This window comes from Mesocricetus auratus, unplaced genomic scaffold (genome assembly GCF_017639785.1).
Source record: "Mesocricetus auratus isolate SY011 unplaced genomic scaffold, BCM_Maur_2.0 Super-Scaffold_100014, whole genome shotgun sequence".
Lineage (NCBI taxonomy): Eukaryota > Metazoa > Chordata > Mammalia > Rodentia > Cricetidae > Mesocricetus > Mesocricetus auratus.
This window is the reverse complement of record NW_024429197.1, coordinates 13,287,566-13,536,424: the sequence shown is the minus strand read 5'-3', so window position 1 is coordinate 13,536,424 and position 248,859 is coordinate 13,287,566. Positions and strand designations below refer to the sequence as shown.

The following is a 248,859-nucleotide window of genomic DNA, read 5'->3' as shown; positions in this document are numbered from 1 at the left end:
CCAGCACTCGGGAGGCAGAGGCAGGTGGATCTCTGTGAGTTCGAGGCCAGCCTGGTCTACAAGAGCTAGTTCCAGGACAGCCTCCAAAGCCACAGAGAAACCCTGTCTCGAAAAACCAAAAAAATAAAATAAAATAACCAGCAGTGGTGACACAAGCCTTTAATCCCAGCACTTGGGGGGCAGAGGCAGGCAGATATCTGTGATTTCAAGGACAGCCTGGTCTACAGAGCAAGTTCCAGGACAGTCTCCAAAGTTACAGAGAAATGCTGTCTCAAAAAAATAATAATATTAAATTTTGATCTATGAAGCCCTAGATTCAATCTCTAGCACCAAAAAAGGGGGGAAAGTTAGCAAGAAAATGAGGTGGGTTTGTGATAAGACAGGAACTGATGGAAGAGTTTTAGATGGACTGATGTAATTTATCAGCTTTGTGTTAAAGCTAGAGAAGGGACCACCCTAACGGTTCAGTAGGTGAGGATGCTCACTGCCTAGCCCAGCTACCTGAGTTCATTCTCTGGGGCCCAATGGTGGAAGGAGAGAACCACTCCTCACAAGATTGTCCTCTCTCCTCCATGGGCATCATGGGGGACATGAGTATACAAGCACATTAACACATTAATGCATAAATGATAACAAAGATAAAGCCAGAACTTGGTGGCACAAATCCATAATCTCAACGTCAAGTAGTCTGAGGCCACACGGGCTACACAGACTATCTAAAACAACGAGAAGAAGAAGCCAGGAGTGATGGTGCATACTTGTAATCCCAGGTAGCTGAGGCAGGAAGGTTGCAGTGATTTCAAGACCAGCCTGGGGTGCGGTGTGAGCTTCTGTTTTAAGGGGAGGGGGAAAGGGTAGGCAATAAAGTGGCCCAGGGGGTAATCTTGCTTGCCACCAGTCCCAATGACATGAGTTTGATCCCTGGGACTTACATGGTGGAAGAGACCTAATGCCTATAATTTGTCCTCTGGTCTTCTCCTATACATCACGGCATATGCACACTCACATGTACACAAACAAAAAGTTTAAAGAGTGGAGGCTACACTCGGGAGGCAGAGGCAGGCAGATCTCTGTGAGTTCGAGGCCGGGCTGGTCCCACAGCCTCCAAAACAATACAGAGCCCTGTCTCGTTAAAAAAAAAAAAAAAAAAAAAGAGTGGAGACTGGCGCCAGGCGGTGGCGGCACATGCCTTTAAACCCAGCACTCAGGAGGCAGAGGCAGGAGGATCTCTGTGAGTTTGAGGGGGGTCAACCTTATCTACACAGCAAGCTACAGAATGACCAGGACCACATAGAGAGACTCTGTGTAAAAAAAATTATAATCACAACCCTCCATCCTATATTGAAGTATTTTCTTCTACTATTCATATACCCCCTATGCAATTATTTTTCAAAGATTTTTTTTTACATATACAATATTCTGTTTTATGTTTGCCAGCACAGATATTGTTATAGATGGTTGTGAGGCACCATGTGGTTGCTGGGAATTGAACTCAGGACCCCTGGAAGGCTGTCAGTGCTCTTAACATCTGAGCTATCTCTCCAGTCCCTGTATGCTATTATTTACACCAAACAGTGGGGTCATGAGGTATCATGAAGGAAGCTAGACAGGGAACCAGGACTAGAAGAGAAGATCCCTCATCCAAAATGTGACTACTGCCGGGTGTGGTAGCACACATCTTTATTAACTCCAGCATGTGGGGTAGAGGCAGGAGGTCTCTGTGAGTTCTAAAAAGCAGACACATTCAGGCATTCATACACAAATTTTTGAAGACTTTAAAAAAATAAATAAAGAGATCAACACTAAAGCAATGTAAATGTCTCATTGTCTGAAATGGAAAAAGAAAAAGAAAGAGAATGTAGTCCTCAGGGCTCTTAGAATCAAAGAGGGCAGTCTCCAGTGTGAATGATGAACCTTGTCTTTTCTCCGTGCTCAGGAGCGGGAACACTATGGATTCAACCATCTCCAACTAGGACTTACATGCCCTTGGTCAAATTCAAAGCTGTGTATGATCCACAAGGCATTGTGTGCCCATTATAAAAGGGCGACCCCAAACCCAGTGTTTCTAATTTAGAGAGTGGAATCAGAGCTGGGTTTTAGTTCCCACCTTATGTGCTGTTCAATTCAATGCCACCTGGCTAGCAGATAGAGTGGCCTTGCTCATGCGCTCTATAATGCATAACAAGTCAGGCTGTCAAAAGTAAACCCACCCTCTCTATTTCTCTAATGTTTGTTGTTGCTTTGTTTTGTTTTTGTTTTTTGTTTGTTTGTTTTTTTCGAGACAGGGTCCTGGAACTCGCTCTTGTAGACCAGGCTGGCCTTGAACTCACAGAAATTCGCCTGCCTCTGCCTCCCAAGTGCTGGGATTAAAGGCATACACCACCACTGCCCAGTCTCTCTCTCTAATTTTTGTTTTGTTTTGTTTTGTTTTTCGAGACAGGGTTTCTCTGTATTGTTTTGGAGGCTGTCCTGGAACTTGCTCTGTAGTCCAGGCTGGCCTCGAACTAGCAGAGATCCTCTGCCTCTGCCTCCTGAGTGCTGGGATTAAAGGCGTGTGCCACCAACGCCCAGTTCTCTCTAATTTTTATTGTTGCTGGGAATGGTAGTCCAGGCCTTTCATTCCAGCACTCAGAAGCTGGTTGATCTCTGTCTATTCAAAACCAATCTAATATTGTGTTCCAAAAACAACCAGAGCTATATAGTGACAACATCTCTCAAATAATAGTAATTGTATTATAATAATAAATTAAAATTTATTTTGGTTTATCAAGACAGGGTTTCTTTGTGTAGCCCTGGCTATCTTGGAACTCAGAGATCCACCTGCCTCTGCCACCCAAGTGCTGAAATTAAAGGTGTGTTCCACCACTGCCTGGCAACAAATTAAAATTTATTATGTGTGTGCTTGCTACTGCATGTATTTGGAGGTCAGAGGGCAAAGGTCAGGAGTCAGTTCAGTTCTTTCACTGTGTGGGCGCCATAGAAAGAACTCAGATATCAGACTTGGCAGCAAGCACCTTGACCCGCCAAGCCATCTTGAGAGTCCCTGGACTAGAAATGCTGATTCCAGAATTGCTTAGTAGACACACACACACACATCAAGATGAGTTCTGATTCTTGTAAACATGGTCATAGTTGCCAGCTTCTGAGCCCAGCTTCTTTTATCTCCGTATAAAATAAACAGAGGCGGCACTTTTCCTTCTCCAACAACAGATCTATTGATTTATGAGTTACTGCTTTGGATTTTAAGGCCACTGCTTTACATAGATTATAGGCTGGCTAGGTGGTCACAGCGCTCGCCTTTAACCCCAGCACTCGGGATGCAGAGACAGGTTGATCTCTGAATTTGAGGCCAGCCTACTTTACAGAGCTAGTTCCAGGACAGTCAGGGCTACACAGAGAAACCCTATTTTGAAAAACGAAAAACAAAACAAAGCAAACAACAACAATAGTTTCTTGCCTTTTTGTTTTCTTTAGCAGCCACGATTTGAATATTGTCACTGTCGCACACGTTCCATGAAGGGCATACCCTCACAAACCTCATAATGACACTAAAAAATTAGGCTTGCCAGGCATGATATACATTGACTAGTCAGTAAACTAGTCATTTGTCCTGGCTTAGAGATTACTTAGTAAACCAAACCACCCTCAAACTCACAGAAACCCAACTGTCTCTGCCTCTGGAGTACTAGGGTTAAAGGTGTGTACCAGCCCTCCTGGCTTTCCCAGCACTTTTAATTTTTTTGTTTGTTGGAAACAGGTGTCCAGGTGAGCCTCTTGCCTTAGCTTGTGCTTACTGTCCTGTGCCCAAGACCTTACACATGCTAAGTACATACTCTTCCACTGAGCTACACTCTCAGTTACAAGATGGATTTATTCTCCCAAACTGGGACTGGCTTAACCACAGAACTGATTCTGCTTCGAAATCGTTGCCATCAGTAAGGGCTACACTGTGGTTATTGTATTCTGCATTTTAGTGGGGTCTCCACTCTGGCTAACTCTGGATCCACTTTGCATTATGGGAGTTTCAAGGCGATCTAAGTGTTACTGAGGCTCGACTCACTGTATCCCTGTCACAGTGACTCAGTTTTGATTCCATGATCTCTTAGTCACTTACTGACAAAAGGTCTTCGGGAAGATTACTAAATCTTCCTGTCCACACACTGGCTTTTAAAAACTTATTCCGTGTATTTATTGATTGTGCATATATGTCTGTGGGAAGACATCTTACAGAGATAGTGCAGAGGTCAGAGGATAACTCGTATAATCCCTCTTCCACGTGGATCCTGGAGATCCAGCTCAGGTTGTCAGTTTTCAGTAAGAGCCTTTACACACTGGGCCATCTTATCCCCCCCAAAATTCTTACTATATAGACCAAACTGACATCAGATTAGCAACCATCGTCCCAAATCCTAGGATGACAGGTTTGAGCCGCCACACCCAGTCCAGATTTCTGAACTCTCAGATCCTTTCTTAATTCCTGTACCTGAAAAATAGGACTAAAAATGGGACCTGCATCTTGGACCGTTATGAGCATTATGTATTAAATGACATGTGGACAGCCCTGTGGAGCAAAATGTTTTATACAATGCTTGGTTCATAATGACTACCTTTGTTGGGGCAGAGCCGCTAGGGTGCATTAAATTGCTCAAGCCGGCCTTGAACTTACGCTGTAGTCAGGTAGGTCTAAACTTGTTTGTCGCTGTTGTTTCCTTTTGTTTTTTGAGACAGGGTTTCTCGGTAGCTTTGGAGCCTGTCTTGGAACTCACAAAGATTCCCCTGGCTCTGCCTCCCAAATGCTGGGATTAAAGGCCTATGCCACCAACACCTGGCGACAGGTCTTAAACTTCTGATTCTCCTACCTGTGTCTCTCTAACAATTGGGACGACAGGCCTGTGCCACCAGGCCAGTCACGTGGAGTTACTAAATAGATGAGACTAATTTTCGTTTGAGGCTAGCATGTGTGTTTCATTCTTCTCGATTGCAACGGCCTCCATTGGCATTCCTCCTCATGACTGTGGGCACATTTCCACTTTTTCTTCTTTAATGCATTTACCTCAAGTAGACGCTTTACTACCACAGATGGAAAATCCGTGTCACTAGCTGTAAACAGCAGTTTCATGTCAGTGCACATTAGAAGATACAAATTAGCAATTATATGTGCTCATCCATCAGCCTCCACAATTACTCACATAGTTAGCATCTTAAAGGCCACAGTGTGGGAGATGCTGCCCTGTGAGAGAGAACTTGGAACTTATGCTTTCTGTCCATAGACAACAATCTCTCTCTCTCTCTCTCTCTCTCTCTCTCTCTCTCTCTCTCTCTCTCTCTCTCTCTCTCTCTCCCTCCCTCTCTTTCTCTTTCTCTCTCTCTCTTTCCCCTTCCTTCCTTCCTTCCTTTCTTCCTTTTTCTCCTCTTTTTTTGTGGTACTAGAGATTGAATCCAGAAACTCCCACTGGGCTATACGAATTGTGTGTGTGTGTGTGTGTGTGTGTGTGTGTGTGTGTGTGTGTGTGTGTGTACTTGAGTGTCGAAGGGCTAATGTTAGGTGTCTTCCTCAATTGCTTTCCTCCCACTTTTTTGCTGTGTAGCCTGGTTATCCCATAACTCACTCTGTAGACCAGACTGGTCTCCAGTTCACAGAGATCCACCGGCCTCTTCCCCAGTACTGAGATTAAAGACCCGCCCAACCACCCAATAGCTCCTCCCCACCCCCCTTTTTTTTTGGCTGTCCTGGAACTGGCTCTGTAGACCAGGCTGGCCTCAAACTCACAGAGATCCGCCTGCCTCTGCCTCCCCCTCCCGAGTGCTGAGATTAAAGGTGTGTGCCACCAACGCCGGCTTCTCCCACCTTATTAGAGACAGGGTCTTTCCCTGAATCTCGAGCTTAGACTGACTAGAGTGCCTCAGGGGTCCTGCCATTGACTCCCTGGCACTGCGGTTTCAGACATGTTCTACTGCACCTGGCTTTGGTTCTTTGGTGCTGGGGATCAACTTAGGTTCTCAGGCTTGCACTGAGGCAAGCATGTTAACGACCGAACTCCCCAGGCCCCTTCATAGTGCAACTTCCTGAATCGGCCAGTCTATAGACAAAATTAAGTGGGCGTACCCAGTCATCCGGCCTAGTGCCGAGGGTCAGAGATGAGCAGACCAAGAACTGTCCCCATTACGTAGCCTGCCCTCTGTGACAGGATGTCCCTCGGCAGGTCATTTCATTTTCAGCCAAGGCTGTAAGGCCTGCTGTCAGATCAGTATTGTCTGCACCTCTCAACAACATATTCTTACAGCAACACTTTCCAGGAAGTAACATGAAAATCACCGCCATTACCTATTCACCGAGCTAACATCAGAGCTGCATGTATGGATGGGGGAGACTCCAAGATGCTTCATGCCAACCTCAGACTGTAGCTAGTAAGTTAACCTGCATTTAAATGTATCTAGAGACCCAGGTTAGGTGGCAATCATTACGTCATGCAATTTGCCTAATTTGAATGATGTCATGCAACTCTGAGAGTAGTCCTATGAAAAAATGTCACTATCAGTCCCATTTTACAAATGCAAAACTGAGGCTGAAACTGGGTAAAACAATTTGCCTGAAGCCTCCTAACAAACAAAGGTTTGGGGAACTACAAGCTGAACCTTGGTCTGCCCCAGGCTTCACCTCCCCACCTCTCAGCGTCACCACAGGGACAATCTGTCAGGATGCACACCAGATGGCTCCCAGGGACACAGCTCAGAAGTGAGATGGAGGAACCTGACATTCTGCTGTCTTTGGACGCATCTGTGCTGTTTTGAATTAAAAACACAACAAAGCCAGCCATGTGCTAATTTTATAACAGCAAAATTAAAAACAACATCACCACCAACGCAAAAGCGCTATTAAAAATAAAATCCCCCTTTTTTCTCCCTTCAGACAACAGCTGTCTATGAAGCCCAAGCTGGTCTCATACTTGTCATCTTGTCTCCATCTCCTGAATGCTGGGGTAACAGGTGTGTGCCACCATACTCTGTGAGTGACAGCCCTTTGGGAACATCCCAACTGTGTAGTTCCCCTGCCCTTTCCTCCCAGGCTTGGAATAGGTGGCAGAGGAAAAAGGTAGTTTTGTGTTCAAGAACTTTAGGAAATATTGGATCAGACAAAATGAATCAGTCTTCTTCGGGGAAGATCTGCAGGGGATTAGCAAACCATCGTCCACTGTGAAACTCCCGTGGGACAGTTTGTCACTGAGGCCATGTAGGTTGACTCTAACACCTACCCACATGCATCATGGAACTAGGTTTTGGTTTTGTTTTGTTTTTTCAGGACAAGCACTTACAATGCAACACAACATATTCCAGACCCACACTGAGGTCAGCTGTTAAAGATCACATTTCTAGGGGCTGAAGAGATAACTCAGTGGTTAAGAGCACTGGCTGCTCTTCCAGAGGACCTGAGTTCAATTCCCAGAACCCACATGGTGGCTCACAACTGTCTGTAACTCCAGTTCCAGGGGATCCAACCACTCACATAGATACATATACAGGCAAAACACCAATGCATATAAAATAAAAATAAATTTATTTTAAAATCATATTTCTAGACTCAGGGTACAGTTTAATGTACTTGGCATGCATGAGATCCTTCATGGCTAAGATTAGGGGAGAGGAGAAAGGCTCCTAATTACTAGATGTTATCTTGGGCCAGCCTTTCTCCACCACAACACCATCCTCTGAATTGAACTTGGCTTTGAAGCCATCAGCCCATGGGTGCATGTGGGGTTTGTAGGATCCTACCTCTGACCAAACCTGCACACATACATTTTCCTATGATCGAGGAGAAGAGGAGAAGCTTTGAACAAGGAAGGTACGTGTATGAGTGTGTACCCATTTTTTTTAAAGACAAGGTCTAGCTTTGTAGCCCACGCTGGGCTTTAACACTCCCACATTCCTGCCTCAGCATTCTGAATGCTCGGATTATAGACAACGCAAAACGGCGCCTGCTGAGAAGCCCTGTGACAGACCCCTCCTCTCAGAACAGAATCTAGCCTTCCTGAGTTTTCACACCGGACTATATACAGGAAACAAAACTCATTTGCAAAGCCATACCACAAGCATGAGAGATTGGGCGGTTCACTGTCTTGTAAGCCCTGGGTAGGTGTAATTCTGGGTGTGAACAAACACTCTCTGCAGGGAGAGGAAGTGCCTAGCTTCCCTTAAGCACCTACTGTGTGTCAGTATTACCCAGGGCACTTTGTCATCAATATCCCTTTGATTTTGTCAGGCACTCTGGAAGCAAGGGCTTAGCTACTGTGTCTTTATAAATAAACTGAAACTTGGAGTGTATAAACCAGACATTCAAGCAAATGGCCAACCCAGAATTGTTCCTGGGCCTTGCTCTCTGACCCTGAAACATATGTGGGTTTTTGTTTTGTTTTGTTTTTTACACTATATCGCACCCCTGGGCTCTTGTAGCTTTGACTTTATTCTGAGGTTTCTGTCTCCATGTTCCCAGAAAGCAGCACCACGGGATACGGACCTTGGCTTTAGCTTCTGTCCTTCCTAGAACTGCCTTGTTCAGGAAGCTTCCAGATCCCCTTGAAGGAAGCTCCCCCAGCCCCCCATCTAAAGTCTTAACCATTTCGCTGCCCTTGTCCTCTGGGCTCTTTTGAGAAGAGCCCCTGTTCTGAGCTCCAAGGACTAGGGACTCTGTGGGTTCCTCTGTCAGTCAGCACAGGGCTGGCCAAGGGGACTGCTGTTGTTGCTGTCCAAGGACAGTTGAGACACAGGAAGAGCCTTTGTGTTTCCTGCCTCTGTAGGAAGCAAGAAGCCTTGGAGAAGGCTAGCATATGCTGACAAGATGGGAAATGTGTTACACGAACAAATCCAGCAAGGAAACCTGGAAAGTCAACTGAAGTGGAGACTGTCCCCCAAAGTTTAGAGTTAGAATGCAGCCGATGGGAGGCATCTGGAGACAAATCTCAGAACAAGAATTGTGAAGGCCAACGTGTATACACAAATACAGCTGAGTTGAGGCAGGAGGGGACAAGGGCAAAGGCGAGGACATCCTGTCCTGACACTTGGCAGGACAGGAACGGTGACTTTCCAGATGGAGGTTCAGAAGTTCTTGTCCTGAGCCAGCCGTACCCTGTCTGGGTTAAAAATATCCTTCCTCTTCCCTACTCCCATCATTCTCATTCACTACAACTTTCCCAGGGACGACACATCCATCCTGGATAAGCCTCCCTCACGTAGCCATCGGCTTCCCTGGAGACGAGCCTGTCTTTCAGGGTGCTGGTTACTAAGGCTGAGTCAATTCTCATGTGTCCATCTGGATGCTGTGTATGACTTCTTCGTGAGTTTTTGCAACTCAGGTCTGCCCCGGGAATCAGAAGATTGACTCCTGGGGCCTGCACTCAAGACTGTCCGTCTCATCACCCTGTCTATCACAGGGGTAGGAGGAGCCCAGTCCAAGCCTTCACTCTCTCACAAGGCCCTGCTCTACCGCTGTCCATCTTGAGGAAGTATGTGTTAAGTGATGCATGACCACCTTCAGACCTCAGAAACCTTATCCTATGAGGACAAGGAACAGGTCAGGTGACTGCCGGTGGCCTCCTCGGTACTTGACATTGTGACCCTAGATCTCCAAGGAGTATGCTTCCGGTGAGGTGGGAATGATGGCCAACAGCACAGCAGAGGTGAGATCCACCCACCTGACCCCCCTCCAGCACGGCGTTTCAGAAAGTCTGCAGTACAGCTAGACATCCTGACCCTCCACCCAGATGCAGTCCTCTGCTGTCTGGCTCCCACCGTGCCCCTGACTGTAGTTCCCAGTACCCCTTACCTGCCCAGCCTGGGAGCCTTCTGGCCCATTCACATGATGCTCCTGGCCTGGCTCGGCTGCCTGGACCCGGTCTCAGCTCCCCTTGCCTTCGTAGTCACCACCTGTCTCCTCGCGCCCACGTTCCACCCTGACTTCCTGCCTCCTTCTGAGGGCTCCCCAGCCAACCCAGTCCCAGCAACCCAACCACAAGCCTCTAGCACCTCAAACTTCCTGCCGCCATAGCCCTAGACCCTTCAGCGTCTTGGGGTCCCAAACATCTCTAGGCCAGCCCCTACTCATCCTGAGGGTGGCACTTAGAGGGGAAAGTTGAGGGGGGGATCCCTGTGTGATGGCAAGGGTCTTATATCCCAGCACTCTGGAGGTGGGGGCAGCATTGGCTACACACAGAGTTTCAGGCCAGCCTGAATCACATGAGTCCCTGTCTCTAAACGACAACAAAATAATAATAATAATAAACCAAGGAGAAAAATTTTTTTAATTTTTTAATTCATTTTACATATCAACCACAGTTTTCCCTCCCTTCCCTCCTCCTACTCCCCCTAACAATTCCCCCAACCCACCCCCATCCACTCCTCAGAAAGGGTAAGGTCTCCCATGGTGCACATTAAGTTGAGACAGGACCAAACCTCTCCCCTCTGCATCAAGGTTGAGCAAGGCATCCCACCATAGAGAATGGGCTCCAAAAAGCCAGCTTATGCACCAGGGATAGACCCTGGTCCCACTGTCAGGGACCTATCAAACAGACCAAGCTGCACAGCTGTCGCCCACATGCAGATGGCCTAGTTAGGTACCATGCAGGCTCCCCAGCTGTCAGTGTAGAGTCTGTGAGCTCCCATGACCTCAGGTCAGCTGTCCAGGATTTTTTTTTTTTTAATTTAGGATCTCACTGTGTAACCCTGACTGGCCTGGAACTTGCTATGTAGACCAGACTAGTGTGACCTTGAATTCACAAAGATGCTGCCTACCTCTGCCTCCCCAGTGCAAAGGAATGTGCCATTATACCTGGTAAGAAAGGATGGTTGATGGAGTCGCTCTCCTGCCCTCCCAGATACACCTGGGTAAGAGATCCAAAGGGAGCCTTTGCCCCCATGAACAGAGCCCAGGAGCTACAAGTTCAGCAGGCAGCAAAGTGATATGGCACTGTGGTCACTCTGTGCTAGGACTAACTAGGTGGCCTTTAATTTAGTCTGCCAGCAGAAGGCATGTTCAGAGTTGAAGCCTAGACAACAGCTCTGTTAAGTGGTTGGTGACAAGGTTGCAAGTATTACAGTAAACAGCAACCACAGTCGCTGAGAGCATCGACCATGTCATCTTGGGGCACAGGACAACACTCAAGAGGCAGGCCTCTTACAATCAAGTGTTGACAGCCTCTTTTAGGAGGAATACAGGAAACCCCATGTCCTTAAGACTATAGTGACAGGCCAGGGTGTGGTGGCGCACAGGGAGTTCCTGGACAGCCAGGGCTTCATAAAGAAACCCTGTGTCAGTATCTAGATAGATAGATAGATGATTAATTGAAGAATATAGCAGCAGGCAGAGGGCAGGACCACATGGCCTGAATTGATAATTCCAGTAGAGACAAGGCCACACCCCTAATGGACCGCACAGCCTGCCACAGGTAGAAGACAGAGCAAGCTTATTGTCCTTGCAGCTGGGGCAGCCTGCAGACATTCTGGTGTCAGCAGGAGGTAAAGAGCTTTGAAACCAAGCAGCAGGCAGGTCAAAAATGAGGATGGTACCCATCATAGGCAGAAGACCAGGTCGCCAGTGATGTGAGGAACCCCGAATGGCCCCCTATCAGGCCCAAGAATGGGTCCTGACCTCACTGGAAGGAAAGTGTAAATGTGTCACCTCCTGAGCTACGCTGAGTGAGCTGGTGGGGGAGGGGAGCCCACAGAGCATTGTTGGGGTTTGTGAGGTGGAAGCTGAAGTGCTGTGTACCTCGGCTGCAGAGGGAAGGGGGAACAGGAAATGGCGGTGGGGGGGCGGAGGGGGGCGGGGGTGGTGGCTGAGTTGGAAAGTCAGACAAAGAGAGTAACACGGCAACAAAGGCTGAGAGACATGCAGAAAACAAAACCCTCCCGGGTGACAGGGTGACAGAGCCGACAGATGTGTCCCCGGACCTGGTGGTGCAGGGCTCAGCTCCCCGCTCTTAGGAGCCATAGCGTTTCACAGTTCAGCTTCAGCTCATGCCTGGGGGACGGTACTGAGAGCCAAGGGCGCTCTAAAGTAAGGCATATCTAGCAGCCAGTGGGGTAAGAATTAGCAGCTTGCTTCTATTTAGTTTTGTGGTTTTGTTTGTTTGTTTGTTGTTTTGTTTTTTGAGACAGAGTTTCTCTATGAAACTCTAGCTGTCCTGGAACTCGCTCTGTAGACCAGGCTGGCCTCAAACTCGTAGAGATCTGCTTGTCTCTGCCTGCTGAGTGCTGGGATTAAAGGCGTGCACCTTCATGCTGGCTTGATCTCCCCATCCTCTAATAGAAACAGGGGAGTTGGTTTTGGACAGAGAACTATCAGATTCTGCATCCTCCTAGCCCTTAGTTTACCTACATTGCCTACCATGAAAGAGATGTAAGTTTTTAAGTTTAGAGGCCGGAGATATAGGTGGCTCAGTAGTCAGGGGCACTTGCTCTTGCAGAGGACCTGAGTTCCTTGCTAGCACCTTATCAGGAAGCTCACAACAGCCTATATAACTCCAGCTAATCCAATAACCTCTTCTCCGGGCACGCACATACACAAAACTAAAAAATACAACAAATCTTTATTTAACCCCCTTCTGATTTGATAAGGTGGAGAAATCGAACTGAAGCTGTTGGGGAGACTGGGTGCCATCCACCCTCAGCGGTCTTGTCTCCTGTTGTGGAGTCCCCAGTCCCAGTGACACGGGGTAGACACCCAGCAACCACCCTCAGCCTCAGTGAGGGACTGCAGAAACTTGGGTGGGATGCAGCGGCGTTTTTATTAACATGTTTGGGACCTGAGCTCCCTCTTTTCCCCTTACTTCTGAGGGCTTTGTGCTCTTTGAATTCAACTTTCAGAAACCTGCGTGTCCCCTCCCCCAGCAGGAGCCGGAGCCTCGGGGCACCGCCTCCTTCCTTCTTCCCAGATAGACCAGGAGACAACCGAGTGCCCTCAGCAGAGGGTGAAGCGCCTGGCACTTATGTTCATGCGCGTGAGTCCCAGATGCCGCAGTGGCGGGGCCAGAGCCAGGCCAGTCCCGGACTCCAGCTCCAGCTCCAGCTCCGCCTCATCCAGCAGCTCCTGGTGCAGGTGACACACTTGGTCCACTTTCAGGCGGTGCAGCTGGGCCCGTAGCCTCAGCAGTTGCCCTGCCAGCTGCCGGTCCTGAGCACGCATCTCCTGCTGTGACCAATAGGGGGCATGAGAGTGCAAAACCAGCCTCACCAGCCATTGTTCCCTTTCTGTGAACACTCTTTGCATAGAACAGCTCACAGAGCCCCATCTCACCCAACTTGTTCCGGATTGGTGGTTCCCAAACCAAGCCAAGGACCCATTCATAAGCAAATACAGACATCTGGTACACCATCACAAATCAACTAAGATGACTCACTGGGCTGAACTGGACATCCTTATATATTTGCACAGCTAATAGTTAACTCTCTCCTCCTAAGAGTCTACCCCACAGCAAAGCCAGGTCTGCTTTTTCCTTGGCTCTCTCTTCTCTATGGCAGTGGTTCTTAATTTTGCTAATGCTGCAACCCTTTAATACAGTTCCTCATGTTGTGGTGCCCCCCAAGCATGAATGTATTTTCATTGTTATGTCAGAACTGTACTTTTGTTAGTGTTATGAATCATAATGTATACATCTGATATGCCAGATATCTGATATGCGACCCCCACCCCACCGGGGTCTCGACCCACAGGTTGAGAACTGTTGCTCTAGGGTCTATTAGTGCAGAGTTGGCTTCACAAATAAAACACACCTGGATTCCTGGCTCCTCCTCCGTCCTAGAGCACAGCACTGAGGAATTGCTTTGGAAAGTGGCCTACTCTCACCTCCTCCCGGCCCCACAGAGGCCTGGCTCAAACACCCTGTGCGAGTCTGTCCAGCCCAGTGAACTCACCAGCTCCCTTCTGAGCCATTCAAGCGCAGAATCCATGGAGTCAAAGCCACAGATGGCTCCAGATCCCCCCGGCTGAGGTCTGCCTTGGACTCTGCACCAGGCGGGGTTCTGGACCCTGGCGGTCCACTCCAAATATGAGGGTCGTCGGGTCTGCAGCTGAAGCTTGGCTGTCAGCGCCTTCACAGAGTCCAAGCTTTCCTCTTCCTCCTCCTCCTCCTCGCCCACCGCCTGGAACTTCAGTGGCTTTAGGGCCATGGTGGGTCTGTGGTGGTCAATGGGGCAGTGAGGGAAATGTCTCAGGAGAGGTGGAAGAGGCTGAGGGTGAAGAGTGTGCCAGGAGCGTGTGGCGGCAAATGAAGATGGTGGGTAAAGGAGATTAGGTGTGCCAGGGTGAGTGAGCAGATGGGTGTGTGAGGCTAAGTGTGCAAGGGATGGAATTTTCCTGGCCCGCTGATGGGGGCCACGTGATGCCCATCCGGCTGGGGGCAGGAGGAGCCCTTCGGATGAATTTTATTGTCTTTGCCCAGAATCAGGTTCCTGGTTCCCAGAAAGGAAGTTGCAGCAGGATAAGAAAAGCATCATCCGACTTGGCCCTCCTCCCAAGACCCAAGTCAGGGGAGTCAAGAGGGCCAGGAGGCTGACTGTCTCCCTGCTCTTTGTGGCGCTAGCTCTTCTGCAGGAAATGGGGTCCCTGTAGCCTGGGAGTCTGGGGCCCTCAACACTGGTGCTGCTGTGATGGGACTTGGGATAGCTCTCCACTACTCTGAGCCTCTGTTGGGACAGGACCCTGATTTCAAGCTTTACTCTAAGGAGCCTTAGGTTCTGTTGGCAATCACTGGAAACCCTCCCCTTCTGGCAGCTGACGGAGCCGCCCAAAGCTGAAGGGCGGCACTGTAGATGGACTTCTAGCCAGCTGCCTCCCTGTCATTCACAGGGTTTCAACAACCAACCTCCCTCCCTCTCTCCGTCCCTCCCTCCCTCCCTCCTTCCCTCCCTCATTCTGTCCCTCCTTCTCTCTCTCATCTCAAATATAGCCAAGTCTAGCCTAGAGCTCACTATATATAGACCAGGCTGGCCTTCAAATCACAGAACTTTGTCTGCCTCTGCCTCCCAAGTGCTGGCACCAAGGCATGGGTCACCACTGCCTGGCTGTGACAAGTGCTTCTCAGCTCTCTTTAAACTTGTCATCAGTAAGAGCAGGCATGGGGTTTCCATCAGTAACCCTTCCTAGCATGCTCAAGGCTCTGGGTTTGCACCAGCTATAAGAGAGAGGAGAGAAGGAGAGAGATAGAGACAGAGTCAGAGAGAGAGAGAGAGGACAGAGGGAGACAGAAGGGAGAGAGAGGAGGGAGACAGAGAGGAGGGGAGGGAGGAGGAAAAAAAAGGAAAAGAAAAAGGGGTCAGAGTGACAGCATAAGTGGGTTTTGCCAGTAGGTGTATTCTCCAGTGTTCCTGTATGTACTTACAGGAGGACAAAACCAACCAAAGACCTAAAAGGAAACACGTGTGGTGACACATGCCCATGCCTGTAATCCCAGCACTTGGGAGGTAAGGACAAAAATTCATTCTCAGCTACATGGTAAATTTGAAGTCAGCCTGGACTACATGAGACAGTTACTCAAAAACAAAATAAAGCAAGAAGAAGAAGAGGAAGAGGAGAAGGGGGGAGAGATAAAAAAAATGCACATGTCTAAATATGTAATTTGGAACCAGGTGGTGGTTACACCTTTAATCCCAGCACCCTGGAGGCACAGGCAGGCAAGATCTCTATGAGGTCAAGGCCAGCCTGGTCTACAGAGTGAGTTGCAGGACAGCCAGGGCTACACAGAGAAACCCTGTCTTGAAAAAAATTAAAATAAATAAACATGTAATTTGCTAAATTCTCCCAAATAAACACTGAAGCAACATCTAGGTCAAATAATACTTCTCACTACTGGGGAACTTCCTGCCTTGACATTTCTTTCTTTTTTTTTTTTTTTTTGGTTTTTTTCGAGACAGGGTTCTCTGTGGCTTTGGAGGCTGTCCTGGAACTCGCTTGGTAGTCCAGGCTGGTCTCGAACTCACAGAGATCCACCTGCCTCTGCTTCCCAAGTGCTGGGATTAAAGGCATGCACCATGTGCCTTGACATTTCTTTTTTTTTTTCCCGTTTTTTTTTTTTTCGTTTTTCGAGACAGGGTTTCTCTGTGGCTTTGGAGGCTGTCCTGGAACTAGCTCTTGTAGACTAGGCTGGTCTCGAACACAGAGATCCTCCTGCCTCTGCCTCCCAAGTGCTGGGATTAAAGGCGTGCGCCACCAACGCCCGGCGCAATTATTTCTTTTTTAAAGCAGGATCTCACCCTAAACTGACCTGGAATTATTCTGTAGCACACACTGACTTCATATTCACAGGGATCTTCCTGCCTCTGCCTCTGACTACTGGGGTTACATCCATAAACTTTCATGCCTGGCACTGCTTCTGTGTCTTCCCCTACTCACCCAATTGCTGGTGAAACCCAGAGGCTTGAGCAAGCTAGGAAAGGGTTTACTGATCAGCACCTCAGCCCTGCTCTCATTTCTGACAACTTAAGTGGATTTTCTCATTTTGTATACTTTCCAGTGCTCTTCCAACACTGCTGCATGTCAGAATCACCTGGGGGAAAAAATCATGTGCTACAACAGATGGTTTCCCCTTCACCAGTTTCAGATTCAGTGTGAGAATATGGGACAGAGACTAATCCGCATGTCTATGAAAACCCCAGCCTTGAAGCTTTTGCTGGGCTGGAATTTCATAGCCTGTCTTCTTCTGGGTTTTGGTTTCCACAGGGTCTCATGTGCAGCCAAGGCTGGCCTCATGCTCTGTAAGCCTCCTAAGTGTGTGAGCACCAAAAGCAGCTGTACTCTGCTGTTCTGCTTGGCTGCTTTCAGAGGGAAGCTCTAGCTTGATGTTATGTTAGGTGAGCAGCTAAGCCTTCTCCCCAACCCTCGCTTGTTCTCTCCCTCCTCTATTTTCTCCTCTTCTTTCTTTCTCAATCCCCTTCCTGCTGTCACATCCTATACACATGTATGACTTTAAATCTAGATCCCACATATGAGAGAAAACATACAACATTTGTCTCAGTATGGCTCCTTTAACTTAGCAGAATGATCTCCAGTTCCATCAATTTTCCTGAAGATGTTGCAATTTCATTCTCTTTAAAACTAGATAAAATCCTATTGTGTAACTAGATAAAATCCAATTGTGTATATTTACCATGCTTTCTCCATCTGCTTGCCTGGTGATGAACCTCAAGGATGGTTCTATACCTTGACTAATGCAATAAAAACACTGCAACAATAAACATTATTGTATAAAGTGAGGACATGACTGCTCCACGGTGTGGTTTTTATTGTGGATATGAGGGAGAGGACAACCAGAAACATCTGGAAGAGTCCAGAACAGGGAAAGTAGTGAACTGAACATGGCCAGCAGAATGAACTGGGCCATGATGGGGGAGGAGAGGAGAGGAGAGAGAGGCAGGGAGAGAGAGAGAGAGAGAGAGAGAGAGAGAGAGAGAGAGAGAGAGAGAGAGAGAGAGAGAGAGAGAGACAAAAGAGGACCAAGAGAGCAAGCACATGGCTGAAATGGCAGTGTTGTGTAGGAATGAGAAGCTGGGGAAAAGGAAACCATGAGCCATAAAGGAGAAGTTGAAGGTAGGGGCGGGGTGAGAAGAGCTGAGAAGAGCCAGGATGCCAGCAAAGACTCTGTAACAGGTAATTTCTATTCGAGAACCAACCGGGAGGCCAGCATGCATTTTGGTATGCTAATAGGTACCACGGTTAGCCATTTCTTTTGAACCTAACAATTATGTGGGGAGGGGAGTTGAGGGGTGGGGCTGGATGTTCAGGTGTCTCCCTCATCTGTTGATTTATAACCCCAGGTTAGCACAGCTGGGTCACAACAGTGGTTCTGTTTTTAGGAATTTTTGGGGGAGTATAATTTTTTATCTTATGTGGATGTGGGTGTTTTGCCTGCATGTGTGCATATGCACTGTGGGGACCCCTGGTACACAGAGGCCAGAAGAGGACGTTAGATCTCCTGCACTGGAGTTGCATATAGATAGACGGTGGGAGCTGCCATATGGGCTTTCAGAATCGAACCCAGTTTTAAGCTCAGCACTTGGGAGGCAGAGGCAGGCAGATCTCTGAGTTCCAGGTTAGCCTGGTCTGCATAGAGAATTCCAGGATAGCCAGAGCTACATAGTGAGACCCTGTCTCAAAAAACAAACAAACAGGCAAACAACAACAAGAATCAAACCAAAGTCCTCTGGAAGAGCAGAAAACAGTCTTAACGGCTGAGTTACCTCTCCAGCACCCATCTTAGTTTTGTAAGGAGCCTCCATGGTGGCTGCACCAGCTTATATTACCACCTGCACTCACCAGCATTCTCTCTCCCTCTCTTTTTCCTTTTTAAAGAGGTTTTTTGTTTTTGTTTTTTCAAAACAGAATTTCTCTGTGTAGCCCTGGCTGTTCTGGAACTCACCCTATAGACCAGATCTGCCTGCCTGTGCCTTCCAAGTGTTACGATTGAAGGTCTGCACCACCACCTGCCCAGCCTAGATCAATGTACTTTTTTTTTTTGGATTTTTGAGACAGGGTTTCTCTGTGGCTTTGGAAGCTCTCCTGGAATTAGCTCTTGTAGACCAGGCTGGTCTCGAACTCGCAGAGATCCGACTGCCTCTGCCTCCTGAGTGCTGGGATTAAAGGCATGCCGGGCATATCAATGTACTTTTAATTTGCATTTCCCTAATGGTCAAATATGTTGAACACCTTATTTATGGGCCACTTGTATTTCTTCCTCTGAGAACTGTATAATCGATTCATTAGCACATTTATTCATTGGATGATTTTGTGTGTTCTATTATTATCCTTGTTTATCTGGACATAGCATCACAAATATATCAGTAAGAGCTTTAAAGATACTAAAAAGGAACTAGAGAGATGGATGGTTCCTTCAGTTAAGAGCATTTGTCACTGGCACAGGACCCAGGTTTGATTCATAGCACCTACCTGGTGGCTCACAACCTCACAACTACAATTCCAGGGGATCCAATACACCTTTGTGATCACCAGGTGCGCGCGCGCACACACACACACACACACACACACACACACACACACACACACACACACACACACACGGGTTGCTCAGACACACATTCCGGTAAAACATTCATAAACATAAATCTAAAAAATATTAAAAGTAGGTGCATGGATGAATGGTTGAATGAATTCTCTAGCAAACTAGCTGAGTTTCCTATTGTAGTTACCAACTGAAGCATGTCTCTTGCTAGACTAAAACTCTGTGAGCAGAGGGTCCTCTAGGGTCCCTATATCAAAAAACATGGCTCGGTTCATTGTTTGGGCAATTCACACTTATTGAAAAGGATGCTAGAGTTGCTCAGGACCCGACAAAGTCAGAATCGGTTTGTGAAGGTGGCCCACTGGCAGGACTTCCACATGGGGGAGGGGCGCCAGCTACAAAGCTGTTCGCTTTTAAGGTGGACCAAGGGATTTTCCCTCACCCAAGAAAGAGGACCGTTCCCAGTTAACGCACCCACACTTTCCAGCCCACCCACCTGGGTACAGGGGAACAAATGGTTATTTTTCTTTCTTTTGAAGTCATCAAGGGTGCCAGCACCCCAGGACTTTAAAAAGGCGAGAGCCTCTGGAGACAGACACAGCGGTTAGAGCTTTAGACAAGATTTTCATCACCATTTCACCGATGAGGAAACTTTGATTTTCTTAATGGATTCTGGAGGGCGGTCCTAAGCAAACTTGAGAACCTGGGCCTAGGAGGAAATGCCTGTGGAACTGTTTGGTCCCTTCCGAAAAGGCCACCAACCTGTCCCTACCAGAGTCTGTGGGGCTGGGACCCAGGGTCGCGCAAGCAAAATGGAGTTCTAGGAGGTGATCTGAACAAGGCTGGGCCGAGCCAAACTCCCAGCTCCGTAGCACCACCTGCTGCTGTCGCCAGGGCTCCAGTCGAATTTGAATCTGACTGTCTTTGTTGCTGGTGTTTACTCGTTCCTTCGAGAATCAGTGAGCAAAGGAAGGGGCATGCCCCAAATTGTGACCTGGGGGAAGACAGGGTGAAGGGACTGGGCAGCCGGAACTGGCGACCTCCTGGATCAGTCCATCCCCAGCGTTCCTCAGTGTCTGTCTTAGGGGACCCGGGCACCACCACGCTGTAAGGTCCTCAGGATGCTGCGGCTGAACACTCGCGAGCGGAAGCTGATCTCCGGTTCTGTCCCGGTGTCCAGGGGTCGCCCTGGAGGCATGGACACTATCCACGTGTATTTAAGGGAGTTTTTAAAGGGGGTACTGTGAAAAGGGTTCCGTATGCGGTGTTATTACGGGATACAAGCAAGTAGGGAGGCTGGGGGGTGGGGCTTGAGATTCACGGAGTAGCACAAACTGAAAGGAATGACCATCGCGATTTTCCCAACAGCCCCTTCCTGAGGCGCTGTCCTTGGAAACAGCCATCATTTCCTTTCCTGAGACTGGGCGATCCCAGTACTTCCTCGCGCCCGAATACTGGAACGAATGCTGGGATGGACTGACCCAGCAGCAAGGGATAGTAGCGGAGCGGGCAAGGAGTAGCAGCGGGGCCAAGGAGAGCAGGGGCACAAGAACAGAGCACTCGGTAAGGTGCCCTAGGCCTGGCTTTTGACTCTCCCTGAATGCATTTCGACTTCGTCAGGTGAGGCTTGTGCCACAGTTACCCTGAGTGCAGCCCAGGCCGCTTTGCAACTCTCGGCTACCACCATACTCCCAGCACACCACTCCCCAGTTTCCGGTCCCTGGAACTTTATTATTGGCTCTTTTAATCCTTGCTTGGCTAATTCCTGCTTGACTGTGTCCATGTTGTCCGCCGTCGCAGCCCCCCCTCACCTCCAACACTTGAATCTTGTCCCTTGGTCGAGCAGGGCAAATGCTTGGTCTACTCACTACACCCCCTCCCATCCCCACCATAACTCTCCCATACTTAGCTATTTCCAGCCTGCGCCTGCCAGCCTTTGCCAGTTCCTCTGTGTAGACTAACCTAAGGCCTCCCTGAGCTCAATCCTTGAAAGCAGGCTGGGCCCCTGTATTCTACACTCTAGCCAGCATGCTTAGAACTGTTGCTGGCGGAGCCCACCGTGGGGTCCATGGCTTCATCATGGATACATGTTGGCCTAGGTGTAAGGATAAAAAAAGACAAAGTGGGTGCCTTTTGGTGGGCCCTGTGCAATAGCGCAAGAGGTTTATTGGGGGAGGGGGAGAGGGAAAGGCTGGGTCAGAGTGGGGACTTAGGAGAGGCAGACAGACGAGGGAACAGGGAGGAGACAAGAGGAAGAAGAGGCAAGGGGGCTGGAGACCTGGCCCAGGGGTTAAGAGAACTGGCTGCTCTTCCAGAGGCCCTGAGTTCAGTTCTTGGGAATCTATGATGGCTCACAACCATCGATAATAAGATCTGGTGCCCTCTTCTGGTGTACAGGTTACATGCATGCAGACCGTGTGATAAATAAATCTTAAAAAAGAGGCAAAAGGAGTAAGAGGCGCCAGACAGGCACATTTAAGGGGTGCACATGTCATGTAGCTAAGCGTGGTAAGGTACCTGGCAACAGGTGATAGCAGAGGCAGGCTGCTGCTGCGCTGAAACTAACACTAGGCACTAACCACACACACATAAACTGCTGTGGGTACTGAGGTCGAGGCTCTCTGTCCTGTCTGGAGTGGCTGGAACAGCTCTGTGCTGCAGGACCCTTCATGGATGAATGAGAAGGGAGGAAGGGCCTGCTAGGATGCTCCTGCCCATTCCTAAACCCTGCACGCAACCGAGATTGATCTGTCACACACACCCCTCTAAAAGCCTGGCCTGACTAGGCTTGCTCCCTGCCTTCTGGTCACATTAGTGCCGAGAAAAGGTCCTGAGGAAGGTTTTGTGCTTGGGGGAGCTTAAACTGATTTTCTTTTTTTGGTTTTTCGAGACAGGGTTTCTCTGTATTGTTTTGGAGGCTGTCCTGGAACTCGCTCTGTAGACCAAGCTGGCCTCGAACTTTAATCCCGCCTGCCTCTGCCGCTGGGATTAAAGGCGTGCACCACCAACACCTGGCTGTAAACTGCTTTTCTATCCAACACACAAAACTATTCACTATTTATCTGCTACTGAGCACAGAAGCTGCCCTGGGGGACAGCCCAGTGACAGAGGCCAAGGGAGGTGAGGCTTAGCAGAGGCACCTTATTGTGTGACATATGAATGTTCTCCAGGGAATGAGGTGATTTCTAAGACCCACTGAAGGACAGGAGGTAGCTAGGAAGACGAAGAATGTGAGCAGCGGGAGGGCAGGTGCGGATGCAGAGGGAGCCTGGTTTCTGTCCTGCTTGGAGCTGCACGTGATTCCAGGTGTAGGAGGGCAGGTGAGGGCAAAGGGAAGAGAACAAAGGTGTTAGGTCTTCACTGCGGCTTCAACTTCATCCTAGAGACTAAAGTCCCTGAGGGTAACTAAAAGTTCTGGCAGTCACTGGTGTCCTTGGGCAAAGAAGTTCCCAGAAGGTAGGAGCAGACACTAATCCCAAGAACACTGATCCTCTTATCAGACTGGGGCTTTTCTGGGCACTCTGTCCCCTGAAAGCAATGCACCCCTTCCCAAAAAGGAAGATTACCCCAAGGGACATGAGTATTTCTCATCAGAACGAGAAGTCCCCAAGGAAATGAGTTATTCCCATCACATTGGGGGTTCCCAAAGGGTCTATTTTTATGAGGTGTGCTTCTTGGAGGCCTGTCCCACTCTTTGGGATGGATACTTGCTCTGCTCCCAGGCTGGGCTCACCAAGAACCTGAGCCAGGGAAAGGATGAAGTTAGTTTTCATTTGACTAGGACAGGACCCCTAGAGGAGGCCATTGGTCTAGTCTAGTGAAGGCTAGAGCCAGAGTAGACACAGAAAGTTGTCTTAGCTGACTAAAATGGGGCAGCCCAGAGCATAGAGATAAGGTTCCTACCTTAAGAGACTGAGAGTTGGGCATGGTTCTCAGCCCGGCACAAACCATGACTTGGTATAGCAACAAACACACACATATTTATTTATAAATATAGTCAAGAACTCGGCCTATTTTATTTTTGGCCTGGTCACCTAAGCAGGGAAGAATCCAGTTGCCACTGTTGATGAGCTCAGGGCCCACACGAGAAAAGCCTGTATCCTGACACATTGAAGATAGAGTGCCTTGCTTGCGACTTTGCTGGATCAACTCATCCTGGGCCCCTTGAACCAGACTGGGTTCCAGTAGCTGAGAGGATGGAGTGGATCCAGGTCACAGGTTAACTAAATACTAGCCCATTCCCTCTACCCAGAAACCATTTCCTGATGCCCACTGCTTCTCCTGGCCCTAGACTGGCCACATCTTCCAGCTGGGCTATGCCTACCTGACCTTCTCTCATGCCCGCTGCGAACAAGGCAACCACCTTTCTCCTCTTCCTGGACTGCAGGGGCAGATAAGTTTCCAGTTCCTGTGGTTGGTGCAATTTAAGGAGGGGCTGCTATTGGCACTGCTTGAACATACCTATTCCTTGTTCTTTTGTGTCTTCCTCTGCGACAGTGAAGAGAGGCCAGCATGAAGGGACCAGGGACAGGCAGTGCCCACTCTATCAATGCCTCACTTCCCCTTCCCAAGAGGTTCTTTCAGAAAAAATGAGTGCCCTTCCTTGTATCACAGTCTCCTCGACTTCTGCAAACCCAGAAAGACCACGTGTTCTACTCAGTCAAGAACAAGTGCACCTTAGAAATGATGATTACAGGCTGGGGATATAGCTCACAGGTTGTGGTGTTTGAATGGGAATGGCCCTATAGGCTCATGGATTTGGATGCTTTGTCACTAGGGAATGGCACTATTTTTTTTATTTATTTTTTAAGATTTATGTATTTATTACATATACAGTGTTCTGTCTACACGCCAGAAGAGGGCACCAGATTGAATTGCAGATGGTTGTGAGCCACCATGTGGTTGCTAGGAATTGAACTCAGGACCTCTGGAAGACCAGCCAGTGCTCTTAACCTCTGAGCCATCTCTCCAGCCCCGGGAATGGCACTATTTAAAGATTAGGCAGTGTGACTGGAGGAAGTGTCACTAGGGGTGGACATTGAAAAAGGTCTTTCAAAAAGCTCATTCCAAGACCAGTGGCTCTTTTCCTGCTGTCTGCGGATTCCCAGCTCTCAACTCCTTCCCCAGCAGATGTCTGCCTGCGCGCCACCACACCCCCAGCTATGATGACAGTGGGTTAAAACTCTGAAACTAAGAATTACTGTGTTCAAGCCGGGCATTGATGGCACACACCTATAATCCCAGCACTCGGGAGGCAGAGGCAGGAGGATCTCTGTGAGTTCGAGACCAGCCTGGACTACCAAGCGAGTTCCAGGACAGCCTCCAAAGCCACAGAGAAACCCTGTCTCGAAAAAAAAAAAAAAAAAAAATTACTGTGTTCATGTTCAGCACTACAAACTAAGACAGGGATAGAGGGCTTGCCTAGCACACACAAGCTCAGGTTCAATCCCCAGGACCACAATAAAATCATTTTATGTGGTGGTGTATATTCCCACCACTTGGGAGGCAGAGGCAGGCCAAGCTTGAGGCCAGCCTGGTCTACATACTGACTTTCAAGACAGCTTGGGCTGCACAGAGAGACCCTGTCTCAAAAAAACAAAAAAAAAAACAAAAAAAACAAAACACCCAAAGAAATACATTGAGGGGTTGTGGAGAGTCTAGGGTTTGAGTAGTTCCTGCTCTTGCACAAGACCTGGGTTTGGTTTCTAGCATCCACACAGTAATCCACAACTGTCTAACTCCAGCTCCAGAGGGCCTAATACCCTCTTCTGGCCTTCAAGGGCACCAGGCAAAAACGCAAGACATGTATTTATGGGGTGTGGCGTATGTACAAGCACAGGTGTCATGGCATTTAAAGTCAGCAGATAGCTTTCAGGTGCTGATTCTCTTTCATGTGGGTCCTAACTGTCCCCCTGGAGAATTCTCTCCCTGTTGGGCTTCCTTACCTGTTTCCTCAAGCCCTTTTCTGTGCTGGTGCGGCTGGCCCCGCCCACTGGAGCCATCAAACCAAGAGAAAAGGAAGAGAGAATGTTCTCAGACTATAGCATCACTCTGAGCCCCTTCTTAGGCAGCGGCCTCTTGGAAGAAAGTGCTAACCCAGAGCAAGGCAGCGCCCGGGTGCAGAGACAAAGCCTGAAGTGGGTTAGTGAAGAGGGAGAACCAGACAGGCTGTGCAAAATGGCTGACTAGAAACTATTTTTACCAAACTAATTTATTTCTAAGAGTCTAAAACCCTCTTGAGCAGCCTCCACGGTGGATGAAGATCCAGTTTCAGGCCTCAAACTCAAACTCAAAGTACTGCGGGTCGAAGTAATGGATGCGGACGTAACCGTCTTCCCCACCGCTGCTGTAGCTGGAAAGAGATAGGCAGGGATGGTCAGATGCTGCTGAGAGGGGAAGCCTGGTTATCCAGACACAGCTAATGGGCAGAGACCCCTGGCCCCTGAGATCACTCCCTTCAACAGGGCCATACCTCTTGCCATCAGGATGAAAGGCAACACTGTTGATAGGTCCAAAGTGGCCCTTGACTCTTCCAAACTCCTCCTCAAAAGCCAGATGGAAGAACCTGGAGGGGAGGGTGGGTAGGGGAGCACTTATTTAGTCTTTATCCCCTTCCAAAACACACTTGAGGCATCATTTTGCAAAAATGAAGACTTCTGAGGACAGTATTCTATGTAACAAAATTAATAAAGTAGAGAAATTAGGATACGGGAAAGAAATAAAATGAAGTTATGAGGAAGACTGCCTAAATGTCTGCTTCAATACACAGCAAACACCAGGCACCTGCATGTGCTGGCCAGTGCCTAATGCTTACTAAATAGTAATTCCACTTACTTAATCTGCACACATTTCTGAGGTGAGCACATTACACCCCTGCCCATTAAATAGTCGGACATCTCAGGCTCAGAGAAAAAGAGAGGATCATCTAGGCCCGCAGAGTTCATGATCTCCGCTGCTGTGTAGTCCAGGTGAGCTAGCAGCTGGCTGAGGCCAAGGATGCCCTTGACCTCATGGTCCTCCATCTCTGGAGTGACTGGAACTGTGTTACCGCCCATTGGTAGTGTCAGGGAACAACCTGGTGTGCTATGACCACTGTAGCCACCTATATGCCCCATCTGCTCTATTAGACGTTTGTCACACTCCCTATGACTCTCAAGGTGTCCTCCACGTGGGTTCAGTGTGGGAGAGCTCGCTTCCCCCTTACCTGGCTTCAAACTTGCCAATCCTGGTGGAGGTTGTGGTTACATCCATGGCTTCCTGGCCACCTCCCAGCACCACCTAAAGAAAAGAAACTTCAGCTAGGCAGTGGTAGCACATGCCTTTAATCCCAACACTTGGGAAGCAGAGACAGGCGAATCTCTGTGAGTTTGAGGCCAGCCTGGTTTAGAGCAAGCTCCAGGACAGCCTCCAAAGCCACAGAAAAACCCTGTCTAGAAAAACAAAAAAGGAAAGAAAAAAGAGAGAGAGAGAGAAAAAAAAAGAAAGTTCAGGACTTATTTATGGGCTTCTGTTCTCTGCTAAGATCTCCACAGTAGGAGTATCCTTAGGAAAGGGAGCAGCAGCCATGGCAGGTTCCTCCAGCTCACGTTTCTAAGCTAGCCAATCAACCAGCATTGTAACAATGCAGGAGACCCTTCTCTGTCTGACACTACTCCCCACCATTTACAGCTTAGTGTTGGTCACACACTCAGGCTCAAAAGCAGGAAGGCTGAGTGGGGTCTTCTTACATGGTCATAGTTGGGAGAGAGGGCAGCTGAGTTGACCGGACGTTCTGTTCGGAAAGTCTTCTGATGTTCAAGGCTCGTGGAGTCAAAGAGCTGGAGAGAAGGGAGCGGGATCTGAGATGGGCACACTTGGGGTAGGTCAGACCGGCTGCACGTGCAGCCGAAGGACAAGCAAAGCCCAGCAGACCCCAGGCAGGCTGACCTTAGCTGTGTTGTCCTTGGATGCGGTGACGAACATGGTCATGTCTCTAGACAGCTGGATGTCATTGATCTGCCGGGAGTGTTCCTTAACGTTCACCAGTACTTCCCCAGACTGGAGGAGAAGGAAGAGCGAGAGGGACTTGCTGGAGTCCCAAGCCACCATTCCCCAGAAACCTGAGCCAAGCCAGACTTCTCATTTTACCCCTTCCTTACCTCAATCTAACCCGACTGACCCCAAACACCCCAAGTGCTCTAGCACTGAACAGTGCTGACGCACAACTTTAACCTCAGCAATCAGGAGGCAGAGGCAAGAGGATCTCCGTAAGTTCAAGGCCAGGCTGGTCTAGACAGTAAGGTCCAGGACAGTCAAGGCTACACTGAGAAACCCTGTCTCAAAAAACAAACAAACAAAAAAATATGTGTATGGCTATGTGCCCAAGGACATGAGTCAGTGGCACAGTAGGTCAGGGGACATCCAACCCCCCTAGAACTGGAGCCACAGGCAGTTGTGAACAGCCTGAATGGAGCTCGGGTCCCTGGCGAGAACAGCAAACATTCTTAATCACTGAGCCATTTCTCTTCACTAACTGTCTAAGGTTGGCCCTAAATGCACTCTGTAGTCCAGGTATACCTGGACTGGCCTGGCTGGCCCAGAAGTGGCTATGCAGATCCCCCTGCCATTGCCCCCGAAGTATTGGGGTTAAAGGTGTGTGCCAGCTTAGCTTGCCTCAAGCCTGGAACTTTGGATCCTCCTATTTCACTGGTCCCATCTGTCACCAGCTAGGTTATAGCTCCAGACCACCACACCTATCTGTAAACATATTATTTTTCCCTCCCTTTTTATTACTACAACCCTCCCCCCCCTTCTTTTTTGTTGTTCTTTTCTTTTTTTGGTTTTATGAGACAGGGTTTCTCTGTATTGTTTTGGAGGCTGTCGGTCCAGCCTGGCCTCAAACTCACAGAGATCCGCCTGCCTCTGCCTCCTGAGTGCTGGGATTAAAGGTGTGCGCCACCATTGCCTGGCATACTGGCTGTTTTTAAGCTGCTGTCTTATTCTCAATGCTTTCCTAGGAACCTCATCTAGAGTCTACCACTCTCTAGTGACAGGAAATGCTTGTTTGTACCACTATAACATATACTGAGTACTTCCCACACCTAATGTCACCTGGTAACACTTGGCGCCTTACCTTGGCACTATACTGGTTAAGCTCCCCACTCTCATGGCCTGCGATGATGCACTCCCCCAGGGGTCCCCAAACGGCACTGGTGATCTTGGAGTCATTGCAGGGGATCTTCATGTAGGGCTCATTGCTGTCTGTGCATAGCAGCAGAGGTCAGGCCCTGGGATCTGAAGCCATACCCTCCAGCTCAGCCCCCTGGTCCTAGCCCTCACCGATCTGGTTTGGATCCCGTAGATCAAAGAAGCTCACGAAACACTGGTATCCCATCTGTTTGTCAGTGGAGAACATGATGATGTTGCCCCCAAAGTCAAAACCACAGGTTCGGACAGCCGAGTTGGTCTTCAGTAGGGCCAGCTGCTTCCCTAGGGAGAGACAGGGTCTAGGTTACTCTGGTCTCACATTGCAGGGAGGAACTATGACACTCACCTACCAAGGCCCCTCCCCACTGCTGCTCCCTAGCTGTCTGTCTAGTGCCTCCTGCAGCACCTCCTCATGAGTCCTGAGATTAACGTGGGTTCCCAGCTAAGTCTCCCTCTCAGACTGTTTCTCCTGCACGTCCCAGCACAGAAGCAGATGTACAGCAATCACCCAGTAGCCAGAATATAATGGCCTCCCCTTTGTTGTGAGCCCTTCAACAGCTAGGCCCTTGTTCAAACTCCCCAGTCCACTAATCTTCCCTGTTCATCAAACTCCTTAGGGTGCCAAGTTTTTTGTTTTGTTTTTTGAGACAGGGTTTCTCTGTGTAACAGTCCTGGCTGCACTGTAACTTGCTCTGTAGACCAGGCTGGCCTTGAACTCAAGAGATCCACTTGCCTGTGCCTCCTGAATGCGGGATTAAAGGCATGTGCCACCACCACTGCCTGGCAGTTTTGTGTTTTAATTATTTTGTTGCTTGACAAATTTCATATACGTATATAATATACTCTGATTACTCTCCCTCCTGCCCCTATCACCACCACTATCGGTCCATTTCCCGACTTCTAGTTTTGTTTTGTGACCCTGTAGTTTAAGAAGGGCCACCTGTGTGAACACTGAACTAGGTGGGTCCACTGGAACCTGCTGGGATCAGGAGTGAAGGCAATGACGTCCCCGCCCCCTGAATATGAAATTAAGTTCTTCTCTTCCACACTCAAGGCTTTTCCGGCTTTAGGCTCGAGTTTCATCTACCCTACCCCAAGTTAGCCGGAAACTCTCCATTCTCCTTCCTCAGCCTCCCAGTGCAGGAATATGGTGTGTGCCATCGCATACGGTTCGACCTAGCCTTTTACCCAGACACTCCTTGCTTTCATTCCTGCTTGTGCTAAAGTGACAAAGCACTTTGCTGCCCACCTTCCAGGGCCACCCATTCCCACACAGGACGTCCATGTCCCTCTCTGGCCTTCCTTGAACATAGCTTATTATCCATATCCATACCTCCCCACTTTACTTATTTTCTTTTTTCCAGTTGAATGGCTTATTATCTTAACATGCAGCTTCTTTTCTCCGGGTGACTTCCTGGCTGTTTTGTTTGTGGTCTCTGCAGACTGGAAACCACCCATCTCCAGCTCTCCACATTTGCTTAGACAGGGACACTGTAGCTAGTCAACTCTTCCTGAAAAGTGGGTGACCCAGACTTACCTGTTTCACAATCCCAGAGACGACAGCTGTTGTCAGCTGAGCCAGTAAGGACATGCTTGGTGTCCCCTGAAGAAGGTGTTAAGAAACATGACTTGTGGCCGGGTGTTGGTGGTGCACGCCTTTAATCCCAGCACTGGGAGGCAGAGGCAGGCGGATCTCTGTGAGTTCGAGGCCAGCCTGGTCTACAGAGGGAGTTCCAGGACAGCCTCCAAAACAATACAGAGAAACCCTGTCTCAAAAAAACAAAACAAAAACATAAAAATAAAGAAAGAAATATGACTTGTGCTTAAGAAATGGTACAGTGGTGAAGAGCACTGACTGTTCTAGAGATCCCAGGATAGATTCCCAACCCCCATATGGTGGCTCACAATTCCAGTTCCAGGGAGTCAATGGCCTCTTCTGGCCTCTGGAGGGCACCAGACACGCATACATACTAGTCAAATCATTTTTAGACACAGGATAAAATAAAAATCATTAGTGTTGGAGAGACAGTTCAGCACTTGAAGCACGAGGTGTGCAATCAAGAGGACCTCAGACTGAATCCCCAGCATGCATAGGGTGTGCCCGCAAGCCCAGTGCTGAGAGGTAAAGACAGGAAGTTCAGTGACTGGATGGCCAAGACTAGCTATTCAGTGAATTCCAGAATCAGTGGTGAAAGGCTGTATCTGGTTTTTATCTCAAAAAGAGATTGGCAGTGGTGATATGTGTCCTTAATCCCAGCATTCAGGAGGCAAAAGCAGTCAGAATTCTGAGTTCAAGGCCAGCCTAGTCTACAGAGCAAGTTCCAGGACAGCCAGGGCTACATAGTGAGAAGCGGTAGGAGTGGGGGCACTGGAAAAATGGCTCAGTGGTTAAGAGCACTTGTACACTTGCTATTCTTCTAGAGGACCCAGGCTAGAGTCCCAGCACCTCCATGGTATCTAATATGCTGGCACCGCACAGATGGTCACAGACACACACACAGGAAAAACAATCATATAAATAAAACTAAAGATTCTCAAAAGAAAGGAGCTGGGCATTGGTGGTGTATGCCTTTAAGCCCAGTGCTTGGAGACAGAGACAGGTGATCTCTGTGAGTCTGAGGCCAGCCTGGTCTACAGAGCGTGTTCCATGACAGGCTCCAAAACTATAAGGGAACCCTATCTCGGGCTGGAGAGATGGCTCAGAGGTTAAGAGCACTGACTGTTCTTCCAGAGGTCTTGAGTTCAATTCCCAGCAAGCACATGGTGGCTCACAACCACCTTGAATGAGATCTGGTGCCCTTTGCTGGCATGCCGGAAGAAGATTGTATACATAATAAATGAAATATTAAAAAAAATGAAATATTAAAAAAAGAAGGAACCCTATCTCAAAAAAAAAAAAAAAAAAAGAAGAAAGGTTGAAAGGTTGAAGAATGCCCAAAGAAGACACCTGATGCTGACATCTGGCTTCCATAAGCACATGACCTGCACACACAGATTCATTACACACACAATGACTAAGTCCACCTGAAACCATGTTCCCTTGGAAGCCATCTAAAGCATCTCCCAATCCAGCCCTGAAGAGAATTCGTCATTTACCTCAGATGTTCCGACCTTCAATCCAGAACTTAAAACTTGTCCTGTTTCCCCCAACCAATGAGTTAGCTGGGAGTAGGGAGACTTACTCTCCAGAGCACCATAGCAGGGCAAACTCCCACCCTCCCAGTCAGCATCTCCAAGGCTGGCCGACCCACAGCAAAAAGGATACAGTCAGCATCCACACACCACACAGCTCCAGTATGGCCCATGTAGGTGCCCAGCCTCTCGCCATTCACGGAATACCACACATTGACAATCTGGAAGAGTGAAATGGCAGGAGGGGTCACTCCCCAGAAAAAGCAAGAGCTTATTCAGTCCTACAAACCCTCTGTAGACTCCAGCCAAGCCAAGTCTGTCTTCTGCTCATTTATTAGAGGAGGGTCCTCTCTTCCTAAAGGTAATCGGTATTGACACTAGTAGGCCTGCAACAGCACCCTTACTACCTACTTCTGTCTGGAACCATCTTTGGTGTCCTGTCCAATCGGGACAGATGGCAGCGAGGATATACGGACTCTTAGTGCTTCTTTGTCGCTTACTGTGATTTTAAATGTGCTTCTTCCCACTGAAATTTTAACTTTGTCTTTGTTGGTTTGTTTTTGTTTTTCAAGACAGGGTTTCTCTGTGTAGCCCTGGCTGTCCTGGAACTTGCTCTGTAAACCAGACTGACCTCGAATTCACAGAGATCCACCTGCCTCTGCTTCCCCAGTGCTAGGATTAAAAGAGTGTGCCACCACTGCCCAGCTAACTTTGCTATCTTTAAAAGGGCTGGAGAGCTGGCTCAGAGGTTAAAGAGCACTGGCTGCTCGTCCAGATGACGTGGGTTTGATTCCCAGCATCTAGATGACAGTCCACACCATCTGTAACTCCAGTACCAGGGATCTGATACCTTCTTCTGGCCTTCTCAGGCAGGAGGCATACACACCGCAGATTTACAATGCAGGCGAAACACCCATACACACAGTAAACAAACTCATTACATATAAATATACGTATTTTAAAGGGTAAGGACACGCTGTGTGCGGAGGCTGACACAGGAGGATGGGGAGGCACAGGCCAGCTCAGAAAGATACCTCATCCTTGCCAACAGCTTTCTTTAAAGGGCAGCTGTAAAGCTCCAATAAATTGTCTAAGAAACATAAAATGTGTCGGGCGTTGATGGCGCACGCCTTTAATCCCAGCACTCGGGAGGCAGAGGCAGGCGGATCTCTGTGAGTTCGAGACCAGCCTGGACTACCAAGGGAGTTCCAGGGCAGCCTCCAAAGCCACAGAGAAACCCTGTCTCGGGAAAAAAAAAAAAAAAAAACATAAAATGTAAGTGACTAACACACACCAGGTATAGTGAAAAACTATTTACAAGAATGACCTCATTTTGTTGAAGGAGGAACTTAAAGTTCCATGTTTCATTAAGAGGGAAAATTGTAATTTAGAAAGGCTACATGTCATGTAGGTGCAGGAGTTAGGACTCACATCAAACTCTGACTTCAGACTACCCAATGTTAGCCATCAGTTAACTGTCTCCATGTGCAACGCCTCAAAATGCAGTACCCAAAGACTCTGTGCCCCGAGTATCACCATGGGACTGAACAGACAAGCCTAGGAACAGCCTCACTAAGGTCCACGTCTTTTTCCTCCTTTTTGGTGCTAGGGATCCAAGCCAGGGCGAGGTGCCTGTTAAGTCTAGACTTCAACCCCAAGACCCCACGACACAGTCCTCCAGACTCTAGAGGTGGTTCGTTCCGGTTCTTCCCACCCTCGAGACATTAGAGCACATCCTCTCCCAGTCCCCCTACCACACAGTCTCTTATTTTTCTCCTCCCTCGGTACTCTTTCCTATCAACCATTAATTTATCTTAGGTCTCCCAGGCAGAATGCGGTCGCTCCATTACCCCGCCAGGTAAGGGTGGTTTTCTCTGCTTTTCAGAGGAATTCCCTTCAGGCCGCAAAGCTTGTTCACCCACTGTCTGGATACCGCAAACTCGCCCCTCCGGGTGCCCCGCCCCGCCCGCCCTCGGTCGCGCGGCCGCTCACTGGGTCTTTGGCCACGGTGAAGAGGAGGTCTCCTTCGCGGTTGTACTTGATTTGCGTGATGGACCGCTCATGGCCCTGCAACAGGATGGGCTTCTGTGGGGACAGAACGGGAGTGTCAGTGCCGGGAACCCCGTCCCATCCCGATTGGGACCCCCAAAACCACAGCACCGCATGCCTGGAACTCACCATCCCGGCGGTAACGCGAGCAGAGAGGCAATGTGAGTGGGGCCGGAAGAGGACTAGGGGCAACTTCCGGATGCTGGGACTCCGCCCCCTGGATCCCGGAAGTAGAAGGTCCTAGCGTTGCCATGGCGGCGTCTCTGGGTGGGTAACTGGCCCCGCCCCTCCGCGGGCGCCGACTATGGCTGGGGTCTCCCAGCTCACTTCACCCTGGACCCCGGGACTGCTGAGACGAACTCATCGCAGCGCGGAGAGCGCGGGAGGGATGGAGACGGCCAGCTGGGCCGGAGGAGGCCGGGATGGCCTGGGTGACTCTCTGCTCCTTTGCTTTCAGGGCAGGTCCTTGCGCTGATGCTGGTGGCCGCCCTGTGGGGTGGCACGCAGCCGCTGTTGAAGCGGGCCTCCGCAGGCCTGCAGCAAGTGCATGAGCAGACGTGGGCCCGGCAGCTGTTGCAGGAGATGAAGACTCTCTTCTTGAATACTGAGGTGCGTCTGTGGACTGCTGCTCCCTCGGAGGAGCCGCTGAGCCAGAGCCCCAGCCCGTCTCCTACTCATTAGAAGCTTCTGGAGGAGTCAGTTATTGTCTGTGAGCCTCGGCATTATCATTGGTAAAATGGAAACTATATGATCACCTAAGTGTAGGGCAGATGGAATAATTGAGGGAACAGGCGGTGGTGGCACACGCGCTTAATCCCAACACCCAGGAGGCAAAGATAGGCGATCTCTGTGAATTCGTGGCCAGCCTTCTACATAACAATTCCCAGACAACCAAGGCTACACAGAGACCCTGTCTCGAAAAACAAAACAAGGGGCTGGAAAGATGGCTCAGCGGTTAAGAGCACTGGCTGTTTTTCCAGAGGACCTGGGATCAATTCCCAGCACCCTCATGGAAAAGCACAACTGTCTAATTCCAGTTCCAGGGGATCTGACACCATCTTCTGGCCTGGAAGGTACTGTCCACACTTTGTGCACAAACAGTTATGCAGACAAAAAACACCCATACAATAAAGTAAATTAAATACAAAGCTCATAACAGTGGCGAAAGTACCGTTATGAAGTAAGGAATGAGATGGTTTCCTGGTTGGGGGGTCACCAGGACAGGAGGAACTGTATTAATGGTTGCAGTATTGGGAAGGCTGAGGTCAGGTAAGACTGTTCAGTGAGCAGGAAATTGCTGACAGATTTCTCCTCTTTCCAGTACCTGATGCCCTTTCTCCTCAACCAAAGTGGCTCCCTTGTCTACTACTTGACCTTGGCATCCACAGGTGGGTCTCTGGCTTGGACCTCCCCTGGGGTAGAGGCCATAGACAGGTGGGTCTCTGGCTTAGACCTCCCCTGGGGTGGAGGCCATATTTTGCCAACCTTGCACCTGTCAGTGAGGGAGAATACCTGTTTTGGGTCCTGCTTTGGGTCACAGGGCCAGTAAGGTGATTATGAGTGTGTGGCCAGATACTAGGGCTGGTCTGACAGTCTCGTACAGTAGCAGAAGAGGGAAGATTCGTTTTGCCATCAAAAGTGTTGACTTGTAGCCGGGTGTTGGTGGCGCATGCCTTTAATCCCAGCACTCGGGAGGCAGAGGCAGGCTCTCTATGAGTTCGAGGCCAGCCTGGTCTACAGAGTGAGTTCCAGGACAGCCTCCAAAGCCACAGAGAAACCTTGTCTCGAAAAACCAAAAAAAAAAAAAAAAAAAGTGTTGACTTGTTTTATTTATTTGGGGGGGGGTGTTTGTGTGTGTGATAATTTTTTCTTTTATTTAATAATTGTTTTTTATTGCATTTGTTCTCTCTCTTTGTGTGTGTGTGTGTGTGTGTGTGTGTGTGTGTGTGTGTGTGTGTGTGTGTGTGTAGAGGGCAAGTTTTGGGAAGAGCTCTCTCCTTTTTGCTTTGCAGATTCTCTCATGAACTAAGATCATCAATCTTGATGGCAAGTGGGCTTACCCACTGAGCATCTCCCTGGCCCTTCTGTATTGTTTTTGAGACAGCATCTCACTGTCTGACTCAGGCTGGTTTCCAAACCATGATCCTCATTTCTGTATGCCAGGTACTAGGATTATAGGTGTTCACCAAACACCCTTGTAAGTAGGCTCTCTGATGCCTCTGAGCCCACTATGGGACTTGCCTGACCAAGAGTAAGCCCCTTATTTGACTCCTGGTTTATGTAGTGGGCCTCAAAGCATTGTGAAGGTTGATTCAGCATGTGGGGAGAGTCTAGCAGAATGCCTGCCATACAGTAGAGGCTCAATAAATATAAATTTCCTTTCTATAAATGTTTGTTGACTGTTCCTAATACATCAGGTTACATATTTGTATTATGACCTTATGAAACAAACATGCTTTTGCTCATACATTATAACACTGGAATATTTACAGCATACTAATGCAAAGGGATTTAAAGCTGTACATTAATGGCTATGAGCTAGACACCGGGAGGCTGAGGCAGGAAGACAGTCACAAGGTCATGGACATCCTGGGATACTTTTTTTTTGTTTGTTTTTACGAGACAGGGTTTCTCTGTATTGTTTTGGAGGCTGTCGGTCCAGCCTGTCCTCGAACTCACAGAGGTCCGCCTTCCTCTGCCTCCCGAGTGCTGGGATTAAAGGCATGTGCCACCACCGCCCAGCCCTGGGATACTTTTGTTCTAGGCCAGCCTGTCTCAAAATACCAACAAGAAACTCTACCCCCCCCCAAGACTTGTGCTCTTGAACTTCTGCAAAAGCTTCCTTGCTGTGGTTTTGCCACCCTAGACTCAAGAATACAACTGTGCACATCCTACTTGGCCTCGTTTTTGGTTTAATCTTGTGAGTGTGGTGTATGGAGGAGTGCATGTCTATATATGTGGGAGCTAAGGCCGATGTTAGGTGTCTTTCTGAATTACCCTCCACTCTGGTGATTGAGTCAGGGTCTCTCACTGACCACAGCTCACTGGTTGTCCATCTCACTGAGCAGCTAGCTCCAGGGCTCCACCCATCTCTGCCACCCCTGCCTCCCAACACTTAGGTTACAGAACATTCCGCCTGGCCCAGTTTTTACACAGGTGCTGGGGTGGTACAAACTCAGATTTCCATGCTTTCATGGCAGGCACTTTACTGACAGGATCTCCCCAGGAACTCCCCTATATACCTTTTCATAGAGTCTGGCTATATGGCCCAGGCTGGTCTCAAACTTGAGATCTTCCTGCCTCAGCCTCCTGGTGGCTGGGGTTATAGTTTGTCCCCCAGTGTCTGCCTCATGATACTCAGTTTTATTTGCTTATTATTTTTGAGACAGAATCTTACTGTGTAGCTCCAGCTGTCCTGAAACTCCTGAGATAGACTTGGCTGGCCTTGAACACACAGACATCTGCCTCCTTCTGCCTCCAGAGTGATTTTTTTTTTTTTTTTTTTTTTTTTTTTTGGTTTTTCGAGACAGGGTTTCTCTGTATTGTTTTGGAGGCTGTCCTGGAACTCACTCTGTAGACCAGGCTGGCCTCGAACTCATAGAGATCCACCTGCCTCTGCCTCCGGAGTGCTGGGATTAAAGGTGTGCACCACCAACACCCGGCCAGAGTGATGTTTTTTAATTGTTGTTGTTTTTCTTTTAATTTGTTTTGTTTGTCTTTTTCAGGCAGGGTTTCTCTGTAGCCCTGGCTGTCCTGGTACTCAGAGGTCTTCCTGCCTCTGCCTCCCAAGTGCTGGGATTAAAGGCGTGCACCTGCCCATGGCCCCTAGAGTGATTAAATTACGTGTACTACCATGTCTGTTCAGTGCTACTTTTGTAAAGGTGATGATGATAAGAAGGGAAGAAGAATGAAGAAATTTTGCAAATAATCTGCCCCTGGAAAGGCATTCTTTGCATCTAGGGATTTTCCTTGCTTTGACTTCCCAGATCTGACTTTAGCTGTGCCTATCTGTAATTCTCTGGCCATCGTATTCACCCTGATTGTCGGCAAGGTCCTTGGAGAAGATGTTGGTGGAAAACGTAAGTCAAGCTTCTCCATGTCAGGAAATGGTGTAAGTGAGCATCTCCCCAGGCCGTCTTCCATGGGTGGGGGAGAGGCCTTCCCTTATCTTCCCTTTACTCTGCAGCAGCTCTCCTGCTTGCTTGTGACAGTTCCCTTCCCTTGGGCAATCTGGGGACAGCAGCTGGGGTGGGAATCAGGACCAGGCATCCTCAGTCTTCTTCCTTGGTCCTGCTAACCCCCAGCCCCTTGATGTTTTCTTTACCTCAGAAGCGGTGGCTGGCATGGTCCTCACCATCATAGGGATCACACTTTGCATCACAAGCTCAGTGACCAAGACCCAAGACCAGCTGTCATCCTCTTGAGTGGGCCAACCCCGACCTTCAGTTCGGCTGTGCTTAGCAGACCCGGCACTGAGGTGCAGGCAGTGACACACCAGCTTGCCTCTCTGAGCTTAGCTACCTCATCTCTTCGATCATGTCTACCTCAGGGTCACAATAATAATAGCATAGTTGCTCGGCAGTGGTGTCACACACCTTTAATCCCACCACTGGGAAGCAGAGATAGGCAGATCTCTCTGAGTTTGAGGCTAGCCTGGTCTACAGAGTGAGTTCTAGGACAGTTTCCAAAGCTACAGAAAGAAACACCACTCGAAAAACCAAAAAAGAAAAAAAAAAAAAAAAAAGGAATAGCATGGTCCAGAGTTCCAGGACAGCTAGGGTTACCCAGAGAAACCCTGTTTCAAAACACCAAAAAAAGAACATACCTGGGGAGGTTTGTAACCTTTGGTGGGTTCAGCTGTTGTTGAGATTTAGCATTAGAGTCAGGAGTGGTGGCACACACCTTTTAGTCCCAGCACTTGGGAGGCAGAGGCAGGGGGATCTCTTAAGTTCCAGGCCAGCCCGGTCTACATGTGGAGTTACAGCAGGCCAGCCTGGGCTATACAGAGAAACCTTGCATTCTTGCATTAGAGAGGGAGGGAGGGAGAGACAGAGACAGAGACAGAGAGAGAGAGAATGATTTCACTGGAGACTTTACGCCCACCCTCAGCAGCCATCTGCCTGCTGTCATCTCAGGCAACTGTCTCCTGGCCTCTATTACCCTGGCCTCTATTACCCTGGCCTGCTGGCCTGCTCTAGCCATGGGAAGGGCTAGCTGCGTCTCTGGACCAGGCTTGTGTCTGGAGGCCTCCACAGCCACATGGCAGTGCCTTGGCTGAGTCACAGTGGAATTCAGGGAGAGTGGCTACATCAGAATGGCAGATGGAAGAAGAATGAGCTGGCCCTGGGCAAAATGCTCAACCACCAGTCCCTCAAATCAGGAGACAGCTTCGCTGAGCAGCACCTAGCTCAGCAAACACCTGGCCAGTAGCAGCTTTCAATAAATCTGCAGCAAACAAAGCTCAGGAAATATTTTATTGTGGCAGGCCTGCTCCTAAGCCCAGCCTGCAGTGCCTTTCTCTGGCAGGGAATCACATAAGGAAGTTGACTTCTCAGAACTTCCTGGGTTTATGAAGAGGGAGACTCCGGCTAGGGAGGCCATACCTACTGTGAGCCCAATGAGGTGTGGCTTCTCAGGAACAGGCTGCTGGAAGTTGGGGATGGGGTAGCTTGGAGAGGCTGTCCTCAGTTTCTGTCTGGAGTTCCAGGCACTTAAGATGGTGGAGCTTGGGCTACATATGAGGATTCAGCTCCAGGCCAGTGTCTGGGGACAAGGCCTCTTCCACCGTCTCTGCTGCCCTCTAGTGGACAAGTGGAACAGGTAGCGCCACGTGGATGCCCAGTTTGCACCCACTGCCAGAGGCTCCCCAAATCAGGGAAGGAGAGTGGACATTAGAAAGCCCCGGGAATTAGGAAATAGGAAGGCAGGCCTTCAGACAAATCTGCTCTGTTGCCGGGAAGAAGTGCCTAGGCTTCAGCAGAGACCTGCCCGTCTCTGTGAGGTTTCCCAATCTGACAGGCTTACCCGATCCACAGGCTCCTCTATGCGGGTGTTCTCATCATCCTCCACTTCCTGAGCCCCAGCTGTCTCCTTCCTTGGGTAGGAAGCCCCATAAACGCCCTTAACTCCTAATATGGAGACATTGGCTGATGCCCAGGCTGAGGGGGTACTCAGCCTTCTGGGCCTCCACCTGCTATCCTGGTTCCTTCCCTCAGCCTTTAGCTCCACCTGTAATTCCACCTCCCTCTGAACCTCGTAGCTTTAAGCCTTGTCTTCTCTATGTACATTTTTTAAAAGATTTTTATTATGTATGCACTGTTCTGTCTGCATGTATGCCTGCAGGCCAGAAGAGGGCACCAGATCTCATTATGGACGGTTGTGAGCCACCATGTGACTGCTGGGAATTGAACTCAGGACCTTTGGAAGAGCAGCCAGTGCTCTTAACCCTTGAGCCATCTCTCCAGCTCCCCCTGTGTATTATTTATATAACTCCCTATGAAAGAAGCGAGTGACATGCAGATAGAAAATGGGCACAAAGCATGGCTGAATCGTTCTCCCCCTGTGACATCCCTCAGCATGTGTTGATGACCTGAGCTAGTGTGTGTCCCTGACATGCGTAAGCATAGGGGGAGCGATGCGAAGGCCCTGCCCCAGGGCCCTCACCTGATGGAACTGAGAGAGGAGAGAGCTTGCTTCCTGGCTGAATGGACTGCTGGGATCTGGCATAGAAAGTGGATGGCTCAGTTTGTCTTCGCTCCTTTGGAGAAGGCGGGGCTGGCTGAGCTGCCTGGGCCTTGTGACCCTGGGCCCACAGAAGGGACACTGAGTTAGAACCCACTTGTTAACTGTTATTTCCTCTCCTGCTCCCCAATGTGCCCTGCTGTCTGTGCAGGCTTGCAAGGGGCCGTGTGGCCAGATAGTCTGCCCCCTTCCCAGCTGCTTTTGTTCCTGTGGGGTTGTCTAGCCTGGAACAGTGCAGATGATGCTGACATACAAAGATGCCCAGTGAAGCCAGGCTGCTTTCCACTCTAGTGTGATGCTCATTGGCTCATCTGGGAGAATGGAGGCCTGGAATGGGACGGTGAAGTCCCCTTGGACCCTGATATGCCAAGTAGCCAGTTGAGCAGCCAACCTCGTGTGGAGGCATTCGGCATGGTATGTGCCACTCTCTGTCTGCTTGTGAGCTGCAGTTTCTACCCCAAGAAGGGGAAATCACTACTTCATAGACCCCTCAGCTAGTCGGTCCCCTCATCCCGTTGTCACCTACCCCCTGCCTCTGGGACGTACACTTCCGGCCCGGAGGATACCTGCAGTGAACGGAAGCTTGTGGTGGGCAGAGGAGAACACAGTCATAGCTCCCAGGTCAGAGGGCACTTCCTCTGCTGTGAGCTGTGGCCCTCCACCTCAAACAAACATACCAGCATCCCATGGGCAGAGAGGGGCTGGGCACCAGCAGCTCCATATAGGGGAGGGCCTTGAACTCTTCTTCTCCAACAGCCACATAGCAAGAGCCACTCACCAGAGCAGTCCCTGCTGGCAGTGGGAGCCCTTTGAGGGTGCAGAGTCTGGGAAGGGAGGCGATAAGGGCTGCTCTCTACCCAGCAGGCACTGCGGTAGGTCCAGCTTCTTTGGGGGCCCCTCTGACTTTGGTCCTACGGGAAATGTTAACCTGGGTTCTGGGCTGACTTGAAGGGCCGGGTTAAGGAGAGGACATGCCTCCTTTGACCTCTTCACCTTTAAGAGAGAGCAGACAGAACTGTGGGGCTCTTGGGGTGCCTGGCCTCCCTTGTCCCCGTACTCACTTGTGTACAGCGCCACTCTGTAACTTGGCCTTCTCAGTCAGCAGCTTCAGTACCATCTCCCAGTCCTGGATGGCAGTCTGGGACAGCTTCAGACTAAAGGGGGGACTTAGTAGGTCCCCATTCCTGAACACACTGAGACAAGAACGGCCAGGTAAGGGGGAGGGTCCCCAGGACGCCACGTGTGAAAGGGACACACCAACCAAGTGATCCAAGAACCACTTAAATGTTGGGATTTTAATTTTCCCAATTCTAATGGGGCTCCTGGAAAAACCCACTGCTATTTTCTTGGTCTCACTAAGGCACAAGACTATACCACGACTCCTGGATGCTCATACTCACTCACAGGATACAGCAGGGATTGTCTGCTGGTAGAAACTGTCCAAAGGCCCCATCACATGAGCGGCGAGACAAGAGTGGCTCCTGAAACCCAAGTCAGGCCTTTGAGTCAGGAGAAAGTCTAGAACTTTGGTTGGGACTGGCAGGTTCTAAGAACATGGGGTGAGGGGGCTGGAAAGATGGCTCAGAGGTTAAGAGCACTGACTGCTCTTCCAGGGGACCTGAGTTCATTTCCAAGCAACCACATGGTGGCTCACAACCATCTACAATTCAATCTGGTGTCCTCTTCTGGCATGTAGGCAGAACACTGTATATGTAATAAATGAATCTTTAAAAAAAAAAAAAGAACATGGGGTGAGCAGGCAGGAACCAAACTTGTGCAGAAGAGCTAGTGAGCAGGGGTGAGTCTAGATGTTCAGGAGAGCAAGTGAGCAGGGGTGAGTCTGGATTTTCAGGAGAGTGTGTGAGCAGGAGCGAGTCTGGATGTTCAGGAGAGTGTGTGAGCAGGGGTGAGTCTGGATGTTCAGGAGAGTGTGTGAGCAGGGGTGAGTATGATTGTGCAGGAGAGATTGAGTAGGGGCGTATCTGGTTGTGCTGGAGGTCCAGTGAGCAGGGGTGAGGAGTCTGCTCACACCTCTCTGAAAGGAGCACCTGTATTCTGAGTCATAACTCCTGTCCTTTGCCCACATTTCACCATTTACTCATTCCTCTGGCCTGGAGATTAGGGACTGAGTAGGGGCTGACCCAGGACAGCAGCAGGTTCTGGAGTGGGTGTGGCATGTCCCCTGGACCAGACAACTCCTCCTGCTTCTAGGACACTGTCCCACCCACCAAATTGGAGCAATCCTAAGAGGGAGGGGTAACGAAGGCTACAGTCTCCCCCGACTTACATATTGTTGGCTGCTCTTCCCACCTGGGTATCTCCTTTCAGGAGGCAAATAGCTGAAAGGACAGACAGGTACCAGGTCACCTCAGAGAAGTCTAAGCCCCAGGTAGCCAGTTTATGCCCATCAGCCAAGACTCCATCATTGCAAGGCTGGTCAGAGACCACTCTGCAGGTTGGCCTTTCCCCATGACCTGGCCTTAGGAGTAACACCATACTCAAGAGTCCATCAGGGGAAAGTGGTGGTGGCACACGCCTTTAATCCCAGCATTTGGGAGGCAGAGGCAGGCAGATCTCTGAGTTCAAGACCAGCCTGGTCTACAGTGTGATTCCAGGACAGCCAGGGCTACACAGAGAACTCAGGAGGCAGGCCTGAGTTGGCGTGGGGGGTAAAGTAATTCCTAAACTTGCAGAAATTGTTCCCACAGGCTGGCCCTGGTTGTGGTGGGCCTTAGTAACAAGAGTGCAATCTGAGTTACAGCTCAACCAATTTGATCATGCAGCTTAGGCAGGTTTCCCACCACCTACAGTACAGCCCCTCCCCAGGCTTCGGGAAAATAAGCCTGTTGTGGCGGTAAGGGCTAGATACACTATTGCTCCCACCCTCCCGAGGCACTTTGGCCAGCCCCGATCCACTCACTGAACCTTGTGGAATTGTTCCAAGCCAGCTGCCACATACTGCCCTCCGTTCTGTAAGTCAGCCAGGTCAGTGACGGGGTGGCCATCACAAAGTGTGTAGAGGGTGCGTACAGCCAATGGGGCTTGCACCACTGATGTCACCTCACAAAGGAAAGCCTCCATGGTGGGGTAGCGGCGTTGGGTCACCACCAGCTGGCGGCCTGGGAAGAAGGGGTCCCCATTTCGATATACCAGTACTCTCTTGGCTGCCATAGTACATCCTTACACACAGACGCAGAACAGTTGCCAAGCAACTAAGTCAGGGCTGGGAGCTGCGCCAACAGTGGAGTTCTGCCTTCTTATCCTGATGGCTGCAGGCACCTTGGACAGGAGCATTTTCCTGAACGCAGTGTTTTCAGTTCTGCCTTTGATGTGCTTCGAAAGAGCAGGGTAGATGCAATCCCTTTTTCGTTTGCATGCAGTTGGGATCAAGCTCTGGCCCTTGTTTGCTAGGCAAACACTGAACTGTCTTTGCAGCCCAGTCTGCTACATTACAAAAGGAAGACCCTGGGCTCAGTGGGAGGGAGACAGAGATTCCCATACAGACGTCCAGTCTTCTCCAGGCCTTGGGCTCCTTTGAACTGAGACCAAGGGTGATCAGCCTAGGGGCTGTTCCCAAGGATGATGGCTAACTGTGTTCTGGCCATGGTTGCTAGCTGGCATTAGGGACGATGCCCCATGTGAGTGGGAGGTAACCCAGATGAGACGGCCCAGAATCTGTCCTGGTCAGAGGCAGGATATACAAGCAGACAAGCTCATAACCCAAGAAAAACCTTTATTCTCCATAATCCTCCCATCTTACTTACCCAAGGGAAGGTGAAATTTGGATTAAGCCACAGGAGCAATGAATTCAAATTGCTCTTGTGCCAGCACAATCCTGCAGCTCAGCCTGATAGCTACCAATGGCCAGGAGCGAGGACAGGAGACAGAGGTGGCACCAGATCCCTTATGACCTTCTCATAGCATCCCCTTTAGGGACCTGTTCTCTCCTGCATCCCCTAGCCTGACGGTCCTGCTTCCCATGGGCTGCCCCTCCACTGGTCCTCTCTTTTTTTTTTTTTTTTTTTTTTTTTTTTTGGTTTTTTCAAGACAGGGTTTCTCTGTGGCTTTGGAGGCTGTCCTGGAACTCCCTCTGTAGACCAGGCTGGCCTCAAACTCACAGAGATCCGCCTGCCTCTGCCTCCCGAGTGCTGGGATTAAAGGCGTGCGCCACCAACACCCGGCCACCAGTCCTCTCTTGTAGAGGATGAGTTCTTCAGAGATCTTCATCTCCACAGCAGAGTCCTCTGGTTTTCCCATCCTTCCTGACTGAGCTCATTGGTAATTCCATGCCTGGGGTGCTGGCTCTTGGGTGGTTTAGTCCTTCTGAAATCCAGGCTACCTTGTTCCAGTCCTGATGACATCCCATGTGGCCTTCTGAGATTCTCAAATCGTATGGCCTGGCTCTGTGGCAGTCAGCCTCTTTATAGCTTGGCTTTCTGGAGTACTTGTCCTCAGTATTTGGATTCTCACAGAGTGTGGGCAGCTGTGTCATGGCCTTTCCAGAACAAGGACTCCTAGACTTGGGGTCCTTGGGAGTCTGACCCTCTAGGAGTTTCATCTGCTGTAGACAGGTTTCATTAAAGGCCTGTCCTCTGTGGTCTGGCCCTTTGGTGACCCTGTCCCCTCCAGCCTGGCTCTCTAATGCTGTAGCCAGATGCGGTGCAGCCTTCCTATAGCATAGTTCCCAGTCCTTAGCCCCATCCGTGTCTTTGCCTGTACTGCATAGACTTTCTGGGGATTTTTGGAGTTGCAATTTGCCCTTGCGGCAGGAATCCTCTGCATGGTGTGGCTCTCCTATGGTCCTGTCTCTGCAGAGCTGGTCCTTAGGGAGGCAGCTTGACTGCAACCAGCTATTCTCACAGGCCTGTCCCCTGTGGTCCAGGCACATGTTAGGCTTGTCTCTGGTCTGGCTTGCTTCTGGGGATCTCAGGGTTTGCTTGAGAATCAGATACTGTTAGGAAAGAACAGAGGAAGCCTGCTCAGGCATGGCAGGAGGCCTCTTCCCACCCTTGGCCTGCATAGAAAGGTTCTCACTGCCTACCTCCTTCCGACTGTTGATGGCCTGTTGTAGCCATAGCAGTTCCATGGCCAAATGGTTACGCTGGTCCTGGAGCTCATGTTGGTTCTGGGACAGTCCTAGATCTGTGACTTCATTGAAGGAAGAAGGAAAAGGAAAACGCCTTGAGGGGTAGACACTGGGAACTAATTTAGCCCTAGACCCTGGCAACCCTGCGTGCTCATCAGGCAAGGGGAAGGGGGGTGAGGAAGGGCTGCAACTCATCCTGCACATCCTTCCATGTCTCAGAGGGGAGGCTGAGGCCCAGAGAAGATCAGGGGCTTTCCCTCATCTAGGCAGAGGTACCTGCATTGTCCTCTGCAGACAGGGAGATCTCTCTGGTTTTCCCCCGGCTGGCTTTCCTGCCCTGCTCAGTCTGAAGCCAGGGGCTGTCATCTTGGCAAAGACTTTCTGCTTTTGCTGGGCTCCCTCCTGTTTTCTTCAGCACCATCTCCTCCAAGATGCCATCTTTTTCCGAGTCTTTACATGGGAAATGGCTGCACAGTTTTTGCTCTGGGTTTGGTACTTTCTCTGCTTTTCGGGAGTGATGAGATTTTGCCTGTGAAAAATCGGAGTGGTATGAGAATCAAAGGGTTACACCCCCCACAGATGTCTGGAAACCAGAGTCTAGTGGGCAAATAGGTAGGGCTGAGTATTGGGGTGTGAGAGTGAATCTGACCTTGGGGGTACCAGGCATACACATGGTACAGAGACAGCAGGCAAACCACCCATGCACATAAAATAAATCAGAGCCCTGTACCAGGTTCTCCTTTCCTCTCCCCCTGGGGTGTGTACTACCTCTGGGAGAAATATGGGCTTGGGAATCCAGCCCCCGGTCCACTGAAGTGTGCTGAGGTCACCCTCGATCTCTTGTACAATTGCTTCATACTCAGCTCGAAGGCTCTGGAATTGACGTCGGACCAAATAGCCCCGGATACCAGCCTAATGTGGAGAACAAGCGGGGGGGGGGGATATGTCTCTAAATATTTTTAGGAAAGCATTATTTTGAGCCGAGCATTGGTGGTGCATGCCTTTAATCCAAGAACTTGGCAGGCAGAGGCAGGTGGATCGCTTGAGTTCGAGACCAGCCTGGTCTACAGAGCAAGTACCAGGGCAGCCAGGACTACACAGAGAAAATCTGTCTCTAAACACACACACACACACACACACACACACACACACACACACACACACATACACACACACACACACCACACTCACACACTCGGAAAGAGAAAGAAAAGGGGTGTATCGATTTTGTGGTTGTTGAATCAAACCCAGGGCCTTGAACATACTAAACAAGCACTCTACCTCTGAGCTACATCCCTAGCCTAAAAAGAGATCTTGGACGTTTCGTTTCTGGAGAGGCCATCGGGAGTTGCCAGACAAAACACCGTCATGGGGAAGGGATGGGCAACTGCAACTGTGTTTTGGTGCTCTGGGAGGTCAAGAGAAGTGCTCCTCCTCGCTTGAAGGTTCTTTAGCTCTTTCCCAACCCCGCCCCCAGCTGGGCATTCTTCAGTGCAGTGCAGGTAGAGGGACGTTACGTAAGAGCTGCATCTCGCCAAAGGTCCCAGTCCCGGTCCCTGACCCCAGGTACATTCGCAGCTGCAACACGACCTGCAATGCCGACACCTTTTGAAGAAATAGGTCAGTCTCCTTCATGTCACCAACCGCCCTGTGCTGTGCGGCGTCCGCAAATGTGCGCTTGCGCGATGCGTCTTTCGGCAGCGCCGCACTTGAGCATGCGCACAGTGCCCTGCCCTCCATTTCCTGGGTCACGTGCCCAGCTTCCTCTTTCGACCCGCCTACGCTCCCGAGCCCTGCCCGGGTCTTTTCTCCCAACCCAGTATGCAGCGCCGTTAGAGTAAGGACACCGAAAAGGAATTGTTCTTCCGCATGTTTAATTCCAACCAGGGCCCCCCACCTCGTAGCACCTGGGGGACTGCGGAAAAAATCACAGTTTGAAGGGAAGGAGAGAAGCAGTCTAGGCCTGGATCCCACACCTACGACGCTGGCTGCTCCTCAGGCTCAGCATTCTCTGCCAAGTGCAGCTTCTGTCTGTGCCAGTCAAGGACTGTGACGCTTTGGACCCCCAGTGTTTCCACCTGCCTTCCTTCCCATCCCGTGTGCGCGCGCGTGTGTGTAAGAGTCATTATGAAAAGCTGAAAGGGCATGAGAACATCACACGAGCGTTGTGTCAACTTCAAATATTTCAGTCGGGCCAGGCCTTCCTCTGCTTTCTGAATGCTGGGATTAAAGTTTTGTGCCAACACACACGATGCATTTTTCTCTTAGCATTTGGGAAATTCTACTTTCTTCTTCTCAAGTAGGGATAGTTTGTGGTTAACCCAGTCAGGACTGCCGGAGATGGGCAAGTTTGTTACCTGTGAATATACCGGAAGGGAGACGGGAAGGGAGAAACTGATAACCCATCCTGAGAGACACCGGAACCGTACCGGTCCCCTTGGAAAGGATACATGGAATTGCTAAGATCTTCTAGCTGCCAATAGAGAGAGAAGGTTTAAGTCAGGAGGGGACCCCTAACAAACAGGATGCTCAGGTGAAGCCCTACTAATTAATGGAGCCTGAGGGACTCACAGCACTTGGGTTCATGTACCCCAACTTTGCACTGGGAGACTTGGGAACCTGTGCCCTCTCCACCCTTGGTATCTCCAGGATCTAAGACGGCCGGTTTTATGACCCACATTGCTAAGCAGTTGGTCCAGGTTACGGTCAGCCATCGTCTTCTTCTGCTCCTCAGGCAAGCCCTCTGTGACGCCATCGTCTTCCTCTTCCTCGTCCTCCTCCTCCGCACACACATCCAGGCTGAAGTGCAGTCTGGCCAACTTCTCCTGCATCTCCCGCACATGCTCCAACTGCTCGAAGGAGCATTCCTTCCCTGGGCAACTTGTGAGTTTAGGAGCCAGCCTGGAACCCTAGCCCCAGCATACCCCCAGACGGAGACTTCGGCCCCACCCACAGAACTACCCTGCCCCTGGACTTACCAAAGGCCTGCAGGCGGCCTGAATGAAAGTCATTGAGCAGGTTCAGCAGTCCCCCCTCCATCTCATAGACATCTGTCACCTCGGTCAGGAAGGAGTGTTGCAGGGGTGTGCCTGCAGAGCCGCCGCCACCTCCAGCCAGCACTGGTCGGCATTTCTCCTTGCCTACTCTGGGGGAAGTGGACACGACCATGGTCATGGGTGTTGGGGACAGCCAGGCACACCCAGATGTCATGTGCCATCTCTCTCTGCCCCACCCACTCACCAACACAAATGGATGTCTGCTCTCAGGTCCTGCCTGAGGTGGGTAAAGGGAAAGGAGCTAATGAAGGCCAGAGAGGAAGAGAGCATAAAGAAGTCTGTTTCCAGGAGTGCTGCAGCCAGGGCTGGGCCTGTGTGGAGACTGACCAAGCCTCCTGTCTGGGAGCCCATGGAGCCCCTGTTATTCTGGATGGGTCACTTGTCCTTGCCCTTACTGAGTTTCCTTCTTTACTGCCAACAAAGCGCCTCCAATCAAAAAACCTTCCTGCTCTTGTTCCAAAACTATTGTGAATTTTCCATGTCCTGGCAGGTGTGGCTCTGGCTGCAGCACAGTAATACAGAGTAACCCCGAACAGAACACTCCAGTCAGCCGGGCCTTCCTTCCTCTCCAGCTGCATTTCCTACGATTCTCAAGTAGCCTTGAACTTCAGACACCACCTACTGCAGCCATGCTGGCAATGCTTGTCAGCAGGTGACAGGGACTTCCACAGGGGCACTGTGTTTATGCTTTTATTTAGAATGGTAGGGAAAAGAACACATTGTATTTATGGGAACAAATGTGGACAAATTCCTTTTTGCTTTGTCCTTTTCAGACAGGGTCTCACTACACAGACTTGGCTGTCCTGGAACTATCTGTATAGACCAAGCTGGCCTCATATAGATCTACTGGCCTCTGCCACCCAATGCTAGGATTACAGATATTTGCCATGGGCATGGTAGCACATGCGTTTAATCCCAGCAGTTGGGAGGCAGAGACAGCCAGATCTCTATGAGTTCAAGGACAGCCTGGTCTACAGATAGAGTTTCAGGATAGTCAGGGCTGTTATATAGAAAAACCTCATCTTGGAAAATCAACAAGAAAAAGAATAATAATGACATAAAATAAAAAGAATTGAGCAGGGAATTTAAATGGGCTAGGGAAGTTGCTCAGTGGTAGAGCACTTGCTTAGCATGGTTCAATCCCCCAGCATCACTAAAATGAAATAAGAGGGGACAAATCGCTCATGAGGTATTTATTCCCCAACTCTTCTGGAGCCTTACAGGCAGGATCTTTGTCTCCATGCCATGCAAACTTTTCAGTTTCAAATATGCTTCCCTCTTCAGGGTGTCCGCAGCTTCCACTCACTTCCTCTTCAGAGATACAGCCCCACTCTGTGTGGTCCCCGTGACTCCCTGGTTCCCCTCTGTGCATGTGAGGGCAAGCATAGGGTCTACCTCACTGGTGAATGTGGAGCCGGCACACAGGGAAGGCAGCTAATGTCAGGAGGGCCTCCTTCCCTTCCACGGTCTCCTTCATTCTTGCCAAGCACCCTTTCTGCACTCACCTCTTGAACTTGGTTCGCTGCTTGGGTGATGGCAGATGAGGGAGTCCCAGGGCCAAGGAACCACTGTGGCTGGTGGGTACAGGGACTCTCCGTAGTGTGCCTGAGGACTGTGCTGGTTGGGCCAGGCAGGGTTTAGGACTCCGTTTCTTCTTTTTGTCATCCATTGGGTGCTTTTTGGACCTCAGGTCTGGGAAGGAAGGTAATGAGGGGCCAAAATCATCCCTTGTCCAGCAGTCAGGAGCTCTGTCCTGTTGTCTGTACAGGGCCAGATGCCAGCCTGCGGCTGGACTGTAACTATGCATATGAAAGATCTTCCAAGGCCACCCAAAGCCCTCTTCTCCTTCTCCTCTTTCTTCTTCTTTGTTCGTTTTTTGGTTTTTCGACACAGGGTTTCTCTGTGTAACTTTGGAGGCTGTCCTGGAAGTTGCTCTGTAGACCAGGCTGGCCTTAAACTCAGAGATCTGACTACCTCTTGTCTCCCGAGTGCTGGGATTAAAGGTGACTAAAGGCTTGTGCCACCACTGCCCAGCCAACCCTTTTGCCTTGAAAGCTCCACAGGCCTGCCTGAGAGGGCTGGAGTGGATCTTGCTGGTTTTCTGCCCCTGAAGCCCAGAGCCTGGGGCTGGAAAGGAAAATGCTCAGAGCCAGGGTGGATGTGACTGAGAATCAGGTGTATCTTTGGCAGATACTGACCTACATGAGATGTGACCACGGTAAGGAAGGGGCACCTGGAAAGTCCCTAGTGTCAATCTGTCAACCATAGTGACTAGGAATGGCCTACTCACGAACTGACCTCCCCCTTACATTTATCTTCTCCCACTTCACTTCAACTGCAAATACAGGCATACTTTGAAGGTCCCTGGGACGACTTTCTAGTCTTTTCCTTTTCCAGTTAGAAAGTCTCTGGGTGCTGGGTGGTGGTGGTGCTCGCCTTTAATCCTAGCACTCTGGAGGCAGAGGCAGGCTGATCTCTGTGTTTGAGACCAGCCTGGTTTACAGAGCAAGTTCCAGGACAACCTCCAAAGCCACAGAGAAACCCTGTCTCCAAAAACAAAAAACAAAAAAAAAAAAGAAAAAGTCTCTAGGTTTGGATCTCCACCAATGTCTGCAGCTGTGGTCAACAGACATTAGCCTGACTCCCAAGCAGCCTTGGGCATCTGGTCGGCTGAGGTCCTCTCTAGGGGGGGTCTCAGTCTAAATTGTCAAAAAACTCGGTCACCTCATTCCTGAGATGGCGATGATGGAGTAGGAACATAGCATTTAAGCCAGCATGTAACAGCTGGATGGCATCAGTGTGGTTGGGTGGGGTAGAGGGGAGATACTGTGTCTCTCCGAGCAGCAGGGTGACCCAGTGACTTGATGGAGGCAGCAGCCAGAGCAGCTGTCCGTGCTCAGCCTGGGAAGGAAGCTGTGTCCGAAGAATCACAAAATTCTGAATCTTGGCTTCAAAACAAGAGCATCAGGTGCGTTACCCCACCCCCTCCTTTGTCACTCCCCTCCCGGATCCCTTGGGGGAACCACTGACCTGGAGGTTTGGGATGTGCAGGGAGAAATGGTGCTTCTTCGTAATCTCCCTTTACCCTGCTCTCTCTCTCTTCTCCCGGGAACTAGAGCTGGTGGGAGCAAAGCTGGCTGGAGGTGATTTGCATTTAAAGAGAAAGTAGCCTTCTTTGAGAGGCTGAACGGGAGGAGAGTCCTCATATTGACTAACAGTTCCTCTTACTCTAAGGGGACTCTGTTAGTTTTTGGATGTCGGTTTAAAATACCTTGTTTTTTGTCACGTCTGGAGGGAATCCCTTACAAAATGGTGGTGGCTTTGTGTGAAGGAGGGTGATAGGAATAAATGAATGTGTGGGTATAGGCAATATATCAGTATAAAAGAAAGATAAGCAGCAGCCACCAGAATACACAAAGACAGCCACGTATCCAAGTGACCTGTTAAGCCTTTTATGGACATTTAATCCTTATAATCCTGAGACACAACTGTCATCTCCATATTATTGAAAACAACCAGTTGTCACTCATTCCTGGGCAATAGCACTGTCCCATCATATCCAGACACTCCTAGCTGGTAAGTGCTGACTGGACCTCTTCTCACCTATGTAGGGAGAACCAGAGCAAAGCTGGCAACCTGAGCTCCTGAAGGAGCCTGACGCAGAACTGTTTGTTGCAGTGCTGGCCAGGAGGCAGGTTCCATCACCAAGGCAGCTATTTAAAGACCTGGCAGACTCCTGGCTCAACCCTCCACAGCAGCATCCAGCACCACAGTAGAGTAGCACCCTTAGTCAGGCTGCCCAGACCTAGGCAACACATTCATCTTCCCCTTCCCCTGCACAAAAGCAGATTTCCCTGACCTGGGCCATTGGCTGCTGGGAACCCAGAGGTGTTGCTTCCACAGACACCAACACATGAATCCGGTCCAGGCGCTTTAAACACCCAGGCTACTCTATGAAGGGACAGTAAGTTAAGACTTGTGAACAACCAAGGGCCAGAGGGCGGGGAGGGCAATGGGGATGTCCCTTCTTTTCCTACAGGAGCTTCTGGGGTGGCGCCAAGCTCCTCCACCGAAGTGGCCAAGGGCCCAGAAACACCTCTGGTGTCCCCACCTTCACCTCCTTCCCCCAGGGGCAGAAGTTTTGCAGAGCTGCTTTGCTTGTAAGTTCCTGAGGTGGAGCAGCAAAGGAATCCCTGCACCTTCTAGGGGATTTTCGGAACCAATGTGGCATGTGGTGGATGGAATATATTAGTCTACCACCTCTGGCTAGAAGGGTCCAAGGTAATGACGGCCCTCCTGGGCCAGTGAGCTGGGCAGCAAAGCTCCTTTAAAGCTGTTGCTGGGAGTTGAACCCTGGTCCCATGCAAGAGCAGTCAGTGCTCTTAACTGCTGAGCCACCTCTCCACTTTCTTGGGCACCTTGGAAAATGTTTGTAGGGAAGCCTTTTCATTTTTATTTTTTGAGACAAGGTCTCATTAGCCCTAGCTGGGCTGCAACTTGGTAGGTAGACCAAGATGGCCCTTTGAACTTAACTTTTGTGATTAAAGGCATGTTCTATCATGCCAGGTTCAACTAATTATTAAATGAGATAATTAACTTTCTGTCCTTTTTAGGGTCTCTTCTACTTTAAAAGAACCTTCCCTCTAATTGCTAATTACTTAAAAATCACATGTACTTATTATGTGCACTCCTGTGTGAAGATTACTTTTAGAGATCAAAAGATAACTTGGAGTACATTCTCCACCATGTGGATCCTAGGGATGATAGAGCCATCCAGTGAGCCATCGGAAGCTACCCTTCAAGCCCTTTTCCTGTGAGGCAGGGTGTCATCATGGCACCCCGAAGACTACATGCAGACCCTCCTGTCTTTCCCTTCAGAGTTGGAATTAAGGGCACACCTCTCCCTTGAGACAGTTTTAGTATATAACCCTAGCTGAGGCAGTCCAAGGTAGCCTTGAACTCACAGCAGTCATGCCTCAGGCTTTCCATGCTAGGCTTATAGTGTGCACACCTTCACCTTATTGAAACTTAAAAAAAAAAATACTTAAAAGTCCTTTGATACCCAAAAAAAAAAAAAAAAAAGAAGAAAAGAAAAGAAAAGGCGGGGCATTGGTGGCACACACCTTTACTCCCAGCACTCAGGAGGCAGAGGAAGTTGGGTATGAGGCCAGCCTGGTCTACAGAGCAGAGATCCAGGACAGCCTCCAAAACAATACAGAGAAACCCTGCCTCGGGAAAAAAAAAAAGTTCTATAATACTCTATGCCAAGAGCAAACACAGCTGAAGTAATGTCAGGATCCTGAACCTGTGGTAACCAGTAGAAGGCAGGACACTGCCATGGCCAGTTTGCTAACCCAGACAAGTCCGTAACAATGGAGAGGGCTAGATGGGGATCAAGAAACAGCAAATGACTCAATTAGCAGAGATACAAGTAAGGCAACAGACTATTTAATATGGTGTAAAATACATCAATATCAAGTCCCTGGCTGTTGTGAATACGAAAAATAGACCGGGAAGGGAAGAGAAAAACAAAAAGCTATGAGCACAACCTCAAACAAGTGTGAGTGGCAAAGGAAAGCAATTATGGGGCAGAGGCGGCTCTCCTACTCCAGGCTGGTCAAGAGGGACAGCCAGGTGCCTGGTGGCCCACCCATGAAGTTGGGGTGGGAGGGTAGGAACAGCATTGAGCAGGCCTCAGCCTCCCTATAGATACCCGGACAGCTCTACTAACCCTCAGTAGGACTAACAAGGCGGGGTGAGGAGGGTTAAATAACCATCATTGCAGAAACAACACTCTCACAAAGTGCCTGAGCACTGCCCATGGTCCAAAAACCTCATGGAAATCAAAGAAACAAAGTGCTGGGGACATGGTATACATGAAGCTCTCAACGGGACAGGACTCAAATGTCACTGTGGGTGTAGCCAAGGGCCCTGGGTGCTAAGCCTTACCCACTGTGGTCCTCTAGAGAAAAAGCTATCAATCCTATAAACCAACACAGATCTTGGTCCTAAAATGAAGTCATGTGCATGAACTCACTGGAGTGAGGAAGGCATTGGCCCTCACTCACAGACAGGCCACCTCCCTGCAGCTGGCACAAACTCCTGGGTTGACTTAGGAAAGCAGAGCAGCTGTAGTGACTTAGGATTTGGTCAGTGTTGGTGGCGCACGCCTTTAATCCCAGCACTCAGGAGACAGAGGCAGGTGGATCCCTGTGAGTTCGAGGCCAGCCTGGTCTACAGAACCAGTTCCAGGACAGACTCCAAGACAATACAGAGAAACCCTGTCTCCAAAAACAAAAAAAAACAAAAAAAAAACAACAAAAAAAAAAATTGGTCAGTGGTGAGGAAGAGACAACCATCTAGATTTTGCCCTGGGTGCTTAGAAATTAGACAGAGCTAATAGCTTCAAGGTTCTACACATTGTAGCTTCCTAGCCCATACCACTGAGACCAAACGGCTGTAACCCCTGCATGGGCTTTAAGAGGTATCTGAAGTGAGGCAGGCCAATTACATGGGCCACAGCAGAAAATACCTTGTCCTCACTCCTCTGCAGCCAAACATGCCCCAGAGGGTTAACAGTTCAGATCTCAGCCTGGCATAAGGGCTTCAAGGCCTTCCCAGAGCAGGAAGAATACTATGATTTCCAAGGGAAAAATTTTGGGAGAACCTCCACAGGACAACAGACCCTCGCTGGAGATGGCAAAGAAGCCTCAACATCCACACTGCTGCTAGGCACGCTAGTTACCAGCATAGCAGGTTCTTGAAGTGGTAGTGCCCAACACAGGAAAGAGACATTAGTTTGTAATTCCTTGTGTTGAACACATGATTGTAAGCAGTAATGTTCTATTTACTTTCAATTTTCTGACAAGGGGTTCGGCTCCTAGCCCAGACTGGTCTGAAGTTCAATGTCCTGTTGAGTCCTGGGTTTACAGGCACACACCCAGCTCAAGTCTGAATGTGTCCATGTGTGGGCTTAGCAGCTAGTTATGAAAGATGAAGCAACTTACAGGATAATGCAATAGCTGAAACACCACAAGAAGCAAAATTTCAACCAATCTTGGTCTATGGTTTTCTTAGCTTACAGAAGCTGTTGTCCCAGTGACCTGTGTAAACTGCACACCCTGGCAGGTGTGAGCTGCAGATGTGAGCACAGATGTGAGCAGGACGTGGAGGAAAGGCAGACACAACTCCCTGCAGCTGTCTTAGTTCCTGGGACCAGTCTGTTGTTATTCCTGACACCTGGAGGCTCAGGCAGCAAGAAAATCCCAAGGACTCATTTTTTTGGCCAAGATGGTGCTAGGAAACTGCACCAGAACAGTCCTCAAAAATTACTCATCTGAGCTGGAGGTCAGGGGAGAGGAGGGGGAAAAAACACCCATAAGCCAAGGGGCATCTGGATCTAGGGTCCAGCAATGGCTACATCGAGATGGTCATGAGACTTAATGGTAGCCTCCCAGGCTGAAACCCATAGGCAAGTTTGTGGCAAGGTCATTAACCTTTCTCTTAATAATCTTAACTTCCCAAACAAGACACCTTGGCACCAACACGGCAAAGGACCCTGACAGGGTTGTGGAGAATGGGGCCCTGGAGGCCAGGCACCTGGGCCCATTGCTAGTATATCCCTCTCCCTTCCTTTGTAGATCTTTAATACGAACTCTTATGTAAAACAAAACAACAACACCTCCAAACAGAATCCTTTGGGTGACCTTGTGTCAATCATTTGTGCAGGCTAGAGGCACCTGTGAATGATAAGGCTACTGAGAATGGGAAGCAACACTGGCCTGGACCTGGCACTACCAGAGGGCAGGGAACTGGTGCCTGAAGGGGCTCCTTCACACACAGACACACCCCTCAGTTTCCTTGTCTTGGGCTAGAGGAAGCTTAACCACCAGCTGTTTCTTACAAAGGCTCTGCCCAGGAACACCATTCCCAGCAATGGAACCTCCAGGGGAGCAACAAGAGCCCAAACTGCCCAAGCTCTGCTTACAAGGGAGGAGTCCAGGCCTGGGTGTTCACTCTTCACGAGCTCTGAAAAGGCTGACAGGTCTGAGCCTCAAAGTCAGGCAGGAAAATGTTCAAGTCATCTGACCTGGTGGCTCACTGGATGGCAGCTACAGATGAAATCTTCTAAGACTTCGGTGTAGAGTCACCAACTTCATCTGCATATCCCACCCTTGATGAAAGCCCACTGTACCCCTACAGGTGTTAACTGCACACCTGCCCCATCATGTAAGTAAGACTAACCCACAATTGGAAAATTGCAAAGTGTCCAATGCCCTCCAGGTCAGAACACCCTGGCCTTAGCACTGGGCTGCTCAGTGTGGGAGCCTTGTATGAACCAGGCCTGACTGGGCTGCTGCTCCCTTCCCAGCATGCCCAAGCACCATGATCTCTAGGCAGTGGCAGAAGTGGGCTGCCGGGGCCCTGTTTGGCCTGCTATTTCTGTGCTTGGTGCTCCAGGGCAGCCAGGAACTTCTGTGGCCCTTGGGGAGCTGGATGGTTGAGCTCCAGGACTCTCAAGCCCTTGTTCCTTGGAGTCAGTGGCAGACTCTGGCCTCCGCTCAGTGCCAATGTCAGTGAGGGAGCCCTGGGCACCAGCGGTCAGGTCCTGTACCCTCTTGTTCAGGTCATTGCGCTCTGTCTGCAGTGCTCTGCATAGCTTCTCCAATCGTTGGATTTTCACCTGCAGCCCTTCCAGCTCTTTGTCCCGGAGAGTTTTCTAGGTGGAGAAATAAATGGAGCATTCAGTGAAACACTCATTTCTTCAAGTTTGCAACTTAAAATCAAGAGCCGGCCCCTATAGTAAACAGTCCTAGCTTACAGTATGACTTGTCAGACAATGCATCCCTCTACTTATCTACCCGATGACCCAGGCAAAGCATTTACAACTTGAAACTGTAACATCTGTTAAACAGAACTAGCCAATCTCAGTTCTCAAAAGAAGGTTCAAAGATGAGATATGACAAATGGGAGAACTACCCTGTGCAAATAAAGGAGATAAATAAAGGAGAGTGGGGCAAAGTTGGTTTGTAGCTGCTGTACTGTTAGTGTCTGTCTTGTAGACTTCAAGCCACAGTCAACTCTGGAACACCCTACATGTGAACCACACCAACCATTAGTACCAACTGTTTCCTGTTCCTGGGACCTAGTCTGGGGTGCCTCACTGCTAAGGGCAGTAGCCAGCGTTGTCACTGCACTTGGATAAATATGATTGGAAATACAGTTATAGATCATGGGTAGTGTCACTGAAAACAGGTAGAGTACTGATAGACCATAACTGCACCCAGCCCATTGCCCTCTACCCACCTCTTCAGCCATCTCGAGCAGAGCCTTATTGCTGCTCTCCCACCGGGATCGATACATGGTTGTTTCTTTCTCCAGCTTTTTGATCTTCTTTGTCATCTGTTACATGACAGATGGAAAGGAAAAGGTCAGAGTTCGGCTGTCTGGACATCTGTGCCTCCATCCAAAGAAGTAAACATTACATTTATGCCAGCTGGGAGCCACAAGTTAACTCTACCACTGAGGGGCTGACAAGACTGCTTAGGACGTAAAGGAGGAACTCCTACCAAGTCTGATAATCTAAGTTCCACGCTTGAAACCCACAGAACCAACAACTGCAAATCTATGGTGTATGCGTACAACATACACATACACCCCCACCAATAAAGTAATTTAAAAACACGCAGGGTGGATCTCTCTGAATTCAAGACCAGCCTGGTCTACACAAGGAGTTACAGGGCAACCAGAGCCATGTCTCTAAAGAATAAATAAACAGACCGGGCCACCAGTGGTACACATGCCTTAGATCCCACTACCCACAGGAGGCAGAAGAAGGTGGATCTCTGTGAGTTTGAGGCCAGCCTGCTCTAGAGAGTGAGTTCCACAACAGGCTCCAAAGTTAGAGAAACCCTGTCTTGAAAACCAAACCAAAAAAAAAAAAAAAAAAAAGGGCCAAAAAATAAAAAACAAAATAAATAATATTCTTTGTGATATATGAATTAGTTCCTGTGAGGCACCCAAAGGTAGTTCTGAATGAAGTGACTTGGGCCCCCTCTTGGCCCGGCCCAAACCCTCTGGTTACCTTTTCCATTTCCTGCTTGAATGTGGTAAACACTTCACTGCTTTTGGAAAGTGTATTCTGGAACTCCTCAAACTTCTCTGTGTACAGGGCAAGCTGGATGAGAGGGGCACAGCAGTGAGGCTAGGCGTCTCTGAAGGCATCTCTGGGTAACACACTCAATCAGGTATCCCTTTGGCCCCCTGATAAAACCGTTTTACTGAGATACCATTTCCTAGTTTTTTGTTTTTTTGTTTTTTGTTTTTCGAGACAGGGTTTCTCTGTGGCTTTGGAGGCTGTCCTGGAACCAGCTCTTGTAGACCAGGCTGGCCTCGAACTCACAGAGATCCGCCTGCCTCTGCCTCCCAAGTGCTGGGATTAAAGGCGTGCGCCACCAACGCCCGGCCCATTTCCTAGTTAAAAAAACCACAGCCATGCACAGGAAGGATGTGTTCCAACATGAGAAACTGGAAAGTAAGCTTGAGAAGACTTCAGCAGGTAGAGATTCTGACATTGGTCTCTTAAAAATACAAAACAAAGGGCAGTGGTGGTGCACGCCTTTAATCCCAGCACTCGGGAGACAGAGGCAGGCGGATCTCTGTGAGTTTGAGGTCAGCCTGGTCTACAGAGTGAGTTCCAGGACAGCCTCCAAAGTTACAGAGAAACCCTGTCTCGAAAAACAACAACAACAACAACAACAACAAAAAAAAAACAAGACAAGACAAAACAAACAACAGCAAAACAAAAGTAAAAAACAAAACAAAAACTGATGAGGCTGGAGATAGCTCAGCAGTTAAGAACCCTGGATGTTCTTCCACAGGACCTGGATTTAATTCCCAGCACCCACATGGAGACCACAAGTGTACCTCCAGTTCTAGGGAATCTGGTGTCCTCTTCTGGCCTTTGAGCGAACCAGGCACACAACTGGGGCAGACATACAGGCATGCAAAACATCCATACATATAATAGTAAAGTAATATAAGAATAAAAAGAAACCGAGCTACACATGGTAGCTAATACTTTATGCATCTTAGAGGCAGAGGACTGTTACAAGTTCAAGACCAGCCTTATCTACAAGGTGAGGTCTAGGTTAGCCAGTGCTAAACTTAGAGACCTTTTCTTTTCTCTTCTTTTAGTTTTTCGAGACAGGGTTTCTCTGTATTGTTTTGGAGGCTGTCCTGGAACTTGCTCTGTAGACCAGGCTGGCCTCAAACTCACAGAGATCCACCTGCCTCTGCCTCTTGAGTGCTGGGATTAAAGGTGTGTACCACTCACCAATGCCCAGCGAGATCTTTTCTTTTCAAGATATGGTTTTGCTATGTAGCCTTTCCTGACCTCAAACTCAGGTTTGCCTGCCTTTGCCTCCCTAATTGAAGGATTAAAGGCATGTATAACTACCTCTTAGCAACCTTTTCTTTTCTTTTTTAATTAAGATTATATTTATTATGCATACAGTATTCTGTCTGCATGTCTGCCTGCAGGCTAGAAGAGTGCATAAGATCTCATTACAGATGGCTGTGAGCCACCATGTGGTTGCTGGGAATTGAACTCAGGACCTCTGCAAGAGCAGTCAGTGCTTTTAAACTGAGTCATCTCTCTAGTGCCCCCAACCTTTTCTTAAAATAAATAAAAGGCTTGGTTGAGACTAACACACCACTTGGCTGAGAACCCGCCTAAGATGAGGGTCTTGTCTCCACAACCGTGGAGATGGGACCTTGTGACTGCAGGTTAGGTTCCAGCCTCACCTGCTGCTTCAGGTGGGTCTCCTGTTGCTTCATCAGCTCACACATCCTCTGGGACTCCACTGCTTCTTTCAGGAGCTATTTCCAAGACAGGACCCCAGAACTGGTCAGAAGCCCCTGAGGGGCACGTTTGGCCTTCTTTAGCCACAAGCACTGGACCCACTGAGGCTACCTGCTTTCAGACTGTCATCTGAGCAGGCAGTTATGGGACCAGGCAGGCAAATCCTCTCCCTCCATATGAACGAGACTCTGACCTAAGCCAAAACCCAGCCCTTCCTTCTAGTCCCGACCACAGCCCTGGGGCCTGAGCCTCACAAACTCCTTCTCCCGCTGGTGCCGCTCCTCTGCCTCCTTCAGCATCTCCTGGGCCTGCTGGAGTTTGGCATCCACTAGCTGCTGCTGCAGGTCCTTGTGTTTGAAGACTTTGTCGATATGCTGTAGAAAAGAGTTAGTGGAATTTGCTTGTCAGGAGTTCGCCTTCAGGAGGCCCCAACTCTGGAACACAAGGACTTCATCCAGTCTCATCTTGATCCCACTGTCCTTGGGAGGTCACTTCCCTAACCCCAACCTGATGTGTAGACAGGACAGTACACCTCTACTCCCAACTGAGTACTTCTGCAGATCCCTGGTTCAGGCACCTGAGGGTCAAATGTTTTCTCTCCAAATCAGTTCCTTGTTTATGAATCGAATCGTCTTTTGAAGGAAGAGCAAGAACAGGCCTGCAGGGTGCTGCCCTAGTCCCCCTGGCACTTACTAGAGCCTCACCCACTGCTGGCCACAATCACCTCACCTCTTCACGAAGCTCATACTGCTCAATCAACTTCTTGAGCCTCTCCGCCAGTTCCATATTCTCTTGGCGCAGCTTGGAGTTTCGCTCATTATGCTGTTCCATCTGCAGCTGAATGTCATTCAGTGTCACCTGGAAGTGTGAAGTCACCTCTTTTCGTTTCTCCTCCTCCTCACGGGCTCTCTGCACACCTTCTTCCTGAAGAGAGAAGCCAGCCATGGAACCATCATCCTCAGCTCGAAGCTCTATATAAAGCTCCCCTAACTAGTCCACAGTCTTTGCCAACAGGGCTACTGGCCCCACAATGAGAAGCACCTAGGCTCCAGATGTCATACAATTAGATTTCCTAATGTGACCATCTATAAATCAGGTGACATCAACTGAGTTTTTCCTTAGAAATACTCAACATGAGCCAAGCGGTGGTGGCACACACCTTTGAGGGTTAGGGTTAGAGAAACCCTGCCTCGCACTCCGCAATACACACAAAAAAGAATACTTCAGCATACATGTTAAGTGTAATGCTGAAGCGGTCTACATCTTCTGAATTCTTGTTTCCAGATTCTAGATTAATTATTCCTGCTCGTTTCCCAAAGAAAACAAAATGATAAAATGTGCTGATGATAAAAGCCTGTCTCTTTTTTTTTAAACGTTCTGTCACCTTAAGTCAATTTTAAAAAATACATTTACTGCTTATGTATAGACATGTACGCCATGGTCCACGTGTGGAGGTCAGAAGATAGCCATAGGGTCCCAGGGATTGAACACAGGCTATCAGGTTTGGCAGTAATTACCTTTACTGGCTAAGCAATCTTGCTGGTCCAAAATTAATTTTACTATTTTTTTTCTTGTGTTACTGAGGATGGAAGCCAGGCTGTTGGAAATGTTAGACAAATACCTTATCTCTGAGATGTACCCAGGCTTTAACCTCATATTGTGGGGTAAGGTCTTGCTAAGTTGCTCAACCAGGTCTTGAACTTAATGATCTTTCTTCCTTTGCCTCACATACTAAAAAGATAAAAACTAAATATGGCTGGGCGTTGGTACACGTCGTTGATCCCAGCACTCGGGAGGCAAGGGCAGGTGGATCTCTGTGAGTTCAAGACCAGCCTGGTCTACAAGAGCTAGTTCCAGGACAGCCTCCAACGTCACAGAAAACCCTGCCTTGAAAAACCAAAAAAAAAAAAAACAAAAAACAAAAAACAAAACAAAACAAAAAACCCAAAATCTAAACATGAGGGCATACACAGTGAGCTGCATTAACCTGCCTGTGCCTCAGAGGGCTAGGATTAAAGGTGTGTACAATATAAAGGCATGCACTACCACTGCCTGGCTCACTTGTCTGTTTTAAATCTTCTAAGGTGGCCTACAACTCACTCTATAGCACAGCCTTGCTACTTTCCAAGAAGCAAGCCCACAAAATACTAACTGACCTACCTTGAGGGATCGGTTGTGTCGCTGCAGCTCCCGGCATAGGCTCTCAAGCTTGCTTCGGGCCAGGACAGCTTTGCTATGCTCACCACGGAGATGATCCTTCTCCTGTACGAGCTGGCTCTGCTTCTTCTGCAGGAGCTTCATCTGCTTCTGTGAGTTTCTGTGCTCTTCCAGCTGAGAACAGGAGGGCAGGAAGTGTCTGGAGCATGGACTATTACATGGTTCTAGAGATTCCTAAACTAAGCACTTACTCACTCCTGTAGCACGAATAATAAAAACCCAGAGGCAGATATTAGGGTTAAAGCTGAAGATCAGAGAAGCAAAGCAGCCAGCCACTAGAGTTCTCACCCCTACCAATGCTCAGACCAAAGGAGAGATCCACCGAACCTCAGACTGCTCCCAGCTGCATTACTCCTCAGACTCCTTCTTGCCTTATATTCCTCTCTAGTAGCGGGATTAAAGGCGTGGGATCCCAAGTGCTGAGATCACCTTTGTGGGAGCTGTTTCTCTTTTAGACTGCATCAATTTTATGTAGCTCTGGTGGCCTTAAACTAATAGAGATCTGTATGCTTGTCTCCTGAAGGCTGGGATTAAAGGTGTGTGTCACCACTGCTTGGTCTCTATGGCTAACCAGTGTGTCTAGCTTTGCACTCTGATCTTCAGGTAAGCTTTATTTGTTATATCATAAACAAAGTATCAGTCACCACTTACTCCTTCCACAACAGCTCAGACAAGAGCACGCTTATGGACAAAAACAGTTGGGAGTTTCGCTCCTCCCAGTGACTTCTCAGACTAACCCAAAGGCTTGTCTTAGGTAAATAATAATGAATAATCATGAAGACCAGAAATGCCAGAGTCAGCAAACCCCAGCTTCTATGTCAGCACTGCCTCCAGACACTTGAGACTATCACATGATCCATACCCTCCAACCAACTCACAGACCTCCTCAGCATCTGATTTCTTTCAGACTTGAACTCTCATTCAAAACACTGCCTTTCCCCACAACTACTATTCTTATTGGTGGCTATTTCATTGTTGACAGAAAGTCCTTCTAACTCTCCTGACTATACAGTCCTGATCCCCCTCCACAGACCTATTCCTTCCCAGTCAGCTCCTCTCCCATGATTACATCCAGACTTGGATTACAGAAATGCAACCCATATAAATGACTATAATCTTCTACTGGTCACACCAAGAAAGGTGAAATTTAAACTGTTTTTGTCAGACAGGGTCATGCCAACTGACCCATACTGACCTTGAACTCACTAAGTAAACCAGGGTTGACTTCAAGTCCTTGATTCTCCAGCCTCAGCCTTCTAAGTACCACCATGCCCAACTCTGAAATCTGATTTTTTTTCCTGAAACGTATTAAATTAACCCAGACTAGCCTAGTACTCTACCAATAAGCTATACCTCCAGCTTAAAACATCAGATTTTCAACAGTTAATCAATTTGAGATCTTTATATCCTTTTATCTTAGGTCTTTACAATCTGATGCAGAACTCTAACACCTCAGCAGATCTAAATTAGATTAGGGAGAGGGTGTTGTCTCACGCAGCATAGGCCTAGACTTGGTCACTCTAGGCCAGGACCATGACAATTTCTTTCTTTTCTTTTAAAGATTTATTTATTTGTGTATACAGTGTTCTGTCTGCCATGTCTGCCTGCAGGCTAGAAGAGGGCACCAGATCTCATTACAGATGGTTGTGAGCCACCATGTGGTTGCTGGGAATTGAACTCAGGACCTCTGGAAGACCAGTCAGTGCTCTTAACCTCTGAGCCATCTCTCCAGCCCCATGACATTATGGTCCCCACAAAGTTTCTCATTCAACTAGACTTTGTGCCTACTGACCCAACCAACTTTTCCTTCCATTCCCTTAGTCGGCTCAGCTTCTTAGCTTTAATAGTCTACTCTCTGGGCCCCTTTAACCTATGTTATGTTGCACCACTATTGCAGCAACCATACTTGAAGAGTCTTGCTTTAAGACTCTAAAAAAGTCCAATCAGTGGAAGACTCTTCAGAAATGCTACCACCTTCTCCTGTGATCTATACCCTTTTCTCAGACGATCGTTTGGCTCCTCTTCATATCTTCTCACCTTAGATATGGTCATGGTTCTCATTTCCCTGGAAACCCAGAAGAAACCAGGGGACCACCAGCACAAGCCTCCCACCCACTGCCTGTAAATGACTAAGACAGGTAAGGCCAGCTCCCTCCCTCATTGGTGGAGCACTCTCTTTGTGGGCTGGGCCACAGTTCCCTCCTATACACAGAACATTACCCCAGTAGCTCAATTATTCTTCCCTTGCAGTGTCAATATTTCCCTAGCTAAATCCTTCCAAAATTGATCTTATCTTTTCTGTATTACTTTTTGTTTGTTTGTTTTTGGAGACAGGGTCTCTCTATATAATGCAGGCTATCCTGGAACTCACTAGATCAGGCTATTCTTGAACTCCAGAGATCTGTCTCTCCCCCCATGAGTGCTGGGATTAAAGGAGTATAGCACCATGCTAGGCTCTGTATTTCTTATAGTTTTAATGTGTATGGGTGTTTCGCTTACATTTGTGTCTATGCAACACTTGTGTGCCTAGTACCCTAGGAGCCCAGAAGAGGGTGTCAGATCATCCAGATCCAGAGTTATAGTTAGATGTGAGCTGCCATGTGGGTGCTGGGAATGAAACCTAGCTCTTCTAGAAGAGCAGTCAATGTTCTTAACCACTGAACCACCTCGCCAGCCCGACCCCCGCCTCTGTGTGTATACATGTATACATACATACATACATACATACATACATATCCTAATGCACTCAACACTTTCACAATGAGAAAGATGGCAAGATCAGAAGACCAGCCTAGGAATTTCCTTTTTTTTAGAGACAAGGTAGCATAGCCCAGGCAGACCTTGAATTCTTGGTCCTCCACCTCCAAGAATTAAGGTCTGCACTACCACTCCTAACTCACACTTGGAATTTCTTTTTTTTTTTTTTTTTTTTGGTTTTTCGAGACAGGGTTTCTCTGTGGCTTTGGAGGCTGTCCTGGAACTCACTCTGTAGACCAGGCTGGCCTGGAACTCACAGAGATCCGCCTGCCTCTGGCTCCCGAGTGCTGGGATTAAAGGCGTGCGCCACCAACGCCCAGCTTGGAATTTCTTATGATCCAACACAGAACCTAAGAATTCTTGTCTCAAGAACTGAACTTGAACTGGATCAAGCTCTAAGAGTCAACTTTCACTTTACTAAAGCAGCAAAAGAACAAGCACCATCACAAAGATGACAAAACGGAGATAAGACATTTGAGAGAGATGCATGTGCAAATACATAAAGACATGACTACACAGTGTCTGGGACCAAAGCTGAGATTCTACCATTTGGGAATGACTCTTTTGAGAAATTTCCTTACAAATCTTCTCTTACTGTCAGCAGTTAAGTAGCTGACTGGAAACTGACTTCTCATTTAATAGACAGGGGTATGAGAATTCATGAAAGGTTAAGAGGAATTAAGCCAGATACCTGTTCCTATACCCCCACACCTACCCCAGGTAGCCTGCTGACTCTCCAAAGGCAGGGAAGGTACCAGAGGAAGGAGGGGGGAGGCACTGACCAGTTCAGCATACTTCTTGCACAGTGCAGCCAGCTTCTCCTCTGGGGTACTCAGCGTGTTCAGTGTCTGCATCAGCAACGTGATCTCCTTCCCTATAAAGCACAGGAGTAAAGGCATGCACCCCTTCCTTCTTTGGACTTGCGTTTAGGCCCAGGCCTACACTTCTGAGTGCTAAGGCAGCCTGCACTGTTAAGACTGGTACTCCATGAAGAACTGGGACCACTTCAATCTTGCAGCTTCGTGACACATTACCACTGGATCACAAATAGGTCATTAACAAACGCTCATTAAATGAACAGATCCATCTCTTTGGTAAGCACTGCTAGTGAGAGGAAAACCTATTTTAAAACACTGGTAATCTACTTACAAATTCATGGCTACTGTTTCAATGCAAAGATGGTCCTTCTGACAAGAGATAAAATTTTAAAACAAAAGTATGAGGTCCTGGGAGAAATTAGCCAAACTTGGGTCAAAACTCATAGTTGCACAGTTATGTTTAAAATGAATGTCTTGTGTGGGGCATTGAGGTACATGTCTTTGATCCCAGCACTCACGAGGCAGAGGCAGGTGGATCTTTTGAGTTCAAGGCCAGTCTGGTCTACAGAGCAAGTTCCAGGACAGTCAGGGCTGCACAGAGAAACCCTGGCTCAACCCCCCCCCAATTAAATGAGTATCTCTTTCATAAGTGACCCTATGACAAAAAAAAAAAAAAAAAAAAAAAAGAGGCAGAGAGAGAGAAAGAAAAAAGAAGAGGAAGAAGTCTCTTTAAATTAGGACAAGTAGGCCGGGTGTTGGTGGCGCACGCCTTTAATCCCAGCACTCGAGAGCCAGAGGCAGGCGGATCTCTGTGAGTTTGAGGCCAGGCTGGACTACCAAGCGAGTTCCAGGACAGCCTCCAAAGCCACAGAGAAACCCTGTCTTGAAAAAACCAAAAAAAAAAAAAAAACCAAAAAAAACCAAAAAAAAAAAAAAAAGGACAAGTAACAAATGGAGGAAATAAGGACTAAGATATAGTTACAATGTCACCTAACATAAGATTTTTTTTTTCTTTGAAAGAGGGTCTTGCTATGTAGCCCAGGCTGGCTGCTGTTCCTGGTCCCCATTAGAGGCATATACTACCACATCCAGCTCAGTCTCCCCACCCCAAAGGACTGCCAATGCCTCCCTATTGTTAGTTTATTGAGATAAGGCCTCATCATATAGCTGGCTGGCCTGTAACTTAGAGATCTATTTGCCCGTGCTTCTCAAGTGCTAGGGTTAAAGGTATGTGCTAACATGCTTGGCTGCCACTGCCTGCCTGTATCTCAGCAAGTCTTGCAACTGGCTCCCTTGATCTCCACTGTACTCAGCACAGACCAGGTTCCTGAACTCAGCCCTGGGGACCCAAGAGATTGCAAACCATCAACACATAGAACAAATCCAATCTGTGGCTGGTTTTTGCTTGGTTTCTGTTACTTTAGCTGCCAGTTATTCAGCTAGTCAGTTAAAAGCAGGGAACAGGTAGAAGTTAATTTTTTGGATAAAGTAGATCCTCTCTTGATTCTCATGGCTTACCTGGTTAATGCTGACATTTGAGATCTTTACCTTGGTGTAGCCCAATTTTATTGCTTTCAAAATAGGGAAACTAAAACGCAGGAGTGGAACATGAACATGCCCACAGGCAAAGAGCAGGTTGCCTCCTCTAGCTTCCAAGGACAAGAGGCCTTAGTAATCTCAACAGCTCAATGCTGTGACCCTATAGTCATGACTTTGACTAAAATGGGGGACATTCTGTCTTGAGGACCAGATTCCTCTGAGTTCTGACAGAGCAGGCTTGCCCATGAAATGACAGGTCTTAATGCCCTCCCCTCACCAGTGGCTACCCTCTCTCACCCAGACCCTTGGCTTTCTTCTTTTCTTGTGGCTTTCGGTGGTCTCGGTCTCCAACCTCATCACTTGCTCGGATTTCTTCTGAGCCTGGCTCTCCCTTGGAGGTTTCCTTTTCACCATTGACTACTGGAATCCCTGGTTCAGGCTCCCCATTCCTTGCTGCATAGGTCCGGGACTTCTCTGCATCTTCAGGCTCAGTGGGCTCACCCTGTGCTCCCTCCTCGCCTGGGCCTCCCTGATTGTTGTCAACACAGTATGTACTCAGAATGTCTTCCAGCTGCCGGCTCAGCTCCTCAGACACATCACACAGGGGCCCAGACTTAGCTGCTTTGGCTTGAGCTCCTAAGGCAACAAGATTAGGACACAGAATGAAAATAAAATGGCTTGAACTTTCTTTTTCTTGAACCTGAGACAAATGCACTAGTTTGGGATAAATGTTTTATTTAGCCGGGCCTTGGTGGTGCATGCGTTTAATCCCAGCAGTCGGGAGGCAGAGGCAGGTGGATCTCTGTGAGTTCGAGGCCAGCCTGGTCTACAGAGTGAGTTCCAGGACAGCCTCCAAAACAATACAGAGAACAGAGAAACCCTGTCTTAAAAAAAAAAAAAAGTTGTTTTATTTTTTGAGACAGGATCTCAATATAGAGACCTGACACCTGACTGTCCTGGAACTCACTATATAGACCAGGCTGCCCTCAAAGTCAGAGATCTACCCGCCTCTGCCTTCCAAGTGCTGGAATTAAATGAGAGGGCCACTATGCCGAGTCTCAGTTTAATTGTTTTTAAACCCTAAGCTTACTTACTTATAAAATGATACAATTATTATCACCTAAACATACTTCTTTTTTTTTTTTTTTTTTTTTGGTTTTTCAAGACAGGGTTTCTCTGTGGCTTTGGAGGCTGTCCCAGAACTAGCTCTTGTAGACCATACTTCTTATGACCATAAAAGACAATTATGACTGAAAAGTAATGGTGCATGCCTTTACTTCCAGCATTTGGGAAGCAGAGGCAGGTGAATCTCTGTGAGTTTCAGGACAGCCAGGGCTACACAGAGAAAATCTGTTTAAAAAAAACAACTAAAGAAAACAAACCAAAAGACAACTATGTAAAGCACCACATCAGGGTGGTTGGCATGTAGCAGAAGCTCTGCCTCTAATTCATTTGTCCCTGCTCAAAACCCATTTTTGGTTATTTTTATAGTTCCAGTATGAAGGACAACTACCCCCCCACACACTGGCAAGTGTTTTCTGGGAACATGACTTTGTTTGTGGGGTGCCTCATTTGATTGTCATTTAGTTTAACCCAGTCAGAGCATGCTCCCAAGGTTCCATTCCAGGGCTAAAAGAGTGGAAAGATTCATCACCTCCCTGGGAAACCACACAGAATGGGTATTGTTTCATACTATAGTTCCTCCTTCCGGGGTAAACACTGGCCTCAGCATCGAGGACAGTCCCAGAAACTCCTCCCTCTGCCCACTGGAAAAGCAGAGCAGGCACACACCCTCAGTCTTCCCAGGAGCCTGGTTTGTGGAACCTTCAGCCTCCGGCGCAGGAGCTGTGTGTCTGGGCCGTCCCTGGGCTCCCTCTGCTCCCGCTTCCCGTGGCCCCGGGGTGCTCTTCGGGTTGGAGTGTTTGGCAGGGCCGTTCTTTTTGTCTTGGTTCTTCATTGTGATCTGCAAAGGTAGAAAACGGGCAGATCCTTTGAAGAGGACACAGTTGCTATTTCCCAACTTCAAAAATTTTCACAACCTATATCAGAAATCCCAACATCAGGCGCTCCAAGCTTCAAACAAATTAGCCGGCCCCGGCCGGAGACTCGAGGTTCCCCTGCGGGGTTTCCGAGAAGCTGCCCCTGAGATTGGAGAAGAGGCCTCCTTTCTCCCGAAAGCCACTTCCCAGCAGCACCGCTCTGCGCCCTCGCGGAAGCGGAGCGCGGGATTGGCTCCCCGCCGCAGAATGACGTGGCGGGATGCTCCAGTCCCAACCGGTCCCCCCCTCCAACCCCCGCCTCGTCTCACGTGGGACCCCCGGGCGCGCGCGCGCGCGGAAGCCACCCACAGTCCGCTCGCCCTCTAGCCCCACGGCACGCATGCGCAATGCGGCGACATTACCCCCCCCCACCCCTACGGAATTAGTTATTCCTCTACGGCCAACGCAACCTGGGCCACAGACCCTCTGAAGAGCTCGTCCCACCTACCGACAACAGACAAACCTCACCACGGAGGTCCAACGGCGTCCTCCCGCTCCGCCGGGCACCGGAAACCCGGGTAACCGCTGCCAGCAGGACCGCCCGCTCCTGCCGCAGCCAATGAACAGCTAACTCTGGCGCGAAGCTTGCTGGGAAAGACGAGGCCAAGGTGGCTTTGGAGTCGGGACCGGGAATGAACTACGAGTCCCTTCATGCATTGCGGCGGGGCACGATTCCCGAGATGCCTGTCGTTTTAGGATCTCTACACCCTGCGGGTCCGAAATTATGTAGTACAGTCTAGAGATTCTCGTCAGTCTCCTTTTTAGTGCAGAAGCTTTGATTGGCCCTTAAGCCTTGGCGCTCGGCTATTTTTTTCATACGCTTCTCCATTAGTCCCTTGTGTACGTGTATGACTGTTTCTAGGACCTCTGAAGACTCGAAGAGCGATAGAAGACTGAACTGGGAATTAGGAGATCTTTATTCCACTCTTAAACCAGTAATTTCTTATGTGGCTGGCATTCTTTTCCCCTCTATCCCAACAGAGGATTTATAATAATTCAAACACTCCGTTCTTTTCTTGTATCTAATAGCTTGGCCCTCATAATTACAGAATACTTTGTGATCTGGGAAATACAGGACAGTATGGAAAAGGCTAGAAGTTTGTTTGTTTGTTTTAATTGCTTGTCGTTATTTCTTTGAGACAATGTCTCGTTATGTGTAGCCTTGGCTGGCCTGGAACTCCCTATGCCGATCAAACTGGTCTTGAACTAAAGACAAAGGCCACCGTGCCCAGCTAAAGGCTATGTAATTTAAGGCTGCATCAGTATTGAGTGGTGATAGCAGATTCAAAGCCGGAAACATCCATCTTGACTACTTCTTCCCAGAAGAAATAGTCAACTTCACAGGCGTTCTCTGAGGCAGTGTACTTGCCGCCTCTGTCATCGCCGGCTTGGCAGTAACTCTCTCAGGAAGGAATTGTAGCGGAGGGAGTTTGGCTTCAGGCAGCTTGGTGAACTCCTACTCCATCACCCCTGCCCCACTTTCTGCAAAGTCTCACGTGCTTGCTTGCACCTGGGCTAAAGTTTAAAAAGTAGGATTTTCTTGTCTTTGCTTTTTGTTATGATTAGGAATGGCAGCTTAGGCACAGACCCTTCAGAAACAAACACTATTGTGATTTCAGTTCTTTTGTTGTTTGGGTTTTGTTTTGTTTGATAACGTCTTGTTTTATAGTGGTGGCTAGCCTGGAACTCTCTATGTAGACCAGGCTGTCCTAGAACTCACAAAGAATGCTGGGATTAAAAGCATGTTTTACCACCTAGAGACAAAACATTTTAACACTCAGCTCACAGGTTACTTTGAAAAATGTACTTTGTCCTAGTTTCGTAGGTCTGCCTAGATTTGTGTTACAGCATTTGCCATGAAGTGTTGCGACTACTGGTGGCTAAATGTTTCAGTCTTAGAGGCAAGAGTCAGGCTGTGAGTAGAGCATGTTGCAAATTGTGATAATTGAACGATACTTCAGGGTCCTTAGATGTTGACCATTTTCTGTAATAGCTCTGTCACACTGAGTAGTGTTCTGTCTGTTCAGATGTAATGTTGAGAGGCAACACTATAATAGGCTCAGTGGTAGAGCACTTTCCTAGATTGCGTCCCAATAAACATACAGGAAATCTCTAAGAGGCAGCATATAAATCAGATCTACAAAAATTTCATACAAAGAGGATATTCTAGAGTAGTGGTTCTCAACCTTCCTGATGCTGTGACCCTTTAATACAGTTCCTCATTTTGTGGTGACTCCCAACCTTAAAAATTATTTTTGTTACTACTTCATAATTGTAATTTTTCTACTGTTATGAATCATAATGTAAATGCCTGTGTTTTCTGATGGTCTTAAGTGACCCTTATGAAAGGGTCATTTGACCCCTGAAGGGGTTGAGACACATAGGTTGAAAATTGTTGCTCTAGATAGAGATTAAGAGTTTTGGGGTTGGAGAGGTGGCTCAGAGGTTAAGAACACTGGCTGTTCTTCCAGAAGTCACGAGTTCAATGTCAAGAAACCACATGGTGGCTCACAACCATCTCCATTGAGAATTTTTGGGGATCATGGACATAGTGGTGCACTCCTTTAACCCCAGCACAGAGGCACATGGACCTCTGTGAGTTGAAGGTCAGCCTGGTCTACATAGTGAGATCTTGTCTCAAAACAACAACAAGAAAATCTTAAAGGAGCTGGAGGGATGGCCCAGTGTGCTTGCTGATCTTGCAGAGGACCAAGATTTGATTCACAGAATCCATAGGAATGGTATCTAGACTCTAATTCCAGAGCATCTAGCACCCTCTGCTGGCCGCCAGGCATGCTCACAATGAACTTACATATATATGCAGGAAAACTCACACAATAAAAATAATTTTTTAGAAGGGTCTTTGGGCTAAAGAGAGGGCTCAGTAGTTAAGAGTGATTGGTGTAGCCGTTTGGGTGGTGGTGGCACATGCCTTTGATCCCAGCATTCAGGAGACAGAGGCAGGCTGATCTCTGTGAGTTTGAGGCCAGCCTGGTCTGTAGATCCCGTTCCTGGACAGGCCCCAAAGCTACACAGAGAAACCCTGTCTCAAAAAAACAAACAAAACAAAACAAAGAGTGCTTGGTGTGCAACAATGAGGACTGGAGTTTGGATCCCAGTGTCCATGTAACAACCTAGAGGTCGTCCTGTACCTGGCTGTAACTCTAGCTCCCTGAAGTCATCCTGGGTGGTACAGAGAGCAGAGTACTGCTGGGGCTTTCTGGCTTCCAGCCTAGCCAAGAAAATTAAAGCCTAAGTTCAGGGAGAGACCTTGTTTCCAAGGAATAGATAAAGAGCAGTGGAGGAGCACATCAGACCCTCTTTTGCTCTCCATATTGGTGTACACTTATACAGACATACCTATGCATAAGAAAATAAATAAACGGGGATGGGGAGAACTGACTAAGTGGGCCACCATGGTTGCCACACACCTTCAGAAGAAGGATGGCAAATTCAATGTCACTCTGGACAGCCTAGTTAGAGTTTGAGGCCAGCCAGGGCAATTTAGATAGGGTTTCTCTGGTTATTCTGGAATTTGATGTGTAGACTAGGCTGGCCTTGAACTCAGAGATCCACCTGCCTCTGCCTCCCCATTGCTGAGATTAAAGGCATGTATCACCACTGCCCATGAAAAAAAATTTTCAAGACAGAGATTTTCTGTGTAGCTTTGGAGCTTGTCCTAAATCTAGCTCTTGTAGACCAGGCTGGACTCAAACTCAAGAGATCTACCTGCCTCTGCCTCCTGAGTGCTGGGATTAAAGGTGTGTGTCACCACCTCCCAGCTTAAAAATGTTTTTAGATTTATTTATTAAATTCATGTACACTGGAGTTTTGCCATGGGCATTTGATCTCCTGGAACTGGAGCTGCCATGTGGGTGCTGGGAATTGAACTCGAGTCCTCCTGAAGAGCAGTCAGTGCTCTTAACCACTGAACCGTCACTCCAGTCCCTTTAAAAATTTTTTTAAAGACTTGTTTTGTTCCTAAAATTTTTTTATTCCATGTAATCAGTGTTTTGCAGGTATGTAGGTATGGGTACCACGATGTGCCTTGTGCTTTCCTAGGCCAGAAGTATGTTAATATGCAAATGGATACCTGTGTGTTATACATAAACCTAGTGAGCAAGAAAAGGTATTAATGGGATAGGAGGTGTAGCTGGAAAGGTCAACAGTAGCCTGGAGGGGTCATCTTGTGGGCAAGGAATGCAAGAGTTGACTAAAATGTGCTTTAAGAATTTGGTTGCGGCCGGGCAGTGGTGGGGCACGCCTTTAATCCCAGCACTCAGGAGGCAGAGGCAGGCAGATCTCTGTGAGTTTGAGGCCAGGCTGGACCGATAGCCTCCAAAACAATACAGAGAAACCCTGTCTGGTTAAAAAAAAAAAAAAAGAATTTGGTTGCTGGGCTGGAGAGATGGCTCAGAGGTTAAGAGCACTGACTGCTCTACCAGAGGTCCTGAGTTCAAGTCCCAGCAACCACATGGTGGCTCACAACCATCTATAATTCAATCTGGTGCCTTCTTCTGGCATGTATTTGTAATAAATAAATAACAATCTTTAAAAAAAAAGAATTTGGTTGCTGGCACTGCTCTTCCAGAGGACCCAGGTTCAATTCCTAGCACCCACATGACAGCTTCCAACTGTTTGTAACCCCAATTCCAGAGGATCTAATACCCTCACTGACATACATACAAGCAAAAACACCAATGCACATGAAATAAAAAGAAAAGAAAAGAATTTGGTTTCCGGAGCTGCAGAGATGGCTCTATGTTTTGTCACATGGCTCAAGGCTCCTTACCTCATTTTCTGCATGCCCTGCTTGCTCTGTGGTTGACTGGCGTCTCTCTCAACCCTGCTCTTCCTCATCTGAGTCCTCAGTTTGATTGTTCAACCTAACCTTACCTGCCTGGCTATTGGTCATACGGCTTTTATTATTAACCAATGAGAGGAATACATATTTACACCTATGAGAAGATCATCCAGTAGCAGAAACTGTCTTGAAAACCAAAACAAACAAGAGCAGAATTTGGCTTCTGGGCTGAGTGATTACAAGTACTTGCTGCTCTTCCTGAGGGCGAGTGTGGTGCCAGCACCCTTGTCAGGCGGTTGTGAACGGACTGTAACTCTATCCCCATGGAGTCCAGCACCCTTGTCAGGCGGTTGTGAACGGACTGTAACTCTATCCCCATGGAGTCCAGCACCCTCTCAGTTGTGAACTGACCCCATGGAGTCCAACACCCTCTCAGGCCACCAGATGTAACATACATACACATATACATGGGCTGGAGAGATGGCTCAGAGGTTAAGAATACTGGCTAGTCTTCCAGAGGTCCTGAGTTCAATTCCCAGCAACCACATGGTGGCTCACAACGATTTATAATGAAATCTGGTGTGTATGTCAGAACACTGTATGCATAATAAATAAATAAATAAATCTTTAAAAAACCAAAAAACATATACACATACATAAAAATTTTTTAAATGATTGTGATTTCTCCCTTGCTATGAAATAATACACAGCATATTAGCTGGGAGACAATGAAAAGGACCCAGTAAAAATACAGTCCCTCTTCCACAGTAGAAAGGAACCCGGGGGATTGTAAGAAATGCTCTGTGTGGCTTAGTAGCTCAGTGATAGTGTTTCCAGAGGACACAGGGTTCATTTTTCAGGTTCTCAGTCTTACAGATAAGAGTTTCAAAGGGAAGAAAAAAGAAAAGACCATTTTAATAGAGTTTGAAAGAGGAAAACAACAGAATGGACAAAGCTGGAGGTCTTGACAGTTGGTAGGAAGGATATGAAAAACAAGTTCTGTTGTAGAGGCAGATGCTACAACTTAAAGGACAAGGTACCCACTGGAGAACTTGTGGCAGGAGCCCTTGTTCCCTGTAGTTAAAAAATTATTTTCATTTACTTGTGTCTGTGCGAGCTTATGTATATCACATTTGTGTTCACAGAGGCCAGGAATATCAGACCCCTTAGAACATTGGTTTTCAACCATCCTAATGCTGTGACCCTTTAATATAAGTTCTTCAAGTTGTGGTGACCCCCAACCATTAAATTATTTTTGTTGCTACTTCATAACTGCAATTTTGCTACTGTTATGAATCATAATGTAAATCCCTGATATGCAGGATATCTGATATGTGACCCCTGGGTTGTTTGACCCCTCAAAGGAGTCATGACCCAGACTTGAAGGTTGAGAATCACCACATTAGAACTAAAGTTACAGGTGGCTGTGAGCCACGTGATGTGGGTGTTGGGAGTTGAACTCCGGAGCCTCAAAGTAAGCAAACTTAACACTGAGCTGTCTCTCCAGCTCCTCCCTGTTCCTTTTTTGTACCTTTTTTTTTTTTTTTTGGTTTCGAGACAGAGTTTCTCTGTGGCTTTGGAGGCTGTCCTGGAACTGGCTCTTGTAGACCAGGCTGGTCTCGAACTCACAGAGATCCGCCTGCCTCTACCTCCTGAGTGCTGGGATTAAAGGTGTGCACCACCAACACCTGGCTTTTTTTTTTGTACCTTTAATTTTATGTGTATGGACATTTTGACTGCATGTATATCTGCGAATTATGTGTGTCCCTGGGGACTGTGGAGGCTACGATCACTTGGAACTGGAGTTATAGGTAGTTCTGAGCTGTTTCAAGTGGGTGCTGGAAGCCAAACTTAGATCCTTTGGAAGAGTAGTTAGTGTTCTTAAACACTGAACCACACCCAGCACTTCCTTGTTAGTTTTTTTTTTTTTTTTTTTTTTTTTGAGACAGGGTTTCCCTGTGGCTTTGGAGGCTGTCCTGGAACTTGCTTGGTAGACCAGGCTGGTCTCGAACTCACAGTGATCCGCCTGCCTCTGCCTCCCGAGTGCTGGGATTAAAGGTGTGAGCCACCAACGCCCGGCTTCTTGTTTGTTTTTTATTAACTCTTTTTTTTTTTTAAGATTTATTTATCATGTATAGTGTTCTGCCTGCATGTATGCCTGCAGGCCAGAAGAGGGCACCAGATCTCATTACAGATGGCTGTGAGCCACCATGTGGTTGCTGGGAATTGAACTCAGGACCTCTGGAAGAGCAGCCAGTGCTCTTAACCTCTTAGCCATCTCTCCAGCCCCGAAGCTGTTCTGTTTTGAGTTAGTGGAAAGCCTGTGTCAATGATTCATTTTTTAACTTTGCAGTTAGTCACAGCCTGCAGATCTTTAACTAAAATGATTTACAAACCTGGAGATTTCCACTATGTTTGTAACCTACTTCCTTCTGTTTTTATGTATATGTGTTAGGGATTGAAACCAAGGCATATGCTTCTGGGGCAATGGCACTGTCTTTGAAGTACATATTAGCCTTCTTTCTTTCCATTTTGAAGCAGTTCTTGGTATGTTCTCATTCTAGCCCAGGCTGCCTTTGGAATTTCCCATTTTTTCTATTTGTTTATGTAATGTAAATATGTGGGTGTGCAAGGTCAGCTTGCTTGCTTTTAAAAAATGTTAAATGCCTGTCTGCCAGGGTATTATCAACAGTTGATCATGACATTTCTCTTTAGGGTAGTTTACATATTGCTATTCCTGTCTCTAATGATACCTGGCAAGCAGATGACATCCTGCCTAGTCTCCCCTTATCACTGGGATTCTACTTAGTATCTGTGAAGCCTTGGGTATAACACCCAGACAGAGAAAGTCTCTCTCAACTGGAGGGGTCTGCACACATCCGACTTTCATGGGGTTTGTGGGGTGTGAAGTCAGTAATGCTGAGCCAGAAGAGGCCAAGCTAGATAGTTTAATGGGAGTAGAGCAGGGAGGGCCCCCAGAGGCATACAGAAATTTAGGGAAGTGATGAGTGTTCATAATCTTGACTGTGGTGCTGGTTTCATGGGTATCAACTTACCAAAATTAATATTTTAAACATACAACTTATTATATGCCAATTATATTAAAATAACGTTAATTCAAAGGAAAAAATCCATAGGTGCTGGGGAGATAGTTCAGTTGGTAACATACCTGCCATACTAGTATGAAGAACGGAGCTCTGTCTGTAATACCCATGTAAACAGCTGGTGGTATCAGGGTGAGACTATAATCCCAACACTAGGAAGAGCACAGTAGGATCCCTATCCCTAAAGGGCTTGTGGCCTTGGCCTCCAAATGCATGTAAGCTGAGGCAACACTCACCCTCCTCCAGCATCCCGATGTAACTGTCATTCCCACTGTTAAAGTACAAACTTACTTTTTTTTTTTTTTTTTGGTTTTTCGAGACAGGGTTTCTCTGTAATGCTTTGGAGGCTGTCCTGGAACTGGCTCTGTAGACCAGGCTGGCTTCCAACTCACAGAGATCCGCCTGTCTCTGCCTCCGGAGTTCTGGGATTAAAGGTGTGGCACCACCAACACCTGACGCTTAGCCACTTTTAAAAACATTTTTTTTTCTTTTGAGGTAGGGACTCATGTAGTCTAAACTGGCCTTGAACTCACTAACCAACCAATAATCTTGAGCTCCAGACCTTCCTGGTTCTTCCCTCCCTCAGCAAGTGCTAGTAGGGTTATAGGCATGTGCTACCATTCTGGCCAAAGCTTTATCTCACACCGTCAAATCCTATCTAGTAATTGAGAGCTGCATGGACACTGCTTAAAGATTATGAGTAGATGATTTTTTTCATTTTGTGACTATGGCTTTCTCTCGATGGGAGTGATGGATCTTAAAGTCACACAGCAAGTAGAGGCAAGAATGTCTGTTGGTGGCTGGGTGTAAGCCAGTGCTTTGAGTTCCTTGAGCTTTGACAATTAAGGAGAAACTCAAAACATACTATATAAAAATTAACTACAGGTACATGACTTCCTCCCCTAATAGCCTAATACAACTGCCACTCTGTTAACTAATGCCTTTACCTGCTGAGACATTGTGATAGCCCTTTTTGTTTTTGAGACAGGGTTTCATATAGCCAGGCTGACCTTGAATTTCTGGTCCTCTTGGCTCTATGAGCCAGTGTCTTGCTTGCATGGTGCTGAGGGTTGGACCCAGGGCTTCATGCGTGCTAGGCAGGTACTCTACCGCGGACACGCAGGGCTTATGTCTACCCCCCAGTCCAGGGTCACTCCAAACCAAAGAAGACAAGTTACAACTTTGCAACAGGTTTTTATTTTTGCTTTGTATCTATTACAGTGTTTGAAACCTAAAGAAATACATTTTCTCTTCAAATTTGGATGTGTATATAAATATCATTTGTCTGGACTCAGCACACTCAATGCCATGGTTTCTTGGCCTATTTCTGCTCTGAAATCAAGCTTTGTCTACCCAGGGGCCCTGAGAACATGAAAAAATAGAGTTTACAGTTCTTAGAAAAATAAAAGCAAATGAATTTGGAAAGCAAAACCTGTGAGGATTAAATTCAGCTTTCTAGGGTTCTTACCTGGAAACCCAAGCTGTCCTTGGGCGGATGTTCTGTCTGCTGGGTAGCTGAGACCTCATACCCACTTCATTTATTTAATAGGTCAAAAAAAGGCATTTCCCAAAAAAGCTGGCTAAAAAAAGCCGACACCCACCTCCAGCTTCTGAAGGTTCACGGTGTAAATCTTTGACATAGTTTGCAGGCAGTCTCAGGAGCTGAGTTGAGACTTCCTTTCCAGCTCCCTGCACATGGTATATTACTTTCTTTCTCTAAACCTAAACATTAAAACCAGACCCCCAGGAGTGCAGGACTGGTGGGCATCATTGACTTGTGCTAGTGTGAGCATCAGAAATCAGGCTGGCCTAGGAACAAGTAGGTAAGCCCAAGCCCTTGGAGACACATCACACAAGCTTTTCCCCTTGGTGTTCAGGTTCCCCAAGTTAAGGCTGCTTTTCTCACAGCCAGCTTTGGTCCTGCATGTAGTTCAGGCTTCAAACAAGATGCTTTCTCAAAAAGAAAATAACTTTTCATTCTGATTCTGTTGGAGTTGATCTCAAATTCTTCCATTGCCATGCATGTCTTATTCTGGGGTGGGACTCGGGAAAACTAGATGGTGCATCGGAACCAGTTATGAAGGCCTTTGGCCAAAGAGCAGCTAGTGTCCACCACATGGATCCTTAGAGGGGCAAATTCTCAGTTCATTGGCTTAACAAAAGAATACAAAAGGTAAAACGGAAAAAATACTGGATGAGGTTGGTCTAGAATGTGCCAGAAGTCTGTCTCTTATAGATATGCAGGAAGTGCCACTTGGAACTGCTGCTATTGCTCAGAATCTGCCATCGTTCAGTGCACCCTTCCCCAGCCTGCTAGGGAAGCTTGCCATCATCCTGTCCCCTCTTGGGTCTGCAGGGACCCGGAGAAGCTGGCTTTGTCCCTTCAAGAAGTTAGAGCCTGAAGAAATAGCCAAGAGGATGGACCAGAGTGAGTGAACCTGGGGGAGAAGGGATGAGGTCTGCAGGAGGGCAGAAGCCTTCAGAGGGGGCATGTAGAGCGCAGACAGAGGGTGACCGGCTAGGTTTCCAGGCAGACAGAGTAGACCACAGTTCCTCCACGCAGGAAGTCTGTCTTTTTACTGGATTGGTTTCAGAGAAGTAGAAAGTTCCTGTGGTTAGCTTCAGCACACCTGGGAGATGACTTCCAGACAGAAGGGAGTAGATACAAGGTCCCAGGGAAACACCAAAGCTCTTTAAAAGGTCAACACCTACTTCGTGGGAAGTGTGTATGTTCACAGACCCAAATAACAATGGTGCCAAACAGGATGGAACTCATATGGTTACTAAAAGGCTGCAGTCAACACCAAGGCTTATTAGTCACTTGGGAGAGCTGGAGACTGAAGACAGTGTCTAGGACAGACCACTCTGTCAGTCACTAAAGAGGCTTTCAGTGTGCAACGCCTAGAGCAGCTAGGTAACCAACCTCTTCCATCTGGTACTGGATGCATGTCTGAAGCCAAAGAGATACTGGCGAAAGGATGGGGAAACAGGACATTATATCTCATACTGAGAATATGGCTCCAGTGCCAGGGGCTTATTATTAACTGTTGCTTGAGATGTGCAGAGTAGCTCCCACTACAGTGTTCTGCTCTTCAGACAGGGGTGGTGATGGCAAGTCCTGGAGGGCTTTTCTTTGAACTAGGAGCAGAGTTTGTAGTAAAGCTGTAGACCAGGTTAAAAAAAAAAAAAAAAAAGGCCCTGCCCATTGCTTTCCCAGAAGGCCAGGGGGTGAATAAGTAGTATTTGATCCTCCAATGTTGGTCAAAGCTCTCAGTATCAACTGCCAGCCCCACTACTTTTCTTAGGAATAGGGCCTCCAAACTAAGAGATGGCAAACAGAAGGCCAGAGCCAAGAGCAAGAACCTGAACTTTAGATCTGCAAGCGTGGGAGATCTGTGGGCACAGGAGTAAGAAGGCTGATTCTGGAGAAAGGAAAGTGTGGATGAGGACAGGACACCTCTGCTTCACCACAGTGGGTACTGGGCTGCTAGCTCCGCTGCTCATTTATACCTAGTTGACAATGCACCCCACTCCCCTCCCCAGAGCTCAGTTTTAGTATGATGTGTAACCCACTAAAACACAAGCAAGCCTCTGAGGCATTGAGCTAGCTTTACTCAGAGAAAGAAAAGGTGTCTGTGTAGCTGTCACAAGAAAGGGAAAATCCGAGTCGGGTACAAGAACCCTTGGAAGGGGATTCCAACAGCTCTCACCAAAGTATCCAGGTGGCCAAGGTTCTCTGATAACAGCAGAGGCAGCTGTGTCATGACTTATGTGGGTAACAGGGACTGATAACTCAGTTAGAGAAGGCTGGTTGCTTTCTGCTCAGAAGCAAGGACCAGAGCAGCAGACTTCATTAGGCCCTCAGGCTCTCTTTGCTCCTCTCAGGTACCAGGACAATCAGCCCAGGCTGATTTACTTCATAAAGGCTCCAGAGGTGAGAGTTGGTCCCAAGTGGTGACCCAGAATCCAAGCAGAGAAGAAAAGGACCAAGTCCAGCCCTTTGAACAGGAAGCTTTACATCTCTTTCTGGTCTTCCTCACAGTATCCCACTCACAGACGGTTTGTCCTCCTAAGACCAATTAAGACTGACCTACTTAAAATATAGAATATAAAAAAAAATACAGAACTTTTTGATATTCTCTCCTTTGGAAGTAAAATATACATGATCCAACTATGGCAGAAGGAAGAAGAAAGGCCAAAGGCAGGGATTCCTGACTATCCCAATACACGACCCTAACTCCAACCTCCTCTGCAACTTATGGGTCATCAGAGCAAGGACTTTCTCCTCAGGAGAAGGAAGGACCACAGCCCCCCATCTCAAGCTCAGGAGAAAACACAGCCACCTCAGAGGTTCATTCAACTCTGAGGTGAAATTTCAAGTAAACGAATGAAGTTGGGTCGCACCATGTGGGAGGTGGGTAGGATACAGGGTCAGTAGCTACACGGGGGAAGCCCTGTGCTCCTCCTCTCCACTCCCACTGGTCTATTTGTTCCAGGAGAGTGAGTGGGGAGGACCTCTGTCTTGTGGGGCCTCCTTATTAGCCTCTATTTCCAGACAATGCTGGCAGCTGGGCTCCTAAAACCAGCTTTTGGGAAGAGCAACCTTAATACAAGAAAAATGTGCAAAAGAAAAAATTAAATAACCAATCCAAGCATACAAGATCAATATGCGGTCAGAGCAAGAACACTTTGTTTTGGACTTCTCCCCTCCCCTCCCACCTCCCACCTCTGGAATATTCCATCTGCTCAAGTACCCAAGATAAGAGTTACACACATCAGGGCAGAGGACTGGGATGGATGAAGCAAGAATAATGGGAAGGAAGTCACCACTAAAGAAAATAAAAGAAAAAAAATTTAAAGGTGCAAATCGATTACCTCAGTCCTCCTTTGTCTACCCCTGGGCTCCTGGGTTAAAGACATGTGTGCAGCCAAAATAAAGTGTAAGGAAGAAAAACCCACACGTCCCCTTCTTGTCACAAAACCCAGTGTGAGCCTCAGATGGTTCTGTCTGTCCAGAGGGTGCTCCCTCCAGGGAAGGGGATGAGCAGGTCAAGAGCACAGTCTCCAGGGCAGCAGGTGTATGGTGGCTGCTGGTGGGATGGCTGTCTCCCTGCCCACCAGAGGGCTGCTCTTCTGCTGGGTGGTGGTGCTTCCCCTGCCCTCCCCTCCCCGGAAGCAGACATTATAGCTGGAAGCCCTCCATGGGGGCCTCAGGCTGTTGGAAGATGAATTGCTGTTGTGTTTCATCCACCTGAGGAGCCAGGCTGCTGTCGTCATCTTCTACGCCAAAGTAGTGCTCAATGAGGTCAAAGGCTTTCTGGTAGATTTCCTGGTTCTCGTGGCTCTGGAGAAACTCAATTTTATCTAAGCCTAAGGTAGCAAGAAGAAACACATGTCCTTTTCTGTTTCCAAGGAACAAATTTCCAAATAAAAATCGTAAGATATCATTCCTTGACCTGAAAAAGGAGTCAAGGTCTCTTCCCTAAATTATCGAATTTCAAAAGAAATCAAAATGTCAGCTAAGTAAGTAGAGGCTCTAGAAAGCTAGAACAGCCGGGCGGTGGTGGCGCACGCCTTTAATCCCAGCACTCGGGAGGCAGAGGCAGGCGGATCTCTGTGAGTTCGAGGCCAGGCTGGACCGACAGCCTCCAAAACAATACAGAGAAAGCCTGTCTCGTAAAAACCAAAAAAAAAAAAAAAAAGAGAAAGCTAGAACAACAGCTCAGTTGTAAAGTGTTTGCCTCGAAAGCACAAGTTTGCACCCCAGAACCCGAGGCCAAAAAAGGTGGTGGGCACTTACAACCCTAGCAAGGGCATGGAGGTTAGTGTTGGGAAAAACTGCCTGGGCTTTTTGGTTGGCTTGTCAGCAGGGCTTCCTTAGTGAGCCCTAGATCTGAGGGAGCAGTCTGACCTCAAAAACAAAAACACCAAGGTGTCTAGCTCTTGAGGTTAAACCTCTGGACTATACAACATGCACACACATGCACACACACACAAAATAGAGGTTGAAATCTTGTTTTAAGCTAACTCTAGGCAAAACATGAGTTGTGTCTTCTGAGATGGGTTTCTCCATGTAGCCTTGGCTGTCTTGGAACTTGCTCTATAGACCAGGCTGGCCTTGAACTCAGAGATCCACCTGCCTCTGCCTCTTAAGAGCTGTGAGTAAAGGTGTGCACCATCACTGTCTGGCTGCAATCCAGTATTTTTACAGGAGACAGTTTGTTGCCTTTTACCTCCTGGTAACGGTATTAAATTCTGGACTGTTCCTCCTTGTATCTGTACCATACCTACTTTTGAGATGGGTAGAACCTGTGAGAGTAACACTGACCTATTGCTCCTTAGAGGGAGAAGGAACTGGTGGGACCAGAAAACTTGGATACTAATTAGTTCTCAATACCTGTCTAGTCAGTACATGTCAGTTACTCCCAAGGGAAAGGTCTGTAACCCCATACTTGGTATAACTTGGCTGGAACAGGAACTCATCACTGGTTTAGAAGCACAGACTTGAGGGCTGGTAAGATGACTCAATGGGTAAAGGTGTTTGCTGCCAACTCTGACAATCCTTACAACCCACATGGTGGAAAGTGAGAACTGACTCCTGCAGGTCGTCCTCTGACCCCCATACCCACCTGTGTCATATGTGTGCTCACACTCAAACATGTATACATACACAAATGAGTGGATAAATAAATGTAGTGAACAATAAAAAATAAACAGACTCAGTTTCATAAAATGTGTGGATGTGCTCTAGCTCTTCCCCACTTCAGACATGTGAGGTCAGGGAAAGAACTCACCATAGGCTTCCTCAATGAGGCCACAGTAGGGATTGACCCCTGAGCCACTACGCTTGCCCTCCTGCTCTCCAAGTCGCAGGATGTTCTCTAGTCCATTGAGGGCTACTTGCACAATCTTTGAATCCATTACAGTCAGCAAGTCACACAGGGGTTTGATGCAGCCCAGTGACACCAGGTACCTATGAACCAGAGATGCAGTAAGCTCCAAATTAATGCAGATCAAGTAAAGTGCTAGGCAGGTGCTTTGCCCTGTGAGTCTCCCTCATACAAACCAATATTCTCAACAATGCAAGTCTCCCTCATACAAACCAATATTCTCAACAATGCACCCTTTCTGAGTCTTGATAATCACCCATCCTTCACCCCAATCTCTCTACCCTCACTCTGCCCCTGATCTATTCCCTAATGAACACATCAGGTTCCTAACATCACCTCAGCCACAATATTATCACTTTAGAGGCATTAAGAAATTCTTCAGGATCCTTATTTCTGAGTACAAACTCTATTTATGTTAATACAGCCTGTCTACAATCTGGCTCCTACCTCTTTAGCTCTACTCAAAATATTCCTTTCCAGGGCTAGAGAGATAGCTCAGAAGTTAGGAGCACTGACTGTTCTTCCAGAGGTCCTGAGTTCAATTCCCAGCAACCACAAGGTTGCTCACAACCATCTATGACATATGATGCCCTCTTCTGGTGTGTAGGAATACATGCAGGTAGAAGACTTCATAAATAAAATTTTAAAATAAATTCCTTTCCAAGGTTATTAAATTGTAGTCAAATTTGTGAAGATCTCCAGATCTCTGATTCTTTTTTTTTTAGATTTATTTATTTATTATGTATACAACATTCTGCCCCCACATATACCTGCACCAGAAGAGGGCACCAGATTTCATTATAGATGGCTGTGAGCCACCATGTGGTTGCTGGGAATTGAACTCAGGACCTCTGGAAGAGCAATCAGTGCTCTTAACCACTGAGCCATCTCTCCAGCCCCAGATCTCTGATTTTTTAAAAAAGATTTATTTATTTATTATGCATACTGTGTTCTGGCATGCATGCCAGAAGAGGGTATGAGATCTCAATACAGATGGCTGTGTGCTACCATGTGGTTGCTGGGAATTGAACTCAGGATCTCTGGAAGACCGGCCAGTGCTCTTAATCTTTGAGCCATCTCTCCAGCCCCAGATCTCTGATTCTTAAACCTTTCATATATTGTTTTCTTATCTAACAGGCACACTATATAATGATGTATTTAATCCCCCTGAGCCCTTTTTTAAACCTGGTTTCTCTGTGTAGTCCTTGCTAGCCTGGATTTACTTTGTAGATCATGATGTCCCTAATTCACAGAAATCTGCCTGTCTCTGCCTCCAGAGATCCTAGACTTAAGTTGTATACCAATATGTCCAGCTTATATTTTCCTTTTCATGTTTAACTTGATGGCTCTTCCTTCCTCCTGAGACTTTGTGTGTAGACTATATTCCCTTCAGTAGGTTATAATTACAGGGAAAGCACTTAATCACTTTCTACTATTCCTCATATGGTTTAGATGATGTAAACTAGAATAAAGGAGAATATGTACAAACTGGGTATGGAGACATGTACCTATAATCCCAGAGAGAGAGGGAGAGGAGGGGGGAGGGAGGGAGAGAGGGAGAGAGAGAGAGGGAGAGAGAGAGAGAGAGAGAGAGAGAGGGAGAGAGAGAGGGAGAGAGAGAGGGAGAGGGAGAGGGAGGGAGGGAGAGAGAGAGAGAGAGAGAGAGAGAGAGAGAGAGAGAGAGAGAGAGAGAGGGATGGAGGGAGAGAGAGAGAGAGAGAGAGAGAGAGAGAGAGAGAGAGAGAGAGAGAGAGAGAGAGAGAGAGAGAGAGAGAGAGAGAGAGAGAGAGAGAGAGAGAGAGAGAGAGAGAGAGAGTAGTCCCAGCACTTGGGAGGGAGAGGTAGAATAGGTCAGACTGCCTCAAGACTCTGTCTTCAGGAAAACAACCATTATCAACAACACAGTAATCCATTCCAGAGTCTAGTATAATTTAGCAGCTTACCAGTAAAACCTTATTACAGTTAGAGTACGGCATATCTTAGACCAAGAGCCATTTAGAATTATCTGAAAACCATGAACATATCACTTAAGATATTGGGAAAGAAATCATACCTGATCTGCTCAGGGGTTCCTCCTGATGTAGCATTGGTGATGGCCCAGGCTGCTTCTTTCCTTGTACGGAACTCTGCTTTCTGAAGGATTTCGATTAACACAGGGAAGATATTTGCATCTATGACAGCCTGAAAGAGAAATGAGGATGGAGGATGGAGGCAGAAAGACACTTTAAGGAAAAAAAAGAAGGGTCAGGTGTGGTGACATGCTTGTGTAATCCCAATGCTTGCATGGTGGAGGCAGGAAGTCAGGAATTCAAAGTCATTTGAGACTAGCCTGGGCTCCATTAGATATTTGGGAGGCAGAGGTAAGATAGTCTCAGAGGAAAAGATGAAGAAAAAGCAAACCTAGTACAAAAACCACAATTTTGACTTCTCCCTGATAACCCACCTGAAAGTTCTCCTTTGGTCTTACCAGAGATTTGACAAGGTGTGGGGAACTTAGCTTCCGTTATGTAGAGCATTTCACCAGCTGGTCATGCTGACCCCAATTATTCTGGTGGTGCTGGGCACTGAATCCATGCCTCGCACACATTAGGCGAACATTCTATACTCAAGCTAAACTGCTAATCCTTTGCCTTGGCTCCAATTTCTAAAGGGAAACAAATGCTTTTTTGGAAACCAAATCTACCTGTATTTGAGCCCTATTGCCAGCAGTGATGTTTGAAATGGTCCAGCAAGCTTCCTTCCGGATTGACTCCTTAGAGCTGCTTAGCAGGTGGAGGAGGCAAGGGAGGGCTGAACAGTTAAGAATGACCTGGACAAAAAGCACAAGAAATACAACAAAATTAGTTATTTTGAGTTATTTAAGTTAAAAATGGATTTGCATCAAGAACCATAAGCAGTGCAAAACAAACCCACAGTATAGGAGAAGATACTTGCAAAACACATACTGGTAAGCATTAATATCCAGAGTATATAAAGAACTACTAGTATCACAAAACACCCGAAGCAACCCAACTAAAAATGAGTAAAGGGCTTAAAAAGACATTTCTTCAAAAAAAAGACATACAAACTGTCAATTAGCACACAAAATAGACTCAACATCACTAAACAATAGAGAAACAAAAATCAAACCATGGGATAGCACTTCACACTCATTAGGATGGCTGTCACAAAAAATATCAGCAAATGAGATATTCTGCAAAGAGAGGGAGAATCTGGTGCTAGTAGAGACAGAAAATGACATACTAGCTAAACTAGTATAAGTTACCATGTTATCTGATTTATTTTGCAGAGACTTAGTAGCTATGTATAATCAGGGTCCATAGCAGCATTACCCACAATAGTTAAGAAGTAAAACAATGTAAATATGCTCAAGATGGTTGGGCGTTGGTGGCACATGCCTTTAATCCCAGCACTCAGGAGGCAGAGGCAGAGAAAGGCAGAACTCTGTGATTTCGAGGCCAGCCTGGTCTACAGAGCAAGTTCCAGGACAGGTTCCAAAGCTACATAGAAAAACCTTGTCTCAGAAAACACAAGCAAAAGCAAAAACAAAAAAACCCCAATGTGCTCAAGATGGATGAAGGGGATTTTAAAAATACAGTATACACAAACACTGAACTGTCATTCAGCCTTAAAAGGGTAATGACACATGCTACAACATAGATGAACCTTGAAGACATTATGCTAACTAAGACAGATGTAAGGGACACATATTGTGTGATTCCACTTATAATGAAGTGTCTATAGCAGTCCAACAAAATATAACTACATCAACAGCAACAGAAACTAGAGCACATACTAACTCATGGCGTTTAAGCCACATACTTGTCACTCAAGAAATCAAAAAGGAAACCAGCAGAGTTCTAACTTCTGAACAAGGGAAACTTAATGTGCCCTCACTGTAGGAGGGATCACTCTTTTTTACATATACAGTGTTCTGCCTACATGCCAGAAGAGGGCACCAGACTGAATTATAGATGGCTGTGAGCCACCATGTGGTTGCTGGGAATTGAACTCAGGACCTCTGGAAGAGCAGTCAGTGCTCTTAACCTCTGAGCTGTCTCTCCAGCCCTTGATTCTTTTTTGAAATAGGGTTTCATGTAGTTGAGGATGGCCTTGAACTAGATGACCCTTCTGCCTCTAAACTCTAAGAGCTAGAATTACAGGTGTTTGCCACACATGGCTCAAAAATTACTCTGAGGTTAACACAAGGTGATGTCTATGGGATCCTAAAGGCTAGAAAGTATTAGATGAGCTTTCTAGTATCTCAAAAGGATCACAGATCACACGTAACTCCTCATAATGTCCCTGTAAATTCAGTCATTCCATTTAGCTTTCTTTTCACAAGTACCAACTGGATGAATTTTTTCTAATTTGTTTAAGAGAAGAAGAAACTCTGATCATACGGAAAATGACAGTGCTAAAACTGTATTTTTAAAAAGCCAATTCTCTGCTAGACAATGCAGCCTTCCATTACAGAGGAAGGTAGCTCTCCTTACTTGTTCTCCCACAGCTGGCCTGAGTTAAAAGATCCTATCCCCCCTCTTCTTTCTTACCTGGGTCTGGATGTCATCCCCAGTGACAATGTTACCCACAGCTCTCAAGGCAGGAGATGCCACTTTGTAATCATTGTGCCTAAAGAGGAAGAACAGCTCATCAGTAGTGAAGCAACACATCATATTCAGCCCCGCTGAAAACCAAGGCTGGCAGGCAGCATTACAATCTGCTGTTCATAGCTTTTCTATTTTGTTTTATAACTGCTCACTCTGCAGCCTAAGCTGTCTTTGAATTTGTGATTCTTCTGCTTCAGCTTCCAAATGTTACAGGCACACACCACCATGTCCAGCTTAGGATGGAGCTCAAACTTTGAACTTGGTGAAGCTAAGGAAACTTTAACCCTCTTTTTTTTTTTTGGTTTTTACGAGACAGGGTTTCTCTGTATTGTTTTGGAGGCTGTTTGGAGCCCAGCCTCGAACTCACAGAGATCTGCCTGCCTCTGCCTCCCGAGTGCTGGGACTAAAGGCGTGCGCCACCACCGCTCGGCAACTTTAACCCTCTTAAACTGAAGCAACTCACATCAGAAGTTCTACCAATCTCCGGCAGACTCCAGAGTCTATGACTGCCTGGATCTTCTCATTGGGGCCATCAGACAGGTAAGAGAGGGCCCAGCAAGCATCTGCCAGCAAGTCTGAGTCACTACTGAAGAGTAGGCGAGACAATACGGGCAAACAAGGAGAAACCTGTTGGAAGCAAAGTGAGGAGGACTGATACAGGGCTACATCAGTGCTACCAACCTATCATTGCCACCCATTCCCAACATGTAACGTTAGAGCCTGGGAATGTCCCACCTTTTCACTCTCCTACCAAGATACACAAGATCGCCTACTACACCGACAATTGTCTTTTAGTTTCACATGATTGGAGAATCTCAGGGATCTTCCCAAAACTTAAAAAGACTTCCTATAATGGAATATGGTATCACTTATGGCTAGTAAGTAGCTCTCACCTTTGCAAATTCTGGAGGTGGGTTCTTGCCTCGGCAGAGGTTTGACAGGGCCCAGACTGCATTCCTTGTCATTGTCAGTCGTGTGGACTTAGTAAGGAGTCTGGAGGAAATAGCAAAGTCATAATCTGAGCACTGATGTTCTAACACAGGGCTGTTACCAACACACCCTAGAGGCAAACCCAGAACCCTAAGACTCTTCTGTCTTGAAACTAGCTCTGTAAACCAGGCTGGCCTAGAACTCAGAGATCTGCCTGTTTCTACTTCTTGAGTGCTGGGATTAAAGTCATGTGCCACCACTGCCTGGTCCAGAGTCTTACTATCTTAAGGTATCAAGCAAGCTGCCCTCAGAATGTACTGTACCCTACAGATGCCCCAGGCACAAACGATCATAATAATTACTCACGTTAACAAAGGATTAAGGATCGAACAATTCAGGACGTAATCTCTGCAAACCGAACTGTCTCCAGCTATGTTTCCCAGAGCCCAGACTGCCTGAAAAGGGAGGATGGAACCGTTACTCACAGAGCCTGGTAGCTTCTGTGACTACTGATTATTGTTGTTTTATTTTTGGTTCTTCTTCTTTTTGGTTTGTTGAGACAGGATTTCTATGTGTAGCCCTGGCTGTCCTGGAACTAGCTCTGTAGACCAGGCTGGCCTCAAACTCAGAAATCCACCTGCCTCTGCCTCCCAAGTGCTGGGATTAAGGCGTGCACCATCATTGCCCAGTTATTCAAGTGTTTTCATAATCTACCCTCCAAAGCAAGACCCCTCCCTATGTTATAGAGAAGTGTGGTCCAAGTTCTTAGCCTCTAACTGTACTTGTCCATGCTAGGCTACCCATCCAAAGACTACCTAGCTGCTCCCTTCTGATTAACATCACTACAAAGACTGAGGTGGTTCCAATGGGGCTCTGTAAGTAACAAGTGATACTTTTTTAAAAAAGATTTATTTATTTATTATGAATACAACATCTTGCCTCCATGTATGTCTGCAAGCCAGAAGAGGGCACCAGATCTCATTACGAGAGGGTTGTGAGCCACCATGTGGTTGCTGGGAATTGAACTCAGAACCTCTGGAAGAGCAGCCAGTGTTCTTAACCTCTGAGCCATCTCTCCAGCCCAACAAGTGATACTTTTACAACTAACAAAATTCCAAGACCTGTAAGAAAACCATTTGAAGGACTGGGATAAAACCCCCAAACACATTTCCTTTTTTTTTTTTTTTTTTTTGCTTTCGCTTTTTGAGTTTGAAACCTTAGCTGTCCTCCAACTTAAGACATCTGATTGCCTCCGTCTCCCCAGTGCTGGGATTAAAAGCATGTGCCATTGAGCCTGCCCTAAATATAAATTTCTACTATATTGTCTGTACCATCAAAAATTTAATCAGCTCCAGCATTACCTGTTCTTGTACATCTTCAAAGTCAGAGTTAAGCAGCTCTATAAAAATGGGGACAGCTCCTGCTTCAATGACGATTTTGGTCTGCTGAGAAGTTCCAGAGGCAATGTTTGTCAGAGCCCAAGCAGCTTCAAACTGGAAGTGAGATTAGGCCACAAATGAGAGGTCATTTTAGACCCAGTAATCAGATCTACCATCTGTCTTAAAACAGCAAAGCACTAGCACATAAAGAAACTAAAACCAGCCGGGCGTTGGTGGCACACGCATGCCTTTAATCCCAGCACTCAGGAGGCAGAGGCAGGTAGATCTCTGTGAGTTCGAGGCCAGCCTGGGCTACAAGGCTACACAGAGAAATCCTGCAAGAGTGATGGTGTGCTTTTTTCTCCCCCTTCTCCTCTTCAAGGTCTTACTCTGTAGTCAAGGTTGGCCTAAGCTTTTGCCTTTGCCCTCTATGTGCTAGAATTATAGGCATGAGCCACCGTCCCAGGTTGAGATGGCTCTCAACCTACCCTCTGCTATGTCTCTAACAAGTTCTGATGGACTTGCTCATTATCTATTTCTAGAAAACATAGACCCAGAAAGGAAGGATGATCTGTATCGGGTCACCAAGTTAGGTGTACACTACACCCTCTGAATTTTAATGACAAACAGTGTATCACATTCTGGGATCTCTGAAATCAAAACTTTTCTTTATGAGTTTTCTTCTTTCTCTCTTTCTTGAGAAAGGGTCTTGCTATATAGTCCAGGCTGGTATCAAACTTGTGGCAATTCTCATGCCCCAGCCCACTGTATGCTGACAATATTTGTGTATGCTGCCACATCTGGCTTAAAATATTTTCTTTCATCATGTACAACATGTTTTATGTATATATACATTGCGGAAACTCAGGTTCACAAATTACCTAACATAATTATTGAGATCTTGAATGTCTTTTTTTCTTTAATTTTGTTTATCTGTGTCTATACCCATGTGTCATGGCATGCTTGTAAAGATCACAGGACAACTTACAGAAGTCAGTTCTCTCTTTCCACAATGTGTGTCCTAGGTCAGGCCTGCTGGGAGTGCCTTAATCCAAAGACCATTTCACTGGCCCTGAGGGTTTTTGTTTTATTCTCCCCGCCCCCAAGACAGGGCTTCTCTGTGAAACAATTCTGGAACTCCCTCTGTAGGCCAGGGTGGCCTCAAACTCAGAGATCTGCATGCCTCTGACTCCCAAGTACTGGGATTAAAGGTGTGTGCCACCACTGCACAGCAGGATATTTTTCTGAATATAAATAAAATAAAGTAAAATAAAAAAGACACTCATGGTGCAGACTTGGCTGGCCTCAAACAGAGATTTGTCTTCCTTTGCTGGTTGCAAAGGTTGTGTTACCACACCTGGCCCTGAAACTGGTTTTTTTTTTTTTTTTTTTTTTGTTTTTCGAGACAGGGTTTCTCTGTGGCTTTGGAGGCTGTCCTGGAACTAGCTCTTGTAGACCAGGCTGGCCTCGAACTCACAGAGATCCGCCTGCCTCTGCCTCCCAAGTGCTGGGATTAAAGGCATGCGCCACCAACGCCCGGCCCCTGAAACTGTTTTTAAGGAAGATACTTCAATTAATAGTTTCCCTATATTACTTTTTCATTCCCTTAAGATATGCTTGTAGAAACCCACTGTCAGTTCTTGAGAACTTTCACCCACCATCTTACGCCTGAGAATTTTTACCTGTAATGTACAATTCTCACTCCTCTTCAGAAACTCCACAAACCGATCAACTACTCCAGGAGTGTTAATAACTTCATCTATTGGAGGACTTGGCTCTAGAGAGAGACAGGAAAGACACCAAAAGTCAGGGAAGCTTTGCTGATCCATTCACAGTCTTGGATGCTTCTGACCACTCTTTTTTTTTTTTATTAGGTTTTTTTTTTTTTTTTTCCGAGACAGGGTTTCTCTGTGGTTTTGGAGGCTGTCCTGGAACTCGCTTGGTAGTCCAGGCTGGTCTCGAACTTACAGAGATCCGCCTGCCTCTGCCTCTCGAGGGCTGGGATTAAAGGCGTGCACCACCAACGCCCGGCGCTTCTGACCACTCTTACAAACACTGCAAAAACTGTCTTTTGCTCATCTACAAACTGCATAATACCCTTGGCATGTTACAAGTATAAAGGCAATCCTAATGTACATATGCTCAGCTGTGGCTTACTAAATGTGAATAAAATAGAAAAGGAGTAGAAAAAGGCCAAGGAGTGAGCAACCCTATCCTACTACACATTTCCTTTCTAACAAAGGTCACTGCTCTTTTCTTGGGAGGAATATTTTTGCTATCATATACCTAGTTTTCAGGACTGAAAAACAATAGCATAGCTTTGCACATGTGACACAGCGAATTTTTATAGAGCATCTCTGTAAGACACAGTTCTAGAAACTAAGGATAGAGTATGAACAAAGCCAATGTCCTTGCACTCACAGAACTTAGTGTGGCAGTGAAAGGAGGGCTGTTAGAAAGCAGTAATAAGGAAAGTCTTCTTCTACTTTTATCAAGACAGGGTTTCACTGTATAAACCCAAGCTGGCCTGGAACTCACAGAGATCCACCAGCCTCTGAACCCCCAGGGCTGATATTAAAGGTATTCACTATCAATACCTGGCTGTACCAGAACTGGGAAGGTTAAGGCAGAGGTGTCTTGAGTTCAAGGTAACAAGACTATCTTTTTATATAACAAAGGAAAAAAAAAGGAGGAAAGAAAAATAAAGAGTCATCTGCAGACTCTTCTCTAATACATTTTAAGAGTCAGAAGTCAGGACAGGCTTGATTAACAAGTTGTGAACTGGCTGGGCGGTGGTGGCGCACGCCTTTAATTCCAGCACTGGGGAGGCAGAGACAGGAGGATCTTTGTGTGTTCGAGGCCAGCCTGGTCTACAGAGAGTTCCAGGACAGCCAAAGCTACACAGAGAAACCCTGGAAACAAACACAACAAAAAAAGGTATAGCTGGGGGCTGGAGACACTCACTGCTTTGCAGAGTTCTGTTCTCAGCACCTATCTGTGCATCATGTCAAGCGGCTCAGGAGAGGGTCTACCTCCAGCTCCAGAGGAACTGAATCCTCTTCTGGCCTCTGTGAGCACAGGTGCTCATGGGGAATACACGCTTAATTAAAAACTCTTAGGAAAAAAGGGTAGGTGAAAGAAGCGCTGATAGATTTTTTGAGAAGAGGAATTAGCAGAGGGAATAGCAAGTGTAAAAGTGGGAATGTACCCGACTTATTCAAAGAAAACCTGGCCAGGAGGAAGGCTACAGTAGAATGAGCAATAGGTAGTAGTTAAGTAAAAACAGACAAGAGGCTAAATTATACAGCATCTCTCTGAGAAGAACCCGGCTTTATACCTTTGGAGAGGAGTTTCCGGAATTTCTGTGTGGTTGCTAACTGTAAGTCAGAATCATCAGAAAAGAGCATCTCCACCATCTCTCTTGTGATCACACTCTCCTAGAATATAAAATAGGTTTATGACCTTGTGGATAATAATAAAGCCAGATGAAAGTGATTCTTTTTTTTTTTTTTTTTTGGTTTTATGAGACAGGGTTTCTCTGTATTGTTTCGGAGGCTATCAGTCCAGCCAGGCCTCGAACTCACAGAGATCCGCCTGCCTCTGCCTCCCGAGTGCTGGGATTAAAGGCGTGCGCCACCACCGCCCGGCGAAAGTGATTCTTAATCTGTGAAGTAACCAATGACTTCCCTGAATGTTTCCCCAGATTATTTGCATCCTTGCTGAGTGGTTAAGATGACTGACCACAAAAGGCAAGGAAGACCTTAACATGATTACAATTACGAGATGGCATGGCTACCCAACTTCTGCTCTGAGAACAGCAGTGACCATGCCTTGAAGGGCTTACCCCTGTTGTAGAGCTCACGTAGGAGTCCATCAGCAGACTGTCGAACATGGCAGCCTCTTCATTAATCAGCTCCACATTTCTCCGTTTAAAAAGCTGAAAAGGAAAGTGAGGAGACAGAGCTAGCACTACTCATACACTAAAGAATAACCTAAAGCTAGATTAGGATATAGTGGTAAAGAAATAATAACACAAAGAAAATGAGGCCAAACTGTAAGCAGATATAAAACACATTCAACAGCTTTACCTTTTTAGGTTTTGTTTTCCAACACAGGGTTTCTCTGTGAAACAGTCCTGGCTTTCCTGGAATTCACTCTTTAGACCAGGCTGGCCTCACACTCACAGAGATCCACCTGTCTCTGCCTCCCAAGTGCTGGTATCAAAGGCGTTTGCCACCACCACCCAGCAATTGTTTTAATTGCTTTACTTCTTATGTCATGTCTATTCACATTTTTGAGGGGAACATATTTTATAAATTTTTTTCAACTTCATGATCATTGGTGTTTTGCCTGCATATAAGTCTATATGCGGGTGTCAAAAGTTCTGGAGCTGGTGTTACCCAGTGCAAGTGGGTGCTGGGAATTGAACCTGGGTACTCTAGAAGAGCAGTCAGTGCTCTTAACAATGAGCCATCTCTCCAGGCCCTGGAAAAGTGTGCAAACATCATGCATGCACAATTTAAAGCTTTCTTTGCACTTTATGTATGAAAAGTTTAAGAATATTATATAGTAAGAAGGTGGCTAGAGCGGGTTCCATGACTGCATCTAGAGCTGAGCAAGATACATCTGGTCCTGCATGTGTGGGACTGCAATGGTGATATGTCAGTCTCTGTCCAAGGCACATGTAACAAAACAGTTTCAAGAGATCAGAAGGCTAGAGACATGGTATTGGGAAAAATTCCTTTACTCTGTAAAGCTGTGTCATTGTGATTGGTTTAATAAAGAGCTGAAGTCACGCTGGGCGGTGGTGGCGCACGCCTTTAATCCCAGCACTCGGGAGGCAGAGGCAGGCGGATCTCTGTGAGTTCGAGGCCGGGCTGGACCGACAGCCTCTAAAACAATACAGAGAAATCCTGTCTCGTAAAACCAAAAAAAAAAAAAAAAAAAAAAAAAAAAAACTGAAGTCAGGCAGTGGTGGTGCATTCCAGCACAATAGCTAGGCAGGAAGAGGTTAGGTAGGACTTCTGGGGACAAAGAAGATGTGAAATGCAGGTCTCCAGCCAGATGAGGAGAAAGCAGAATGAACAGTACAGAGAGAGGAGCCAAATGACAGAATGTAGTTTAAAATGATTTAATTTATAAGGGCTAGGGGGGAGATGGGTAAATTAGTTAAGTGCTGGCAAAGCAAGAGTGAGAAACTGAGTTCAGACCCAAGCACCCATAAGTCAGGTGAAGCAGTGCACACCTATAACCCAGGCCTTAGGAGGCAGGATCTCTGGAGCTCACTGGCTAATCAAGCCAATCAGTGGGTTCCAGGTTCAGTGCAGGATCTTGACTAAAAAGTTAAGATGGACAGCAGCAACTGGGAAAGACTGAAACATCAATCTCTGGCCACGATGTGCAGACAAAGACACACACAGATGCAGACACACACACTTTTACACACAATCATACTCACCTGACCAAACAAACTGAATGGTTAGCCTGCTAATTAGATAAACTACATTTCCCTAGGCCAGTGGTTCCCAATTGTGGGTCACAACCCCTTTGGGAATTGAACGATCCTTCACAGGGGTTGTCTATGACCACTGAAAGCACAGAGGGGCTGGAGAGATGGCTCAGCAGTATAGAGCGCTGGCTGCTCTTCCAAAGGACCCAGGCTCAATTCCCAGCACCCACATGGCAGCTCAACTGTTCCAGAAGATCCGACACCCTCACACAGACACAAATGCAGGCAAAAAAAAAAAAAAAAAAAAAAAAAAAACCAATACACATAAAATAAAAATAAAACAAATTAAAAAAAAAAAAACACAGACATTTATTTACCTTACCAGTAGCAACCAAAGTTTTATGGCTAGGGGGTCACTACATGAGGAACTTTTTAAAGGGTTATAAACTAGGAAGGTTGAGAATCACTGCACTAGGCAGAAAGAGTAAGGCCAACTACAGAACCTGCTAGTTTCGCTGTCAGGTATGTTTGAGAACACTCCAGTTAACTTACTTGTTGTTCCCGCTTCTGTTTCCGAAGCTGAATGCCCTCTTCCTCCCTCCTTCGTCTCATTTCCTCAGGGTTTAAGGCATTGTTCTTATAGCTCTTCATTCGGTAATTGTCTTTCCCTGGGCTTGCCATGGTCTCTAGAAGGGAAGATATTTTTAGAATTGTGAGACAGTAGCATTTCCTTTTCATACATGAACAAACTATCAATAAAGAGAAAATAGAAGAAGATGGCAAACAAATTCTGGACCTGAAAAGATGAAAAGAAGAGGCAGAAAGTGTCTCTGGTTGTTATAGAAAGTAACTTAGGGAACCTCCAGAAACTAGAAGTGCTTCAGAAATCTACTTGGCAAAGTCCATACAGATTTATTACTTTAAGAAGTGGGGGGTGGAGGAAGGGTAACACAGGGTGAAGCAGCCCCGGAGAGACAGCTCAATGGTTAACAGAATTTGTTGCTCTTGCAGAGGACCCAGGTTCAATTCCCAGAGCCCAATGGTTGCTGACAACCATCTGTAGCTCCAGGTCCTGGGGATTCAGTGTCATCTTCTGTATGTACCAGGCATACATACAGACAAAATACTCTTGCACATAAGGTAAAACTAATTCATCATAAAAAAAACAAACAAACAAACAAAAAAACCCTAAAGCTAACAAGACAATTAGGGGAGACAATTCAGTGGTTAAGAGTATGTGCTGCTCTTGTGGTAGATCCAGGTCAGTTCCCAGCACCCATATAGTGGCTCCTAACTATCTGACACCTCTTCTGACCTCTCCAGGCCCCTGCACACATATGGGGCATCAGGTATAAAGACATTAAAGATAAAAGTAAAAAAATAAACACGCAACAAGCCATCAAGATGACTCAGGAGGTAATGCTTCTTTCTTGCCACCAAACCTGATGACCTAAGTTCCATCATCAGGATCCATACACTTGAAGGAGGGAACCAACGGTTGTCCACTGACATCCACATACACACTATGCCATGTGTACTCCCACCCCACCCCCAACACATGAACGTTACAAGGACCTGCAGTGGCTTCTCCTATTGGTCCCTGAACAGGCAGAGGCAAGACTACTAAAGGCAAGCCCCTGTGGAATGCTGTCCTCTATTACCTGATACATAGTGTTTCATGACTCAGCCTGTGCTGTCCCAGAGGCTGTCCTCTCCTTTGAGCACAGTTGACAGTTAAACTGAAATAGGAACCACATTGCTTCTTTAGTTACCATGGTGATGAGTAACTATCACAAATATCTACTTATGACTTCACTGGAGAAGCAGGCAAGAAATAGAAGGATGAACATCCACAGAAACACATGAGATAACTCCTGTTACAAAGATGTTTTTACCTCAGAGAGGATTCTTTTATTTGTCCCCTCTTATTGATTGGTTCCACCTTACCAATCATACCTGATTTTTAGAAACCCATGTTCACATCACAAAAATTTCTTTTACAGTAATTTCTCTCTCTAGACTAAAAGGCCAAGCATCAACAAATCTAAAGTTAATGTGAGCCAACGCCTATAATCAAATTTTAAAAATCCATGAAGTGTAAAATTAGCCATAATACTAGGACTTGAAGCCAGGTGGTGATGATGCATGCCTCTTTATTCCTAGCACTTGGGAGAGACAGGCGAATCTCAGTGAGTTCAAGGCCAGCTTGGTCTACAAAGTCAGTTCCAGGGCAGCCAGGACTACAGAAAAACCCTGTCTCGGAAAACAAACAAACAAACAAAAAAACCAAAGGATTTGAAGGGTAGGATGATACCAGAATAGCTTAAATTGTGTCTTTTGCCAGGCAATGGTAACACACACCTTTAATCCCAGTGCTCTGGTGGCAGAGGCAGGTGGATCTCTGTGAGTTCCGAGGCCAACTTGGTCTACAAAATGAATTCCAGGACAGTCAGGGCTGTTACATGGAGAAACTCTGTCTTGAAAAACCAAAGATTTGTGTCTTCTGGCTGGTGAGTGGTGCATGCTTTTAATCCCAGCAGCCAGAAAGCAGAAAGAGGATGTCTGTGATGTTCCAGGCAAGCCAGGGATATACAGTTAGATGATGTCTCAAAAACAAACAAAAGAGCCGGGTGTTGGTGGCACATGCCTTTAATCCCAGCACTCGGGAGGCAGACGGACATCTGTAAATTCCAGGACAGCCTGGTCCACCAAGTGAGTTCCAGGACAGGCTCCAAAACAATACAGAGAAACCCTGTCTTGAAAAACCAAAAAACCAACCAAACAAACAAACAAAAACCTAATTTGTGGGTGTAGAAGTACAACCTATAATCTCAACACATAGGTGTTAAAGCAGGAGAATGTAAACTCAAATCTACTTTGCTCTACATAGCTCCAAACCAGCCAGGGCCATATAGCATGACCTTAGAGGAGAAGACGGTGGGGGAGAAGAAGAGAGGGCTGCTAGAATTCAGTATTTCAAATAACTTAATAATGCATTAAAGACTTAGGAAAACAACACTACATTTCAAATTAATGGATGTGTAGGAATAGAGATTACAGTAAAGATCAAAGAAATAAAAAGTTGGCTTTTAAAATAGATAAGTCAAGCTGGGCAGTAGTGGCGCAAGCCTTTAACCCCAGGGCTAGAAGACAGAGGCAGGTGGATCTCTGTGATTCTGAGGCCAGCCTGGTCTACAAAGTGAGTTTCAGGACAGCCAGGGCTCTTACACAGAGAAACCCTGTCTCAAAAAACCAAAAACATACAAATAAATAAAATGAAAAAGACAAAAGATTTGCTAGACTAATAAAGAAAAAATAATACAGTGATGAAAAAAATAAGCCAGATGTTGTGGCGCATGCCTTTAATCCCAGCACTCGAGGGAGAGAACTTCTGAGTGAGTCCCAGGACAGCTTCTAAAGCTACAGAGAAACCCAGTCTTTAAAAACAAAACAAAAACAAAGACAAAAAAGGAAGAAAATCCTTCCAAACTCATTCTATAAAGTTATTCTGACACCAAAACCATAACAAAATGAAACCTACAGACCAAGCCAGGCTTGGTGGCTCACTTCTATAATCCTAGCAATGAGAAAGGGAAGCAGGGGGCTAGAAAGATGGCTCAGAGGTTAAAAGCACTGATTGTTCTTCAGTCAGTTCTGAGTTCAATTCCCAGTAACCACATGGTGGCTCACAACCATCTCTAATTCAATTTGGTGCGCTCTTCTGGCATGTAGGTAGAACATTGTATATGTAATAAATAAATAAATCATAAAAAAAGCACGAGAATCAATAATTCAACGCCATGCTCTGGTACATAGTGATTGAAGGTCATCTTATTCTAAAGGATAACAAACAAAAACTAACTCAAACACCAATTTGTATAATGAACATAGATGTAAAAATTCTCATGAAGCTGGGTGGTGGCGGCGGCGCATGCCTTTAATCCCACCAGCACTCCGGAGGCAGAGGCAGGCGAATCTGTAAGTTTGAGACCAACCTGGTCTACAAGAGCTAGTTCCAGGACAGCCTCCAAAGCCACAGAGAAATCCTGTCTCGAAAAACGAAAAAATAAAAAACTGTTTTGTTAGCCGGGCGTTGGTGGCGCACGCCTTTAATCCCAGCACTCGGGAGGCAGAGGCAGGTGGATCTCTGTGAGTTCGAGGCCAGCCTGGTCTACAGAGCGAGTTCCAGGACAGCCTCCAAAGCCACAGAGAAACCTTGTCTCGAAAAACCAAAAAAAAAAAAAAAAAAAATCTTTCAGTGTAAATTTAGTAGTGACACTTTAGAGTAATCCCTACAGAAGAGAAACTTTAGAAATGTAATGACAAATATATCCTTTCTTCAGCATTCATACTCACTAGACACCATATAACCCATATCAGATAAAGTAGAGAAATACACACATGGCAGGGTCTTCTGGCAAAACTTACACTTCATACATCAGAGTTCATTCCTGAAAGAAGAAACTTGTTCTTTTTTCTTTTGTTCTCTTAAGTATGGCAAACCTTTCATTCAGGGTCAAGTACCCACCAACATAGGACAGTGCATAGAAACCAGCTGTGTAACTGTTTTAAGTAGAATGATGTGGCAGACATTTTTTCCAGGTCTCATAAGCCTGATGACCTAAGAGTTTGATCCCCTGAACCCATATAAGGGCAGAAGAGAGCTGACTCCACAGAGCTGTTCTCTGACTTCAACCCACAGACACAATCATAATTAATTAGAACAACAGAAAAAGGTTGGGGATATTTGAACAGCTAATGTGAGGTTCCCAGTCCCTGGGTACCACTCCAGCAAACATCAACAGCAAAAAGAGAAGCACTGATGTAAATGTTGAGGAATCTGTGTTGACATTTTCTTATCTTTTCAGACCAGAAAATTGAATAACATCCTTGGCAACTTCAATTCAGTTATGTCCATCCCCACAGGAAATCACTAGGAGTGGCTGGCTTTAATTCCTAGTGACGTCTAGATTCCTGTCTCTTTCCCTAGTCCTGTGCCTCTAGTGATGTCTAGATTCCTGTCTCTTTCTCCAGTCCTGTGCCTCTAGTGATGTCTAGATTCCTGTCTCTTTCTCCAGTCGTGTGCCACTCCTCTAATGCAGGTATTCTTCAACTTGCTTATCTCTCCCAACACCCAAATTTCTTTTCTTTTTTTGAGGGGACGACAATGACGACAACAACAGGATCTTGATAATGTAACCCTGGCTGGCCTGGAACTCACTATGTATAGCAGCCTGGCTTAGACTCAGACTTTAGTGCTGGGATCAGCTTGCATTACCACATCCAAGATTTCCCCTCACACCTTAAAGATCTATCTAATCTATCTATCTATCTATCTATCTATCTATCTATCTATCTATCTATCTATCTATCTATCTATCTATCCATCTAACCATCCATCCATCCATCCATCCATCCATCCATCCATCCATCCATCCATCTATTTTTATTGGTTTGGCTTTTTTGGTTGTTGCTTTTTGAGGCAGAGTTACTCTGTGTGTAGCTCTGGCCATCCTAGAACTCACTCTGTAGACCAGGTTGGCCTGGAACTCAAGAGATCTGGAACTCTGACTCTTGAATGCCAGAGTGCTGGGATTAAAGGTGTGCACCACCACTGCTCAGCAAGATTTATTGATTTTATTTCTGTGGGCATTTGCTTGCATGTGTGCATGTGCACATGCATGCCTGGTGGCCAGAAGGGAGTGTCAGCTCCCCTGTAACTGGAGTTAAAGACAGCTGTGAGCCACCATTTGGGTGCTGGGAGACAAACCCAGGACCTCTGGAAGAGCAGCAAGTGTTCTTAATTGCTGAGCTGTCTTTCCAGTGCTCCTTTAATTTCTGAAAACAGTTTGGTTTATTTTTAACTCACTCCCATTTGCTCGCACACCATCAAACTTTTTGTAAAGGCCATTGATTAAGCACATAATGCTAAATTTTCTTTTATCCTCTTGATAGCATTTAATCTTAACACTCTTTGTTTGGTTTGGTCTTGTCTTAGCTACCCACTACTGCTTTTCACTAATTCTGGCTACTGCTTCTTTTGTTCCTCCACATTAACCTCATTTGCCTTGAGCTTTTCTTTTCTATGTTTCTGGTGCTGAGATTGAACCCAGAGATCTGTACAAGTCAAACACATGCTCTAGCCATGGAGCTGTACTCCTAGCTCCAAACAGACACACACACACCTTTTTGAGATAAGGTCCTGGAACTCACCCAGTAGGCTAGTCTGACCTTGAACTCAAAGAGATCCACCTGTCTTTTCCCCTACTGGGATTAAAAGACTGAACCACCATGCCCAGATCCTATTCTTTCTTTTTAGCCTAACCTCTATTTGTTGTTTCTATGGTTACTAGATATATGGAGATAAACAGATAATGAAACCTCATTCCCAGACTTCACCCTCAGAGCTCTTTGCTTCTATATTCACTTGTCATCTGGATGCCTTCCCTTGGAAATCAGAGATATATCAAATTGTCTAAATTTAAACACATCTCAGTATTACCATCCATTCTGTTGCTCAATTCAACAGGCCCAGGAGTCACACCTGATCCTCAGCTCCAGCCACCACATGAAACAAAACACCAAGCCCGATGACTCAAGATTCTTAACTTTTGTTACTATTGCCATCCCAGTCACTGCTATAATCATCTTTTTCAAGGACCACAATACTACCTAAAGAATCTCGTAGACAGGCCAACTGAGAGCACAGGTCAAGGTGCTTACAACCAAGCCTGACACCCTGAGTTCACTTCAATCCCAAAGAACCTACACAGTGGATGGGAGAACAAACTCTATTGCAAGTTGTCTTTCTGACCTCCACAGGTGTGCCATGGTACACCCACACTCATACCCATAAATAAATGTAAGAATTCCTAGAATTTTATTACACTCCACCAGACATCCTATATACAAAGGAAGAAATTAGTGGAATACAGGATATATAAACAAATACATATATATATATACATATATAGACAAATGTTATAGAACTGGAAAAATAAATGTTATAGAACTGGAAAAATCAACAGGAAATCTTGCACGTTGATCTCCCGATTAGGGTTTTAGAAGTGCATGGAGTCTCTGAGATAGAGTACTGACAAGACAAGGTTTTAGGAACATGACACAGCACAAAGGGGAGGCCATAGAAGATACCAACTTAAGAGCTTTTAAAGCACTAAAACCTCTATGGTTTACAAAGTGTGTTTTTCTTTTGAGACAAAGAGTACCAAGGTTGGCCTCTAACTCATGATCCTTCTCTGTTCAGCTTCTCTCTTTCTTTCATTCAGAGACAGGGTCTCATTATGTAGTTCTGGCTGTCCTGGAACACACAGAAATTCACCTGCCTCTGCCTTCTGAGTGCTGGGACTAAAGGCATGCATTGCACCCAGCTCTGCTAATTTTTCTTTTCCTTTTTGAGACAGGGCTTCTCTGTGTAACAGTCCTGGAACTCGCTTCATAGACCAGGCTGGTTTCACAGAATCCACCTGTTTCTGCTGGGATTAAAGATATGCACCATCACCAATCAGCTCGCTCAGTCTTTTCAAGGCTAGGATTTCAGGTATACACTATTATACCCTGCCCAAAGAACCTGAGTCTTAGCAAGATTAAATGTTGTACGATACCCTTATTATTTTTTGGGGGGGGGGTTTCAAGACAGGGTTTCTCTGTGTATCTTTGTAGACCAGGCTGGTCTCAAACTCACAGAGAGATCCACCTGTTTCTGCCTCTTGAGTGCTTGGATTAAAGATGTACACCATCAGTCCAGGTGTGACTATGCTTTAAGAAAAATCTACACAAAGCAACTAAGGAGAGACTGAAGTGACAGCATCATACAGCATCCAACTGCAATATAGATAAGGTTCCACTATTTGCATCCAAAAACAAGCTACAGCCGGGCGTTGGTGGTACAAGCCTTTAATCCCAGCACTTGGGAGGCAGAGATAGGTGAATCTCTGAGTTCGAGGCCAGCCTGGTCTACAAGAGCTAGTTCCAGAACAGCCTCCAAAGCCACAAGAGAAACCCTGTCTCTTACTTAGCCTAAGCTGTCCTTGAGGTTCTGATCTTCCTGCCTCTACCTACACAGTGCTGGGATTATAGGTACTTGCAAACATGCCTGGCCTATGAAGTTTTATGGATCACCTCAGGTCTTTGTATATTCAAGGTAAACATTTTGCCAACTAAGCTGGCTCTACACTCAAGAAAAAACATTACATTTATATGTATGTAGGCTGGGATATATATGTAGAGATCAAACACAATCTGTAGGGCTTGGTTATCTCCATCCTCCATGTGTACCCAGGGATCAAACTCAGTTCTTTAGGCCTGGTAGTAAGCACTTTTATCTGATCAGCCATCTTGCTGGCTCTACTCTCCACTTTTTAAAAAAATTTTTTATTTTGCCAGGCGTTGGTGGCACACGCCTTTAATCCCAGCACTCGGGAGGCAGAGGCAGGTGGATCTCTGTGAGTTCGAGGCCAGCCTGGTCTACAGAGTGAGTTCCAGGACAGCCTCCAAAACAATACAGAGAAACCCTGTCTCAAAAAACCAAAAAAAAAAAAAATTGTTTATTTTATGTGTATTGGTGTTCTGCCTGAAGGTATGTCTGCATGAGGGCATCATATCCCCTGGAACAGGAGTTACAGAAAGTTGTGAGCTGCCATGCAGTTGCTGGAAATTGAACTTAGGACCTCTGAAGTGTAGCCAGTGCTCTTAACTTCCGAGCCATCTCTCCAGCCCCCCCCCATCTACTCTCCACTCTCCACTTTTAAAACTACTCATTATTTACCAATTATGCCTCATAATCTTGGCATTGTTAGTAGCAATTTCAGAGTCAGGAAGGGGCTTTTTCCAGAAGCAGAACATTGTCCTTGATAGTTCATATTCTGGTAACAACTATACTTTGTCTACTAATAGTCTATTAATGGTCATAGCAATGGGATATGTTCTGAGAAATGTGTAACTAATAGATTTCATCATGGTGTGAACATCACAGTCTACCTTAAATGATCCTATTAAGATGGTGTATTCTATTACATACCTAGGTTATATGGCATAGCCTATTGCTCATAGGATACAAAGCACTTTGATACTGAAGAAAAAATGTGCATTTAAAAATAGAAACAGTACAGCAAAAATTAATGCAGCACATAGCACAGAAGGCACACTGTGTAGAACACAGGAAGCCAGGAGACAGCAGTGCTAGGAGTTACTTCAGGCGAGTTATTAGTGAATGGTGCATGGAAGTGTGAAAGCCTGGGGTGCTGCTGTTCATTTCTGCAGGTGACAAACACTGTACCTAAACCTATTTAAAACTTTCTTCATTGGGACTGCAGAGATGGGTCAGGGTTAACAGCACTTACTGCTCTTGTAGAAATCCAGGTTTCATTCCCTGGATCCACATTGGGTGACTCACAAATGCCTGTAAATCCAGTTCTGGTTCTGGTGCCCTCCTCTGGTGTATGCACCCATAGGAATATATCCACATACAAACATACCTAAGCACATAAGTAAAATCAATTTTTAAAAGATTTCTTTTATGTGCATGAATGTTTGGCCTACATCTAAGTATGTGAACTGCATGTATTCTGGTGCCCTCAGGGGTCGGAAGGTGTTGGACTCCCTGGAACTGGAGCTATGGATGGTTGTGAGCTGCCATGTCCCCTGCAGAAACAAGTGCTCTAAACCAGAGCCACCTCTCCAGCCTGAAAACAAAAACTTAAAAATATATCACCTGGGCACGGGAGTGCACACCTTTAATCCTCGGGAGGGAGGCAGGAGGATCTCTGAGTTCCAGTTCAGCCTGGTCTACAGAGCTAGTTCCAGGACAGCTAGGGCTACACAGAGAAACCTTGTCTGGAAAACTAAAATAAATTATTTTCTTCATTTTCAAATCATAGACTTTTGGGGTTCTTTATGTTTTGTTCTTCTGAGACAAAGCTGGGATTAAAGGTGTGTGCCACCTTTAACAGCTTTTTAACGGTTTGCATTAATAGCTTAAAATGCAAACACAGTATACAATTGTATAAAAATGTTTTCTTCAAAGCCTTACTTTCTCTTCTGAGACATGGTCTCACTGTATAATCTAGGCCAGTCTTGAATTCAAGGTGTCAGTCTCCAAGTACTGAGATTGTGAGGAAAAAAAAAACCTTTAGAAATTATTATTTTTATGTGTGTGGACATCTGTACATGTGTGTGGGTGACCACTGATGCCTACAGATGTAGTTACAGGTAGTTGTGAGCTGCCTGATGTGGGTACTGATTTGGATCCAGATAAGAATAACCACTGAGTCATCTCTCTAGCCCCTAAAATGTTTTTTCAGCCAAGTATGGTGGAGCTTGCCTGTAATTCCAACACAGGGGAAGCTGAGGCAGGAAGACTGTGAGTTCCAGGCTATCTTATGATAAAGAGTAAGGCTTTATCTCAAACAAAACAAAAACCCAAGATAAACCTGGCCTGGTGGTGCATGCCTTTAGTCCCATCACTCGGGAAACAGAGGCAGGAGAGATCTCTGTGAGTCCAATACATTCCTGGCAACCATATGATGTCCTTAGTTTTGTTTGTTTTGGAGATAAGTCTTGACTATATACAGTTTAGGCTGTCCTAAACACACTCTTACATGCTAGGATATTACAGGCCAGTGCTGCTACACTTACCTAAACTTTATTACATTTTTAGTTCTTTGTTTATCTATGCAATTGTTTTTATGTGTGTGGGAGTTGTCTGGGCTCCAGATTCCCTGTGTCTAGAGAGTTGTGAGCTGTCATGTGGGTGCTGGGAATCAAACTCCAGTGACTTATTTTTATTTTATGTGCATCTATGTCTGTGTGAGGATGCCCTAGAATGGGAGTTACAGTTGTGAGCTGCATGTGGGTACTGGTAATTGAACCCAGGTCCTTGGGAGAGTAGTCAGCGCTCATAACCACTGAGCCATCTCTGCAGCACCTCCTGAGCTCGTAACTACTAAGCCTCATCTCCAGTCCAATTCCTACTTATTTATTCTGTGTCCATCAAGAGGGAAGTGTGTGCATGTGTGGTGGGAAGAGACGATTTGTGGGTCCAGGGATTAAACGCAAGACATTAGGCTTGGCAGCAACAGTCCCTGACTTTTGAGGCATCTCATCCACCCAGCTCAAACTTCTGAGACAAGGCCTTGTTCTTCTTCCAGGCCCCTTCAATCGCTGGGTGCAAGCAACCCCTGCTTCAGCCTCCTGAGTAGCCGGGACAAATGGTGCAAGCCACCACACCAGCATAATGACTTCAGACTTTCAAAGAAATCATTAAGGTCATCGATAAAAGCTTCAGTTATACGTTCTCTAGACAAGTGGAGTTTTTTTTAGCTTCCTTGTAATCTTACAGATTTTAATCATGATTACAACTTGCTCTTCACTTAAAAGTTATGTGGTACATGGCTATTTATGACTATTCTATGACTGTTTGGGTTCAATACCCAGACTACTAAAAGAACAAGAAAACAAAAATCAAAAAACCCAAAGGTAACACATATACACACTAGGTCTGGTAAGTGTGGGAGCAGAGCTCAGCGGCGGAGTTCCCATGCTTCAGTTTCTTCAACAAAAACGGGAATCTGAGAGGGAAATGAGTTAAACTGAAAAGTACTCAGAAGAGTGCTGATCACTTAGCAGCTCCATAGATGCACTGGCCATTTCTATTATAGCTTTCCTCTAGCTGTCTTCTCTGAAACTCTCATACTTTGGTAAAACCGGTTAGAATACAAACTGGTAAATCTTTTTTTTTTTTTTTTGTGATAGGGTTTCTTTGTGAAACAGTCCTGGCAACCCATTCTGTAGACCAGATAGGCTGTCCTCAAAACTCACAGAGATCTGCCTGCCTCTGCCTCCCAAGTGCTGGGATCAACTCCTGGTGTCAAATAATCTTTAAAAAGCCAGAAAGTAAAAAAAAAAAAAAAAGCCGGGCATTGGTGGTGCATGCCTTTAATCAGGAGGCAGAGGCAGGTGGATCTCTGTGAGTTCGAGGCCAGCCTGGTCTACAGAGCAGGTTCCAGGACAGCCTCCAAAACAATACAGAGAAACCCTGTCTCGGAAGAATCCAAATAAACAAATAAAGCCAGAAAGTCAGCTTTAAATAAGGAAGGTTCTTCCACAAGTTCCCCACACTTCCCTTCAGATCTAAGCAGCCTAATTAACCACTGCCTAGGATAACAGAACTACAAAGACCTGTTTAGAGTTTATATTAATCAAGACCCACCCTGGATTTTGAGAATGACAAATTCCCTGTTAGCAAGATGGTGGGAATGGTACCCACTAGAATTCAAATGGTTGAGGTCTCTGCTAGAAATGACCAAGAGCAAAGCAACATCATAGTTTCCTCACTAACAAAGGTCTGAGCAGTGAAGTTTGACAGCAAAAACAGTGTAACATATAGCCCCAGGGAGCACATACCTAAAGAGGCAACAGAGCGGACTCTGGGTAAAGGCCAGCTATATGATAACCAGTACCCAATAGGCCTCCATTACTAGCCTTGCACTAGTTACCTAATCTTCTCAAAGTACCAATTCACTGTTGTAATGGGGATTACCCAAACTACCTAGGATCACACACCGTGATTAAATATATCCTTACTTTAGTCTGACCACTCAAGTTAAGCTGGAAGTCAGCTGGCTCTACATACTAAAAATTCTTTCTGGGATTCTGGGACTTTGGTCAGGTTTCATTCTTTCGATGAAGAACTTACACATTTTAACACGAAAAAAAGACACTTCACTTAACACACACACACCCTTTTTTCTTCCAATATAGGGTTTCTCTGTGTAGCCCTGGTTGTCCCGGAACTCACTCTGTAGATCAGGCTGGCCTTGAACTCAGAGGTCCTCCTGCCTCTGCAGTGACAGGATTAAAGGTGTTCGCTACCATCCACCAACTCCATCTTAAATCTTGGAGCTGATAAGCAGTAAAATGTGGAAGAATCTCATTCCTGGCTGCTCCTTATTAGCTATGTTATCTTCTTTCAGATTGTTTCTCAATCTGTAAAAAGGAATCTCACAGATTACCTCTTGCCTTCCAGAGTTCCAGCTCTTATACTTTCTACAGGGTTCTGGAGGGAAATAACCGCTATTACTGAAGGTGGGGAAGAATGCCACATTATTTACATAGCTGGCTAGGCTCCACATACTCCCTTTCTAGAGAAGAGAAGCGGAGGGATACTGGGTCTGTTGCACACTGTGCTAGATATCTTCTCTATGCAATTTTGCTTGTAAATTAAGTAAGTGGATGAGGTATGAAGTCGGGCCAGTCCAGATTCGAAAATCACAGGTAGGGAAAATAATCTGTGTTCCCTCAGGATCAGGGATCATAAGAAATTTCAGAAATGCATTTAGGTGCTTCTCTTGAAATTAGTGGTGATCAATTGGTGGGGTGACCTGTAACTCTCTAGAGCAGGCAGACTCACAGAGATTCACCTACCTGTGCCTCCTAAGCACTGGGATGAAAGCCTCCGGACCTTCTTTTGTTTGTGTGAGACAGGGTTTCAGTATCCCAGGCTGCTCTCTAGTAAGTAACCTTTTCCGTTTCATTCGGACTAAAGACTTCAAACTGGACACATAACAAAATACCTTCACAACTTTATGTAGGGTTAAAACGGTCCCTTCTTTCCTTCAGTTCACCACTAGGGGGCCAGACCATATGAAGCAGTTAAATCCTACAGCTCAGGAGTAATCACCCTGTTTTAATCACTGTGTGACCTTGGATAAGTTACTTTACCACTCTAAGCCTCAGTGTCCCCATCTGTAAAACAGGAACAACAGCAACTATCCCACTAGGGATAGTTTATGCTAAACAAGACACATTAAGCAACAATGCCTGCCCATAGAGATTAGCAAAGTTCTTACTTTACTGATGGCGAAATAAATTACCAGTGCTGCTTTTGTTTCTGAATTCAAAGACTTCACCATCGTACTCTTTTGGGCAAGGGCCTTCGTATCCAGAGTCCTCTTTAAAAAAAAGATCAACAGGTCTCTCTTTTCCTCCTAATCAGAGTTGGTCCAGAAACCTCAAATCTCTGGCCTGCCTATGCCAAGAAGTCCTGGCGTTGGGCTTTCTAAACACTACAAAGCCTGTCACCGAGTCAAGCCGAACCACCCCATTTCTGCGCCGACGGGGGCATTTTCCTGGCCTTCAAAGGCCCAAGCTGTGCTGGACCCGGCCTGCCCTTGGTTACCGGTCGGGAGCTGGCCTGCCCTGCGTCTCCTCTCCAGAGGACTCTCCCCTCTACGTGAGCAGGTAAGACTTCGCCTCGCTCCGAAGCACGTCGGCCAAATGCCCGCGGGACCGGGCTCCCCGTGGCGGCGTCCAGGCCTGCCGCCCGGAGCCCGCTCCCCAGCTCCCCAGCAGGCGCAGGGCGAGGGCACGGCCCTGCCTTCCCCCGGGGACGCACGAGCTCCGGCCCGAGGCCACCACGTGGGGACACCGGGGGCGCTAGGCATCCGGAACCAGCCCCGGGGGCTGCTCCCCGTGCGGCCCTACGCCGGCCCTAAACTGGCCTGAGGGGCGCTCCCGACCTGATTTCTCCTCCCATACCTATCTGGACGCTTCCGACATCTTCTTCAGACTAAAGACAGGCCCTCGCCAGACCCGATCCCCAAGACCTCAGCCCGAGCACCCATCTGCGAGCTGCCTCACTCACCCATCGCGGCTCCGCTCGCTCAGACTTGGCGGCGGCCGCAGCTGTAGCTTCAGCGGCAGCTTCGGCAGACAATATGGCGGACCTGCAGGACGGCGGCCTGACAGGGACAAACATTTTAAACCGTACTAAACGCGTTCTTAACTTTCACGCCCCCCTTCCCTCTTGGAGATGACAGGATGAGGCTGCGTTTAAATGAGAAGGCAGCCACTACAGGTGTCAGTTAGGAACGGAGTAGACAAGACTGAAGGGAGGGTAGAAGGCATATATAATGAACAATGTGCCAGGCTCTCAGTTTTTTGTTTTTATTTCTTCTTTATGGTGAGGCCTCCTTTCCCAGAAAGATATCCCTTCTTATTATAAGTAAGCCCATACAGAACTGAATAAAGATCGTCTAGAGAGGGGACGTGATTTGTTCAGGCTATGGAGATGAGGGGAAAAAAAGACAGGGTCTCCCTATATGCCTCTGGCTGACCTGTAACTCTCTATAGACCAGGCAGACTCACAGAGATTCACCTACCTGTGCCTCCCCAGCACTGGGATGAAAGCCTCCGGACCTACCTTTCTTTGCTTGCTTGTATGAGACAGGGTTTCAGGTAAGAAGAAAAGGATGACTTTGAACCCAGATCTCCTGCTTCTACCTCCGCGGCGCTAAGATCAAGATCACAGGTGTGCACTATCACACCAAGAGGAGTTTAAAAGACACTCCAGGGAGGGAGGGAGGGAGGGGGGGAGGGGAGAGAGAGAGAGGGAGAGAGAGGGGGGGGGGTGGGAAGGAGAGAGAGAGAGAGAGAGAGAGGAGAGAGAGAGAGAGAGAGAGAGAGAGAGAGAGAGAGAGAGAGAGAGAGAGAGAGAGAGAGGAGAGGAGAGAGGAGAGTAGCAGAGTACAGTAACTCAAACGTAGAGTCAGTTCTGTATTGCTTGACACCATGATCACCACCTTCCACAGGCTCTGGTTTATGACTATTGAATGAATAAAGAAAAGATAAATTAACAGATTAGTGAGCTCCCTTTCCTAGCGATGTGGAAATTAAAGCTTTTGCCTTCTGAATCAAGGAGTGCTGGGCATCATGATACCTAGTGCAACACAAGGAGCTGGAGTTATGGCCAATCTTTATTCTGCATCTTTTTTTTTTTTTCCCCTGAGACAGGGTTTCTCTGTGTCTTTGGAGGCTGTCCTGGAACTAGCACTTGTAGACCAGACTGGTCTCGAACTCACAGAGATCCGCCTGCCTCTGCCTCCTGAGTGCTGGGATTAAAGGCATGCGCCACCATCTTTTGGAAGGAGAATGAAGACTCTTGTATCTGGTCCTCAGGGCCTCTCACGAATTGCCAAGTCTACGTAAATGCCTGGCCAATTAAGGGGAAAAAACTCAACATGAGCAAAAGGAATATTGTGTTTAGCTTCCTCAAGTAGACTGCACCATGCTAACTTGGCTCCTTAACTCACAGATGTCCAGGCCAATTGCCCCCGCACCCCATTTTCTTTAAAACCATAGACATTAAGGACCAGAGAGATGGTGGCAAGTAAAAGTACTTATTGCCCAAGCCTGATGACCCACAGAGCTGGACCCCGGACTTTCTGGTGCACAGGGGTTTCCAACCCCTGAAATTTGTACACTATCTCTTCACACATTCTGTGACACAAAAATACCCGCTTGTGTATACACACACACACACAAGCACATACACAACTACTTAAAAACAAACAAAAATATTAGTGTTTGGATTAGAGATTTAGCTCAGTGGTGGAGTACTGGCCTAGCAAGTACAAGACCCTAGGTTTAGGTCTGAGCTGTGGGGAAAAAAATACACACACACACACCCACGACCAACATAAGAAAACAAAAGAAAGGTAACTACATTAGTGTCACTTTTTTGCCTAGCTATTTTTCACATCCCGATTTCAGGAACGCCCAAACATCTCAGTCTGGCACATAGGCTGGTTCTTGGGCCACTCACCAACAGGAAGTTTAGACTCCAACCGTAGTTGAGAGAACCTTTTCCCCAAGCAGACTCCTATCTTCTCTGTGTCTGTATATGTAGTTCTCTCAGCTTGGGAAGCAATACATCCTTCGCCTTGTTTGACCATGTGATAAACCTTCCAAGATCTATTACCACTTCTCCCGAGAAGTCAGTCTTCAGGTCCTCTGCTCCTACAGCTGTACCCTGCTTTCTTTAGCATTTCCCAGTGATTTGCTCCCACGGTATATTCACATCTCCTATCATCTTAGGAAAGGAAGAGATCTTCCTCATCCTTGTTATCCCAACTTTAGGCACAGTGCCTGATAAACAGAGGCACCAAAACTGTCAAGTCCCTGTCCCCTCCACCACAGCTCATCTGCACACCCTGGGCCGAAAGCAGAGGTTAAGGTGAATGCATCCCTTTTCCCTGGAGCACTCTAAGTATGCCTGGAGGAGCCAGACCCTTCACCCAGCTGTGTTTCCATTCTAGGACACAATCTGTTCCCAGTAACATCTTCCCTCAGCCAGCATCTGACCTTTCCAGAGACCTTTCGCATTTTTCCTTTTCATGTGACAGGACACATTCTGCTCGTGCTCTCCCAACACAACAGACCTTTCAAACCTCCTATCCTGTGCTCTCACCGGGATGCTTTCCTCCTCAAGCCCACCTAGTGGCCAGTGCAATCATTACAGCCTCCCTGCAGTGCTGCTTTCTCAGGAAATAATCCCCCTCTCCCACCCCGAGACAAGGTCTCACTGTGTAGCCCTGGTTGTCCTGGAACTGGCTGTGTAGACCAGGCTGACCTCAAACTCTAGCTCCCGAGTGCTGGGGTTAATGGTGTGCGCCACTACACCTGGCCTAAATACAAATTTTAAAATTACATTGATTGGAAACCAGATAGAGGCAGAGGCAGGTGCATCTCTATGAGTTCGAAGCCAGCCTGGTCTACAGAGCTAGTTCTAGGACAGCCTCCAAAAGTACACAGAGAAACCCTGTCTCGGATTGAGCTGGAGAGTTGGCTCAGCACTTGCTGTTCCTGCAAGGACTTGGGTTTGATTACCAGCAAACATTTGGTGGCTCCCAAACCATCTGTTCTCAGGGGCTTCAGTGCCCTCTTCTAACCTCCAAGGGCACTAGGCACACATGAGCATATACACACATACATACATATAGGCAAATCATTCATATACAAAAAATAAATCTAAAAATAAGTAAACATTACATTTGATGTGTAAGTAGAGGATAGACACAGCTTATGGGGTCATTTCTCTCCTCCCATCAGGGCCCAGGGATTGAACTCTGGTTTTCAGGGTTGGTGCAAACTGCCTTGACCCCAGCCTTCTTACCAGCATTCCCTCCCCACTGTGAAGCAGTGTCCTGGCTGGCACCTCGCACAAAACAGGGTTGCAGTGACTGCATGCTGGGAGAAACAAGATCTATTCTACTAGGACAACAGTGTCACCACCTTTCAGAGGATTTATTTTTTAATATTTCATTAGTTTATTTTTATTTTATATGCACATTTGTCTGTGGGAGGATGTCCCCTGTAACTAGAGTTGTGAGCTGCCCTGTGGATGCTAGGAATTGAACTCGGATCCTATGGAAGAACAGCTAGTACTCTTTTTTTGTTTGTTTTTTTTCGAGGCAGGGTTTCTCTGTATTGTTTTGGAGGCTGTCCTGGAACTCGGTAGACCAGGCTGGTCTCGAACTCACAGGGATTCACCTGCCTCTGTCTCCCAAGTGCTGGGATTAAAGGCATGCAACACCAACACCCGGCCAGCTAGTACTCTTAACCACCAAGCCATCTCTCCATTCCGAGAGGATTTTTATACCCAGCTAACCATTCCATAGCCTTGTTACCATGGCAAGTCACTAGAGCTGTACGTTTCAGTTCAGCACACATGTCCCTAGGATTGTCAAAATGAGGATGACAAGGCCTGGAGAAGTACACACAGAAGCATTTGTACACAGCTGGCCTTAGGCTAGCATTAGCAATCACAGCTACCTTGGCTTCTGGGATTTAGAGAAGCCATGAGGAGCATCCCAGCTTGGAAGCCCACACCTCTGACTCCACAAATAAAGAACCACAGGACACAGGCTTGTTGGGAGTATAAAAATAAGACCTTTTTCTTCTTATCACATCAATTATCAAAGAAAAAAACATACGTAACAAAAATACAAAGCTCTGGTGGATTTTTTTGGGTTTTTTGTTTTTTGCCCCTCCCCCAACACAACCCCGACAGCCCTTGGCCAGGAGGCCCTTGGGTGAAGCCTGGATGCTGTCTCAAGGATCACCCTGGAGCTCAGGAGAACCGGTGGTCCAGGTCTCTCTGGGGACTGGCTGAGTATGAGTAGGCTTTGCCCAATACCAGGCGGTCTCGTAGCAGCTTGAAGAAGGCATAGTAGTTGCTGAAGAGGATGAGGGCCAGTGAAATTGTCTGGTGCCACTTTTCCGAGGACATTAAGGAGTACAGCTGGTAGACAATGACAGCGCCCTCCAGCAGCAGGAGGATGTTAAGGATCCTCAGGGGGTTGCTGAAAAAGAACTACCCAGGGGAGGGTAGGCAGAGGCTAGAAGAGTCTTAGCACACTGTAAAGGGACAAGCTCTTGGGGGCCCGCGTGTATTTGGGTGGGGGAAGACTGTGTAAGATCAGGGGTGAACTCTCTCACCTATCTGTCTTTGCTTATAGTGTTCAACTAACTCCACATAAGCTGCTAAAGATATTTCTGGTATTTGTTATCAGGCTGGCCTTGAACTCACAGAGATCACCGTAACTCTGCCTCCTGAGTGCTAGGGATTAGAGGCGTGGGCCACTACCCCCCCTGTTCCACTCAACTTTTTTATGTCAGCCTCTGCAGTATTGTTGGGCCTAAACAAATCAGAATCTCCACCCCCCCCCTTTTTTTTTACAGTGCTAGGGACTGATACAGGCTTTATATGTACAACAAACTTTAGCTCAGCAAATTCAGCATGGAAAGCCAGAAAGCCATTTATTTATTTTTAGATGCTGGGCATCAAATGTATGGCAAGTCTGAGTACATACTATAGTACTTAACTGCTTCCTCTGTAGCATTTCTACCACTGGAAGCATAGGTATGGCAACACTCTCAGTCTTACAACATGTCTTGAAGGAAAATTGAATGCAGAACTCAAAACATTTTCCACTAAATTCAAGAGCACCAATGCCTATAGATCTCAATCTGCAAGGAAAAGAACCTCAAACTTGTAGTGGAGTTGGGGGAGCTGCAGACATAGGATGCTGGGCTTTGAGTCTACAAGCAGGTTTCCTCTCTCTCGGTGAAATAAAGATAACTGCTGGCTGGGCAGTGGTGGAGCACCCCTTTAATCCCAGCATGCAGGAGGCAAAGTCAGGCAGATCTCTGAGTTCGAGGTCAGCCTGGTCTACAGAGTGAGTGTCAGGACAGGCTCCAAAGTTACAGAGAAACCCTGTCTCAAAAAACAAAAAACAAACAAACAAACAAAAAAAGAAAGATAACTGCCCAGATTAACAATCTCCCAAACTGTGATCCTTAGTGCCCTGGCTCCACAGGCTCCCCCAGCTCCATCAGAGGTTATTAGGAAGTAAGCAAATTCTAGCTCCTTAAGATAGAACAGTACCATGGAGTCTCTGTTGGAAAAGGGATTGGAGGCCAGCAGCCTTGCTGAGTCAGGCCAAGCAAGCCTTTTCCCTGTGCTGACTCAGGCCATTTGCATGAGTTCCCAAGTTCCTCAGTAAGGCACCCTTGAGTAAGTTAAAAATGTATGGGACACAGCATGGATTCATCAGTATTATTTCCACTGCTAAGATCTCTCTGCCTCCATCTGTCAGTCTGTCCCTCCCTCTCCCTCTCTCTTAGTTCTAGGATTAAAGGCATGAGCTATAGGACCGGCAGGTCCTTTCTTTTATTGTACCAGCATCTCTCCCTCTATCTATCCAGTGCTCTGAAAGATCCGCAAGCAAAAGAGCTGTGGTTATGCTCATCTGTGTGGACATTCTTGGACTGCATGTGTGCACTGTCCTCTGGGTTTTGGAAATAGTGAGAACAGCCATTTTCATCCTGCTAGGCCCACCCACTCCCTGCCTTGAAGATCAGGCCCCACCCATCCTCGTGCCCAGAAAAGAACACTCACGTGGAACCGGAAGTGGGAGACATCGGAGGGGATGGCCACATTGTAGTGGCCCACTGCTTTGTAGACATTCTTGCTGTGCTTCACCAGCACACCCTGTGGCCACATGCATTCTTCTGTCCACCTAGAGGCACAGTCCAAGTGTACATTTTGTCCCCAGCTCATCCACGAAAACGGGAACTAGAGGACTGGGCACAGAGTGGCAACTAGGCTCTACTTCCATTTCTATCACTGACTCCTCTAGGTCTCGGCTGCCTCCTCTATAAAGTGGGGTAACAACCACAATCGATTCATTGTACTGAGACGTCCAGGGGTGAGGGAAGAAAAACCCTTTCCTTTCTGTTTGCCTCACTTGTGACCTCCTATGGGTTCACCATGCAGCTACCTCGGTGGACCAGGGATAAATGTGAGTGCTCTGCTTAAAATGTGTCGGAGGGTTTGCAGCCTCTCATAGATGTGGCACGGCTTTGTGAGGTCCTACATGGCATCCCTTGACTTCCACTGCACTACTTACTTTTCACCCTTGCATAAGTCACTCCCTCCAAACAGACAGACCTCCCTTCCCATGCCTTGTCCTGAAAGGCCCTTTCTAATCTTTCAAAACCTAAGGTCCTCCAGAAAGCCTTTCTCGTACTCTTTACAGAGTTGAGTATCTTCTATTCCTTTTTTTCCTCTTCTTTTTATTCTCACAGTGCCTTATTTTTTTAATTAATTTATTTTTTACATTCCCAGTTTCCCCCCCTCCTCTTCTTCCACTACCCCCACCTCCTATCTGCTCCTTGGAGATCTTCTATTATCCCTTGAAGCTCTTGCTACATTCCCCAGTGTTTGTCATTTGTATCCTGGTTTGTAACATTCCTTTAAGAAGTAGACAGCATCTACTTCATGCTGTGTCCTCAGAGAATGTCAAAAAACTCGAGAAGCCAAATGAAAGCAGGGAGTTTCCTTCCAATGTCCAATGAGATTCCAGGGGCCTCAATGGTCCTGGATTATAGCTATCAGGAACTCTCATGTAACCTATATTCCTGCCTTATTGATTCATTCACTTAAAAACACACCGCCACAAGATAATACACTGAATGAAGGAAGCTGGCCACAGGAGTGACTACTTAGGCCAAGGCGGTAGTAGTGCATGCCTTTACTCCAGCATTTGGGAGGCAGAGGCAAGCAGATTTCTGAGTCTGAGGTCAGCCTTGTCTATATATTGAGTTCCAAAAAAGCCAGGGCTACAGAGAAAACCCTGTCTCAAAACCAAAAATAAACAAAACAAAACAAACTCAAGTTATTGTAGAATTTGTAGTTTGTATGATATATTTCACTCTATGTAAATTTTACCTTAAAAAAAAAAGATAGGTCTATAGCAATGGCTCAGCAGTTAAGAGCACTGGTTAAATTCCCAGCACCCATGTGGTGGTTCACAACCATCTGTAATTTCAGTTCCAGGGAATCTGACACCCTCTTCTGACCTCTGTGGTCACCAGGAATGCAGGCAAAACACTAATATCCCCAAATTAAAAGAAACACTGTAATAGGAGAGGAAACAGTCAAGAGCCATGGTTTCTAGAGGCTTTTAGCCCTGGAATGAGAGGCAGGAGACAAGGGAACAGAAGGTGGCACCTGTAGGAGTACGGTGTAGGCACTGAGAGTCCTGAGGAGAGGAGCACCTGGGTCTTCTAGGCCGTCAGGAGAGGGGAGGACTGAAAGAACATTGCAAGCAAAAGGCACAACATGGGGACAGGCTGGATGTGGAAGGGGGTGAAGCATGTGAGAGCCCAGAGGTTTGGTCTGGCTGGAAGCAAGGTGTGTTAGGATGTAGGGGAAAAAACGAAGGGTTCCTCGGCCCCAGCCAATCAGCCTGGAAGCGGTGCAAGGGGTCTTGATCTTAGTCAAGCACCTGAGTGAGATACAGGTAAGCAGCATGCTTTCTTTATTTCTCTTTTAGTTGCTTTTTCAACACAGTGTTTCTCTGTATAGTTCTGGTTGTCCTGAACTCACTCTGTAGACCATGCTGGCCTTGAAGTCGGAGGCTGCCTTGGCCTCCCAGGTGCTGGGATTAAAGGTGTGAGCCATTACATCCAGCTGTATTCTCCTACTCCCTCCTCCTCTCTAGCATAGCAGAAGCAAGCCCTCTTGTGATTAGTTGAGTAAGGTCGCTTCTCTCTGAACCTCCTAAACCCAGCAGGCAAAGGATCCTGGTTGACAGGAGCATTAATACAAGGCACTGGCCTCTCTCTGTGCTTTCACTCTAGTTGCCTCCAGCTACAAAGCTGTCCTAGATGCCTCCTCCTGGCTGGCTTCAGGCTCAGGTATGAGCCCCTTCGATGAGAAATGGCTAAAGGTTAGCTCAGCATCCCAGGGCTCCTGTGCAGGGAGACATGAACTTCTGCTCTGGGAACAGTGTTAGTCTGCAGCTAGGTCTTTTGCTCACTCATCATAACTAATTTTTATGTGGTCGTCTTCCTCCATCAGTCTGTGAATTTGTTAAAGATTTCATCTGTTGTTTCACACCTATAGCTCTCCCTCCCTGGATAGGGTTTACCACGAGCTAACAGAGAACCACATTTTTGTCTTGACTGTGATTTTGAAAAGAACACACAGCTCCCCTCGCTTACAGGTCAAAGATGAAGCTCCCGTGGCTGACACAGAGTCCCAGGCCAGGGACGGTGTAGGCAGAAGTGAATGACGACTAAAGAAGCAGGCAATGTAACGGTGGAGGGGTAAGTGAGCAGGTGACAGGAGTGAAAAATAACTGCTTGCCAGAGCAGTAAGTCAGTCAGTCAGTGAGTGAGTGGGCAAATGGGACAGGAAATGAGAAAGTCAGTAGGTCCGTGCATTATCTCCTGTGCCCCTCCCATGTCCAGTACACCTGCAAGCTCTCCAAGGACAAAGAACAGGTTTATCTAGGACCCCACAATACTCTAGATACAAGTCCTAATATATAAGATGAGCTTCGTAACTATTTGCTGGCCAACTGAATGAGTTAATGAGAAGATAGCAAGGGACTCCATACCCTGACCAGGGGAGCTGGGGTGTTGGGCGGAGCAGGGTGGGGCAACTCACGGGTGCTGCAGCACGTTGGAGCAAAGAGCTGGGTCCACCTTTTGCCAGCAGCCCAGATGGGCAGCAGCCTTGTGCAGCAGGTCACAATAGCTGGCAGGAAGCAGGTGCTGCATGAGGATCACAGAGGTGCTGATGGACACCAGCAGGAAGAGCTCGCAGGACCAACGCTTGTCATAGTAATGTGTATTCTGGGGAGAGCAGGAGGTGGGTCAGGCTCAGGATATCCATAAAGGCCTCATTCCCTCTCCCTTCCCTAATTCTACCTACAAGCCAGGGCAGTAACATGGAGGTTTCAGAATGGCCTGAATTCAGCAATGACAAACCTCAGAAGGGTAGCTTTGAGCCTACCTCTACCAGTCCATTTCCTAGGATGGAATACTGCTCTACTGCCACCTACTCGGGCTTAGAGCTCAGGGATCCAAAGGAGTGGATCAATCTTGGCTCTGCTGCAGATTAACTATAACTCTGTGACTTCTAACAAATAATTTAACCTATCTATGCTTTCCTTTCTTCATTAGTTAAATGAGGGTAACAGGAACCACCAACAACCCAGGCATTAGCGATTTTATACATATCAAAGTTCTCTGCAGAGTCTTCTCAACATCCAATTATTAAAATATTATTTCAATAGTTCACAGCACCGGCTCCTGCTCTTCCAGAGGACCTGGGTTCAATTCCTAGCACCAACATGGTGACTCATAACTATCTCTAACTCCAGTTCCAGGGACTCTATTACCCTCTTCTGGTCTCTGAGGGCACCAGGAATGTAAGTGATGCATAGACCTACACATGTGTAGGCAGTATCTGCAGACACCAGCTTTCAACCTCCCATCTTTTTGTTTTTTTGAGGGGGGGCTCCAGACAGGGTTTCTCTACGTAAACCTGGCTGTCCTTGAACTAGCTCTGCAGACCAAGTGGACATTCCCCCTGCCACTGCCTCCACAATGCTGGGATTAAAGGTGTGTATGTGCCATCACCACCCGGCTTCAACCTCCCATCTTTATTCAAGTTTACCCTGTGGACAGAGAGCTGATTCAGGAGTACTGACAACATGAGTTCAATCTCCAGGACTCAGATTGTGAAAGGGGAGAACCAACTCCCACAAGCTGCTCATTGACTTACACACACACACACACACACACACACACACACACACACACACACACACACACACACAGAAATGTAAGAAAGGGCACACTGGAGCAAGGTTTCAAGTCTATTACAGCTGAGGAGGTGCCTTCCCAGAAGCTGATAAGAGACAGCACTTTTGAGGTCACTCATCTAATAATTCCTGGTTTCTTTCTTTCAAGATTTATTTATGTATATGAATAATCTGCCAGCATGTATGTACATATACCACATGCAGCAGTAACTGCAGAGGTCAGAAAGGGGTGGCAGAACCCCTGGAACTGAAGTTACAATTATGAGGCACTTGGGAGGCAGAAACAGATGGATCTCTGTGAGTTCGAGGCCAGCCTGGTCTACAGAGCTAGTTCCAGGACAACCAGGGCTGTTACGCAGAGAAACCCTGTTTCAAAAAACAAGCAAACAAACAAAAATAACAATTGTGAGGCACCATGTGGGCACTGGGAATCGAACCCAGGTCCTCTATAGGAGCAGCAGTAGTCTTAAACTCCTGAGCCATCTCTCCTGCCCTACCTCCTCCTTTCTTTATTCAGTGGCAAAACAGGACACTCCCAGACCTGTGCCAAAGCAGCCAAGATTCTTCCACTAATCATGAGTTCCTGACAGATCACTAGGAACCCTCATTTTCTTTATTCTAGACCTCCAGAGGAGAAATTCAATCAAAAGTGGCAGAGATGAGGCTGGGAAGATGATTTAGTTGGTAAAGTGCTTGGTGCACAAGCAAGAGGACCCGAGTTCTAGTCCTCAGAACCTATGTAAAAAAGCTGGGTATGGTGGCTCGGCATCTGCATATCCAGCACTGGGAGAGCAGAGACAGGAGTATCTCTGGGTCTACCCAAATCATCAAGCTCCAGAATCAATAACAGAGGTCTCAAGAAATAAGAGAGAACAGCTGAGGAAGACATCCAATTACAGTCTCTGGCTTCCACCTATATGGTACGCACACATGCACAAACATACTCTTGAATGTGCATATACACGCACACCCCTAGAAAACAAAGAACAATAACTCCAGGAGAATTACTTATACACACAGGAGGGCTGGGGGGAGAGAGCAGCAAGCCACTGTGCTTGTTTTGAGCTATGTACCTTGACAAACCAAACAGGCACAAAGGCCACATAATAGGCACTCAGCATGGAGCTGACAAGAACTTCCTTCATGCGCCAGTTGAAGTCCATTTTGAGAAACTCTACTTCATTGCGGATGAGGCTGGGTGACAAGCAGCAGGCATGGGTGGGCATGGCTTCCGGGCCATACAGCTGTCGAGTATGCTGCTTCCAAGTCTCCCGCAGTGTCAGCAAGTAGTCCCGACTCCTTGCCAGACCACTGACTGCTTCTCGGGGCCCCATGGAAGCCACATGGCTGAGGAGGTTTGTCTTGCGAAGATCATAGTTCAGCTGCAGGAACGGAATGTACATCCCAAACCTGCTGTGGAAGACAGTGGTGAGGCCAGTCTTATCCAAAGGTCAGGATCCTAACCCTGAGTTTGAGGTCATCCTGATCTACAGATTGAGTGCCAGGACAGCCAGGACCATGACCAGAGACTTTGTCTCAAAGAACAAAAACAAAGAAACAAAAAAGTGTAAGAAAGACATGGTGGCATGTGCCAGTAATCTCAGAGCCTGGGATGCTGAGGCAAGAAGACCATGGGTTCCAGGCTAGCCTGAGCTATATAGAAGACCATGGGTTCCAGGCTAGCCTGAGCTATACATCAAGGCCTACTCAAACAAAGAAAATGTAACACAATGCCACAAAATAGATCTAGGTTGCAAAAAATGGGCCCATATGTAAGAGAATGTTCTTCACTTTGCAGGGGGGAAATGTACAGGAACAAATACTTATCCTGTATCTATTATGTGCCAGGTGCTGAAATGGACACTTCAACTAAGCAGCACCCAAGCGGGGATAGGAAGAATTAGTCAAGGGTTATTGGAATGTGTGGCTGGGACTATGAGGACAAACTATACAGGACCCATAATCAGAAAGAGTACAACTGCAGTTTTAACTAGCCACAGGCTAAAATTATTTTGGAGATAGGGTGTTACTATGTAACCCAGGCTTAGCTTCATCCTTAACTTGCTATGTAGACTAGGCAATTCTCCAAATTAAGATCCTCCTGCCTTTACATCCTCAGTGCTGGGATTACAGGCATTTGCCACTAAGCTGGAAGAAATGTTACATTCTTGATGATGTGTGCTATACACACAAGCCTAAGCCTATCACAGTTGTTGGTTGTTTCTGTCCTGAACATGTATGTTTTTCCCCTTTGGCATGCATCTTTTAAACAATAGTTATCAACTTTATTTGAATTGGCAACTTTTATATAACATTTACATTGTATTATGTATTAAAGGTAATCTAGATAATGAGTTATACAAGAAGATGTATGTAACTGTCTGTCAAACAGGACTTGAGCATCTTAGATTTTAACATCTGTAGGATGTCCTGGGTAGAATCCTATAGTTCTAGTAGGACTTAATAACAAAAACCAGGGATCAGGTAACGGAATATATGCTAAAAGATCAGAGAAGTAAAAGATCCAGCCACTAGAGAAACTTCTTACCTCTTCTGAATCCTCAAACCCAGTGATCCTGTCTCTAGGAATCCTCAGACTGAATGCCCTGAGCTCCTGTCTCCTCCCCCTTATATTCTTCTCTCCACCCAGTCATATCACTCCTGTCTCCATCTTCCTAGTGCTGCAATCAAAGGTGTGAGCTCTGTTTCTCTTTGAGACTGGATCCAGTGTAGTCCAGAGTAGTCTTGAACTCACAGAGATCATTTGCCTCTGTCTCCCGGATGCTGGATTAAAGGTGTGTGCCACCACTGCCTGGCCTCTATGGCTAACTAGTGGTTTAGCTCCACACTCTGATCTTCAGGCAAGATTTATTTGTTAGATCACAAACAAAATATTACCAGTAAGATGGCTGAGCAAATAAAGGTACTTGTCACCAAGACTGACAACCTGACTTTGATACCGCATGGGTGGAGGAGAAAACCAACTCCTGTAAATGTCTTTTGATCCCCACACGTTCCCCATGGAATGCACAAACATGCACTTTCACAAATAAACATAATTTCTAAAAAAGTTAAGGGCAAGGTGTGGAGGTGCATGCCTTTGATCCCAGCACTCAGGAGACAAAGGTGGATCTCAGATCTCAGTGGGTTCCAGGCCAACCTGGTTGATAAGATGAGTTCCAGGACAGCTAGGCCTGTTAAACAGAGAAACCACACAACACCACAACACACACACATCATACACACACACACATACACACACACACACACACACACACACACACACACACACACACGAATACTCAGAAATCAATAAAGAAGTATCAGAGATGAAAAACATGATTTCCAGGGACGGGGAGATCTCAAACTGCTGTAAGACAAATTAGGAAATCTCTCTAGAGACAAAATCAGAAGCAAGGAGGCAGATATAAAAGGAAAAACATCAGAGAAAAATATAAGAGAAACGGATGTTTAAACCATGAGATTTGCTATCTAACAGATACAAGTTCCAGAGAAAACAGAAAAAAGCAAAAAAGAAAATTTCCCAGAACTGAAGAACTACGGAGTACTGACACATGAATAATGAAAATTCTACATCAGACACTCTTAGAAAAAAGTTATCTACAGGGAACCTGGAATCAAACAGGCATCAGACGTCTCACAAGCTACACTGTATACTAGAGGCAAGGGAACAACAGCTTCAAAATCCTGAGAAAATATGAATCTCAACTTGGAAATCTGTATTTAGTCAAACCATCAATCAAGAATTGGGGTAGAGAGAGCTGGAGCGATAGCTCTGAAAAACAGAAAAACAAAACAAAAAAACAGTGCTTACTGCTCTTGTAGAGGACCAGGTTCAGGTTCAGTTCTCAGCACCTAAGTGGGAGCTCACAGCCACCAATGCATTCAGCCCCAGGAGATCTAATGCCCTCTTCTGACCTCTTTTTTTTTGGGGGGGGGTTGAGACAGGGTTTCTCTGTGGCTTTGGAGGCTGTCCTGGAACTAGCTCTTGTAGACCAGGCTGGTCTCCAACTCACAGAGATCCACCTGCCTTTGGCTCCCAAGTACTGGGATTAAAGGTGTGCGCCACCACTGCTCAGCCCTCTGCACACTCTTGCACACATAAATTAATAGGCTCACACATATACATATAAATAAAAGAAGAAAACAAAACAAAAAGGATTAAAAAAAGATAAAGGTAAAATAAAGACATTTTGAACATGCAAAGACTTTGTAAAATATACACACTCCCAAACAGGGCAATTACCTGACAATGTATTTAGCAAAACAAGGGAGAAACCCAAGAAGTCATGGGATCCGAGAAAGCATGCCAAGCTAGAAGGGCAGCAAGGGATGTCTACAGAGCAGCCTCTTCCTTCTGGAGCAGGAAGATGGAGGTACTAAGGTGGGATATCTCTGAGGGGGAAGGGAATGGACTCCAGGTAACAAACGTTTGATGGGCTAGATAAATATGAGGACATGATCATGGGTCATCTTTTCTTTTGTCAACAAGAAGAAAGGTAATTACAAACTCCATTTAAGGATGTTATTATTTAAATATGAAGCACACTAAAATATGGCATGAGTTTAAGAAACAGAATTTGAGAGAAATCATTTGACTCTGACACTAGACCATAGCCTAGAAACTAAAACAATAAGTGGTATTTTGTATTCTTATTAAGGCTATACTACTTAGTAGTGCTTAATTTTTCTTTCTTTCTTTTTTTTTTTTTTTTTTTGAGACAGGGTATCTCTTAGTTTTTGGAGACTGTCCTAGAACTCTCTTTGAAGACCAGACTGGCCTCCAACTCACAGAGATCCGCCTGCCTCTGCCTCTCGAGTGCTGGGATTAAAGGCCTGCGCCACCATCACCCGGCCAGTAGTGCTTAATTTTTATAACTAGCTTCAGGAAAGGATGGAAAGCTGAAATGTGGCTATATAAGAGAATGTGAATATCAACCTTGACAAGGTAAGTAACTACAGTTGCCAGGGAAGTGAGAGGAAGAAAAAGGAAAAAAATAGGCGATGGGTAGAATCCTAATAGTTTTTCTTTACTTTTTTTTTTCGTTTTTTTAGGAGATAGGGTTTCTCTGTATTGTTTTGGAGGCTGTCGGGCCAGCCCAGCCTCAAACGCACAGAGATCCGCCTGCCTCTGCCTCCCGAGTGCTGGGATTAAATGCATGCACCACCACCGCCCAGCTTTCTTTAAAAAGATTATATGCATATGGTTATGTGTGTATGTGCATATGTGCATGTATGACTGCAGATACTCCCAGAGTCCAGAAAAGTGAGTTGTGTCCCCATGAGCTGGAGTCACATACACGAGTGCTGGGAACTTAAACTCCTGTCCTCAGGAAGAGGAATCTATACTGTTAACCACTGAGCCACCTCTCCAGCTCCAAAGGGGTCACAGTATTCTGATTCAAAACACTATTGTTGATGACTAAAAGCTCTGTAGACCAGGATGGCCTCAAACTCACAGAGATCCGCCTGCCTCAGGCTCCCGAGTGCTGGGACTAAAGGAGTGCGCAACCAACGCCCGGCTGAGATGGAAATCAGTTTTACACATACTAGACTAGAGTTGTACCACAGAGCAATATATGCACACACACATATATATGTAAAAAAACAATAATATACATTATTGGTTTTTTTTTTTCTCGAGGCAGTGTTTCTCTGTGGCATTGGAGGCTGTCCTGGAACTTGCTCTTGTAGACCAGGCTAGTCTCAAACTCACAGAGATCCATCTGCCTCTGGCTCCCCAGTGCTGGGATTAAAGGTGTGCACCACCACCGCCTTGCTTATTGTTTTTTAGTGATAAGAGTTTCTCTGTGTAGCCCTGACTGTCCTGGAACTCACTCAGGCTGGCCTCAGAGATCTGCCTACCTCTGCCTCCTGAGTGCTACAATTACAGGTGTGTGCCACCACCACCTGACTGCAAATATATTAGTGACAAAGATAACCAACTGGAGGGAAAAAAGCTCTCAAATACTGGGAACATCAGAAAAGTGGGGAGATGAGAGGGTGAGCTACATCTATCTACCATTGTAGAGAATCAGTGTGTATGTGCTTGCATGTTGTATGTGGTGTGCTTATATATGTATATCCAGGGTATATAAAAAACCGGAAACAAATAGGCACTGCTGTTCCCATCCCAGCAGGAGTTAGCCCACCCAGAGACTGCCAGCGCCCAAGTCCCATTCTCCACCCACGGGACAGGCAAGACAAATGGATGGCACTAGAAGAAACCATCCTGAGTGAGGTAATCCAGTCACAAAAAGAGAAACATGGTATATACTCACTTGTATATGGATTTTAGACAATCTATGGAGCCTTGGGTAGTATTTATCCCTGGCATACAAATGGACTTTGACTGCCCATCCCACAATGAGGGATGCTATCTCAGCCTGGACTCTTGGGGGAGGGCCTAGGCCCTGCTCTGAATGAAATGATAGACTCTGGAGATACTCCATAGAGGGCCTCACCCTCCCTGGGAATCAGAGTAGAGATTGGCAGGGGGGCCGAGGGGCCTGGTGGAGGGGGCAGGGAAGGAGGGGAGGAGAGGGAGCTAGGATTGACATGTGAAATAAGCTTGTTTCTAATTTAAGTAAATTAATAAATAAATAAAACAAAACAAACAGGAAAGTGACTGCTGAACTTGCCAAAATAAGGTGGACAGTCCTTCAGGGTTCCTGCTTCATTGAAAAGTCTGCCAGAATAGGGTTTGGGCCCATGTGCAGATGGCCACCTCCCCGGTGTTTCTGTTCTCACTCACCTGCCTGTTGTTAGGGTGCTGTTCTCATCCTACATCCTTGTGTGGCTGCATCTGTCTGTGTACAGGGATCCCACACTCTCTAGGAGCCCTCAGAGATTGCCAAGATCTTGGTCCAATAAATTAATGAATTTTTATGAGTTAAAAAAAAAAAAAGTCTGCCAGATACTATGGGCATATAGGCTAAGATGGATGCCCCAACATTACAGAAGAACTCTGGGTAACTATTATCTCTGTCATTTCTAGAGTTTTGGAAGTTGCTACAGAGTGAGTTCCAGGACAGCCTCCAAAACAATACAGAGAAACCCTGTCTCGAAAAACAAAAACAAAAATTAAAATCTTCCTTTTTATTTAGATAGAAAAGAGGAGATGACATGGAATGTCCTTCTGTACGCTGCAAATATGCATTGCTCTTATTGGTTGATGAATAAAGCTGTTTTAGCCAAAGGCCAGGAAAAATATAGGTGGGCGGGACCCCAAAGGTGCTGAGAGAAGGAAGGAGGGCACACAACACAGGCACATGACACAACTGGGACACACCATGTAGCCTCATGGTAAAATACAGAATATTAGAAATGGGTTAATTTATAGGTAGAGGTAGCCATTGGCTAAACAATTATATTTAATATATTAGCCTCTGAGTGATTATTTCATAAGTGGTTCCAGGGACCTGCCGGGGAGGAACGCATAAAAGCTCCCAACCACACAGGAGCATGTTCTTAGTCCTGCAGGCTAAGGAAGTAGAGGACCGAGCTCCAACGCTTCCCAAGAGTCAGAGCTGGCCCATTCCCAGGAAGCAACTGTGTTTTATTTGGTTGGTTTTTTGGTGTTGTGTTGTTTTGTTTTTCGAGACAGGGTTTCTCTGTGTGGCCCTGACTATCTGGGAACTAGCTTTGTAGACCAGGCTGGCCTCAAATTCACTGAGACCCGCCTGCCTCTGCCTCCTGAATGCTGGGATTAAAGGTGTGCACCACCACGGTCTGCTAGGAAGAAACTGTTAATGCCCCGGTAGCCAGAAGACTTTGATTCTGGACTGGAAAGGGCTGTTCTGGGTTCTCTCCATCTTGAACAATTGAGTTTCTGGTGGGGCAGGCAAGGGAGCTAAGCAGACACTGAGACAACCATACATGTGCATATGCAGACACATATACACACAGGCATGTTTCACACACAGACACTCATAGAGACATGTAACAAAACATTGAAAAGCATCAAGAGATTTCAAAAACATTGAGGGAGAAGGAAAGAAGGTGAAGGGGGAGGAGGAAGGGAACTCAAAAACAAACAAACAAACAAACAAACACATAAGCCAGAGACCAAGGAAAGGGAGCCAAAGAGACAAACAAAGCCCACGCATCCCCATTAGCAAATGTTCCCTTGGGCATTCAATAGATCTGAATCCCATTTCAACCTCCCATTATAAAGATGGAGTAGCTTACACCACTTCAATTTCTTCTGCAGAAAAAAATGCTAATCACCCTGACCTCAGGAGATGTTACCAGTCATTGTGAGAAGTTGTGGTTGCTGCCTGCCTGTGACTATTCCAGATACGGTGGGAGGCCTGATAACCCAGCCATACAAAGCACAGATTCGAGCATCGGTGTTAGGCACTGAGGGCTGAGGTGACGGGTACTCACGGATAGCAGAGGAACAGGAGGTTCAGGAAGGAGTAGGTCCTGAAGAGGTGGATGAGGGACCGGCACAGACTCCAGCCTGTTGCCGTGAGAACGGTGAAGCGGGTGAGGAACAGCAGGATGGAGCGAAAGAGGGAGACCTTCCCCCTCTGTGAAGCCTGGGTCGGGTGAGATACAACAGGATGGGGTCTTGGATGGAGGCCACAGGAGCTATGCCCAAATCCCACCAGCCATGGCCGATAATCCCACCCAGGGAAAGGTGCACAGCAGGCTGGGAAGAGCCTGGTAAGGACGGGCTTTCTGATGCCCAGTGAGTTGGGAGAGTCAATGGACACCATTACTGTTCTCCAAATAAGTCCACAAGGAACTCAAAGGAAAAGCCTTAGGGTTAAGGGTTGGGCATTGTCTTTTTGGCATCCCAGGGGAAGGGGGAGTCCCAAAGTCCCTGGCAAGTCTCTAGGACCCAATCACCTCCTTCACGATGGACCCAATGAAGCGGCGGCCCAGAACAATGGTGGTCACCATCAACAAGTTGAAGTCGATCAGGTGGAAGTTCTGTCAGGGGCAGAGGCCTGGGAGTCACACGGGCCCTCTCCATACACAAGCCTTTCTTATGCCCATTACCCCACTGCCCAGTCCTTTCCACAGAGACTGTCCCCATTCTCTGACCTTCATTGGCCTCCAGCTGACTCAGGCCAGGAAATTACCTAGAGGAGTAGAACAGGACCCAGAGAAGGGAAGGGGGACAGTCCCTGGGGATAAGAGAGTGGTGTGTGAGCACTCTTGCTCTAACACCCATGTCCCTGAGCCTCCTGTTCTGTCCAGCGTTCACCCCTGGAACATTCATACATTCCCATGACTCATCTCTCAGACAGGCCTTAGGATCCAGTCTGTGTCAGATTCAACTCTGCTAGCCTTACAATGCCTAGTACAGTCCTAAGCACACCACAAAATAGTTAAGAACCGGCAGTTCTGTTCCCTCTACATCCATCACACCCAGTATGGAGCCAGATATATAGTGGGGACATAGTGGTGCTTGGTATACAGTAGGTATGTAGTGATGCTTGGTAAGCTATACTAAATTTAAACCAAGCAACTCTCATTCTCTCTCTCTCTCTTCTCTCTCTCTCTCTCTCTCTTCTCTCTCTCTCTCTCTCCTCTCTCTCTCTCCTCTCTCTCTCTCCTCTCTCTCTCTCTCTCTCCTCTCTCTCTCCTCTCTCTCTCTCTCTCTCTCTCTCCCCTCTCTCTCTCCCCTCTCTCTCCCCTCTCCCCTCTCTCTCTCCTCTCTCCCCTCTCCCCTCTCTCTCCTCTCCCCTCTCCCCTCTCCCCTCTCTCTCTCTCTCTCTCTCTCTCTCTCTCTCTCTCTCTCTCTCTCCTGATTAAGCACCTACCAGGGAGGTGTGGGAGGGTGGGTGTGAGGGTGGATACCACCAAACTGTCTTATAGATGTTGATGTAGTGCACGAACAAGGCTATAAGCTGGCAGAAGAAGAGCTGGAGCTCAAACAGAATGCTGGCCTGGACTGGCAGCTCCGGGATCTTGCAGTGCTGCAGAGGCACAACTGTCTGGGTGGCCAGTGGAGGGCTGGAGAGGCCCGTCCCAGAGCTGGTCCTGGAAAATAATAATGTCAGGAGCTAACTGAGAACCTGACCGGGAAAAGCTTCCAGAAGGAGCACATGGCTGTGGATTCCATCAGCTCACAGGGATGGAATCCTCCTTAGCTTGCTTGGTAGACAAAAGGAGCATGAGAAAAGAGCCTTTCCTCCTGATTTTTATTCAGGTCCTCCACACTTCCCAGGAGGGAATTATTGGACTTGTTTTACAGATTAGGAAGAGGAGGTCCAGAGGCGGATGCAACCTGTGCAAGCCATCAACAAATGAGAACTAGAACCCAACTGGCCCCAAGGGCTGTGGTTTGCTCTACCCAATCTCATGGCACCACTCCAAGTGAACATCCTCAGAGCCTGCTCTGGTTTATGCAGCTGCTCAGTTCCCTCTAACTGCACCTGGCATGTAGGAGAGTACATCCTAACATCCAGTAAGCCACACTGGCATCCACACTGCCATAGGAAGGAATGAGGCATAGAGGTAGCTTACCTGGTTCGAGAACGAACACTGGTCACAGATGCACTGGAAGTATGGCCTCCACCAGAGGCCCCTGAGGATCCTGGCTCACAGAGTGGATTTCGACAGTAAGACGTCCTGTTGGGACCTCTTCGTCCTCCTGTAGGGCACACATCAAGCATGACAGCAACACTATCTTGGTTAACTGGTATTTCATTTTCTTCCTTCCTTCCATTGGATTTTGGAGACAGGGTTTCTTTATGTAATAAGCCTGTCTTTCCTGGAACTTGCTATGTTAAGGAGGCTAGCCTTGAGCTCTTGTGTTTCATTTTTTATTCAAACCTCACAGGAGCCTATAAAGAAGATCCTGTCTACACTTCATCACCTGCTATCCTGTCTTGTGTTCCCACCCCACCTTGTGCTCTAGCTGCCATGACCCTCCTCTCCCAAGTAAGTCACCCCTTGTGTTTTCTGTACCTTCTGTCTGGAGAGCTCTTTCTGCCTGCCCCTTTTTTCTTCTTCTTCTAGTGGAGATTTTCCATTTTTATTTTACTTGATATTACCATGCTGTGTGTCTGAGAGAGAGTTCATACCACATTGTGCACATGGAGGTAAGAAGTAACTTTTTTTTTTAATTAATTTTTTGCTGGGTGGTGGTGTCGCACACCTTTAATTCCAGCACTCAGGAGGCAGAGGCAGGTGGATCTCTGTGAGTTCGAGGCCAGCCTGGTCTACAGAGTGAGTTCCAGCAAAGCCTCTAAAGCCACAGAGAAACCCTGTCTCGAAAAACCAAAAATAAATATAATGATAAGTGATCTGTGTTCATGCACACCAGAAGGATTGTTGTGATGGTTACAGATGGCTGTGAGCCACCACGTGGTTGCTGGGAACTGAACTCAAGATCTCTGGAAGAGCAGCTAGTACTCTTCACCACTGAACCATCTCTCCGGACTCCAGAAGTAACTTTTAGGAGCAGGGTTCCAGGGATTGAACTTAAGTCAGCAGGTCTGCACAGTTCTCTACCTTGTTGTTCTTGGTACTTTTTTTTTGTTTGTTTTTATTTTTCGAGACAGGGGTTCTCTGTATTGTTTTGGAGACTGTCCTGGAACTCACTCTGTAGACCAGGCTGGCCTCAAACTCACAGAGATCCGCCTGCCTCTGGCTCCCGAGTGCTGGGACTAAAGGTGTGCGCCACCAACGCCCGGTGTTCTTGGTACTTTTAAAAACCGGACCACAGAGCTAGGATTACAAACTCATGTCACCATACTCAACTTCTTCTTTTTTGTTGTTAGTTTTTCAAGGCACGATTTCTTTATGTAGCCCTGGCTACCCTGGAACTCACTCTGTAGACCAGGCTGACCTCAAACTCAGAGATTCACCTGTCTCTGCCTCCCAAATCCTGGGATCAAAAGTGCTAGCCACCACTGCCCAACCAGTGTCTTTTTTGATTGTGCTCCATGTTGTTTACCAAGACAGGGTCTCCTGCTAAACTCAGAGCTCATCATTTCACTAACCAGTTTGCCCCAGGGATCCATTGCCTCCCGACTGCTGGGATTGATTACAGGTGGGTTGCCACACCTGCCCAGCCAACTTTAGATAGTGTTGGGGAACCAACTGTGGTTCTCAGGCTAGTGTAGCAAGCATTTCATAAATGGAACACCCTCCTTAGCCCCTGACTGCCAGTTTCCATTACTGTCTTTCTTATCTCTACTTTTTTCCACCATTCACTCTCTGAAATTGTCTTTTTTAAAAACATGTTTTAAAATTTTATTTTATGTGTATAAATGTTTTGCCTGCATGTATGTATGTGCACCACATGTGTGCCCAGTGGGTGCAGAAGTCAGATGAGGGCTTCAGATTCCTGGAGCTGGAACTAGGGATCGTTATGAGTCACAATGTGGGTACTAGGAATTGAACCTAGGTTCCTTGCAAAGAGCAACAAACAGAAATTAAAGCTAGGCCCTTGGCAAGAGTAAAACAAATACTCTTAACTGCTGAGCAATCTCTTCTGAAATTATCTTGTTAGCATGATTACTGTCTCTCCCACTGAAATGGAAGGTCAATTAATTTTTTTAAAAAGCAACTCGCTATGTAGCACAGGGTAGTCTCAAACTCACAACCCACCTGCCTCAGCCTCCCAAGTGGTAGGATTACAGGCGTGTGTTACCAGATACTATACCTCTTTGTCACTGCATTCCCTTTACTCCAGCTCACTGGGTTATATATTGATAAGTGAATAGGACCAGTAAGGTAGTATTTTCAGATTACTAAACTGAGTTTACGGATGCAAGAGACAGTAAGTAGGAGGCCCTGAGTCACGAGCTTCTCACCTCTGGTATTTGCTGCATTTCATCTGATATGGATCTCCAGAAACATACAATCTAGTCAGCTTTGAGACAAGTTTTTTTTCTCCAGGGCTTTGAGATCTAACTCAATGCCTTGCTTAACAACAGGATCGCCTCTGAGAACAGTGTTTGTGAATCCAAAACTTAAGATTTTACAAAGTCCAAGATGCCAGGCTGAGCATCCTGCACATAGCTTCCAAACCCTTAGTTGAAGTTGTAACTTGTTCATCTTCCTCAGGGCAACACGGTAGCCTCCATTCATACAGTGTGTCCAGGCTTCCCTAGCTCTGAGGGTTTTCTGACAGGTCTTCAAAATGTGAATGTCCAAAGCTCTGTCCTTGCCAAGCCCCCAGACAGGAAGCTTTGTTCATACACTGTTATATTTGGCTTGGAAAACCCCACAGCCCAGGAACTCTGCCCACGCCCACTCTCTTTTAAAGCTCTGCACCCACATAGAGCCCTCAGTTCAGAAACTCCGACCACACACAACTGTCACCCCCCAAACAGTAAAAACTCTCTAGGACTAGAAGCTTGGCTCAGAATGGGCTCCCTTGGGGGGGGTGTCTCCCTCCTGTCCCACCGCCCTTATTGTTAAGCCCTTATAGTCCAGAAGGTTCTCGGCCACACAGGCGCCCACAGGCCAAGAGCCAGCCCCACCCTGCCCCCATTTCCAGTCGGGAGAAGCGTGTGACCCCATCCCCAAGACGGAAGCCCAAGCCCCTCCGGGCCTTCTATGTTTTGGAAGCTCCACCCACCACGCAGTGGACCGCCCCCTCAGGACCGGAGGGGCGGGGTCCCGCCTGCGCCTGGTCCCTTCCCTTCCCCCTCCCCGCGGCTCCGGTCCGCGTGGGGCGACGGTTAGGAGCCGAGCCGCCCCTATCCCGCGGCTCCGATGAGCCCAGCCAGCTCTGCTCACCCATCTCCTTCCCCCGGAGCTCTCCGCTCGCCGCCGCAGCTCCTGCGGGCAATATGTCGGAGGCGACGGCGGCCGGGAGAGGACTAACCGCCGCAGCCCAGACCGGGTATCAGCCGCGCGCTCCCGCCAGCTGCTCAATTTGCATACTAGGCGGGCTAGTAACCGGGAGCGCGCTTCTTAAAGGGGCCGTCTGATCAAAGGTAGGGCTTGCGTTCTTTGTCTAGCCTTGCCCATGCCTTTCCTGGAACAACCACTGAAGAGAATCTAGAGGCGACTGACCCACCTTCGGAGTTTCTCCCCGTTTCGGTTCAGGCTGGTGAAGGACACCAGAGCGGCCTTCTGCCGCTGCCGAAACTCTATTCTTGAGCAGCAGTCACCTCAAACTCAGCGCTTCCCAAACCGGGCTTTCATTGCTCTCTTGTTTTATTGTACTTTGGTCTCCCCAGTCAAAATCTAGGAGTCACTTTCCTTTTCCTCCAAAACGCTACATCCAGTCTTTGACCTAGTCTTGCTGACCCTAAGCTCTCAGCATCTTATGTTTCTTCCACTGTTCATTTCACTGCCACCATCTGCCATTTTCAAGCTTTGAAATGATATTCTTGGGTATCAATAATAATCACCTATTAGGTTTTGAATTTTTCATTTTATCAACAATTTGAAATTGACAACTGTGTGTGTCAGTGGAGGCTGGAGGACAACCTGTAGAAAACGAGTTTCTTTCTTTCCCATGTTGGTACCCCAGGATCAGCTTGAGGTAGTTGGGCTTTCTGGTAAGAACATTTACTTGATTTTGGGTTTTGAGACAAGGCCTCTGGTAGCCCAGGCTGGCCTTGAATTTGCTGTGCATTGCAGGATGACTCTGAATTTCTGATCCTCCTCCTCCTTTTCTTCCTCTCTCTTCTCCAGACTTTAATAAGTTTATGCTGAGCTGGAAATCAAACCTAACGAAAGCACAATTTACCTAGCAGGTGTTGAAGATTAAATGAGATAATCCATGTAATACCTGTTTTAATCATTGTTAGCCATCTTTATGTTTGGCAAACATAACAGAGGAAGGAAGTCTATAAAGGAGCTGCTACTGTGATTTCTTCCCTTTCGAGACTGATGAGCAGTCTGTGGGGGTGGGGTGATGGATATTGCAATTAGGGCCTCACACATGATAGGCAAGTGTTCTACACCGAGCTATATTCCCAGTCTCATAAGCAATCATCTTGTGACTTCATTGCGTATCTCAGTGCTTGACACCTATTAATCAAACAATTAGAAGACACTTATAGATTTCTACAGCTTAAATTATAGGAGTAGGGAGTAGACAGACATAAAGTTAGTAAATTTTGTAGTATGTTGGAAGGCAATGTCAGAAGAACAGGAAAGAGTTTTCGGGGTGCAAGTTTAAATAGGATGGGCAGAGCAGGCTTCACTGAAATGTTAATCATGCGGTATCTGGGCACTCAGCTGTTGAAAACAACAACCAAAAGTGACAAGGAGGGGGATGGAGAGATGTCTCAGTGGGTAAGATTGCACATTGTTTTTACAGAAGACCCGGTAACTCCAGCGTCACAGTGTATAACTGCCAACTTGACACAAATCAGGGTCATCTATAATGTGGGAATAATTTCATCTGTCAAATTGGCCCATAGGCAATATTTTCTTGATTACTGATTGGCGTGGAAGAGCCCAGCCCACTGTGGTGTGATTGGGTGATACTACCCTGGGCAGGTGGTCCTGGGATATGTAAGAAAGCAAGCTGGTCAAGCCATGGGGAACAGTCCAGTAATTACTCCTCCATGGCCTCTACTTCAGTTCCTGTCTCTAGGTTCCCGCCCTCACTTCAACCTCATGACGAGCCACAACTGTAATCAGAAATAAATCCTTTCCTCACCACACTACTTTTGCTCATGGTGCTTATCATTGCAAGAGGAACCTAACTAGGACACAGCAACTCGTGTACATATACTCACATGCACACACCCATCACACACATTCACAAAATTAGACGATAATGAAAGAGAGGAGCCATGCCGGGCGGTGGTGGCGCACGCCTTTAGTCCCAGCATTCGGAAGGCAGAGGCAGACGGATCTCTGTGAGTTCCAGACCAGCCTGGTCTATGAAAGCGAGTTCCAGGACAGCCTCCAAAGTCACAGAGAAACCCTGCCTCGAAAAAAATCAAAACAAAGGAGAGGAACCAGAGAGATAGCACACTGGATAGCACAACTTGCTGTTCTAGAAGACCCATTATTCAACTCCCAGCACCCACGACTTCTGTACACCAGTTCAAGAGGATCTGGTGCTGTCCTCTGGTCCCTGTGAGCCCCAGGCATGCACTGAAGCCAGGCCAAATCTGGGAATGTGGGGGAGACACCTGGCAACATTTTTAGTTACTGCTATATCCTGGGGACACAGAGATGACAATTTGCTACTCCTTAATGGGGAAACAGAGTAATTTACTATTGAACTATACCAAGTTCAGAGAAAGGCAGAGGATAGTATAAAAACAACTTAATAGGAGGGGTCAGACCTGGCATCTGAGAGATGAATAGGTATGCTATAACTCAGGGGTTTTGTTCAATGGTCCAGTGCCTGTCTGTTGTACATAGGTGCTGAGGTTCATTTCTAGCACTACCATTTCTGTTTTTAAAGTGTGCTTGTACCATATGGGTATGAAACAATCGCAAGGGTAACTTAGTTCCAGTGCACTTTGTATGACTCTGCCTTTTCCACATCCATTCCTTCTCCCAATAAGAAAACCAATTCTCCTTGGGGAATTAGCCTTCCTCACTCTGTCCATTTGTGCTTGAGTCAATTTCCTTTCAGTTCCAGTGGGCAAATGACTGGCAAATCAGAGCATTCCAACATTTGTGTTACTTCATTAAAGTGACTGGCTTGAGTTGAGGGGAAGGGTAATTAGTGAACCTAGTCAGGTAAAATTAGATTTTTCCCCCCTTTTTTCAAGACAGGGTTTCTCTGTGTAGAGTTGTAGCCAGTTCTGGAACTCACTCTGTAGACCAGGCCTGCCTCTGCCTTCTGAGTTCTGGGATTAAAGGTGTGTGCCACAATTGCTAGACCGAGCTATGTTCACAGTATATATGTTAGAAAATATCAAGAAACTTAATTACCCCCTCCCTCCTTGTGGTGACTGACCAAAGTAAAGGCTTTGAAGAAATTTTACCTGCAGCCACCCCAGCACCCAAGTAATTTGGTCTACCAGAAAGAAAATTTAGATGATTTCAACACAAGAACATTGGGGGCTTCATGTTCTAATTTCTTGGACCATTTTCATCCCATGTATACATTAGTGCTCATACTTCAAGGCCACTATGTTCTTGTCAAACTCTTCAGTTTTTGTTAGAGATAATAAAGCAAGCCACTGGGGGGCCTGCCTGGAGCTATGTAGACCAGGCTGGCCTCCAAATTTAGAAATACACCTGCCTCTGCTAGGATTAAAGACAGGTGCCACCATGGCTTGCTTGTCCAAACACTTTTGTTTTAAAGGGCCTGTACTCTGAAGTGGGGAGTCAAGCAGCAGAAAGGGTCAGGGTTAGCCTTTCTTTCTAAGGCTTGAGAATATTTGTACTTTTTTTTTTGTCAACTTGCCACACATTAACAGGAGAAGAGTGTCAATGACATTGGCCTGTGGTGATCATATGCATGTTACCTCAAGTGGGAGGACAGACCCCTGGGTTTGGAGCCCTTGACTGTGGATGGTGCTTTAGCTTCCTGATGCCTTGACTTCCTAATGGCCTGCAATGTGGCACTGATAAAACAGATCTGTTCCCTCCCAAATGGCTTGTCAGGATGTTACTACAGCAATGGAAAACAAAAGACAATTGAAGCTAGAAAAACAGGTTGATAGGATGACTTGAGGATCCAAGTGCTGCAAGGAATTTCAGTTTGAGTCCATGTCGTCAAACCTGTCTAATTGGAAAATTAGGATTAATTCCTAGTTACGTGTGAGTTTTAATGGCAGTAGATAGCAGAGACATACTATGAGAAACAGGATGCCCCCCCATAGTAACTCCCTTCAGATTGGTCTGAATGTTAGTCTCAGATCCGATCTTATTTCCCCATGAACATCCCAACAGAGGGAGCCACATACAAAAAGCAACAGAGAAGCAAAGCAGGAGCTGGGACCTAAACGCTGTCTTGATTTCTTCTCTCACACGTGCTGAGAAAGGGTTAGTGAATGGTGCACATGTCACGGTGTGACAACCAGGAAGATGTAAGGTGTAGAAGCCATGGGGGGGGACTGGGGGGAGGAGGTAGACTTTTGCATCCTAGGACCCAACACACATGAACTGGGCTTCTAAATTACTAGGCACAACTAAGCTACCCTATGCCATCCAGTCAGTCTAGGTAGACCGGAGAACCTTAGAAAAAGCTCAGGACAGCTACGGTAGCACACACTTGAGAGGCAGAGGCAGGCCAGGGCTACATAGGGAGACCCTACTCAAAATAATAAAGACGATTAGTAAGTAAAGAGCTGGAGCCAGAACCAGGATTCAAAGCCAGCCTGAACTAACCCTGTCTCAACACACACACACAAAAGCTAAGGTTACTATGTGAAGGGGAGGGGAGAAATGTCATTGTGTGGGAGCAGTATCCACTAAGGCAATGGGGGACAGGTGTGGTTGTGTATGCCTGCAATTACGGTATTCAGGAGGCTGAGGCAAGTATGAAGTTAGACGGGAATACAGAGTGAGACCTTGCCCTCCCTTCCCGATGACACTAATCAGAAAGCAGCAAGGGGTCTAGTTTCTCCACTCGTGATTTACTAGCAAAGCACGTCATTATAGCCGGGCATGGTGGCGTGGAGCACACCTTTAATCCCAGCACTTGGGAGGCAGAGGCAGGTGGATCTCTGTGCATTGGAGGACAGCATGATCTACAGGGTAAATTCCAGGATGGGCTTCAAAGCTACAGAGGAAACCCTGGCTCGAAAGACAAAAAACAAACAAAACCCCCACAGCATTACAGACTTAACAATACTTTAATTTTTCAACTTACCTGCACGTAGATGGAGATCTCCCACTGACAGGATTGTCAAAATAAAAACCCAGAAAAATTCAACTCACCTAAGATCAAACAGCATCCAAGGCCAGAGAAGGGCCTGGAAGCAAGGGAACGACTAAAGTATCCAAGAAAGGGAAGCCAGCTGGCAGAGCAGGGGCCTCTGGAGCCTAGTTCTGGCTGTTGGCCAGGCCTCATACCCACCTTTCCAGAGCCATTCCTACCTCCACACTCCCACCCCAGTCCCTTGAGAGTCCATCACCCTGGTAACAGCTAGAGAAAGGCCCAGAGCATCCAGAGGCTTGGGGAAAGCTGATGTCATCCTTCTCAGCTGCAGGTGACTGACAAGCATGGTAGCTGGGTGGTCGGGCCAAACACCCTACAACAGAACTCTCAAAGTGAAAATCCCTAGTGCTCTAAGTGGTAACGGGAGAAATGTGGAACCTTGAAAGACAGAAACTTAAATACTGAGCAATATTCTGTACAAACTGAGTACTGGGCATTTAAAATAGTTGTTTCTCAGATCCCATTAAGCAGGGAGGACTTACATATGGAATGAACAGGCCTCAAAGAGTACACAGGTTAGCTGAAATTTGAATCCAGATGCCTGACTTGTTTTGAAATTTTGAAACATTCTGTGGCTATCTTATACCTGGAAATTGTGGATGACCTACTAATCTTTTGAGAGAAAATTTTAGGAAAAAATGCTTGGCAATATAGCTTGGGGGTGGGGTGGGCGCGACAACAAACACTGGGCTTGGCTCTCCCAAAGTTGACAGAAGCTATTAGAGTAGAACCATTTATCACTTGACCAAACCTTTATTGAACTCCTCATGCAGGGACAGATAGATACTTGTATGATACACAGATGAAGCAGGAACAGCCTCATCCTTCAAGAACTTTTCAGACAAATGCTAACAGCAAAGATGAGAACAGACTCAGAACTTGTAACAACATGACTAAAGTAATGATTCTTGACTTTCCTTAGCAGACAAGGGGACTATCTTTCCTCGGAGTCCTCTAGAAATGTCTACGGGCTTGAAGGCTGAAGGTTCCAACAAAGGTGTGGTGGGGGTGAGAACAAGCAGTAGTAGGGTGTTCCAGCACATTCTATAGAGACTAAGGGGAAACTAGATACTGAAAGTGGCACAGGAGCTGAGTATATTCTGTCCATGTCAGGCATTTAGTCCTGTCCCCGCCCCCCTCTGTGTAGTCCTGGCTGTCTTGGAACTTGTTCTGCAGACGAGGCTGGCCTAGAACTCAGGGATCTGCCTGCCTCTGCCTCCTGAATTTGGGAGTTAAGAATGTGTGCCACCATGCCCAACTCCCTCTCAAGTCTTTAAAGCCGTTTAAAAATGTTTTGTTTATGAGGTGATGGAAAATGAGCCCAGGTCTTCCATATACACTAGTGAATTGTTCAACCACCGAGTTAAACCCGCAGACCCTCCTACTAAAATGGTTTGAGTAGGTGGAATTGTTAGCAATGAGTCTCTGGAAGCCCTGAGTCTGGGCCTTAAGACTCCTAAGATCCTGGCTGGCGTTCAGGATCAAGATCAAGAGGTAGGAGGGTGAAACAGAATTGTTGATCTCCTCTCTCAGGTGTCTATGTTGCATTGCAGCAAATGCCCCAGGCCAGCCTCTATACAGCAGGTAGCTCCTGGTATTCAGGGTCCTCTGACAGCTGCAAAGACACAAAGCGGAAAATTAAGACACTTGAGGTTGACAGGGGCTTCTCAGCCTTCATCTGGTCTGGATTCGTCCCTTACAGCCCTGCCTTTCCACAGCTTCACTCCAGTTGTTACATTCAGCAGGGAGGTTCCTAGGTACACACAGATGGGCGGAAGACACAAGTACACAGGCCATGTGAGCTCTCTCTCTCTCTGATTTATTTATGTATGAGTGTTTTGTCTGCATGTACATTTGCACATCAGAAGAGGGCATCAGATGCAACAGGACTATAGTTATAGATGGTTGTGAGCTGCCACGTGGGTGCTGGGAATTGAACTCAGGACCTCTTGGAAAAGCAACCAGTGTTCTTAACTGATGAGGTATCACCCAGCCAGTCAGGTAATGGTCCTTGACTATGACAGAGCAGAGTGACCTGGGAGAAAACAAACTAAACCTCTGAGGCCTTAACTTTGCTTTCAAGTTTTATTTTTATTTCTTATTGCTTTTGACAGAGTATCACTATATAGTCACAACTGGGACCACACTATGTAGAACAGCCTTGGCCTTGAATTCAGAGACATGGTTATTTCTACCTCCATAATACTGAGATTTAAGGAGTGTACTACCACACTCCAACACCTCCAGCTTTCTAAATAGGAAAATGCATTGGTGCTCCCAGACATGAAAAGGCTTGAGTTCAAAAACTCTTGGGGGGGGGGGAGTTCAATTTTAGGTCCAATGGTCCATCTGATTTTATAAAAGAGTTCATCCCTGCCCCTCAAATCCAGGGTCATCCACAAAGGACACTGCTTATGCTTGGACACAGGGCAGGAATTTGATGTTATGAAAAAGCCCTCAGAAGTGATTCTACCCACTACTGAGAAGACATTTAAAATTAGGTGTATAGGGCTGGAGAGATGGCTCAGAGGTTAAGAGCACTGACTGTTCTTTCAGAGGTCCTGAGGTCAATTCCTAGCAACCACATGGTGGCTCACAACCATTTGTAATGAGATCTGTATACATAATAAATAAATCTTTTAAAAAATGATGTGTAGCCAGGCGTTGGTGGCGCACGCCTTTAATCCCAGCACTCGGGAGGCAGAGGCAGGCGGATCTCTGTGAGTTCGAGACCAGCCTGGACTACCAAGCGAGTTCCAGGACAGCCTCCAAAACCAGTGAAACCCTGTCTCGAAAAACCAAAAAGATGTGTATTTGCGAGGGTGCACAAGGTCCCACGTGCAGGCGCTTTTGGAGGTCAGAGATGTTGACCCCTCCAGAGTTATAGGTGTTGTGAGCTGGTGGACACGAGTGTTGAGTGTCGGAGACCAAAGCTGAGCTCCCTCCCAGCCCAGCTGCCACCACCCTTTTTTTCTTCTTTCTTTTTTTCCTTTTGGACGGAGTTTCTCTTGTAGACTTGGGTGTCCTGGAACTAACTCTGTAGGCCAGGCTGTCCTCGCACTCACAGACCTACCTGATTCTTCCTCCAGAGTCCTGTGGTTATGTACCACCATGCCTACAGTTATTTCAGTCCATAATCTCTCTCTCTCTCTCTCTCTCTCTCTCTCTCTCTCTCTCTCTCTCTCTCTCTCTCTCTCTCTCTCTCTCTCTCTCTCTCTCTCTCTCTCTCTCTCTCTCTCTCTCTGAGACAGGGCAGAAATCAAATGTACAGATAGATAATCCTGCCTTCAAGGACTGCTAAACCTTCTATGTCCAGCTTCAGCCCATAATCTTAATATATCTCTTCTTCCATATCTGGTCAGTCACTAAATCATGTTCTAAGAGCTTTTGTACCTACTTAGTTCTCTATATTTTCACTTAAAGATTTCCTAGTGCCCCCCTCCCTTTTTAAAAAATAGTACGCTATATGCTTGCACATACCCTTAATCACAGCAATCAGGAGGCAGAGAGAGGATCTGAGTTAAAACCAGACTGGTTTATATAGCTAATTCCAGGCCAGCTAGGGATACATAGTGAGACCCTTTCTCGATTAAAAAGTAAAATAGAGCCGGGCGTTGGTGGCGCACGCCTTTAATCCCAGCACTCGGGAGGCAGAGGCAGGCGGATCTCTGTGAGTTTGAGGCCAGCCTGGTCTACAAAGTGAGTTCCAGGTCAGCCTCCAAAGCTACAGAGAAACCCTTTCTCGAAAAACCAAAAAAAAAAAAAAAAAAAAAAAAGTAAAATAGGTTGGGCCAACAAGATAGCTCAGTGCATAAAGGTGCAACTGCTCCATGTTGCAAGTCTGGAAATCGGAGTACAATCTCTGGAACCCACATACAGGTAGGAGAGGACCAACTGCACACAGCTGTCTTCTGTTCACATGGGGCAATTGCTGCCTAAAAACATAGTACTCGAGACTACACTTAGGATACTACTGAGATACATCCCAAGCCTGCTACAAACCTCACTCAGTTTGTTGTGGACTAACAAGGCTTCCAAACAGGCTTTCCATTTATAAGCAAGTTTTAAAATCAGAAATATGAGTTGGGGTCTGGTTCTGTAGAAGGGCTTGCACAGTATGCACAAGCACCTAGGAAGTGGCACACTCACATAAGGTCTAGATTCTATCTGACCTTGAATTTGTCTCATTCTTACCTTTTGCTTTAGCTCAGTGTTCAGTAGTCTTTCCCCAAACCATCTCCCAAGCACCCAGAACACATCCAAGTATTCTTTTAGGTGGCAACTGCCCTTTCCTTAAGAAAATCCAGGTAGGGAGGGTCTAGGCCCTGCCCTGGATGAAATGACAGACTATGGACACCCCCATGGAGGGCCTCACCCTCCCTGGGGAAATGAGGGGATATTGGGGGGGTTGGGGGAGGGCACGGGAGGAGGGGAGGGAAACGGAGAGGGACCTGGAACTGACTTGTGAAGCAACCTTGTTTCTAATTTAAATTTAAAAATAAATAATAAAAAAAAGAAAAAAGAAAATCCAGGTAGTATATACTTTCAATGGACTGATTTTCTTTTTAGAGCTTATCACAATATAAATTATTACAATTTTGAGTATTATAAGCACATTAAAGAGAATGTGAAGGAACTTCCCACAGAGGAATGAGTTCCAAGGAAGAACACCTCATAATTGAAATTATGTGGTTAATGAGTTTTCAGTGTAGTGTTCATTCCTCAAAATAGCCTGTAAGCTCCTTGAAGTGAGGAACTTATGTTTACTACTGATCACTCAATTTCCTGTGACTAATGTACAGCATATTCTACCTTGTAAGTCAATATATAAAAAAGGATTAAAAGGACCATTTATACTAGTTTCTAGAAAGATGTTTATTAATAATCCTATTAGTGTGCTCACTTCAGCAGCACATATACTAAAACTGGAAGATTAGCATGGTCCCTGTGCAAGGATGACATGAAAATTCGTGAAGCATTTCATATTAAAAAAAAAACAAAAAACAAAAAAATTCTATTAGGGCGGGACAGTGATCGTGCAGGTCTTTAATCCTAGCCCTCAGGAGGCAGAGACAGGCAGACCTCTAGGAGTTTGAAGCCAGGCAGCAAGGTCTAATAAAGCTACACAGAGAAACCCTGTTTTGAAAAACTGAAAAGAAAGAAACGAAGGAAGGAAGGAAGGAAGGAAGGAAGGAAGGAAGGAAGGAAGGAAGGCCAAATAGGTGACGGGAGAGATGGCTCAATGGTTAAAAGTACTGGCTGTTCTTCCCAAGGACTAGGGTTTTATTCCCAGCACCTACAAGGTGACTCACAACTGTCTGTAAACTCCAGTCCTACTAGTCCCAGGATATTCAACACCCTTTTCTTACCACCACACATGGTACACAGGTCTACACATATACACAGAAAACAGCCCCCTCCCCAGCAAAAAAGCTAGGCATAGTAGCATGTGCCTTTAACTCTAGCATTTGGAAGGCAAAGGCAGGTTATTTCTAAGTTTGAGACCAGTCAGTAAAACACAGTCAGACCCTATCACAAAACAAAACAAAACAGAACAGAAATAACAGAAAAAGAAGATGGAAGGACAAGAAGCTAAGGATATGAAATTTTTTCAGGGGAAATTTGTTTAAAATAAAGTCTCATTCTGGAGCCTAGACTGAATTTAAACTATATAATGAAGGCTACCCTTGAATGTTTGATTTGATTAATTGCCTCTGCCAGACACAAGTTTGTCAGTGTAACTGTCTATAGTTAGGGTCTTGCTATGTAGTAAATGTTGGCCTTTTATCTCTTGCTTCTGTCTGCTGAGCACTAGGGATTACGGCTGTGAGACAACACACAAAGTCTTTCTCCTGTAGGAGAAATGCAGTTAGCAAAGTACTAGATGAGAATGTATACTTGATCCTAAATATTAAAGAACAAAAAAGACATCAACGCAGGATATGGAAAATTGTTAATTGGCCCCCATTGGTTCAGGTTCATCACCATAAAACTTTGCTGCTAACAAAGGCCTAGAAAAGACAGGCCTTTCTCTAGGCCTGGAAACAAAAGAATGGGTAATTAAGGCAATGTAGTGCACTTCCTCCCTTCCCCCAAACAGCTGCTGTTTCAAACAGCTGTTTCCAAGCCTGTCTGTTAGATGCTATTAAATATTCATCAGATGTGTGCTAGTTTTAAGCATGCAATGACTATTAATCTGGCATGTAAGAGTACATGTGAGTCTAAAGAGGCTGTAAATTTGTAAGAATTCAAATCTTTTAACTTCAGGAATCAAGAAGCCAAGTCAGAAGCATGAATTCTACACCCCAAGGTTGGGAGCATCTTCCAGTGGACTTATTGATCTTGTGGTTACTTAAAATTACCAAAGTCCAGAATGCAACAGTTAAGTAGGAGTCTAAAACTTAGATTTGGATTTTAGCTTTTCAATGCTGTTATCCTCTAAACCACTATATACTGAAAGAATGCTGGACTAGCATATAGCGTGGCATACTATAGACCAGCAACAATGCTAGCCTCACACCGTCAATTGTGAGAAATAAATCGGATACTCCCAGCAATGAGCATAGAATTGAGAAGTTAAAAGAGAGGCAGAGGTCAGGCCAAGTGACACATGACTTTAATCCCATCACTCAAGAGGCAGGGGCAGGTGGATTTCTGTGAGGCTAGCCTGGTATATATAATGAGTTCCAAGACCACCAGGGCTACAAAGTAAGACCCTGTCTCAAAAAAAAAAAAAAAAAGAAATAATGAGGCAGAAAACTCTTCTACTCAGGAGGTAGTTGAATTAAGATTTGATTAATTACCCTTTGAGAGTTGCTATTAAATGAGACTCAAGAATTCTGACGTTAAGTGCCAGATGTGGTAGCACACACCTGAAAACCCAGCACTTGGGAGACAGAGGCAGGCAAATTTCTATGAATGAAGCCAGTATGACTAAATAGTAAACAAACAAACAAAAAATAAGATGGTCATCCCAACCTCCAGTCCTTAAAGAGTTTTAAAAACGTGAGGATGTAAGCTCTGTTGGTAGAGTACCTGCATGAAGCCCTGAGTTCAAGCACCAGCAACAAATACCTAGGACTGAGGAGGTTGAGGTAGGAGGATCAGAAATTCAAGGTTAGCCTGGGATACTTGAGAATAGAGTTTTGATTTCCCATTCACAAGTAAATAAAAAGTACAGAACACTACTATAAATATATGGCCAAGTGCAAACATTCCATCCTTGTCCAGCACAAATAGGAATCAAAAATGACTTCAGGTAAAAGGAAGACAAGATGTGGGAGAGGATCATCTCTTTTATTCTCCAGGAAAGACGTGGCACTTCTCCTTTCCCCTACCTTGCTAGCACCATTGCCAAACATGGTAAGTGTGACTCTAAAATCTCTGTCCTAAGACCTTAAACATTTTCTTAAATCTCACTTTTCAAAATGACCCTAACCTATTCTTCTATTTATAGCTAGTATTTATTATCACTACGTCCAATTTATGTGGTGCTAAGGATCAATGGTTTCATGTATGCCAGTCAAGCACTCTACCAACTAAGCTGTATCACATTTGCTCATTCAGTTACAGTAATGCTGAGAAGTAAGCAATTACCAGTAAAATGGTGACCTGGACTAGAGTTCTAAAAACTTACTTTGGAAATGGCAGAACTTAAAATTCATTTGTTTAGCCAGGTGTTGGTGGCGCACGCCTTTGATCCCAGCACTTGGGAGGCAGAGGCAGGTGGATCTCTGTGAGTTTGAGGACAGCCTGGTCTACAGAGTGAGTGCAATACATAGAAGCCCTGTCTCAAAAAAAACCAAAACAACAACAAAAACAAAACAAACACATACACACACACAAAGAAATCTGTTTAAAGCCATAACAAGGTATTATGTTTTCTTTCTTAACATGGTAAATTCTTAGTCATCCTTTAATGAACTTAAGTTTCCCTCTCCCCTCTGGCACTCCTGAGGCTTCTCAACAACTCCAGGCTTTCTAATACTCTGTATTACATAGGCCTTACCCTCTCCAGTAAGATCAGCTTCTTGAAGGCAGGGATGATAAAAAGATGAAGACCTGTGATTCAGCACAGCAATCGTAAAAGCTCACATACTTCATCAAGGCTCACATGCCGTGATAATGTACTGGCAGAAGACTCCTTCCAGGAAAATGAATGAGGATGGGTTCTCCAAAATGGCTTTAGCTGGCAGGAAAAGGTCCTTCTAAATGCAGTATATACTTAAGAATGATCGGATGCTAAAATCATACATACTGCCTGAAAATCTCATCTGTGCTACATAACAGCTGTGTGACTTTGGCCATGTTACTGGTACTTTTGAGGTTGATGTTTCATTTTGTATAAAAAATTATGAAGCCAGAGAGATAGCTCAATGGGTAAAGGTGTTTGTAGTGCAAGTCTGGTGAATTGAATTGAATCCCATGAACCCACCCACTTAAAGGTGGAAGCGAGAACCAACTCTACAAAGTTGTCCTAAGGCCTCCACACGCATGCATTCACACACCTAAGTTATTAAAGGGATGTTATCTGCTTCATTGGAAAGACCATTGCAAACAGAGGTGATAGAATGTTGTATCTGATGTAAAAGGGATAATCCTGTTACTTACACAGCAGTCATTTCTTTGCAATCCCCTCACCCCAGTGTTTCTCTGTGGAGCCCTGGCTGTTCTGGAACTCACTCCCTAAATTCATTCTTACCTAGAACAGTGGGTAGCAATTGAGGGACAGAGTGCAAAACTAAATAAACTCTGACTCTTTGGATAATTGCTCTACTCCTAGACAAGGAAAGGTGTGTTCTAGTATTATTTGTCATTGCCAAAAGTCCCTGTAAGCTCCATACAAATCATGTATATAAACAGTAAATGGGCATGTTAAGAGTTTAGCCTTTGAATTTCTAGAGGCAGTTCAATACAAGGCAATCAGAGCAGGTTCCTTACTTTAGCAGAACATAGTGTAGTTCACAAGACTTGCTTTATAATTACCTACCTAGAATCTAATAGGTCTGTCATATTGTGACACTAAATAACACACCAGCTAATAGTAACCAACTACTACTTTAGTACCTATTGTGAAAGGTAAAAAGACACATACACATATATTTTGTTGTTTTTCTGAGACAGGGTTTCTCTGTGTAGCCCTCCCTGTCCTTGAACTCATTCTCTAGACAAAGACGGTCTTGAACTCAAGATCTGCCTGCCTCTGCCTCCCAAGTGCTGGGGTTAAAGCCATATACCAATACAGCATGGCTCATATTACATTTTTTTAATTTTTTTTTTTTTTTGGTTTTTCAAGGCAAGGTTTCTCTTGTGTAACAGCCATGGCTGTCCTGGAACTCACTCTGTAGAGATCCACCTGCCTCTGCTTCTCAATTGCTGGGATTAAAGACAGGCGCCATCACTGCCCAGCACAAGTTATTTTTTTTTTAAAGATTTTAGTGCGTGAGTGTTTTGCCTACATACAAACATGTACATACCTGGTGCCTATAAAGACAAGATGACCCTAGAGAGTAAAGTCTTGAAATGTTTTATGACTTGGTTGCACTGCTTGTGTTTCTGGTGCCCATGATGGTCAACAGGGATTCAGATCCCTAGGAAGTGGAGTCTCAGGTGGCTGCCCTTGTTGATGCATGGAATCAGAACCAGGTCCTTTCCGAGAGTAGCAAGTATGCTTAACTGCAGTGAAGTCCCTAAATTCTTTGAATTAGGGATTCCTCATCTGAATTTCCTGGCCAGTCACAATCTTCAAACTTCCAATGTCTTCAGGGTGTCCAGAACAACACAGCACTCCATACATCGCCCTTCTTAGCCTCCAGTTCTCAGAAAGTACTGGCACTGTGGCAGGGTTTGGAAGAAGCAGCTCCAAGAAGCCAAACAACTCCCAAGGACGGACACACGGACACATGAACACACAGGGTTTGGAAGAAGCAGCTCCAAGAAGCCAAACTTTACTCCCAAGGATACACACAGACCCACACCCTCCTTTGACCTAGTTAGCTAGAACCTTTCTTCTCAATACAACTCTAACAAAGGGAAAAATATGGTAGCTATCATCTCAATGACTTCAAGGAACAGGAAAGCTAAAAGCCCTCAACTCTGCCAATCAGAGTTAAAGTATAATTAAAGGGTTTCTAAGGAAAAGAATAGTAATATTTATTATGTGTAACACTGAATGGGTTGTCATGAATTTTAGTTTCTTTTTTACATGTGGAGCTGATTAACACAGGGTCTTAATCATACAAATACCAGGTTGCCTTTGATCTCCGCATTCAGGTGGCCCTATAAGACCAGGCTGGCCTGGAAATCAAACTCAAAATATGCCTGCTCCTCCTCCCAAGTGCTGGGATTAAAGATGTGCTCAACTACCTCCCAGTACAGTGTCTTATACAGGCTGGATTCAACTGTATCCAGTTGTAGGCTGAAGATGACCTTGAACTTCTGATCCCCTTGCATCCATGTCCCCAGGGCTAAGTATCACAGATGTGCACAGAACCATGCCTGCTTACTGTGTTCTTTCCACCACACAATCATTTCTGTAAATTATAGCAATTATTATACTTATCTTTTGTCTGCCTGGTATAAATTTCCCCTTCCTAATAATACTAACCTCTACCCATCCAGTTTTTAGTTCTTTGAGACAAGGTACCACTCTGTAGTCCAGGCTGGTCTTGAATTAAAGGCACTCTCTCTCTCTCTCTCCAGGGTTTCTCTGTCTAACAGCCCTGGCTGTCCTGGAACTGAACCAGGCTGGCCTTGAACTCACAGAGATTCACCTGCCTCTGCTTCCAGAGTGCTGTATTAAAGATGTGTGCTACCACTGCCCACTGCTTTGAACTCTTGAAGGGCTGAGACAACATTCTGAATAACCATACCACATTCAATTTCCTTTCTGAGGCATTAGTTTTTCTTACAAGACTGTTAGAGTAAGGGCAGGTGACTCAAGATAATTCTGTCTGCTATTTCTTCTACAGAACCTGCATGTTTGGTAGAAGAGGAAAGAAACCAAGCACAGGTCAGAGCTTACCTTGCTAGTAATCCTGACCAAGCAGCAGTTCAAAGACCCCTGCATGCTCCATTCTTCTGCATCCACTATGGTTCCCAAGTTAGATTTCCTCTAAAACCTATGCCTCCCTGACATTGAGGAAATTCCCTTTTCTTTCCATTAGCCATTTTGTGGTTTGCAAACATACTCCAAATAAACACTGCTTCCGGGAATCACTGGCAGTATAAAGCAGAATTCAACAGGTGAGAATGGACACTGCCTGGTCTTAACTATTACACATACTCATTATGTTCTGCAAACTGACAGAGACATGAGACTAATGCGGTAAAGTGAATTTAGGAAATTTAGGAAAGCCTGGGCTGCTAACCACCTCCTAGCACTGTTGCTTCACCATCAGGACACATCTACCGTCCTCAATTAAAACCACCTTAACATACCTGACATGGGTCTTCGATACCCATTCTATTCCAGGAAAAGCCCCAGGAATTTTCAGTCACCTGAAAATTGAGAAATCAGGGATGAGTCTTTAGAAGAAGCTTTAAAGATATACAAAATAAAAGAGAAAGATCCTGCATGCAATTTACACATTACAGGAAAGAAACATGCAACTTTTCAGAAAATTCAAATAACATTGCACTGTGAATATCAATATGGTGTCTTAGGGGGCTCATCCTTGCATATTTTAAAACAACTCAGCAGAAAGCTTTACTCTGGGGTGCAGCAGGTCTTCTCATCTACAGTCATCGAACGTTTACAATGTGTCATTTAAGATGTCAGACTTTGTGCCCAGGTAACATTACAGTTCATTTGTGATGGGCAGGATTATTAAGAGTTATGGAGAATTTATGCGGCAGCATATGGTTTTTCTTTTTACAGCTATTTTTATTAAACAAGTTTTGCAAAGTTTTAACATGAAAATTAACAACTAAAGAATTGTTTATGCAAGTTGCTGTCACAGTTTATATAAAAGAGAAATATGTGCTATTAAAATCAGACATTTAGGTTACCTTTGGTTTTTTGCGATGCATGTTAGCTTTACACATCCTGATTCTCTTGCGATAATTTTCCTTTAAAAAGGGGGCATAGAGTGATCTCTTTTCATCAAACAAGACACAATGCCCTGAAAGCTGACTTCAAACCATGGCTGAAAACTCAGTTATTTACACTTTATCACAATCTACAAAGACATTTTTTGTTGGTGTGTTTTAAAAGAAAAAAAAATGCCCATCATGCACTGCTACAGGCAGCTCGGCACTTCACACAAGAGGATTTTTCACCCCCGAGCAGTTTATGTGGCTCTTAGGGAAGAAATGAAGTCCCTGGGAATTAAGAGTGAAAACAGAGCCAACCAATTCCATTTTCTTACATAGTCTTATGGGAAGGAGTTCAGGGCCAGCCTACCAAGCCAGCTCCTGCTCCCAAGCCAGCTGAATTGCCAACAGCATCTCTAGGATTGGAGAGGACACCCTCAACGGCATCCAAGTATTGCTAAATTGTGGTATCTCAACACAGGTGCAATCGATGTCTGAGCCCAGAGATTTGGTGTCATTCTTTAAGGCCACTTAAGGGTTCTACAGAAGGTGAAAGGTAGGGTGGTTGGCAATTAATTAAGGTACTTATACCTTTACATGAAAACCAATCTGTTTTAGTCGGTTGGATTTTTCTCTCTAAAAACTGCTTTCAACAACTTCCAGGGGGTGAAAAAGCTTTGATTCTTTTTAAACTAAAACTTAACAACTCATAAACTTTTTTTGTTTTGGTAAACTTAAAATAAAGTCCCAACCACCACTTTTAAGAATGTCTCCAACTTTTAACAAGCCCATTAACTTTAGAGTTAATTTAAGTTTATATGAAAGAGAAAACTATTTTATTGTCCACCCCCAAAAATGACAATTCATCACATTTACTTTGATTAAAAAAGGACTAAACTTTATTGACAAACTGCTGCAGACATTTTGACATAAGTTTAAGCTACCTATTTAGGCAGACTTACACATGTAGCATTTAATCTTCCGAGAACAAAATGGGAGGACGGTACAAATCCATTAGGACTTTAACTTATGTACAAAGTGGATTTTGATTCCTTTCTCATTCAGCTGCAGTGTCCCTTTTTATATCATGCTAGTGTTGAGACATACTTGACTATCTTGGGAACAGCTCAAAATTGACAATGGTCAATTTATTGAACATCATCAGCTTTTGGCCCCAGTGTCCAAGTGAGTTTTTCATGGAGTGCAGAATCTCAGATGGACAAAATACTCTGACATTTTAAATACTGAAAATTTGATTATCAGTACTATTACTGAAAAGACTGTGGCTAAAAAGTACTCCATCAAATCCCATTTAGGTGACCAGTTCCACTCCCCCATCAATCTTATTCAAACCCTCCCTCCCTCCCACCCCCACTGAGTATCTCTCAACACTGTATGTCTGGGGCTAGATTTCAAAACCCACATAATGAAAAAGTCAGTTTTACAAACCTAATTTTGTTGTTGTTTTAAGTCAATTAACGTTAAAAAATTGCATCAACTATTTAATTCATGAGGATCTTTCATATTAAAATTTAACCTTAAGATTCAACCGCCATGTGCTTTTAAAGGAAATGTTTTTAGAGACATCTGAGCTCACTTTTACATGGTGGCACCTACTGCCGTTAACATTGTGGTTTTACATCTTAAGCAGCCCTGAATTTTGAAATGTAGCCTAGTTTGGGATTCTGCAACTATGACTTTACGGGGTGCCTCAAATCAAAACTAAGAAAAAGTTAACAAGCCTTTACTTCAGAACCTTTAAGCAAGCAAAGCCACTTTTGAAACTAACATGTTTGTGTTTTTTTTTTTACTCAACTTCTTTTATTATAAAAGGTACACTGTTTATATTTAAACAACAAAGAAAAATGCATCTACACACTTAAAAAATTAATTCGATATCCTAAATCTATTTTAACTCATTTTAAAATACTACATACAGAAGCCAGAATGCAGAGTTAAGAATGGAGGAAGGTGGGGAAAAGAAAGGGACCACAAAGAAAAACACTTAGACAATTACTTGTCTGTTGTGGGTAAAGCAACAGGAATCCTGGGATACAAGAAATCAGTAACAACTTTGCTCATAACTGATATTTTCCCCTCCTGTTTGTTTTAATAACGTCCATATGGGTGTTCTCTGTATGATCCCTTCACTGGCCTAGCTGGGGGGGCCTTCAATGATGGCCTGGTCCCATTCCAGTCATCTTGTCCTGTGGAAAGAGCATAAACAGTTTATAAACCATGGACCAATTTTTTTTTTTTTTTTTGCCAAACCAGGGCAGGTCAACATCAGGTGTGTATCACCAACAATACTGCCTCTCTTCTAATATCTTAACACATTACTGGTGTTCCTTGCTCTCCTCTTTACCTTGATCACCATGGATAATCTTTCATCATTTTAAGAAGAAAAAAGGGGACAATTCAGAAATGAAAGATTATCCATGGTGATCAAGGAAGGCCAAGTAAAGAGGAGAGCAAGGAACACATGTAGAAACTCTTAAATTGCCTCACTGATGGAGGGAAATACTGAGCTATAATCACCCTACCTTCCAAACAGTGACACATGAGTGGTGCAATGTTACTATGGCAACAGTGCAGTATAATTTAGTTAAAACTGGTAAAAACCGTTTTAGGGTGAGGGTCAGGATCTGATTTGTTATGCCATTATCATGCCAGTAAATTAAGCTAAGCATCTTAAGGGAGAACCCAGTAGATTCCTTTTCTAAATCTCTGTAGAGTATCTTAAGATCAACTGTTAGCAGCTAAACCTCTTTGCAAGGAATTCCTCAGGGATGCAGAAGACCTCTGTTTATAAAGCCTGCTCTCACTGCATACAAATATCCTCAGAGACTCATTAACACAAAGCCATAATTAGCTCTTCAGGATACAGCTGAGCACTGTGTTTCCAACCAAACCTCAGAGAAGGCAGTTTGGGTTTTGCTACCTTCCCAGCCTGAACTCCTTTATGGGATGAGTAACTGAGTTGAGGACTGGGGATGAAACTCAGGTGATAGAGTACTTGTCTAGCACACAAGAAGTTCTGAGTTCCATCCCCAGACACCACATAAAACCAGTCATGATAGCATATACTGCAATCCCAGTAGAGGAATCAGAAAATTAAGGTCAAGAATCAGCTGCATAACTCAGAACCTGAAATGAGGAATTTGAGATAAAATGAGTAAAAATAATTTCATTTATGTCCTTTTTCCCCCAAAACAGGGTTTCCCTGTAACTTTGAAGCCTGTCCTGGAACTCGCTCTGTAGACCAGGCTGGCCTCAAACTTAACAGAGATCAACCTGTCAGTCTCCCAAGTGCTGGAGTTAAAGGCTTGTGCCATCACTGCTCGGCAAAAATTAAAAAAATTTTAAAGGGGAAGAAATCTAACTTCAGATGTCTCCCAACTAGGAAGGAGCTACTGATGTGACTTAGCTCCGCCCCTGAAGCCTCAACAGGTGCTATTTTTGCCTTCTAATCGGCTATGATAAGCTGCTTTCTTCTTTCTTCTGCACTAATATTATTTTAAGAAAGTTCACTTTTTTTTATTCTTTTTTTAAATGAGGGAGGGGCAGGAGAGTAGAGCATGTCCTACCTAACAGAAACCAATCAGCATCCTCTGAGAAATGTACCAATTCAGCTAAGCTAGATCTCAGCTCAAGACACACAGCACCATAAAAGTTAAGAGGAACTACAGCCAGGTGGTGGTGGCGCACGCCTTTACTCCCAGCACTTGGGAGGCAGAGGCAGGCGGATCTCTGTGAGTTCGAGGACAGGCTGGACCGACAGCCTCCAAAACAATACAGAGAAACTCTGTCTCGTAAAACCAAAAAAAGAGGAACTACCAATGTTTTATTTACCAGTGCAGCAGGCTTCTACTGTTCCTTAGGTGTGTATGTAACTGCCTGGCTCCTGAAAATTCAACCACCATTTTTCTAGACACTTACTTATACATTTTACCCTGCCACAGAAAACATACCATAAGCTTCATAAGAATCTTGAACCTCCCCATGTCCATAGTCATAATATTCTGACTCCCTGGAAAACCAAAAGCAGAACATTAAAAAACTTTAGTTTTAGCATTCTTTCAAATATTTCATATCTTGGGCACTTTAACTTTATTATTATGCATATTCTGTCCCATCCTTAGTTACAAAACATGTATAAACCAAAAAGTCTAGTTAAGAAAAACAGATAAGGGCTGGAGAGATGGCTCAGAGGTTAAGAGCACTGGTTGTTCTTCCAAAGGTCCTGAGTTCAATTCCCAGCAGCCACATGGTGGCTCAAAGCCATCTGTAGTGAGATCTGACACCCCCTTCTGGACTGCAGGCATACGTGCAGACAGAATACTACATAATAAATCTTAAAAAAAAAAAAAAAGAAAGAAAAACAGATAAACTGATACACAATTTAATATAGAAAACCATAATCTAAATCAGATTCTTAAAATATATTGATCATGCAGAATGGTGGTGGCTCACTCCTTTGATCGCAGAGACAGGCAGATCTCTGAGAGTTCAAAGCCAGCATGGCCTACAGAGTTCCAGGACAGGCTCCAAAGTTACAGAGAGCCAGGGGTTGGTGGCGCACACCTTTAATTCCAGCACTCAGGAGGCAGAGGCAGGTGGATCTCTGTGAGTTCGAGGCCAGTCTGGTCTACAAGAGCTAGTTCCAGGACAGCCTGCAAAGCCACAGAGAAACCCTGTCTCAAAAAACAAAACAAACAAACAAACAAAAAACAAAGTTACAGAGAAACCCTGCTGGGGGGGGGCTCAAAAAAAAAAGCATCATGTGCATATTCATATAGCTCAACAGAAGAGCAGAAACAGGAAAAGGCTTTTTTGTCCCTATTATAGACGTCTGAGATAGACATGGTACATATATACGTATACTCAGAACTGTGTTCAAAAGAAATTAAAAACAAAAACAAAACACCTAGGTTATGCTTCTAGTTTTTTGTTTTGTTTTGTTTTTGAGACAGGGTTTTCTCTGTAGCTTTAGAGACTGTCCTGGAACTTGCTCTGTAGACCAGGCTGGCCTTGGATTTGCCTGCCTCTGCCTCTCAGTGCTGGGATTAAAGCACATGCTAGGTTGGCATTCTACCAACTGAGCTACTTCCTCCCAGACTTGAGCATTGTATTTTTTTTCCTTGGTTATCCTAGACAGCTTCTGGAACTTGCTCTGTATATCAGGTTGGCCTTGAATACAGAGATCTGACTGCCACTACCTCCCTAGTGCTGGGACTAAAGGCGTGCATCACCACGGCCCAGCTGAGCGAGGTATTTCTTAATAAAAGAATTATTTAATGGTACTTTGTTTTTATGTAGCTATAGCTTGGGGATTTTTCATCAATTAGCTTCAAATCCTAAATTATTTTGTAAAATTCAGTTATCCAAATTGCCTTCAAGTCATCAAAAGGAGAGGATATACTTTCAAAATATTAAAGTCAGACTATAGTTTGGTGTTTGCCCAAATATTAGTTCCTCTATATCCATCCACCATCTATTTAAGACATTATGCAACACATTACTATTGCCAGACTCACCCTTGGCTCTGGCTGTAATAGCCTTCATATCCTTCATAACTCTGTTCTGCATACGTATCATCATATCCCTAGAACAAATAAACTAGGTCAGAATTGCATATAATAGAGAAGAAATTACAACTCAAGGGGAAGGGAATCAAAGGTTTCTGAATGAACAGGCCATGAAAATTTCCCCCAAAATATTAAAACCCACTGTGTAAGAATGAAAAAATATGATTTAGTATTATTAACAACAATCTCTTAGTAAAATTCTGTATGACAAACCACAACTTCTCATTTAACTTATACAGAGGTAGTAATAATGCCTAAAATAGAAGAAAAATCATCTCATAGTTCAAAATCAAGTGAACAAGAATGCAGATTCCAAATCTTAAAGTAGTTTTTTCTACCTACACACAGTGATAAGACTCTTGCCACTTAACTTTCTCTGGCAACCTAGGTATGGAGGAAAAGATACATTGTTCAAAACATTCTTACATAGTCTTCATATGTTTCTGGTGCAGGTGGTGGAGGTAAAGGTATTCTCTGGATGCCTGCTGTCCGAGCTCTTGGTGTTGGAGCACCCCTCACAGTGGGTGGAGGTGGCACTCCTCGAGTCACAGTGGCACCTCTGGTGATGGAACCTCTCACTGGAGTTCCACGGACCAAAGCTCCTCGAGGTGGTCCAACACCACGGCCTCTACAAAAAAAAAATTTTATTTGAGCTTTTAATAATCAAGCCATGCTCAAAGTTGTTCATAAATCCTGGAACTACAAAGATTTTATATTTTTCACCTACTTGCTCACTTATTTGAAACAAGGTCTGCCTGCCTGAGTTGCTCTGGCTAGCCTAGAACTCATACAAATCTACCTGCTAATGCTTCTACTAGAGTGTTGTGATTAAAGGTATATTGCCACAACACCCAGCTAATTAAATTTCTTAAAGGTAGACTCTATGACAGCACTTGGTAAGTCAGAGCCTGTATCTCTTGCTTGCCCTTTCTTTCCCCCCCCCCCCCCCCTTTTTTTTGGAGACAGGGTTCATATACCCAGTATGGTCTTGAACTCACTATGTAGCTAAAGATGGCTTTGCACTTCTAGCCCTTACTTCTCAAGTACTGGAATTACAACTGTGTGTCACCACACCCTGTTTGTGAAGTGTTAGGGATCAAACCCAGAAATTTGTGCATGCTAGGCAAGCATTCTACCAATGAGGCATATATCCAACCCTAAAATAAACATTAAAAGCACAGAATAATATGCACATAAGAGTAACTAAAGTAGAAGATTCTCTGGGCTCAATAATGAATTATATTACCTCAGGCAGCAAGTCTAGACTGTCTGAACATGGCATAAATTTTGAACTCAAAAGGTAAAATTCCAGCTGGGCATTGATGGCACACACATTTAATCACAGCACTTGGGAGGCAGAGGCAAATGGATCTCTGTGAGTTTGAGACCAGCCTGGTCTACAAGAGCTAGTTCCAGGACAGCCTCTAAAGCCACAAATAAACCCTGTCTCAAAAATACAAAAAAAGAAAATTCCAAAGTCATACCAGATAGTCAGGTTAAGACTTTAGTCACAGCCCTTCAGAGGCAGAAAACAGGTGATCTCTTTTGAGTTTCAGACTGCTCTGGTTTATATAGCAAGTTCCCGGTCACTCAGGACTACATATTAAAAAAGACAACTAGGGGGCCAGTGAGTTGGCTTAGTGGGTAAGCACACAGCTGGTTAAGCCCGATAACCTGAGTTCAATCCCTAAGACCCGCACGACAGTAGGACTCTTTCTAATCTCCACACTAAAGCTCACAACTAAATAAATGCAATAAAAAAATTTTTAATGCTTTTAATGCTAAGAATGTCCAAAGTTAGAAACACCAAAGTTTTAGTAGGACTGTACACCTGTCTCTGGACAAACTGCTAAGATCGAGGATTCTATACTTGATATATCATACAAACCTGACTCCTACTGAGCTACAGAGTTAAGAAGCCTATCAGCAGTCTTCTCAACTATTTTTTTTTTACCTGGGAACAGGTGGAGGAGGAGGGGCAGCTCCTCTTCCTCTCACTGGTACCCCACGACCACGAGAGGGTTCAGGAACTCCATTCAAGTAGGACAATTCTAGAAATTGCTCCTGGCAGATATCATCCATCATGTCCTGGGAATTAAAGATAACAAAGAATGTGAAACATCTCTGCCGGGCGGTGGTGGCACACGCCTTTAATCCCAGCACTCGGGAGGCAGAGGCAGGCGGATCTCTGTGAATTCCAGACCAACCTGGTCTACAAAGTAAGTTCCAGGACAGCCAGAGCTACACAGAGAAACCTGTTTCAAAACAAAAACAAATAAACGATATTATATTGTTACCTCTTTGAGGAAAGTCTTGACAGCAGACCCTTACTATTAGAGGAGGTTCTTCAGAAATAGTACCTGCTTAGCTCTCCCTTGATCACTCTTCTTTTCTCTATATATACAAAACTTTCTCAAGTCAAGCCAAAGCTATAGCCAGGAATATTTGCACAAATACATTATTTTTAAACAATTACTTTTCCTAGAATAATAGAAGCCATTACCATTAATGAAGCTCTATATATTGGGTCCTATATAATAAGCTTTGCATGGATTTTTCATTTAACTGTCAAAATGAGGAGATACATCAAGATCTCATAGTATAACTGGGAAGTCTGACCCTTACAAGACACACTAAAGGGAGAAGGTAATGCCTAGTGTACACACAAAGCCCTGAGTAAAATTCCTAATGCTGACACAAAAGGGAGGAAGGGGAAGATCCTCTTTTTTGTTGTTGCCAAACCATACTCATTCCCTAAAACACCATGTAGTTGCACTGAGATTTCTAAGAGCCATCAAGTGTGCATGGATGTGGAAGTGAGAGATTGTTTTCTCAATTGCTCCTCCACCTTGAGACAAGGTCTCTCACTGAATCTGGACTCCTTTCACTCACTAGGCTAGACTGACTTATACATCAAGTCCCACAGATTGTCCTGTCTCCCCAGCAATGTGATTAAAGGTATGCCAAGCTTTCATGCTCGTTGGTGCTGGGGGAAATCAATCCAGTCTCATGACTGATCGAAAGTATTTCATGAATGGAGTTTATCTCCCCAGTCTCAAGAACCATTTTTGTATCTTTACACCCAAGCACAATTTTTTTTATTATTTTTTTAAATGAATTTTTTAAAGATTTGTTTATCACATGCAGTGTTCTGCCTGCAGGCCAGAAGAGGGCACCAGATTGAATTATAGATGCTTGTGAACCACCATGTGGTTGCCGGGAATTGAACTCAGGATCCTTGGAAGAGCAGTCAGCTCTCTTAACCTCTGAGCCATCTCTCCAGCCCCCAAGCACAATTTTATTACTCACGAACTTAACAATACTTTTTGGGGTGAACAAGAAGCTCATGGCTTGGAAAAGTGGAAATAAAGGTTACCCAGGAAAAGCCAGATGTGGTGGCACATACCATTAATCCCAGTACTTGGGAGGCAGAGGCAGACAGATCTGTCAGTTTGAGGCTAGCTTGTCTACAGAATGAGTTCCAGGACAGCCAGGGTTATACAGAGAAACCCTGTGCCAGAAACCAAATAAATAAATAAACAAACAAATGGACAAAGAAAAAATGACATAGTAGAGCAATATCTCCTACAACTCTCTACTTCCCTTGACCTTATACACCATTGCTACTTAAGACTCCATAGGGTCAAGTACCAATGTCAACCACTGTTCAGGTTATTATCCTACTGTCACATTTGTCAATTAAGATAAATTTTAGGCTGGGAGGTGGTGGCAAGGCAAGTTCTACAGAGCATGATCTACAGAGCAAGTGTCAGGACAGGCTCCAAAGCTACATAGAGAAACTTTGCCTCCAAAAACAAACAACAACAACAACAAAAAAAGAAATTTCAGTCTACTATAAAGTATTTAGTAAATAAAAATGAATTTGGGGGACCTGGAGACAGCACTCAGTTGATAGAGTGCTTGCCTAACATACACAAACAAGCCTTGGGTTGGATCCCTAAAACACACAAAAGTCAGGTGTGACAGTGCATGCCTTTAACAATAGCAGACGAGGGGCATGAAGATCAATGAATTCATGGGTACCCTCAGCTACATAGCAAATTCAAGGCCAGGCTGGGCAACATGAAAGGTTCTCAACAAAACAAATAAAAAACAATGTTTTGTTTAAACTAGAGTCCCATCCTCAAGATACCTTATTATATATTGGAAAAATTACAAAATCGCGAGGGCAGAGAATTCTCAAATACTCAAGACCACTTCAGATAACTGATACTTAACTTCTACTATAATCAGGTGACACTATTATACACCATTTTCTAGGAACACATCTTTAATCCCAGCACTTGGTAGGCAGAGGCAGGTAGATTTCTGCAAGCTGGAGACCAGCCTGGTCTACACAGTAAGTTAGTTCCAGGTCAAGCAGAGGGATTCAGTGAGACCCCGTGTCTCAAACAATTAAAAAAAGACAAATTATATACCATCAATAGTCATGCATGTAACACATACCTCTTCTAAATCAGACTTTGAATAAAAACTCCACCAGAAAAACCTTTTCAGTGTGCCATATGACAACACAAGATGCTCTAAGCTTCCTGTTGTCAACTCTAGATTCAACAATATAGCACATAAATTCTTTAAGTGCAGATTTACCTTAAGTCATTTTCCTACTGAACTGAATGAAGACCTTATTAAATCTTTGTTAAACAGATTGTTAACACTTCAGGGACCCAAAATATTGACAACCGATACCAGTACTCATTAATGAGGTCCTATTAAACAAGTAGGCTTTGGAGTACAGTGCTTTGAGAATAAGGTGTAAGCAGTGGGAAAAACTCAGAAAAATGAACAAAAGCACAGACCCTAGGTCAAGAACCCTGGTCTTCTCAACAGTATGATCCTTGCTCAGACAATAAAGAATATGCATTTCCTTACTGGTACTAGAAATTTCTTGACTTCCTCCATAGCATGGGCCATAAGAGCGTAAGCTTCACAAGGTGGTCCAAAGACTTCAATGAAGACATGCAGATCCATATTTAAATGGGCATATTTGGGGTCTCCACCCTTGCGAAGTTCTTCTTCCTATGGAAAAATGCGAAGAAATATCAAATCATATACAGACTAAAAGAAAATAACAACTTTATCTCTAGGCCAAAGGGAGAGTCATAAATAACTTACTATGTAAAAATCCCGAACTCCTAAGAAAAGTAAAGCAAGTCCTAGAAACTGGAACTTACATTACCTGTTAAAACTGTACTTGGTTAACTGTTCCTTTAAACATTGGAGTATTCAATGCAGTACATTTGAAAAACAACATGCTACAGCTTAATTTTAGAATCTACTCAGACAATAGTTGTTTTCCTCAGTATTTAGAACTCTTTATCACCATCTGTCCTGCTTAAGTGTTTTTACTGTCTAGGAGTTCAAGGAAGTAACAAAGTCAGGACACAGAAGAAAATCTCTTACAAATCTCATCAACTAAAATAGCATACTCATTCTGTGTATCTAGTGAGAGATGTTAAAAGACAAAGAGAGAGAGAGAAAAAAAAAAAAACTACATAAAAGTCAGGCTCTTGGGCCAGGTGGTGGCAGCGCACGCCTTTACTCCCAGCACTCGGGAGGCAGAGGCAGGCGGATCTCTGTGAGTTCGAGGCCAGGCTGGACCAACAGCCTCCAAAACAATACAGAGAAACCCTGTCTCATAAAAAACAAACAAAAAAAAATGTCAGGCTCTCGGGCAGAGACGTCTCAGCAGTTAAGAGCCCTGACTGCTCTTCCAGAGGACCCAAGTTCAATTTGCATTACCCACGTGGCAGCTCACAACTGTCTGTAATTCTAAGATCTGACACCCTCACAGGAAACAAAGGCAGGCAAAACATCAATGTACATAAAAAACTTAGGTCCTTAAAAAATGAATTTCTAGATCTTAGCAGGTAAATCTTATCTAAACAGCTGACTCTTGAAGAGAAGAGAAGACCATTATGTGTGGTTGGAAGTTTCTTGTCAACTAACAGTTGACTGTATAAGGAGCTGTGGATAGGAAAGGAAAAGTTCTCTTTGTCAGGATAGCTCATGTTTACTTCTGAAACATTCTGGTTGGCTAGAACTCACAAGTGACCTAACCCCAAACACACCAGCACTTAACACCAATGGTCTCATTTCTAGTCCTTGGAAAACTGGGTAGGCTGTTCACATTTTTGTGTCTTCAATCTTGTTAATTTTAGTGTACCCAGTTTTCAGAGATTGCCAAATGTAACAATGCTTCTTAATTGCATCACAATGCAGTCAAACGGGACGCATGCACACCGACGACGAACCAGGCTGGAGAGATAGCTTAGGTTAAGAGTACTGACTGAGCCGGGTGGTGGTGGCGGCACATGCCTTTAATCCCAGGCTGGTCTACAGAGTGAGTTCCAGGACAGGCTCCAAAACAATACAGAGAAACCCTGTCTTGAAAAACCAAAAAAGAAGAAAAACTGTAGTCCCAAGGGATTCCAGGCCCCCTTCTGATGTGCAGATGTACATACAAAGCATTCATATACATAAAGTAAAAACAACTTTAAAGAACGTTAGCATAGCCAAGCGATGGTTGTGCACACCTTTAATCCCAGCACTCAGTAGGCAGAGGCAGGTGGATCTCTGTGAGTTCAAGGTCAGCCTGATCTACAGAGTGAGGTCCAGGACAGCCAGGACTGTTTCACAGAGAAACCCTGTCTTCAAAACAAAAAAACAACAACAACAAAAAGAGGACTTATCTAGGCTCTTCCCAACGCTGCCAAATGAGTACTTATATGCAATGAAAACTTACAGCAAGCAATCATATTTTATGTGTTGGAGGGCACATGATTAAAGATAATGGTGTAAGTCTTTAATCTCAGCATAAGGGAGGCAGAGGCAGGTGAACCTTTGAGACCAACCTGGTCTACATAGAAAGCTTTAGGCCAACCAAAGCTACATTTTCAGTTTTAGCCCCTCCCAAATCCTTAACAAACTCCAAAATGTTTGCTTTTGTAAAACATCCATATCAGACACTGTGCATCTAGAAGGCACTAGGGCTTTATTTTGCTCACTACTATGAACTTACCTTGGCTTTGTCTCTCATTGAACCCTTCCCCAAAACAGAGATCTTTGCACCAGTCTCTTCCTGAAGTCTTTTGATTGTATTTCCTTGTGGTCCAAGAATCTTCCCCACAAAATTGAACTGAGAGAAAAATTGAAAAACAGAATCCTATTTAGGATACACACCACACACCTCTAAAAAAATTTAAACATACAACATAACATTTGATCTTCAGCAAACCTATAAAGTAAGAACGTATATATAATATAAAATCCCCATTTTACTCAAGATACATTGCAGCTGTATCATTAGTGACTAGCTTTAAGTTATGTTCTAGAAGTACAGTTCTTAGAGCAGAATTTGGATTTCCTGATAAAGTTCAGCACTTTCTACAACTTTAATACTGTAACATAAACATTTTAACATGCATAAACTTTTGTTTTCAAGACAGGGTTTCTGTGTGTAGCCCTGGCTGTCCTGGAACTCCCTTTGTCAACCAGGTTAGTCTCTAACTCAGAAATTGCACTGCCTCTGCCTCCCAAATGTTGGACCTAAAGGCAGGCCCCACCACCATCCAGCATCATAAATAAACTTTTTTTTTTTTTGGTTTGTCGAGACAGGGTTTCTCTGTGGCTTTGGAGGCTGACCTGGAACTAGCTCTTATAGATTAGGCTGCCTCCCGAGTGCTGGGATCAAAGGCATGCAACACCAACACCCGGCATGAATACTTTTACTAAAGATTGGACTCAAGACATTGCACATAAGCAAGCAGGCACCCTATGCCTGAGTCAGAACAGAACAAATGCTGTACCTCTTGGTAGCATGTATGGTAAGCTGAATAATAATTAACTACTTTCCTTTAAAAATGAAGAGGAAGGCTGGGAGGTGGTGGTGCATGCCTTTAATCTCATCACGTTCGAGGCAGGGGCAGGCGGATCTGAGTTTGAGGACAACCTAGTCTACAGAGTAAATTTCAGGACAGCCAGTACTACACAAGAAACCCTGCCTCAAAAACAAAAAAACAAATAATAAATAAATAAATGGGAAGGGAGATAAACATTTCTTTTGAAAATTTATATTACAAATGTGCACACCAGTACACACATGAGAACACCAGTCAGCTCCACTTCATATTGGTCAGGACCACTTGGGGAGGTTGGTTCTTTACCCACTGAACCATCTTGTGAGCCCAGAACATCAATCACTTGGTTTTTGTTGTTGCTGCTGCTTTGTTTTTTGTTTTGTTTTGTTGGTTTTCTGAGACCGTTTCCCTTAGCCCTGGATGTCCTGGAACTGACTCTACAGAACCAGGCTGGCCTCGAAGTCAGAGTGCTGTGATTAGTTATATTTGACTTAAAGTCTAAGTTGGGGCAGAGAAATGGCTCATGGTTAACATTACTTGTTGCTCTTGCAGAAGATTTGGATTCTGTTCCCAGCACCTACATAGTGATTCACAATTACCTGTAGCCTCAGTTGTAGGGGAATCTGATACCCTCTCTTTTAAGCACAAGGCATACACATAAAATAAGATACATTCTAGGTCAATTGTTGTGGAATGTTGGTTTAAGATGTGTTACATTTGGAGCCGGGCGTTGGTGGCGCACACCTTTAATCCCAGCACTTGGGAGGCAGAGGCAGGCGGATCTCTGTGAGTTCGAGGCCAGCCTGGTCTACAAAGTGAGTTCCAGGACAGCCTCCAAAGCCACAGAGAAACCCTGTCTCGAAAAAACCAAAAAAAAAAAAAAGATGTGTTACATTTGATAATGCTGCAGAATATCTGTTTAATGATGTAATAATGTGTTGTATTCTTTTATGTTTCACTTGTTCAATTTTGTAAAGCTGTGTTTACTCACCCAGCCAGTCTGGGTGGGTGGGAGGGAAGGAAGGAGGAAATATAAAGAAAGATAAAAAATTCAGAGACAAAATGTGTTAGAAAGAAACAGGATAATTTAAGTTAGAAAAGCTGACTAGAAACAGGCCAAGCCAAGGCTTATGAGCCTCCGTGTATTTGTTTGGGGGGGGGGGTGAGTAGCTGGACCCCAACGAGTAAAAAAAACCAACTACAGTAAATCTTTTGGCAAAGGGCAGTGCTTTAAGGATCCAGAATGTTACTTTGGGCCTAAAGCCTGGACAAACATATGAAAAATAAATTTTGATTACTAAAAGTAATTGTTTCCTAGACGGGTGTTGGTGGCACACTCCTTTAATGTCACCAACTGGAGATGTAGAGGTAGGCAGATCTCTATGAGTTCCAGGCCAGCCTCCAAAACAATAGAGAAACCCTGGGGGGGGGGGCCGGGAAACAGGTGCACGCCTTTAATCCCAGCACTCAGGAGGCAGAGGCAGGTGGATCTCTGAGTTCGAGGCCAGCTTGGTCTACAGAGTGAGTTCCATGACAGCCTCTAAAACAACAGAGATATCCTGTCTCCAAGAGAAAAAAAAAAGTAATTGTTTCCTTCTTGACTATAATTATGCTATTAGCTATGAACTTTGATATTTTGACTTCAAGAATCAGGTACTTCAAGCAGAGGAGCTTTACAGATGGATACATGGTCACCCTATGTCTTCATCACAGCTAACAACACACCAACCTACATTAACTCATAGAAGTGAGCCGCTTTTACACTTACTTACCTTTGGATACTGCTTGACAGGTATCAGTACCCTCTCTTTCAGCTTCATGTTCTTATGAGAAAACAAATCCAAGTAATTCTCCTCATCATCTTTTTTTGACTCTCCCTTCTGTATCTTCTCAATTTCTGAATAAGAAAAGCAGAACTTAATTTTTGTACTTGAGTAAATAAAGGTACCTGGCAAGACTACTTAAAGCAGTATTATGGAGCATTGTGTAAAGAAACAAAAACAAAAACAAAAAAACAAACAGTTCAGAAGAATGTGCTAATTTTAGACAGACTGGATGAGGCACCCAAAGCTGTAAGAAGTTGACTGTGGAACCCAAATCCTGCTTCCACCTTCACCTCAAGTGTCTACACCATTCATTCACATATTTCTTGACAAGAGTACATGCATGTCAGGCAGTGGAGGCACACACCTTTAATCCCAGCACTCAGGAGGTCAGCCTACTCTACAGAATGAGTTCCAGGATAGCCATAACACCAAACAAAAAAGAGTACATGCATTAGCCAGGCATCCCAGAATTTAGGAGGTAGAAGCAAGCAGATCTCTAAGTTCAAGGTCAACATGGTCTACAAAGCAAGTTCCAGGACAATAAGGGCTACACAGGGAAACCCTGTTTCAAAAAAATAAAACAAAAGAGTATATGCATTTATCTAAACTAATACAGTGAGATGAGGAAAAAGAGATAGAAAAAATAGAGGTAACTGGAGAGATGCCTCAAGTAATCAGGTACCTATTTCTTCCAGAAATCTTGAGTTCAGCACCCACGGCAATGACTCTCAACTGCTTCTAATGCCTTTTGGACTGCATGAGCACTGACACAAAATTAAAACTAAAAATAAATGTATATATAAATAAAGTCTGGGCACAGTGGCTGTTTCTAGCTAATTGACCATAACACATTACAGACGTCTTTCTTCCTTCTTCACTCCCAAAGTTTCACTTGACCAGCTAATAGAAAGAAATTTCCCAGTAAAGAAACAAAATCTAGCATTTAAATATAATAACAGACAACTCCATTACCATTCCACTATGGCAATAATGGGTTTTGTTTTCCAGTCCTTAAGAGTTTTGAAAGACCCTGCTCTTGCTGTGTCACACAATAGCTGTCATTTAACTGCCCTGCATATTTGGTTTCTCATTTATAAAATACAGGCAGCAAATCAACCTATAAGAACAGAGTGACAATGAGGTATGATGTGCCTGCCTGCGGTCCCCACACTCAGGAGCCAAGCAGGACAGCCAAGGTAAATGAGACCTTTCCCATAAAAAATAAATAAAAAGAAAACTTTAAAAAGCCAACTAAAAAAGACAAAATAACATGTATTCAAGATCAAAGTTTATTCCTTAGTATGTGGATAATACAGTTATTATCTAGACCAAACTAATATCCAATACAAGAAAATACAAAAAAAAGTAATTTAAAAACAACAGAAGGGCTGGAGTGATGGCTCACTTGCTGCTCTTTAGAGGGTTCAACAGGTTCATTTCCCAGAACCCACATAGCAGTTCACAACCATCAGTAACTCCAGTTTGAGGAAATCCAATGTCCTCTTCTGGCCTATGCAGGAAAAATACTCATATACATAAATTCAAAAGAAAAACTCTCATTTGGAGGCTAACAAACAAAAATGCTGTTCAGAGTATATACAAGATGTCTAGAGATAAGCACACATCCTAAAACCATCATAACCACCAAAGCCACAGACATAATCAGAACGAAGGTACTTGGAATTTACAGTTTCATCAGCATGGGACCTCTTGGTTCTCCTGCTTGCATCTCAACTACTGAGATGTAGTTAGGCCCTTCAGTTGTAGCTTGTGTCACTTTGCAGAAACCTCCCTCCCTCCCTCCCTCCCTCCCTCCCTCCCTCCCCCCTCTCTCTCTCTCTCTCTCTCTCTCTCTCTCTCGACAGTGTCTCTTCTTTCTGTGGCTTTGGAGGCTGTCCTGGAACTAGCTTTTGTAGACCAGGCTGGTCTCGAACTCACAGAGATCCACCTGCCTTTGCCTCCCGAGTGCTGAGATTAAAGGTGTGCGCCTTCAACGCCAGTGTTGCAGAAACCTTATTTAACCAGCACAAGACGACTCAAAAGCTGGACTGATGGTAGGAAAGTTTGTCTATATGCAATTTAACACACCCTATAAATTTAGGGCCTCCCTATGACACAGAATTACTTTGATATATTCCGAACTATTACTAGATATTAGAATCCTTTCCCTATTTTCCCACAAAAGAATATAAAGCATTTTAGAGAATTCACAGAATAATGATCAATAAAACTTCAAGTTGAAGTAGGCTGGGAAGATATCTTAGTCATCTATGCTTGATGCAAGATGATAAGAATTTAATTGCTCGCCCACCCTGGTTGAGATGACATGTTGCTCCTGTAATCCCAGCTCTGAAGGCGTGAGGACAGGAGAATTCCTGGGCTTGCTTGCCACCAGCCTAAACAGTGGCCTCCAGGTTCAGTGAGACTATCTTAAGAAATAAGTAGCAAGTAAAATAAAACAAATAACAAGATAAAGGAGCACTGAGGAAGATACCAGACATTGACCTGGTTCCACACATACATACAAAGGAGTCAGAACAGCCTAGGAAGCAAGAGTAATAACCCGAGCCTTCAACAAGGATCAGTTTCCATATTTAGAGGTAGAAGAAGAACTGAACTTGTATTCAATACCATAACAAATGTTTACCCTCAAAAAACCTGTGTAATAGAGTTGTGGGAACTCTATCAAAAGCTGTAAATTAGTTACTCTTAGGTCACAAAGCTGCTAAATTATCAGTAGACAAGCCTAGGCTTGGGTCTGGAGATACAACTCAGTGGTTACAAGCATTCATTGTTCTTAAACAGGACACTGGTTCAGTTCCAAGTACCCATAAGGTACCTTACAACCATCTGGTTCCAGAAGACGCAGAGGCTCTCTTTTGGTCTCCATGAGCACCAGGCAAACACATGGTGCACATACATAAGTGCAGGCAAACCAATCATACACAAAATAAAAATCAATCTTAACAAAACAAAGCAAAACAAAAACACCAGTATTTTCTAAATTCAAATTTTATATCCTTCCTGGGTTCTCTTAGTGGAGGACAGAGGATACTTTAAGCAATGAAGAGCTAATTTTATAAAAGTTTTACAAACTACAATTTATACCTGGTGTGGTAGCACACAGCCTTAATCCCAGCACTTGGAAGACAGAGGTTGGAGGTCCATATAGAGTTCCAGACCAGCTATGCAAACACCAAATAAAATAATTTGAAAAGGAAGCTTCTCATGGCTTACTCTAAAACAAATATGGCAGCACATGACTGTGATCCCAGCACTCAAGAGGACTTAATGTGAATTCAAAGCCAGCCTGAGCTACATCAAGAACTTGTCTAAAAAAAAGAAAAGAAAGAACAACAACTAAAAGGGTATCTTACCCTTAGGCAAAAGCACTTTCTAGACAACATTTCTAAAACTGACTCCCTCAAATGTGTTTGCCTGGGCCTCTGGAGATCTTCAGTGTCCCAAGAGCCAAAGAAAGAAAAGCTAAGGGATAAACAACACAAAGATGTGGTCCATGTGGTTCATCTGTTGGCCTGGCAATCATAATTTATCATCTTATCCATTGTCTTTGAAGTCTTAGGAGTTTTGGATTACTCATCATAACCAACACTATCCCCATTTAATTAATGGGCAAAGAAACCTGAATGCAGAAGTATTATAAAATTTGCCATCAAACTAGTGGCAGAACACTTGCAGCAAGTCACTGTTTTTGTCATAGCACATTACAAATTTTTCCTCCCTTTTGTCCCTCTGTAAGCTTCCAAAATTTAGGATTCTGTAATGCATCTTAGAGTGAAGAACAGGGTTTTGTTTGTTTAAAGGGTATTTCATCTAGGCAAAACACTCTTCCTGCCTCAACCTCCAGGGGGCAAGGATTATAGATGTGTACTACCATGCTTACCCAGCTAGAACACACTTTTTTTAAAAGATGCTTTGATTATTTAACTTTATTTCATGTGCATTGATGTTAAAGTATCAGATCACCTGGAAATGGAATTACAGACAGTTGTGAGCTGTCTGTGTGGGTGCTGGGAATTGAACCCCAGTCCTCTGGAAGAGCAGCCAGTGCTCTTAACCACTGAGCCATCTCTCCAGCTCTAGAACATACATTTTGAGGGACAGACAAAACTGAGTTGAACCCTGGCTCTGCTTCATTTATAAAGTGTGGCCTTACTTTTCAAATAGGATAAGCTGAACATATGCTATGTCAACCCATGCCTATAACCCAGGCACTTGGGAAGTAGAAGGCCAGCCTGGGTTATGAGACCCTGCCTCAAATTACATCCCCCAAAAAAACAAAGAGGGGAAAAATGCACATAAAAAGCCTGAAAAAAAATATACAGATTGGATTTAGTGGTTCAGGCCTGCCATATCAGCTACTCAGAAAAAGACAGAGCAGAAGGATTCAAGATCAAACCTGGAAAGCTTAGTGAGATTTGGTCTCAAAATAAAATGCAAAAAGAGCAGTAGTGGCACACACCTTTTGCAGATGTGAGTTTGAGGCCAGCCAGACCTACACAGAAAAAACCTGTTTCTTTCTTTCTTTCTTTCTTCCTATCTGTTTGTTCAATCATTCATTCATTCATTCATTTATTTATTTATGCCTGCATGTATCCCTGGAGGCCAAAAGAGGGCACCATATCTCATTAAAGATGGTTATGAGCCACCATGTGGTTACTAGGAATTGAACTCAGGACCTCTGGAAGAACAGCCAGTGCTCTTAACCCCTGAGCCATCTCTCCAGCCCGAGATAACCTGTCTTGAAAAACCAAAAGGTATTAGAGTTCAATTGCACAACACTTGCTTAGCACGCTTCATACAAAGGCATTCGGTTCAATTCTCAGTACCATCAAAACATTTCATAAACTGCACTATGTAAAAATAGATTACCATGTACATTATATTAATTTCTTAACATCTGATAAGAGCTGCATATACAACAAAAAACTGTCTAGATTCTTCTTTTTTCACTAAGGTGTCAAGGCTGGCTTAGCAAATCTGCTCCAAAGAATGACATTCTGTCATCCTCTAGACTCCAGGAGCACAGCACCCTTCTGTTAACAACTCCTGGAATTCTACAGTCATCAAACTAAGCACCTGCAATTTGTAGTACAATGCTGGGTTGACACATATATGTAAACACTTACTGAAAGAAACCTCACAACCTGTATTATCCCTGTATTATCTCTAGACTTAAAACTTTTTCTGTCAACGCCATCTTTTGGAAACATAAATGCTAGACCAAAATTTTTATTTACCAAATTGTTTCAACCAACAACATCTAGCATATTAGGTTCTAATCTTTTCTTTGATGACAGGATGAGGGAGTTATAGGCCCCTTCAAGAATTTAAGGAGAGCTGGGTGTTGGTGGTACACGCCTTTAATCCCAGCACTCAAGGAAGGCAGATCTCTGTGAGTTTGAAGTCAGACTGGTCTACAGAGTGAGTTCCAGGACAGCCTCCAAAGCAATACAGAGAAACCCTGTCTCAAAAAAAAAAAAAAAAAAAAAAAAAAAGGAATTTAAAGAGAGAAGCAAGAAGCTAGTTCCCCTGCCCCACAAATATACCAAGTCACAATATATTACATACAATATTGGCCAAGAATGGAGAAAACGGCCTGGCAGTGATGGCAAAGTGGTGACCCATGCCGTTAATCCCAGCACTTGGAAGGCAGAGGTAGGTGGATCTCCAAATTCAAGGCCAGCCTGGTCTACAAAGTGAGTTTCAGGACAGCCAGGACTACACAGAGAAGCCCTGTCTAGAAACCCACTCCCCAATATCCCCAACAACAGGAATGGAGAAAATGTGGGTACTGTACCCCCTCAAGCCTGAGTTTGGAATATAGGAGCTCAATTCTTGTAGGTAAAACCCAATTATAGCATATTTATCATGGCTTCCCAAATTCTTTCCTTAGGAAATAACTTTAAAGGGTAGGAATAACTTTAAAGGGTAGGAATTTTCCTCTTTTCTTTCTTTTTTTCTTTTTCTTTTGGCTTTTCCAGACAAGGTTTCTCTGTGTATCCCTGGTTGTCCTGGAACTCGCTCTTGTAGACCAGGCTGACCTCAAACTTGAGAGATCCACCTGCCTCTGCCTCCCAAGTGCCAGGATTAAAGGTATGTACCACCATTGCCTACAAGGGATTTTTCTTTTTAAATTAGGGGTTTTTGTTGTTTTGTTTTTTGTTTTTCTGTGTAGTTTTGGAGCCTGTCCTGGCACTCAATCTGTAGATCAGGCTGGTCTCAAACTCGCAGAGATCTACCTGCCTCTGCTGGAATTAAAGGTATGAACCACCACTGCCTGGATAAATTAAAAAAATTTTAAGGAAAAAAAACTATTTATATGCACCCTTTTTCAATAATGTTTCATTTTATGTGTATGGTGTTTTGCCTGAACTCATAGCCTCTGCATGCCTGGTATTCAGAGATCAGAAAAGGGAATCAATCAGATCCTCTAGCACTAGTTACAGGCAATTACATGCTAAAGTGTAGATGCTACAAACTAAACCAAGGTCATGCATAAAATCAGGAAGTGCTCTTAAATGTCATGCCAAGTCCATGCTACCTTGTTTATAGGCTTCTTCATCACTTTCTTCCCTAACGATCAGTAATCACCAATCTGTTTTCCATCCTTTTTTCAAGAATGCTAGCTAGAGTCAAGTGTAGCAGTACTTGAGACTGAGCATTAAATTCACAAGTTCAAGGCCAGCCCAAGCTAAATACAAGATCTTGTCTCAAAGAAAATGTTGCATTAGCAGGGTATAGTAACACACACACCTTAGGATCTCTGTGAATATGAGACCAGACTCGTTTAGTTAGCTCTAGGATAGCCAGGGCTCCACCATGAGACCCAGCCACAAAGAAAACGCAAGGGCTTTACACATGTTCCGCAAGCATTTACCTCCAAGCTTTTTTTACATTTTCATTTTGAGACAAGGTCTCACTAAATCCCTAGCAGAGCCCTGAACTCTGTAGCTCTAGCATGCCTTGAATTTGCGATTGATTTGCCGTGGCCTCTGGAGCAGCTGGGATTACAGGCCTGTACCAACAGGTCCAGTTCTGTTACTGAGCTTTAAGGAATTTGAGTGTTCTGCTTTCAAATGAAATGTCAAACTGTTATCTAGAGTTGTGCCAATTACCAGCAGTGTATATGCAAACTCCTTCTAACCTGAGGTCTCAGCCCATTTCTTGGTCTTAAACCTGTCCCGGTATCATGTCTTCAATGTCTTCCTGTCTCTAAAAATCTTTAAAACTTCATTTACACTTTTAGCCACTTTGTATTTATAATCTAATCATGACAAAAAAAATTTCTCCCCCCACAACTCCCCAAAATCCCCTGCTGTGCTAAACTTCAAACATAGTACCTTGCACATGCCAAACAGCACTCTACCACAGAACTATATATATTCCAGGTCTTCAAGAAAGAAAACTAAATCTAGTTGGAATCAGTTTATAAGATGCAAAAAACGAGTTAATAAAAAAAGTCTTCTCTATACTTTAATCTTCCTCCTCTCCAAGGACATGGCACATGATTCTTCTGATTCAAATAAAGATCTTCTGATGACTCTTACTCTACTATTTGAGTCATTTACAATGTCTACTTTCCTAACTATAAAGAACACTAACAGACTAGGATTTTTTTTTGGGGGGGGGGGTTCTGTGACAGGGTTTCTCTGTGGCTTTGGAGGCTGTCCTGGAACTGGCTCTTGTAGACCAGGCTGGTCTCAAACTCACAGAGATCCACCTGCCTCTACCTCCCGAATGCTGGAATTAAAGGCGTGCACTACCACTGCCCGGCTTCACACTAGAATTTTTATGTAATTTTCCCTGACTCAAGAATATTTCTAGCCGGGCAGTGGTGGTGCACACCTTTGTGAATTCCAGGCCAGTCTGATCTACAAGAGCTAGTTCCAGGACAACCTCCAAAACCACAGAGAAACCCTATGTCAACCCCGCCCCCCCCCAAAAAAATATGTCTAGCCGGGCAATGGTGGCACAGGTCTTTAATCCCAGCACTCAGGAGGCAGAGGCAGGTGGATCTCAGTGACCAGCCTGGTCTACAGAGTGAGTTCCAGGACAGTCAGGGATACACAGAGAAACCCTGTCTTGAAAGACAAAAGAAAGAAAAGTCTAGCATGGATAGGTGACTGAATCTTTGCCTATCTGCATTGTATCTATTATCACAGCTGAACATGGATTTGTACCTACAGCAGCAGCAGTTAGTCTTATCCATGTTCTACATTCCTCAGAATTGCCAGTATTTTCCCATCAAGGTAATTTATAGCAGAGTATTAGGTCACTATGGACAGCTCCCTTCCAAGACACAGGAGAAAGTAGTAAAAAAGATGACAAAAGATCATTGCAGGGGCTGGAGAGATGGCTCAGAGGTTAAGAGCACTGGCTGCTCTTCCAGAGGTATTGAGTTCAATTCTCAGCAACCACATGGTGGCTCACAACCATCTATAATTCAATCTGGTGCATATGTAATAAATAAATAAATCTTAAAAAAGACCCTTGCAAATGGGGATGTATAACAAATACATAATTACAGCTGGGTTAATGGCTAATCCCACTAGGGAAGCAGAGGCAGGCAGGTAGTCTTGTGAATTGAGGCCAGCCTGGTCTACAGATTGAGTTCCAGGACAGCCAGCACTATATAGAAAGACCCTGCACCCATATATTACATTGTATACATATATAGTATTATGCTTTGCAATGTACCAGAAGCCAGTAAGTGCAAAATAAACTGGGCAAGGGCCAGGGAGGGCTGTGTGGTGGTAACAGGAATGGTGGTCTGGGCCTGAACACACCTGACAGGGAAAGGACAGAGGTGCCTAAAAAGACTCTGTTGGGCTCTGTTCTCTAGTGTTCTTTATTTCAGCATTTTTCATCCTCACTCCCCTTCTACCACTTTATACTTCCCATACCTTTCTTATTTCACCCAACTAGAACTTACTTTTTACAGTAGTAGACAGTATATAATGAGGGAGTCAGGAAAAAACTTTTAGTTGTTAGAGGGAAAAGCGTCAACTATGTGAATCAAAATGTAGACAGATTATAAATCCTGTTTGTGCTGCTACTTTAGTTTAGACAACTATTTTTTTTAAAGATTTATTTATTATGTATGCTGTGTTCTACCTGCATGTGTGCCAGAAGAGGGCACTAGATCTCATTACAGATGGTTGTGAGCCACCATGTGGTTGCTGAGAATTGAACTCAGGACCTCTGGAAGAACAGCCAGTGTTCTTAACCTCTGAGCCATCTCTCCAGCCTGACAAGTATTATCTTTAATGGTAACAAGATTATCATCTCACCGGACAGGGGTGGTGCACTCCTTTAATCCCAGTACTGGGGAGGCAGAGGCAGAGTTCGAGACCATCCTGGTCTACAATAGCTAGTTCCAGGACAGCCTACAAAGTCAGAGAAACCTTGTCTCGGAAAAACAAAACAAACAAAAAAAGAAAATTTATCATCTGAGCCACAGTGGCATATGAATTCAGTCACAGCACTCAGAGGCAGAAGCAGGTAGATCTGAGTTTGAGGCCAGCTCGGTCTACAGGTCAAGTTCTGGGACAGCCAGGACTTGACAGAGAAATCCTGCCTAGACAAAAAGATTATTTTCTCATAGTCCTTATGAAATTAAATAGAGAATAGAAAAATGGCTCAGTAGTTAAAAGCCCTTACTGACTGCTCTTTCAGAGGGCAATCCCAGTCCCTAAACCAAGCAGTTCACAAATACCTGTAACTCTAGCTCCAGAGGATCTGATGCTGTTTTCTGGCTTCCAAGAAGCACCTGTATACAGGTGGCATACACACAACTAAATAAAAATAAATTTAAAAAAGTTTATACTACATCCACCGCCTAGCACAGTAAACATTGGTTGTTTTCTCCTTATATGTGATCTGTTAGAGCTTACATACAGCTTAAAATTTTCCTTTTTCTGGATTATTCTAACCCTTTTATTTCATTTCAGATTTGTATTTGAATGCCTGTAGTTCTAAAGAGACTATCTGATCCCCCTTCCCTCGAGCTAACTTTACAAGTGTTTGTGAGTCACGTGATGTGGGTGCTGGGAACCCAACCCCAGTGGAAGAGCAGAAAGTGCTCTTAGCTGCTGGTCCATCTCTCAGATAATGGTATTTTCACAATGAACTGTCAACGGTATCATTCTGGCCAGACTCCAACTACTCATTTAGTGAGATGGACTAAGGGTTTTTATATGTTTAATAAGATTTAGATGTCGTAAGAAATACTTATTAAAAACCATTCCTTAACTACAAATGAGGGTCAAGCAGATAGTCTGAATAAGAAAACTAAGTCACTGAAGTCAAGAGAGCTCGCTAGTCTGCAAGCAGAGAACAAAGGCTACCTTTCCTAAACTATCTCCACTCAAGCCAAAACTAAATAAGACCGATTTCTTGTTCATCTCACAATAAAGAATCTGCAGTCCCTTACCTCCCTCTATCATTTCTTCCCAGAGTCTCCTTGGTTACTTTTTCTATTTTTGCGTGATTGCCAAGATACATCTTAAAATAAAGAAGAAAAACCGTCCGGATCTGCAGCAATTCTTATTCGACAGGCCGAAGTGGAAAACTGGACTCGAGAAAAATCTCAAGCTCCGATTCTCTCGTTGCTCCAGTCTCTGAGTAACTTAAATCCGAGTTCCCGCTAAATCCCACACCGCTCGGTAGACGGTGCTGGCGCCGGACCCGCAGCCCGGCCCTCCCTCCCGGTTCCGACCGTCTTTCCCTCCTACACCCCGGGTCAAGGCGCTTTCCACCAAGCGCGATCAAAAGGCTTTTTCCCCCCTCTTTGGGAAAGCGGGGAGAGAAGGTTCCTTTCTGGAAAGATCTGGTCGTTGGCGCGCGGGGCAACTACTAGAGGAGACAGGGTCGGGAAGGGGGGCGGGAGCACAGTACAATCCATCAAGCTCTCCGCGCACGGATAACGCGATTCCTCCTCGGGACCCATCCAAGGCTCAGAAATCTTCCCTTACACCCTGAGTAGGGTGGATTCAGGACTTGTGGGTCCAAGTCGAGAAGGGAACTCTCGATGCCCGGACTCCGGGGGGGGGGCGGGAGCAAGAGGAACAAAGCGGCGGCCACCCACCGCCAATACCGGGAAACCCGCTTACCTACGGACAACAGCTGCATGGCGTGAGTGAAAGACGGGTCGAGTGAGTCCTTCTCAGCCATGAGTTCGGGCAGGTACTTATTCTCCGGCTCCATCTTGGCCGCGGCGGTGGCTGACGGGGGCAGCAGTGGGGTCGGCGCCGATCCCACCACAGTCGCGTCGGGACCCGTGGCCGAGGGAGGCAGCAGCGGTGGCGGCTGCGTAGCGGGCGAGGCCCGAACGCCCCCTCTGGGTCCACCTCCGCCTCCCCGGGACCGGTGTGGCAGCGGTGACGGCCGAGTCGGGGTCTGACGCACCGAGGGGTGGACACCTGAGGGATCCATGGAGCCGCTGCGGCCCGAGGACCGAGTCAGGCGCGCGGCAGGGTCGTCCCGGCGCTGCATCGGGGAGGATGTGTGGCGAGCGAGCGAGGAGGCGACGCGGTGGCAGCTGAGGCCCGAGCGGCGGTTGGCGGGGGTGGAAGAGCGGGAGCGACAGCGACCGAAGCCGACCCGAGCGACCCAGAGAGAGAGCACCGGAAATGAGGCGGTGCGCGTGCGCAGACGTCTACCGGCACCGCCCTTGAGTTTCTCCGCGGAGAACAAAGTCCCCAGTCTGGCCACGGCGCCTGCGCCGACTAAAGACGTCGTCTTCCCTCTCGGACTTCGAGTTTATTGCGCCTGCGCGGGCGCCAGCCGCCTTGGTTCGTTTCTTTTTTTTCTTTTCCACGTGACTCGGCGCTAGCGGTACACGTGTCTCCCCCCCCCCCCACACACACACTCACTATCTGGCGGAGGGGGCGGGGGCTTTGGAATGTCTTTGTCTGTGCGCGGGCCCGCGAGTGTGGGGCAGCCGACTTATTCCTGGGCCACACCTCCTCCAACGGCCGAGCCTCGGAAGGTCCCTAGAGAGACGTGCTACTGAGAGGAATCTGGGGCCGTCCCTCCAGCCAGGAAATGAGAAGAACGCTTCTGGGGACCGGGAGAGGGGAGAGAGGGTTAGAGCTATGTGAGGCCGGAAAAGAAGGGAAGACTGCCCCATCGGGATGGGAAGATAGGAGCACTGGGAGAGGCTGACCCAAGGAATAAGTGTTGGGTGTCAGAAAGGGATGCCTGGAGGGAGTAATAGAAGACTAAGTGCCACTTATTACAAGACTGCAACTCAGAGGGTCAATCAGAGACGCAAAGCCCGGAAGAAAGGGGCTCCAGACCCAAATAGGGCATCCAGGAAGTCGGATACTAAGCTTTCCATTATAGCAGGCTCAAAATCGGCGAGAGAATTCTTGTTAAAAGATGCTTTTGGGGTCGGATCAGCAGGTAAATCTGCTTGTCTCCTGAATTCTATCCCCAGGCCCTAAATGGTAGGAGGATAAAACCGGCTCTCACAAGTTGTCCTCTGAACTCTCCACTCTCTGGCATCCAATGTGTCTTGCCCTTCCCCGTATGTAGTGGGGAGGATTAAGAAGCACCGTTGTAATGTACACCTGCGCTGAGGAGGGAAAAACACAGACTTACCGCAAGCTTGAGACAAGTCTGATCTACATTGGGAGCTCCAGGCGATTTAGGGTATCAAAGGGACACCCAGCCCCCCAAAACAAACCAAGAAGCATTTTAATAGATTAGGAAGATGGTACACCTGCGGTCCTAGCAATGGCGAGACTGAAGCATTTTAGCTTATACATTTTGTTGCCTTCTGTTTTATTCTGTAAAAAGGTGACCACAGGTCCAGTCCTTAATCCGTGTTGGCTGTATAGTTCTCTCGTGCTCCTACTGCTGGTATGAATGCTGGTCCTGCCTTCCCTGGTTCCTTCACAAAAGGGCAGAAACTATTTTTCTTTAATCTTCAGAATTCTGAAATAACAGATAAATCACCATAAGACAGTTACTTAATACTTCTCTAGAGACCAGGACGCATAGTCTTCAAGGTATTCTCCTTATCCTAGAATACTATGTATAGATGGAGCCCAGACCTCTCCCATTAAAAATCTGAGGCGGCCACGCCTCTGTTGGTGGCTCACGCCTTTAATCCCAGCACTAGAGAGGCAGGGGCATGCGGATCTCTATGAGTTTGAGACTAACCTGGTCTACAAGAGCGAGTTCCAGGACAGCCTCCAAAGCCACAGAGAAACCGTGTCTCAAAAAGCCAAAATAAATAAATAAATAAGAATAAAGTTTAACTCCCCTAAGGTCCAGTCGTGGTCAGCAGAACTGGTTATTATATAAATTACTATATAACTTTGCCTAGAAGGTAGCTCAGGTTGGTTGAATGCTTGTCTCGCTAGCATACACAAAGCCCAAAGTTAGATTCCCAGTACCACAAAAGCAGGGTGTGGCCATGCAAGATGTAATCTCAACTATGGAGATGGAGACAAGAGATAGAGCCAAGATCATCTTATGTTTCTCTCTTTAAAAAGCAGAAGGGCTGGAGAGATGGCTCAGTGGTTAAGAGCAGTAACTGCTCTTGCAGAGAGGACCTGGGTTTGCTTCCCAGCATCCACATGTCAGCTCACAGCCATCTGTAACTCCAGTTCTAGGAGATCCGATGTCCTCTTCTGGCCTTTATTGACATTGCACAGATATACAGGTAGGCAAAATACCCATATTCATAAAATAAAAATATTTTAAAAAAGAAACACAAGGGCTGGAGAGATGGCTCAGCGGTTAAGAGCACTGACTGTTCTTCCAGAGGTCCTGAGTTCAATTCCCAGCAACCACATGGTGGCTCACAACCACCTTGAATGAGATCTGGTGCCCTCCACTGGCATGCAGACAGAAGACTGTATAAACAATCAATGAATAAAATATTTTAAAAAAATTTTCAGCTGGACACAAAACAAACTAAATGGTTTTTTGTAGATTTTTTGTCTCATTTTGCTTCACTTGGGATTTTTGTTTGATTTTTTGCTTATGTGCTTTAGTCTCTGTTTCTGTAGGGGTTTGTGGTTCTTTTTCTTTTTAAGATTTTATTTATTATGTATACAGTGTTCTGCTTACCTGTTTGCCTGCCCAGCTGAAAATTTTTAAATATTTTATGTGCATTGGTGTTTTGCCTGCATGTGTGTCTGAGTGAGGGTATTGGGTCCCCTGGAAGTGAAGGAACAAACAGTTGTGAGCTGCCATGTGGGCTCTGGGAATTGAACCTGAGTCCTGTGGAAGAACAGTTAGTACTCTTAACCACTGAGCCATCTCTCTAGCCTGAGTGATTCTCTCTCCCTCCCTCCCCCACATCTCATCTCTATCTCTCTCATCTCTGTATCTATCTCTGTCCTCTATCTGAGGACATCTTACTTCAACATCATGCTTACCATGAACTTTCAGTGACCTTCAGGCCTCTATTTCCTGAGTGCTGGGTGTATAGGTATGAGTCACTCCCATGCCTTTTACCTACTCTTCTAGGCACCCCCAAATTCTTCCTCCCAAATCACTCACTCTGAAAATATCTCTTCATCCTCTAACCATAATAGCTACTTGTCTTAGTGTTCTGTTGCTGTGAAGAGACATCATGACCACAGCAACTCTTACAAAGGAAAACATTTAGTTTGGGTTGACTTACAGTTTCAGAGGTTTAGGCCATATTGTTATTGCAGGAAGCATGGCAACACATAGACAGACATGTTGCTGGAGAGGTAACTGAGAGTTCTACATCTGGATCTGCAGGCAGCAGGAAGAGCCTGTGATACTAGGCCTGGCCTGAGCTCTGAGATTTCAAAGCCTGCCCCCAGTGACTCACTTTTTCCAACAAAGCCAGACCTACTCCAACAAGGCCACACATCCTGCTGACCAAGCATTCAAACACCTGAGTCTACAGGGGCCATCCCTATTCAAGCCATCACATCATTCCAGCATGGTGTAAGCCAAGGAACCCCTACTCTTGTCTTGCTTGATTATTGGTCCAATTCGGTTTTTTATATTAGAACTTGAGTTCCTTAGAGCTAATCAAAGCCTAAAAGGAAAACACCATAGAATTGTGTTGTGTAATGCCCCCAGTATACTTAGTTCTGCATGAACTTTTTTCTTTTTTTTAAGATTTGTTTATTATGTATACAGCCTTTTTGCCTGCATGTATTCCTGCACACCAGAAGAGAGCACCAGATCTCATTATAGATGGTTGTAAATCACCATGTGGTTTCTGGGAATTGAACTCAGGACCTCTGGAAGAGCAACCAGTGTTCTTAATCTCTGAGCTATCGCTCCAGTCCCGAGCTTTTTTTCTTTTTAAAACTTTTTATTGGGGGTTCGTGATATATAACTTTAATCCCAGGCGTCCCAAGGTAGAGGCAAATAGATCTCTATGAATTTGAAGCCAAACTGGTCTACAATGGTGAGTTCCAAGCCAGACAAGGCTTTATAGCCCCTGTCTCAAAAATATGTATTTTATTATATATATATATGTATGTATATATATACATGCATATGTGTATGCACAAGTGCCTATAGAATTCAGAAGGGGCATCTGATCCCCTGGAGCTGGAGTCACAGCATTTGTGAGTCACCCAAGGTGGTTGATGGGACCTGAGCTCCTGTCCTCTAATAGAGCAGCAAGCGTTCTTTTTGTTTTTGTTTTTGTTTTTTTGAGTCAGGGTTTCTCTGTAGCTTTGGAGGCTTTGTAGACCAGACTGGCCTCTAACTCACAGAGATCCACCTGCCTCTGCCTCCTGAATGCTGGGATTAAAGGCTAAAGGTGTGTGCCACCAATGCCCAGTGCTCTTTAACCACTGAGACACCTCTGCAACCCCATGAACGTTTTTCAGTCATCTCTGATAGATAACCTATGGTTATTATCCTATTCCATGACCGGTTGGTTCATTCTTTCATGGAAGATATGCCACTGGGCTTTGAGCGCTCTAACACATCCTAATGTCTGACTTGTACTCACTAGTCAGGCTGTAGCTTTGGCTCTCTGAGACCCCCTTGACCATCTAGCCAATACTTTTTCCCCTAGGAAAATGAGACAAAGAGAGTGTGGAAATATAGCTCAGTGGTAGAATGCTTGAATGTGTCAGACCCTGGATTCTATTGTATCCCTAGTACACACACACACACACACACACACACACACACACACACACACACCAGAACCCACACCCTCTTCCTTTCTATTTATTGTCAGTTTCTATCTCGACTAGTTAGCTAGCCAAGCAACTAAATATTTTCCTTATGAGACCCTGTAATGTTCATGTTTCTGTCTTGACTGCTTTTTTTTTTAAAGACAGGGTCTTACTTGCAATGTAAGTAAGATTGGTCTAGAACACACAGAGATCAGCTTGTCTCTCCCTCTCGGGTACTGGAACTAAAGGTGTGTGCCACTACACGCATCTTAAATATCTTATTTTTGTTTTTAATTGAGTGTGTGTATAGTTTTGTGCACATAAGTTCAGTGCCCACAGAGGCCAGAAGAGTCAGAAAAAGGAGTGGAACCCCTAGAGCTAGAGTTACAGGAACTGTAAGGTATTCTATGTGGATTCCAGGACTTGAACTTGGGTTTTCTGCGAGAACAGTGTGTGCTCTTAATGACTGAGCCATCTCTCCAGCTCCTAAGATCTACTTTTTAAATTTTAATAATTGTGTACATATACGGGATGCCTTTGGAAGATGTAGGTCTCTTAATTGGCTTTTATTTGTGGTCCTAGAATCAGGCAATACCTTATTCCATAAAACAGAGTGAGTGTTCCCTTATAAAAGAATGGATCTGATGATTGTAATGAAGAATGTAATATGACAAGTGCTAAAACATAGGTGAAAATTAAGTGCTACTGGAGTTCAAAGCAGAAGGTAGATTTTAATCGGGAGAATAAGTTCCAGGAGAGAGGAAGTGTGAATAAATGAGCAGAAATGAAATGTGAGAGCTGCTGTCAGGGAATGGAAGTAATCCAATTTCAGAGCAGAGGAATAGGTAAATAGGTGGAGAGAGCAAATCCAAGAGGAGGGGAACAGGAGCGGAGGATTTATGGGTCTCTTGCAATTCCGGTGTGCTTCCATCCATGAAAATTCTGGGTAGTGGTGTTACAGATGGTTGGCGTGTCCTTGCTCTGTAATGAGATGCCCAGATAGGAACCTTGAGCTGAGGCTGATAAAACTTTGATAAAGACGTGGCTGGGGAGGAGCTGGGTGGTGCTGGATGTGAGCTTTCAAGGCTGGCATCACTAGCAATACACTTTAATATATATACAGTTAAAAGAAAAAGTAAGCAGCCCAGCCTTGTGTCAAGTCTTTACTCCTTTACTTGCCTTGAGAGCAGAATTGAGGGGGCCACATGAGGGAGGTCTTTTCCCTAGTGAGAACCTTAGTTGATGGAGGGTTGCTGTTATACCAGCCACTTAGATACGTGGGGTGGGGCTAACACGGGGGGGGGGGGGGGGCTCACTTCCCTGGGGTGAGAAAAGAAAATCCCATCTCCTGAAGCCTAGCGGTCTGGATTTCCCCAACTTCAGCAGAGGGAAACAGACTCATGAAAAGGCTGCCTGTGGAGCAAGGCAAACAAATGCAGACCCAGCTGTGGTGGTTTGAACAAGCCACCCCTGTAGTCTCAGATCTTTGAATGCATGGTCCCCTGTGGTGGCACTGTTTGGAGAGGTTTAGGAGGTGAGCCTTGGTGGAGGATGCACGTCACTGGAGGGGTGCTTTGAGAGTTTAAAAGGCTCATTCCATTTCTAGTTCACTCTTTGTTTAGGATGAGGGCTCTCTCAGCTGCTCCTGCCATCTTGCCTGCCTGGAATGCTTCCTAACCATGATGATGACCGACTCTCAGCCCACTGGAACCCTGAGCTTAAATAAACTCTTCCTCCTATAAGTTTCCTCGGTCATGGTGTTTTATCACAGCCATAGAAAAACAATCAGTGCTATGCCCACACACTTAGTGCCTAATGAAAAGTGGGGGGGGAGCTCATGTTGCTGTGGCTCTGAAAGGCCTGCTCTCTCTGGTCTCTATCCTTTTCACTGGCTTTTAGCTAGACTTTGTTTTGGAGATGGGGAAAGTTCGAAAGAGACAGTTTTGTTGCTGTTTGTTTTTTTCTACCCTATTTCTGCCCTTGATGCAGCTCCTCAAGGGAGGATGCAGTGAGACAGAAAGCGTGGGGTTCAGAGGGAATTAAGTAAGGCCTGCTGTTCACCTGCTGTGTGAATCTGCACAGGAACTTTCTTCAGTCCCCTCCTCTTTCATCAGAGGGACTAATGGTACTCATCTCAGGGATGCCCACATTCAAAGAGATAGTGTTGGTAAAGTATTTAACATGGCTTAGGGGTGGGGCCAGGGAGTCAGTAGGTGTTTCATAGGAGACAGTAGTCGTGCTTAGTACAAACATTTATCTAGTGCCTTCTTGCAGACTTTCCTTTCTCTTGGGTCCTAATGTGAGGTTGAGACTTTGCTCTTTGCTGTGACTGATGGACCTCTGTGATCTTCCTGGTGGGGCATCTATGTACCCTGTTGCTTCTCCTTCATTTCAGCAAGTTCCTGAGGCTGAAAAGGCTCTGGCAGGAGAGTTTCTTCCCCAAACGAGGAGTTCCTCTGTTCAATCTTGAATGAACAGTGGTGCCAGATCTGTGGCATGAGAAGGAAGGCAGGAGACATGGAAATCTGATTAAGAGAATCCCTGTACAGCTGGGCAGTAGTGGTACACACCTTTAGTCCAGCATTCAGAGGCACAGGCAGGCAGATCTCTGTGAGTTCAAGGCCAGCCTGATCTATAGAGTGAATTCTAGGACAGTCAAAGCTACACACACACACACAGACACACACATACACACACACACACACACACTCCACACTCTCGTTCAGCTGGGTGATGGTGGTGGATGACACACCTTTAATCCCAGCACTCATGAGGCAGAGGCAGGGGCATTGAAAGTTTGAGGACAGTTAAGTTTACACAGTGTGTTGCTGGCTAGCCTGTGCTACATAGCAAAAAGATCTCAACCAAATAACAAAAACAAGTAAGCAAAATAAACAAAAAGGGCTGGGGATACATGTGAGGGACGGGAGGCTTGCCTACTATGTTCAAGACTCTGGGTTCCTTCTAAGCACTGCAGCACCGTGGAGGTAAATGACCGTGTGGACAGAGGTGAATGAAGAGCTCTGGGAACGCACAGGGAGATGAGACATACCCAACTCCGTGTAGGAGTTGGGAAAGTGGGGTGTTTGGGAAGCTGTCAGATAGGATGCGGGCAGGACATTTCCATACTTTGCCTCTAGCAGAGCTTGGTCCCATGCCAGTATTCCCTTCTGGAATTCTCAGCTCTGGAATTTAGATCTCTAGCTCAAACTTCTGAATTCCAAACTCAGAGAGCTGATTGCATCCCTATCATCGGGTATTTCAGAAGCCCTTCATTGTCCCCAGGACGACCCCAGCTCCCCAGGACACTCAGCATCCTCAGGAGGACTCCAGCTACACAATTACAGTGACTAGCAGTGCTGTTCCTGGGCACATAAGACTGGTATACAGAGCAAGTTCCAGGACAGAGAACCCCTGTCTTGAAAACAACAACAACAACAAACAAACAAACAAACACAAAAACCAACCTCACAGAGATCTGCCTAATTCTGCCTCCTAAGTTAGAGAATCAGAGACATGAGTGACCTTGCTCAGCCTTACCCCCCTTAAATCCTGTTGCTTACCCCATAGTATCACAAACCCTACTCAAATTTCTCTGCCTCCACTGCCTCTGCCTCTATCTGAGGAGCCATCATTGAGGCCTTTAAATCTCTAACAATTTCCCACCCTTACTTTGTTCTTTATTCTCAACCTAGAATTTAACACACTGTTTTCAAAATGCAAGTCTGAGTGTCAGGCCTGTTAGCTCATACATGTAATCCTAACACTCAGGGGGCTGTGACAGGAGGATTGACCTAAATTTAAATTCCAGAGTAGAACCTTGGTTTAAAAACAAATTAATCCCAGCATTGAGGAGGCAAAGACAGGAAAATCTCTGAGTTCAAGGCCACCCTGGACTATATAGTGAGTCCCAGGACAGCCACAGAGAGCTACACAGAGAAACACACAATACTTGTTTTCGTTAGGGTTACTGCTGGTGCGGTGAAACATCCTGATAAAAGCAACTGGTGGAGGAATAGGTTTATGTGGCTAACTTATCCTGAATGACAGTCTGTTGATGGAAGTCAAAGCAGAGATTCAAACAAAGGGAACCTGGAGGCAGGAGAAGCCACGGAGGGGTGCTGCTTACTGGCTTGCTCCTCGTGGTTTTTTCAGTTTGCTTTCTTATAGAACCCAGGACCCCCAGGGATGTCTCTATCTACAATACCCCACCCCCATCAATCACTACTTAAGAAAATTCTCTGCACACTTGCCTGCCTGTAGCTTGATCTTAAGGAGTTTTTTTTTTTTTTTTTCAACTGAGGTTCCCTCCTCTCAGGTGGCTTAAGCTTGTGTCAGGTTGACATAAAACTAGACAGGAAAATACTCAAGATGCAAACCAAACCAAATTATATCTTTCAATCTCCTTAGCGCGCGCGCGTGCGTGCGTGCGTGCGTGCGTGCGTGTGTGTGTGTGTGTGTGTGTGTGTGTGTGTGTGTGTGTGTAGGCCAGACAAAGGTCAGCATTAGATGTCCTCCTCAATTGTTTTCCTCCTAATTTGCTGAGATAAAGTCTCTCACCGAACCTGGAGCTCTAAGACTGGCTAGCCTATCTGTCCAGTGAGCCCCAGGGATCCTCCTGATAGCTGGGACCAGACATGTGTCCCTGCACTTGATATTTTATGTGGGTGCCAGGAATCTGAACTCAGATTCTCATGTTTGTGTGAGAAACACTTCACCACTGGAGTCATCTTCTATACCATTATTCCTCTTTTATACACACACACACACACACACACACACACACACACACACACGTGTGCGTGCACACGCATGCATGCCCACACGCACAGAATAACCTTTCCGGGCTATAAAGAAAAGAACATTTATGGGCTGGAGAGATGGCTCAGAGGTTAAGAACACTCTTCCAGAGGTCCTGAGTTCAATTCCCAGCAACCACATGGTGGCTCACAACCATCTATAATAAGATCTGGTACCTTCTTCTGGCCTGGAGACATACATACAGACAGAATACTGTATATATAATAATTAAATAAATCTTTTTTAAAAAAAAGAAAAGAACATTTATAACATGTTTGATCTGGGTTCTGCCAGCATGGCTGCCCTTGCCTGGCTTGCTTACTTCCTGCTAGTTAGGGTCTCGGTTCCTGTGTGCAGCAACCCTGGCTTTTTTTTCACTTCTGTCTGCCTCAGACTGTACATATGACTGTACATATGCTAGTGCCTTAGCCTAAAACTCAGTCACTGCACCCTTCCCCGGCCCAGCTCAGCTTTGCCCTGGTATCTCTTTTCTATCTTTTGGACATATCCACATGCCTTTTCTCAGGGAGGGGCTTCTCACACATCCAATGGCAGGTTAGCTTAGCTCTCACATTGTTATATGTACACATTAGCTCTCCCATGTGCTAAGCAAGCTCTCCACCACAGACCTACATTCTCATTTGAAATTCTTGGACAACTTCATCCATGTTTATAATTCATTTTGACTATGTTTACCCCATTATCCTCTATTATCCACTCCCACTGAACCCTGTCTTCTTCTCAACAGAGTCTAGTAGTTTCTCTTTCTTTTTTAAAAATATTTATTTCTTTATTTATATAGTGTTCAGTCTGCATGTATGTCTGCACGACAGAAGAGGGTGCCAGATCTCATTACAGATGGTTGTGAGCCACCATGTGATTGTTGGGAATTGAACTCAGCACCTCTGGAAGAACAGCCAGTGCTCTTAACCTCTGAGCCATCTCTCTAGCCCTCTAGTAGTTTTTATTGAAGATTAGGAAACACTGGGGCCTACCATACATCTCAAAACTTTGGCCTGTAGATGGCCACTGCTTTCAGTTCCCCAGGTAATCACCTACTCAAGCATTTGAATTAGTGACCCTGTTCTAGAGGGCTCATTCTAGCTGTGGGATCAGAAAAGAGACTAAAGCAGGATGCAAGCTGAAGGCAATGGCAGTCAGAAGCACGTAGGAAGGAAAAAATGAGTCCATATTCAAGTTGAAGACACCTAGACCCAAGAGACACTACTTCAGGTTTGTTCAGTCTGGGCTCAGTTAGCCAGCTTTAGGGTCAGGGAGAGAGATAGTTTAGTCTTCAGGAGATAGGATCCATCTTCTGCCATCAGAACTTTTATTTGGGCTCCATGAGAAGAAAAACAAAATAGGAAGGTCAACCACTGCTGACTGATCCAAGAACCAAGTAGAATTTCAATGAGGTGATACCTTCTGGCCCGGGCCCACCTCTGAACTTTCCTTTATGGAAAGAGAGATAAAGATGAGACCATTGTCTTTTCTACACATGAAATGGACAGTCTAAGAGCATATTTTTGTTTGAGAGAGGGTCTCTCTGTGTAGCCCTGGCTGACTGGAACTTGCTTTGTAAATCAGGCTGAACCTGTAAATTCTGGGATTACAAGTGTGAACATTCACACAGAGGCTGGAGCACAGGAGGTCATTTAAATAATTTAGGCAAAGTAAGGGAGGAAAAATACATATGTAGCCAGGCATTGGTGGCGCATGCCTTTAATCCCAGCACTCGGGAGGCAGAGGCAGGTAGATCTCTGTGAGTTCGAGGCCAGCCTGGTCTACAAAGTGAGTTCCAGGACAACCTCCAAAGCCACAGAGAAACCCTGTCTCGAAAAACCAAAAAAAAAAATGTAGTACTTAAAGTGAGAAATTTTTTGTTTGTTTGTTTGTCTGCCTCTGCCTCCCGAGTGCTGGGATTAAAGGCATGTGCCACCAATGCTGGGCCAAATTGTTTTCTATGTGCATTGATGTTTCTCTTGTATGTCTGTGTGAGGGGGTTGGATCCTGCATTTACAGACAGTTGTAAGCTGTCATGTGGGTGCTGGGAATTGAACCTGAGTCCTCCAGAAAAGCTGTCAGGGCTCTTAACCCTTGAGCCATCTCTCCAGTGGGAAATATTATTTAAACACTGTGTGGCAGACACTGTGCTGTGAACCGAGGATACAGTCATGAGGAAGACTGATGCACAAAGTCTACTTCATAGAGCTGACAGAATGGCCTCAAACTCAGTATGTACCAGAAGCTGGCTTTGAACTCTGGATCCTCCAACCTCAGCCTCCAAAGTGCTGGGGTTGCAAATATGGCACAGAAGTCCATTCTAAAGGATGAGATTCCAAAGCACTTAGAGCAACGATGACACCGTCAGGACAAAGCTGGACGCACCTACCCACAGGGACTGCTTCACGACAGCACTTGTTTTCCCCGGTGTCCGCGTGCACACATCTCTTCAATGCATGCTCCTTGAACGCTTTTCCTAAACAGGTGCCAGACACTGTTCTGGGTGTGTCGGAGAACTGTGCTGTCTTCTCTGCAGGGAAAACAAACACCAAGTAAACAAACAAATGGGGTAGAAATTTTAGGAAGACAATAGAGCAGGGAACCATGGGAGAGTGACTGAGAAGAGACGGGATTGGACAGCTTAGGTAGGATGATCCAGGAAAGTCTCTGAGGTGTCCTGATGGAGACTTCCATCATGGGTACAGGAAGGACATGCTAAAGGAAAGGAATAGTGTATGCAAGAGCTCTGAAGCAGCAACTGGTCGAGTGGATCAGAAATAGGAAAATATAAGGGCTGGAGAGGTGGCTAAGAACACTGTCTGCTCCTTCAGAGGACCTAGGTTCAATTCCCAGTGGGTCACAATCATCTGAAACTCCAGTTCTAGTTGACAAAGTAGTCCAGTTCATTTGATGCCCTCTGTAGGTACCAGGCATGAACATAGTATATAGATGCAAGTAAAACATTCATAAGAAAGGGAAAGAAAAAGAAGTAGAGAAAATATGTAGTTGAGAATTCAGTGAGCCCAGGGTAATGGCAGCAAAGAGGTAGATGAGACAGACAGCTGGGTGTTGGTGGCTCACACCTTTAATGCCAGTACTTGGGATGCAGAAGCAGGCTGATCTCTGTGAGTTCAAGGCCAGCCTGGCCTATAGAGAAAGTTCCAAGACAACCTCCAAAGCAATACAGAGAATCCCTGTTTTGAAAAACAAAACAAAACAAAAACAAAAACAAAACAGATGAGACAGATAAAGAGTCAAAATCTAAGTGGCCTTGTAGGCAGTGTGAAAGAGTTGTCCTTGGCTGTGGTGAAGAAAGTGAATCATGAAGATCTACTAGTAGGCTATTGTTAAGCATATAATCATGAAGATCTACTAGTAGGCTATTGCTAAGCATATAATTTGTGCCAGGAAGTGAGCTAGATGCTGCAAATACAACGGTGAAATTAAATGCTATGTGGGATCTTGTCCTTAGGTTACTGATGGCCATGGGGACACAGATAAGAAAACTGTGAGTCAGTCAGTTGGTAAATTCTAGAGTAAGAATAAGTTCAGGGCTCTGGAGAAATAGTTCAGCTCTTTGGGAACACTTGATGCTCTTGCAGAGGACCCAAGTTGAATTCCCAGCTTCCAAATGATTGCTTACCACCATTTGAAACCCTAGTTCCCTGGGATCAGGTGCCCTCTTCTGACTGCCACAGGTACTGCATACATGTGGTGCTCCTACATACAAGCAGGCCAAACCCTCACAAAAGAAGTCTTTTTAGACTGGGCGGTGGTGGCACATGCCTTTAATCCCAGCACAAGGGAGGCAGAGGCAGGCGGATCTCTGTGAGTTCGAGGCCAGCCTGGTCTACAAAGCTAGTTCCAGGACAGCCTCCAAAACAATACAGAGAAACCCTGTCTCGAAAAACCAAAAGAAAAGAAAAGAAAAGAAAAGAAAAAGAAAAACCAACTAACCAAACAAACAAATAAATGAAGTCTTTTTATTTAAAAAGTGGGGCCTGTGTCAGGCAGAGGTGGCCTTTAATTCTAGTACTCGGTAGGAAGAGACAGTTGGATCTCTGTGAGTTCAAGGCCAGCTTGGTCTTCAGAGAGAATTCCAGGACATCCAGGGCTACACAGAGAAAAAACCCTGTCTCAAGAAAAAAAAAGGGGGGGGGTTGCTAAAGTACAGGTATTTCAGCAGTATAGAGGAGAATTGCCTAACTTGGTCTTCAGCATCCAGAATTGCTTCCTGGAGAATATGTCATTCAAGAGGAGCATGAAGGGACTCAGAAGAATGTTCAGGGCATCAGGAGAAAGCTTGGAAGCACAGGCTTGTGTGCCCAGTACTTGGGATGCTGAGGCATAAGGACACTGAGTTCAAGGCATGCCTGGAGTACATATGGAGTCCTGATGGGGGAAGTCCTTCTGTATATATGTTTGTCTTATTGGTTGGTGAATAAAGCACTGTTGACCAATAGGGAAGTAAGATAGGTAGGACTATGAGAGGTGGAGGATTCTGGGAAATGGAGGCACAGTCGGTCACCATGTCGGACTCAAGAGGAGTGAGAGGTCTGGACCCTTTCTCCTGTAAGAGAAGACCACGTGAAAATACTCAGATTAGTGGTTATGGTTAATAATTAATAATTAACAGCTTCATAATTAGTCTAGTGTCTTGTGTGTTATTTGGGGGCTGAGACAGTGGTGGGACCCAGGCAGCTGGTGGGAAAGAGTACACGTTACAGAGTCGAATGCCAGCCCAAACAACTTAGCAAGACCTTGTATTGAAAACAAAAAGTAGGAGTTGGCAAGATGGCTCCACCATAGAAGGCTCTGGCCCCCAAGCTGGACACCCTGAATTTAAACCTCAGGACTCACATGGTAGAGGGGTAGAACTTATTCCCACAAGTTATCTTCTGGCCTCCACATGCCCGTGATAGCACTCATGCATCCACACAAATAACACACTAAATAAAATGTATTTGAATTGTTTTTAAAAGTCAGAGGTGCTGCTGAGATGACTCAGTTGATAGTGTTTTCTCTGCAAGCATGAGGACCTGAGTTCAATCCCCAGGATCCACAGCACTGAGGAAACCGGGCAGGGAGATCTTTTGGGGCCGACAGCTGGTCTGTGCAGATCTGTGAGCCTCAGGTTCACTGAGAGACCCTGTCTAAAGAGGGAGATACCCAGTGTCAGCCTCTAGTCTCCACACCCACGTGCACACATTCACACACTGGCACATGAACACAGTACGTTACGGACACACACATGCATACAGAAACATGCAGACATGCACAAAATGGGATAAAAAGTCTGAGAATGTATTCAGCGGTAGTGTTAGCATGTGTGAGGCTGTGGGTTTCATTCCCAGTACTGAAGGGGGGGGGAGGAGAAACGAAAAAGGCCAGGGCTTGAAGGGAAGAGAGAACCCGGCAAGCGTGAGGGACTTGTGAGCAGTTCGGCATGTCTGGATCTGAGAAATATCCCCTCTATTTAAAAGCAAATCCGTTTAAGTTGATTTTATTTTCTTTTTATAAGCCTCTTGAGTGCATAGGAAAGGCATTCAAAGGTTTCTCGGCAGCCGAATGATGGTTCAGGGCCTGGCCAGCTCTCAGCTGCTTTCCCCCTAATCTCCTCAAGTCAGTTCTAATAATCACCCCTCCTGCTGGGGCCTCCAGTCTGGCACCAGGATCCTCAGTGTGTAAAAAAGCAAAACAGGCTGGTTGAACACCTCCATTCTCCCTCATACAATGAAATTGAACACAGGATGGGAGATGAAGACATTACTGCTCTCAATGTTGGAAACGACCTGCCTGGAAATTGCTTGAGTCTCCCTAGAGCTGCTGAAGATACAGAACCACAGTGCCAGGAGACAGTGTGGGAAAGCTTTTTCAAAAAAATATTTCTGCAAGCCGGGCGTTGGTGGCGCACGCCTTTAATCCCAGCACTCGGGAGGCAGAGGCAGGCGGATCTCTGTGAGTTCGAGGCCAGCCTGGTCTACAAAGTGAGTTCCAGGACAGCCTCCAAAGCCACAGAGAAACCCTGTCTCGAAAAACCAAAAAAAAAAAAATATTTCTGCACACACAACACACACACACTCACACACTCACACACACACACACACACACACACACACACACACACACACACTATGGCATTTATGTATGTATGTGGAGGTCCGGGGACACCTTGTAAGAGTTGATCCTTACCTCCTGGAATGTAGGTTCCAACAAGGGCGCCTACCCACCTTGCCAGCCCTGGGAAATTTTAAATGGACTTTCAAAAACTCCAGTTTCTCAAATGATGGGACCACTTGGTCGATTCTATCCCAATAAGCTGACTCCTTGCATTCACCTCCAGGCACTCACATGCACTCACACAGGTCAGCTTATCAGCATGATTTGTGTTTCTTGGGATAATGGTCCACTACATTGGCAAGCAGACACTTTCCCAAGACAAGCTCGTCAGGATACTTGTGATTCTGAGGTACATGTCCCCTCCACCCCCACAAAGTGTTGATCTTGTTTTATTATCTGACTGGAGAACTAGATGATCTACAGGCCAAGGAAGGGAGGGATGAGCTGAAGCCTCCCCAAGATCACTAACCCCAACCCCATCCCCGACTTTCGTGGCTCATTGTCATGGTGTATCCTCTTCAGGGGCCTGGATGGCCACCCGTGAACAAAGAACAGAGGGACAACCAGTCCAGTTCCTGGTATACAGCAGACAAGGAAGGGCTTTGGCCTGGACACCTGCCCTGGTCAGGTGCTAGTACATTAACATAGAGCTGTGGTGGATGGACAGGGTCAAACTCAGCAAGATAATCCAGTCCAGCTCCTTCATGTCCTCTTCCAGCACTATGTCCAGCAGCCCCCACAGCCTTTGGGCATGGTCCAGGGTGTTACTGAGCCAGCAGAGTTCTCATCATGTTGGGCAGGATATCCCTGAGGGGCTCTGTGGAGTCACGTGGGTCTGCAGCAATTTCAGCTGGGGTCCCCCAGCCTGATGCTCATTTCTGAGATAGTGGGTAGATGATTTTGAGCAGGGTCTCACTGTGTAACTAGCCCAGAACTCATAGATATCTACCTGCCTCTGCCCCTCCTGTACAGGGATTAAAGAAACATATCACCACAGCTAGATATTTTTGTGGATTTTTAAAAATGGATATTTAAATATTGTAATGGTGACTCTGAAAATCACTTTTTTTTTCTGTCTTATCATTTATCTACTTTCTGACTTGAGGACAATGTTTTAACCCCTATGTGACCAATTTAGGGATTTAAAATCCAATATTTAGCCGGGCGTTGGTGGCGCGCACCTTTAATCCCAGCACTTGGGAGGCAGAGGCAGGCGGATCTCTGTGAGTTCGAGGCCAGCCTGGTCTACAAGAGCTAGTTCCAGGACAGCCTCCAAAGCCACAGAGAAACCCTGTCTCGAAAAAACAAAAAAAAACAAAAAAAAAAAAAAACAAAAAAAATCCAATATTTAGCCATACCCATATGAATTGGTACATTCTGGCTCCTACTGTAAAATTTGGTATGCTCTTCTTTTTTTTTAATCCCGTGATTTCTTTATACAACACTTTTAATAGTCTACAAAATATACCTACAATTCATAAAAGCTTTAGTCAGTGGATGAAATGACAGACTTTGGAGATCCCCCCAAGGAGGGCCTCACCCTCCCTGGAGAATGATGTGAGGATTGGGTGGAGGGCTGGTAGACTGGTGGAGGGACAAGGGAGGAGGGGTGGAAGAGGGAGCTGGGATTGACATGTGAAGCATTCATGTTTCTAATTTAAATAAAAACATATATTGAGGAAAAAATGTACATTACACCATTTTCAAAGTCAGAAAACCAGATTATCTAAAAAATTGTCACCAGTTGCTAAAATAATCTACACATTTGAATAAATTTATAACTGTGGAAAAAAAGCTTTAGTCAGCCTTAATGAATTGGTTAATTATGAAACTATTGAATTTCTATGTTAAAGCTCAAATCAAGCAATTAAGACTCCTTTCTTGGCTAGTCATGGTGGCACACAACTTTAATCCCAGTGCTTACGAGGCAGAGACAGATCAATCTCTGTGAGTCTGAGGCCAGCCTGGTCTACAGAGTGAGTTCCAGGACAGGTTCCAAAGCAATACAGAGAAACCCTGTCTCGGAAAACCAAAACAAACCAAACAAAAAACCCACAAAACAAACCCCTCTCCCCAACAAAATAAACTAAAGAAAATGTAAAAGCCAAGTGTGGTGGCAAAGGTCTGTAGCCCAGCTATCACTGAAAGGGTGGAAACAGAGGATTCAAGAACTCAAGGCCAGCCCGGACCACCTCCATAAGAAAACAAACACCAAAAACCAATTTTCAGTCTTTTTCCTCTAGTTAGATTTCCCTTTTATGAGTTTCTGAAATCTTTTTTTGTTTGTTTTGTTTTTATTTTTTTGCAAAACATGGTTTCCCTAACACTCCTAGCTGTCCTGGAACTTCTTTGTAGACTGGGCTAGGCTCAAACTCCACTTACCTCTACCTCCCAAGTACTGGGCCAGGCTGAAAGTCTATTTATTTATTTATTTACTATGTGTACAGTGTTCTGCCTCCATATCAGAAGAGGACACTAGATCTCATTATAGATGATTGTAAGCCATCATATGATTGCTGGGAATTGAACTCAGGACCTCTGGAAGTGCAGCCAGTGCTCTTAACCTCTGAGCCATCTCTCCAGTCCCCTGAGCAATCTTTCTAACGCCTATCTTGCATTTTCATTACCCAAATCAAGAAAGCCATGATGTAATTTTCTCGAGGTTATATAGGCAAACCCTTTTCTTGGATAAAGTATTTGGGTTTCCCCATGTTATTTGGTGTGCCATTATCATTCATATTTCTCCTCTCTTTGCTTCACCCAACACAGGGTACAATGTGTCTACCCTACCTATTTTGGCAATTTTCACAGAGACTTTATATATGCTAATAAGGGGCTAGAGAGAGCTCAGCCAATAAGGGCACTTATCATTCTTCCAGAGCACATACACACACTACAAATAAACACACTAATGGATAAAGTATTTAAGTTAACAATTATTTGGAGTTGGGCATGGTGGCATACAACTTTAATCCCAGCACTCGGGAGGCAGAAGCAGGCAAATCTCAGTTTGAGGCTATCCTGGTCTATAGCATGAGTTCCAGGACAGCCAGGGCTATATAGTGAGATCCTGTCTCAACGACCCCCCCCCAAAAAAAGGTACTGGTATGGGGTGTTCTCTTGAACATGTCAGAATGCAAGGTTCTAGGGTGGAAACTAACAATCTTTTTCACATTTGTACTTAATAACTCTCTAATTTTGTTTTTCTGTCCTTGCAACTTTCTGTTCAGTGGGTTTGGAGAGTCTATTTCCCAAGGGAGTGATGCTTCCTCCAGGGAAGATGCCTCCTAAATTGGTTCTATCTGTTTTACAAGCTCAGACATCCCCGATTAACTTGGGCTCCTCATACTATTGAACGGATGGAAGAAAAAGAGTTTACGGTATTGGCTAGAGTGATTGGCCCTCATCATCATGCGGAAATTAGATTGCCTCTATCAAAAGAGACAAAGAGAACTGTCTGTTTCCAGTGGCTCCACCAGGGAGCCTCTTAGTGTTCCCATTTCTAATAACTGTTGGTGCAAAGCTGTAGAGAAGCAATAAAGGAGAGACCACTAACAGCTTGAATCCTGTGGAAATGAAGGTCGGGTCATCTTAACCAAGCTAAGATCACCTATAGCAAGGTGTTGGTAAAGAGAACATGGGCTGGATATTGGAAGAATGCAACAATAAGAATCATTTCAGCATCGTTACCATTCACTGAAGCAGGTGGACAGTTCTGCAGATGTCTTTTAATTGTTTGGCTTCTCATTTCTGGTTATGTATGTAAGTATTTAGAGACGAGTTGCCTCAGCTTCCTGTATACTGGGATTACAAGTGCGAGCTACACAACATTTGACAGTTCTATGGACAACATATTAACTTCCTTTTTTTCTTTCTCCACAGTCTTCCTGCTGTCCATTATGGCTAATTTTACCATTATTCCAAGTGGGAGAAGAAGTATGCTGAAATCTCTTGACTTTGATGTAGTTGATAGTTGGTAGCCCAGCACTTTGTGCCCCCCTTTGTTACCATCTACCCCAACCCTCAATCATTTTCTGACCTTGTGTGTCTCCTGCCCCAGGAAAATTGCCTTCATGGGCTTTATTGCCTAAATCCACTGCCCTTGGACTTGGCCAAGGAGAGGTGCCAGTATATTGGCATACATGAGAAGTGAGAGGTTAAGGTTTACCTTCTGAGCTGTCTTTAACTTTCCCTGTAATGGCTATTTCTTTCCAAGATGTCTCCTGTTGGCTGTTCAGGACACTCCACCTCTGTTCCCTCAGCCTCCACCCCTACACACCTTGCCTTCTCAAGTAGGCCTGGCAATGGCTTCCTGATATTGCCAGCTTCCACCCACTTCAACTTCTCATTTTGATGGGGGAAGTCCTTCTGTATATGTTTCTCTTATTGGTTGATGAATAAAACACTGTTAACCAATGAGACAGGAAGATAGGCAGGACTAGGAGGAGAATGCTGAGAAAGTTAGGCAGACCGAACTCCCCACGGGGTCACAATGCTACCGAAGGAGTAGCAACATGCCGGGGCATTACCAGGTAAGCCACAGCCTCGTGGCACTACCTAGATTGATAGAAATGGGTTAATAAGCCGGGCAGTGGTGGCGCATGCCTTTAATCCCAACACTCGGGAGGCAGAGGCAGGCGGATCTCTGTGAGTTTGAGGCCGGGCTGGACCGATAGCCTCCAAAACAATACAGAGAAACCCTGTCTCGTAAAACAAAACAAAAAAAAAAAAAACAAAACAAAAAAAAGAAATGGGTTAATAAGACAGAGCTAGCTAATAAGAAGCCCTAGATATCAGCCAAAAGTTTTATAACTAATATAGCATTCCTGTGTTCGTTTGGGGCAAGGTAGCTTCAGAATAGGGCGGGAAATCCAATAACACAATTTAGTTCTTTTTATTCTACCCATGCCTCTTGAACAGTCCCGACATTAAAGTTTCTCTGAGGCTAACTCCATTTTCTGTCAACGTCCTGGTCAGTTATTTAAAGGTTAGTTGCCATTGCACACAGCTCTGGGTACCTACTTCCTTTCACATGGGAGTTGTGTGTTTCTTTTTGAGTACTAGAGCTAACAACTCACATGTCTTTTCTTTCTTTTTTTTTATAATACTTTTATTTTATGGGTATGTGCATTTTGCCTGTACATATGTGTGTGTACCACATGTATCCAGTGCTGGAGGAAGTCATAATTCTCTGGAACTCAAGTCACAGACAGTTTGTTGGTTATCATGTGGGTGCTGGGAATTGAACCTGGGTCCTCTGGAAGAGCAGCTAGTGCTCTTCACTGCTGAGCCGTCTCTCCAGCCCCTTCTTTTCCTTTCTCAAGTTGCACATTTTTGTTTGTTACTTTAGCAGCAGTGTGCTCTCCTGTATATTACAGCCTTTTTTCCTGGAATTTTATTTCATTTTTGATTTTTTTTTTTTTACGAGACAGGGTTTCTCTGTATTGTTTCGGAGGCTATCGGTCCAGCCTGGCCTCGAACGCACAAAGATCCGCCTGCCTCTGCCTCCCGAGTGCTGGGATTAAAGGCGTGCGCCACCACCGCCCGGCTCATTTTTGATTTTTTGAGACAGGGTTTCTCTGTAGATTTAGAGACTGTCCTGGAACTCCCTTTGAAGACCATGCTGGCCTCGAACTCACAGAGATCGGCCTGTCTCTGCCTCTCGAGTGCTGGGATGATAAAAGGCGTAAGCCACCATGCCCCGTGCTGGAAAATTTTGTATGTTGAATGAAATTATCTATACAAAATAAAATAAGGGCCAGGAAGAAGGCTCAGTGGGTAAACACACTTGCTTCGAAGCTTGACGACCTGAGTGCAACCCTTGGTTCACATGGAGGAGGAACAGAACTGACTCCTTTAGATTGTCTGATGGTCTCCACGCTGAACCATAGCACGAGTGTCCACACACATATAAATAAATCAGGGTAAGTTTTTTCTTAAAGGGTTTTTCTTGGGGAAGGTGGGCAGGTGGAGAGATGGCTCAGTGGTTAAGAGTGCCCACTGCTTTTACAGAAGACCTGAAACCCCAGCATCCCAGTGCACACATATGGCAGCTCACACCTTTCTCTAACTCCAGTTCCAGGGCTTCTGACGCCCACGCACAGATGTACATGCAGGCAAAACACCAAATGAACATAAAATGCAAATAAATTATTAAAAAGGTTTTTTGTTTTGTTTTAGGTTTTTTTTTTGCTTTTGTTTCTCTGTGTAGCTTTGGAGCCTGTCCTGGGATTTGTCTGCAGACCAAGCTGGCCTTGAACTCACAGAAATCTGCCTGCTTCTGCCTCCTAAGTGCAGGGATTAGAAGTGTGTGCCACCACCATCCAGCTAGATCTCTTTATTATATGTATATGATTGTTTTGACTGTATATATGTTTATACAACATGTGTGCCTGGTGCCTGCAGAGGCTAGAAGAGGGCATCAGATCCCCTCAAACTGGAGTTACAGATGGTGGTAAACCACTCTGTGGATGCTGAGAACTGAACCTTGATCCCCTGTAAGCAACAAAGTGTTGACAACAACTGAACCATCTTATAGTATCAAATAAATACATTTTAAACAAAAAATAAATAAAATGAAAAAAAAGGTGATTTGTGCCTGAAGTGGTGTCTCACATATATAATCCTAGGACTTCAGACTTTGAGGCAGGAGGACTACCATGAGTTTAAAGATATCCTGGGCTACAAAGTAAAGCCCTATCTTCTTTTTTTTTTTTTTTTTTTTTTTCCGAGACAGGGTTTCTCTGTATTGTCTGTATTGTTTTGGAGGCTGTCCTGGAACTAGCTCTGTAGACCAGGCTGGTCTCGAACTCACAGAGATCCGCCTGCCTCTGCCTCCCGAGTGCTGGGATTAAAGGCGTGCGCCACCAACGCCTGGCAGTAAAGCCCTATCTTAAAAAGTCTCCCAACCAGCCCAGTGAGATGATGCAAGCCTTTCATCCCAGCACTTGGCAAGCAGAGTCAGTCAGCCAAGTCTTCGTGAGTTTGAGGCCAGTCTGGTCTACACAGTGAACTCTAGACCAGCCAGGGCTACACAATGATACTCTGCTTCAAGCAAACAAATCCTAAAACAAGGTGAGTTGTAAAATTTTCAAAAGGAAACTCATAAACCATATGGAATGAAAGCTAAGTTGTACCAATGTTTCAATGTTTGTTGACTATTTACTTATGTGCAAGTTAGGTTTGGGAATATACAAATTAATGTCAGATTTTGCCTGGAGTACAAGCTTGCTCTGAGAGATGTGTAGAGAAACCACACAGGATGCTAAGTATTCAGAGTTATCAATGTTTTAGTCATTTCACAATTTGGATTTATTTTAGTCAACCCTCCACCCAATGACCATTTAGGGGCACATAAAATCTTTGAGAAACAATTATTTTAAAAGGATTATTCTCTCTTTTAAAAAGATTATTTTCATATTCGTTCTTCACGTAAGGCAATTCCCAGCACAACAGAAAAAGGTCTGTGGAGGAGCCTACAAGCCTATAATGTGAAGCCGTTGCCTCTGAGAAGTGGGAATAGAGGGGAAAACTCATTGTGTTAGGCATTTCTACATTATTTACATTTCTTTTCAATGTTTAGTGGAAGAGCTGTGGTGAATCCCTCTGCAAATACATGGGTGGTTCAAATGAAGGCAGGAAGTAATGCTATGCTGACTTCAGGGTGAATAGGAGGGTCACTCAGGAGAGAAAGGGACAAGAACAGTGTGCCACACCCTTCAAATTGTCACCTCTTCACACTTGTCCCTGTAAAGCTGTTGATGAGATCTTTTCAGAAAACAGACACTGTTCTGCGAGAAAGTAATACACTCCAAGACAGCCTCAGGTATCTACAGTCCCGGTGGGGAGTTAAGACATCCCCAGGACAGTTGGAGACAGCCCATGGTTAAGTGCCAATGGGTTTGGCTAGTGAAAGAACAGGAAAAAACCAAAAAACCAAAACAAAACAAAGAGTATTTTGCCAAGGTTTTTGCCTGGGAGCCTTGGAACAGTGATGCGGTTTATAAAAATGGAAAGTTGGAGACAAGAGCTGTTTGGGACGCAGATAGAGTGAGCTATAACAGTCTATGTAAATTACTGCTTGGTTATGCAGATGAGTGAGGCTGCAGAAAGGATGGTAGGGCCTGTAGTAATCTCTGCCTTTTTTTGAACACGGACTATGTGCCAGGTACTGTGTGGTGCAGTTTGCATATGTCATCGTTTGATATCCATGGCTCTCTGAGGCCTTTATTACCTGTTTTCCATGTAAGGAAAAATGAGACTTGGAGAAGTGGCCAAGGCCTCCCAACGAGTGAGAGAGTGACAGCTAGGAACAATGTGTTTGTCTCTAAATTACCATGCTCTGTCAGCCAGGAGGAAGTGGAGGATACTGTCTCTGCCACCAGGCATAAGTGGAAGGCCACGGCACATGTGCCAACAGGCATTAACCTCATAGGGCCAAGCACTGTTTACCTCTGCATCCTCAGAGTGAACTCAGAGGAAGTGGGTGCTGTCAGCTGGAGTGGTCAGAGAAGGCTTGAGGAAGGGTGGTCTGAGCCAGGCTTTGAAGGATGGCTTTGAATAGGTGAGGAAATGGACAAGAGGTAGCTAGCTAGTACTTCAAGCAGACATGGAAAAGAACAGAAACTGAACGCAGATAGGACTGGAGACCATGGGTGGAACCTGATAGAAAAAAAAGAATCAAAATGACAGACGGTCTTCAATGCTGAGTCTATTGTAAGAAGGAAAGAGGTTTAACAGTATTTGAATGGAGATGAGACAGTAGATGAAGGAAAATGTCCTGAGTACTTAGTGTGATCTTCGTAGTGATCTGTATACTAACACGTCTCCAAATAAATAAGTAAATGTAATTTAAAACTTTTCAATAAGATGGAGAGTGACTGAGTGTGGAGGAAGGCACCTGTTGCCAATCTCTGGCCTGTACACACACACACACACACACACACACACACACACACACACACATGCATGCACACATGCACATGCACGCACAAGCATACACACATACACAAGCACACACAGTTACACACAAAAGCAATACACAGGCACCATGCACAGAACATACACATGCACACACATAAACACACACAAATAAGCACACACACATAAGTGCATACACTCAAGCACATACCTGTGCATACAAACACACAAGCATGCATACACACACCACACATATGCACACACAAGCACTATGCACTTACCCCACACACCTGTGTGTTTACACATATGCACACATGAGCACACATACATGCACACATGAGTAACCCTACAAACAGGTATATGTGAACATGTGTATGCATACACACAAAGTAAATGAATGTAGGAGCTTTTTTGAAGAGCAAACCAAAGATATTTGTCCATTGACAAAGAAAAAAAGCATGTTTGTCCATTGACAAAGAAAGAGAGGAAAGAAAAAAGATCAGGTTCATATTCTCACATGGGTACTAGCATCAAACTCAATTATTCATGCTGTTTTCACAAGCACTCTACTAACTGAGCCATATTCTCAGCCCTATATTGAGGTCATTTTTATGACCATCCTTTATTGGTCCCATTATTATTTTTATTAATCCGTTTTACAGATAGGAAAATTGAAGTTCAGAGATGTAGGATAGAAAGACCTGGAAAATTATGGGCATAAAAGAGAGAGGGGAGGCTGAGTACATGGTGCAGTGGTTAAAAGCACTGATTGCTCTTGAAAAGTAATTGACTTTGGATCTCAGCACCTACATGGCAGCTCACTGCCTCTTGTAACTCCAGTTCCAGGAGATTTAACCGCCCCCCCCCAGCCCAATCTGGTCTCCATGGGCTTCTGCATGCATGTAGTGCTACATATACTCAATACAGGCTCACATACTTGCACTACATGTAAATTTTAAAAATAATATAAGTCTTGGGGACTGGAGAGGTGACTGAGGTTAAGAGCACTGGCTACTCTTCCAGAGGACCTGGGTTCAAGTCCCAGCACCCGTGTGGCAGCTTACAACTGTTTGTGACTCTAAGATCCTACATCCTCACACAGACATAAATGTGGGTAAAACACCAAAGTACATAAAATACGAATAAATAAATTATTTTAAAAATATAGGGTTTCTCTGTGTAGCCTGGCTTTCCTTGAACTTATAGAGATCCTCCTGCCTCTGCCTCCTGAGTGCTGGAAATAAAGGTGTGTACTACCACCAATTGGCAATACGTCTTTTTAAAATATTTTTATTTATAATAGATTAAATAAAATTTTGTATAATTAGTTTTATTTTTGTAAATAAATATTTTATTTACTTTTTACATTATAATCCCACTCCCCCCACCTCTCCCATCTGCTCCTTGGAGAGGGTAAGGCCTCCCCTAGGAAGTCTAAGTCTGTCCTTTCATCTCATTAAGGCAGGACCAAGGTCCCATGCTGTGTCATGTCATCCTGTCCCGTAGTTTGTGTCGTGTCCCATGTCTATCCGTTCCTGTCCTTCCATCCGTGCCTCCACCCCCACCCCACCCCACCCCCGTCTAGGCTGACCAAGGTATCTCTCCATATAGAATGGACTTCACTAAGTCAGTTTGGGCATTAGAGTTAGACCTTGGACCCACTGCCAGTGGCCTCATATATTGTCCCAGCTGCACCATTGTCATCTATATTAAGGGAATTTATTCAGGTCACCAGTTGTCATACTGGAGTCGGTGATCTCTCTCTCTAGCTCTTCAGATCAGCTGATTCTCTGGGTTTCCCCATCATGGTCTTGACTCCTTTGTTCATATTATCGCTCCTCCCTCACTTTGATTGTACTCCAGGAGCTTGGCCCATTGGATAGTTGTGGATTTCTGCATCTGCTTCCATCTGTTTCTGGAAGAGGGTTCTAGGTTCTCTGGGGTTATGGGTTGTAGGCTGTATATCTTTTGCTTTATGTCTGGTATCCACTTATGAATGAGTACATAATATATTTGTCTTTCTGGGTCTGGGTTACCTCACTCAGGATGTTTTTTTTTTCTAGTTCTGTCCATTTGCCTACCAATTTTAGGATGTCATTGTTTCCTACCACTGAGTAGTACTGCATTGTGTAAATGTACCACATTTTCTTTATCCATTCTTCAGTTGAGGGGCATCTAGGTTGTTTCCAAGTTCTGGCTACTATGAATAATGTTGCTATGAGCATAGTTGAACAAATGTCCTGTGGTGTGAGTGTGCCTCCTTTGGGAATATGCCCAACAGTGGTATTGCAGGATCTTGACATAGGTTGATTCCTAATTTTTTGAGAAATTGCCATACTGATTTCCACAGTAATACAAGTTTGCACTCCCACCAGCAATGAAGGAGTGTTCCTCTTACTCCACATCCTCTCCAGCATAAGCTGTCATCAGTGTTTTTGACCTTAGACATTCTGGTTGGAGTAAGATGGAATCTCAGAATGGTTTTGATTTGCGTTTCCCTAATGACTAAGGATGTTGAAAATTTCCTTAAGTGTCTTTCCACCACTAGAGATTGTTCTGTTGAGAATTCTCTGTTTAGATCTGTACCCTATTTTTAAATTGGATTATTTGGTGGTTTGAAGTCTAGTTTCTTGAGTTCTTTGATTATTTTAGAGATCAGCCCTTTGTCAGATATGGGTTGGTGAGGATCTTTTCCCATTCTGTAGGGAGCCATTTTGTCTTGTTGACCATGTTCCTTGCTTTACAGAAGCTTCTCAGTTTCAGGAGGTCCCATTTATTAATTGTTGCTCTCAGTGTCTGTGCTACTGGTACTTTATTTAGGAAGTGGTCTCCTGTGTCTATGCATTCAAGTGTGTTTTCCACTTTCTCTTCTATGAGGTTCAGTGTGGATGGATTTATATTGAGGTCTTTCGTCAACTTGGGCTTGAGTTTTGTGCATGGTGATAGATAAATAGATAGATGGATATGTATCTATTTGCATTCTTCTACATGTCGACGACCAGTTTTATACCAGCATCATTTGTTGAATATGCTTTCTTTTTTCCATTTTATATTTTTAGCTTCTTTGTTAAACATTATATGTTCATAGGTGTGTGGATGGATATCAGGGTGTTTGATTCAATTCCATTGGTCCACCTGCCTGTTTTTATGCCAATACCAAGCTGTTTTCATTACGATAGCTCTATAGTAGAGCTTTAAGTCAGGAATGGTGATGACCCTAGATAATCCTTTATTGTACAGGGTTGTTTTGACTATCCTGGGTTTTTTGTTTTTCCATATGAAGCTGAGTATTATTCTGTCCAGGTTTGTGAAGAATTGTGCTGGGATTTTGAAGGGGATTGCATCGAATCTGTAGATTGTTTTTGGTAAGATTGCCATTTTTACTACTTTGATCCTACTTATACAAGAGCATGGGAGATCTTTACATTTTCTGATATCCTCTTTAATTTCTTTCTTTAAAGACTTAAAGTTCTTGTCATGAAAGACCTCGGCATCAAAGCACCGGGCACTGAACCGAACCCTCTGCCCAAGAACCGGGGCCAGACCACTGGCTGCAAATGCAAGAGGTGATTTATTGAGTACACAGGCGCCTGCGGATGCTACTGCAACTCGGGTGCAGCGCATACTGGGCTTGTAGGGAGCACAATATTTATAGAGTTTTAATGGTTACATAAGTATCAGCATAGCAACAGCATTTCATTGGCTCATCTTGGGGGCAGGGGTAGTTCCCACGGACTAAGTTTCCTGGTATTACCTCATGAAAGAACCCAGCACACTTCAGCAATTATTATCCGGGTCCCATGACTACTATGGTGATCATAGACACAACTGGGGGCAGGGGTAGTTGCCAAGGACTAGGTGTCCTGGTATTGCCACATAAAAGACCCTGGCACGCTTCGGCAATTATTATCCGGGTCCCATGACTGCTCTGGTGACCACAGATCCTGTTTGACATCCTGCTAGCTGGGCGAGGCACCTGGTCTGGGTTTTTTTCATTAGGCAATGGCTTTTCTTTTCCTAGGGGGTCCTGGGTAGGGGTCTTTCAGTCATACAGGTCTTTCACTTGTTTGGTTAGAGTTATCCCAAGAAGATACTTTATGTTATTTATAGCTATTGTAAAAGGTGATGTTTCTCTGATTTCTTTCTCAGCTTGTTCATCATCTGTGTATAGGAGGACTACTGATTTTTTTGAGTTAATCTTGTATCCTACTACATTACTGAAGGTAATATAGGAGTTCCCTGGTAGAATTTTTGGGGTCACTTATGCAAAATATCGTATCATTAGCAAATAGCAAGAGTTTAACTTCTTCTTTTCCAATTTGTATCCCCTTGATCTCCTTTTATTGTCTTACTGCTCTAGCTAGAACTTTGAGTACTATATTGAATAGATGTGGAGAGAGGGAACAGCCTTGCCTTGTTCCTGATTTCAGTGGGATTGCTTTGAGTTTCTCTCCATTTAGCTTGATCTTGACTGTTGGGCTACTATGTAAATGCCTTTATTATGTTTAATTATGTTCCTTGTATCCCCTATTCTCTCCATGACCTTTATCATGAAGAGGTGTTGAATTTGTCTTTCTTTCTTAAGGAGGGATGGTCCTCATACAGGAATGCAACTAAAACTGGCAGAGAAGCAAGATTTTCAACACAGTTAGCAACTTCTCAAGGTCGTTCTCTCTTTCCAGCTACAAACCTGCAATTTTCAAGGAATCTCAACAGAAACTCTACAGGGAAAGAAAAAAAAAAACCAAACAAACATGCAGTAAACCCCAATGTGAGCCCAAGTGACTCACAGTTTCACCTTATTAGATTGTAATTTCATCCAAGACATTGCTGGAGCTGCCCTATAATCTCACTTATGAAAAGAGAGAGAGAAAAGAAGAAAAAATTCTTGGCAACCTTTACCCTACTCTTTTTCTAAATTAATTCTTTTACATTTGAGACTATCATCATGCATATAATGTGTCTTTATCAAATCCATCTCCCATTCCCTCCCCTCCAACTTCTCTATCTCTCCACCACTTTTCCCTCCCAAATTCATGTGCTTAGTTTTTACCCACAGAGGCCACTTAGTTCTTGCCTGTCTGTGCATGGCTGCAGGACCATCTACAGCAGTGGCTCTCAGTCTTCCTAATGTTGCAATCCTTTAATACACTGTTGTGACCCCCCAGCCATAAAATTATTTTTGTTGCTACTTCATAACTGTAATTTTGCTACTGCTATGAGTTGTAATGTAACATGTGTTTTCTTTTTGTTTGTTTGTTTGTTTGTTTGTTTGTTTTTATTTGTTTTTGAGACAGGGTTTCTCTGTATTGTTTTGGAGGCTGTCCTGGAACTCACTCTTGTAGACCAGGCTGGCCTCGAACTCACAGAGATTCACCTGCCTCTGCCTCTGCCTCCCAAGTGCTGGGATTAAAGGCATGTGCTACCAACGCCCAGCAACATCTGTGTTTTCTAATGGTCTTAAGTGACCCCTGTGAAAAGGTCCTTCAACTTCCAAAGGGGTTGTGACCCACAGGTTGATGTGACTCCTTAGGGTCACATCTCTGGAGAAAATAAGACTCATGCACACCAGCAGCCATGAATTGCCATCGGCTTCTCCATCAGGAGTGGATCTTCCTGAGCCCATTTCCTGTCTTTTAACAGACTTTGGAGATGTAACTTGAAAGCCACAGAAATAATTTCTACCATTACTATTAAGATAATTAATTTCAACTCTTCCTTGAAGAGGCCATATCCATTCTGGATATGTCTTACTTTCTTTGTGAGTGCCTCTTTTCTCCCAATCTTCATGCTTAAAGCCTAGATGAAAATATCTTTAATAAAATCTGAAAATCAGCCAGGCATTGGTGGCGCATGCCTTTAATCCCAGCACTTGAGAGGCAGAGGCAGGAGAACCTCTGTGAGTTCGAGGCCAGCCTGGTCTACAGAGTGAGTCCCAGGACAGCCAAGGCTACACAGAGAAACCCTGTCTCAAAAACCTAAATAAGTAAATAGATGCAGCCTGAAAATCTCTTCATTTTGGATACTTCTATTTCCCTTTCTGCATTGAAGCCTCAGTTCACTTCCCGCTTTGGTTTGAATCAAAGTCTTGCTAGACTAAAGGAATTCCTCAGGCCACTGAGGGTGATATAGAATGCAGCTGTGTTTCTGCCCTGTGCTGACAAAATAATGACCCAAATCAGGTAACCAGGAAGTGATTAGAGTATATCTGAAGCTGTAGGCTGTTGTTGCCACCCCAGAATTTCTTTCTATCCTTTTTTCTTTAGAAAAAAATATTTGTTTGTTTGTTTATTTTTGAGATAAGGCCTTACTGTGTAACCCTGGCAATCCTGAAAAACTTACTGTGTAGACTAGGCTGCCTGAGGACTTTCATGAAGACTGGTCTGCCTCTGCCTCCCACTGCAATGCTAAGATTAAAAGTGTGTGCCACCACAACTAACTTTATTACATTTCTATCTCTTTATCGTGTGGGTGGGTAGATGTGCACGCATGCACGCGGGCGTGCAAGCATTTGGTTCTCCTTCCACCATATGGGTCCCAGGGATTGAACTCAGGTCATCAGGCGTGCTCTTACCTATCTGATTTTATCCACTGAGCCATCAAAAATAAAAGGCCCTCTCCTTTGATTCTTTAAATAAAGATTTATTTATTTTATTTTATGTATTCGTCTGCATGTATACATGTGCACCACATATGTGCCTAGTGCCTAGGGAAATCAGAAGACGGTGTTGGATACCCTCAAACTGGAGTTTCAAATAGTTGTGAATTGACATGTGCGTGCTGGGAACCAAACCTGGGTCCTCTGTAAGAGCAACAAGTGCTCTTAACCACTGATTGAACAATTTAACACCAAATCCCTGGTTTTGTTTGAGATTGGGTTTCTCTATGTAGCTCTGGTTATCTTAGAACTCACTCTGTAGACCAGGCTGGCCTCAAACTCACATCTGCCTTCCTCTGCCTCCTGAATGTTGGAATTAAAAGCATGAGTCACCATTGCCTGGATCCTGTTTCTGTTTTTTGACACAGAATCTTACTATGTAGCCCAAATTGCCCTTAAACACTTTTTAAAAAAGATTTATTATTATGTGTACAAACAACATTCTGCCTCCATGTATGCCTGCAGGCCAGAAGAGTGCACCAAATCTCATTATAGATGATTGTGAGCCACCATGTGGTTGCTGGGAACTGAACTCAAGACCTCTAGAAGAACAGTCAGTGCTCTTAACCTTTGAGTTATCTCTCCAGGTCACCCCCCCTTTTTTTTTTTTGGTTTTTGTTTTTGTTTTTCGAGACAGGGTTTCTCTGTATTGTTTTGGAGGCTATCGGTCCGGCCCAGCCTCGAACTCACAGAGATCCGCCTGTCTCTGCCTCCCGAGTGCTGGGATTAAAGGCGTGTGCCACCACTGCCCGGCTTTTTTTTTTTTTTTTTTTTTGGTTTTACGAGGCAGGGTTTCTCTGTATTGTTTTGGAGGCTGTCGGTCCAGTCCAGCCTCGAACTCACAGACATCTGCCTGCCTCTGCCTCCCGAGTGCTGGGATTAAAGGCGTGCGCTACCACCACCCACCCACCCCCTTTTTTTTAAAGACAGGGTCTCTCTATGTAGCCCTACCTGTCCTGAAAAATCACTATGTAGACCAGGCTGGCCTCAAACTCACAGAGATCCACCTGCCTCTGCCTCCTGAGTGCTGGGATTAAAGGCATGCCATAGTATGCCTGATACCTTGAACATTTTAATTCATGATCTTCTTGCCTCAGTTTCCCAAGTATCTGACTTCTGCCCCAGGATTTCTTAAAGGATATATTGTATGCAAGATCCAGGAGATAACTAGAGAGTGCCCGGAAGTTTTCTAAACCATCAATCATTTAGACCAGTGTTACAGGTGCCCTGCGTGGGTGGTTCCCAGCGGCTCCTATCCTGAGCTTCTGGTGGTAGGCTCAGCCAGCATCAGTACCATTCAAGTCTGCTCTATTGAATTATATAGCTTCCTCTTTAGCACAGTCCTGGCTTCGCCCCGGGGGTTAGAAGAGACAGTGGGGCTTTTAAGCTTCCTTTTCATCAGGGATGGTGAGAGTTCATCCACTGCCTTAATTGTCAGAGTGTCCAGGCAGAATCAGGGACATGTGGCTGGTCAGTGTCTCTCCCTGGTAGTTCCATGGCTGGTATCACTTTTCTTGTCTGAACTCGGCAGGGAGAGGCTGATTCAGTCAGTAGAAGCATCCACCTGACAGTCGGGGGCCTGTGTGGCAGCTCCAGTTCTCTCCCAGCAGTCTTAGCTGTGACTTGGGCAAGACCTAGTAAAGGCACGACAGCAGCCTGGGTAGGGAGGAGACTGGCATACAGAGTTCCCCGTGGGGTTCCGGACAGAAATCAGAGAGTGAGTTTGCAGACACTGTGTGATTGGTAGGGCAGAGCGAGGAGGGGTGTGAGGCTAAATGCCTCTCTTTTCCTGGGTTGTTAGTCGGGAGAGCCTCAGGGAAAATGTCAGCCATCCCAATCTGATATAATTTCAAACCCCTGCTGGATAACTGAGCCATTTTCTGTGCACATGGTCAGCAGCAGATTTTTCTCAAGGTGAAAGCAATTAGGCCTTCATCCCCCTACTTCCCGGGCTGCTAGAAGGAAAGATGGAAGGCAAACAGCTTTGGCCTGCCAAGGTCAGCCAGGGTGCTTGGGCGGCTGCAATAATTGGTTCGCCACCTGCTCACATCTCCTCTCAGGTTCTCGGTGTCCCTCAGGGCTGAGGCAGCGGAGGGCAAAGGCAGCTGTTTTTCCACTTGTCTCTAGAACAAGAAAAGGCAGCTCACCCAGCCCCAGGTGGGGTAATTAGCGGGAATGCTGTGAGCTGGGCCTCGGCAGCACACAGGTGGTGCACAGATGTTCTCTAGGCAGGAGAACACTCTGGAGGGTGAAGGAGTTCACTCATTCAGTCAGTTAATGTGGCAGGCTTTGTCAGGAGGTCCTGGAACTTGTGGTCTGGGAACCAAAGGGAGCAGCAAGGTGGTGAGGGGAAGAGGACGGAGGTGCAACGGCCATTTATAGGGGGACAGAGAGCCACAAAGAAGGGCAGGATGCCAAGGAAATCCCGTCTTCCACAGAAGTGAGGACAGGCCGAGGGAGGGAAACACTCTAGGAGGATGAAAAATCTCACAGTAAATGCTTCAAAATCAGTAGGCTGAAAGGAAAATAGATACTCCTAATTGCTCCCAACCTCAGGAGTTGGAATAGCGACTGGTGTAGTTTTAGGTACTTTTCTAGTACCTAATGCATCCTGGTGTACATTTATATCTATGTAGCTTTTTGGTGGTGGTGGTTTTGTTTTGGTTTTGTAGCCCTGGCTGGCCTAGAACTCACTCTGTAGACCAGCTTGGCCTTGAAATCACAGAGTTTTCCACCTCTCCCTCAGGAGAGTTGGGATTAAAGATGTGTTATCATGCTCAACTGTATAGTTTCCTTTTTATTTGAGTTTTTAAAGTTAAACGTTTGTTTTTATGTGGGTGCAATACCCAGAGGTCAAAAAGATATTAGATCCTCTAGGACTGTAGTTATGGTTAGTTGTGAGCCACCCTGTAATTGCAGGGAATTGAACCTGCGTCCTCTGGAAAAGCTGCCAGTGCTCTTAATTGCTGAGCCAGCTCTCCAGTCCCTACCTCCCCCCCCCCACTCCCTTTTTAAGATTTATTTATAACATATAGTGTTCTGCCTGCATGTATCCCTGCAGGCCAGAAGAGGGCACCAAATCTCATTATGAATAATTGTGAGTCACCATGTGGTTGCTGGGAATTGAACTCTGGAAGGGCAGTCAGTGCTCTTAACTGCTGAGCCATCTCTCCAGCCCCCCCCTTTTAAAAACGGGATTATAGCCGGGCGGTGGTGGCGCACGACTTTAATCCCAGCACTCGGGAGAGGCAGGCGGATCTCTGTGAGTTCGAGGCCAGGCTGGACCGACAGTATCCAAAACAATACAGAGAAACCCTGTCTCGTAAAACCAAAAAAAAAAAAAAAAGGGGGATTGTAGGAGCCAAAGAAACTGTTGAATGGTTAAGAGCATTTGTTGCTTTTGCAGAGGACCCAGGTTCAATTCCCAGCACCCACGAGGTGGTTTATAACCACCTGTAACTCCAGTTTAAGTGGATCCAAAGTCCTCTTCTGACCTCTGTTGGCACCTAGCACATATATACATGCAGGCAAAATATTCATACACATGAAATAAAATAAATCCAAAAAAATTGTCATTATAGCCATGTGATTATAGCATGGTGGTAAAAACATGTAATCCCATCACTCAAGAGTCAAGAAGATTTCTAAGAGTTCTAGAGTCTCAAGATTGGGACTTTGTCTTAAAAATAAATAAGCTGGGGCTGGAGAGAGCTCAGTGGTTAAGAACACTGGCTGCTCTTCCAAAGGTCCTGGGTTCAATTTCCAGTATCTACATGGCAGCTCCCAACTGTTTAACTCCAAGATCTGACACCCTCACATAGACATACAGGCAAAAACAACAACACACCTAAAATAAATAAAATATTTAAGAATAAATAAATAAATAAGCCAGGAGGTTGACAAGATGGCTCAAAAAGTAAAGCACTTGTCATGCATGCCTGATGACCTGAGTTCTATCCCTGGACACCATATAAAGGTTGAAGGAGAGAACTAGATCCACAGTGTTGTCCTCCACATCTCACACACCTCACACACACACACACACACACACACACACACACACACACTAATAATTAATGATAAATAAATAACAGATGGCACATACTTGTAATCCAAGAAATGGGGAGGTGGAGTCATGAGGATCAGGAATTCAAAGACTGCCTGGGCTACACACGACCTTGTTGCAAAAACAGTTGTACTTTTCTTTGTGTGTGTGCGCGCACTGCATGTGCGTGAATGCATCCACAGCATTCAGAAGCCAAAGCAGGTGTCTTCTTCTATTGCTCACTGCTGTCTGCCTTGTTGCCTTGAAACAGGATTTCTCACTGGAACTGGAAGCTGGCCATTTAGCTAAGTGGCAGGAATGAGCTCTTGGGATCTGCCTGCCTCTCCCTCAGTGCTGGGGAACCGAGTCTGCTTTTTATGTGTATGCTATGGATTCACACTCAGGCCCTCAAGCTTGCAGGGCGAACACTCTTGTCCAACCGAGCCATCTCCCCAGTGCCAGTAGACACATTTGTTTTTAAAAAAAAGAGTAGTTTATGGAGTACACTGCAAGAGGAGGGCAGCAGACTGGGTGGTAACTGGGGGACTGTCTCCCGCCCATAGGATCTTTTTTTTTTTAAGGGATTCTATAATGCACCCAGTCTTCAGTTGCTCCCTGACCCTGACTTCACAATACAGCCAATGTCTTTTTATACAGCAATTGGGAGCGTTTCCTCCTTCTTGTTGAAGGTCATAAGATATATGGAAGCGATTTTTTTTTAAAGATGAAACCTGAAGGACAAGGGAGATTAGTCAGGCAGAAGGGTGATTCTCTAAAGGAGTCTGGAAAAGCAGCAGCAGCAACAGGGACCCTGCTAGCTGTGCAGCTTCCTCTCCAGTTGTAGCCCCCTCGCCTCTCCATTGCCAATTTTTCCCACTCTAATTTGCAGGGCATTGCAGTCCTCTTTGTCTTGCTCTAGCCCTGGGGAGCTTCATTCTTTATGCCAAAGCAACTTATTAAGTGTTTTCCTAAACAAAGAGCTATCTACCCAGAGAAAAATTATGCCACTCCCAGAACAGACAAAAGTAGCTGCAGGCAGTTGTGGTTTTAAATAGCAATTAAAAAAAAATCTGTTGCACACATAAAGCACCTGGCAGTTCATAAAGGGGCTGTTTGTCTCCATGATTATTTTCCGTGGGTTTCTGGTAGCATCAGCTGCTGCAAAGAGCCTGCCTCCCTCTTGAGGAATCCATTCTTCCTTTCAGGCTGCCCATCTTTCACGATGACACTCGAGACTGTAACCCCAGGAGGGAGGTGGCAGGATGGTAGAGAATTTGAACCGAGTTACCTAGTGAAAACTTGTTTCAAACAACCAAGGGCTAGGGATGTGACTCGGTAGCTCTCAGGACCTGCCTTTCCATGTCCCCTAGCACTGGGGTCGCCGGCTTGTGCAGCCATGTAAAGGATTCTGAGATCAACCCCTAGCATTTCAAACAAACAAAAAGTCTGCTTTTACTTTGTGGCTCAGGAGATCAAACCTTGGGCCTCATATAGACTACACACTCTGCTTTTGACCCCCAACCCTGGCTCCTGCCTCTTTCTTGGCTGTTTTCAAAATGATGAGGGATAGCCACATGTGGTGATGCTCGCCTTTAATCCCAGCACCCAGGAGATAGAGGCCAGCGGATCTCTGAGTTCAAGGCTAGCCTGGTTTACAGAGCAAGTTCTAGGACAGCCAGGGCTGCGCAGAAAAACCTTGTCTCAAAAAGCAACAAAGCAAAAGATGAGAGGCTGGAGAGATGGCTCAGTGGTTAAGAGCACTGGCTGCTCTTCCAGAGGACTGGAGTGTGATTCTCCCAACCCACACTGGGCAGTTTACTGCCACCTCTAACTCAAGCTCCAGGGCATCTAGGACCCTCTTCTGGCTTCTGAGAGTACCTGCATGCATGTGTCATACATTCACATATAACGCAACATTTTTTTTAAGCCTTGAAAAATGTACAGGGATGATATCTTGGTTTTGTGTCCCAGCTCTCGCAGCAGAAGACCAGGCATAGAACAGACACTCTGAGAGTGTGTTGACGTGGACTTCTCTGCTGTTCTGAGCTCCTAGTGAAAGACCCCAGGCGGGGGACTTTCACGGGAGGGAGACCCGAACCCAAGGAACACCGAGGCCACGAGCTTGGATGCAACAGCAAGAGGCTTTATTGATAATACACGGGTACCCGGGGCATCTCAGTCTCGGGAACTGAGAGCCCCGAGCTGGGGACTCAGGGGTTCTTTTATAGCAAAAAGCGGAGTACAGAAGCGAGAAGCCTAGTTACGGGACCCTGATTGGGTAATTTAAATGAGGCTGGGGCTCAGAACGAGGGCAATTAAGGTTTCTCTCAGAACTCAATTCTCGGCCTTGGCCCTATCTGAAGAACAAAAGGTTTCTGTGCCTGCCCAATCTTTCTGGGCTGGCTATGCAGACCATAGACACCTGTGCCCCTATCTGGACAGAGATAGTAGTGACTATTCAGCTGCGAAGACCTTGAGCTGAGCTCCCTCCTGATAAAAAAAATGGCTGAGCTGTGGGGGAAAGGAGTTTTCCATAAGCCTCAGCTGCTTGCGCTGGGCCGGGGTCTTTCACTAGGTGGCTCACAGGAGCCGTGGGCCTGCTCTGCTGTGAGCCACTAGGTGAATACTTCACACAGCAGAGGGGAAATTAAAGAGAACCTCTGGCCTTGGGTTCTTCGTCATCAAGCTAGATTCTACTCAGGAAACTGTTACATCAAGATATAGACTATAAAATACCCTCAGTCTCTAGCTCTGCACTGTCCTTGAGGGGAAAAAAATATGCCTCACAGGTACAAAATAGATATATTAACATGTACTTGGAAAAATTTTTATTCTATGGTGTGCATGTACACCGCATGAGTGGATGTGTGCCATGGCCCACATGGAGGTCAGAGGACAACACTGTAAAGTTGGTTCTCTCCTTTCACCTTTATGTGGGTCATTGAGGTCACTGAGGCATAAACATGTGTAAAAGTCTATCAAGCTGTTCATTTAAGATTTGTGCACTCACATGTACACGGGCTTGTTCTTCAAGTGCCTTTACATGCATCTTGAGGGCTCAGTTATGTTTTTGTGGAGGTGCAGTTGATAAAACTCAAGGCCTTATGCATGCTAGGCAAGCCCTGAACCACAGGGATACTCCCAGCTAGATGCAAAAATTGTTGGGTTTTTTTTTAACTTATTTAATTTTACATAACTAGTGTTTTCCCATGGGTGTCAGATTCCCTGGGTCTGTAGTTACAGACAGTTGTGAGCTGCCATGTGGGTGCTGGGAACTGAACCCCGGTCCTCTGAAAGATCAGCCAGTGCTCTTTAACCACTGAGCCATCTCTCCAGCCCCTGATCTTATTTTTGTTGTTGTTCTTGTTTTGTTTTGTTTTTTTGAGACAGGGTCTGTCTGTAGCTTTGGAGCCTGTCCTAGAATTCACTCTGTAGACCAGGCTGGCCTGGAACTCACAGAGATCCGCCTGCCTCTGCCTCCTGAGTCCTGGGATCAAAGGCATGCGCCACCACCATCTGGCTCCCTGGCCTTATAACCAATCCCCTCCTACCTCAGCCTACTAAGTGCTGGGGCTGCAAGTATACACCCAGCTGGTATACATTTTTTTAAAATAATTCATTCAACTTCATTTTATGTGCATTGATGTGAAGATGTCAGATCCCCTGGAACTGGAGTTATAGACAGGTGGGAGCTGCCATGTGGGTGCTAAGAATTAAACCTGGGTACTCTGGAAGAGCAACCAGTATTCTGCTGAGCTATCTCTCAGGCTCCATGGTAAACATTTCTTTCTTTCTTTTTTTTCTCTGTATTGTTTTGGAGGCTGTCCTGGAACTCGCTCTGTAGACCAGGCTGGCCTCGAACTCACAGATATCCTCCTGTCTCTGCCTCCTGAGTGCATGTACCACCAACACCTGGCTGGTAAACATTTCTTTTTTTTTTTTTTTTTTTTTTTGGTTTTTCGAGACAGGGTTTCTCTGTGGCTTTGGAGGCTGTCCTGGAACTCGCTTGGTAGTCCAGGCTGGTCTCGAACTCACAGAGATCCGCCTGCCTCTGCCTCCGGAGTGCTGGGATTAAAGGCGTGAGCCACCAACGCCCGTCTTGGTAAACATTTCTTAAAAGATTCATTTTATTTTTAATCCTATGCTTGTGTGTGTACTCTCTTGTGTGTGAGTGCTGAACCATCTCTACAGGCCCCAGTACAAATCTTTTTTTTTTTTAAAGATTTATTTATTTATTACAATCACAACACCCTGCCTCCATCTACACACCAGAAGAGGGCACCAGATCCCCCAGATCTCATTACAGATGGTTGTGAGCCACCATGTGGTTGCTGGGAATTGAACTCATGACCTCTGGAAGAGCAGTCAGTGCTCTTAACCTCTGAGCCATCTCTCCAGCCCCCCAGTACAAATCTTAAATGAACAACTAGGTCAGGAGGTGGTAGCACAGGCCTTTAATCCTAGTACTCAGGAGGCAGAGGCAGGCAGATCTCTGAGTTCAAGACCAGCCTGGTCTACAGAGTGAGTCCTAGGGCAGCCAAGGCTATACATATAAATTGTGTCTCTAAAAAACAAATCCATGCCGGGCGTTGGTGGCGCACGCCTTTAATCCCAGCACTCGGGAGGCAGAGGCAGGTGGATTTCTGTGAGTTCGAGGCCAGGCTGGACCGACAGCCTCCAAAACAGAGAAACCCTGTCTCGTAAAACCAAAAAAAAAAAAAAAAAAAAAAAACCAAATCCATGCTGGGCAGTGGTGGCACATGTCTTTAATCCCAGCACTCGGGAGGCAGAGGCAGTCAGATCTCTGTGAGTTCAAGGCCAAACTGGTCTACAAAGCTACACAGAGAAACCCTGTCTTGGAAAAAAAAAAAAACCAAACAAACAAACCAAAAAACCATAAAGCAACCAAACCCAAACAAACAAACAAAAAACAACTAGGTAGACTTTTTACACACTCATGTCTCAACTACTGCCCAGGTCAAGAGACACAGAATATTTACAGCACTCCAGAAGGTCCTTTCATCCCTTCTAGATGTAACTCTTCCTACTGTTGAAAGTATTATGCTGACCTCCATTGCTGCTAGTTAGTAATACCTATTTTGAACTTCTTTCTTTTTTTCCCCTGAGACAGGGTTTCTGAGCATCCCTGAATGACCAGGTTGGCCTGGATCGCCAATCTGCCTCTCTGCCTCTCAAATGCTGGGATTAATGGTGTGTACCACCCATGCTTGGCTTATTTTTATTTTTAGAATTACATTTTGTTTATTTTGTGTAGTATGTGTGCGCTTGCTAGTGCTACAGTCTGTGAATGGAGGTCAGGAGACAAGCTTTGGGAGTTGGTCCTCTCCCTCAGCCATGTGGGTCTCAGAGATCAAGCTCAGGTCGTCAGGCTTGGAGACAAGTGCCTTTACCCACCTGAGTCAATTTGCTGGTCCTCTGTCTTTTGAGATAGGCTCTTATGTAGTGTTAACTGGCCTCAGCCTTGCTATGTAGCAAAGGGTGACTTTGAACTTCTGATCCTTCTACCTCTGCCTTCTGGGTACTAGGGTTACTGGCAGTTTCCAGCAGATCTTATGATATGTATAATTTGATCAGGCTTCTTTTATTCAATAAAGATTCATTCATGTAAGTACTAATTCTTTGGAAGGTGGTGTGTGGGTGTGTGTGTAGGGGGGTTGCTATTCTTTTCACCACGTGTATGGGCAAAAGGAGCTTCCTTCTGCCATCTGAAGGCTCACTAATTAAATCTGCTGAAATAAACTGATTAACAGACCAAGCGTACAAGTTTATCCTGTGCGTGAGTATGTCACAAAGGAGGAAGAACTCAATAAGCCAGTGTGATGTAGAAGCTTGGACCCACTTCACAGGGAGAGGGGCGTGAAAGCTGTAGGTAATTTGAAGAGTAAAATGTTTTCCAGGGGAGATGGGTGCATCTCAAGAACAGAAAGCAGGTGGGGACAGAGACTGGCTAGGCTCTGAGTACGGAATCAACTTTGGTCTTCTTCCTATGGCCAGTTTCAATCTTCCTCCATCGGTGAGAAATCTAGGAAAAGAGTTCTGTGTGGTTGGTATGAACATATGTGTGTGTATATATATCCTACACTTCCTTCCTTCCTCAGTTAGGTCAGTCCCCTGAGTTGTGTAGTGTGGCAGGGTTCACCATAACCCAGGGGCTTCTGAGATCCCAGCCTGGAAGGTAGGCAGAGGATGTTACAGAAAGCCTCTCCCTGCCTGTGCTATTCCCAAGGAGCTCAATTTAAAGTCCAAACAGTATACTTTATGGGCCCATTTCTGAGGACCAACAAACACAGAACAGTGAATATTTGGTTAGTTTGCAGCTGTTGGCTATTGTGAGTTCTGATCTTAGGAACACTTTTGGTACACTTAGCACTTGTTTCTCTCGGCTGTATGTTTGAGTGGAATTGCTCAATCATTAGGGGCATTCAGTTTTACCATTAGCGATGTTGCAAGTCTTCCAAGGTGGATGTACTAATTTATAGCTCCATTTTCCTTTTAGTTTCAGTCCTTTTGTCTTTTGATTTCATGCCTTTAAATTCCAGCTGCAGACTCTGGGAGTTCCGGGATTACAGATGTGAGCCACCATGCCCGGCTCTGGACATGGCTGTTTAAAGTGTTTGTTCATGCCCCTTCCACCCAGGACTACCACCTCTCCACTCAAGACCACTTGGGTTCACTATTGGTCATCTCTGTGCTCCTTACTCTGAGGTCCGTGTCTGGAGACTGTAATCTTAAACTCCACACTCATAACCCGCCCTCTGGTAGCTTCCATCTCTTTTCAGTTCCAAATCCATCTTCCCTGCAACCCCCCACCCCACCCCGTTTTTGTTCAGGCACACTTCAAGGTGCCGGGCGTGGTTTCCTTCACCTTCATTCTCACTGCCCCTCATCAGTGTTCAGCTCATAATCCCACACACTTAAAGAAATTTGCCTGCCCTGTTTTCCCTACATCATTCTCTCCTTACCCTAGATGTCTCCTCCAGGGCTCTTAGCTTATCAGCCACTTCCTAGGGGCTAGATGCTTTGTATACTCTCTCCCGGTGCCACTTTCTTCCCATCATTCCATTCATCACCGTGGGCTGTTATTACCAGTGTCATTGCCTGAATCTCTGGACCAGACATTGTCATTTTGCCTACTCAGCATTCACTCCCTGTCTTCCTGGCACTTCAGGTTTCCAGGGAACCACCATCCCTTCTCACTCCTCAGAGTTGGTGCCGCAGTGTGTGTATGACCCAATCCTGGCTGGCCAGCATGCCCATCTTTAGCCTTATTATAGGATCAGTGTTAAGCACTGGACCCAGGTCCAATCTTAGAATTTTGCTGGAACGAATGGCAAAGAATCATCCCCCATCCCCCACAGAGTTGCTGACAGGCTATGAAGGACTGGAGTGAGCCCTGGGCCCTGCCCACCGTATGGTCTATGTTCTTTTGGTGGGGTGCATTAGAGATTGATTTCAGGGCCTCAGTCATGCTAGGCACAGGCTCTAGTTCTGAGCCACAATCCTAATTCCCCCACACTTCAAGGGGGGCGGTTGGTCTTCCACTCTACGAAGCACACAGATGCTATAATAAATGGACATAACGGGGCGTGGTGGCCCTCTGCAGCCCACTTACATGCCTAGTGCTACCTTCAATCCCTAATCAGCTTCACTTGACTTTGTTGTCAAACTACAGAGCAGCAGTGTTAAAAGCACATGTCTTGGGCTGGAGAGATGACTCAGAAGTTAAGAGCACTGGTTAGTCTTCCAGAGGTTCTGAGTTCAATTCCCAGCAACCACATGATGGCTCACAACCATCTATGATGAGATCTGGTGCCCTTTTTCTGGCATGCAGACATACATGCAGGCAGAACACTGTACATATACATAACAATAATAATAATCTTTTGAAAAGCACATGTCTTGAATGCTGACAGGTATAAGCTATAGCACCACTACTTACTAGGTATACGACATAGAACAAATGACATAACTTTCTGTCTAGGTTTCCTCACCTAAATGGAAATGACAATACTACCCACTGTTGTGAGAATTAAGAGCACTGCTTAATGTAAAAAGACTTGTTGACACTAGGGTTAGGGTGGGTGTCACATGGAACATTTAACAAAGCAAGTGAGGACTTGGCCAGGTCTCCAGGTGGCTAAAGACAGCTTTATTTGAAGTGGGGACTTCTTCCCTTTAATAGTCTGCATATTACCAGAAACTTCCAGAACTTTCTGCATTTTGTCAGTCATGTGTTCTTAATCTCACGCTGATATCACTAATGGGATTCTTTTTCAAGTGTCTGGCATCTCTCTGGGGCTCCAGAGCCACAATGGCCACCAAAACCTGACTGAGAGCATTGTTGACAACACACAATATACTTTGTGTGGGAAATTAGCTTCACTGTAATGCCAGTGTGTGCGGAACCACATTATAGAGTCCATTCAGGAACTCCTCCAACTACTACATTACTGTGGGGTGGCACATGCCCTGGTCTCAGTGAGACACTGTAGGTCCAAGAACATGGACTTGGGCTCTGTCAGAGCTCGGGTCCCATCTCTGCCTTTTGATTGCTTGTATGTACTTAAGTAAGGCATTCTTTTTTTTTTTTAATTATTGCCGGGCAGTGGTGGCACACGCCTTTAATTCCAGCACTCAGGAGGCAGCGAGACCAGCCTGGTCTACAAAGCGAGTTCCAGGATAGCCTCCAAAGTCACAGAGAAACCCTGTCTGAAAACTCCCCCCCCCCCCCAATTATCTAACTTTATGTGCAAATGTGAAGGTATGAGAACGCCTGGAACTGGAGCTATAGACAGTTGTGAGCTGCCATGTGGTTGACGGGAATTGAACCCAGGTCCTCAGTGCTCTTAACCAGTGAGCCATCTCTAGTTTTCTTGCTCATAAAGATGGATAAAAGAGTGGCTCCCAGAGTTACCTCATGGTACAGTTTGTTAGTATGTGTTTGAGGTGCCAGTCACAGCTTTGATTGGCAGCTATAGAATGCTCAGTAAATACCGGCTGCTATTATTAGGTGTTTTGCACGCAGAGGTACTTCTTTTTTTCCGAGACAGGGTTTCTCTAAATCACAAAGATCCGCCTGCCTCTGCCTCCCCAGTGCTGGGATTAAAGGCGTGCGCCACCACCGCTCTGCACAGAGGTACTTCTGTTAGATAATGAGGAAGGCCTTCAGGGGAAGATGTCAAAGTCTGGCTGAGCTAGATCAGAAAGATGAAGAGGAGCTGTGAGAGGTAGCTCAGAGGAGCACTTGCCTGTAAATCTCTGGGTTCGATCCCTAGCACCAAAAAGGAAGGAAGGATGTTAACCTCAAAGGGGATGAGGGTCATTCTCTTAGAGGCATCAGAACTCACTTTGGCAGCAAGGAGGATAAACATCTGGGGAGAGAAGAAGGACAAGTGTCTGCGTGACCAAATGGGACTGTTGGACGCAGCCAACCCTGTCCTTACTGCACCACTGGGCGCTTGTCAGAAACGGGAAACCCCAGAAGCTTCTACGGCTAGCTGCAGAAGGAAGCAGACATCTCCTATGGAGAGAAAGAGAAGTCATGAAGCTGCTACTTGGGGGTGCTTGCAATTGGGGCCACGCTGGCCCGAGGACAGATTTCTGAGGGGGCACTGGAGCTGGCAGTGTCTGAAGGTAGCATGGGGCTCTCTGGACAAGGGGGAAACTGGGCTGGTGACCTCCTTGTCCCTGCAAGGTCAGCAAGGCTGGTTAAGAAGCCTCTTCCTAGATTCTCAGAATCTAGAATGTGCCCTCCAATGGGGTCATCTCTAAAGACCACAGGAAGCTATGTCACTTCCAGAACTCGGGTCTGAAGTGAGTTGTGGTGGCTCACACCTGTCATCGCAGCATGAGGGGACACAGAGACAGGAACACTCAAGATCAGGTTCAGTCTGGTCAGTATACTGAGTTCCAGGCCAACCAGGAAAACAAAACCAAAACAAAGTCAGTCCCCTAAAACGTGGTCGAGGGCTTAACATGCCATGGGTCTCAATCCCCAGCACTAGAAAAAATTAAAACCCAACATTTGTTGTGAGGGTCCAAATGACCAGCGTGTAGGGTTGTGAGAGGGACCCCGGGCAGCTGCCCCTTTTCTGTGTAAGCTAGCCATCTGCTGTGCACTCCTCCAGAATCACACTTGGCTCTTCGTGGCCCGGTTCTGTGTCTGATTTGGTCTGGACACATCATCAAAGGGCCATTTGCCTTCTGGCTCCTGTCTGTGCTCAGCCAAGGAGAGGGAGATCATCGTTGCTCCTCCTTCTCAGGTTGGCATGAGCCTTGACTGACAGTCACTGGCCTTCACAAGCAGGCCCCTCCTCCTTCTGGGATCAGGTAACAATCTCCCCTGTCTCTTAAGACCTTAAAGTAGTCACAAGCCCTCAGCTGTTACTAGCCTCTGGTCTCCACACCATCCTTTGTGAGTCCCCCACACCCACCCACACTGTTATGAATAAACCCTCTTGAAACTGTTGTAATTTGAGAGCTCCATCTGTTTTCAGTTGGGACCCTGACTGATAGATACATTTGCCAAATAAGGATTCTTTTGGTTGTTAGGGAGGAGGAAAAGGAGAGGGAGAGAGAGAGAGAGAAATATATATGTATAGGTACACACACACACACACCTCCTGTACCTGAAACTTGAGGCATAAACTTTAGACGAGTCTATACAAGAGTTGAGGCTTGAGTTTAGGAACAAGCTTGTAGGCCACAGACTGTCCATCCTTTGACTCGAGGCTCTTGATTTGCTTTTTCTCCCAGTGGAGCAGGTCTGAAATCTTTAGCAGCTAGAAGTCTGAGGCAGAGGGATTGCAAGATCAAGACCGGCCTAAGCTCTGTAGACCAGGTTGGCCACCAACTCACAGAAATTGTCTGTCTCTGCCTCCTGAGTGCTGGGATTAAAGGCATGCGCCCCCACTGTGGGGCTACCCGGATCATTTTTTTTTTAAAGATTTATTTATCTATTACATATACAGTGTTCTGCCTACATGCCAGAAGAGGGCACCAGATTGAATTGTAGATGGTTGTGAGCCACCATGTGGTTGCTGGGAATTGAACTCAGGACCTCTGGAAGAGCAGTCAGTGCTCTTAACCTCTGAGCCATCTCTCCAGCCCATACCCGGATCATTCTTAAATAAATATTAACAACACATCAGGAAGGCTGCTCCACAGCAGCACACGCAGGTCTAACTTGTGCTTCTTCTTCTTCTTTTTCATTTACATTTGCGTTAGTTAGGTTACTACTGTTGTGATGAAACACCGTGACTAAAGCTACTTGGAGAGGAAAGGGTTTATTTCACAGTTCCATGTAATAGTTTGTGGTGGTTTGAAAGACAATGACTCCCAAAAGGAGTGGAACTATTAGGAGGTGTGGCCTTGTTGAAGTAGGTATGGCCTTGCTGGAGGAAGTGTGTCACTGTGGGAGCAGACTTTGAGGTCTCATTTGCTCAAGTTTTGTTCAGTGTGTGACACTCAGACTACTTCCTGTTGCCTGCCAGTCAAGATGTAGGAATCTCAGCTCCTTCTCCAGTACCATGTCTGCCTTCATGCTGCTATGATGATAATGGACTAGATGATAATGGACCAGACCAAGATGATAATGGACTAGACCTCTGAAAATGTAAGCCACCTCAACTAAATCTTTTTCCTTCATAAGAGTTGCCATAGTTATGGTGCTTTTTCACAGCAATAGCTAGAGTAGGAACTCAAGTAAGACAGGAACCTGGAGGCAAGAGCTGATGTAGAGGCCATGGACGAGTGCTGCTTACTGACTTGTTCCTCATTGCTTGTTCAGCCTGCTTTCTTATAGAACCCAAGACCACCAGCCCAGGGATGGCACCACCCACAATGGGCTGGGCCCTCTCGCCCTTCTAATTAAGAAAATGCCCTACAGACTTGTGTACAACCCAATCTTATGAAGGTATTTGCTCAGTGGGGGTTCCCTCCTGTCGGAAGACTCTAGGCTGTGTCAAGTTGACATAAAATTAGCCAGCACAATTGACCTCTTGTCAATTGACATACAGCGAGCTGTTGTGTCTGCTCAGTTGGAGCTGAAGAATCAGCTGTGATTAATGAGACCAGAACCATTCAAATAAAACTTTTGTTTTGCTGGGATAAAAGATGCTGGTCAGCTGGGGCTGAAGAATCAGCCATGATTAAGAAGAGGCCAGCATCACTGAGGTGAAATCTTCTGGAAAGTTTTCCTTAGAGACAGTACATGCAAGCCGTGTTCAGAGGTGGCCAGGGTTGTACCTTGTGCTAGCAGTCAAACTTGGTCGTGTGTAAGAGTCACCCAAGTGGTCCCGGTTTTAAAGTCATGAAGGGGTCATGAAGAGCAGCTGAGGCTTGGCCCTGTGAGAGGTCACAAGAGGCCATTGGTGGAGGGGCAGCCACAGTAGCAGTGGAAGTCCCAGGGTTGAAGAGGTCATGGAGAAAAGCTGAGGCTATGCACCATGAAGAGAGCCCAGGAGATGCTAATGGTGAAAGTGCAGCCCAGTTGCAGCAGAAGACACCAGCATTTTGGAGATGCCAGTTCCATGAGACGACCATCAAGAATAGCAGCAGCAGTGGAGTGGAGCCAGCCAGAGTCTAGAAGACAAGCTGTGTGTGCTGCAGTGGGCAGAGCTGGAGAAGTGACCCAGGAGAGCCCAGAAGATCAAAGTGAATCCTAGATATTGGACATTGAATTATTTACACTGTTGCAATGTGGTTTTGCTTTATTCAGACTGTGACTATGCCTTTTGTTTTGTTTTGTTTTGTTTTGTTTGTTTCTCGAGGCAGAGTTTCTCTTTGTAATAGCCCTGGCTGTCCTCAAGCTTGCTTTGTAGACCGGGCTGGCCTCGAACTCAAAGACATCTGCCTGCCTCTGCTTCTCAAGCGCTGGGATTAAAGACATATGCTACCATTGCCTGGCATTGTTCTTCCCTCTTGAAGTAAGAAATTATTTAACTTATTCTTTTCTTATAGGAGCCTACAGTTGAGAGAAATTTTGGGCTTTATAAGAGACTTTGGGTTTTTATAGAATCTGAACTTTTAAACTGTTTAAATTGGTAAGGACTATAGGATTTTTAAGCTTATGATATGTTTTATATGTGTGATGTATACTAATCTGAGATCTTGGAGATGAACAAAAAAAAGGAAAGATTATGTTTTATAAAGTATTGTGTGTCACAGCTGGGTATGGATTAAAGGTGTGTGCCACCATGCCCAGCTGTGACACACAATACTGAGAGATCTACATCCTTATTCATAGGCAAAGAGAGAAACTGGGCTTGGCACAGGGTTTTGAGACCTCAAAGATCACCCCCAACTGACACACTTCTTCCAACAAGACCCCACACCTCCTAATCCTTCTAATTCTCTTAAATACAGTCACTCCCTGGTGACTAAATATCCAAATATATGAGCTTATGAAAGAGATTCTTATTGAAACCACCACAATTTTATTGTTGGGACTTTAATCCCAGTACAGTACGAAGGAGGCAGAGACAGATGGGTCTCTTTGAGCTTCAGGCCAGCCTGGTCTACATAGATAGTACAGTTCTGGCTCCAGGAAAGCCAGAGTCATGTAACAGAAAGACCCTGTCTCAAAAAACAAACAACAGAGGCTGGAGAGATGGCTCAGAGTTTAAGAACACTGGCTGGTCTTCCAGAGGTCCTGAGTTCAATTCCTAGCAACCACATGGTGGCTCACAACCATCTGTACTGAAATCTGGTGCCCTCTTCTGGCATGCAGGCATAAATAAATCTTTAAAAACAACTGTAGGGAAAAGGGGCCAGTCAAAGAAACACACCCTGCGCAGAGCCAAAGAAACACACTTTGGCCCTGCAACCAGAACCAAATAAATGTACCCTAACCCTGAAACCAGTGCCAAAGGAACACACTTTGTCCCTGGAATCAGAGTCAGTGAAAGAAATGTACCCTGGCCCTAAAATTGGAGCCAAAAGACTAAAAAGGACCAGAGAAAGAAACACACTTTGGCCCTGAAACCAGAGCCAAATCTGACATTAATCCTGTACAGAAAACTAACCAATCCTCGAGCAAAGCTCTAGCCAATCTGAGCTCAGCACTGAAATCAGACCAATCTCTACCCTGGAAAAACTTCTCCGCCCCCAAGAATCCCTATATAAACCCTGTATATGTTCAGCTTGGCTGGTCCAGCTGCTTCCTTCCAATAAACCCCTTCACATGAACTTTGGGTGAAGATCTTCTTTTGTGGCAGCGACAGAGCAGAGGCGACCCTGGGCAGAGCAGAGCAGAGCGAGCAGGGCTGTAACACTTGCCGGGGAAACCTTCCCTTGGCAAAGCAGACAGAGCAGAGTTGTTACACTCCGCTCCCACGAGCAGAGCTGAACTGTAGTAATTTCGCCAGAGAAACCTCCTGCCGAGCAAAACTGCTACACTAGGCAAGCATCCGCACCTGGAGCGGAGCCTGGGGAAGCCTTTCTCTGAGGCAAGGCTGTAAGTAGCTAAGCTTACTGCAACCTTTGGTGGTCCTTGGCTCCGGAGCTCCAGGGCACCTTTCCACCTGAGCTGTGTACCACTCTGTGACTCTCGAGTGCCAGAATACCTGACCCACTCCGGTTCCATCCTGTCCTGACCCATCCCGAAATGCTTACAACAACAACAACAAATTTATTTTTTTGTGTATAAGTGCTTTGGTGTACTATGTGCATACCTGGTGGCTGTAAAGGCCAGAAGAGGGCATCAGATCTCCTGGAGCTGAAATCATGGGTGATCCTGAGCCAACTGTGGGTGTTGCGATCCAATCCAGGTCCTCTGGAAAAGCAGTCAGTGCTCTTAACTGCTGAGCCAACTTTCCAGCCCCCACAAGGATAAAGTTTTTATGATTAGGATGAGTGTGTCTTCTCCTGCAACCTGACTTCTACTGTTCCCTCTCCAGTCTTGACCAGCAGTCCTCTTTACTGGACAGGATAGCTGCCCAATTTGAGCCCCAGCAATTGCTAAACAGCACCGAGGTGCTTCTGACTTGGAGCAGATAGTATAGTTCACATCAACTTTCAGCTTAGGTTAGCCAAGATGATGATCTGTGTGGGAGCCAGGTTCTGAACTCCGGGCATCAAACACACGAACTGCAATAACAGTAACAAAGAGCCTTTGACCTTGGCCGTTGTGAGACATTGAGTTATTTAGCTAGAACAGACACTGATCTACTATGTCCACTAGAGGGCACGAGTGAGCCATCTAGCGTTTCCACCAGGTTCAAGAAAGTGCCTCTTCCCTGAACAGAAGCTACAGCCTGAAGCAATTGCAAAGCCGAGGCAACCTGGTAAACCTCCTATTTCAGAAAGGTGATGATGTGTTGGAGGAAATCTCGTTGAATATGATCTGAGGACAATATAGGAGAGGATAAACTCAAGGTGTATTTCCTCCATGAAAATAGCTTAGTGGTGCTTTTCATGTATATTATAGAAACTTCTAACGACCTGTGAAAATACACAGAAGAACGATCACATGATGTGCTGTGTGTGACCTGAGACATGCACCACTCATGGATTTGGTAATAATTTTGGAACCTGGTTTTTCACTTGGAGAATGCTATGGGTATCTATTCTTCTCAATATCTTTAGCATTGCACACCTCGGGCCAGGTGCTTACATAAATGCTTCTTGGTTTTTTGGTTTTTTTTTTTTTTTCTGTTCTACTCAAGTAACCTCACAGACAGAGAAGACCAATGCTTTACCAGGCAGGTGGTCGATGGGACTGTGTGGGCTGGAATGTAAATGAGGAAGAGGAAGTTGTTTGGTATATTAGATTTTGACCTTAAAAAAATTCAGACAAGGCCAGGCAATAGTGTTGCAGGCCTTTAATCCCAGCACTCAGCAGGCAGAACAGGCAGACCTCTGAGTTCAAGGTCAGACTGGTTTACAGAGAAAGTTCCAGGACAGTCTCCAAAACTACAGAGAAACCCTGTCTCAAAAAAACAAACAACAGCCGGGCATTGGTGGCACACGCCTTTAATCCCAGCATTCGGGAGGCAGAGGCAGGCGGATCTCTGTGAGTTGGAGGCCGGGCTGGTCTACAGAGCGAGTTCTAGGACAGCCTCCAAAATAATACAGAGAGACCCTGTCTCCAGAAAACAAACCAACAATATTTCTATTTTTTTCAGACAAACTTTGTGTTATACAATATAACATCTTGAATTCTATTCCATGCTTGTTTTTATTTAAAAACATTGTGGCTTGGGCTGACAAGATGGCTCAGGCCACATCTGATGACCGGAATTTGATCCCAGAGGAAGACAAGAGCAGTGTCCTGAACCTAGAGGAAGACAAGAGCAGGGTCCTGAACCCAGAGGAAGACAAGAGCAGGGTCCTGAGCCCAGAGGAAGACAAGAGCAGTGTCCTGCAAGTCATCCTCTCACCACCATTAGCACACAGTGACATGTGCGCACCGTCACCACCAGACACACCTGTACACACACAAAACAAATTACATGTATTTTGGAGACTGGGTCTCACTGTGTAGCCCTGGCTGGCCTGGAACTCACAGAGATCCTCCTGCCTCTGTCTCCTGAATTCAGGGATTGATGTATGCTACCATGCCTGAAATGATTCTTAAATTTGGTTTTCATGTTTATTTGTTGCTGTTGTTTTAAAGACAAGGTCTCTCTCTACATAGCACTTTCTGTCCTATAAGATGCTGTGTAGACCAGGCTGGCCTCAAACTCAGAGATCTGCCTGTTTCTGCCTCCAAAATACTGGAATTAAAAGCGTGGGTCACCACCTCCTGGCTGAGTTGTTTTTTAAAAATATTTATGGATGGGGCTGGAGAAACACCTCAGTGGTTCAGAACACTAGCTGGTCTTCCAGAAGTCCTGAGTTCAATTCCTGACAACCTCATGATGGCTTATGCCATTTGTAATGAGATCTGGTGCTCTCTTTTGGCCTGTAAGGATAGATGCAGACAGAACACTGTATACATAATAAATAAATCTTTAAAAAGTTTATAGGTGGCTAGGCGGTGGTGGCGCACGCCTTTAATTCCAGCACTTGGGAGGCAGAGGCAGGCAGATCTATGTGAGTTCGAGGCCAGCCTGGTCTACAAGAGCTAGTTCCAGGACAGCCTCTAAAGCCACAGAGAAACCCTGTCTCGAAAAACCAAAAAAAAAAAAACAAAAACCAAAATAATAATGATAATAATAAAGTTTATGGGTAGCTGGGCGTTGGTGGCTCATGCCTTTAATCCCAGCACTTGGGAGACAGTGTCAGGCAGATCTCTGTGAATTTGAGACCAGCCTGGTCTACAAGAGCTAGTTCCAGGACAGCATCCAAAGCCATAGAGAAACCCTGCCTCGAAAAAAAAAAAGTTTAGGGGTGATTTGCCTGGATGCGTGTATGTGTATCATATGTATACCCGGTGCCTGCAGAGGCCAGAAGAGGGTATCACACCTTCTGGGACTGGAATTACAATTGTAAGCTTCCATGTGGGTGCTGGGAATTGAACCTGGGTCCTCTGGAAGAACAGCCAGTGCTCTTAGCCACTGAGTCATCTCTCCAGCCCATGAACAAATGTTTTGCCTGACTGTATGTATGTGTACCACACGTGTGTCTGGTGCGCACAGAGGCCAGAAGAATTATGAATGGTTGTGAGCTACCACGTGGATGCTGGGAACCGAATCCAGGTCTCTTGCAAGAGCAACTAGTGTTCCTAACCTTTGCATTCTCTCTATCACCCCATGTCTAGCATAATTTTTTTAAAAAATTAAATACTGTGGGCTGGAGAGATGGCTTAGAGGTTAAGAGCACTGACTGCTCTTCCAGGGGTCCTGAGTTCAACTCCCAGCAACCACATGGTGGCTCACAACCATCTGTAATGAGATCTGGTGCCCTCTTCTGGCCTGCAGGCATACATGCAGACAGAACACTATATACAAAATAAATTAATTAATTTAAAAAAGTTCTTTGCTTTAAAAAAAATTAAATACTGTGCCTTTTCTCCTCCACATCTTTTTGTTGTTGTTGTTTCATTTCTGCCTTTCACATTGGCTCATTGGCCTTGGATTCATTGTGTAGCTTAGGATGGTCCTAAGCTCCCACCTCTGCCTCCCAGGGTTGGAAGTGCAGGTGTGTGCCACTGACCCATCATCACCTCCGTGACAGTCCAGTATATGGGCAAAGCAAAGCACTGGTAAATACTTAGTCACCTGCAGCTCTTCCTTCATCCAAGACTCACAGCGAACATCCTTGTGCCTGTTTCCTCTAGTCTGGGAATATCGTTAGAATGGGGTCCAGAGCGTTCCTTTGCTCTTTGATGTTTTTTAAAAAATCACATGAATGAGATGGAAAGATAGTGACAGGGCAGAGTGTGTCCCTTCAGGCGTCTTTCCCTGTGCTTGCTGGCCCCTACCTGAGGGCTTGTTCTAGACTTGAGCATTTCTGCCTTCACAGACACTGGCCACGTGGCTTCTCTGAGCTCGGAGCTCCCATCCACCCCTCCTTCACCACGGTTATCCTTTCACAGAGGACCGGTCCATTACCGGAAATCCAGGTGTTTGGGCCGAAGGTACAGAGCAGGTAATTCTGTGTTTGGGTGTCTGGATCAGTGAGCCAGGGCTGTTGTCAGCTTATGAACAAGATGGCTTAGCTGTAATCTTGTTTCTAGGGCAGCAGTCTAAAGGCCTTTTCATGACAAGTAAAAACAAAAACAAAAACAACAGTGGCTCTATTTTAAGTTGAAGGAGTAATGGTGGGGGAGGCGATTTATGAACAAGGAGAAGTCTCCCGGAGCTCAACAGGAGAAGTAATTAGTCTCATGAGGGATGAAGAAGCAATGCTCGCTAGCTCTTTCTGTTTCTTTCTGGGGGGGGGGGAGACACGGGGGACCATGGCCTCCAGCCCCTGCTTCTGCAGGCTCTCCTACATCATTCTTCAGCAGACCAGCGTCTCTGCAGGGCCGGGAACATGCCCCTCTCCAATTTCACACTGCCTTTGTTTAAACCTGCAGCCTACCCAGATCTCATCTTAAACCCTAATCCCCAGGAGTGAGAATCTGATTTGATTACCTTGAGCTGTATGTCCACTTCAGGTCTAACCAGTTGTAGCCTTGGGGAGCAGGCTGGGTAGTACCCACATGGCTGTTAGTCTGTTTTGTGGGTAGGGGATCATTGTGGACTCACAGACTGCTACAAGTGTGTAGGTGGGTATCCACTATGACTCTCTGTCTAGAGAACCTTAATATTACCCAGGAATCTTTTCAATTTAAGTGATAGAAATTTGGCTCTAGTTGAGAGAACAAAACAAAATGAAAAAAAAAGAAAGAAAGGGAATTGATGATCTCTAATAGAAAGGTCAAGGGCTTGGTTTTGGGCACAACCAGTGTATTTCCTCAAAGACACTGCCAGGAATCTTTTTCTCTGTGTACTCCACGCCAAGGAAGACTCTTTTGTGCAGAGATGTCATGGCCAGCAGCAGCTCTCTTATAGTCTCTTGACTTAGCTTCCTCAATGAGAAAGCAATGTCCTCTTTCCAATAGTTCCAGTTCTAGTTGTATTTGGTTGAGCCTTCAATTCCTGGTTCAAGTAGACAGCTTGTCTCTGATTGGTTAGCCTTGGGTCATGTGACTATCGGCGTTGAGGCCAGGCACACACTTTGAGGAAGGGGTGTGGTGGTGGCTGGAATGAGGATGGCTTCCACAGGCTCCTCTGGATACTTGGTCCCCACTTGGTGGAACTGCTTCGGAAGGATTAGGAGGGATGGTCTTGTTGGAGGAGGTGAGTCATGGGGTTAGCTTTGAGTTTCAAAAGCGTGCTCTCTACCTCCTGCTTATGGATCGTGATGGGGACGCACACTTGTTCCTGCTGCCGTGCCTTCACAAGACAATTAAAAGTTTTCTTTTAGAAGCTGCGCTGGTCATAGTGTTTTGTCACAGCAAGTGTAGCCTTAACTTATACAGAAGGATAGTCCCTCAAAAGAAAAATGGAAGGGTATTAGGAATGAAGAGATGACTCAGTGGTTAAGAGCATGAGCTGAAGCTGGGCATGGTGGCGCTCGCCTTTAGACCCAGCACTTGGGAGGCAGAGGCAGGCAGATCTCTGTGAGTTCAAGACCAGCCTGGTCTACACAGTGAGTTCCAGGACAGCCAAGACTACACAGAGAAACCCTGTGTTGAAAATAAATAAATAAATGAAAACATGGCTGTTCTTCAAGAGGACCAGAGTTCAATTCCTAGCATATACGTGGCAGCTCACAACTGTCTGACTGGCCTCTGCAGGTCCTGGCTGATGAGGGCTGTGAGAAGCCATTCATTCAATGTACATTTATTAAGGGGTCGCTGTATGCCTGGGAGATATAAGAGTGAATCATATACATGCCAGGTGGTGGTGGCGCACGCCTTTAATTCCAGCACTTGGGAGGCAGAGGAAGGCGGATCTCTGTGAGTTTGAGACTAGCCTGATCTACAAGAGCTAGTTCCAGGACAGTCTCCAAAGTCACAGAGAAACCCTGTCTTGAAGCCCCCTTCCCCCCGAAAAAAAAAGAGTGAATCATACAGACAAGATTCTTGTTCCCATAAAGTTGAAATTCTGAGTGCTGGACCAACAACCCATGTTTACTGAGTGTGTGCTATGTACAAAACTCCTAGCCCCATGTTCATCTCACCTCATAAAAATTAAGAGAAGGAGCTAAAAGATGGCTCAGGGGTTTAAAATACTTATTGTTCTTCCAGAATGTCTGGGTTCAATTTCCAGTTATAATTCCAGTCCCAGGGAATGTGCCCTCTTCCGGCTTCTGAGGGCACCAGACACCCAGACACACAAGTGGTACACAGTTACACATACAGGCAAAATGCCAAGACATAAAATAAAAAGTCTTTGAAAAACAATAAAGAGAAAACGGGACCTTTCCCTTTCCCTCAAGAGATTTACAGTTGCTTGTAAGCACTGGCAGGTACAAGGCCATCAGTCTGATCTTCAACACTGTTTTTCTTTTTTTTTAACTGAAAGATTTACTTATTATGTATTACAGTGTTCTGTATGACTACAAGCCAGAAGAGGGCACCAAATCTCTTTACAAATGGTTGTGAACCACCATGTGGTTACTGGGAATTGAACTCAGGACCTCTGGAAGAGCAGCCAGTGTTTTTAACTGCTGAGCCATCTCTCCAGCCCAACACTGTTTTGCCTTCCTTCCTTCCTTCCTTTCTTTCTTTCTTTCTTTCTTTTTTTTTTTTTTTGGTTTTTCAAGACAGGGTTTAGAGTCTGTCCGTCTGTCCTGGAACTAGCTCTTGTAGACCAGGCTTTAGAGTCTGTCCTGGAACTAGCTCTTGTAGACCAGGCTGGTTGGTCTCGAACTCACAGAGATCTGCCTCCCAAGTGCTGGGTTTAAAGGCATGTGCCACCACTGCCTGTCTCTCTCTCTCCTTCTTCCTTCCTTCCTTCCTTCCTTCCTTCCTTCCTTCCTTCCTTCCTTTCTTTTTCCTTTTTTTTTTTTTTTTTTTTTTTTGAGACAGGGTTTCTCTATGTAGCCTTGGCTGTCCTGGAACTCACTTGGTAGACCAGGCTGGCTTCAAACTCAGAAATCCACCTGCCTCTGCCTCCCAAGATCTGGGATCAAAGGCATACACCATCACTGCCCAGCTTTTTTGTTTTTATGTATTTGTTTATTTTTACAGTGTACGAAGGTAGGCACTGCAGAGGTAAGTAATACGAGCAAATGGTAGCCGTCCAGTTACACAAATGGGAGAGAGGACTGGGATGCAGACAAAGTCTACTTCAGTGAAGACAAAGAGTGTGACACTTGCTGGATGTGTAGCGGGTACTGAGCACTGTGTTCAGAGGTTTCTTTCTTTTTTTTTTTTTTTTTTTTTTTTTGGTTTTTCGAGACAGGGTTTCTCTGTGGCTTTGGAGGCTGTCCTGGAACTCGCTTGGTAGTCCAGGCTGGTCTCAAACTCACAGAGATCCGCCTGCCTCTGCCTCCCGAGTGCTGGGGTTAAAGGCATGCGCCACCAACGCCCGGTGTGTTCAGAGGTTTCTAAGCAGTGTCTCACTCAACTCCCATAACCGATGAGGAGTGCGACCAATTGGGCTCAGAGAGTGACTGGCTCAAGACCTACAGAAATCCACAGAGAAAGCATTTGAATGCAGGTCCCTCTGGCTTCAGAGCATATATAACGTTTAGCTATTGTATAGTCCTGGGGAGGGAAGGGGAGGGGAGGGAGAGAGGAGTTAGGCCAGGATACATGTGCACAACTGACAGTCAGCAGGCTGGGCTCCATTCTTTTCTCTGTGTGGAGGGCTTTCTTTGCCTCTCCACAGCACACAGAAGAGGTAAGTCTCCACCTTTGGAGCCAGCACCTGAACCTGACTCAATGGTGTCAGCTGCAAACTGGATGCCCTGTGGGTCAAATAGGATAACAGCAGTAACCACAGCAAGCTGCTTAGCCTGTGATATTCAAAAGAAAGAATGCCTGGAATTTAAAAATTGGGGAATTCTACATAAGAAAATTGGAATATCTGACAAGGGCCTATATTTCCATGGCAACCATCTGCCAGTGCAGAGTGACAGCTGCCGCACGCAGCCAAGGCAAATGCTCTCCAGGGCCACAGTAGCTGCCACTCCTCTTCGTCACTCCCTGACATTTGAACTGTAGACACTCTAACTGAGTTTCAGAATCCAGCTCGGGTCGAGTGTGCAGCTCTGGTTCCCAACCCTGTGGCACAGCCTGGAAGGCTTCAGTGAGGTCAACAAGAGGTCCAGGGGAGCCCTTCCAGCAAGGCCTATGCACCCCAGTGGCTTCTTACAAACAGGACTGTTATTAGGCAGACACCCCAAAGAGTTGTTTAGTTCAAGGGAAAGGAAAATAAGGCCTAGAGCCCAGTCATTACACAAAACATGTTATAACCCAGGTTTTAGGTCACAACGGAGGCTCTAGAAACAGAAGACAGAAACAGTAGGCATGGAGGAGAGGAGAGATTAATTTCTACAAAGTTAAAAGCACGGTGTTTGAGTTGGACTGGAAAGAGGCAAGCCCCTCTGCCTTAGGCAATAGGTTAAAAGGTGGTTCATGGAGATTGGAAACAGGGGAAAAGGCACAATAGAGCATGCCTGCAATCCCAGAATTTTAGGTCGGAGAACTGTGACTCCTGAGTCGGCCTGAGCTAAATAATGAGGCCTGTTTCACAGAAAAGAGGTGGGAGAGGGGCCTAGGGATGAAATGCAATTGATAAAGCGCTGATCTAGCACACAGGACACTCTGGGTTTGTAGCCCCCCAGAACTATGTAAGCCAGGCTTGGGGTCTTATGCCTATAACCCCAGCACTTAGGGAGTAGAAACAGAAAAATCAGAAGTTTACGGTCATCCTCAGCTATATAGTGAGCTCAAGGTCAGCCTGGGCTACAAGAGACCCCATCTCAGAAAACAGAAAACAAGCCAACACACGCTTTTATACTTTAGAACTTTAAAAGGTAGAGGCAGGCAGATAGATCTCTGTGAGTTCCAAGCCACAGGGCCCTATCTCAAAATAAAAATGAGAACAAACACCCTACACACACACACACACACACACACACACACACACATCAAAAAAGACTGAGATCATCAGGAAGGTCTGGAGAGGAGATACAGAGGCTGGCTTTGGTGATATTGGCAATGTTGAGTTTGCTGTGCTGAGGTATAGATAGGGTAACATGGTAGCAATCACCCTTTGGAGGAAAATGAAGGCTTGAGATATGGCCTAGAGACACGACACAGGCTAAGGCCGTGGGAAGGATGAGGATGGCAGGGGGAGGGGACTGACTGCAGAACTGTGAGGAGCAAGGCTTAGAGCTAAGTGCGAAGCATAACCTGACTGCACACAGTAGGACAACCAGGGGTGGAGTCCTCGCAGAAGTCCAGCAGGGATAGTTTTAAGGTGGCAGGATGTAGTAGTGGCTTAGATGTCTAATTGCACCACCTGAGAAACTGAGGCAGAAGGATTACTTAGAGTTAGAAACCAGTCTGGGATGCAGAGTTAGCCCCTGTCTCAGACACCAAAATAGGGGTTGGGGGATTGGCTTAGTTGGTAAAATGGTTGCTATTCAAGCATGAGTTCAATCCCCAGCACCACATAAAGCCAGGAGTGGTGGCATGCACCTGTCATTCCAGCACTGGGAGGTGGCCAGCTAGTGTAACTAAATTGTGAGCTCCAGGTTCAGTGAAAGACCCTTTGGAGAGTCGGGCCTTGGTGGTGCACGCCTTTGATCCCAACACTTGGGAGGAGGCGGATCTCTGTGAGTTCGAGACCAGCCTAGTCTACAAGAGCTAGTTCCAGGACAGCCTCCAAAGCCACAGAGAAACTCTGTCTTGAAAAACAAATAAAACAAAACAAAACAAAGACCCTTTATCAAAAAAAAAAAAAAAAGGTGGAGAGCAATTCAGAAAGCTACCCATCGACCTCGGCCATGTGTGTGCATATATACCCCAACCCAAAATAAATACGTTGCCAAGCGTGCCAAGCACTTAGAAAAGTTAAGGCATGGAGGTGAATTTTATGTCTTGGCAATCAACAAACCATCAGTGAGGCCGGGCGGTGGTGGCGCTCGCCTTTAATCCCAGCACTCGGGAGGCAGAGGCAGGCGGATCTCTGTGAGTTTGAGGCCGGGCTGGACCTATAGCCTCCAGAACAATACAGAGAAACCCTGTCTCCTAAAAAAAAAAAAAACAACAACAACAACAACAAAAAAACAAAAAAACAAACCATCAGTGAGTGTGATCAGAGGGTGTTGCTGGGATAGTTGAGTAGAAACCAAAGAGGCTTGGGATTGAGTGGGCAATGAGGATGAGAGTTAGGGTGTCAATTCTTCCAGCAGTGGGGAATGGAGCAAAAAAAGAGAGTCATCTAAAAGCAAAGAGTCAGAGGCAGGAGGATCTCTGTGAGTTCAAGGCCAGTCTGGTCTGCATAATGAGTTCCAGGCCAGCCAGAGGTACAAAGTGAGACTTTTGTTTTTAAAAAAAAGCAAAACAAGCCGGGCATTGGTGGCGCACGCCTTTAATCCCAGCACTTGGGAGGCAGAGGCAGGCGGATCTCTGTGAGTTCGAGGCCAGCCTGGTCTACAAGAGCTAGTTCCAGGACAGCCTCCAAAGCCACAGAGAAACCCTGTCTCGAAAAACAAAAACAAAAAAAACAAACAAACAAAAAAAAGCAAAACAAGGGGCTGGAGAGATGGCACAGTGATTAAAAGCACGGGCTGCTTTTCCAGAGGACCTGGGACATGGTAGCTTACACTATCTGTAACTCCAGTTCCAGGGGATCTGACACCCTTACACAGACATACACGAGGACAAAATACCAATGCATATAAAATAAAATTTAAAAAGCAAAACAAAAAGCAGTTGTGTCAAGCCAGGGGAGGGTGTGGCTGCTGCCTGGAGACCCAGGTGTCACTGACATCTTGCTCTGGGAACTCCCAGTGCCTCTTCCCAGGTGACAGTTGAGAAGGCCCCAGCCTGTGCCTTGTGCTGTGCACAGTGAGCTCATTGGAGGGACTCGCAGTTGAGAAGGCCCCAGCCTGTGGCTTGTGCTGTGCACAGTGAGCTCATTGGAGGGACTCGCAGTTGAGAAGGCCCCAGCCTGTGGCTGGGTTTTCCCCTCTCTGCATTGAGTTTCCTTGATCTGATTATCTTGGGCTTGTCTTGCTTGGTGACTCAGGAGCTTGAGCAAGTTTAGATACTAGGTTTCACAGCTCTGGGGGTGGGGAAACCTGGCCTCTCCTGGGAAACAGTCATTAGATATTGACAAAAAGCATCACCGTCGGGCCCAGCTTCAGAAAAAGACTCTCCAAGCCTTGATTCTTAAATCAAATAAAATCAAATAATGTAAGAATACCATCATCTGTTGCAGTGCTTCTCAACCTGTGGGCTACCCCCCAACAGTGGTTGCATATCAGCTATCCTGCATATCAGATATTTACATTAAGATCCATAACAGTAGCAACATTGCAGTTATGAAGTAGCAGCAAGATGAGTTTATGGTATGTGTGGTGGCGGGGGGGGGGGGTCACCACAACATGAAGAATCATATTAAAGGGTCGCAGCATTAGGAAAGTGGAGACCCACTACTCTAATGGGCTGTTGAGAGACTGTAACCTTGCCAGGAAAAATTCTGCCGACCAGGGGCCAGTCTGTGAGGTGAGATTTCACCATTTGTCTTTTGCTAGGAGGAAGGTGAGAGTCAGATAAAATAGCTTGCCTGGGGCAGCTGGCAAATACCTGCCCAAATCCCTTGCCCCAAACCACTATGCACCCTGCGAATGTCTCCAGGCGCCCCAGTCAAGACTATGGTTGAGGACCAAATGACCCCTCAGATGAGTGTCTTGGGCAAATGGCTTGCAAACATGGCCCTTCCAACAAGCTGCTTTCCTGCTAGTTGTGCCGGCAGGGAAGAGGCATGCCTCGAAGCTGCTTCCGAGGCTCCCATCACTGGAGACCCCTTTTGGTGGCCTCCTCCACACAGCTTAGATAAAGAGTCTATTTATTGGTTTCCCCAGAGTGGGTTCTGGAAACTGGATCTGGCACGAAGCAGAAGTCTGTCCCTCGGCCATGCCTCTTTCTTTCAGTCTACCTTCCCTGCCCTTCCCACTGGATTCCAGATACCGGATTTCTCTTGCCAGTGTCCCTGAGCCCAGGGTACAGTATCACTTTCGTCCTAAGCTGTCCCTGGAGCTGGGACAGTTATGCATGCTGCCTGTCACTGTTGTCAGTGCACACTTCCAGAGGTTTCTGTGGAATTCAGGCTTCAGTAAACACTTGAGGAGGAGGAAGTGGGCCAAGAAATCAGAGTAAGATTGCATCAGGACTGATGCACACTCTGCCTTTCCCCATCTCGGTCTCTGGGAAGCCCTCCCTCTTTCTCCCCGAGGGGGGAGGGGCAATGCAGGCCTTGGACCGTCTCAGGCCTTCTCTTCTCCCTCTGGTCTAGGGGAGAGGCCTACGCTGGTGAAGAGGGGAATGCTGAGGAGGGGCCTCAGGTGTGAGTTGTATGTGGCCTTCTGGACCTGGAAGAGAACTAACCAAGAGTCTGAAAGCTACAGAGAGGGCAAACGTGTGAAGCAGCCAAAGGAAAGAATCCAAAACGGCTGGGAAGTTGTGTTTTGGGAGCATCAGCCAGAAGCCAGGCTCCACACACGTGAAACAGTGTGGACTGCAGTGCAGTCCAGCTTAGGAAAAGAGTGGCTGCTTGGCCGGGGACTCTGATTCAGAAGCAGCCACCTTTGTATACTGACCCTGGATGGTTCATATGCCGTATCTTAGAATTCCAGCAACACCCCTTGGGGTTGGTATGATTAGGACCATCCTTTTACAAGTAAAGACACTGAAGGGTTAACGTTCAGAGCTATCTAAGGTTACTAAGTTGAGTTTTGGATAGTCTGGGTCTGTGCTGGGTGTGAGTGGAGAGTGTTTTGTGTAGTTTTTTTTTCTTTTTTCTTTTTCTTTTTTCCAAGACAGGGTTTCTCTGTAGCTTTGGAGGCTGTCCTGGAACTAGTTCTGTAGACCAGGCTGGCCTTGAACTCATAGGGATCCGCCTGCCTCTGCCTCCAGTGCTTGGATTAAAAGCGTGCACCATCATTGCCCAGATGGTTGTTTTCCTAGGCAGGGACTTGCTGAGAATTCCAGGCTGGCTTCAGACTCATTACCTTCCTGCCTTGGTCTCCCCAGGCCCAGGATTATAGCAAGCACCCTTATGCCTGGCTCTTCTCACGTTTAGTTTTGTTGAGCACACATACCTAACTCCTAAGTGCTTGGCTTTTCCTGAATTCCCTCTCAGTTCAGTTTGGATTTCACATTATTCTGTTTTCCCAGGAATTCATAGAGACAGCACCTAGAGAGGCCTGGTGGCAGGCTGAGGTAGGATTGCTGGTTCAAAGACAGCCTGGGCTATGTAGTGAGACACCATCTCAAAATGAAGAATAAAGAGAAGATGGTGTGTGTGTGTGTGTGTGTGTGTGTGTGTGTGTGTGTGTGTGTGTGTAGCTCAGCTTAGTAATACAGAGCTTGCTAGTGAGCTTGGGGCCTTAAATTCAATCCCAGGTACGGGGGTTGGGGGGGTGGGGGGGACGACACCACCAGTACCTGCCTTGGTGTTTTTCCTTCTGGCTCATGTCATCTGTCCTCTTGACTTTCCCTCAAATCTGCCAGTACTTGAGCCAGGGCAGGTTTGAATGAAGACACAGGGATTCCTGGAGGAGCTTCAAATTTGAACCTAGGTCTACCTGGCTCCATCAGAGCTTTTTCCATACTCTGCCTCCATCCGAGGCACCTTGGCCAGTGATGTCCAGTAGAGAAACAGAGAAACAAGGATCCAAGGAAGCAGGCAGAGGAGATAAGGATCCTTTCCTCACTTCTCTTCTTCCATTTTCCAGAAGCCGGAGAGAAATATGAAAACTCAACTGTGCCTTGCACCAGCCTCCGCCCCCAAGTTAAGGAACACAAAAGGTGAGAGTAATGCAAAAAGTGTCACCATGGTAACAGCAGTGCCAGGTGTGTTGGGGAATACTTAGTTTCTGGAGCATGGAGGGGAGGGCCTGCCCAGGGCCTGGCTGAGGAGCTACAGGGAGAGCATTTCATTTGTCCTCCGTAATGGGACATTAAGGGAGACTTTTGCTTTTCATTGCCTCCATTTTCTTCTAAGTGGAAGGGGAGGAAAAAACCATTTTCCTTCCTTTCCCACCTACTCAGAGAAATGCCAAGAGACGTGAGCATTCCCTTCAGAGCTGCCGCTGGTCATGAAACCCCATCATCACTTAAATCGCTCTATTTTAAAGGTTTGTGAAAACTGCACCAAATTGATTTTCCCCCCATCTCTTCCCTCTGTGATTTCTGCGGTCTCTCTTCTTTAGAACTGCATTTTCTCAGAGCAGGACAGCAAGTATAGATGGATACTTGAGGTATTCTGTGGTTTGGGAACCAGAAAAATACAGAGGGTTTTAGAGGGTACCAAGTTCCTGTCCCCTCTCGCCTTACCGATCACTTCTGTATTTATTTTTATTCAGGATCTGTTGGAAAGGATTTGGCTTGAAGATTCTAAATTCTATTTAGCTCCAGGCCTTAATCACTGCTGAACTAAGAATTTTATACTCACAAAGATGGGACTAATCTTAGAGATCATGTGGCTCAGAGATTCTCCAAAGTTGAAAGTTTGGAAAACGAAGAGGGAGATGTCTGAGAGTTTTTAATCTGGAAAAAAACACAAATATCAAATAAACACGGCTATCTTGTGCAACAACCATCACTTTACAGCTGTAGACCCAAACAGGAGGATGGTTACATTCTCTTAGAGAGGTGGCCTTAAACAGAAGAAATTTAGCACACACATGTACACACTTTAAGCAGGGACGTGACGGCATTTGCCTGTAATCCCAGCACTTGGAAGGTGGGAGCAGAAGAATGAGGTACTCAAAGCCACCCTACAGCAGGTTCAAGGCCAGCTCGGTTTCATGAGACAATGAAAAAAATTCACTTTATTCATATTTTTCTCCTTATTTCATGCGTTAGCTCCAGATAGAAGGTGATTATTTGAAAACTACTGGCCTGTTTTACTGTTCGTTTGTTTTTAAGACAAGCTTTCTCTGCATGGCCCTAGCTATCCTAGAACTCTGTAGACCAGGTTGGCCTGGAGCTCACAGAGGTCCACCTGCCTGTCCCTCCCAAGAACTGGGATTAAAGGTGTGCATCACCACCACCCAGTTTACATTTTTTATTTGTGTATGTGTGTTATGTCTGTATGAATACATTTACATTGTGCAGATGCCCTTGAAGGCCATAAGAGAGCATCAGATCCCCAGCTGACATGGGTGCTGGGAACCAAATTTGGGTCCTCTCAAAGAGCAGTACATGCATAGTCTTAATCCTTGCACCATCTCTCCAGCCCCTGATTTGCTATCTTATTGGTACCTCTTGGAGATAGTGTTTTCTCCTGTTTGCTTTCTTATTGGTACCTCTTGGAGATAGTGTTTTCTCCTCTTTGGTTAGCTCTGGTAGCTAGTTTACCCACTTACTTTCCTTTGTGTAGGGATAAGTGCAAACCCGGAGTGAGTGAAGTCTTTTTTTTTTTTTTTTTTTTGGTTTTTTGAGACAGGGTTTCTCTGTGGCTTTTTTGGAGGCTGTCCTGGAACTCGCTTGGTAGTCCAGGCTGGTCTCGAACTCACAGAGATCCACCTGCCTCTGCCTCCCGAGTGCTGGGATTAAAGGCGTGCGCCACCAACGCCTGGCTGAGTGAAGTCTTAAATGAGGGTGTATTTTGACACTCAAATGATCATGTTGAGAACTCTAATGCCTGAAACAACTTGGGACAGTTTAGCAAAGTCCTTACCCATATAGGTCAGGCTCAAGAGAAATGGCAAGGATTTCTTTGGGAGTCCAGTATGAGTGTTTATGAGCCATTGACCAGTGTGAGCAAAGACTGACACCTTCCCCCTCCCTGATGTCATAGCCTGAGAGTGCTCATCTATAGGGACCTGCTACCAAGAGCAGCTAACCCCTCCCTATGTGCTGAACATAAAAAAATCATTGAGGTCCGGGGCAGTGGTCAGAGAATCCATCTGACCTTAGGTTTACTGTACCTGTGTCTGTCCTTTCTTCATTCCTTCGACGCCCTAGCCAGAGTTCCAGGACCCCAGTCACATGGAGTGGTGCCTTTGATGAATAAAGCTGTGACTACTCCTTACCTTTCTCCTATGCCCTTCTCACCTCCAGGCACGACATGTCTCTTCCTTAGACTTCTGCAGTTACCTTTTTTTTTTTTTCCCCAAGACAGGGTTTCTCGGTATTGTTTTGGAGGCTGTCCTGGAACTCACTCTGTAGACCAGGATGGCCTCCAACTCACAGAGATCCACCTGCCTCTGCCTCCCAAGTGCTGGGATTAAAGGCGTGTACCACCGACGCCCGGCTGAAGTTACCATTTTTGTTTTCCCATTGTAGGGTGTTATAATCACCCTGATAATACAATAATGTCAATTTCTTTTTAAACATTTTAAAATTACATTTGGGGTGTGTGTGTGTGTGTGTGTGTGTGTGTGTGTGTGTGTGTGTGTGTGTACTTGTTCCATGGTATGCGTGTAGAGACAGTTAAGAGAGATTGGTTCTCTCTTCCCACCATATGATACTGGAAACTGAATTGTTGTCAGGTTGAGCCCAACGTCACTTGGGGCTTCACTTTTTGGGGACAGAATGTACATGAATTCACTGCTATATGTTCAGACCCATCATGAGGTAGTTCATCAATAAATGTTGACTAAAGGGATGAACTTCATCCACCATATTAATAATGTCATGAAACCATGGGACTGATGGCTCTGAAAATAATGACCATTCTGCGCATGGTGGTGCTTGGAAGCCTGAGGAAGGGGATTCCAAAGTTCAGGCTAGGGCTGGAGAGGAGGCTCAGAAGCTTAGAGTATTGGCGGCTCTTGCAGAGGACCTGGGTTCAATTCTCAGCACCCACATGTCTGCTCATGTACCTCCAGGTTCAGAGAATCCAATGCCTTCTTCTGACCTCTGAGGGCACCAGGCATGTACATGGTACACATACCATACATACAAGCAAAGCACTCATACCCATAAAGATAAATAAATCTTAGGAAAAAAAAGAGTTCAAGGCAGTCTGGTTACACAGGGTCTTGTCTCAAATAGAAAGCAACAAAGAAAGAAAATAGTGAACATTTGTTAAATATGTACTATGTCCCCCAACTTCTAAAAAGCATGTATTTTTAATTGTATGTGCTTATGGGGAGGTGTGTACACATGCATTTGGATGCCTGAGGACACACTGCCAAATCTCCTGGAGCTGGAGTTACAGGTCGTTGTGAGCTGTCCATCATGGCGCTGGGAAATGAACTTGACTCACAGTATGAACTCATAAGCTCTGAGCCATCTTCCCAGCCCCTGCCTCTTTTTTTTTTTATTTTGACTTCACTTATTTGTATTCGTACAGGTGTTTTGCCAGCTGTTATGGAATGATCTTTTTGTACATTTTGAAGATGTGTCTTTTCCAAGGTGCTTCTGATTGGTTTAATAAAAGAGCTGACTGGTCAATGGCTAGGCAGGAAGAGGCTAGGCAGGAGAGCCAAACTGAGAGGATGCTGGGAAGAAGAACAGAGTCATGAGTTGCCAGCCAGACACACACAGGAGATGAACATGCTGTGCCGAAAAAAGGTACTGCCACGTGGTAGAGGATAGATAAGAAATATGCCTTAGCTGGGCGTTGGTGCCGCACACCTTTAATCCCAGCACTAGGGAGGCAGAGGCAGGTGGACCTCTGTGAGTTCCAGGCCAGCCTGGTCTACAGAGTGAGTGCCAGGACAGGCTCCAAAGCTACAGAGAAACCCTGTCTCAAAAAACAAAAACAACAACAACAACAAAAAAAGCGTTAATTAAGTTGAAAGAGCTAGATAGTAACAAACCTAAGCTATTAGCTGAGCATTTTTAATTAATTAATTTTAAATTAGCAGTCCCGATGAAAAACTCTGCCTACAGTCAGCACATAACTATATGCACGCATGCATGCCCTTCATGTGAAAAAAAGAGAGCATCAAATCCCCTTGAATTTGAATCACAGATGGTTGTGAGCTGCCATGTGGGTGCTGTGAATGGACCTGGGTCCTCTGGAAGAGCAGTTAGTGTCCTTAGCTGCTGAACCATCTCTAATCCCAGCCCCAGGTCTCAAGCTGTAGTGATGAACCTCTACGGGGCCTCAGACCGAATGTGGGAAGCCACGAAAAAATTGGCAACAGTAAAATGCTTCTGAATGTCCACTGACCAAAACTTATTTCAGCATCACATGAATCCAAAGGTATTCTTGGCCACATTCATCTGTGTTGCATTGTAAAAGTTCATTATAACCTTGGTTCTGAACAATCAGCATGTGTTTAGTGTAAATACAGTCAAGCCACACAATGCGAACATTTGCCTGAAACAACTTGGCTTGGATCTGAGATCAATGTTATGAACTGCAGCATTTTATTGTACACACAGAGCTTCTGCTCTTAGAAAAACATAATGATTTAATTACAGAAAGCAAAGACCTAATATTTTCTTACCGTCTTTCCTCAGCTGTAAGTATTAAATTAATATATCTTTGGATTGTACTGTGATAGAATCCTTGGCAAGAAAAATTGCTGACTTGAGTTTCATTAAAAAAAAAATCATTAAATGAAGCAGGGTGGTGGTGGCACACACCTTTAATCCCAGCACTTGAGAACCAGAGACAGGTTGATCTCTGTGAGTTGAAGGCCAGCCTGGTCTATAGGGCAAGTTCCAGGACAGGCTCCAAAGCTATAGAGAAACCCTGTCTTGAAAAACAAGACAAAAAACAAAATCATCAAATAAGGCCCGGCACGGCAGTACACAGGTATAGGTAGGATCAGGAATTCACGACTATCCCAGCTGCATAGTAAGTTGAAGGCCAGCCTGCATTACATAAGCCTCTGGGTCTTTTGTTTGTTTGTTTGTCTGTCTGTTTGGTTGGTTGTTTTTCTTTGTTTTGTTTTTTAATTTTTTTGGTTTTGATTTTTCGAGACACAGTTTCTCTGTGGCTTTGGAGGTTGTCCTGGAACTAGCTCTTGTAGACCAGGCTGGTCTCGAACTCACAGAGGTCCATCTGCCTCTACCTCCCCAGTGCTGGGATTAAAGATGGGCGCCACCACCACCCGGCTCTCCCCCCCCCCCCCCAAGACAGGGTTTCTCTGTGGCTTTGGAGGCTGTCCTGGAACTAGCTCTTGTAGACCAGGCTGGTCTCAAACTCACAGAGATCAGCCTGCCTCTGCCTCCTGAGTGCATGCGCCGCCACCACCTGGCGACTCTGTTCTAATGTATCCCCTTTCCCAAAAAATAAGTTTAAAATTTTATTGCCATTTTTTTTCTTTATTTTATTCTGGTGAGTATGGACCTTCTTTCTACTGTTCCTGCATGCCCTGGCTCAAATGGTGGAGGTCAGAAGACAACTTGTGGTAGCCTGTTCCCTTCATTCATTATGTTGGTCTTGGGAGGCAGAGGCAGACAGATCTCTATGAGTTCAAGGCCACAAAAAAACCAAAACAAAACAAAAACTAGTTAGTAACAAGCCTAAGCTATTGGCCTAGCATTTATAATTAATATTAAGTCTCTGTATGGTTATTAGGGAGCAGTTGGTCCTGATGAAAAACTCCACCAACACCTTTATCTACTGAGCCATCTTGCCGGCCCTACATGAACTTTTGGCTTGGTACTGGGACAGGAGTTCTAACAATTTTTGAAATGGCTCTAAACATGCTTCTGCCATTTTACATTAAATATTTATCAAAGTGGCATTCTTTTCTTTTTGGTTTTTCGAGACAGGGTTTCTCTGTATTGTTTGGAGGCTGTCCTGGAACTCACTCTGTAGACCAGGCTGGCCTCGAACTCACAGAGATCCG

General features: G+C 45.7%; 11 protein-coding genes, 3 long non-coding RNA genes and 1 pseudogene across 30 annotated transcripts in view; 3 read left to right on the top strand and 12 right to left on the bottom strand.

Annotated features, from left to right (window-relative positions):
* Positions 1-9,949, bottom strand: part of Lck (LCK proto-oncogene, Src family tyrosine kinase) — a 27,962-nt gene extending 18,013 nt beyond the window's left edge. Inside the window, exon 1 of one of the 2 annotated variants that reach the window (XM_040756259.1) lies at positions 9,818-9,949. The gene's annotated coding sequence lies outside the window, so the exon portion shown is untranslated. The remainder of the gene's footprint in view (positions 1-9,817) is intronic. The other variant, XM_040756260.1, reaches the window with a different exon arrangement.
* Positions 9,950-12,559: 2,610 nt separating this feature from the next.
* On the bottom strand, positions 12,560-14,428 carry Fam167b (family with sequence similarity 167 member B). Of its 2 annotated transcripts, none has more exons than XM_013120185.3 (2): positions 13,903-14,428; positions 12,560-13,177 (listed from the first exon to the last, which is right to left on the bottom strand). In XM_013120185.3, the coding sequence occupies exons 1-2, from the start codon at positions 14,155-14,157 to the stop codon at positions 12,950-12,952; spliced, it is 483 nt and encodes a 160-aa protein (XP_012975639.1). In that variant the 5' UTR covers positions 14,158-14,428; the 3' UTR covers positions 12,560-12,949. The 2 variants fall into 2 exon arrangements, with proteins under 2 accessions (XP_012975639.1, XP_005079550.1); XM_005079493.4 differs by having other exon boundaries at positions 12,560-13,180; positions 13,903-14,422.
* Positions 14,429-25,194: 10,766 nt separating this feature from the next.
* Positions 25,195-33,634, bottom strand: Eif3i (eukaryotic translation initiation factor 3 subunit I). The gene is made up of 11 exons (XM_013120123.3): positions 33,498-33,634; positions 33,312-33,404; positions 31,453-31,540; positions 29,725-29,790; positions 28,320-28,469; positions 28,114-28,241; positions 26,928-27,038; positions 26,729-26,818; positions 26,206-26,279; positions 25,474-25,566; positions 25,195-25,353 (listed from the first exon to the last, which is right to left on the bottom strand). Exons 1-11 carry the CDS (start codon positions 33,498-33,500, stop codon positions 25,272-25,274), a joined length of 978 nt encoding a protein of 325 aa, XP_012975577.1. The 5' UTR covers positions 33,501-33,634; the 3' UTR covers positions 25,195-25,271.
* On the top strand, positions 33,556-37,949 carry Tmem234 (transmembrane protein 234). Of its 2 annotated transcripts, none has more exons than XM_021232718.2 (5): positions 33,556-33,635; positions 33,826-33,977; positions 34,690-34,756; positions 37,355-37,447; positions 37,701-37,949. In XM_021232718.2, the coding sequence occupies exons 1-5, from the start codon at positions 33,620-33,622 to the stop codon at positions 37,790-37,792; spliced, it is 420 nt and encodes a 139-aa protein (XP_021088377.1). In that variant the 5' UTR covers positions 33,556-33,619; the 3' UTR covers positions 37,793-37,949. The 2 variants fall into 2 exon arrangements, with proteins under 2 accessions (XP_021088377.1, XP_012975578.1); XM_013120124.3 differs by having other exon boundaries at positions 37,698-37,949.
* Positions 37,950-38,824: 875 nt separating this feature from the next.
* On the bottom strand, positions 38,825-44,173 carry Dcdc2b (doublecortin domain containing 2B). 4 transcript variants are annotated; one of them, XM_021232747.2, is made up of 9 exons: positions 43,030-44,173; positions 42,397-42,448; positions 41,514-41,590; positions 41,171-41,302; positions 40,787-40,933; positions 40,636-40,675; positions 40,032-40,170; positions 39,393-39,496; positions 38,825-39,168 (listed from the first exon to the last, which is right to left on the bottom strand). In XM_021232747.2, the coding sequence occupies exons 1-9, from the start codon at positions 43,278-43,280 to the stop codon at positions 39,100-39,102; spliced, it is 1,011 nt and encodes a 336-aa protein (XP_021088406.1). In that variant the 5' UTR covers positions 43,281-44,173; the 3' UTR covers positions 38,825-39,099. The 4 variants fall into 4 exon arrangements, with proteins under 4 accessions (XP_021088406.1, XP_040612488.1, XP_040612490.1 ...); XM_040756554.1 differs by having other exon boundaries at positions 39,393-39,462; XM_040756556.1 differs by having other exon boundaries at positions 43,035-43,172.
* Positions 44,167-46,939, bottom strand: Iqcc (IQ motif containing C). Its single transcript, XM_013120256.3, is given in 6 exon segments — positions 44,167-44,472; positions 44,475-45,060; positions 45,151-45,257; positions 45,472-45,724; positions 45,964-46,107; positions 46,786-46,939. Coding segments are annotated over 6 exon segments (1,380 nt in total). The 5' UTR covers positions 46,936-46,939; the 3' UTR covers positions 44,167-44,332.
* Positions 46,940-47,052: 113 nt separating this feature from the next.
* Positions 47,053-53,250, bottom strand: Ccdc28b (coiled-coil domain containing 28B). Its single transcript, XM_005079495.4, has 6 exons — positions 51,282-53,250; positions 49,757-49,943; positions 48,174-48,340; positions 47,874-48,067; positions 47,646-47,668; positions 47,053-47,226 (listed from the first exon to the last, which is right to left on the bottom strand). Exons 2-6 carry the CDS (start codon positions 49,918-49,920, stop codon positions 47,172-47,174), a joined length of 603 nt encoding a protein of 200 aa, XP_005079552.1. The 5' UTR covers positions 49,921-49,943; positions 51,282-53,250; the 3' UTR covers positions 47,053-47,171.
* Positions 50,744-57,935, top strand: LOC121143923. The gene is made up of 2 exons (XR_005881227.1): positions 50,744-51,219; positions 57,668-57,935. It is a non-coding gene; the product is annotated as an uncharacterized LOC121143923 (long non-coding RNA).
* Positions 53,684-70,076, bottom strand: Txlna (taxilin alpha). Of its 3 annotated transcripts, none has more exons than XM_040756552.1 (11): positions 69,948-70,076; positions 69,237-69,408; positions 67,743-68,081; positions 65,871-65,962; positions 62,275-62,445; positions 60,844-61,038; positions 60,369-60,488; positions 60,057-60,131; positions 58,336-58,428; positions 57,558-57,653; positions 53,684-56,970 (listed from the first exon to the last, which is right to left on the bottom strand). In XM_040756552.1, exons 2-11 carry the CDS (start codon positions 69,400-69,402, stop codon positions 56,644-56,646), a joined length of 1,674 nt encoding a protein of 557 aa, XP_040612486.1. In that variant the 5' UTR covers positions 69,403-69,408; positions 69,948-70,076; the 3' UTR covers positions 53,684-56,643. The 3 variants fall into 3 exon arrangements, with proteins under 3 accessions (XP_040612486.1, XP_040612485.1, XP_040612487.1); XM_040756551.1 differs by having other exon boundaries at positions 69,933-70,070; XM_040756553.1 differs by having other exon boundaries at positions 69,953-70,062.
* An 8,494-nt stretch (positions 70,077-78,570) lies between these two features.
* Kpna6 (karyopherin subunit alpha 6) lies at positions 78,571-111,433 on the bottom strand. Of its 5 annotated transcripts, none has more exons than XM_040756548.1 (14): positions 111,310-111,433; positions 97,203-97,336; positions 95,046-95,138; positions 94,539-94,638; positions 92,884-92,978; positions 91,184-91,315; positions 90,189-90,277; positions 89,786-89,885; positions 89,356-89,519; positions 88,836-88,914; positions 86,966-87,091; positions 86,336-86,463; positions 84,187-84,365; positions 78,571-82,762 (listed from the first exon to the last, which is right to left on the bottom strand). In XM_040756548.1, the coding sequence occupies exons 1-14, from the start codon at positions 111,311-111,313 to the stop codon at positions 82,575-82,577; spliced, it is 1,611 nt and encodes a 536-aa protein (XP_040612482.1). In that variant the 5' UTR covers positions 111,314-111,433; the 3' UTR covers positions 78,571-82,574. The 5 variants fall into 5 exon arrangements, with proteins under 5 accessions (XP_040612482.1, XP_040612484.1, XP_040612480.1 ...); XM_040756550.1 differs by lacking the exon at positions 111,310-111,433 and adding an exon at positions 111,204-111,225; XM_040756546.1 differs by lacking the exon at positions 111,310-111,433 and adding an exon at positions 110,845-111,124.
* Positions 111,434-115,374: 3,941 nt separating this feature from the next.
* Tmem39b (transmembrane protein 39B) lies at positions 115,375-135,488 on the bottom strand. Of its 5 annotated transcripts, none has more exons than XM_040756542.1 (9): positions 135,356-135,488; positions 132,128-132,254; positions 131,422-131,641; positions 130,502-130,585; positions 130,034-130,188; positions 122,698-123,037; positions 120,463-120,650; positions 117,406-117,526; positions 115,375-115,818 (listed from the first exon to the last, which is right to left on the bottom strand). In XM_040756542.1, the coding sequence occupies exons 1-9, from the start codon at positions 135,357-135,359 to the stop codon at positions 115,576-115,578; spliced, it is 1,482 nt and encodes a 493-aa protein (XP_040612476.1). In that variant the 5' UTR covers positions 135,360-135,488; the 3' UTR covers positions 115,375-115,575. The 5 variants fall into 5 exon arrangements, with proteins under 5 accessions (XP_040612476.1, XP_005079553.1, XP_040612477.1 ...); XM_005079496.4 differs by having other exon boundaries at positions 122,698-123,034; XM_040756543.1 differs by lacking the exons at positions 132,128-132,254; positions 135,356-135,488 and adding an exon at positions 130,700-130,782 and having other exon boundaries at positions 131,422-131,556.
* A 5,674-nt stretch (positions 135,489-141,162) lies between these two features.
* On the bottom strand, positions 141,163-151,862 carry LOC121143921. Its single transcript, XR_005881225.1, has 2 exons — positions 148,438-151,862; positions 141,163-142,044 (listed from the first exon to the last, which is right to left on the bottom strand). It is a non-coding gene; the product is annotated as an uncharacterized LOC121143921 (long non-coding RNA).
* Positions 145,325-145,419, top strand: LOC121144227 (annotated as a pseudogene).
* A 1,476-nt stretch (positions 151,863-153,338) lies between the features above and the next one.
* Positions 153,339-179,418, bottom strand: Khdrbs1 (KH RNA binding domain containing, signal transduction associated 1). Its single transcript, XM_040756541.1, has 9 exons — positions 178,892-179,418; positions 167,703-167,827; positions 165,093-165,209; positions 162,944-163,090; positions 160,005-160,138; positions 158,477-158,678; positions 158,000-158,067; positions 156,434-156,492; positions 153,339-154,669 (listed from the first exon to the last, which is right to left on the bottom strand). The coding sequence occupies exons 1-9, from the start codon at positions 179,271-179,273 to the stop codon at positions 154,572-154,574; spliced, it is 1,332 nt and encodes a 443-aa protein (XP_040612475.1). The 5' UTR covers positions 179,274-179,418; the 3' UTR covers positions 153,339-154,571.
* Positions 179,419-233,799: 54,381 nt separating this feature from the next.
* On the bottom strand, positions 233,800-242,877 carry LOC121144132. Its single transcript, XR_005881436.1, has 2 exons — positions 242,543-242,877; positions 233,800-234,305 (listed from the first exon to the last, which is right to left on the bottom strand). It is a non-coding gene; the product is annotated as an uncharacterized LOC121144132 (long non-coding RNA).
* Between the last annotated feature and the right edge of the window lie 5,982 nt (positions 242,878-248,859).

Coding starts and splice junctions, on each gene's coding strand:
- Fam167b (XM_005079493.4), bottom strand. CDS start 14,157: ATGGCCCTAAAGCCACTGAAGTTCCAGGCGGTGGGCGAGGAGGAGGAG. Junction 13,181..13,902: donor AATGGCTCAGAAGGGAGCTG/GTGAGTTCACTG, acceptor TATTGGTCACAG/CAGGAGATGCGTGCTCAGGA.
- Eif3i (XM_013120123.3), bottom strand. Junction 28,470..29,724: donor TCTCTGGGATTGTGAAACAG/GTAAGTCTGGGT, acceptor GTCTCTCCCTAG/GGAAGCAGCTGGCCCTACTG. Junction 27,039..28,113: donor TTAACCAGTATAGTGCCAAG/GTAAGGCGCCAA, acceptor CTTCTCCTCCAG/TCTGGGGAAGTACTGGTGAA.
- Tmem234 (XM_013120124.3), top strand. Junction 33,978..34,689: donor CTCTCTTCTTGAATACTGAG/GTGCGTCTGTGG, acceptor TCCTCTTTCCAG/TACCTGATGCCCTTTCTCCT. Junction 37,448..37,697: donor AGAAGATGTTGGTGGAAAAC/GTAAGTCAAGCT, acceptor TCTTTACCTCAG/AAGCGGTGGCTGGCATGGTC.
- Dcdc2b (XM_021232747.2), bottom strand. CDS start 43,280: ATGGCAGCCAAGAGAGTACTGGTATATCGAAATGGGGACCCCTTCTTC. Junction 41,303..41,513: donor GACAATCCCTGCTGTATCCT/GTGAGTGAGTAT, acceptor TTCTTGTCTCAG/TGTGTTCAGGAATGGGGACC. Junction 40,934..41,170: donor CAGAGTGGCGCTGTACACAA/GTGAGTACGGGG, acceptor CTCCCTTCCCAG/ACTCTGCACCCTCAAAGGGC.
- Ccdc28b (XM_005079495.4), bottom strand. CDS start 49,920: ATGGATGACAAAAAGAAGAAACGGAGTCCTAAACCCTGCCTGGCCCAA. Junction 48,341..49,756: donor CAGCGAACCAAGTTCAAGAG/GTGAGTGCAGAA, acceptor CACTTCCCCCAG/AGTAGGCAAGGAGAAATGCC. Junction 48,068..48,173: donor AGGCCGCCTGCAGGCCTTTG/GTAAGTCCAGGG, acceptor CAAGTTGCCCAG/GGAAGGAATGCTCCTTCGAG.
- Txlna (XM_040756552.1), bottom strand. CDS start 69,402: ATGAAGAACCAAGACAAAAAGAACGGCCCTGCCAAACACTCCAACCCG. Junction 68,082..69,236: donor GGCTCCTGGGAAGACTGAGG/GTGTGTGCCTGC, acceptor TTGTTGCCTTAG/GAGCTCAAGCCAAAGCAGCT. Junction 62,446..65,870: donor GCAAGAAGTATGCTGAACTG/GTCAGTGCCTCC, acceptor TCCTGTTCTCAG/CTGGAAGAGCACAGAAACTC.
- Kpna6 (XM_040756546.1), bottom strand. CDS start 111,109: ATGCCTAGCGCCCCCGGTGTCCCCACGTGGTGGCCTCGGGCCGGAGCT. Junction 87,092..88,835: donor GGGATGACATCCAGACCCAG/GTAAGAAAGAAG, acceptor CTTTTTGTCCAG/GTCATTCTTAACTGTTCAGC. Junction 82,763..84,186: donor CCTCATTGAGGAAGCCTATG/GTGAGTTCTTTC, acceptor TTGCTACCTTAG/GCTTAGATAAAATTGAGTTT.
- Tmem39b (XM_040756542.1), bottom strand. Junction 123,038..130,033: donor CTCCTGTTCCTCTGCTATCC/GTGAGTACCCGT, acceptor TGTCTTCCACAG/CAGGTTTGGGATGTACATTC. Junction 115,819..117,405: donor TCTCCCACTTCCGGTTCCAC/GTGAGTGTTCTT, acceptor TCCCCTGGGTAG/TTCTTTTTCAGCAACCCCCT.
- Khdrbs1 (XM_040756541.1), bottom strand. CDS start 179,273: ATGCAGCGCCGGGACGACCCTGCCGCGCGCCTGACTCGGTCCTCGGGC. Junction 158,068..158,476: donor CAGAAACATATGAAGACTAT/GTAAGAATGTTT, acceptor TATTTGTTCTAG/GGATATGATGATACGTATGC. Junction 156,493..157,999: donor TATTACAGCCAGAGCCAAGG/GTGAGTCTGGCA, acceptor TTGGTTTTCCAG/GGAGTCAGAATATTATGACT.